A 288,358-nucleotide genomic window follows, 5' to 3' on the forward strand; every position below is an offset into this window, starting at 1 on the left:
TGTATCCATTTTCCTGAGAACTCTTTTCCTCTCCTGCAGTGCTAGGCATTGACCCTCTAGTCTCCAACATGCCCCGAAAGTATTGTATCACTAAGCTACATCTTAGGTTCCCAAACAAAGCAAAGCAGGCTTTAAGGACACTTTGTGGGCTCCATGTTTTGGGGTAACAAAAATAGTTGCCTCTAGGTTGGCATGATTTTGTTTCTCTTGTATTCCTGCATCTTCCAGCCATGTTCTTTCTCGGCATCCGTCTGCCTTTCTCTCCTCTGTTCTGCTTGCCCTTTTACCTCAGCCCTGCTCTCCACTCCCTCCCAACTCTATCCTGTTTTCCAATTTCTCCTCCTTCCCTTCTCTTCCTGCTCTCCTCGCCATTACTCTCTTCTTTCCCCTCTAGTCTCCTGCCCAGTCCCTCTGGGCTCCTCCTCTTGTTCTCTTCAGTTTGTTAAAGAAACCAGTCATTTTTTTTTTTTTTTAGTCCATGTGACCCCAGGGATCATCCTACTTGATTGTCAAGTATTGTCCCAGAATGGGGAGGTGATAGTGCTGTTGGCCCCTCCCAGGTGTGGTGTTCATTTTAAAGTGATGGGCTTTAACATGGCATCAGCCTCCTTAAGGGGAGATCCTTTGTTCTAGACTCAGACAAAGCAACACAGCCGGCCTTAAAAGGGGGGGAAAAAGCTGTTTCATTTTATATTGGAAAAATACAATGTGACATCTGGAGAATAAATTGTTCAGTCAGCCAGAAATACGCCTTGTAAAAATTGCTTAGGTTTCTGTAACAAGATTATTTACTGAGAGTGTTCACCTATAATACAGCACACTTTTGAAATGGACCTTTTATGAAACACATCAAGAACTGCAGAATGTATTCAGTGCGTTAATCTACAGCTCTGCTGCACACTTTACCACACTCAGAACAGATTTCAAAACTCAGACCATCTAATGAGATAGAAAAAAAAGGTATTCACGGTCTGTATCCACTCCAGTCATGTTCTATACTGAGCCCTTGGGATATTAACATAATGCAGTGGGTTTTTCAACACACACACACACACACACTCACATTTTCATGCTATAGCACACTCTTACAAACGAAATATATGACTGTTTGGATGTGTGTTCCATTTACAATTTACTAGGCCTGTTTTTTCAACAGCCTACACGCTTAGGGCAGACACTAGCTATTTTAGATACCAGAAGTTTATAAATATTTAAAGACTGACTTAATCCAAATGAGAGCTCTCTCAGGTGCTGTCAGTTACATGACTCCTCTTCTGATCACGGAGTGACAGTTTGGCTAGCCATCTCCTGGAAATTTGTGGGAACGCCTCAGTTGGAAGCTGGCAGCCAGGAGTGGTGGTTGAAGCAGGTGGATGGTGAAGAAGTGGATCAGGTTGAAGAGGCAGAAGAACATGCCATTCTTTATGACCTTGACTTTTCTTCTCTATTCCATGATGCATGCCTGTAGTCCCGTACTCAGGGAGGCAGAGGCAAGTGGATCTCTGTGAATCTTTGTGAGTTCGAGGCCAGCATGATCTACAAAGAGAGTTCAGGACAGCAAAAATTCCGTCTCAAAAAAAAAAAAAAAAAAAAAAAAGAAAGAAAGAAAAGAAAGACCAGTGTTGTAAGCATAATCACACAAAGATTCTAGTCCCTCCTCCTCCATCATTTATTCAGATGATGGCAAGTGTCATTCTGAGCCTTTATTTCCCTACTTGACACATGGACCTGTTACTTATATAGCTTGTCTCCTAAGACTGCTCTTGTTAGCATTAAATGAAACTATCTCATAAACTGAAAATTCTGGAATGTCTATAGGGCATTAAAAAAAAAACACACCATTTTTCTTGTTTTATATTTATTCCATGTTCCCATGGTGGTTACGAAGGGGCTGAGTGTATATCAGGCAACCAACATATACAGTTATTAAATACAGGGTCTATCTTTCTTCTCGCCTGGGGGTGTCCCTCTCAGGTCTCAGCTTCCAGAAGGACTACTATACAAACACAGAGCAAGCCCCAGTGATGATAAAAAGTCCTGCTTATTCTTTCCCTGAGGACCCAAGAGCTGGGTTTGTATTCCATTACAATTTTCTAAAAGCCTGACCTGAAGGATTTGTTATGGAGGATTCTTTGGGCATATTCTGGATAGGTTGTTTTAGTAAAAACCATGAAATGACTCCCACCCCCACCCTGTACTTCTTTCTTTCAGCAACAGAGTATGCTGATTAATTAGAAGCACCATTTGATAAGTCAGGGGTCAAGAAGGTTCTTCCTGTAAGAGTTCCCTGTCAGTATAAAGGAGAAAGTAAGGTACTTCTAAGATCTCTGTAAGAGCCCATTTGGTTAGGAAATCAATTGGCTTGCCTTCCCAGATTTTGTATTTTTCCATCAAAAACCTTTCTCTTGTATTCTAAAGAATGTTGTATTTCCCTGGGGACAGAAGTGTTCTTTTGTTTTTCTTTGATTCACTGGTGGGCAGAGAGACTCTGGTCTTTATACTGGTCCTGAGGCTCAGGGTCACTCAGGTGCTTATCTTCAAACCACCTTTAGGCAGAGGCTGAATTGCATGCTCTATCTGGATAAGGTTGATTGTTGAGACCAAGAGGTAGATGCTGATGCATGTCTGCCTGGGTTCCATACTAAGAGCCCATCTAAAAAAAAAAATAAATAAAAAAGGAGAAAGGAGAGGAGAACCTCCCCTATCAGTGGACTTGGGGAGTGGCATACATGCAGAAAGGAGAGGGAGGTTGGGATTGGGAGGGGAGGAGGGAGGGGCTATGGGGGGATGCAGAATGAATAAAGTGTAATTGATGAAAAATTAAAAAAAAAGAAAAGATAATTTAAGAACCTTAAATGACTTTCAAAAGTGGAGGAAAACATGGAGTTAGTCAATTTACATGGAGCACGTCTTGCCCCTGGGGGCAATGTTCTCCTGAACCTACTCAGACCTAGGACACCACCACTGCTAGTTCTAGAACTGATGCAGGATGTTCCAACGAGGGGGTTAAGGCTTCTCATAATATTTCCTATAAGTCCACACCTGTTTGTTTATAACCCCCATTTTTATTCATTGTTAGCCAGATAGAGCCAAGTAATTGTGGTAATGATACTCTCTTTTTTGCCCAATGCCGGAATGCTAGTGAATTTAGGTATGCCCTGGTTACTCGCATGCCTCGCTGGGTGCCTGTGCCCGTTGATGCCCCTCACTCTATGACTCTCTTCAGACAGAAAAGGGATCTTGGAATTACAGCCGCCATTGTTACTGCCATCTCATTGGCGGCTGTTGGAGCTACCACCGTGGCATTAGCCATGAGTCATACTATGCAGACTGCTCAGACCCTAAGTAATCTTTTAGCCAATGTAGCTCATGCTTTAGATGTACAAAAAGGAATTAATGCTCAACTAAAAGGAGACTTGATGGTGTTCAATCAGAGGATTGACCTCGTGCAGGAGCAAATTGATACCCTATGGCAAATCGCTCAACTTGGCTGTCAATGGAAGTATGTTGGACTTTGTGTCACTAGCATACAATATGAGAATTTTTCCCGTGCTGCAAATCTGTCTAAACAATTGTCTAGCTATATTTTAGGTAATTGGACTGAAGAATTCGATACTATGATGGAGCAGCTGAGAGTGGCCATTGTCACAGTAAATTCTACCAGAGTGGACGCAGGACTAGCCACAGGATTATCATCATGGATTGCTGCAGCCATGAATCATCTGAAGGAATGGGCGGGCATGGGAGCGTTAGCAGGCCTTCTGGTGTTGGTCTCCTTGGTTTGCCTGTGGTGTATATGCAAGATTAGAGTCTCACAATAGTGTAATGCAGCCATGATCATTCAGGCCTTTACAGCCATTGAAGCAGGACAGTCTCCCCAAGCATGGCTGGCTACCATAAAAAGCTAAAATATTATGCTCAGGATGCGAGGCTAAGCACTGCACTCAGGGTCAGCTGCTTTGGACCCAGAGAAGAGCATGTCTGATTGCATGCGGGTTGATGCCCCAGGTCCCGCCTCTGAGAAAAAGGTATCGGACGGGTCTGATGCTCTTTGGGTGGATGACACCTAAATGAACATCGGTACAAAGTCCCAATTTATTTCTAATATCAGAGATCAGACCTCTACCCTTGCCTGATGAGTCTAAAACAAAAAGGGGGAACTGTAGAGAGCTGTGTAATGACGCGCCTTAAAGATGGAGCTGGTTTCTGCCTTCCACCTTCCAGATGGTGAGTGCTCTCTGTCACAAACAACTCCATATTTGGTTAAGGCTGAGGATCTGGCTTGCTTCTGTGTATGTGGCCTATCTGCATTGCCCACGAGGCACGCTGGGGTTGGCTACCCAGAGGCTATTTTAAGCTATGGGCTGGCTTTCCCCAGGGTCAGAAGATTGTTCAAGGTTCCTGAATAAACTGCATTGAGAAGAACAACAACAACAACAAAAAAGATCAGAAAGAAGGAGAGGAGGACCTCCCCTATCAGTGGACTTGGGGAGAGGCATGCATGCAGAAAGGGGGGGAGGGTGGGACCGGGAGAGGAGGAGGGAGGGGCTTATGGGGGATACAAAAGGAATAAAGTGTAATTAATAAAAGTTAAATAAAAAATTTAAAAAAAGGAAAGGTAAGAAGCAAAGCAAACAGCGCATGGCATGGATCCTTTCCTTCTTTTTTTCCTGGAACCTCAGAAATCTCCATGTCTTGAATTCATTGAAATATGTTATCAACCAATCTAGAATGAAAAATATCATCAAATCGACAGCCCAGAAGACAGTGTGGGTTCAGCACCATGGAAGAAGTGATTCTGTCTCTTTTTCCCTTGTTCCAATGAAAAGACCCAGATCTAAATTCTACACTGTTCTGGGGAGAGGCTTCAGTATTAATGGTGAGGATTCCACCTATGGGTTTTATCTGATTCTCTTAAAGGGCACCTGGAGGCAAGTAATAGTCTTTAAAGAGGCTAGAAAGACATTCATGTGATATGAAAATAAAATGGGAATACTAGAAATTGACAGACTTAGGGAGGGCTGGAAGTCTGGAAAGTGATGGCAAGGAGGTAATGGTGGGATTGTCAACCAAAACCTACCATGTGAGAAAGCTGTAAAACAAAACAAAACTGCTGCTTCGGGCACAAAACAAATAAATAAATAAAATTTAAAAAGAGATAACCATTGAGGAAAGTTTTGTGAGTCAGTGTAGGAGAAGCAGTAAAAGAATGGAGTCCCTTTCTCAGGCAACACTGTTTCCAGGGGGAGATGGAGCAGCAGTGGACTGACTGCTATGTTGCCATGTACACGAAAGTGAAGTTTGTTACAGAGGAAGAAAGAGGAGATCTGTGTGGGATGAGAGCTCAACAAAGCTTCTTAAGCGCGGAAAACCACCTGACAAGGGCTCTACATTGTGATTAAACCAAATCTTTAGCCACTGCACTTTAACCACGATTTCAGCACTGGTTTGATTTTAAAAAAGAAAGAACGAAAAGAAAAGAAAAAAGAAAAGGAAAAAAAAAAGGCATTGGTTTAGGTAGCTGACACACCCAATCAGAGAGAATGCCCTGAAAATGGAGTGCCTTCAGGCTGTTCTGATATAAGGATATAGTTTAGTGATAATAGCACCTGATTTTTTCCCCAATCTCTTATCTTCTTGGTCTTCACATTCCCAGTGGTCACTGGCTCTGATACTGTTTAAAAAAATGTAAATTTCAAGTGACCAAAACTCAAGAGAGTCAAGAAAAAAAAGGGGAGGGGTTACAAAAAGTACAAATATTCATAGAACTCGGGGAGAGGAATCACTCGGGGTAGAGCCTGGTGAGATCCCTTCATCCGTGCTGCCGTGCCAACTGGTGTGTTCATGGTGCAGGTGTTTTTTATGCCGCCATATTATTGAGATTTCATGGGGCAGTTTCCCTGTCATGAACAGAGGATACCATATCACAGCAGATGTCTTGGCCTCTGGTTCTTATTATCTTTCTTCCCCCTTTTCCTCAATGTTCCCTAGGCCTTAGGTATACGGGTTGCAGTGTAGATGCATCAATTGAGGCTGAACAGTCCATGGTCGGTATTTTGCCCAGTTGTGGATCTCTGTAATGGTATTCATCTGCTGCGAAACGAAGCTTCTTCAATGAGGGGCAAGGGCTACATCCATCTTCAAATTTTATATATCTGTCAAACAGACTGCTTAGCTTGGGCTTGGTGTCTCTTTGGTCTTATCAGATGTGCTTGTGACACACAAAGAGTTAAAAACATACCTACTAAGTTGGTCCATTTGTTGTGGGCAGAAAGGAAGTTCTTGGAACAGGAGCTTGGGCAGGTTACACATACATGAACTCATTCCACCTCTCAAAAAAGAAAAGGATGCTATTTTCCTTCTCAAGCACACAGTCTACCCGTGAATTGTGAAGGACAGCTTTAGGAAAATCTAGGTCATAGAAACAAATAAGCATGAGAAAAACATTACTGATCTACAGTTGACCAACCAACAGACAGCTGCGTGAACCTCCATGACCTCAAGCTTTGGCCACATCAAACTTTCTATATGTTTCTAGATATTTCTAATGTACACACAAGTCTGTTTTGCTTGATTTCCATAACTTCACTTTCCACGAGGCTTATTATTCTGCCTCAGTGACATGGGTTGGATACATGGACGCTTTCAGAGACTCTCTACCCGATAACCCAAAGTCCGATGTTAAACATGGGCCTGGTGAAGCCGACTCTGCAGATATCTGCATTCTCAACCATCCTCACTCCTTAGCTGGTTCTGTATGTCCCAGGCTTTTAGAACTACTTCTCATCCCTGAAAAAGCATCTGGTGTTTGTGCTTCTGCACTATACAACACCCAGTTCTCTTGTTCTAGAGAAAGCCCTGATCACCAGCCTACTCTGCTGTCTGCTTACCTGTGAAAGCCTGGCTCATGTACTGCCAGCCCTAGACAGGAAACATTCCTTGAGGCTAGCATGTCTTCACACTCACCCACATGTGTATACATTCGCACCCCTGTAGAGTGGTTCACAGAAGTGACCTAGGCCAGCACACACAGGCTGAGGATTGATACCCCTATGTATTCATAGGATTCCTAGGATAGTTGTTTCTTTTTATTCATTTATAGATTATCTTCACTACTAGGTACTTTTAAGGTGTTCTATATTTTACTTATTTTATCCCTCTGAAGCAGGGATCATTGCATCTGAAAGGGCACAGCTTGGAAGTCAAGCACAAGAACTCTGTTGCTGGATGGACTGTCCAGGATTCAAAGATCAGTCCTTTCCATTCTCAACTGTGAATGTGAGTGAGCCATTTGCCCCTCTCTAAGCCCCAGTGTTCACACCCATCAAATGATGATGATTATGATCAGCCAGAGTTGCAATGCATTGGCTTTATAAGGTTATATGTCTAATACTAGTCATCATTGTTATTGAAACCTTCTGATAACCTGTAAGAACACCCTATTTCAACAACCACAAGTCTCTCACATACCTTGTGGGGTCTTTATGAACCAAAGGGTAGATTAGGAGGAAGAGTGTGGATACTGAATTGAACTTCAGTTCTTATTTTTTTTTAAATATTTTATTATATTTTCTTTCTCAGTGGAGATGAGAATACATACCAAGTCTTGCTGTCACACCAAGGAATTCCCCCTGGAGTGTTAGCAAGAAATGTCCTCCCAGAGTATAGCATCCTTCTCTCTGCTTGCTGCTCAGGCCTGCTGTCCTCTCACCCTGGAGACTTTTCATCTCAGCCTCATGTCCATAAGAGGCTTCCTGGAATTCTAGGACACCTATGCTCTCTCTCTCTTTCTCTTTCTCTTGTGTTTTTGAGACAGGTTTTCTCTGTGTAGCCTTGGCTTTCCTGGACTCACTCTGTAGACCAGGCTCACCCCAAACTCATAGAGATCCATCTGCCTCTGCCTCCCAAGTGCTGGAATTAAAGGCATGTGCCACCACTGCCCAGCTGACACCAATACTCTTAAGCAGAATTCCAAAATAATCTCAAGTCTCAAAGAATAGTTTAATATAGTAGCCTCTCCGCCCCCACATACATGTACTCCTTTTCCTTCTTTATCCTCTTCTCTTTCTTTTCTCATACCTGTTGGTGAAGTACAGGACTTTTAGATTAGTAAGAAGATTTACTTATTTTGCCAAGTCTTCTCTGACAGCTGTCCTTTACAGATCTTATCAGGGGCTGTTTTCTAAGCGTACCCAGCCCCCGAATGACCAAAGCCTAGAGCCTCCTAGACCACAGCTTCTCTTCTGCTCCTAAGTACATTTGTTCACTGTTTCTTCTTCTATTCTTTTCTTTTCTATTCTTATCACCACCCCCACAGTCTGTTTCTGTTGGAAGAGGCTGTTCCTCTTGGTCATATTTTGCCCTCAGCTCTAGGTGACAGATACATTTCAGTTTCATCTGCTGAGCCCCAGGGCTGTGTTCCTCATGCATGAGCACTGCTGTGTGGGCGGGCACATGCCCAGAGGGGATCCTGGCCTAAGAACATAGTGCCAATCCCTTAACTCTGTACAATTTGGATAGCGTTGTAAAACCAGAAAAATCTTATGTTGCAGAGTCACTGCTTTTGGCCCCAGCCAAGAGACTCATGGAGCCCTTTATTTTCAAATCATGACTGAGATTCTATAGCAATCTGTATCAAGGAAGAAAAATTTAAAACCATGACCAGAAGAAAATAAAAAGAAATGGCTTGCTTGCCATGTCACTAGTGACTGTCCCGAGAACACATCAGAACTCTATCATGATGCAAATGACTGAAATCTGTAGTCATTTCTTCAAATATTAGAATTAAGATTAAACAGAAGATGTCTCCTGCCAAAAAAGCAAATGCTAGGTGTGGGGCTAAAGGAACTTGATTGTGACATTCATTGAGATAATTAAAAAGACATATACTTCAATATGGAGAAAATGAGATGGAATATATGTATGTGTGTATGTATCATTATCTGTATCTGTGCATATCTATATCTATGAGAGAGGGATTGATGGGTTGTTGAGGAGGGGGCTGGGCCCGAAGGCAGTCATATCAGAGACATTACCCAGGAGACTGTTGGACCTGTGGTGGAGTCAATTCAGTTACAAGATCAGAATCTCTTGACGCACAGGAGACAGTGTTAAAAGGGAACAGCTACAGAGCTGTTAAAATCACGCTTTCCCAGCAAATCAGATTCTGAACTGCCTCACAGGCTCTCTGTTTATTAAGCCCTTTCTGGGCTGCACTTTTGGGTCCTAGCCACTTGTGTTTAGGAAGCCATTGATCCAAGGCATTGACTTTATTCAACCCTGATCCCTTAACCTTATCCCAACCCTTGACCCCAACTTAGGTCAGGATCAGCTCTTTGAGGGACAGGAAGAAAAGTGAAGATCCAAATGGGGTGGCTTTGAGTGTGCTTTTACTGTGCTGCACCGCAGGGTGGAAAAGTCACTACTTGGTGCACTCTAGCCAATGAAATTACCAAAGAAATCAACCAAGAACCACTGCTGAGTTCTTGCTACAGGATAGGCATGTGTCGAATATTAATGAACAGGTCTTGCCCAGCTATGGCCCCTAAACCAAGTTTATTTCTTTCCATATAGCTTATAAGCTTGGAATGATTTTCACCGTTTTAAAGCAAAACAAAACAAAACACGTCATGATTCATGAAGATACAGGAAAGTCAAGCCACGATGATCATGAGTAAGGTTCTATGGAAGTAACAGATCCATATTTATTCATTCATTCATTCCTTTTTCGTTCATTCTTTCATTCAACTGTCCTTAGTGCAGTTCTGTCCATGGGCTATGGTGGTAGAATTAAGCAATTGCATCAGATATCATCTGTTGCACAAAGTGTAAAATCTTTACTGCCTGGACCTTCCTAGGGAAAGTTTGACAACCTCTATTCAGATGTTGTGTCTTTCTTGGGGAGCTCCTTTGCAGTGTAGAGTTCATGGCATCCATGTGTTGCAGGTAGTTGGGGTGCAGAGATATTACTGTGCTCCAAGCATTTCATTTAATTTCCTGCTTGACAAGTCAGTTTTAATGAGACTGTTTCAAGAAAGGGCTTATCTTTAGGTGCTGGAGAAAGATAGTGACAACCTCATGATTACTGAAGCTTTGTTTGAGTTGAGAGTCGCCTAGACCACAAGCACTTTCTTCTCTGTTTTGTTTTGCTTTGAGTTTGGGGTCTGACTCAATAGACCAGGCTAGCATACATTGACTATGTACCTGGCTACTACCTTGGCTGGCCTCAGACTCATTGATGATCCTCCTGCTTCAGTCTCTGAGTGTTGAGATTACAGCTGTGAGCCACCCTACCCATCAGAGACACTGCCCTTATTTAACATCCGTACATATATGCAACACTTAGTCTAAGAGACTGACTGTTAACAATGCCTTTGCTCAACAACCCTGCGAAATAGGTTTTGTTACCATTTCTGTATTTTACATGGGGAACTGAGGCATGGAAGCATTTAATAGCCACCAACCACACAATTAGTCCATGGTAGGGACAAGATTTGAACTTCTTTGGGATGTCCTTGCCCTCTGTCAATGTGTCTCACTATTTTTCACTTTCAGTCTATCATTTGATCCTTAGAGAAGTCCTGTAAGCAGAATGGTGTTACTTGTTACCACTTAACAGTTATGGAAACTGAAACCCCAAATGTTAACTGGCTCCTGGGGATGGATACTTCAGTTGCAAAGCTGGTAATGCCTGACCACCCCTACAGGTTTCATTGAACCACACTGCATTCTTCCTCTTTGTAATTAAGCCATCTGACTTTTCATGATTTTGAACACGGAATTCTCTCTTCCTGAAACACTGCACCACAGTCTTCACATGTTCCTGTTTCATTTCAAAGATGAGATAGGCTCAGGGAGAAAAGGTACTGCTTCCTAAGAGCAGCCCAAACATCAGGGGTTATTTGTCTATCATTGAAAGAATGGTTAGTTAGAGATTAGCATGTATCTTCACATCATAAAGGACCTGTCTTTTAAACATGGGTTTTGTGTTCAGGTCCAAAAACATTACCATTACATCTGACTTCTAAATAAACAGAAATTGGAAGAGAAGATTAAAAAAAACAAAACAAAGAAACAAAAAACTCCTTTTCCCATCCCCCAAAACTATGGACTAGGATTTAGTCATATGATCACACCTAGCTGCAAGGGACTCCTAAAGAGACAGGCTTGTTAGTAAAGGCTTTGTGTTCAGCTAAAAACTGTAGAATTTTGATATAAGTTAGAAGAGGGAGATAGATATTGGAATGCAGCTACCTTAGAACCTTATATTTTCCCTCTTTGTGTGCTTTTTAGTTAGATTGTGTATGTGTGTGCTCAATATCTATCTCATTAGACCCAAATTAAGACTTCTTACCTATTCCTGCGCTTCTCAGAGATAAGCACATAATGGCTTATCAATTTATGTTGTTTTTAATGAGTCCTATGTTATCCAGGGGTTTCCAGAAAGATTGATGTAGAAAAAACAGGGATGGAGAAAGGGAGGAAATGAGGAAGAGAGAGAGAGAAAAGAAAGAGAGAGAGACTTTTTGTTTTATCTAGTTCTTCAATGGGCTGAATGGCTCTCACCTACATTCAGTGTGGTCAGATCTTTACTCCATCCACTGATTCAAAGGGTTATCTCTTTTAGAAATACCCTCATAGACATACCTAGAGACAAGGCCTCACCAGTTTGGTCAAACTAATTCCTCACAATATCCATCATGAATGTAAATACCAGATGTCAAACACTCAGCCTTTTCCCCCACTAAGACACAAAGATCACTTTGCCTTCGTTTAGTGGCAAGATAAGAAAATCCCTTGGTTTAGTGGCAGAGGATATTAAAAGGTGTGCTCTTTCCTTCCGAACCCCTGGGAGAAGCTGTTTTGCCTGATTAGGAATTGATCCCTCGGTATGAGATACAATCAGTATGAGCGAGATATACACCTGGGTCAGGTGACTTAATTCAAGAGGAATAGAGCTGATTTCCTATGTACAAACTTTTGCTCATTTTGTGAACCTCATACAAGAGGTAGTACTACCATAAGTCCATGGTTTGAACATATTCCACACCAACCCTTCAATTTTCTTGTTAGACCTTTGCTTGGCAAGGTCATTGCTCCCTCAGAGGAATGTCTTTAAGCCTCATGTGTTTTCATGTTGCAGATGCTAAGTAGATCTATCATTTGCCTGTTACCAACAATGTGCCTAGAACACTTGGTCCCTGAATGTTCCTCTGATCTTAATCTAAGTACTTCCCAGAATAACCAGTGTCTCCATTGGAAGAAACAAAGTTTTATGGTCACCTATCCATTCCTTTTGTCCCCTGGGTTTGTGGAAATATTACACATTAATTTTTATATCATCTTTGATGGGAAAGTGGTAGTGTATATGACCAAATCTAGGCAATGAAATGTGGCTGAGGGTGAAAGATGCTGCTTCCAGGCCTGGCAGCTTCTTTTTCCTTTTTCTCTCCTATGGTGTGGTGACTATGCATGAAGATATTGATGCTCATTTATGGATAAAATATCTTAAATGTATCCTTTAGACTCTTAGGGTCTCATGTGTATCTGATTCTGGCTACTTTGTGGTTACTGGCTCTCCACAAGTTCAACCAACTGACTTGTACACAGGTAGATAACTGTGGTGTGGTAGATAACTGTGGTACGAGTGTCCCATGAGAACAGACTTCGGATTCATGAGGATGGTAGCCAGTGGATAAATGCCTTGCCTTGATGCTATAAGACATTCAGTGATGAAATGAAGCCCATTTCACAAGTTTTCTCAGTCTTGTGGGACCACACACCCACTCAGGCAGCAGCAACTTAACAAAACATACTTCTATTAATTCTCCCTTCTCTTCCACTTCACCCTCTGTTGCAGTTAATCTTCACTGTGGACTTGGCTACATTTTGAGTCACCTAGGAATCCGATGAGGCACAGCTCTGGATGTGTCTGAGAGGATAACCACGGAAATGATTAACTGAGGGGGAGATAATAGCAGCACCATCCTAAAGGGTTAAGTCCCATAAGTCCACCATGAAGAAGGTCCTTTCCCATCATCATGATGCTGAGCTGTTGTGCATAGGGCAGAGATTGGGGGAGAGCAGCTATAGAGAGAATCCTCTGAAACCATGAACCAAAACAAATATTCCTCCCTTATGCAAAGGCAAACACCTGTCAGAGTGATGGGAAACTGTTCTCAGGTACCGCCTGATGTCATAACTCCAAACAAAGCACTCACATTAAGCCCTTGACTAAGGTCCATCTAAGTAAGCACCCCAGCTTAATACCCATTGCAGGACACAAAGCTGACTGGTATAGATATCCCAAATGGGAACACCAATACTGAATTTTGTGAGTGAGAAATGTGTTTTGCTTATATTAAGCTACTGAAGCCTGGGGGTATAGCATAAGTACCCTAGGGTTGCAGCACTGTCCTTTTGTAGATGAGCAAATGGACTTTACGGTTGCAATAACTTTCTCATAGCCATACAGTTTGTGTTGGGCTGGGCATTATACTATGTTTTATCTAGCTTACCATAATTCCTAGAAAGTTGTAATTTCCATAATACATTTTCTCCAGAACTTATCAGGCTTTGAAAACAACAAAGGCCATATTTGCCTGCTGAGCTGAGCCCAGAAAGTACTATTGTAGGCAGTCTTCTTCCAACCCATTAACATCTGCTGGTATATTGGGCTGGTTTGGGGTGGGGTGGAAAAGGAAAGTCTTTCTTAGAAGTTAGTGGGTGAGACTTTGACAATTAGTCTTAATTTTGGATCTTATTTGCCTTCTTAGAATCATTGAGCCAAACTACTATTTATTACATTTTTTAAAGGTTTTTGACATATTCAAAAAAATAATAAAAAGAAAGGGAAAACACCAATAATATTAATAATTAAATTATTATGTAAAGTAAGATAGAAAAACGTTTACTAGCCACACACTGCTTAGTTAAGAGCAAAGGCATTATGTGTAGATAGATAATCTATCTGTCTGTCTGTCTGTCATCTGTCTAGCTATCATCTGTTTGTCTCTTTCTGTCAATCGCCTATCCATCTAATCAACCTATCATCTATGTATCCATCTATTTGTTTGTCTACTCTAATGTACGGTTTTCATCAAATTTTCATATCCACACATATATGAGTAAAAATAAAATGCTATTCAGAATGACAGGAATATTTTTCCTTATAATGAAAATGTTTTGTTTAGCATCTATTAATTATTTTCTCCAACAAGTACTCAACAATCACCAGCTATGTACCAGATGCCCTCTTGGGGTCTGAGAACACACAACAGGGAAAAGACAAAGTAACGTGTTTGCTGGATTTAGAATCACCCAGGGACCAGTAAGGCACACCTGTAGGTATATTTCTGAGGTTCTTTCTAGAAATTACTAACTGAGGTGGTAGATGAGCAGTGCTCTCCCATGGGGTCTAGCTCATGTGGAAGAAAATGAACAAAAGGAGAAATGGGTCGTATAATAACACTTTATCTTGTAATGCAATATTCCATCAAATGGAAGTACAAATTGTGTTTAACCCCATCCCCATGGAGGTGCATTATAGATTGGTTCAATTTTATATGCTGTGACAAAAAAAATGCTGTAATGAAGACTCTTGAATATGTATCTGTACCTTCTAGTGTTCTTATTTCTCTGCAGAGTGCTAGAGAATGCCTGTCGGATCAGGTTTAGCATCTGGATAGATGTTGCTAAATTCTCTCTCAAAAACACAGGGACAATTGTTACTCTGTCGACTGCCCTCACACTCCAATATCACACTGCCTATTCGGAGTGCTCTCCGTGTATATTTGTAGTAGAAATGATAATATCACTGTTCTGTGCATTTCATCCGTGGTTGGGAATACTAGAATGCAATGAGGGAGCTAGATCACCTCTGTGGGGTGCTTAACAGTTTGGGGATAGGTCGACAGGAAAGGCTTCCTGGTAACAAAAATGTTTAGCAATCAGAGCAAGTACCCAGAGAGGCAGAATAGGAGGCTAAAGCAAGCACAAGAGCATTTGGGAACCCCCGATTTGCATTTGTTGTTTATATGGCACATGGTTGCTTAGATCCATTGACTGGATAGGTCAGACGATGTTTATAGTATAATAATAATTGATACTTAACAATATTAACATTGGAAGTAAAAACTAGCATAGTTAAATATTTAGGGTAGTCTTGAATCTAGATAGTCCTACGATTAGGATTTATGTGTATGATTTCGTTTAATTTATGTACAATTCTTGGTACAAGATGAGGAGGGTGTTCTTTTTGGACTTGTACAGTAAGCATTTCTCATAACTAGTAAAGTTTATACTTCTTCCCTGCCTGCTTTTGCTCCACTACAAGACCCAGGCCTTCAAAATGCTTCTAGCACACCACAGCCTTGTGGTGTTTGCACCTTAGTTCAAGGTTTTGATTCTTCTGGAAAATCAAGAGAATGACACACAACGCTCAGAGACAGCTTTCTGCTGAGGGTTTTATTCATTTATTTTTTAAAGCTTATTTACTGCTGCAGCATTTTGGTTGGCGGGGGAACTTGGCTTCCTGTCTCCTTTGGTAAACAGCTCAACTCTCGGAAGTTCCAGCCCAGCCCACACTGCACTTCTACAATCCCTGCAGCGGAGGAAGGCGCAGCCCTGACATGTAGTCTTCCGTTCTCATTGGCTGAGGCAAGTCATAGGCTTACAGCCCAGCTATCTGCTGATGCGCACGTGGAGACTTCGGTGGCTGTGGGGTTGAGACAGGGAGAGTGAGGAAGATAATTCCTAGAGTCAGAATCATTTGTGAACTACTGTGTCTCATCTCCTGGCCAACAAACCCCACAAAGTAATGAGGATGGTGAAAGTAAGACATCGGGAAGTGGAGTCGTCTGTCTCGGGTCACCTGGCCAGGGAATGGTAGATCCAAGTTACAACCCTCATAATCAGTCTCCAGGTCTCATGTTCTCCTCAGTCCTCAGTTTGTGTCATGTAGTCCTCATGGGAAAGTCGGCTTGGAGAAAATGTGGGAAGCGTTGCACCACCAAGACAGCCTGGGTTTTGTAGGTGCTACTACAATTGTTTCTCTATGCACCAGTGTCAGGGAGTCCTCCCATGAGTAAACTAATTTGGCTCATATCCCTCCTGTAGCCCCTTCCCTCCAAACCTAGCCAGAAAGACAAGGTTTTCCCAGAGACACCTTTCCTTTGGCATCAGACATTCCCATAGAAACGACGCGGCCATGATCCTTTTCTGGCCTAGTTTCCATTAACCTAAAGATAGCAGGCGAGTACAATGGTAGAATGAATCTATGTGTCACTAAAGGGCCAGCTCTGTGAATAAGCCATGGAGCACCGTGTAAAGCGGGAAAAAACATTGTAAATTAATGGTGTTAGAATGAATACTTGATAGCAATCCCAAAGAAGTCTATTTACCATCAGCACAGGAGGCACATGGAAGCCAAAGCAATTTGCATTGCATGGAGATGGTCGGCTTTGCCACTGCTGATGAATTAGCAAACGTGGCTGTTCTCTGTGTGCAGTGGCATTTAATGTTTCCTAAACAGCCACGGGAAAAGTGGGTGCTCTGATGCCGGAACGCCTGAGTGGCAGAGGTCAGCGGCGAGTCTCAGAGCAAAGCAGGGCAATCTATCTAATTGCCGCATGTCCCCACCCCCACCAAGGGCTGACACACCAGGTCATTCATCCTCTCCTGAATGTCGGACAGACTCTTCTGCCCTAGAACATCATAAAGGCATCAGCCCTTATCTGCTCTTGTGTCCTAAGCCCACTTTGCTGCGCTGATCCTCTGCTGACTGGGCTCCATTATTTTCAGGCATTATAGCTGTTGCTTGTCTAGTCACCTAAGGAATTAGGATGTGTCTTGAACAAAGTTTACGACACCCCAAGATGCTGGCCGGCCCTAGAGCTTGAGTAGTTCTCTCTGCTGAGTTCAAGGTTCACATTTAAAGACATTTCACTGGAGCAGGGCGCTCGGCCGACTTCTTCCTCAGGAGTCAGACTCTGGGATCTCCAGTGGGATTCTCTAGTGGGAGAAGGACTTGCTGGTAGGACACAGGGAGCTTCTGACACTGAGATCTAGGAAACAGTGAGCTGTCTTTTTGTCTGAAGAGCTAGGAGTCCTGCTCAGCTACGAGGAGGGCTCAGTGTCACATTAACATTCTAGATGTCTGCTTGACGCCTTAGTTTCGGCAGATTTGACCTCTTCGGAGAGCTGTGCTAGGAAGGAGAAATGATTTCCTCTTCATGGTGTTCTGTCTGCCCACCTACTCCACCAAAACCCCTGAGCCGTGCTGTCTAGAGCAGCCCCCACCCCTACCCACATTGCTTTGTTCTTCGTGTGATTGAGAGCAGGATTTCTCAAACTTGTAAATGTGTAGACTCTTGAGGGGGAAAAAGTAATAGACCCAAATGAGGTTCTGAAAGATTTTTATTAAGATGGTGATATACAAAGACATGAAAAAATATTAAGTAATTGTTCTTAACCAAAACAAAGAAAAAGTTAAACATAAAATCACTGTGCAGATCCGAGACAGTTGACATGAACACTATTAAATGAACACTGAGATTGGATTTGTTGCAGTAGTCAGGAGCGGAAATTTTAAGAGCGGGAGAGCCTAGTGGAAGTTTCTTGGGTCATGGTTCTGTTCGATTGTGGGATACCAGCTTCTCTCTTTCTTTTCTCTTTGACATGCGACCACTGGTTTTGACTCATGTTTTTGGCATGGAGTTCTGCCATCTCCCACCCTCCCCAGAAGCCGAACCAATAGGATGTCCGGATATTGGACTTTGAAGTGTTGAAAATATAAGTTGAAGGGCTGCTGAGGTGACTCAGCCTGACCTGACTTCCATCCTCAGGATCCGAGTAATAGAAAAGACCCAGCTCTTATAAGCTGTCCTCTGACTCCATTCGTGTGTCTAGGCGCAGTAGGCATGCGTGTGTGCATGAATACACACTCATACACAATAAATGAATATATAAATGAATGCAAAAAATTAAAAAAAGAAATAAACCTATGAGTTAGCTGTGGCAAATATTTCATCACAGTGATGAAATGCTGATGTCCTTAGAAGCGGAGTCTCCTCTTCAGGTGGGACTATGTTCTCTGCCTTGGATGAAGCCCTCTTGGAGTCATGACCAAGGCCACTATGTACCGACAAGGCTTCCTTCTTTCTACTGTTACTTGGCATAAGATTATCATAACCTATGAATCTGTTCAATGGGCTTTACAGCTGTTTCTGAAGAAAACACAGAGACTAGTGTTTGCCACCTGCAGGATGGAGTTAGAAATGAGAAGTCCTTCTGAGTAGGCGTGGCTGAACTCATGAGAAGGTGCTCATCCTAGTCATCTACAGATTGCTGTTCACCTGCCATTTACATTTCTAGGGGAAGTAAGTGTTTCTTTTAGAGAGTGTATTGTGGGTAGGCCCAAGGGCTCGAGCTTGAATACAACGTTCTAAGTGTATTTTTCTAGGGACTTTCCCATCCCCTTCAAGTCTTCTCTCGTCATCCTAGGCATCTTTAAAGCATGTGTTCATTTAAACAAACAAACAAACAAAAGCCAGGAAGATGTGGGTTGTAGTGCTGGTTGCAGACTGTTTCTCTTCCAGTGCCAAGGCTGGAACCTAGGCCTTGAACACACTAGGCAAGGTACTCTCACACTGAGTAATACCTACAGCCATTACCGCTTTTTTGTTTTGTTTTGTTTTTAATGAAATCAAGGTCTCCTTGTATAGCCCCAGCTGGCCATGAACTTGCTATGTAACCCAGGTTGACCTAGCACTGACAACTCTCCTGCCTCAGGCTCCAGGGTGCTAGGACTACAGGTATGTACTACCTTGCTCAGCTGGCTTTTAAACTTAGCCAGCTTTCTAACTCTGGTTAAATCTTCTTCTAGCCATCATCCTTCTTTATCCCACCTGGAAAGGGTCCCAAGTGGCCAGCCAGCTTCTATGCTTGCTCTTCTCCCTACTTCATGCTTCCCCTCACAGTACAAGGCAGCCTTGACTTATAGGTTAATGGCATTTTCACCCTTTCATTGATTGTGGCTTTAACTGTATTTATGATAAAAATCCACGCCTGACCAAGTGGTGGGCTCCAGTCTCTCTACCTCTCTGTTTCCACTTGACTTTGCTTTGGCCTATTCCCCAAGAGGAACCCCTGGCTTTCAGTTTGTTTCTCCAAATTATTCCAGCTTTTCCCTGAATGAAGTTTTATAATGAGTTCTTTTTTTCTACCTAGTACACTTCGCCATTTTCACAAAGTTTTTCTTTTCTTCTGGAAGCTTCTCCAGGCCCCCTCCTTCTTGTCTTCCTTCACCATCTTCTGTGTCTTTGTTTTCTAATTGTCATTCCCATCTAGTATTTTAGATCAGTTTTCTGATTGTCGTATCTCAATTAGACTCCCCAGGAGATATTGCTCTCTGCCTTAGGTTTTGCTGAACTTCCAACTCAGTGGTGTGATGTGGACACTTACCCTTTTGTTTCCTCCTCTACAGAGTTGTCTCGCCGAGGGCAGGGCATTGCCTGTTACCTTGACCATGGCATCCCTCACACTGGGACAGTTCTGCTGTGGAGTAGCTTATTTACTTATTTAAGTACGTCTGTTAAAAAGTGAAGACCTCCCATTGGGCTTAATTTGTGTCTGTCCTTTCCTGAGCCATAAAGCAGAGGTAACACAACCTGCCACACCTGACTTCATCCTGTCACATGGAAAAAGCACTGTGGTGGAGTTTGCAGTCAGGGACAGTACTAAAGAAAGAGAATGTGAAGTGTCTTCAGACATGTTCAGAGGGTCTTGAAGAAGCCCGGGTGCTAAGGGTCAGCTGTTATCTCTTAGCAGAAAGCGTGGGAAACGAGGCCTGACTACCTAGAGAGTTTGCCCCTCAGGCACTACCAACTCAGTGCCTCAGGACTTTCCATGCCTCGTTCCAGGAGTCAGCCTGCCTTTGATTTAGAATGCAGTGTACTTTCTGTGCGCTTGTTGAATGATCACAGGTAGTAGCCTAAGTCCGGTGCTCTCTGTCACCATCCCACCTTGTCTCTTACAGGTCACAAATCTTCCAGCTTTCCCACTGGAATCCTAATGGAGACAACCAGCTCAGATCATCAACACATTCATTTTGTTGCCACAAAATAAGCTGTGACTGTGAACCGAACACAAATTCAAGTGCTTTTGAGTTGTTGAAAATTTTGTGTGGTGAAGCTTAGCCCGCACCCTTGGGTCTCCAAGTGCTGGTTGCTCTCATTAATGTGACTGGGGCATGGATAAATTTGGAGCAGAACTTGGGAGTCCAGCAGTTTTACTGCATTTTGTCTCCATGGTGTGATATCACAGGGGTTTCTTTGCCTCTAAGTGAAAGGCTTACTAGCATGTGGCACAGGACCACCAACACCTGCTCCACTTAACTCTTGAGAGCTCCCTTTCAGACAGGAGAAACATAACGAGCAGGAGAGAGCTTAGAGGAACTAGAGGCCAAAGTGAAGACTTAGTTATGGCTGTGGAGGGCCACGTAGGGGTTAAAATTGGGAGCCAGTGTTGACTACATAACATGTACCTTGGCTTTGCTGGAATGTCAGAGTTCAGCTTTCAAACTCACACCCCAAGCACCACCATTTCCAGAGTACTCAAGAAGCTTTGCCAGTTTTGCCACAACTGTCAGAGTTACCAACAGGGTCTATCTCCAGACCAGACCTGGGTGACTCTTAAAGCCAATGTTCATTTTGCCCCAGGGCACACCAACAACTAAGCATTATGCCCCATTGCAAAGGTTCATTCTGCCCCATACGTAAATGTTTCCATGTGTTTGTAGGTTGATTTGGGGGGAAGTCCTGGCCCCCAGGATGGGTAGGATGTACTCAAGATCAGAGCCCCACTCTGTTACATTAGATCTTTTGTTCTTTCTCACTTTGTTGGAAGTAACGCTGAGAGCCACAGATCCTTTGACAATCTGGGTATAGTATCTTGAAAAAGCAATTCCATCTTTCAGGAACTCAAGTTGCTCTCTATCCCGACCCCCTTGTGGACTGATATTGTCCCAGTTCTGGGAGTGCCTCCCTCTGCAGAGCTTCACCACACTGACAACTGCTGTCTGAATTCCAAGGACAGGGTCTCATCTTGTCAGATGTGAAATAACAGGGTCAAGCCTGCATTCAGAGAGACAGGAGATTTAGCAGCAAACGTCCCCAACACCCAGAGCCTCGTGCTGTCTCTTCCTCAGTGCTGTGGATGGTTCCCACAGACTCTAGTTTATCTCAGCCTCCAAGGTAATAGAGTTAAATCAGCTGGTCAATTTCAACAGGAGTAAAAACCTGTAAGATGTTACTGTATTCCAAGACGATGCTAATAAACTTTAATAGATTTCAGCTAACAATTTGATATAAATTAGACAGCGGGCTACTGCTGAGGTAATAACTTTTGGCACTAAATAACAGGAAATCAAGAGCTGTGATGGGCTTCAAAACTACCTTCATCGAGCCTCCGAGATTCAGGCAGATTTCGTTATTGATCACAGCTTACTGTTCCCTAGGCTTTAAGAAAACAGCAAATTGCTCCAGAATGTACCCACAAAGGAACCAAAACCCTTCCTCTGACACACTGACTCAGTGCCTTATTCATATAAAAAGTTTCGTGGACTCAGAATGGGGAATTGGAGATAGAGGGTTCGGGTTCAGCGTTTCTGGAGTCTTTGAAAATGTTCATCATGGAAATGTCACTGCAGTATAATTCTATTTAGCAATTGTTTAAATACAAGCTCTTTAATTAGCCTGGGGTAAGCATTGGAGTCAACTGGAGAACTTGTTTGGATCTTAGCTGTAACACTAATTGCCTGTCAGCTTTGGTCAATGCAGTTAACTGACCCTCAGGTCCCTCACTGTCTGCATTAAAGCACCCCAAAAGAGGAGAGCAGAGCAAGGAAGTCCCTCGAACATGTAGCAAAGCAAAAGTTGGGAAATTCAGTGGATCACATGACCTTTTATTGCTCTGGCTTCTGCAGGGCTTCTGAAGTTCAAAGACACTCTCATGAGCTTTGGAAATGGTCACATCTCTGGTACAGACATGTTGACCTGACCTATTGCCTCACCCCCTCCTTTCCCTCTGTACACATGAGGACCTAACAGACCTAACTGACCTTGTCTGAGGTCAGTGCTGAAGCTTCTAGGTTGATCTTCACAAGAGTCAGGAGACTTTTGTAGACCAGAATTCTTTTTTTTTTTTTTAATTTTATTTTTTTCTTATCAGTTACATTTTATTAACTCTGTATCCCAGCCATGTCCCACTCCCTCATTCCTTCCCAGACCCTCCCTCCTTCCCTCATCTCCACCTTGCCCCTTTCCAAGTCCACTGATAGGGGGGACCTCCTCCCCATTCATCTGACCCTGTTTTATCAGGTATCTTCAGGACTGGCTGCAAAGCCCTCCTCTGTGGCCTAACAGGACTGCTCCTCCCTTGGGGGGGTGGGGAGGCCAAAGAGCCAGTCATTGAGTTCCTGTTAGAAATAGTCCTTGTTCCCCTCACTTTGGGAAACCAATTGGTTACTGAGCTACCACAGGCTACATCTGAGCTGAGGTTCTAGGTTATATACATACATGGTCCTTGGTTGAATGTCAGTCTCAGAAAAGACCCTGTGCCCAGATATATTTGGTCCTTGTGGAGCTCCTATCCTTTCCGTATCAGACTAACTCCCCTTCTTTCTTATGATTCCCTGTACTCTGCCAAAGGTCTGGTGTAGACCAGAATTCTACGTAAGGTCATGATTGCTCGAACACGTGTCATTTTTCACCAGCTCTAAGGCACTGTTTTTTTTTTTTTTTTCCTTCAGTTTAACATATCTGGGGCTAGGTTGTGGCTCTCTACCATTGTGAAGTCAGAGCCAATTAGCAGAGTTTTTCTTAATGTCACACACAGGAATGGCGCATCCTACAACTGAGGTCTTTGTAGATTATATGACATACAGAATCATTTGCCTGTTATAAGTTAGGCTACTTACTGGGTGGTAACCAGAACAACACAGCCTAATAGAAGTATTAACATCTCAGCAAGGCAAGAGTTTCCAGAACGGAAACGGCTGTGATTCCAGAAATGGGAAGGAACAGTGGGTCATGGTGACATAGTCCTTTAAATATGTGCATATGGGATAGACAAACATTCTCCCAAACACCTCATTTTTCTGTCCTTTATTATCTTTCCTAAACCAAGCCCCCCTTTAACCAGCATCATAGATTGTATTCGTTTCCTAGGGTGCTTCCATGGCCTCAAACAAGAGGAATGTATTCCCTCACAGAGTCATGGTTCATTGTTTGAAATAAAGGTGTCACTAACAGGGTTATGCTGCTAAAATGGATGAAGGGGAACACAACTCACATCTCTATCAGGACTTTCGGTATTTGGTGGACATTTTCAGTTTTCTCCTTGCCTTGGAGACACATCACTGCAATCTGTTTCCATAGTCCCATGGTGTTCTCTCTGTGTGCCTATATCTTTCCTGCTCTTTTGAAGCCACCAGTCATATTATGACCCAGTCTGAGTCAGTATGACTGCGCAGTACAATGATGAAGACTTAACTCAATCAGATCTCTGAAGATCCTGTTTCAAATTAAGGTCATATTCACAGGTACCAGGAGTTAGGGTTTCATTTTGTTTGGGGGAGGGGATACAGTTTAACTCATAAACGAGATTTTAATTATATCACAGAAAGATATCTGACTAGAAATCTGATGCAATGTTGGTAACAGAGGGTCAAAGCCTTGTAGATTACATGCCATATAGAGTTGTCTGCCTAATATGAACAGGGCTGTCTCCTGGGTGGGGTCCAGAACAATACATTCCTTCCTCACTAGAAGTATCAACATCTCTCCAGGACAAGAATTTTAGAGATTTCAAATGTATCTTTGACATTTCATCTACTGAGGACAAAAGCCAAGGGCTCATGTTAAGTGGCTCATTTTCTTGTTTCTCTGTTGGCTAAAGCAGTGTTTTGATGTTGATGTGGAAGCTTGATCTTGATGAAAGCTTATAACATTATCAACACATTTAGATTAAGTTAGCAAATGTGATAGTCAGTGGCCCTGCCTTCGAAACATGTGAGAGGCAGCCAACCGAAGAGTTTCCAGTAACTTAGCAACTGGGGTCATTGATAGCAGTGATGGCTGACATTTGTATCTTACTATTTATTCTGTGTGTGTGCGTGTGTGTGTGTGTGTGTGTGTGTGTGTGTGTGTGCGCGCGTGCGCGCGCAAGCAAGCAAGCAAGCAAGTGTAGTCATGCCCACCCACAGTGGGCAACAGATCCCCTGAATCTGGAATTACAGATGGTTAAGCGACCTGTTGAGGTTATTAGTGACCTATTCTGGTCCTCTGGCAGAGCTTAGCCACTGACACATCTCTTCAACTTCAGCAATGCTTAGTCTTGATTACTAACTTGACTTGATCTAGAATCATCCGATAGACACACCTCTGGGAGTACCTGTGAGGGCATCTAGATGTTCCAGGCCCATCCTGAGGGTGGGTGCCAACATCCTAGAGGTTGGAAGGCCAGAGTGTGTAAAGTTGATTGTCCCAATCAACTGAACTCCCACACTCTACACATATGGATGTCCTGTGATCATCTGCTCATGCTCCTGCTAGAGCACAGTACCCACCATGCTGGGACTATATCCCTTCTCAAACTGTAAATAAGCCCTTCTCCCCTAGTTCCTCTGTTCTAGGCATGTGACCACAACACCAAGGAAAATAATACTATTGATATTAAAATGAGTATCTCAGTCCTTTGTGTGTCCCCTTTACCCTCTACTGCCCCCTTTGAAAGCAATCATTAAACAATAGCCAACGTATCAAGTGTTTACCGTGCATATTATGTTACATAGCTTAAATTTATTCTGAGCCCATCATCTTCCCTTTATTTTAGAGGGAAAGGAAGGGTTTTTTGTGTCTTGCTTATGGGACACAAGGCTGGTGGTTGGTGAAGATGTGTTTGCAGTCTGGCAGGCCTAGCTCTAAAATAATTCTCCTTCCTCAGTGGAGAATTTTTACTTCAGAAAGAGAAAGTAGAGTTCTAGATGCGTCAGCCAGGAGATTTTAGAATAGGGAATGGGAAGCCTGTGTTTACTCAAGGCCTCCTGTGAAATTTCCCAGCATGGCATCTGACCTTGAACCCCAATCTCAACTCTAAGAGGTCGTGGACTTGCTGGTAAAGTTGAGGTGCTCTGACTCTGCTTTAGTGAGTATCAGTCTCTGGAAATCCTGGACCATCCCAGTAGACTCATCATGACCCCAGAAGCACCTATGCTGGCAAAATCCTTTTCATGGGCCTAGGTCATTGCTATAAAGCTAGTCTGTTCTGACCCAATGGATGGAAAGAGATACCAACTATAAAAATAAAAGGAAGAAGGCTATAAAACTGGGAGAAGAGCAGGGGGCGGTCTAAGAGAAGTCTGAGGAGGAGAATGGGGGGGGGGAATATGATCAAAATACATTATATACATGTGTGAAATTTCAAAGAATATATAAATAAATACATTTGGAAGTACTAGTGAGTCAGTCACTTTTCTGATACTAAAAGTGTAAATTCTGAAATTGATCAATTTGATCTCCTGAGCCACATCCTTTCAAAGCTATTAGAACCTTCCCTCCCAAGTTCCAAGACAAGTATCTCTGTCTCAGTGCGGGAGGGCAGGTATGTGGATGGGGTTGGGGGTGGGAAATTTCCCATGTATATGCTCTCCTAGTTTATGCATTTGGTACCCCATAAATACACCAGCTATTGAAAAGTTCTGAAACCTGGCCTTAGGTGCGTATGGAAATACTGAAGATTTGCATTCAGTGAACAGAGACTGCCATGCACATAGGAAAAGGTGACCTTAGGCTGACACTAGTTACCACAGGACACTTGTCCTGAGAGTCCTAATTTATATCTCATGAGAGTGGAGCTGGTTATTTTGAAGGAAATGACCTTAGGGCAGCAGTCAATTCTTTGCACATTTCATTTATTCCCTCAAAGCTCATCATGGCTCCATGATTGCCACAAAAATAGGTTTTCACAACTTTTCATCTGTGAGAGTGGGGAAACACTGTCAGGAGAATGAGGCTCTGCTTTCTGCCGAGCCCCTTTTCCTCCTGCTGCCTCCCCTAGAAAGAGGCAGCAGCAGCTCCCGTTGCTCCTCAGATGGCTCCTGTGCACCCCCAGATCACTCCTCCCTCCCACAAGAGGTAGGCATCACCTGTGCAGGTCTCCATACTGGGACCCACAGTCCCCCCAGGTTCTCAGAGAGAAGCCCAGGTGTGGAGACTCCAGATGAGGTTGCTTTAATGCTCTTACCTGGGAAAACTGCCCTCAGCAAACACATTTGTTGCTCATCCATTATCTGCTGGCTATCTGCTCATGTGCCCATCTGTCAGTATGGCACCATGCCTGGTCCATTAAACCGAGCTGCCAATCACCGGCAGACTGCTGCTGCAGGATGCACCTTCTGGGAACCCTTCTCTCCATGTCCCCTTGAGAAGGCTGAGACCACCAGCAGCTTCAACTTCTTGTCCCTTGGAGGATCTCCAGTGTGGGATGAGAAAAGCTTGTTGGTAGGGCCCAATCATAGCTGAGGCTCAACTTTTTGGGGAAGGAAGAGACTGGTAAAATTGAGGTCTATACCTGAATTGGAAGAGGTCCTGGCTGCTTGTGCTGAGGTAGAAGGGACATGTAGAATATATAGTTATTGGTACTACACCCCCCTTACGTTTGTATTAGTGCAGTGAGGTAGGAAAAGAAGACAAGCAGTCACCTGCATCATCAGGATAAATTACAGGTTTTTGTTTGTTTGTTTTGGGTTTTTTTGTTTGCTTGGTTTTTTTTTTTTGTCTTTATTTTATTTTGGTTTTTTAAGACATGGCTTTTCTGTATAGCCCTGGCTGTCCTGGACTCATTTTGTAGACCATGCTAGCCTCGAGCCCACAGAGATCTGCTTGCCTCTGACTCCTGAGTGCTGGGATGAAAGGTGTGTGGCACCGTGCCTAGCAAATTAAATGTTTTTATTTCCTTCTACTATTGACATCTGAGCTGTCACCACAAGCTCATATTTGAACATTTGACCTCCAGCTGGGGACACCATTTTGGAAGGTTATGGAGGCTCTAGGAGGTTGGGCTTAGATGTTGGATATAGGTCGTAGAGGCAGGCCTCTGGTTCTTGCCTTACTCCCTTGCTCTCTGGCCTGATGTACCCATCTTGCCACACACTTCTGGCACCATAATTTAAGCTGCCCATTCTTTTTATTTGCCTGACACATTAGACCGAGCCCCTCTGAAACTATGCACCAAGATAAATCTTTTCTCCCTCAAGTGGTTTCTGTGAGGTAATATGGTGATACTACTCACTAGTTCTATGCAGGATTTGCAGGAGCCAATGGAATTCCAAATGGCATTGGAACTTGCTCTTGAAGGCTTATTTTCATCTCTTGTGATATTTCAGGCCCCAAAAGGTGCCAGACTGAACAACGGTGGGAGATGCTCTGGAGTGTTGGAGCCAGGCACGTGAGAGAGTGTCGAGAAAAGTGCTCTGGTGCATAGTGGAGAGTCCCTCACAGAACAGTTCTTTGGAGGAACTATGGTGATGCATTTGGTTACAGTGCCTTTTGGGTTCCAGGTGTTATTCTAAGCTAGTGGGAGGTAGTGTTAAGCAAGAAGTAAGGGTTAAGCCTCTCTGCTTCCATAGAATTTTTCTTCTATCGGAGAACAGTGGGGGGAAAAGCCCAAATGAGTATGTGATGGCACCTTGTGATCAACCTTTTCCACCTTTTTTTTTTTTTTTTTTTTTGTCCTGTGGAAAATAACAAAGTAAAGGAAACTTGCAAGCATATATTAGATGAGACTCTTTCATCTGCATTTGCTGGGTGTTTACCAAAGATCCCTCTAACACACACACGCACGCACACGCACGCGCATGCGCACGCGCACGCACACACAATCTACATTCACATGTGCATGTTATCCTCTTGCACACGGTATACATTTATATTCTTGCAAAAATTTGCAGAATTAGACTAATGGAATTTAAAGATAAATGCGGTGATTTCCTAGTTTTGCCTTTCTGTTGTTGTGGCAGAACACTGACCAAAAATAACTCAAGGAGAAAAGGGCTTATTTGGCTTGCCTGTCTTTGTCACAGTTCGTCATTGAGAGAAGTTGGAGCAGGAACTCAGGCAGGAACTCAAGCAAACACCATGAAGGAATTCTGTTTATAGTCTTGCTTCCCTGCTTGCTCAATTGTCTTTTTTTTTTTTTTTTTTTTTTTTTTTTTTTTTTTTTATCTCTCAAGACTACTTGTCCAGTAGTCTTGATTCATGATTCCAAGCCTGGTTGCAAAACTCCAGCATGAATCAGATAGCCAATGATACAAAACAAGGTTTACCTGTGTCTGAGAATATGAATGAAGGGCAACGCCTTGAAAGATTTGAAAAGCTTAATTTTTCTACCACCTGTCAGAGAAAGCCTATTGATAATAAGTGTCAAAAGATTTAAGTAAGCGCGTTAGTTCAGCAAAGTCCAGCTGAACTAGGACATCAAAATGTCCAGAATTTTAGTCTAAGGAAAGAGCTGGAATGGCCATTAATGCTCTAACAGACAGAAAAAAAAATGAAAGTAGCTTCAATGCCTCTCACTTTTGGCTGGAGAAGTAAGTTGTGGACTTTTCATACCCTGGAATACCATGCGGCTATTGCAATCCCACTGTAGATAAATATTCGTTAAAATGGATATTTGTGCATTTAGTAGAAGCAGGCTAGGCTTACAGGTAACAGAAAAGAACTGCCATATGTTATAAAAGTCATTTTAAAATTTTATTTATGTATTTGTACTCAATCTAGAATACTGTCTGTATTGGAAAAATTATGCTCAGAAAAACAATTTTCTATGGGATGACATGGCCTTTGGAGGTTATTGTGCTGGCAAGACTCTGCCTCTTTCAGGACTTCATATCTAGGTCAATGCCATTTTCACAAGAGTGGGTTCTTTATAAAAGAGTGAGGCTGGCCCCTTTTGTCTCTCGCTCTTACCTCCTCTTGCCCTTCTCCTGCCAGGAGATGATGTGGAAATAAGGCCATGGTCTTGATCTTGGACCTCCCAGCCTCTGGACTGTACAGAATATATGCCTTTTCTGTTTCCTGTAAATGATCTACACTGTAGAATTTTGTCCTAGCAGCACAAGATGGGTGAAGCCAGCATCTCTCTGATGTGAATCTGAGCCATCATAGGGCTAGATCTTCTAGGCCAGATTTCCAGATTCTTATTTTGTGCGGACAAGTGCAGAGTTTGAACACTGGGGAGCCATGACGAGCTGTGTGCATGAAAATCTACTCCACCTTCTTCCTGCTTCTTAGAAGCCTCGGTTCTCCACCATGTTTAGACTTGTTCTAGTTTGGATGGAGTGTGAAAATTCAGGCAGTGCTTTGAGCACTCCAGACAAAGGATGAGTATGGGACTCTAGAGGTCAATGGCTTTTAACTGATGATTTCGATTCTAGTCGAGAAGCATACACACACACACACACACACACACACACACACACACACACACACACTTATGCATGCACATGCCCTATACCACAAACAGTAAATGAGAAACTCAACGGAAAGGATGAACCAGGTTTATATTAGAATCTCCCAGCATATCCCCATATATAACTGTGCTCTGTGAGCCCGGAGTCACCCAGAAGCATCTGCACAATTTTCCTTTCCAAGCCCTTATTTACAGCCCCCTGTGGAAGTGAGGCAGCCTTTGCTCATTACTATGGACCCTGAAGCCAGAGCACATCACCCATACAGGAACACTCAGTTCAGTCACTTCAGAGAGGCAGACATCACTTCAGTCCCAGCTTTGCAAGACCACGGACCCAAGCCAAAGTGACTAGCAGCAAGAGTTGTCTGTGATTACTTCAGGAAGGAATTCTGGGAAACTGGTGGAGTATGAGAATCAGGAGATCCCACGGGACTGAAGTCAGTAGGGGAAATGTTTAATGTCAGGCAGGAGAGTCCGAAGCACTAGGTAGGAAAGAGGTAGACGCGTAATGTTCTCGAGGGAGATCAGAGCAGTTTATCAATGAATATGTTTAAAAGGCGACTCTCTCTTTGTTGGTTTTGAAAATAGATACCTTAGATTTTTATTATCGCTAAAAGTGTCCAAAGCTGAAACAGGAGTTACTGTGAGAGTAATTTATTATATTAGGGACATTTTAGCTCATAAGAAGTGGCCACTGACTTGCATGAACTATCTTATATGGGAAATTCCGTGAAAGAATTAGAGGTGCTCTGTAAGCCCTAGAGTAAGAAATGTGGTTCAGGAAAAAAAGACTGAGTCTAGGAACAGGAAAGCCTTGAGTCTGATGAACTGAAGTAACCTCTCCTCTCTGGGTGCTGGCAGGACAACAGATTGCTTGTGGCTCTGGAAAATGCAGGGCCTCTGCCACTTTCCAAATCACGTTTTCCAACAGCCTAATTGCCAAAAATGAGCTGATTCTATGTCTTCACAGTCCTATTGATAAATCCAGAAAACAAAACAAAACAAAACAAAACAGAATATGGTTGACCCAGCTTCGGTCAAGTGCTAATCCATTGTGTGAACAGCCGTGACTGAGTGTCTAGGCCATGTTGGAAAACCGAAAGAGCATATTCCTCAAGAGGGAATGAGGAGTGGACAGAAATGATTAGCAGTGTCTCTAATATAGTCACCAAACAGGAGAGGCAAAGGTGTTAAGCTCAAACCCTAGATAGCAGATTCTAGGAAGAAAGGAATCTGTGTTCCTCTGACCTTTCCATGACTTCTCTATTTATTTCTTCACTACTTTTCTAATTACTACCAGCAGAGCAATCAATATAAGGTTATCAACAATAGGGACAAGTTAATTAAGATGAGCAAATTAATCAGGTAATTAAGTGGCCTTTTCCCAGAACGTGAGCCTGCCAAGGTGTTTGTAACATCAGGTCACATCAACTCACCTCTATGCTAGACAGAGAAACCATGGTAACTGATGATCATGCCAGTCTGAACCAAAAGTGACACTGATCTCATTAGTGGGCATCTGATTTCTCTGGTAAGTAGCAAGTAAGGCCATATTTCAATTTACACTCCCCATGCCCCATTCTCAGTCTCACCATATCATTGGTCCAGTAGCAGGCTTGGACATTAATAACCCATTCTTTCTTTTTACTCAAGAACAGAAACTCAGCCAGAAGGCAGAGGCAGGCAGATCCCTGTGAGTTCAAGTCCAGCCTAATCTACAAAGCAAGCAAGTCCTGGAAAGCCAAGGTTACACAGAAAAACCTTGTCTTGTAAAACAAAAGCAAAAAACAAAGAAACAAGGAAGGAAGGAAGGAAGAAAGAAAGAAAGAAAGGAAGAAAGAAAGAAAGAAAGAAGGAAAGAAAAAGACAGAAGAAGAAAGAAAGAAGGCTCCAGTCTGTCACTGGTATTCCAAGTTTTTGAGACTTCATGTTAAAGGCCTCCCTTGCAGCTAGGAAATAGCAATGTGATTAGGCAGAAATCTTCAAATGGTCTTTCTGTGGTTCTTTGAAGAGGTTGACCCTGCCTGAGGAAATGTCTTTTCTATTTCTGTTTATGTATTTTATAACTTCCACTTGGTTTTTTTTTTTTGGGGGGGAAAAACAAAACTTCTATTTCTTTGCTGATAGTTTCTATTCCTTTCTATGTGTTTCAAGAGATTCTGTAAGTGATTGTTGAAGTGTTTTTATAATGACTGCTTTAAAATACTTCTCAGACAACGCCAACATCTGATTCAGCCTCAGCTGGTTATCTTTGTGATTTCTCTGGTTCAGGATATGATGAGGTTTGATTGTGTCCTGGATGTCTTCATTATTATGTCAGAAGACTCTTGGTCCTACTTTAATCTGTTATTTCCCAGTCAGTCACTCTGTTTAGGTTCATCTCAGAGGTCTTGCTTACTGTTGTGGTCTATGGTTCCAGTGACAAGGTAATTTTCCGAGTGAATACAGTGTTGGTTTGGGCTGTTGTGCATGTCGTGTTGAGCTTCCACTGAACGATAGGGAGCTGAAAGAAGGAGAAAGGGGTTTCCCCAGCCTGTCAATGGGGAACATGCAGTGGAGGAAGACAGATCGAACTCTGTGAAGAATGTTTCCTGGCTGCTTATGTTTTAAATATTAAAAAAAATTAAGTACACATAATTGTGTATTATAGAAAGCACATAGTCTGATATTTCAGTAAAGGAACACTAAGTGTAGTAATTAGTATGTCCACCACCTTAAACATCTGTCATCTCTGTGTGGAAACATTTAAAATCCTCCCTACCAGCTCTTTTCTAATATACAATTAATTGTTGTCAACCATCATTATTCTACTGTGCTGTAGAACATTAGAAGCGGGGGAAGAGAGGAAGTCCAGAAAGAAAGAACATATAAATGGACGGGAGGTAATTATTTAAGAAATCATGCATGAAAAGTTCCAAGAATTGCAGGATATTAATCATCAGAATGAAAGACCCCTACAATTCCTAGAATAGTAAGTGAATAGGACTCTCTCTGTGTCTCTCACTCACACACACTCACACACAAGTACACATAATCACAAACACATACTCACACACACATGCACACTCATACTCACTCACATACAGACACACATACACTCTCACACTCACTCTCTCTCTCTCTCTCTCTCTCTCTCTCTCTCTCTCACACACACACACACACACACACATAAATAACTCAGCCTTATTTTGAGATTTTAAGAACTGACGTGGACTGGGGGTATAGCTCATTGGTAGACCATTTGCCTAATGTGCAGGGCTGTAGTTCTGGTGCCCATTACTGACCAAAGCAAATCCTTTAAAAATAGAATGTGAGGAGTCACTGCTTTCATCCAGCTCTACTCCTTTTCCTGATAACCATCCTCTTTCTATCTCTTTTCCCCTGCCCAGGCTCTGGTCATTTTTCTATTCTAATTCCTACCTCTATGAAATCAATACTTTTTATTACATTTAAGTGAGAACAGTCTTTGTCTTACTGCTCCTAACTTAATTAATTTGACACAATAAACTCTATTTCTATCCATATTGCCACAAATGACAATTCAACCTTTTATGACTGAGCAATATTCTACTATGTATATGTACCACATTTTCTTTATGAATTCATCTATCAGTGAACATTTCAATTTAATTCCACGTGTTGACTTTGTTAAAAGTGTTCTGCCAATTATTTTTTGGTAGCCAAAGACCACAGAAACCTGTTCTCATGGACTAAAACCCACAGTACCAACTTTAAGCAAAATGTCCTTGTGTTGCTTACTTAAGAGGAAAATTTCTATATTGTCCCATCCACTGATACTTAAATTTTCTAGCATAAGTGATTGGAGTTAGTTACTAATTGAGATAAGAAAGAAGAAAGGAAGGAAGGAAAGATGGAAGGAAGAAAGAAAGGAAGGGAGGAGAGGAAGTTCGTACTAATTGTAGTCTCCAAAGTTGGTCGGTTCCTGTCTCCACCTGAGCAGTCTACTTCCTGCTATGTGTATGACCTGTATCTCCCCCTTGGCTACCTGCATCCTTGCCTCTAAGTCCAAATAGAAAAGGCAGAGTGTGGGAAAGGACTAGGCTGAAGGAAACTTAGATTCTAGTAAGCTTGAGTTTGAACTCCAACTTCATCACCTGCTCACTTCATGACCTCATGTGTGTTATTTCAATCACAACTAAAAAAAGAGGCAGTAAGGAGCTAAGAGGTGGCTCTGCAGTTAAGAATACTTGGTATTCCTTTAGAAGACCCGAGTGCAGCTCCTGGCACTCATATTGGGTGGCTCACAACCACTGTGCCTCCAGCTCAAGGGGATCTAATACCCTCTTCTGAATTCGAAAGGCATCTAACCATACACAGATACATTCATATACATACAGATTAAAATACACAAATAAATAAAATACTAAAAATATTAATAGTAAATCAATGTTATGAAGTTTTTTTCTTTTTTTAAATTTTTCTTTTATTATTTTTTCAATTTATTCAATTGTATCCCGATTGTAGACCCCCTCCCTCATCTCCTCCCGGGGCCTCCTCCCTCCCTCTTCCCCACTGAAAAGGAGGAGTCCTCCTCCCCTACCATCTGACCTAGCCTATTAAGTTTCATCAGGACTGACTGGATCCTCATCTTCTGTGGCCTGGTAAGGCCAACCCTCCAGGGGGAAGTGATCAAAGGACTGGCATATTATCAAAGGGGCAATCTCATTTGAGAGACTGATCCTGTTCCCTTTTTAGGGGACTCACTTGGAGACTTAGCTGCCAGTGAGCGGCATCTGATCAGGTCAAGGTCCTCTCCATGAATGCTCCTCGGTTGATGAATCAGACTCTGCAGACACCCCTGGGCCCAGATTTTTGGGCTTTGTTGGTCTCCCTGTGGAATGCTGTCCCTTTCGCATCCTTCTACCCTCCCTTCTTCCTTAAGACTTCCTGCACTCTCCACAAAGTTTGGCTGTGAGTCTCTATATCTGCTTTGATCACCTGCTGGGTGGAGTCTTTCAGAGGATATCTGTGGTAAGCTCCCATCTTGTTCCATCTCTTCAACTAATTCCGGTGTCTATCCTGTTTGCCCTTCTGAATGAGATTTAAGCATACTTCCAAGGGTCCTCCTTGTTGTTTAGGTTCCTTAGGTCTGTAGATTTTAATATGATTATCCTATAGTATAGGACCAATATTCACTTAGAAGTGAGTGTGTACCACACGTATCATTATGCTTCTGCATGACCTCACTCAAGATGATCTTTTCTAGTTCCATCCATTTTCCTGAAAATTTCATGATTTCCTTGTTTTTAATAGCTGAGTTGTATTCCTCTGTATAAATGTACCATAATTTCTGTATCCATTCTTTGGCTGAGAAACATGTAAGTTGTTTCCAGATTCTGACTATTACAAATAAAGCTGCTATGAACATAGTTGAGCAAATGTCCTTGTTGTATGGTGGAGCATCATTTGAGTATATGCCCAGAAGTAGTATAACAGGGTCTTGAGGTAAGGTTATTCCCAGTTTTCTGAGATACCATCAGATTGATTTCCAGAATGGCTGCACAAGTTTCCACGGTCACTAACAGTGGAGGAGGGTTCCCCTTTCTCCACATCCTCTCCAGCATGTGTTGTCACTTGAATTTTTTATCTCAGCCATTCTGATGGGAGTGAGATGGAATCTCAGAGTCATTTTGATTTGTATTTCCCTCATGACTAAGGATGTTGAGCATTTCTCCACCATTGGATATTCCTCTTTTGAGAATTCTGTTTAGTTCTGTACCACATTTTTTAATTGGGTTATTTGGTATGTTGCTGTTTAATTTCTTGAGTTCTTTATATATTCTGGATATTAGCCCTTTGTTGGATGTAGGGTTGGTGAAGATCTTTTCCCAGTCTGTAGGTTGTCGTTTTCTTCTGTTGACAGTGTCTTTTGCATTACAGAAGAGTTCTCAGTTTCATGAGGTCACATATATTAATTGTTGATCTTACAGCCTAAGCTGTTGGTGTTCTGTTCAGGAAGTTATTTCCTCTGCCAATGAGATCAAGGCTCTTCCATTCTTTTTCTTCTAAAAGATTTTGTGTGTCTAGTTTTATGGTGAAGTCTTTGATACACTTGGACTTTAGTGTAGGGTGATAAATATGGATCTATTTGCATTTTTCTACATATATAGACATCCAGTTAGACCAGCACCACTTGTTGAGATGCTGTCTCTTTTCCATTGTAAAGTTTGGCTCCTTTGTCAAAAATCGGGTGTCCTTAGGTGTGTGGGTTTATTTCTGGGTCTTCAATTCGATCCATTGATCCAGTCTGTTTCTATACCAGTTTCATGCAGTTTTTATTACTGTTTCTCTATAGTACAGCTTGAGATGAGGAATGGAAATACTTCCAGAAGGTCTTTTATTGTACAGGGCTGTTTTAGATTTTCTGAGTTTTATGTTTTTCTACATGAAGTCAAGAATTATTCTTTCAAGTTCTGCAAAGAATAGTGTTGATATTTTGATGGGAATTGCATTGAATCTGTGGATTGCTTTTGGTAGGATGGCCATTTTTACTATGTTAATCATACTGATTCATGAGCATAAGAGATCTTTCCTCTTCTGATATCTTCTTCAATTCTTTTCTTCAGAAACTTCAAAAAAATTTTTTATACAAGTCTTTCACTTACTTGCTTAGAGTTACACCAAGATACTTTATGTTTTTTGTGGCTATTGTGAAGGGTGTTGTTTCCCTAATTTCTTTCTGAGCCCTTTTGTCTTTTGTATACAGGAGAGCTACTAATTTTTTTCTTGAGTGAATTTTGTATCCAACAACTTTGCTGAAGGCGTTTATCTGCTGAAGGAGTTTCCTGGTGGAATTTTTGGAAGTCGCTCCTGTATACTATCATGTCATCTACAAATAGTGATAATTTGATGTCTTCCTTTCCAATTTGTATTCCATTGATCTCCTTTAGTTGTTTTATTGCTCTAGCTAGGACTTCAAGTACTATGTTGAAGAGATACAGAGAGAGTGGGCAGCCTTGCCTTGTCCTTAGTTTCGGTGAAGTTAATTTAATTTTCTCTCTGTTTAGTTTGATGTTGGCTATAGGCTTTCTGTATATTGCTTTTACTGTGTTTAGGTATGTTCCTTGTATCCCTGATCACTCCAAGACCTTAAATGTGAATGGCTGTTGGATTTTGTCAAATGCTTTTTTGGTATCTAAGGAGATGATCATGTGTGTTTTTTCTTTGTTTGTTATATGTTGGATTACATTGATGCATTTCCATATCTTGAACTATCTATGCATGCCTGGTATGAGGCCTACTTGTTCATGATGGATGATATCTTTGATGTGCTCTTGGGTTCAGTTTGCAAGTATTTTATTGAGTATATTTGTGTCAATGATCATAAGGGAAATTGGTCTGAGATACTCTGTTGTGTCTTTGTATGATTTAGGTTTTAAGATGACTCTGGCCTCATAGAATGAATTTTTAATGTTTCTTCTGTTTCTATTTTGTGGAATAGTTTGAGGAATATTGGTATTAGCTCTTTGAGGGGCTGGTAAAATCCTGTGCTGAAGCCATCTGACCATGGGCGCTTTATTTATTTTTTTTTATAGGAGACTTTGGATTACTGCTTCTATTTTCTTAGGGAATATAGGACTATTTAATTTAATTACCAGATCTTGATTCAGCTTTGGTAAGTGGAATCTATCAAGAAAATTGTCCATTTCACTTATATTTTCAAACTTTGTGGCATATAGGTTTCTGAAGTAACACCTAATGATTCTTTTGATTTTCCTCAGTGTCTGTCATTATGTCCACATTTTCATCTTTGATTTTGTTGATTTGGATGGTGTCTCTCTGCCTTTTAGTTAGTTTGGCTAAGGGTTTGTCTATCAGTTGATTTTCTCAAAGAACCAGCTCTTGGTTTCATTGATTCATTGAATTTGTTTCTAATTTATTGATTTCAGCTCTGAGTTTGATTATTTCCAGCTGTCTACTCTTCTTGGGTGTGCTACCACCTCCTTCTCCTTCTCCTCCTCCTCCTCCTCCTCCTCCTCCTTCCTCTTCTTTTTAATTTAGGACTTTCAGGTGTGCCATTAAGTTGCTTGTATGAGATGTTTCAAATTTTTTTATGAAGGCGCTTAGTGCTATGAACTTTCCTCTTAGCACTGCTTTCATTGTGTCCCATAAATTTGTGGTTGTGCCTTCATTTTCATTGTATTCTAGGAAGTTTGTAATTTCTTTTTTATTTCTTCTGTAACCTCACTGTAGTTGAGTAGGGAGTTTCATGTATATGTAATCGCTTTGCTATTTCTGTTATTGTTGAGGTCCAGCTTTAGACCACGCTGCTCTGATAGAATACAAGGGATTATTTCATTCTTCTTTTATCTGTTGAGGCTTGCTTTGTGCCTGCCTATATGATCAATTTTGAAGAAGGTTCCTTGAGGTGCTGAAAAGAAGGTTTATTCTTTTTGTTTGCGTGAAGAGTTCTGTAGACATCTATTAGGTCCATTTGATTCATGACCTTTGTAAGCTTCATTATTCCACTATTTAGCTTCTGTCTTGATGATCTGTTCCTTGGTGAGAGTGGGGTATTGAAGGCTCTCAGTATTAATGTGTTGGGATCAATGTGTGATTTAAGATTTAATAATGTTTCTTTTACAGGTGCCTTGTATTTGGAACACAGGTGCCTTGTATTTGGGACATAGATGTTCATGATAATGATGTCGTCATGGTGGATTTTTACTTTAATGAGAATGAAGTGTCCCTTCTCATCTCTTTTGATTAATTTTGGTTGAAAGTCTATTTTGTCAGATATTAGGATAGCTACTCCAGCTTGCTTCTTGGGTTTGTTTGCTTAGAAAACCTTTTTCCAGAGCTTTTTTCAGAGGCATTGTCTATCTTTGTTGCATAGGTGTGTTTCTTGAATGCAGCAGAATGTTGGATCTTGTTTCTGCAACCATTCTGTTAGTCTATGTCTTTTTATTGGAGAATGGAATCCATTGATATTGATAGATATTAGTGACCAATGAATGTTAGTTTCTTTTATTGTGGAGTTGGTGATAATATTGTGTTTGTGTGCTTGTTTTTGTTTGTTTGTTTTTGTTTTTGTGTGTGAAGTTATTTATATCCTGTGTTTTCTTGGGTGTAGTTGATCTCATTTGTTAAGTTTTCCTTCTAATATATTCTGTAGGGCTGGTTTGCTGCATAGATTTTGTTTAAATTTAGTTTTGTCATGGGACATTTGTTTTTTTTTTTTTTCATCTATGTTGATTGAAGTTTTGCTGGGTATAATAGTCTGGGTTGGCGTCTGTGATCTCTGAGTGTCTGCACGACATCTGCCCAGGCCCTTCTGGCTTTCCTAGTCTCTGTTGAGAAGTCAGTTGTGATTCTGATAGTTCAATCTCTTTAAGTTACTTGGTCTTTTTTCCTTGTCATTTTTAATATTTTTTTTTTTGTTCTATACACTTGGTGTTTTGATTATTACATGGCAGGAGGAATTTCTTTTCTAGTCAAGTCTATATTGTGTTCTGTATGCCTTTTGTATGTTTAAGGATATCTCTTTGTTTAGGTTGGGGAAATTTTATTCTGTGACTTTCTTGAAAATATTTTCTGGACCTCGGAGCCTGGAATCTTCTTTTTTGTCTATTTCTGTTATTCTTAGGTTTTGTCTTTTCATGGCATCCTTGTTTTCTTGGATGTTTGTGTCAGGAACTTTTCTGTTTTTTATGTTTTCTTTGAGAGATGTATTGATTACTTCAGTTGATTCTTCCACACCTGAAATTCTCACCTCCATTTCTTGTATTCTGTTGGTGATGTGGTTGTATTCTGTTGGCAGTATAGTTCCTGATCTCTTTTCTAATTTTTCTATCTTCAGGGTTTTTTTTTTTTTTGTTGTTGTTGTTTGTGTTTTCTTTGTTGATTCTAATCCCATTTTCATGTCTTAAATAATTTTATTCATTTCTTTCACTTGTTTGATTGTGGTTTCCTGTCTATTATGCCCTCTATTTGTTTGATTGTATTTGCCAGTATTTCTTTGAGAGATTTGTTTTCTTCTTCTTTACCTGCCTCTAAAAACTGCATAATCGTAGATTTAAGGTCATTTTCCTGTGTTTCAGCTGCATTAGAATACCCACTGTTTTGTGGGGTATCTGGTGAAGCCATGATGTCCTGTTTTTTGTTGATTGTGTTCTTCCAAGAGCCTTTAGCCACCTGGTTTTCCATAGCCTTGGCTGTATGTTCCTGGAACCTGTATTGAAGACTATATCTGCCTGTCATTGGAATCTGAAGTAGTCTTCAGGAAGATGAGGTGGTCCGAGGGCTCAAGAATGGGTGCTACGGGAGTCTCCTATCCTCTGCCCCTCAGATAAGGAGCACACTGGTCACCACCATCTTGGATTCCCAAGGATTAAAAACTATGTATCAAAAAGGGGTTCAGATCTGAGAATTATGGTATCATCATGACCATCACGGCCATCATCTTGTACCCATTTCAACATTAAAAGTTGTGCTACAAGAAATGGCTGTACAAAACACAGCATAGAAACAATCAGAGCTATGTAAGCAATGCTTGCTATGATTTAGACATGACTAGACCTCATGTGTTGGCTCATTTAACCACAAGAACCAGTGAGGTGGCTGTTACCATTCTCCTTTAGGGACAGAAAAAAAAGTCCATTCATCCATTGATGAAGCCACCCAGAAGGCACATATTGGACTCTTAGTCTACTCTGTACCTGCTATCGACTAGGCACTTCTGATGACTTATCTTGGTCATTAAGTTGACCACATCTGCAATTAACTAAAGCTCAAGGTGGGGGGCACTCCCGTGAAGAATTTTCTTAATCAGACTATATGAAGTACGATAAATTGCCTTGGATATACGTATGAGAAACACACATAAAAGGGACACAAGAGAAGCAAACTCTGATTTTTCCTATCTGTCCTTATTCTTGCTGGCAAGTCCATGTGCTCTGTTGCTGTGACCAGTATCTTTGGGATTCCAATATAGACTGAAAACCAGCAGCTCCCTAGTAATCTTTATGGACTCCAATGAGAGATTGGGATGTGGACTGAAGAGCTACTAGATTTTCAGCCTCTCTGTTGTAGGCCAGCTGGACCACTCAGACTGTAAGCCACTAAGATAAATCCTACATATATGCATTCATTCTATCAGTCCCATTTCTCTAGAAAACTCTAACATAGCACTATTTACACAAATATATACAAAATGTGGCCATGCCATCAAAGGCAGCTAGTGTCAATGCAAGAGAACCATGTGTGAAAATGTGCCCTCAGCATGCAAAGGCATGGTGGATATGTGTGAATGAAGTAATATTTGGTGTGCACCAGAAAACAGCTCATTCCAGAGGAACAGAGGCATAGACCCACAATGCAGAAGGCTCATTCTACGCTGTATCCCTCCAAAGTCTATTTTCTAATAGAATTTCCCTGTTCTATTGTGGCGAAAAGTATGACTTCACATATATAAAACAGCAGCCCCTCTGTATCCATGAAGAGTTGGTTCCAAGATCCTCTGAGGATACCACATCCTGGAATTCTCAAATTTCCCATTTAAAATGTCACAGTACTTACTTGTCACCTAGGCATTCACTTTGGAGACTTTACATTGTTTCTAAGTTACACACCATACTTGATACAGTGTAAGAGCTCTTGTAAAAGGTTGTTTAGGGGACATTGATAAGAAAAAATGTTTGAAAATGCTCAGTACAGATGGCAGCCATGCAGGGCAAACTATAACATGTCATCAAAGACATGACACTTTGCTCCTATCGTGGTTGAGTCAAGATTAGCCCCAGAAGTTCTAACATGACCAAGTTCAAAGAGTGAAACAGAAGTAAACAGAGATGAGATGACTTCTGTCTCTCTAAACCACATGACCCTAGGGTTAACCTTTAAATATTGGTTCCTATACTAAACAGATGCTCAGTCAAAGAGAGTCTTTGAGCCAAGCCCTTATTTCAATTATAGCCATGCCTATTGCATAGGAAGACTATCTTTTGTGCTCAAAAATCACAGTCCAATTTGAGGTAGTTACCACCTTATGTGACATGAATTAGTTCATACTAAAGGGAAAAGAGCTGGTACAGAACCAACACTCTCCTGCTCCCCTTTTACATGCACACAGATCTGTTCAGACTTCTATCTGGTTATTGCAATTTTTATATGGTGTACCTAACAACAATATGACACATCTTGATGATCAGAGGCATCATTGTTTCTACACAACCCACCAAAAGTACAGGATATCCAGACCAAGGAAACCCTCACTGTCGGTCAAACAAAGCAGATACTGCAGAGGGTTGCAGCCTCCTTTTCTACAACATGCCAAGCTCAGATACTTCCCCCTGATTTTTGTGTAGCATTTTCTGGCAGAAAGGAAGGTTTATTCACCCATCCTGCATGCTGAAAGAAGAGCCAGGCTCTCTTCTGTTCTCTGTGAAGGCAGGGCTGCTGATGCTGTGACTGAGCAATGGTGAATTCTGCAAACATGAAATGGATGAGGTCAGCACCATCCCAGGGGCACGAGCACATATATATTTATGTAAGAGGCAGTGAAATTTGTCTGCAATTAAGTTTTCCGAAACTCTCAAATCTGTTGTTTAGTGGCTTGAAGCAGATGTTGAAAGGTTTATCCTGGAGTCTGTCTTTATTGATAGGCTGTCTTTTGATCTGCCGCCAAAGAAGAAATCTGGATGTTATTCAGGATTTGGAAATTTCCTTTAAATAAACATATTAGTTAAGTATGTAAATCTGCTTAACATCACTTCCAACATATTGCCTGTGTTGGAAACATCTGGGTCCCGGTGTCAGCCGACTTATTAATTCACACTTAGTCCCTGCTTCACCCGGGTTATTGCTGAATATTGTTATCTTGATTGCCTAAGTCAGCAGTGTCTTGCCAACAGTTTCAAGTTTTGAGGTTTAAATGGTGAGTAGTGAGAAATTCACCAAGCAAGGCCTCTCTGGGTCTTTCAATATGGATTTTGGAAATTAATTGTTAACATTTAGGATTATGAGTGGTGGGGATCTGTGTTATTTATCTGAACTGGCCAGCATGTAATTCTGGGAAGGGATTATATTCACTGTTACTGATAAGCACTGAAGTGAAGTCATTAATAAAACCTTGGGTCACAAAGCTCTCTACTCTATAGAGGCATCCCTTCCTCTGGTTAAAATGATGCTCAGTTGACCTCTTCCTTTAAGTGGAGGCCACATCATTCTTTTTCTGGTGGGCTGTGGTGAAGTGAATGAAGGCAGCAACATGTTCTTATGAATAAAGGTGACATGGCATAGAAAAACAAAACAAGGGCCTTCTGCTTTTCACACACTCTGGTTGAGAAAATGGACAATATGGGGCGAGTACATTTGGAAAACCCTTTAATGAATGAGGATTGTAGTCAAGGGTGAAAACAGTCAACACAGTCTTTGCAAAGCAGCATAAACTAAGCACCAAGGCTCAGGAAGCATGACTTGCAGCTATGCACGGGTGCCTACAGATCCTTACAAAGCTTCTAAAGGCATATTGTCAAGGATGTGGGAATACGTAGGAAGGAACCTAAAACTGGTGGTAGCAGAGAGTGTGGATTTTTGCTGACTATGACTTGCTACCAGGGTTGGAGCATGAGTGACTAAAGATCAGAAGCAAGGTGACATTCCCCAGTTCATAGCAATAATGCACTAATGTCCATGGTTTATTGAGCATGGGAAGGGCTGAAAGAGACACGAGAAGCAAATGCTACTAACACTGGAGTCCCTTGCCATTGTGCGGCCTGTAGTGCTGACACAGTCTGGCTCATGTCCCCTCTGTGACTCGCCCCACCTATACTTTTGCTCACCTGGTCTGTAGAAGTGGGATGCCCACTTCCTGGCTTAGCCGGGCTCTTAGTTAACAGAGCTGCCTGCACTTCATAGTCATGGGCAAGGGAAGGGAAACCTGCTTGGGACAGGTAATGGAGTCAGCATACAAACTGCCACGGTGCTGCGGTGGCTGGACACACAGAGCAGCCAGAGTGAGGACCGTCATCGTTTTGCCTCCTCTGCATGTGCTTGTGAGGATGTGCTGGCTGCTATGGGCTGGCCCTCTGGTGCCTTCGGGACAGCTGCTCTCACGGTGAATGCATTCAAAACAGAGGTGAATCCAGTGCTATGTGAACGTGAGGGGGAGGTGGCAAAAGTCCACCCAGCATGTAGGAACGAGAAGCAGAGAGTTTGTGGAGAATCGAAAGCCACCTGCAATAGTTGTACTGGCTATTTGCCTCACCGCTGTGACAAAATAACTGGCAAAAAGCAACATAACATAAAAAGGACTTATTTTGGCTCACAGTTCTGTGTGACACAGTCCATCACGGTGGGGAGGTCACTGCAGCAGGAGCGGTAGACGCCTGGTCACATTGTGTCTGCAGTGTAGCTCCTGTCGTGTTTGGAATAGGCTCAGGTGTTTAGATACATGGTCCCCAGTTCGTGGTGCCTCTCGGGGCACACTATAGAACCCTGGGGAGGCGCAGCCTTGCTGGAGGAAGTACTTCAGGGGAAGGCTTTGAGGGTTCACAGCCTCACCCCACTTCCCCTTCAGTCCTTACTTATTTGTGGTTGAAGATGTGAGCTCCCAGCTTCCTTCTCCAGCTCCTTGCTTCCATGCCTCCCCTGCCATTGTGAACTCGCCCCAGGGAACTAGAAACCCAGATAAGCCCTTTCTTCTCTTTGTTGTCTTCATCATGGTGATTCATCACAGCACCAGAAAAGTGACTTATGTAACTTCTGTCTCCTTCACTCAGTCTGGGACCCCAGCCTCTGTAACAGCACCACCAACATTTAGGGTGGATTTTCTCACCTCAGCTCAACCTAAATTACCTCTCACAGAAATGTCCGGAGGAGATTTGTTTCCATGGTGACTCTAGATTCCATCAAATTAACAATCAAGATTAGCCATCACAGTGGTCTTCATTTTATAACTATTCCAGCAATCCCAAAGCACTCCCCACACCCAGGTCTGCCTCTGAAGACAAACTGGGGTCTGTACTTGGTGGACTGTCAGGCAAATGACTCCCACAGTTCAGAATAGTTTCTTATGTGCTATTCCATGCTGCCAACTCCTATTACTCGTTCCAGGAAATGGGAAAAATCCACGTTGCACAAACTGAAAAGCTAAAGACATAATTGTGAAAAGGATTACTATTTTGTTTTGAGAAACAAGTTAAAGTGTAGTAAAACAAACTAATATTTCATTAAGTCAACAGTTTAACAGTTGTTTTTTTTTTCCCTAAATATGGGTTTTGTTCCATTTGTTTTCACTAAAAAAAGTCCTGGATTTCTACTATGTAACAAGTAGGTGCCGGGAGGGGTAGCAGGTATCCATCGTGTACAGGAGAGACAATTTCCGTGTTGCCTGTGGTCTGGGGTTTGGGAAGGAAGAAAGTGGGTCTACCAGATTCTTAACTCTAATTTAAAGAATAAAAAGGCTCACACAGATTTGCAAAAGTAAAAAGGAAACTTCATGTCAAGTATAGCAATAGGAAAGATCAGAAAGCACTATAAGAAGGCATTGAAGTTTCTCAAGGTTCCTGATGATTGTGTGGGGCTTCCTTTTATGGGGTTCCAGGGAAGGGGTTTGGTTACTAAGTGTTGTACTCAAGAGTGTGTCCCTGTTTTGATTGACCATCATTTTTCTACTGCACACATCTCTTTCCATAACAAACCTGATTTTAATTGTATGTGCACCTAATTATGCATAAGCAGAAGATGTTAAAGAGGGAATTGTCATTAGAGGTTTATTTGAGAACACAATGTTGTCTTATTGCACATGTTTCCAAAGTGCATTCTGACTGAATCAGTTCCCCAACCCTGTACCAGGGTGTGTTGGAAATACTTTTGAGTAGAAGCTAAGTATGATGATCACTAAGAAGGGAAGAAATGGATCCCGCTGTTCAGAGAGGGGGCAGGCATAGCTGCCCCATAATGCACGTGTGGGGCTTCGCTTGCTAACGGAGAGGGGTGAGTGTACGCAGGACGTGCAGGTCGAGGAGGTGAGCTGTAAGCGCAGTGTTAGAATGGGGTGTACTTTGTCCACCAAGAAGATTCATCCTTTCAGACTTCGGCAAGGCTTTCTGACCTTCACCTGAGGAGGTGAGGAGATGAGGGAGCTTAGAAGATAAGACGGCATGGAGGCATGGATAACCCTCTAATAGCACACGCTGCTCCCCAGGCCCCACACATGAACACATAGTTTGTCAACAGCTGCTGAGAACCGGTCACTGGCTTCTGCTCTGAGACAGAAAATAGGTCAGGGAAGGCATGACCTCATGGGTACCCGGCTTCTAGCCTTTTTAAAAACAAGTAAGAATGTAATTATAGGAATAATGCTGCACACTACAGCAATAAATAGCTAGTGTCTAGGAGAGGAGAGGGCAGATAGAGCTTGCCTTCTTGCCTGCCTATTTTATTTTAGAAAGAAAAAAGAGAGACAGATTTTTCCTAGTTTCAGGTTCCTATAGCAGAGGCCTGGATTTTTCTGGGTTCCCTTAAGGGAGATAGCCAAGTGCTCTCCCTTGAATATGTATCTGAGCTCTACCTCTTTTCAGCTATTGTGTTAGTTAGAGAGGTGAGCCACGCCTTCTAGGTTTGTTTAGAAGTGTGATGGCTTGAATCTGGTTTGTCCTGTCATGATGCTGAGACGAGGTAGGCCCTGTAAGAGGAAGAGAGCTCACAGAAGCATCACCCGCACACTGGGCGAGTGTCTTTCTCTAGAGACCATTTCTCCTGAGACTGCATTAGTTCTCATAGAAATGGAAGAGTTCTTATAACGGTGAATTGCAAGCCCACTCGATGCCTTTCTCACAGGCATGTCTGTCTTGTGAAGTTCCCCTTCCTACTCCTGCACTGCAATACAGTGGAGAAAAAGGACATCATGAACAGCCAAGCAGACTATGAGGCTGTAATCTTGGTCCTCCAGAACTGTAAACTAAAACACATTTTAAAAAACCTTTTTAAGTTATCCCTTCTATGGGCATTTTATTACAGTAACAGAAGATGGGATAAAACAATGAGTTACGCTGTATAAATCACATTCTCTGAGAGATAGTTTCCGAGCCTCTAATAAATCAGCAACTGCCTCCCTTCGAACGCGGCTTGGTAAGCTGTAGGCCATGCATCAGATCAGGTCTACCACTTGTCTATGAAAATAAAGCTTTATTGCAACATAGCCATGCCTATTCCACAGGCGGCATGGAGTATAGCAACAGAGATCACGTGGCTTATGAAGCTAAAACAGTCACTGTCTAGTGTTTACAAAAAAATGCATGCTCCAGAACCAGGACGAGTGTGTGGAACAGGGCACTTGTGGGGCAAAACTTAAATGCAAAACCTTGCTCTTCAAAATGTGACCTGTGCATATACCAACATTATATAATTGCCTAGCATTTTTGATAAGTCACTTATATTTGGATATAGATAAAAACAAGACCAGAGAGTGTTGCCTGGTTGAAGAATTAAGGGACATACTTTTCATAAATTCAAATGACAGAAAATCCAACTCTTACTAAAGCAAAGGGTACGTTGTTGGCTCATAGACATAAAAAGCCAGGATTGGGGCAGGTAGCTCTTCGTGGCTGATAAACATGGAATACTTTAAAACAACTGTTTTGTTTCTTTGTTTGTTTGTTTTGGTTTTGGTTTTAACACAAAGTCTCTGAGCTAGCAAGTTAAGCTGGGCTCACTTGGGCATCTTTTTTAGGTCCTTTTTATTCCTCAAAAGTTGCTGTGGGTGGGCTGGACAGCACTGCCTGACAGCCTGACACCTGTTTGCTGGCCTGACTTCTTTTTCATGCTGTCTGTGTTCCTTCGAGTTACTCCAGTTCTTCTGCATGGTGGTAGGTTTCCAAGAAAAACTGAAAATGCATGTCATCACACCCAAAAGGAGCTTCCACTTGTAGGCTCGAGAGAGAGGCATGGTTTCCCTCTCTCAGTGCTCTTAGTAAAGAATCTGAAAAGACGCACCACCAAGGGTTTATAAGTGTAAAGTGTGGAACAGCGTCTGTGTTTACCCATTTCCCGTCAGTGTCTCCCAGGCTGGCTTCAGTCATGCCTGCATTTGGCGCTTAATCAGTGTCGTCATCCTGCCCTGTTGACTTTACTCTCAGACTCCTCATATTGCCACAACGGCTATGCGGATTCCAGCCTTCCACGTTCAAAGTTAGTGGGGAAGGAAAGTCCACCTGCTCACTTTCATAGAAAACCTGCAAAAAGCAACGTAAATCGATTTACTCTTATGATCAAACTTATATGATCATAACTTATATGATCAAACCAGTCTCTGTGGCCAGGAGGACACAGTACGTGAACTGGCCAGAACACAAACCCAGATGGGGCCTAATGGGAACTATCAAAGCTTTGAGTGTGGGGAAGAAGGAATCTCCAGGGAAAACTGGGAGCTCTCCTTGGAAGGAGGAACAGTGGCCGTGGCTGGCCATAGGTGTGGACACCCTATGGTGTGGACACCATAGACCCCCATGACACACATAGGATAATGCACAGTAGGGGCTGGGATTCCATTTACTAAGTACATATAAGAACACGGTAGGTAGTAGGAGGAGCTGTGAACTCAGATTTGAAAACATCTTCAGATACCTCTGGTTTAAACTATTTTCCCCAATACAGAGCATAATTTGACGTGATGTAAGAAACACGTGATCCTTCCTAGAGAGACTTTTATTGTAATAGAAATATCACACTAACTGATGGCAGCTTTGGCTTCTCATGATCATCTCCGTGTTGTGGAATCAATACACTTTCAAAGCCTTGCCCATTCACCAAGACATTATCTCCCCAAACTTCTTTGTCCCTGCTTATATTTGTCAACTTTACAATCCTTTTATTAGTAGCAAAAGCCTGGGGAAGCTACAAATAAAAGCAGGGATTACAAAAGAATTCTTATTAAAGCATGCTTTCTTTGAGACACAGAGTACAATGCCTCCTGTCTCCTCTTGTGAAAAGATGTGTTTTCTTGTTTAATTAGAATAGACCTCTGTTCCTTGAAAAGACGACAAACGGGGCAGCAGGACCTCAGAGACTGCAGACTCCAAAAAAGGGGGCTTGCTCAGCTCATCTCTGGTCCACTCTCTGAGTGGTAAAATGCTCTGACATCTTTGGGAATGGATGCGTGTGTGATAAGCACCGTGTCCCCATCACACAGTAATTGGTCGCAGTCTGTTTTCCTTGTTTTTGTTATTGTTGTTACTTTGCATTTAAAGCCTGTGTTGGAGAAATGCAAAGCCAAGTGCATCAATTAAGTCCTAGCAAGAACCAGATGGCACATTCAATGTGGGTAATTCAAGGGGAGTTTAGTAAAGGGACTTTTTGTGAGGATGTATGTAAGGTTACAGGAAGCCAGGAGGCGAATGCTGTGCCCCAGAATCAGCAACTGCCTCCTTTCGAACGAGGCTTGGTAAGCTGTAGGCCATGCATCAGATCAGGTCTACCACTTGTCTATGAAAATAAAGCTTTATTGCAACATAGCCATGCCTATTCCACAGGCAGCATGGAGTATAGCAACAGAGATCATGTGGCTTATGAAGCTAAAACAGTCACTGTCTAGTGTTTAGAAAAAAAGTATGCTCCAGGACCAGGACAAGTGTGTGGAACAGGGCACTTGTGGGGCAAAACTTAAGTACTACGTCTTAGCCTGGTCCTGCACAGCCCTGAGAAGGAGCATGACCTCCAGTCTTGTTAGCTTACCTGCTTCCTCCAGCACAGGCCTGATTTTCTGGTTCTTGCTGGAGTGTGCTAGACAACAACACAGAGTGACTCGGCAGATGTGGAGCCGAGGGACAGAAACTACAGCCTTAGTCTCTTGCTTCCTTCTGAGCCTTCACCTCCTTATCCACTTGAGGCCACAGGGGAGGAAAGAAGGCCATAGAGTCCACGGCATGGACAGACTGGGAAGGCGGAAAGAGAGAAGAGCATTCCAGAAGCAGAAGGATATGGAGGTAAGGGGGATCGATGAGAGAGCATTCTCCAAATTCCAAGGTGCTTCAGCCACTTACAGAGTTACAGTCCCAGGCCATTAAGGATGAGAGCAGCCAGGAGCACAAGGAAACTGGGCGACATCGGACCCAAGGGTTGAGAGTGCTTGGCTCATCGATTCAGAAGTAGAAAGTCATTCCAGATCTGAGTTACACAGAGGAAGGACGGGCTGTCACCTTCTGCAGCACATCACAGTCTTGATCAATTAAGGATTCCAAGATGCTTTAAAGTTCCATAAGGCTCTGGAGCAGTGGTTCTCAACATTCTCAGTGCTCTAGCCCTTCCATACAGTTCCTCATGCTATGGTCACCCCAACCATAAGATTATCTTTGTTGCTACTTCATAGCTGTGATTTTGCTACTGTTATGGATGTGGATATCTGTGTTTTCTGATGGTCTTAGGTGGCACCTGTGAAAAAGCCGTTTAGCCTCAAAGGGGTCATGATCCATTGGTTGAGAACCGCTGCCTTAAGGTTTCTTGACTCCCCCCTTGCACCCAGCCCAACACTTGCCACAGGAATGTACTACATAAAACGTACTGAATTAGCTAACTGGATGAGGACTCTGTGAGCGACTACACCTAAAAATATGCAATGCCTCTGTGTGATGAGGGGGACTCGGGCAACAAAAGTAGTAACACCAGAGTCCTCTTACCAAAAGTAACTAAACATGCAAAATTGAAATTAGAAATGATTCATACAGGAGCTGGAGAGATGGTTCAATAGGGTCATGCAGTTCCTGTACAAACATGAGTACCGGATCCCCAGTACCCAAGTAAAGTGCTGGGTGTGGTAACAACACCTGTGACCAACCAAGGGAAGGTAGAAACAGGTGGGTCTTAGGGCTCACCACTCTAGCCTCTGGTTTAGCTCATCAGTGAACTCGAGGTTCATCGGAGGGACAGAAGAAGCCCTGAGGGAATGAAGAACAGAGGAAGTCCTGAGTGACTGTGAGTGGTTGACATGTGCATGGCCGTGTCAAGGACCGGCTGCCTCAGACCCTTGGGTGCGGTAAAACCAGGGTTAGGCTTAGAGGGATCAGACCTTTTTGGTCTGAATGAGAATGTTGACTATGCAGAAGTTGTCAATCAGAGCTTCCTTCTTTGGGATGACTGCAGCCTGAGGTAGCAACCATACAGAGACATCCTACCAAGACTAGCTAAATCTCCCTCCCTGTTCAACTGTAAACGATAAACCTCTCTCCTTGATCAGGTGTGTACAATACACCTGTCTCTTTGATCCAGGTTTATAAAATGAACTCTCTGGGTTTCTGGGCTGCTATTATTGCTGGTGTATCTTCATCAGAAGGTTCATGGCCCACCCAATGCCAGCTTTTCTGTCTCTCTCTTTCTCTGTGTTTGCCCTGTCTTCATTACTCTGTCACCTGAGTTGGAAAGAGTGCAGCAAGTGGAAAATACTGGGGCCTCCTCCCACCAAAAAAAAGGTGGAGTGTTGTCGAATACTAATATTTACTATTGATTTATCTTTTAGCTAAGCAGGGGTTATTCCTAAACCAGCTGTATACCCAAATCACCACACAGAGATTAGGATTTATTTAATTAACCTAGATCACAATGCTGGGCAATAGTTACTCCATCCCAAACCTCCAAGCCCACATAGTTTCCTACCATTCAGATGTCACACATTATGCTTGCTTTTAGTCTTATCTTAGATCCTGTTCAACCCTCCTTATGATTCCAAGTCCTGTCCTCCCCATCTCTGCTCCTCCTCCTTCCCCCTCACTCACTTCCTTCTCCTCCCCTCCGGACCTGGACGTCCCACCCTGTTCTCTCCATTGCACAGCACTGCTTGGTTGTTTTATTGACAATACAGAGAACAAATGGTGGCTTGTTTACACAAACTTGAGACAGGTTATGCTTAGAATAAGCATCACAATGCAATGTCCGGATTGAAACCAGATAGTGGGGTAGAGAAATCAGCATTTGAATGAACAACGGTACATTCCATAAGAATATTATACCAACAATGGAGAATCATAGAAAAAGACACTTGATGTCAAGCTTTGGCCTACACACACCCACACCCACACACCATGCCCATCATCCCCAACCCCCCAATAAACACACACACACACACACACACACACACACACACACACACACACACAGAGAAGAGAGAGATACAGATACACATTTACACTTTTTATTTGACTATCAAGTATGCATTACCTGAGGAAGGCTTCTAACTTTTTTCTTCAATTAATATTACATTATATTGGGGAGACCTGTAGCTTCTCTCTCTCTCTCTCTCTCTCTCTCTCTCTCTCTCTCTCTCTGTATAAAGGCATTCATTCTCTGTATAAATATAACACCTTACCTACAAGGTTCTGTTTCTTTAAAATAAGATGTGAAACCTTAAGAGACTGAAGGAATATTCTAGGGCAGTTTGCATATAAGTTGTCACAATTTTCCTGTTTCACAGATTTTTGTAGCATTGTTTTTAGAGTTTCCTTTATTGACTCTTTCCAATGCACGCTCATTTTCACAGAAACAGCTCTGTTTCCTTTCCCACTCATGTTAATGTACGTGATTATACTAATGAATGCGACGGAAGCAAACAGATTGAGAATAAATTCTAGCGGACTCTTAGTAACATTAAAGCCCAAAGAACGTAAGAGCCTGGCTGGGGGCAGACTGCAGAGGAACCCATGTGTTAGGAGCTTTCAGCCTGCTGGGTGCTACACAGTAGAGGTGTGTGTTAGAGGAAGGGAGGGCTTCAGTTAATTTACTCAACTGGTTCAGTGGATATTATTGAAGAGAGAGTCTTCTGTGTGTAAATTATCATTCAATATGTGTGTATTTATCTGTGTGTGTGTGTGTGCATGTGCACACACATGCTAGATATGTGTGCTTCTCCAGAGAGGTAAGGGGAAAGAAGTCTAAGTACAAAGCTAGACACAGTAATTTGGGGGCATACGCAGATGGTAGGGAGAGAAAAGGGCTCCAGACCTTTCCTGATGGAGATGTTCTGTACTGAGAAAGCCTAAGTCCTGAGGAGACTTGTGCTGAAAACCTAGCCCTGCCACTTAGAAACTTTGTGACTTTGGGTAGGAAAGCCACTTTATTCTATGTCTTTGTTAAATTACCTGAAAAATAAATAGTAAGTATTTACCACCAAATATACACTATGCCCTCCCTATTTCCCTTACAGGAATGCTGTCTCTAGTAAAAAGAGAGTCAGGATAGGCTCAGATATGCTGCAGCAACGAACAACCTCTAACCTGAGTGGTTTGAAAGAAGAAAAACAAAGTTGATTTTTCCTCACTCACATCATGTCTGTCATAGGTTGACGTGAGACCCCTGGGCAGGACTCTCATTCACTTTGAGACACCGGCCAAAGGCATGGCTGGCATGCTGAATGTTAACAATCTCTGAGCAGAGAGGAGAGAGACAGTTCTGTACAGAGTCCATAAGCAATTAAGTATTTGGTCTAAGTATTTGCTGGCATTGCATCGGTCAAAGATACTCAAGTTGTCTTCCCTGTTGCTGAGGAGAAAGGAAGTACAATCCATCAAGATGCCTAAAAGAGGATGAAATAGAGATATTTTATGAACAGCCCTGGTGACTTTGTTTGCACCTTGGTCTCTTTCTCCTCCTCCTCTTCCTTTACCTCCTCTTTCTCCTCTCTCTTCTTTTCTTTCTTCCCACCCCCCCTCCCTGTCACCACCTCCTTCTAGCATCAAAGCACTGGCACTGAAGCCAAGCATAGTTTTGCTGGGTAGGCACATTCCTCCATGACAGTTGAGTCTCTTGTTAGTAATCTCACCAAAAGAGGGGTTTTTTTGAAGACTAAATTAGATAATGCAGGGAAAATGTTTAGAAACCTGACAAGGTTTTCCTTCCTCAATCCATCAAGGTCTGTTTTCTTGGTGATTCCCCAAATTCTCCTGGAAGGAAAGGGTAAAGGTTTTAGAACCAGGAGTTAGGCTGGAAAGAGAAAATATTCTGTGATCATACAATTTTTTTCTCTTCTAGCTTTGTCCTGATAGGCTATGCAAGAGAAGCTAGAGTCAGGCCTGACTTCCAGAGAGCCCTTAGTTGTTATGTGTTGTAAGGAAATTCTTAGCCAAGTGGTATAGCACTCCACAGAATGGGGACTTCCCTGAGTTGCTACTCTCCATGAGAAGCTGTATGGCTCGTACCTGGCAGGACCATGCTGCCTCAGTATGCACAGGAGTCAGTAGCAGAGTTTGTGACTCAGGTTCTGACTGTGCAGGAGCCACATGGGCAAGATTCTGAGCTGTTTCTGACACCCCAGAGCTCTCACCCAGCACTTCACACTTTGAGTAGACAGGGTTTAAAATCAGTGGTTCTCAACCTGTGGGTCGTGACCCCTTTGAGGGTAGGATGACCCTTTCACAGGGGGTCCATCAAAAATCACAGATATGTACATTACAGTTTGTAATGGTAGCAAAACCACAGTTATGAAGTAGCAACAAAAATAATTTTATGGTGGTGGGTTCCCACAACCTAAGGAGCTGTATTAAAGGGTCGTAGCATCAGGGAGGTTGAGAACCTCTGCTCTAAAAGAAGGCTGTAAGGGTGTAGATACGAGCTGTGGATGTGACTCAGAGTCCAGGAGCTACTACTTGTCATAGGAGGTTTAGGCAAAACACTTCTTCATCCTAAGACTCTGATTTCTTATCTGTCAATCAGGACCCCACTCACAAAGCGGTTTTGTGAGGTATGAGGCTGGTAAGCCTTTCAGGCCTCAAGCATGGGCCCCCTCTACCCAGGAAGCAGTCCCTCCACTCTTGCTTTCTTCCCCCTTCCTCTTGTTTGCTTTGCTAACCACATGTCAGCTTCCAGAGAGATCTAGCTTGCAAAACTGACAAGTGTCAGAGGCATGTAATAGAGGAGGCTAAATCTAGACAATATACATGAACATGTGGACAGGGAGCATGATGGGAGGAAAAGAAAGGGGTGGGCCCTGAAGGTAAGGGACGTTGATATAAATGGCAGCCACGAAAAAAACCCTTAACCAAATAGAATCTCTAAAGCAGGCCACGAGCAGCGAGACCCTACTTTTTCTTATGGGATGTGGTGATAAAGAAATTACATAGTTATTTGAGAGGAACATAAATAAAGATTAATAGGTTAATGAGTTATTTTCCTTTCATTACTACACTATTGTACTTTATTATAATTGCTTTGCACTCATTTAATTAAATTTGAACTGGGGCCAACACAAGATAATTTGTTTTCCCTGTACTGAACAATGAGTATGCAGATTGGATGTACCGAAGCAGTAATCAGCCCTCTGTTTGTAACACTTTTCTACTCTGAGTAGACATTATAATTGATAATTTGATTGTTGCAGCACTCTGTGCAATATATTTTAAAGCAACATTAACATAATGGAAATTATGTTGTGGGCTTAATCTCAGCTTTTCACTGAGAGGCTATCTGGCCCCTCCGTGTGAACCAGCCAGTGTGTGAGAACAGCAGGGCTTTCTCTGTCTCTCTCATTCTTCCTTTCTGAACCATTCTTCCTTCCCCTTCCCTTTCTTTCTCCTCCCTTCTCTTCTTACACTGTCCTTCTGATCCCTCCTTCTCTCCCTCCTCCTTTCCTTTCTTTCCTATTTTCTTCCTTTCCTTCCCACCTTCATTCCCCTCCTTGCATAACGCCATTCACTGTCTTGTCTTGTTGAGCTCTGGGGAAGAAAGCACCACAGTGAAATTGATACTGTTGACGGAAATCACTGCTCTGTTTTCTAATTTGGAGACCTGTTCATGTCTGGAACATTCGGGAAAAGCAAGCAAGAGCCTTTCCTGAAAATGACTGAATAAGAGATTAGTCAAGGTGGGCAAAGTGGCTACCAGCAGCAGCCAGCAGCAGCCACTGTGCTGATGGTAAGCAGCGTTGGATCAGGAGGGGGTCGTGAGCCGTCTCAGGGTTTTTCTGTACACATCAGCGTATGAGGAAATATTACCAGTATTCTTCCTTGGAGCTGCAAACCCTTTCTTGAAAAGATGTGGTCTTTATGTTAATGAATATACCCTGGGAACTAATCTCACTCAGGTGCAAGGGTTTCCTGCCTTGCAATGGAAACTAGGTGTGACATTCTGTTTCATAATCTCAGGCCAGGGATCTCAGGCTCAGGCAAGGAGACCTTGTGCCCAGGTGACTTCTGTTGACTCTCCAGAGCTCTGTAAATATTTGTTGCTGTGTTTGCTTTGGGAGCAAAAACATCTGTGAGCGGTTGGAAACCACCACCAGGTGTGTTTTGGAGGGGCTGAAAGAAGAGAGTAGGGGTCTTCTATGTGTGCAGTGACCTGTCCAGATCCTGAATTTGATTCAAAAGCTCAGGTTCTTCGGAGAGAAGCCTATTCCTTCCTCTGCACTCTTCCCAAGGCCCGCACACCCACACGGTGGCTGTGCAGTCATTTCTCTGCACACAGAAAACAACGTGGTTACTACTGTACTTTCAGATCATGCCAGCATGATGCTACAGGAGTATGTTTGTTAGTGGGGTGGGGACATGTTGGAGTGGGCAGGTTGGTCTTTGCCATATTAATTTTTGCCAGTGACATCTAGTCTCCCTTCTCTTCTGCCATTTTTATGTTTTTCATGGAATATAAGGTTAGAACTTGACTCACTCAAACATTGATTACCCAGTTCAGAAGCAGAATTTGTGAGGTTGATTGTTTTTTCTTCTCTTTTCTTTTATCCTATCATTCTTTTTATTTGTCTGGAGTGTATTTTTGACTCTCTAATTGTGAGATGAACTTCTCTCAGTTGGATCTACAGTTCTAATTATTTTTATTAGTACAGATGCAAGACCCAGAGTTAAGTATTTTTACACACACACACACACACACACACACACACACACATCTCTGTTAAAAAGGGAAGCAAAAAGATCGTTCCAATTTGCCTGGATGGAGCATACTTTCTCTTGTCCGCAGATGCTGTGTTTAAATTAAGACACCCATAGCTGGGATGTGCTCATAGCCTAGAGACATAACTTCAGATTCTTGCATCAACCCACCCATGGCTCCTGGCCTCCAGGGGCATCACCATGGAATCTTGTTTCCAAACAAGGACTCAGGGCTGATTCTTGGAACACAGGGACAAGGAACCCTGGGCCATGGTCCCCTCTTCTGGTGGTGATCACAGATTCCATGTCCTCACAGACTAAGCGGACATCATTGTATGTGGTGGGAGAGTGTCAGCGTGGCATTCCAGAATGTGTCCATCTGTTACAGGTTCATGTGTTCGAACACTTGTCCCCATTAGTGGTGGTGTTTTGGGAGGCTGTGGAGCTTTTTTGTACATGAGATCCTACCAGCAGACAAGGCTGTGGGGACAGGACTAGATGATTTCCAGCCAGCCAAGATTTCAGCCAAGTCCTCTGCTTCCTGTTATGGGCCACGTATGTGACATGTAATTGCCCTTTGCTCAAGCCACCGTGGACTCACCTGATGCCATGTCTTCATTGTGCCCCACGTCCCCTTAACTGAAAGCCTTCCCTGGCTTCTGTTGTTCTTGTTGGGTATTTGTTCACAGCAATGGGGAAGGTGACTAATCCACCATCCTGACACGTCTCTGGGAGTGAAACTTGAAAATGTGAGTGCACTGAAAATCAAGATCCCAGGAAAACCTAGGAGAAGAATAAGCGCCATTGAGCCCTGGGTATCTGGACTCAGGCCTGGTAGGGTTCACTAGAAGCAGTGAAGAACACCCAACTCAGAGCCCCCTCACTAGGGCATGGGGCAGTGGGGTGTTTACAGAGCAGCTCCCACAAGCTGTTGGTAGAGTTGCTCCTGTGGGATCAAACATTAACCTTCCTGATCCCACTCTTGTGAACACTCGTGTAGGCTAAACTTGCCAGAGAGGTGATACACAGAGACACCTCAGCAGTAGATATGGGGACAATCCAACCACCAATGCAAGCAGCCTCCTGGAGTCACTAATTAGCTTTCAAGGAGAGGCCTGGTATGCTATGAGTGGACACAGCTTGGTCATGGAAAACTTAATGGACATCAAGCCTTCTTTCCCATACTCTAAGGTCCCTAAGGACTAGGCTGAGCTAATATAGCAGCCTGCATTTCTAATTACCACCTGATTAACTCCATTGTCACACGGATGGCCTGGCACATGGCCCAGGCATGATGCTGAGCACATGGTTCGAGTTATGTCCCAGCTTGCACAGCAACCGCATGAGGAAGATCTTGCCACAGTCCCCATCCTGCATCCTAAACAACTCGCTAGAGTAGAGGAACAAGGATTTTCTAATCCAGGTATCCTGGCACCAGAGCCTTGATTCTCTCACATAGATCTCTGTTTAGAATTCGAGTCTGGAAGCACTAGAGATGCCCTCCCTTACTAGAAGAACTCTTTGTTGAATATTTCCAGTGTGTTTCATCCTGGGGCAGGGGTACTTTACATTCGGTTGCTTAGACTGAGTGTTTCATTGAGGCTGAGCTATGTATCACTACTGTGTTCATGCTAAAGACAGCAAGATTCAGAGAGGATAAACCACACAGCTCACATGTGGCTCTGTGCAAACCCTGACCCATCCTGACACCAGACCCTGATGTTGACTTCAGGATGCCATACTTTCTAACCGGGCCTCTGAAGCAGGGGATAGGCAATAGATAAAATAAATGAGGAAAAAGAATTGTTAACTCACCCCAGAGAAAACTGGTGGAACATGGGTCAGTCAAGAGTTGAGGATCATTTAGAATATCAAGACCTCGAGCGGACTTTGCAGCCAGTCCTGAAGATACCTGATAAAACAGGGTCAGATGAAAGGGGAGGAGGTCCTCCCCAATCAGTGGACTTGGAAAGGGGCTGGGAGGAGATGAGGGAGGGAGGGAGGGTTTGGGAGGGAATGAGGGAGCAGGATACAGCTAGGATACATTGTTAATAAAATGTAACTAATAATAAGAAAATAAAAAATAAAAATAAATCAAGCAAAAAAAGAAAGAAAATATATACTTATATATTAAAAAAAAAGACTTCCAGCCTCCTATCACAAGCCTGGCACAATCATCTGGTGTTGTTGATGGCTGTGTGTGTGTGTGTGTGTCCTTGATAATTCCAAAGTGCTTTACAATCTACTTCTCCTTCACCTAGCATAACATCAGGGACACAGGAATGGAGCCTCTGACCTTTTACAAGCCATTCTTCCAAGCTTCTCTTGAAAACATCCCTTCAGGCCTGATAGTACCTGATGCTCCTCTGAAAGTCATTTTGGGAATCTACTAGGTGGTAGAGGTAGGAACCTATCGTCCTGCAAAGGAAACATAGTGTGATAAAATAAATGCTGCCTAGGAACTTGGGACATCTGACTACCCTCAGCGAAGAATAGCCAAGGCTGTGTCTGACCCAGGTGATTCCAGATCTTGGTTGGGGGCCAGTCAAGTCGCCTTCACTACCAGCTGGTTTTCAGCTAGGGCAACAGAGTGTTTACAATTATTTAGCATGTATTTTTTTTTAAACAGCAGATTTTGTATTTGAAGAACTCGAGGGCAATAGAAATCTTTGAAAATCAGATGTGGACACCTTGAACCCGTTATAACTCATGCTCATTATTTACTGTCACTGGTTTCCAGCTGCTCCTTCTAGGGCAGGCTTGCATCATTAAGTCAATGGCCAAGTTTGCATTGTCCTACACTCAGCTTGCTCTGAGGCTTGTTCCTGCTTTCTTTCTGTTGCTGTAATAAAACATTCTGACCAAAAGCAGCTTAGGGGAGGAAAGGATTTATTAGACTCACATTTCCGGGTCACAGTCCATTGTTGAGGGAATTCAGAATCTCCAGCAGGAACTAGAAGCAGAAACCATGTAGTCTGGTGACTCACTTGCAGCCCTGTGCCCAGATAGCTTTCTTACACAGCACAGGACCACCTGCCGAGGGAATGGTATCACCCATAGTGGGTGGAACCTCTTATATCAATTAATAATCAAGAAAATCCCTACAGACATGCTCACAGGTCAATCCCATCTAGGGAATAATTCAACTGAAACTCCCCTTCTAGATAACTCCAGGCTGTATTAAGTTGGCAGTTAAAACTAACCAGCACAGGGTCTGTAGAAAGCCAAGGAAGATATAATAACCCCAGAGGAAGCTGCCAAAATGCAGACGGATAATGAATTTACATGTCTGTGCTTTTACTGTATGAGAAAGACAGGTACCTTTACGAAAGATCGGACCTTGGAAGATGGCAGAAGTGATGGGACCCATGCACGGAGTCTGCAAGATGTCTTCATAGAGGTATCTCCCTGGGTTCTCTGAGTTGGAAGTCTCTATCAACCTGAATGTAAGAACAATTACTGCTCAATACACAGTTCAATGGATAAGAAAACAGGCAGTGAGGTCATTGATTTAAGTGGGCAGTTTTCTCTGTGCTGTCATTATGTGGTATAATCTCCCCCCCCCCATCTCTCTAAAGACTGACTGAGGTGATTTGAACATACTCCATTTTTTAAAAGATTTTAATTTTATAAATTACAGTTTATTCACTTTGTATCCCATTTTCCCCCCTCCCAATCCCACTCTCCCTCCCTCATCTCCACCCATGCCCCTCCTCCAGTCCACGGATGGGGAGGTCCTCCTCCCCTTCTGTCTGACCCACCCTAGCTTATTCAGGTCTCATCAGGGGTGGCTGCATTGTCTTCCTCTGTAGCCTGGTAAGGCTGAACCCCCTGAAGGAGAGGTCAAAGAGCAGGCCACTGAGTTCATGTCAGAGACAGTCCCTGTTCCCATTACTAGGGAACTTACTTGGACACTGAGCTGCCATGGGGTACATCTGGGCAGGGGTTCTAGGTTATCTCCATGAATGGTCCTTGGTTGGAGTATCAGTCTCAGATTTTTAAGGGGGAAAGATCAGACATCAAAGAGCACCAAACACTAATCTTGCTCACTTTGCAAATTTGGAAACATTGGTATTAGGCTAGTTTCTTTGTTTCTCTTTTCCTTTATTCTTCATTTCTTTCCACTAAGTAAACAGAGACCAGACTACAGGGTGTTTCAGATCTTCAAAATGCTCCACAGGCTTCTCAGGGATTCTCATCAGAACAGGTAGAAAGATAGTAATGTGGAATGAGGAGTCCCACTGCCCAAGCTTGGAGATTAAACTCCTTAGTAGAACCAACAAGACCAGTTCTGCCCGGTGGCATAGAAGAAGGCTGACCATCATGCCCTGATCGCTGATACGCCAGTAGGACCTGAGCTGCCTTGATGTATAATGGCCACTTTGGTTTTAGACATACCTGTAAGAGTACTTTTATAAAATATTGTAATTCCATAAATATTTCTCCATGCATATCATTCTCCTCATTTCACTAGGGAGGAAGTTGAGGTGCTAAGCATACCCAGAATTCTGAGGAGGTAACTCATCAGGGTTCTGAGGGGCTCAAAGCAAGGGGGCAATCTTGTAACCCCCCAAGCTCCTACTGTGTTCTAATCATCCCATTTGCAACAGAGTTCTCCACTCAGTTCATCCTCCACAAAGCTCTCTGTATACATGCCAGTTTCCATATATTGTGGGGGGTTACCTGAAGGTTGGAAGGTGGCTGGGCAATTTTACCATTCAAGGGGCTCCCACTGCAGACGAGGAAAGGCCGCTACCTGTCTGTTACTGGACTGTACATTGCAGTCTGCTTTTCGTTCATCATAAGCTCAGGGTTGCTATGTTTAATGTCCTTTTGGAACCTGCTTTAAACTCAGTAATGGAGATTCAGGAAGTAAAGGACTCACACCACACCCTTGACATGGTGTACTAGGGAGAAGGGAGTAAATATTAACCAGCAGGTAAATATGGCAGGACCAGCAAGCAGCACTGTGTGAACAAGATGCAAGTGAAGCTAGACAATAAAAGCTACCGTAAGGCAGCCAACACTTGCACTCACATCCCTCTGACACGTGCTGACTGTGTGGTAGGGGGCACATCCCTTAGCCCTCCTTAGCCTTAGCTTTCTGTGAGAACATGAGATGGTCATATATTCTTTTGAGACACGTCGTACAGATAAAACGACCTCACATATAGGACATGTTGAGGAGACTGATTAGAATCATCATGGATTCAATCAGTGACACCACCTACTTATGTGTGCACCTATGCACGATTAAACAATAATGAACTTATTGTAGTCTTGTCTCAAATTTCTTTGCATTGCCCATACTTCAGACGAAAAGTTACATCCGGTTTTGTTATGACACTGTTCTCTCCAAGCATCTGGAGCATAGTCACTCCAAGTTCATGCCAAGTCTGTCTGCCCAGCAGTGACGTCTACTTTATGATGGACGGCAGGCAAGACTTACAGTCCCTAAAGAAAGGCGGTGATGTGACCCTGGACTGTGCTAATGCAGGACGGGTGTGTGTGTGTGTGTGTGTGTGTGAGTGAGTGGAGGGGTTACCCGGCAGATGTTTAGAAATACATGCAGAACAGGCCTCCTCGTCCTGAGAAGGCGTCCTGGTGAACTTACATCCCACAAAAATGGGAGCTGGTAAGGACTAGAAAATAGTAGCCACATGACTGGAGGAAACTATGATCCTAGTTCTTTTTTTATTTTTATTTATTTTTATTTTTTGATCCTAGTTCTTAGGAGGCAGGGTGGAAACAGAAACTGGTCCTCCATGAAAGAAGGGTGGAGGGACCCAGGAGAGTGTAGAGTTTTCTGGTATCTGTGATAAATGTGGTAACTGGTTGGGTACAAAAGTTCACTGTGCCATTTTGGAAGCCTCATTATAAAATGGACAGTGCACCTTTGGTGGGGCCAAAGCAAGGCAGCCACAGTGGTAAAGGCACAAAGTCCATGGTTACTTTAAAAGGGAAGTCAAAGGAGGCTGTGAAGGAGAGATGACAAAGAGGCCACTCCCTAGCAACACAGCACTCTGACTCGAAAGCAGAGAGGTTGAAGAGGCCACTCGAGGTCATCATCTTTCTTTCCTTCTCCCACTCTTCTGCTTCCCGAACACAGTTTGGGTGTCAAGGGGGGTCTATTCACAGGGCTTTTTCAATATATGGTTATTTATTAGAAGGAAAAACTTACATATTTACCTAAGAATGTGAGAAACAGATACCATCACTGACTTTTTCCTAGCCACTGGTGAGGCATAGGAATATGAGAAACAGAATGACACACTCCACAGTCAAGACGAGGAATATCTTTGGGAACCAGTCTGAGGGTTTTGAGAGCATCAGGTGACTGAAGAGAGGGAAACAGACAAGCATGGAGCAATTGACCTGCTTTAGAAGTAACTTTGAACTCAGACATCTAGAATAGAGTCTGTCTTGCAGTCACTGCAGCCTTGGTCAACATCCCTGGAAAAGGATGAGCAAACCAAAGTGCTAAGGCTCAGAAAAGCCAAACCCCTTTCCCATACTCACAGGGGTACTAGGTGTTGGGATATGGGTTTGACTTCTCATTTATCTAATACCCCATCCTTCCTTATGGCAGGCAATAAAAGAAGAAATAAAGGCCAAGACAATAGCATAGCTCTGCTTAACACACAGCTCCTTTAGTGAGACATGTTACCCTGGGAACCTCAGTCATCAGTATGTTGATAGGATTCGTACACCTTTGAGTCCCAGCTTCAGTGAAGACCAAACTCTCTTGGAGGTTCTGGGGAGAAGGACGGCTTCAGAAACAAGATGAGGGGAACTGGGACCTGCACACTGTACAGCAGCTTCAAGACACCGCTGGGACAATGGATAGGAGAGGGTCAGTGGCTGTGTCTGTACCGCGGAAGAGCCCCTGTGTGTCTGGACATGTTCCCACCCTCAGCAAGCTTACTGCCTCAGGGGCAGCTCAAGAAATGCCGCGCTTAGTCACAGGTTGGCAAAGATGAATGTGTCGGGGGTGAGTGAAATCCTGTGTGGTGCATTGTTGGCATGGCCATGATGATACAACCTGAGGTGCTGTATCATCGCCATCAGAACACCCAGTCCAGCCAATCCCAGCTTTTCTGTACATCCTTTTGTCTGCCTGTCTGTCCTTTCTTCATTATCTTGTCACCCCTAGTCAGATCAAATCCTGGAGCCATGTAAGGATGAAACACGAACACATTTTTCTTTCTGGTCTACAGTTTAGAGCTTGGCTTTTGTTTAGCACAGTCTAGCACCAACAATGGCTCATGCTTGACCTAATGCAATCTAAACAACCCATTCCCTTTTGCTAGGGATGGTCCAGGCATGTGGGCATGGGCAACAGTATTAAGCAGTCGGGTGTAAGGAAATATCTGCAGGAAGCTTGTATTTTCTTATATCTGGTAAGAGTGATAGCATGAAGAATACTTGCCTGCTTCCTGATGGTATAAGGATGTGATGCTTTGGGCTTTTGCATCTGTCAATCATGAAAGATACTGCTGACTCATGGAGAATGGCAGATGACAGAGAGCTTGGGTTCATTAAACTGCTGTATTAGCTCCTGAACCACTCAATTCCATATAGCGTACTATGTGAGTTAGCCAAATGTCTTTTCTGCTTAAGCTTATTCTTCTTGAAGTTTCTATCAGACCAATAATGTGAGAGTATCATAAAATGGGATCTGAGTATATATGTGCCAAATGTTCCCAGGTCATCCTTTCTGTGATACAAACACACTTAGTCCCATAGGTTTATTAGGACTGTGTGTATGGGAAAGGGAAGTCACTCTGGGTGGATTGTGAGCAAAAGCATGTGGGAGAGGATGGCTTTTGGTTTTCACTGGGTGGGATCTGAGTCTGTGAGGATGGAATTATATGCAAAGCAGAGCATGTGGATAGGGAAAGGCAGCTAGCAACAGTGAAGTGGACTGTAGAATGGTGAGGGTAAGAAATGAATCTGGAATGATGTCTTGGGCTAGACTGGATGTTCAGTGATGTCTTGCACTATCTCACAGTCTTGGGGCCTGCCACTGAGTTAACATTATGTGTGAGGCAAGAGGAACTGATGGCCCAGTTTGCAGCACCAGTGCAGCCTAGGATGGCATAGTCAGAAAGAAGGATGTGGGATGGGACCACGGGGTGTTAGAGGTGCCTAGTCCATGGTTAACTTTCCAAATGATAGCAGGTTTACATCTCTGATGCTGTTAGGAATGAGCTAATGAACTATGTTCAACTTCTGGGCCACAAATTTCCTTACCCTACACTCAAATAAGTCTCTGTTCACTGCCCTACACTCAAATAAGTCTCCATTTAGTATGTTTAGATCATTGTCTATGGCTTAATCTTATTAGTTTCAAGTGGATAAATAGGATCATTGGTTCCTGTCTATTGTGATAGGAACACATGCAACTCCCTTCTGGTGGTCCCAGGGTAGACACAGGCTAGTTCCCTGCCCCTCGACTTCAGGTGGCTTTAACTTGGGATATTGGTCAAAATGAAGCCTGCAGAGGGTTTCAATGGGCATGCCGCTTGTGCTTCTTATATTACCCTGAGAATATTACTTCCAGGAGCACACTGAGTCTAAAAAGAAGAGGAAGAAGGGAAGGAGGAAGAGGAAAAAGCAAAGGAGGAGAAGGAGAAGAAGAATAAGGAGGAGGAGAAGAAGACAACGACAACAATAATGACAAAGCAACTGAACCCCAAGCTACTGCCTGAGTCTGAGTTCAGCTCCCACTATCAGTCCAGAGAAATCAGCTCACCTGTAGATGCATACAAGTTAAACAGATGCTGCTGTTGCCCACACAACATTAATGTGGTCATAGCTGACTAAAAGGCAGAGTGAGGAGGATATGTTGACTCCCCTTTGCACCTGAGTGCTCGTCAGATAGATGGAGGCCACTATCATTCCTATAAAATGTTATCATTTTGTTCTCATTTATCCCTGGTGCTGATAACCATTCCTTGTGTGACACGTGCTTGAAATCCTGCCTGCATCTAATTGCTTACTCTTTCACCCAGAACTGAACATACACTGTTCCAGCTGCAGTGTGCCCCTCACAGAATCTATTAAGATTATCACTACCCTTCTGCTGAAAATAATACCTATTACTGCAGCCTAAAATTGCTTTTAAAAATAAATATTCTTCTAGTAGATATCTTTGAGTCTTGGGTTAATTAAAACCCTAAGGTTTTCTGATTCAGTGGCTATTAATCTAGCTCCCCAAGCCTGGGTAGACATGACTGACTCTTATTTGTATTGTTGAATACTGATTCTATTATGTTTAAATATTATGCCAACCTGGTGTTACCTAATGTCATTGCTTGTTGATACAAGGTGAGCCCCAATTCTGCCAACAACTACTCTACCTTACTTATGTCATACGTGAATCTGGTGAACATGAATGCTTTCTCTTTTTTCACATGATCAAAGAAAATATATTGATTAACACATGAGCAGAAACCAGAGCTTAAGAGATGTGAGCACTGTTGGTTAAAAAGAACAACAAACCCACTTTTAACTGTACGGCTGTGTATGGTCTACAGGTGAAAAGAACATTACAGTTGATGTGGTAGGAAAGATGCCTCGCTTAGGTCAGACTTTGTAACTGCAGTACAATTTTATCAAGAGTGGACATTTGGTACAACATGATATTCTGGGGCATTAGACTCAGGTCATAGCAATCTCCTCTTCTTTTCCGTATGCTTATTAACACCTTTTCTAAAAAAAAAATATCCTCTACTGTACAATAATCAGGAAGCAATATTGAGATAATGCATCTCTCCTTGAGAGTCAAACCTCTAAGTGTGTTGTGAACCTTCTCATTGGTGAAGCTCTGTGATTTTGGCCCAAGGTATTTCATGATGTGAATTGTCAGGACACACCACCTGGTTTGTCTTCATCTCTCTCATTGCTTTCTGTATCGGGTTTAATTTGTTTGCCACCTCAAGATCCATCTTGCTTCTGAATGTCAGCATGCATCTTCCTCTTGTGAGTTCTGGGTGTTTCAGCTTCTGCAGGTGATAGGAGAGATGGACAGACTTGCTGAGGTAGCAGCTCTCAGACTCCCGGGGTCACATGTCACAGGCCTCTCAGTCACTAACCAGCCCAGGACTTACCAGTGATCAGTGAAGTGTAAGACCCCTTGACCCCAACTACCACCCACATTTATGTAATCAGGAGTGAGAAATTCTTCCCCTTCCTCCTCTCACAGGCATGGGGTTATCAGGTAGCTCTCCATGGTCTCCACGAAGACACCCACTAGAAACAGGCAGTCATCCTGTCAAGTGCGGTGGACAGTCCTCTCTGGTTCCTTCTTCTTCCTAACTCCATTAGCACATGAGCTTTGGCCTAAAGCTTTGCTTCGTAAGTGAGAAAACACTAGCGCCCTTTCTGTAGCTCTCGGTGCGCAAACTTCTTCTGCCACCACTTTCTCTGTATTCAGCCTTGAAGTGGGGCTCACCACAAATCATATGGAACTGATATGCCCAGAGACAGATGGTAAATATCTCAGATTCCTCCCTCTTTGGGTGGGAAAATTCCAAAGCATGTTCTACATTGTTCTGTAGTGGCCCTTGGTAGGACCAGAACCCAGTGCCAAATCATTGCCACTTTATTGGCTTTCTTTTTTTCTTTTTGTCCCTTCTCTACTTTAGGGACCCTTCCATTTCATTCTATCCCTGCTAGGATTAGAGTGTGTCCCCATGTTCATTTTGCCTTGATGACGGCGGTTATTATTATGATTATCATTATCATCACCATCATCATCATTATTGTTACTATTATTATATGTGTATAGACATTCTGCCTGCATCTGTGCCTGTGAACCACATTCATACCTGGTGCCTGAGGACATCAGAAGAAGCCATTGAATATCCTGTAGCTAAAGTTACAGATGGTTGTAAGCCACCATAGTGTTGAGAAACAAATCTAGGTTCTCTAGAAGAGTATCCAGTGCTGTTATCTGCTAAGCCATCTCTCCAGCCCCCTTTTCAGATAATTTAAATTCCTTGGCATAATCTAACTCCCAAGTAACATAATATCAAGCCCCAAAACGTGAAAATTTAGAAAAATTTTAAAAGATTTTCTACATGATTTAGGCCTGGATTCATCTGCGACACTGCGCACCTGCGACTCTCTCCCTCTCTCTGGGTTCATGTGGTCTCAGCATCTTTGTATTTCTTTGGGACCTCTCTGCATGGCCTCTCCAGTGGGTAGCTGTCTTTCTAATGTGGGGGGCCAGGGAAGGAGCCACACCTTCTTCATCTCTGATTCATCTTGTTGGTTGCATCAGGCCATAGGCCAGGCCCAAAACTAAGGAGGGAGAAACTTCCTAGGGCATAGGCACCAGAAAGCACAGTTTGCTGGGGGTCATGGAGCCACTGTTCTAGGAGAGGCATTTGAGGAAGGCAGAACAGGGCCCCCAACAGAAGGGCATTATTCATCCATTCTATTTGTAGTATTTTATTTATAAAGATGATTGCATGTTTAAAAACAATGGTTGAAAACTGTTGTTTCCCATCATAGAATTATAAAAGGACCACAGAAACCCTTTCTTTCCATTTGTCCCATGCGGGATCTAAAAAGTCCAAAAGGTAATTGCTCGAAAGAATCACAACTTCCCTCTGACTGATGGTCCCAGGGTTAACGCCCTCAACTTCACGTCCACCTCCTGGCCCTCCCCCACTGATCACTGATTTCCCATCTGTGGGCTTCAGTCCGCCCAGTTCCTGGGTAAACAGCCATTTGCAGAGCCACCTGCTATGCTTCAGGCACTGGTCCAGAAGGTCACAATTCTACTAAGTTAGTAATTCCAGCCTCACACACAGCAGTGGTGTACCAACTTTGCCAGGTCATGAGATGTTATGCGATACGTGATTATATACACGGCTCTTCCAGCTCCATGCTGGAATCTGAACCTTATCAGGGAGGGAGTGTTTTAGCTTCATCATGAAAATCAGCACACCCTACAAATATGGACTTTCTCTGGGCAGTGGGTTGTTCAACACTCATTAGCATACTCTGGATTTGATCTGATATCACTCTTCTGCCAGGCTGAGCTTAGACCACTGGTCAGGCTGGCCTACTGGCTTCTAACCCTCTTTCCTTCACTCACAATCAACCACTTTATTATTTATGCTGCATCTTAAGGTCCAGTCTCACTGAGCACAGAAGGAAAACCAGGTTTTCAAATGTGACCTTTCCAGAACTTCCTCATAGCCACGCTGTGGTCTGACACTGACAACGAAGGTCTGGATGTGGCTGGTCCACCAGCGGCTCATGTCCTGGAAGCTTGTTCCTCAAGCCAGAATTTTTAACAGGTAGCATCAGAGAGAAAGAAACCTGGCCCCAGGGCTTCCATCCTTAGGACAGTATTAATGCTGTCTTGGACGAGGGGTTCAGATCTAGTGAGGAGTAGTCCCCAAGTCCCCAAGAGAGAACTGTCCTAAACAGAGCAGGCTGCCACCCCCACGGCCTCATGCCTCATTGTCTATGAGCATTTCCCTTTCCGCTTTCCTTTACATTGTAATACAACCTACAACTGGTTGGACACTCTAGACAGTAGGACCATTAACCAAATCTTTCATCTTTATAAGTTTCCTAGCCTCAAGTACTTTGTATAGCCACATGAAGAGGAACGAGACAAGTTCCCCTCCTATCTTCTCTCCTTCACAGAAGTGCTTTACCTGATTGATGTCTGTGACAGTTTTCTCTAGGCCGCTCTTATTTTCACCCACTCTCCCACCAAACCTCCTTCATGTTTACCCCCATTTTAGCATGGTTCTTAGAGGACCTAAACTGACAAGAAGAGAATCTAGAATGCTGGTGAATTTATATATCCAATCAGTTGACATACTCTTAGACTGGACTAAGAATCTGGGTAGAGACCAGATCTGAGGGTGTCTCTGACATCAACTGCCATTAGGTCCCAGTGGATTTAATAGAGAAAAGAAACGCTGGAAAATGCAACACGTTGTGCAAGTAGACATGTGGCCAAATGGAATGTATGCTTGCCTCAATATAGGCTGTGCTAATTTCAGCATGGCAAATGATATTGGGAGGTGTTGTCTGGAAAGAAAGGCAAACAGACGTAAGACTCAGGCAGTAGTCCAAAGGGTCCACGTGATAATTTAGGAACTTGGATTGTATTAAATTTTACTGTACTTAAGGACTTAACTCATGGTCTTTGCTCAACCATGAGAGTTTGGTAAAGGAAAATGAAGAAGAATCAATCCAAATGCTTCCCAGCTGAGAGGCAGGGGCCATTGAATAGAAGGGAGCTGGGACGCCTGACCTGCCCGAATCTACAACCACCTTGATCTGGATCATGGGAAAGCCTCTTTGCCTTTACAGCTCATTTTGATTTTCCCATATGTGCTGGGTAGTGCGCAGACAGACTCGGGCATTTGTAAGCTAGACAGGCCTGGATTCTAAGTGGGTGGGGAGACCTGGTGAGGAGTGGGCCCTTTCTTGCCCTTACTTTTCTTCCAGTGCCCACCTCCATCCTTGTCCTTTGGAAGTACCCATGATGTCTTGCTTGAACCAACAAATGAAAGCACGAATGGAGGACACCTCCTTTCTCACGAGCACTCAACGTCAGGGCCCCAATCTGTGCCAGCTAAGAAGGCAGGAAGCAGCTGTTTGCCTTTCAGGGAGCGGCTGGGTGATCTGCCTGTGTAAACAGCCGTTCACCCAGGTGTCAGGAGGAACAACTAAGGGGACCCAGGCCTCCTCCTTTGCTCACAGTAAAGGTACAGATTGCACAGCTGTCACCCTGCATTTTTCCAGGCACCCTTGGAGTGGGGAGCCTAGCCTCTTCCACTCTTTGCTCAAGTCACCTTCCTAGAGAAACACCAGCTCATTACCGAGTAGTTTTTGAGTACATGTTTGTCTGTGCCTTTCTGCTGTACTCTAAATGTTCTGACAGTGACTTGTCTTGTTGGTTGCTCTGTCTCCACAACTAGAAAATTGTGTCTCGTGCTGCTGCTCAGTAAATGAATGCTGACTGGACTGATGGACACGTGAGTTTGCTCCAAGCCTGGCACAGAGCCACCAGCCTGCAGTTCCATAGCTAACCCCACCTCTGGGCTAAGTCAGCGTGCTGTCCTTTGTCATGACGTACCTTTGTGTTTTTCACATCCCTTAATGTACTCTTCCTTTAATTTACTTCCATTTAGTTCAAATAAATGTGAAAATTACAATTGTAGGTTCCAGTCATAACAGATATCAAAAACACTCTCCACCGATCAAAAAAGCTGTCATAAGAGGACACCTGATAATGGTGACACACCTTAGAACCAAGGGAGCAGTGGGTAGAATTCTAGCTGATTATATTTTTCCCTTTTCTGTCTTAGGCATTCACCTTTTGATAAAAGGTTCTGCTTATATCCACGAACCCCGTGGTATCTTCCTAAAGAACCTCAGGGTAGAGAAACCATGACACCTGACTATCCAGTGGGCCAGGCTGGAGGCCTGGGGATTCCTTCTTAAAAGAGAAAATCTAATAGTGTAGGGGAGTATGGGAGACAATTGGCATTAGGCTGAAACTTTTTCTATGACATAATCATTAGGATTAAATGTTAACAGAAGAGCTAATGACTTTCTCCATGTAATTTAGGTGTCTGTGAACCACGTTAAAATCAGTTTGGTTTATGGTAGGATCTTTGGGTTATGGGAGGATCTCTAAAAATCTCAGTTAAATTACACATACATTATTTAAGGTTGAATTGTCAATATAATAGTGCTATTACTTTGGATTAATTGACTAATATATATCACTAAATATTTACTGAGAAAATACACTGAGTGAAGCCTAGGTACTAAGTAAGTGCAGAAAGCCCAAAATTTATGATGGCTGGGGTTAACCTCTTTTGATGTGTCTATGTTACAAAAGGAATATGTATTTAATAGAAATTATACTTGACTTTTGATTCTTAACCCTCTCCCAGGCCAGCCACACAGACCATGACACTTCTTCTTATGCTGTTAAGCAACGGCAAGGCACGTGTCCCACCCAGCTGTGGGATCACCAGGGTAAACAAGAAAGTACCTTGCAAGGAGAATATGGGTATTTAGTAACTTCACGAGATAGCTAGCACTTCACTATAAAACATGTGTTGGATTAGCTATTCTGCCTGGCTGTAGGCTAGTATCTCTGTTCTGAGTGTATTCCAGACAGGATAAGCTAAATTAGGATGCTTGGTATGACTTTAAGTCCACTGAAGTTCAAATTGCAATGTTTTTTAATGACAGTGGCTTCATCAGGACATAACCTCATTGTAGTTGATGAGCATCCCTGCCTCTTGATAAAGCTTGATTTATTGAATACAGGTATCATCAAGGTTCTTAAAAGTCCATGTCTAATAATTTCCACATTTGGACACATTTTAGGTATGTCCCCAACATCTGTCTCTCCAGTCACATGGTCCTGGCTCCAGTGATGTAGATTTCAGGTGTAAATAAAAACAAAATTAGGATAATTGGAGTGTTTTTACAAAGATCTGCTCTTCCCTCTCCATGCCTGACCCCACCCAGCAAACAGTTAGAGATGTATTACTAGTTTTCTCAGGGATTAAAGTTGTTCAGATCTGGACCTCATTCTTTGTGGAAGTGGTCTATTTCTAGTTTGCTCTCACTGGTAGGGCATAGCCCTTTGTGGATGTCAGCTGAAAACCTAGGGTGCTTGCCAGTTTCTCTGTCTTCTACCTGTGCTGCTATAACAGAACACCGCAGGCTGGAGAACTCATAAAGAATGAAATTTGTTTCTTAGCATTCTGGAGGCTGGAAAACCCAATACAAAGATACTGGCATCTTGTGAGGGTTTCTTTGGTATGGTCTCCCCTGGGGAAGACCAATGGGCAATAGCCCGTATTCTTAATCACCTCATTAGCCTACAACACTACCAACCAACACTGTGCAAGTTCCTAACACATGACTTTATTCATACCACATATGAATTCATATTCCAACATACTCAAACCACATACTCATACCCAGCAGGTTCTGAATCGCCATTTCCTCCTTGGTGTTGTCATATAGCTCCTAGTCTTTTGAGTGATGCTTATGAATCTAATACTTATGAGGCCTTAGGGGAAAAAGCAGACTGAGTGCCGAACGCACCACTTGTGCTTCTTAGAGACCCTAACCCTCACTGCTTTGCTGCCTTGGGCTCCACAGTTCCTTCAAATGAAGTCAGTCAAACACATCATCCTCTGTTTCCAGTTGTTCACAGCTGATAGACTGATCTATAACAAACAAATTTACCATTACGTACTGAAGGGTGTGATGTCACATTGGAAACAGCAAGTGATGAGACAATGTGTGGCACCGTCTTCCGTAAAACATTGGTGATTCCCCAAATATGCACTGTGCTGTAACTCTGAAGAAGACTTCTCTTACTACTGATCTTATCACCTATTATATAGAGTTTCAGTTTCTGTATATTAAAAAAAAATAATGTTTGGGCTTCAGTTCTCAGTAAGGATCTATTTCTTATCTATTCAGTTAAAAAGAATGTACTTTTGAAAAAAGCAAAGAAATAAAAATAGTGTAACAAAATGCCTCCAAATGTACACATTTATCTCTCTTTTGTCCTTTGAGGGAAAATGTGCTCATGGATATTCACCTATGGCAAGACAGAGTGTCACAGCTAGACTAGTGCAGTACCCTCTAGTAGCTGTGCCACACGGAGCTGTCTTAGAAAGGGGTCTCTTCCCTTAGGAATTTTCCAGCTTGTTGAATTACCCTAAAGGCCACAAATTATTTTCTTGTTATCTGCCTGGTTTTAAATAAAAGGGAAATCAGAATTACAGGAATATTCTATTCTAAGACATTTATAAAGCCAGCTTTACGCTAACACACAACAAATGAATAGGCTTCTGTCTCAGGAAGAAAAGCACATCTCCACGGAGGTCTGCAATTTACAGAAAGGCTCAAATTAAGCTCCACTGCACTGTTTTGCCAGCCAACACTGCCAATGCTTCCGATTTTGGAAGTTAATATTAGTTTCAGTTAATTTTCCTTAAGTTTGAGTCTACCAAGATTTCTAGTGCTTTTAGATAATTTTGAGTTCGAGGGTTTTTTTTTCAACTACATTAACTCAGGAGTCATGCCTTCTATTTCTTAAAATATTACAATTCAAAAAAATAATTCAGAACTAAGAGGAGAATAAAGTGCAACTTCACTGAAGACTTTCTTCCATCTTATCAGTGCTAAACTGACAACTTTATATGCTATGACTTAATCTGCTTCAAGTCCCTATAACTACATCATAAATGTATGTTGATCCACTGGAGTTGCCAAAAACCTTATTGCCATTCAAATCTTTTTGGTGAATGAACTAAGCCGTTGGCTCTAAATTGAAACAAAATTGGGGGAAAATGACGATGAGAGTAACGGTCCATTGGCTCCTCAGTTCCACAGAGGTCTGGCATTGTAACTGTCATTGTAAGTTTTTTGTCAACCTGACAGAAACCTAGATGCCTTGGAAGAGAAGACTCTCAGCTAAGGTACTGGCTTCATCAGACTAGGCTTTGGGCATGTCTCTAGGTCATTTTCTTGATTGTTGATCAATGTGGAAGTGCCTGCCCACTGTGGGCAGTGCTGTTCCTAGACAGGTGGGCCTGGGTCTTAGAAGAAATGCAGCTGAGCAAGCTGGGGGAAACAAGCCAGAAAGCCTTACTCCTCGATGGTCTCTGCTTCAGTGCCTGCCACCAGGCTCCTGTTTGGAGTTGCTGATTTGGCTTCTCTCAGTGAAGGACTGTAACCTATAAGTGAAACAAATCTTTTCTTTCCAAAGTGACTTTTAGTCAATGTTTTACCACAGTAATAGAGAAGCAAACTAGAAGAATACCTTTTGGTTCTATAAGGTTTTTTTTTCCCCCTGTAGTTTAAAACTAAACAAAGTTTGGGAATAAAAAAAATATTATGAGTTGAACATGTCTCTTCTAAATTCATAGTCTGGAGTCATCATTGCTAGTACCTTAGAAAGCGACTGCTTTTTGTAGATAGAGGCCTTAAAGATATGGCTACCTTAAAAAGAGGCCTTTCGGGTGGGCTGTAAAAACATTTGACCAGTATCCTTATAAAATGGGGGACATGAGAACAGAGAGACACTGAGAGTATGCACACATGGAAAAGGCTGTGTGAAGAAACAATGAGAGGACAGCCATCTCTAAGCCAAGAAGAGAGGCCAAAAGAAAAAGTAAAGCAGTGACCATGCCAGCTCCTTCATCTGGAACCAGCCTCCAGAACCAGACTGCAAGGTATTTCTGTTGCAAAAGCCACTCAGTCTGTGGCATTTTGTCACAGAATCCCCAACTGACTAAAGGAGTGAGTTTAAGTGGGATTCATTGCCTTTGGTTATGGGTATCAGAAAATAAAACCAATCAGTCAATATCAAAGGCTGAGTCCCGTGTTATTTCACATAAGTAACAATCAGGACAAAAAGTGATACAGTCTTGGTCCTTCAGTAACTCACATCATCACCAAGCACCACCTTTCTCTCCATGTTCCAGCATCATCTAATTAGCACAGTGACTCAGATCTCAGAGGGGATCACTTCAGGCTGACACGATGTATTTGGAATTTTGAGGCATGGCATCAACATTGTCTGGAGAAGAAATGGTTGTTTCTTGATGTCTCATAAAAGCAAAGAAACCTGTGTTATACACTCTGCACTCGTTCATGTAGGTCTCCTGGACTGGCAATGGATCACGGCCAGTGGCTAACTGTATTAGTCAGACCTTCTCACTGCTGTAAGGAAACACCCCAGGAACCAAGTTGAGAAAGCAGGGACTTATTTTGCTCACAACTGCAGAGGTTTTAAGGGAGGCGGGGGTGGTGGAGAAGAGCACCTCACATCATGGCAATTGGGGAACAGTGGGGAGAATGCTCGTGCTCCCTAGCTTTCTCCCTTTTCTTCCTTCCATTCTGTCTTGATCCCTCCTCTCTGACACAGTACGGCTCACATTTGGGGTGAGTCACCCCTCTTACTTGTTTCATCTTCTGTGGACACGCCTTCCCAGGCACTGCCAGAGATGTGCTTGCTTACTGCCCTGTGTGCTTTCTAATCCTTTCAAGTTCACAACCAAGGTTAACCACCACCGTGAACTAATCCCCGGCAATGAAAACAAGGCCGTGGTGAAGGATCTGCTCTGGCTGAACACTGCTGCCCAGAGAAAAGAAGGACCTGAACACAGTATAAGGAAGACAAAGCAAAGAGAATAGCAAATGTATTTGGAGGGGGTGATCACTGGTGTCCCCACAGACAGCAAGCTCATGTACGAGACTGCCAAGAGAGGTTTCAGCGAATGCGTTACTGAACAGACATCGTTTTAAGCATCGCTCTCGTCACCTATCCATCTTGTTAATATATCCTAACAAAACTAAACACAGAATTGGTATGGATTTTCATCTTCCCGGATAATTAAAAAATTATGTGTGTTATCTCATTTGCTACAGATAATTGGACAGGATGTAGAACTCGCTCATGACAAGCTCAGAGGCTTGAAACAACTTCCTCAGGACCATGGAGTGCTTGCTCCCGGGACATTGAAAAAATAAAAACCTTAACCTCAGAGGTAATATGATGAAATGATATATCAGGAATGTGTGTCAATCACTGGTTTCCAAAAAAGATCAAGGATAGCTTAAGCATATAGTGTGCAAGGCCTAGATTAAGCATGAGATTCACTCATTTTATCTCACCTATATGTTGACCATCTAGTATGAAAGGCCCTCTCTTTACCTTCTGCACTAGGAATGAGGGTCTGAGAAGGACACTGTGCTCATTTCTTATAGTAAATAAAGCCAGCAGGATGTTTGTCAGTAAGTATGGTCTGGGAGGATAAGTATGCTGTTATGACAATCAACCACCGATGCCTTAAAGCTCAATGCTATCAAGATGCATGACTTTGCTCATGTACATCTCGAAGCATATGTGGTATGTTGTACCTGTGTCATTTGGAATAGCTAATAGCATGCAAGGACACCACCACAGGACAAGGAAGATGTTTATGAGCTCTCGGTTGTCTTATCCTGTTATCTCACAGCCCACTTGCCAGTACTGCTCACATTACCCCTCTCCCCTGTAACAGCAAGAAAAACTGGGCAGTGCACGGCAGGAACACTCACTTGGAAAACTGTCCATTTCTGCCACGGGATTTTCCAGTGAACACCTCCGAGATTGATGTGCTGTTTTTTTAGTCATTTATGACACTGTACTGTGCAGGGGTGTTTATAGAAACCTTGTGCTTGTGGTTTGCTGTGCGGTGTGACTTAACCCCTTGTTTTCAGGCTGTGGATATGAGATAATAAAGAAGTCTCTGCCGAAGAAAAGTGATGTGTTTATTTCTCTGCCCTGCAGTGATGTAATTGAAAGAAAATACCTGACTTTATATGACTTTAAGGTCTTATTTAGGATATTATTGCTGTGATGACACACCATGAACAAAGCAACTTGGGGAGGAAGGCTAATAGGCTTATGCTTTCTTATCATGTTCATCACTGAGCGAAATGAGGACAGGCACTCAAACTAGGTGGAAACCTAGAAGCAGGAGCTGATGCAGAAGCCGTGGAAGGATGTTGCTTTCTGGCTTGCTCCTCATGGCTTGCTCATCCTGCTTTCTCATAAAATCCAGAACCACTCACAGTGGGGTGGGCCCTATCACATCAATCACAAATTAAGAAAATGCCCTACACGCTCATCTACAGCCCCACCTTGTAAAAGTATTATCTCAATTGAGGGTCCTCCTTGCAGATGACATTAGCTTGTGTCAAGTTGGCATAAAATTATCTGGCATACCATTTGCTTTTTTGTCCTTAGACATCTCACTTCTGTGATACCCTTCTTCAACATGAAAGAAGGGAGTAATAATTATCTACCTGGAGAGAAGTAAGGCTCTGGAGGCACAAGTGGCCAGGTCCCACCCCAGGCTACTCTCATGGCTTTAAGGGCCATTTCCAGCTCCTTGAGACATAGGTGGCCAAACTGAGGGTAAAAAAGCTCAATCCCTGAGCTTGCCCCAAGATTACACCACAGAATCCCATCAATCCCTGAGCTCAAATTCTACCAGTCCCTGAGATTTCCCCAAGATCACCAATCCCAGGCCACCCTGGAAAGCCTCAACCCCCTTCAAACCCTACAAAAACCCTGTCTCCTGCTCAGTTCTTTGCTGCTTCTCTCAAGACCAGAGACAGCCATCTTCTTGTGTTTTTCCCAATAAATCTCTTTTGTGAGGTTTGTTGTGCAGTGTGATGTTGTGGTAATCCTTGGCTCTGGACTGCCAAGGATTTCCTTCAAAGTTCTAACACTTACAGTCATGATGGTACACCTAAAAGATTCATATACATTTGGGTGTCTATATGGCCGCACAGCTGGCATGCAGTCTGAACTTAAACAATGTTACATGAATCATTTGTGTATGTGTCAGATTTTAGGATGTAATTCCTAGCTGTGATTTCATGTGATCCAGCAGGTAGACTCTAGTTTTGAATGTAACTTGGTAGCATGGCCCTTAGATTCTATTAGGTTTCTCTTTCCTACCTGGTTCCTCTTCCTACCACTTTGCTTCTCCACATACAGCCTTTCCTAGTGCTTTCTCCTTCAGCATTCCCCTCTCCCCCCACAACCAAGCCAGTTATACTTTCTAATTTATGGACATCAGATGCAGCTAACTGACCTGCTTTGGCCAACAAAGGGGTAATGGAAATGATGTGAGCAGACACTTTGAACACCCACCCCGATTTTTCTTTTACCCTAAGACCAACAGGACCCATATAAAAGCTTTTGTTGTATAGCAATTTCTCCCAGAGCTGGGCAAGATTGAAATACTCTATCCTTCAGAGAAGATAAACAACTCAAAATATTTTCAGGAAGTCCCTGAAACTGATCAGATTAATTAGGCCTTTTCCTTCTAAACTTAAACAATAGAGACTTCTGAAAGTCACTTTCAGACAACCCAAGCGCATAGAAGACCCAGAGACTAGCCAAGCTGCCTGGAGAAAGTAGAAAACAGCAGAGATCCCTGAAAGGGGTTTGGGTCAATCGAGCCACCAGGAAAGAATACTGGCTAGCCTGGTGAGCTGTCTGCCGGCTGTGCAGTGTGTTCCAGGCTCCCAGCTTTGCTGAACTGGCACTACACTGGGGTGTGCTTTGGATTACCAAAGCTGTCCTTGAATCATTTCTGCACCTGTAAGTCATTCCTCACACATATTCCTGTAAAAACAACAACAACAACAAAACAACCAGTAAAACTGTTTCACCAAGTTGGACTTCAGTGGTATCCATACTTTGATGTATCATGGGCTTCCTATCTGAGGTGAGTAGATGTGTGTGTTGTACTTCCCCAGGAAAAGTCTGTGACACAACAGCATCTCTTCAGTTTAAGTTCTGAAATGAAAGCATAGAAAAGAGTAAGAGCTGAGGGATGGTAGGTAGGCAGATGGGAATGTAATCCTTTCTGGTTGACTTAAGTATCATATATCCAAGAGATGACTAATGGGACTTCAGATCCCCACCACACAAATGCCTTCTTTGTAAGTCTTTTAAAATTCCCTCATTTAGGATATTTTTCTTCTCTTTTGCATCCCGAAAATGCTATCTTGCAAGTGTGTTTGTGACAGATCTTTGCTTTTTCATTTCCAGGATCCGAGGTGACCTATCCTTTCTCTACACAACCTCAGCACATTATCTGTAACAGTTTCTGCAAATATATTTCTTGACTCCTTTGGCAAGAGCATGTTTCTCTGTGATGGCGCTTATATCATTTCACCATTATAATACTCTTTCCATGTCTTATTTAGTACAGACAAACTCATGCATTTTCCCACCCTCTGTCTTATCATCTTTAGTAAAACAAGAGTTGTGTGTTTTCCTCTTCTGGAGCCTTCCTTGAAAAAGCACAGTGAGAGTGTATACGAAAACTCATTGGCACAGGTTCTGGTTCTGGGAGAGATGAAATGCTTACCGTTCTGCCCTGTTGCTAACACTGGAACATGGCTGTAGAAATAACTTGGCGCTCAGAGCTCACCATGATAACTCCGTGGTACTTTCAGATCAAGAGGGCTTAGCTGGGAGGTGGGTAAGAAATATGGTAAGGGATGGGTGCTAGCAGAACACAGGTGATAGGAAGGAGGAAAGGGCTACAGGAAGGGCAGCTGGACTGCGTTTGGAAAGCCACGTGGAAATCTAAAGTTTGGTAAGTTTGTATGCATGCTCCCTCCGCTTCATTAATACACATATGTAAATATACGGGGGTGAGGTGAGTTTGGATGGAATTACTGTACATGGAGGATAATAGCACTTCCAGAAAACATTGGTTGTCAAAGAAAAAAAATCCCAGTATAAAGGGTAAAATTCTTCCCTTTGTTGGTCAACAGTGTTGCCAGAGATCTGTCCAAAACAATATAAACTATTGTCATTGCACCACTGTCCACCAGGACTTGACGTAAGACCCTATTGCTGCAGGTAGCACGTGCTTTGGTCTCAAGACTTGGAGAAACCAATAGAGTTTTAACCGGGAAGCTTTCATAGTACTAGAAGGTGCTGCTCAGGCTGATGATCTTGTGAGGTGGTTTAAGTGAGAATACCCCCTATAGTCTCAGGCCTTTGAACACTTGGTCCTTAGTTGATGGTGCAATTTGGGGGAAGTTTGGGAGATATGGCCCTGCTGGGGGAAGTATGTTAACTGAGGGTGGGCCTTGAGAGTTCACACCCTCAAATAATTTCCAATTTGCTCACTCTGCTTCATACTTGTGGTTCAAGATGCGAGCTCTCAACCTTCCTGCTTCTGTCACCCATGGCTGTGGTCTGCTGCTAAGCTGTCCCTGCCATTATGGATGCTAACCTTCTGGAACCATAAGCCAAAATCAACTTTCTTCTGAGAGTTGCCTTGATTATGATGTTCTATCACAGTAATAGGAGTGTCACTAACACAGGGAGAAAAGTTATCAACAGCTTACCCAGCTGTGAACCTGTGAGCTACAATAGCAACTGGCCTGGCAAGATGTGCCCATGGGTGCAATAGGACATGAGTTTTATGTGGGTAACCAATGGCTTTCTGATTGGACTTAGACTTACTTCGCAGGAGAAAAACACATGCTATAAATATGGCCCAGAAACCCTGGCTGGGAGCTCACAGAACCTACAGGAGAACCTAAGACTATTATTCACTAAAAGGACATAGTATCAAACTGCTTCCTAAGTGCATACACCCATAGACTAGTGCAGCTCTCACTCCGCATCAGAGAAACTGTTCTTCAGAAGTAAGTGAAAAAAAAATGACTGGTCAAAATGCAGAGAACAAGTAGTCTGTGGAGTGCCCAACCGTAACTGGGATGCCTGTAACACACTACTTTCCTCCAGTGGTCAAAGAACAAGAAAAAGGACGGACAGATCTTCTGGACACGAAATGGCAATTGCAGAAATGCTTGCCCACACAAGACTTGTCAGCATTCCAGCCTGGACTGGAAAGGAGCTCTGAGGCCCCATTCCTAGCTGAGACACTACTGGCAATTGTTTGCTTCTGGGGAGGGAGCGTCCATCTTCCTTAGGAGTATTGTTCATGGCAGGTTGCCGGTGTGCCCGTGGTTGGCTCTATATCCAAGTGCTTACGGGGCAGCACATTCAGTGGTTTTCAAAAGAGAGAGAGAGAAAGAAGAAAAGAAGAGAGCAATGAAGTTGGGAACAGGTGAGGGGACAGGCGGACCCTGGAAGTATTTGGAGTGGGAAAGAATGTAGATGTGGTCAAAACACTTTCTGGCAAAAAAATATAATTGATATCTCGTCTTGGCCTGCCCAGTGGGTTCCTTCAGATTAGTTAAATTAAAAAAAAAAAAAAAAGGGCCCCAAACTTTCTCTTTCAGCACTTGAGAACTGGCTGGTCCAAACGAGGTTCACCAGGAAGTTGGAGCTTTTTGTGGTATAACTTTTTCACTTGCTCTAGATGATGCTAGATGACCATAGTATCTCCAAAGATCCCTGCTCCACGGCAGTGTTTCCACTCTTTTGGAACTCTTTGATACCTTACATTTTGATTTGACCTGAGTATATAGGCCTGTTACATGGACATACAAACCAAACATTTGCTGATAATACATTATCAAAAAGGTATTTCCACATAGTTTGCTGGTCACACAATTTTCTCACTTACTACAGATAAAAGCAAAACCTAGTGAAATGGGTGGTTGTTATGTAAAAAAAAAAATCTTGGCTGAATCTTTTATACTGCAACTTCAACACTTTTTGGTGTTCACCAGGGAAGGGGCCAAAAAGGAGTCAAGGAAGGCAACACATAGGTATGGAGGCAAGCCTGAGACTCACCACCCAAGGTTCAGAGTTGTTGCTGGTTCTGAACCACTGCACCCCAGGTTAGCTGTTAGTACTAAAAAACCTTTAGGTCCTTCCTCGTGCTTGTCATGTACTTCCTGTCTACAGCTCCTGGGGTGTGTGGTTGGATAGTAGTGGAGAGAACATGGCAATGCTATTTTGTCACACAACTCCAGGGGCAGCACCCACACTGTGCTTATCTGAAAGAAGAAAGCTGTGTCTTCCTTGCCCAGTTGTAGCCTCAACAGGAAGGAAACAACAGTGTTTTCCCACTCTTGTTGCACCACTTGCAGAGATCATTCTTCTGTTTGATTTCTATTACGGACTTAACTCTCTTCAATTCCCAGGGTCCTCATTTGAAATTTTTTAATATTTCCCCTTTCTTCCACATGTTGACACAGGACAGCGTAAGTAGATAAAGCTAAATGATTTTCCTTGCTGTCTTTCAGGGGGAGAGCTCTTGGACTAACCAGCCTCACTTCTTTAAACATGCTTTTTGAGGAAGGGTGCAAATCCTCTAATCTAACTTGTAAAACATTTAATATTTTGGATATACGGTTTTAATGACCATCCAAAAGTCACGGTGGATGGACAATGGGAGCTGCCGGGCTATTGTGTGTTGGCCACAAAGCCATGAGGTGGCCCTTTCTCTCGGGTCACGAGGTCAAGCTCCACAGCATTAATTTTGCTGAGTTTCTTTGTTATAAATAACAAACAAGGTCATTTATTTTCATTCTCTTGTTTCTAATTGCATGCATGGACTCACAGGATGAACTCCACAAACAGGTGGCTAGAATGCTGGGGAGAAAACTTGAAGCCGTTCCAGGAAAGAGGGCATGTCCCACTTTGGTGAAACAGTTTGATGAGGTGGAGATTTAGACCCCGCAGGAGACGCACCTGCACTATTACCGGAAAAGCAAACACTCATCTGTTTGGCATGCACAGATCTATGGAAATTAAGGGAGATGATTTTTGCAGCTAGTCCTCGCTGCTCTCTGATCAAATGCAACTGTTTCTTCTTTCTCAAGAACCATACTCTTTATTAGACTCAGACCCTACTCAGTTATTTTATTATTATCATCATTATTATTTACAAGTTGATTGTTCTCTGGTTCTAAAAGAGAACACTCCATATAAATAGAGGCTAGGAATCCAAGTGCTTTTCCAGGAATGGATGTCATGGAGATGTGTTTGCATGCAGGGCTCTTTAGAACTGCCATGAGAAGGTTCAATGTGTATCTGTCAAAGGATTTTCTCTCCTTCCTGCCCCTATAGCTATCCCTTAATGAAAAATAAAATCTGCGCTGACCCCCACCCATTTTCAGAGAAAGTACTGGGTCTCCAGCCCTCATTGTTCAGCTGGGCTTTGTGGGCAGCCCTGTCGGGGCCTCCTGCTGTAAACTGGCTGGGTTTCCTCATTTCCACTCCCGTGGAAGCCTCCTCGCCAGCAGTCAGTACCTTTGTCTCTTTGATGAAAAAAAAAAGAAAAGAAAACCCTTTTCACTTGAACAAAATAAAAACTACCTAGGATTTGTTTCTGGAGTGTAATTATAAACTTCATTGTGCATTCTTCCTGGCTCTGATGCTTATCTTGAAGAGTTCAGTGAAAATAAATTGTTTTTATGAAAACAGAGAAACCATTTGATAAACACGCTGTCTCTGAAAATTGTTCCTGCAAAAGAGGTCATTCTTTCACTTCAGAAAAAAATAGAATATGTTTCAGAAAACAGGCAGGACACCAGCTTAGGATTTCTGTGAATACAGGATTTTTTTTTTTAAGGCAGATACACTGAAATTTGCACACCTCTTGATCGCTTTTAAGACACTGGCTTCTATACTGGTTTCATTAAAGAAATATTTAGACTACAAGCAAATGCTTGATGCAGCTCTTATCTTTAGGAATTAATTCTCAGCTTAGTGCTTTTTGCTGCTAGGTTTCTAGGGTTGCTGGTCCATAATTACAGTCTGTCAGAACCTACCAGTGATTCTATTCTTAAAAAAAAGTAATAGTCCATGGCAGACATGATTAGTTTGGGACACTCTTTCTGGATTTTCTGTATAGAAACAAATAGGAACAAAATTTGTCTGAGTAATGCAAGAATTAACCTCATGGACACAACTGAGTATGTATTTATTACAAAAGAAAGACTTACTCCATCTGCCTCTGTTTCTATATCTTTAACTGTAATAAAAATATAGAAAGAATTTGCATTTCTAGACTCGAAATTTAGATTTATTAAAAACTGAAGCTAAAAATCTCCTGGGCCTGGACATTTCTTTCAGGCTGTGTTTTCTGGAACCCTTGTCTATTGACTAGTTTTACTTGGGCTACTTGGGTTTTACTGAGTTACAGATGTACTACATTAATTTTCCTCATCCCTGCACATGCTAGCCATTGTGAGAATGTTGGCCACTCTGATTTTATTTGCCTGTGATTCCAGCTACAAATGTGAAATGCTGATTCCCTGATAGGCAACTCCAATTTTGTGGTGATGTATTAAGAATCCAGGCTGGCTAGAGACACTGCTTTATGATGCGAAGCCAAGTTCAGATACAAAAGCAACCACCAGACATTTGCCCTTATAATACATTAGCTGTTACTATGGGAATAGAGGAGAAACTTGAGAAGCTCTGGCCTTGTTAATTTCCATTTGGAGCTGCTGTTAATTTGGCTACATTACATTCTGCAAACAAGGATCATAATATTTGGAAAGGACTTTTCATCACCCAAACGCAAAAGAGCTAAGCCATATATAATGTTTAATAGTACCTGTCTCATCTGGCTTCCATGACTTTCAGAAATTCCTAAAAGTTGGATTTCTGGTTACAACATCCAGTAGATCTCAGTTTAATAAAGTCCTCTCTGGTTCTTGATTAACTTGAGGTCACAGTAAGTAGAAAAAAAAAGTCAGAGTTCTGTTAAGATTTAAAGTAGCTTTCATACTTTGTAACATTTACTTATTATTTCATTAAAAAAAAAAAGATATTCTTGGATGACTAGAGACACCAAGCTAACACAACTAATAGTAATGACCCAAAACATGGAAACCACCTGAGGAGTTCCGTTATGCTCAGAATTTATATTTTGGACTCACAAGGAATTTTTCTACTGTCACTTTTTTTTAAGTATACATACTTGTTCATGAATGTGTATTTTCATGTGTGTTTGTGTGGAAGGTGTGTGTGTGTGTGTGTGTGTGTGTGCGCGTGTATGTGTGTGCGTGCGTGCATCTGTGTGGAAATCAGACCTGGGGTGTTTCAGAAAGGCCATCTACCGCCTTTTCTGACAGGGTTTCTCATTGGGCTGAAGCTAGACTGTTAGGCTAGACTGGCTGGTTACGAAGCCCCAGATCTTGTCCCTACCTCCCCAGCCTGTGATTACAAGCTTGTGTTATGATGCCCAACTTTTTTATGTGGGCTCTGAGGATTGAATGCAGGTCCTCAGTTGGCAAGCAGAGGGCTTTGCTAACTGCACCATCCCCACCCCAGCCCTCTGCTGCCCTTCCTGATAACACGCCAGCACTATTCAACATACATTCAAATCACAATTAAGATGAATTTTTAAAGAGGCGTCTTCAGGTTCAAGGCTAACCCAGTAGTGGGAAACCTTTGATATGGGACTGGAAAGGGAAATTTCAGACAGACTGGAACAGAGGACAGCCTCTAAGATGACAGCATATCACAATTGTCCTCAATACTTTAGAATCCAGTCTCAAGTTTTTTTGTGGATGGGCCTTATTCACATTTCCTGGAACTTCTAAAATGAGGTGCCACTCTCACGGCAATGCAGTGGAGAGTTTAATCAAATCAGTTCTAAGTGAAGCCGAGTATAACTTTAGTGCTCAAATATACAAAAGCCCAAAGGCATCCGGATACCTAAGGTACAGTCCTCTCACTGGAGATCATTCAAGCCAGAGTCCTACGTAGCCTTAAATCCCACCGTAACCAGATTCCCTGCAAAGAATGTTCCACCATTTAAATGTTCACTCTTCTTCCCCTCCCCCTACCTTCTTTCTAGTTTCTGTATAAACTTCCACTGCAAAGAAGGCACCAAACATGGTTTACTGCTCTGGAGAGAGTGAGCATCTTGCTTTGTGCAACACCTCATCCCTTGAGCCTCCTTTTTAAATACTCCACAGTAGCTGCAACATGACAGGATCTCCAGGTGACTGGATGAGAGGAGACCTCTGTGTGTGCTTCTGAAGTACATGTAGTCCCTTCTAAAAACTTTCTCTTATGAGTCATGTTGGGATTTTCTTTCTCACACAAAAGTGTGTAAACAGTGGCTGGCATATACTGGCTCCTCAAAGACAGCTGCTGAATGCACGGAGACAGACTGCAAAGGTCAATTGTGCAGACTTCCCAAATGACCAGCGACTTCTCATCCAGATGCCTCAAGCACATCTCAGGTCCTGTAGTTCCACTCTCCCCTCCCCCCACCACTCACACTTTTGTTTACCTCTCTTAACCAGTCCCAGAGAAACAAAAACAAAAACATTGCCTCCTCTCAAAGGCCTCTACCTGACAGGCAGAGGCTTCACAGGAAGAGCTGTTCTAAAATACTGGCCCACAGTGCTAAGGGATAGGAACAGGCACCCCTAAATCCTAGTGCCTGCTGGGGCAAGGTTCTCACGGCTTCTGTGAGTGCAGCACAGCAGCAGCACTTGTAATTCCAGCTCCCGCAGCTAGTGGGGTTTCGACAGCAGCGCAGCATTTGTGTGCCTGATCCTGGAGGTCTGGTGGCAACTTCAGGTTTTCCCTCTCCGCAGCTTGGATCATACTTCACTCGCTTCCTCCGAAATCAAGCTCAGATTGCTCCAGGTGCCTGGCAAATGGACTTTAAGGTGAGGGAGGGATGTGAGTGAGCAGAGAAAAGCTCACCTTCGCAGCCTTTGATACTTGCTCTCTCTTTAAGGCTTGCGGGGCAGGAACATTTCTTTTCTTTTTTTTTTCTGGTACCCTGTGTCAACAGTCTGCTTCTCTCCTTTGGTCAGACCCTGCACTTTGCCGCCATTGTTAAATACTCATAGTGAAACTTAAAAGATGTTCTCTTTCGGGACAACAGGTGGCCACTGCAACCTCCAGTTCTGATTGGTGGAAAGGCCACAGGCGCCCAGTGGCCCAGAGAAAGGGCCTCTACTTCTGCGTTTCAAGAACTTACTCAATGGGGTGTTGTCCTGATAATATCTCAGCACACTGCCAATTTGTGCAACCCGCTGGGCCATTAGGGAGCGCCGCTGGGTTGTCAACGTTAAATGGAGACTCAGAGCTTTTTCAGAAGGGGGGGGGGGTCAGAGTCAACCCAGCGACAATGTGGGGAGTTGTTCCTTCCCTGAATACACGTGGCTGTCTCGGGCACACACACACACACACACACACACACACACACACACACTCACCCAACTGAAGTTTATTTTCCCTGCTTGGTTCCTGAGGTATAGTATTGGGCGAAGGCACACACACAGGTGACGCACAAGCTGGAGAGCATACAGAAACCCGTGTATGTCTGGATAGGTTCAGGCCCCGGGCCAGCGAAGTGATCCAGGGACCACGCCGTTAGACGCTGTCAGTGAAAATAGTTCAACATCTTTCCCTTCTAGTTCAAAGTAGTTCGCAGGTAACTGAATCGGGACTCCACCAACGTTTTCTACTGCCAAGGCTGACCGCCAAACTTTCAAATTAACTCAGCAGTAAAGCCCAGGGTGACTGTTGTTGTCGGTGGGGGTAGTGGGGTGCGAGTGGGAGGAGGGAGAAACTTAAAGAAAGAGAAAGATAAAAAGAGGGGTGGTGGGTGCACCGTGGACAAGTTAATCACCCAGAACCTTTTAGGAAAAGAGGGACATTTTCTCTTGGAGAGGAGCGAGTGATCTGCCTAGATCCAGTTACAAGAATGCCTTTCGGAAACAAACAAGAGTGCAGAAAATACAAAGAGACCCGACTTGAGGCTTAACTTGGGAAGCTTCAAGTCTGCCTACCTGTGAAAGGTCAGGCCCTAACACTCCTGGAAAATACCACAGGTGTGCATGGGGTTCCCGGTCCTGGCTACCGGGAGCCACTTGCATAGGTTAGTTTCTGGGTTGAGCCTACACCGGGGACACCCAAGCAGAAGGGTGGGAAGGTTAGAGGGGCTGGGAGACAGGTCCCCACCAGCAGGAAATGGGACTGGAAGGTAGAGACTGAAGAGAGGGCTGGATCCGGAGTGGATGGCTTTAGGATGCTGGGGCCGAGAGAAGGGTCGCACCGGAGGAGAGCGGGGCTCCAGGAGGGTCGGTGCTGGCAGCGGTGGGGCGGCCGAGGGAAGCCGGGGAGAGAGGAGTGCGGTGAGGCCGCGGGGACAAAGAGGACCGAAGAGGGAAGGGGTGGGACGGAGAGGGGCCCGGAAAGGGGCGCGCGGTGGCCGGGGCTGCACGGGGCGCGGGGCGGGGCGCGAGCCCGGAGGCGGTCGGCCGCCGAGCGCACCGGCGGGGCGGGCGGCGCGCCAGCTGCCCGCGGTGGGAGGGGCGGAGCGGCGGCGGCGCGGGGAGGGGACCGGCGGCGGCAGGAGGGGGAGCGGCAGGGGAGGGGCCGGGCCCCTTGTCTCCGCGGCTCCTCGGCTCAGTCCGCCCGGGGAGGAGGAGCGGGGCCAGCCGCCGCCGCCGCCGCCGCCGCCGCCGCCGCCGCCGCCGTCCCAGCTTCGCCGCGCACCTGAGCTCGCCGGCCGCCCCGGGTCCCCGCGCTGCGCCCCGCACCCCGGGCGCCCGGCCCGCGCGCAGCCAGCTTCGGTGTCCCGGTGGGGCGCGTCCCCCGGGCTGCCTCCCGCTCTCCCGCGGCTCGCGTGGCCGCGCCTTTGTGTGCCGCGGCCGCAGCTCCCGGGCTCGTCGGCGGCCCCCGCGCGACGCCCCTCTAGCCCCACGGCCCGCGCGCTGTTCCCGGGCGCCCCCGGCCGGGTGTCCCCGACGGTGGATCGCGCGGCCGCGAGGAGGCGGCCAGCGGCCCCGGCGAGCTCCAGTCCCGGCCCCAAGCCCCCGGCCCCGGCATGGATGTGAGGTTTTACCCCGCGGCGGCCGGGGACCCCGCCAGCCTGGACTTCGCGCAGTGCCTGGGGTACTACGGCTACAGCAAGGTGACCGGGCCGGGGGCGGGGGCCACCTCTTCTTCCCGGGCGCGTCCCGCGTCCCTCTAGCCTGCTTTACTTTCTTTCCTGTCTTTCCTTCCCACCCGCTGGTATTCTAGGTGCGCCTTCGTCTCTGAACAACTCTCCTAGTCTTCTCTTTCTGTCCCCTTCCTACCCACCTTTTTGTCCCTCTGCTGGCGCTCCCTCTGCCCTCCAGGTCCCCTCCCCCGCTCCCCCAAAGCTGAGTGAAGCGCAGTCCCGGGACTGAGCTGAGGCATCCATGTGATTCTTTGTTGATGTTATTGGTAAACACGATTGCAACACCCCTACTATGTGTGTGTGTGTGTGGGGGGGGGGGCGCTACCTAGGGGGTCCACATCTCGTGGTCCGGAGATCTCGCCCTCCTCCTCGCAAGCTCATCCCAGCTCGTCCACTCACTCAGGAGCTCGTCCCTGGTGCTCGGGGAAGATGAGGAACAAACTTTACAGAGTGCCCGGGTCTAGGACTGGGAAGCCTGAAGTTGTAGGATCCCAGCAGGTGCCTCTCTCTAGGGTGCTTCGGTCTACCAGAGGAAGGTGTTCGCCTCTCCCGAGTTAGCGCAAGTGGCTTCTCCTATTTTAGTTATTTATTTTTGCGGGGGCGGGTTAAGTTTTTTCTTTCATGGAGCTCAGAGTTGCAGTTCCCTACCATGCCCCGGGGTCACCCCATCTCCCGCACCTCTTGCCACACGAACTTACAGGAGCGAGCGATTCAGGTGGCCGAAGAAGGACCTCGGACACAGCCAGTGGGCTTCCCGGGCCGGGTCGTCTATCCCACCACAGAGCTTTGAGACATAACCCCGAGGGCGAGATTCAGAGAAAGAGCCCTGCGCCTTTTGAATGTGTTTTTCTTTCCCTTTCCCCCTGCTCCTCCCTCCCCTCCGACTTCTCTTTCAAATCCTAGTTTGTTTATGATTGCTTGGATAACGGAGGAGGAAATACCGAGGCAGCTGAAAGAAAGGTGCAATACAAAACTAATGAATAAATAGCAGGAAGAGGAGGGATCGTATCTAGAGTCCGGACAGTTGGCTGTGCCCCTGGCTGATGAAGGCCCTGTCCCTTATTGTTTACACTCCTGCCCAACTCCAGAGGTAAAGTTTGCAGAAGACCATTGGAGCCTCACTGGTTCCATTCCGGGTCAGGGTGGACAGCTCTGAGCCAGGCACTCGGGGCCCTTTCCGTAACTACTGCTCCGAGGGACTTTATTCAGTGTTTTCAGTCCAGTGCTGGTGGTGCCCATTCATATTCCCCCAGAATCTGAGATGAATGCTTAAGGCATCGAAAGCCAGGCAAGAAAAGGCCGAACGCTGTAGCCAGAGTGAAGGATCGGCTTCTGTCGTCTGATTTTGGATTTACTCAGGTTATTAAATGCTTTAAAAAGTCCCCCATGTATGCTCAGTCAGGGACTTAGGCAGCCTAATTAAGTATGTAGTGTTTCTGAGAATCCGCTTAATTGTTCCAGTGGGGTGTTAGTTATCTCCTTTAGAGCTCAGCCTGTGTATGTAGTCCTTCTGTAAACTGGGCATGCTCTTATTTTGGGAAGCCATTACCTTGTCTAATGTAACCACTTCTTTCTCTGATTTAAGATCAGCAACACTCGAATGACATCCAAATAGAAACCTATTGTATTAAGCCAGTCACTGCCATGCATGGCAAATCTCTGTTCCCTGGGATCCCAAGGGCTTCTAGGGACTGAGGAAATTGTGTGTGTTTTGTGTGTATCTCCTTTCATTTTCTGAGAATGGTTATTTTGAGTCATTTTAAACCCAGAAGCTTATTTCAGGGAGGGGATATAAAGCTTGAAATCAGACAGCATTTGTCTAGATGCCGGGTCAACTTTAGCGGTGGGGAAGCAAGCTAGCTCATTTGGTGTCCATTTCTGAATCCTTCGATGGCCCTGAAATGCTCTTAGTAATTCAGCAGTCTGATGGTGGGAAGGGCTTGTGGGGGCCCAACTTATAAAAGTTGGAATCAGCACTTAGCATTGGGAGGGGTCAAACTGTACTCATTCAAAGGTGTGTCTGCCTTTATGTGTTCACAGGTAAAAATGTAGGTACCTTTAGACTTGAGCCACAGTACAAATACAGTATTTGTATACCCTTAATTTCTGCAGTGGACAGAAAAACAAAACAAAACAGTTTTAGTCCCCGTAATTTATCTTTGTATGGAGAACGTAACAGAAGTGGAAGTATTAACTTTATGAGTACAGAACAGCAAGAGCTAATTAAAGGTTTACAGCGTTTGCTTCACAGCTAACTTGCATTTCACGTGGAGCTCGTTGCCTGCCGTTCAGGGTAGATTTATTGAAGATTTAAAACAGTGTACAAAGACATACGTTTATTTCATCTGAAAGTACCTGGAATTATTAATCTTTCTTAAGGCTTGACTTTCCAAGACTTGTATTATCTCTTTGAATGAGAGATGATGGATTACAAAAAAGTATGTTTCTGCCTTTTCTTGTTTTAATGACCATCTGGGAAACTTCAGAAGAAAGCAAACTATCCGTGCCAGGGTTTCACAAGGGAAATGCTAGCGCTTATCTTTACATTTATTTACAAACCGTGAATAATAGGGTTCCATTCACTTCTCCTTTTAACAAATGGCCAGAGTTCTTTGTATAAATTATATGTGAGTGTATTATCTTTACATTCTGTGAGTATATGGGTCTTTTTTTAAAATGTCAGCTCTCATGAAAGTATACTATCTATGGAAAATGGATGAAAGAGTTTGGACGGTTCAGAAGTCATTGCAAGTAGGAGAATAACTTCAAATAAAATACAGCCAGGATCATTTAAATCAGTTAATAATTCATGAATTAGCCACTGATGTATAAACTTAAAGCCCTGTCTATTTTCTAAGGACTAATTTCCATTTTAATTTCAATCTGCTGTTTGAAAATTTCTTTTTTATGATGTGACTAGCAAGTTGAACTAAAATCTATATTTTAAAAAGGAAAAAAGTCATTATGTTATTCAAGTGAGTTGGTGACCCATTGACTAATCTGGAATTTCCCTTGGGTTCAGTTAATTTTATTGTACCAGCAAGAAAATAGTGGATAAAATATCAATTAAAATGAAGTTTCTGTAAGTCTGCCATCCCAAAATAAGCAAATGTATCTAACATGGGTGTGAGGTGAAAATCATATAGAAGTTGATTTGCTTAAGACTTTCGGCTTTTTATTTCCTTTTCAAAATATGGCCATTGACTTCTTATACTTAGGCAGATTAAGGCCTCAGCCTTAAGCCTCACTTTCTCATTTTTATGTGTGTTGTTATTGATCATCCGTACTTAATTAAGACATTCTCTTTTTTGCTCTTTGAGTCCATCTTATTGGGCCTCTACCTTGGCTATCTTGAAGTAAAAGAGAGACTGAAGGCTAATTTGTTCCTTGTCTCTCTTCCTGGGGACCAAGTTTTCAAATTGAAGTGATGCCGAGAGGAGATTTTGATGGATATATCCTAGATCAATATCTTACCCTGACATGAGATTAGTTACTTCATTTCTAGGATCCAGAGTATAAGGCTGTTGAATTCTGAAAACACATTGAGATATTTCCGTACCCCTCCATGACAGGTCTTGAAATGAGATATTCAAGCCATATCATGGGAAAGAAATGGTATTTTAAAGAATTGCTAGCAGTGGTGAAACACTCAGAAATATATAGGGACAGGCAGCCACCTTCGTGAGGACAGGGCTTGTGGCTAGGCAGAAAACAACACCCATTTAAAGGCTTGGACTTGTTCAGCACTAGCTAGAGTACTATCACCATGACAACATTTGGGCCCTGTACATCCATATTTTGCAGTTATGTGAAGTACTCGTAGTTTTAAAAGTTGACAGTAAATTGAATAATTAAGCTAATTGTATGGGACCATCAAAATCTACTTTTGTGATGCCATCCAACTTTGATCTTAAATGAGTTTGTAAGTGGAATAGGACTCAGGTTGTTTGTTTTTGGTAAGTCATTTGTAGTTTATGTGCTATTATATGGGACGTTTAGCTGCTCTGTTCAAGAATGTGGTCTGTGTAGTATTAGAATGCACATCAGCAAAGATCTGGGTATTTTGATAAACTGTAAAGACTAGACTTTGGGCAGAAGGAAAGTTAGTATGTACGCTCATGGTCTGGATAGCCCCTTCATCATATCAGACGTTAACACTAGCCATGCCCTGAACTTCATATCATCTGACAGTGTAGCTGGATTGATGTTGCTCAGTTGACGTGTACATATATTTTGCAGACATTTGTTTATATATTTCTTAGTTTTCATGTTATTGCTTGCCTCGTATGCCCCTCCCCCATCTCACACATACACAACTTTAAATAGTTGTACAGGCCATTGAGAAACTTGTAGTCCAGGCTGTCTGGCCAGTAGTGGCAAAGGAGTACAGTAGCCCAGTGGTCACAAGCTAGAGGCCTACATGCTTTCCATTTGGTCACTCCAAAAAGTGGGGTGCCGAAATGAACCTTGGGCTCATAGGGACAGGCACATAGTTAAGCAAAGGAAATTAATCTGAGGGATTTTAGATTAAGCCAGTGGGCTTATGTGGTCACAGTGTTCAGGGTATGTTACTATTTCTGAATCATTCTCTGTCAGGGCACAAACTCAGCTGGAAGCTGAAGCCACTTGAGGAGCTACTTTATTTAATCACCACAGTATAAAAAAATAAGTAAACAAAACACCCTCAATTAGTTGACTGTTCCTAAAAATCCTTGCATATAAATAGAGCTTCCAGCTTTTTGATTTCTTCTTTTTAAAGAAATAGTCACAAATTTGGTAACACTGAATCTATGGCCAGGCATCTTCCGGAAGCACTTCTGAGGGGCACATGTGCCCAGCACTGTTTGTGAGTTTCTTGACTTCCTGTTCAGCTCCGTAGGCCCTCCGCATTCCTCTCAGGTGCTGCAGGGATTGGAGTTCGAAGACTTTCATTACAAGGAGATCCCAGGAAACAAGTGAGGCCTCCCGCAGGAGGGGCATACGAGGCAAGTGAGATAAGGTTACTGTCACTGGAGAAATTATAGACCAAGTGTGTCACTTGCTTTGATAGGTTTGGGGCAGGGGTGTGCAGGCGCGGAGTGGGGCCGTTTTATGGAGCAGTATTCCTCAGTCTTTCCGCACTCTAGAATCACCCTGGGAACTTGTTAGAACGCAGACTTTTGGACATAAGGCTCTGATTCATAGGCTAGTTTTAAGGGAAAGATAGAGCCGACAGCATATATTCCGGCGGGACGTTCCCACCAGCACATGCACTGGAATTCAAGAAAGAGCTGAGAGTCAGGAAGCAAAGTTGGACTCTTCCCCTTATGGAAAAAGTGAAGGAAATGGATCTGATGTCTTCCGGAGGGAGGCGGTAGAAGATGGGCCTTAGCTGAGGGCTGGTAAACCCTTCTGTTAGGGAGGCTACCATTTAGGAGGTACAATGTGGAAGTATGCTCATTTGGAAATCCTACTAAATTCATGATTAAAAAACGTGTGTGTGTGTGTGTGTGTGTGTGTCCATGCTGTGCACATGCAAGTTCAGAGGGTAACTTGTGGGAGTAGATGCTCTCCCTGAACCATGCAAAGAAGGAACTTAGGTCTTCAGGCTTCTATGACAGGCACCTTTGGCCACTGAGCCAATTCTTGACCATAATAATTGTGGGAAAAATAGAGTAGTTAGAGTTTATCAGTATAATGACACATCCTTATACTTTTGATAGTTATTTGGAAGGAGACAATTTTAAATAGTTACTATTAATTGGAAGTGGTACAAAGTTCACAGTAACTTAATACACTACTAGCAATTTATGAAGGAAAACATTTCATTTTCTTATGATGTACTTTTACATTGGATTTCTATGAGTTATAAATGGTGTTTTTAAGTGTCTTTGAATCTCTTTCAGATTAGTTATTAAGAAGAGACAGTTGTGGGTGCAGTGGTGCACATCTGTAATCTCAGCACTCAGGGAGGCAGAGGCAGGTGGATCTCTGTGAGTTTGAGGACAGCCTGGTCTACAAAGTGAGTCCAGGACAGCCAAGGCTACAGAGAGAAACCCTGTCTTGAAAAAACCAAAAACGAGAGAGAGAGAGGGAGAGAGAGAGAGAGAGAGAATTTTTGCTTAGTATGCTTATAAACTGAAATGTTTTGAAGATATATTAGAGTCACTTAGAAAAGGAACAGAAATAAATTATATTTAAAATGAAGTATTGGAGGCTTTTAGTCAAGGTATCCCTGAGCTTCTGATATTTTTAATCTTCTCCTGAGGTGGTAGATCATTTTGTTTCTTTTGTTTCCTAGGTTTGTGTCCTTAATCTTTTTCTCAGGGAGGCCATAGTCTCTTAAAGTGTATTCTGTGATTATGCAAGACGTATCAGCTACTAGAGGATGCTTCTTAATCTTAATTTAATTTTGCTTTGCTTATTAAAGGATGATTTGAGTGTTCTGATAATCCAGAAATTAAACAAATAGGCCAAAATCAAGGCACACCGGGATTTCACATACTTGACTAATGTGGCCTATGCTTTGAGAGGCCACACCTTCAAATGGGCCCTTCTACTCCAAATGTCCGTATGAATTCAATTGTCTACATAGATGAATTGTGCTAAAGATGATGATGGGGTGATTTTTTTCAAACCGATTTAAAATTGATTTAGAATAAGTAATTATATTAGAATGTGAGAACTTGCCGTTTGGCAGCTGGTTTGTAATGGGCAGAGGATTTGCTCTCGAATGAGACAGGTCCTACAGTTTCTTTACAACCCTTGTAGGAAGTGATAATGGAAGTCAAAATGCTGGGCTGTCTTGTGGACCTTTCCAATCCATGTGTGGACCTTTCCAATCCATGTGTGGACCTTTCCAATCCATGTGTGCTTTCTCAGAAGTTGTTTTCCATGAAGAGAGGGATGGGAGTAAATCTAGAGATATTGAGCAGTTAAGGAATATGTCCAGCAGAGCTTTGCTACTGCCCCTTCGTGCCTCCTCCTTTGATGAACTTGTAGTTTTTGTTTCGAGTATTTAAAAAATTCCAGTAAAGAATGTTTAATGGAGACATGGTTAAAACAATTGTATTATTTAAAAAATGTTTTGGGTTGCAAGTGAGAAAAAGTCAGCCAACCAAGTTAAGACAGTTGGGATTGTCAGTGAGGTTTCAGGCATAGCTAGGTCTACCGTCTCAAAGGACACCCAAAGGACTTTCTTATACCTTCTGCCTTCATCTGTTTGGTTTTTTTAAATCAGCTAGTCTGACTGCAGGTGGTGTGAAGATGTCCATCGGTGGCTCCTGATGAGATCAAGTCTCATTGGATAGGCTCTGTCCCAAAGCCCGGAGACAGGTGCCATCTCATGTATCTTCATTGCTCTTGAGACTATGTGGTAAAGCACAGGGTTGAAGAGTGGGGAGCCTTCTCAATTCCTGTGAGAAAAAGCAAAGCGCTGCTATCACAAGACTGGAATTGGGTAGAAGGCAGAAATAAATGTCTTTGTAGATGCCAAACTATGTGACACTTGATGCACTTGAAGACTTCTGAGGATTTGAATTACCATGCTGATGATCACTCTTCCTGGAAACTAGAATGAGCCTGCGCTTATTTAATGCACACACACACACACACACAGAGGTATATATAATCTATGTCACATGTATTTATAGTGGCTGTTTGTATTATGTATAAACTTGTTATATGCTCAGATTAGATTTGACTTTCCTCCTAGACGTCTCTAGTTTGGCTGTGGCAGGTGTCACTGAAGCATGTGTGTGTGAATAGGTATGTATGTGACAAAGATTCGAGACCGTATGTGCACATAGAGGAAGAATGTTCTGGAGGCGCCATGCAGTGAAATGGAAGAGCTCACGGGGACTCTCAGGCTTAGAGTAGGTTAGTGGGTAAAATGCGATCTTAGAGAAGAGAGAATGAGGGAATCCCAGGTAGGACTTGTTGCACGAACATACATGCAGGCAAAAGTCCTTTTAGAAGCTTGCACAGGTTGGCCCCGCATGACAAATATAAAGATGAATTACTCTCTTCCTGAAGTGGGTGGTATGTCGTGTTAAGGGCATGTTATGGAGGCACTAGAATGTCCAGGCTTCCACAAGCTTTAGTAGGTACTAATAGGGTGAAATATGTATGTATAGATACATTTGAGAATATTCACATGTATGTATGCATGTCTTTATGGTTATGCATATAGACAGAGGATGAAACTTAAAAAGAAGGTATTTTCGAGGTAGCTTCTGATGAGAATGTCTGAGGAAAGATGGGGGAGACTGTGAGCCTGCAAGAGTGTTGTTGAGCGATAGGCAGTGGGTTAGTATGGAGGGTTAAAGGGGAGCTCAGCCTTATGTGAAGGTTTGCTAACCGTTGAGAAGAAAAGGGAGATAGACAGATTTGTATAGCATATGTGTACATATGTTTGAGTAGAAAAGTTGATAGGGAAGGAGGAGCAGATATCCAAAGATAGACAGAGGGGTGGGTATTGATGTGTTGTGAGCATTGATTGGCAAGGTCAAGTTCTATCCTTGCCTAATTTTGTTTCACTTCTCCTTTTTGGTTTCCCTACTCCTTGCTTTGTGTGTTCCTACCACACCAGCCTTCAACCCATCTTACTGTGTCTAGAACCATTTTCCCCACAGATCTTCACTTCAACAACCCCTGAGGCCCAAATGTTACCTTTCAGTATGGCCTAACCATCTGAAAATACCCTAGTATCTAAAATAGCCTGCCCCCATCCCTTCAGTTGGGACCCTAGTGAGCCTATATAATTTTATTCCTAATGTGTAGCCTAATTGCTTGCATTGTTGCTTATTCTGGTTTACTTCTTCCCACTGGCATTCGAACTCTGTAAGCTTCAGAGCTTGGCACGCCAGAGGTGTGATAAGGCGTGAGGAGGATGTGAATAAAAACACTGCTGAAGAGCTATGAATGGAGGTTAATCTTTGAAGATGCATGTGTTGGACCCACCACACGGTAGACACTTCTAGGCAACAGAACTGTAGATGAGAAGAGCCACTTGCCCTGTTTTTACGGAGATGGCCTGCAGTTGTAATGATCTGCGTCAAAGCATTTACATTCAAATCTTATTTAATTTCCAGAGCACTGGGTGTGAAGGTGGCTTGATGGTGGATCTTGCTGAGGTAGCAATAGGGGATGGGAGGAAGTGATCTTAACCCAGGCTGGCCAAGAAGTGACCAAGGAGACGGCAACCCCAGTGCAGGCCCACGGGAGAATGCAATCAGGATTCAGCTTACTCATGATAGAAAAACCAAAGAAGAAAAGGAAAACTTGTGTAGAAGTGGATTAAGTGAGCTAAACATTTCCTTCTGTAATCAAGTCCAGAGGGAAGTAGCCCAGAGATGGTCCGAGGCTTGTTGCACACTGGGGAAGCTAACATGAGTCTTGTATTCCTAGTTCAAGGTTGAATTACCAGCGGTTAGGCCAACGGGAGGGAGGAAGCCAAAGGAGGCCAGAAGCTGCTGTGCAAATACTCTGCTTGCAGTTCACTGGCCAGACTGAGTCAGATGTCCCCCGTGATGAATAGCTTTCTGAGGCATGCATCTGTCCTGCAACTGGCCATGTGACCAAGCTAAGCCCATGGCTGTGAAAGGGCTAAGTGGCTGATGTGGGAAGAAGGAGATATGTGGCAAAGAGTTTCTAGTGAGGTCCTAGACCTGCTTCTCAGGTCTTTCCAAGTTGAGATTGTGTGCAGTGGTCCAGTTTTCTACCCATTGTTTTGTTGCCATTTGCTTCTTAGAAAGCCTTTGGTGAGGGATGAATTGTGCTGAGACGGATGGCTCTTTAGTCCTTTCTTCAGTTGGGATGTTTTATTTTGGGCCTGCTTAAAATACCTAACGGTTTATGTTTTTTTCTGCAGAAATGGCAAATCGTTATGTCCTCATTTTAATTGACTACGTATATTTCTGGCACACATTTCTGTTCTTTTCAAAATGTATCTTCAAGGTTTATAGCGCTGTTTCTCAAGTCCCAGCATAGGTGACAGAGCTTTGAGCAGTAACCCTTTTCCACTCAACGTGTTTGAAGCCCGAGTCTCTGAAAAAGTTTGAGCAGACCGAGTTTGCTGCTGACCCTGTATTCACATGTATACCGAACACATCTTTCTCCAGAAAACCACAGACCTGATTGTTCCTTTACTTCTCTTAACCCACTTGTCCTTTCCTTTCACCTTGACTGCAGGACTTGTTGGATGTTCTGGCTTCTACCCAGCCACCTCTGTTGGCTCCCTCTTAAGTGTCTTTTCTCTGAGTAATTGTTCAAACAAGTAATCTTTTACCTGGAGTCCCACCTGGATTCTCCTTATACCCTCCCCCCACCATGGACCACTTGTCTTCTTCATTAAGTTACTGGCGGAACTATCTCCTTCAGAGAGCTTGAGAGCCAAATGTCCTTGTTCCTGAAGGAACAGGGGATGCCACTCTCTGGGAATACACTAGTCTAATCCCCAGAGTTCTACTTTGTAATAAGTTGGGCACTCCTACGTTTCTCCTTGTCCCTCTGTGTCTCCCCTTCTTCCCACATTCCTAGATCCTATTGTTGTATATTTGGAAGTTACTGATGGCTGCTTCACGGTCACTTGTCTACTGATTTTCTTCATCTTCTCAGAGACCATGACAGTCCCTCTCAAATCTGGCTTTGTTTTTATCTGCCTTTGTATTAACAAAACAAAACAAAATAATTTTTTTTTTGTTGAGATTTTACTTTGTGCCTTATGTTGGCCCCATCTGGTGTTTGTATCAGTTATCTATGGCTGTGTAACAAACCATTTCTAAGCATACTCCGGCTTATGGTTCTGTAGATCAGTGATCTCAGCATTATTTTCCTCTAGGCTTTTTTTCCATGGAGTCCCTATAGGATTGCCAGGACACTTTGCTTCTGGAAGGCAGCTGGCCCTCAGTTTGGGGACCTTATTTTCTTGGCATGCTTTCCCCTACCACAGTGTGGTGCTTTGGGATTATGATAGGTTCCTGAGAGATCATGGACTGTATAAGAGAGCTCTGGGGTCCTGCCTGAGAAATGTCACGTAATACTTCCTATCATCTTCTGTGGGTCAGAGTGAGTCACTGGGCTAGCCCAGATTCCAGGGGAGAGGAAATAGTTTTGTTTATGATTGACAGATAAACAGAATTAACCTATGCAAGGGTGTGGCTACAAAGGTATACAGAACATGACCCTTGTGCAGTCTACCTCAGGCCTCAGATCTATATCTCTAACATAGCCTCATATTCCTCTCTGACTCCCTGTACTCACCCTTCCTCATCCCTCCCTCCAGCCTTCTCTCCCTCCTTCCCTTCTTTCTTTTTCCCCCTCCAACTCCATCTGTATTGCACTTGTCATCTGACCTCACAAGGATAATCTGGACTAGATTATTCTAGAAGAACTTCCAGTGCTACACCGGCTCATTGCAGTGCTTCCTCTAACTAGCAATCCCCAGCAGCACCCATCAGTGGTGTTCAATAAATCAACATCTTTCCGCATTGATTTCCTTGCCACCCTGTTGCATATGTCTCCCCCACACTGCAGTGAAGTGTGATGATTGTTTAGTTCATTTATAACTACCATGTTTTTAAGCACTTGCTTATGTAGTGCTTTTGTTAATCCAGTATGCACAATAGTTACAGGGGAGATTGGCCATCAGAGTAAACTGCTGTGTCTTAAACGTGGTGTTGGAGAGGTTTCATGTTTAATATCAATCTTATTACAGTCTCACAATCTTTAGTAAGTAGCTGGTGAGTTTTCTTACCTGTCTGAGTCCTAGTCATAGTTGATACCATTTCAACACTGCAAGCCAACCTACCTACCTGCCTTTATACTGTTCCATATTGCTCAGACACGCTAATTGTTTTTGAAAATACTAATCTGAAAGAGATATTTTTCTTTCTTCCTGCAAGCTCAGTTGTTTACAGAGAGTAACTTTCTTGGTGGCAAAATGTACTTGCTCTGTCTGCCTTAATGATTTTTCAGATGCCTTCTCTATTCTTGGCTTTGTTCTGCTTGTCAGTGGTAACAGCATATACCAGGAGCTTTTTTTTTAATTTTTATGTCTTATTAACTGTAAATTTGTAGAAAATACTGTGGTCATCACAACACTGCATTGGACATCTGGCTTCCCTTCTTCTGGTACTGTGAAAATGCTAGAGCTTCCAGGAAGTGCAGGATGGCAGGTGGTGGTCACCACACCCCATGCTACCTGTGCTCAGTCAAGCCTGCATACCTGTGAGGCTGGAGCCCGGGGAAGTTCAAGGTAGGGACAAAGCAGAGGGACCTCAAGCTATGAGGAAGGAAACCTGTTGGGCTAATGAGAAGAATGAAGAGACGGAAAGTAATGGGTGATTAAAGGTCTAGAAAATGGTAGTGTGATGTATAGGCCGTAAGAGGAAATTTGGAATGTCTTATCTATTAAAGTGAGGTTTGGTGACAAATGAGATTTCATTGGTTGATTACATCCACCAAACAGAATTTCCAATCCACTAGAATTCAATGTTCTGAGAACCTTTTTATTTTCTCTGATGATAAATTATGCTATCATGTAATTATTGCCACAAAATCTGTGTCCTTCAGTTTCTTCTCAGAAATGGTCATCTTGACATCTTTGCTGTTCAGACCGTTTTTTAAAAATCTGTTTTGAGAAATAGCAATGGTGTGAAGATGTATTGTGTCCACTTATACAGATAGCCAAATTCAATGAGGAACTTCTGCCAGACTCTAGAACTGAGTGCTCCCAATGGTGGGCTGTGTACTGAAGTCCGTTAGTACTGTGCACAGGCTAGGGTTCACTTTGGCTTTGAGGAAACTTGTGTGTACTAGGCTCTTGAACACCCTTCATTGTTTGGTGTAGAATGTGGCTCAATGTATATCTCTCTGAGTCCTTAGGATGGCTCAACTGAGATTCTTCTTATAAGAATTTAACAGAAAGATATGAAGAAATTTTACATTGTTTTATCTTGTGGGTGTATTGTCCTTGACATTTTTATTCATGTCTTCACATTGTTTACCAAGCAGTTGGAATCAAACAGGAGACCTAGGTAGTAGCTGGTAAGGATGCCGACAGGCACTTTCCTGTTGGCTAGTTGTCAAGATTTTCTTGGTATCTTTTTTAAAAAATTTAATTTATTTTTCATCTATTTGACTGTTCTGCCTGAATATCATATATGTGTACCATGTGTGTACCTGGTGCCATTAGGGGTCAGAACATGGAATCAGATCCCCTGGAACAGGAGTTATGGATGGTTGTGAGCCACCATGTGCTGGGAACCAAACTCAGCTCCTCTGCAAGAACAAAAAAGTCCTTAACACTGCGTCACCTCTCCAGTAATTTTTATTAGATTTTTTAGTTTTACTTTTCTTTGCCCTGATTCTTAAAAGTACTACCCCTCTTTCAGAAATCCAAGCTTGCAGGTAAATAGTAAAAGTGCCTACAAGTGCAGTGGATACATGTTTGTTTAATGTCAAGGATACTTACATCCTTCTAAAATCAAATTTCCCCATCAGAAAAAGAACTTAAGTCTCCTGGTTCAGTGCTATAAAACAAAGAAGCACACTCTTTCTCTTTTGGTGTCTTTATTAATATGATACAATACTCAGTGTGTGACATTTGCCAAAAGTTTCTTATTGGGTGTTTTCTTCAGAATTCTAGCCTCTGCTGTCACAATAAAATGCAGAAATTTGTGTCCCTTCACTGAGTGTTTAATGTTTGAACCTTCACATCATCCAGGAGGCATTTATTCTGAGAGTAGACCTCATTGTGTAATTGGTACCCATTGAATTCTACCTAAAGACTATGCTAAGATAGGTCTGGCACTGGGCTTCTATTATCAAGTGTTGATAGATCCACACACTCATCCCATGATCCAAGAATTGGCTCCCAAGGGTACAGAGAATTTCCCTTTAAGAAAGGGATGCCCTGGGCTTCAGGTATCCTGCCCTGTGCCAGGTGTTAATTGAAGAGAAAGAGTTAACCTGTTCTTCAGCCAAGTACCCTCTTAGATTGTTTTCAGTTTTCAGGTGACTCATGGCAATGCAAATGTACTTGACCATAGTTGGGGGGTGGATGCTGCTGTTTTATTTAACCAGCTTTCTGAAAATTGGAAAGCTTGACCTTGCTAACTTTGGAAAGCAGCCTAACTCTCTCCTTAGGTTGTTGTTGGTTCTGCTTATCAGGGGTGAGACCCGAGAACACTAATAAGTTTCAGTGACTCCGGATAGATAGCATGGGATGCTGGCAGGGTATGAGGCTGGCTGGAGAGCTAGACAGGCTGCCAGCTAGAGCCAGGATTCAAACATTTACTGGTGATTCTAGCATGTTCCTGAGCCTCTCAGGATTTTACTTTGTGGATCTGGACAAACATTGGTGAGCAAAACAGATTTTTATCATGTCCCAGAGTGTTAGAAACATGGATTACCATGTGATCGGGCTGCTCACATTTAGAGACAATAACTAGGATTTAAAACATGGGACCTTGGGAGCAGCGATTATGACTCTTACAGAGCTCTCCATTGATGTTAACTACTGTCATCATTGTTTTAAGACATTATCATCACGCTAACATCAGCTCAGGGTCTTCACATGTACATGGAAGCTAACATAGACTGAGGGAGACCCAGTGTCTTCCAATATCCCAAGGTTTCTTACAACTGTTTGGAGGCTTTTCATCTTGAGTACTGACATGTGAACCCTGTGGTCTTGTTTAATCTTTTGCTTGGACAAGGTTTTTCATCCTGAGCAGTTTCGCTCTCTGGGGCAGATAGTTCTTAGAGTATACTGTAGTGTGCTCAGTAGCACCTCGTCAGGAGCATTCCCTACGTCTCCCCACTGGAGGCCAGCCCTCTCTTCCTTCATTGTGATGACCAACAATATCTCTACTAGACACTGTCAAACATCTGCTGGTTGGGAACCACTGTTTTGTTTTTAAGATTTTTTTTTTTTGGAGAACTTTCTAGAATTGTCATTTAGAAGGCGCTAACGAGGATGAGCTATTTCTTATTATAAAGGGAATTTATCAGAACATAGGGGAGGTATCTTTTTGAGGGATTAAGGAGAAAAGGAGGCTCCATCATTCTGTGCTCCTCAGAATATCTGAGAAGGCCACTGCTCATTCTGATGAGATGGTCACCAGGGAAGAAGGCCACTGGATCGGCTAAAATAATCTACATTTGTCTTGACATTTGTCAAGTGTTTCCTTTCTCCTTTTTTCTCTCTGGGAATCTCTCTGGGTTAATAAAAATACCTCTTGGGTTTACAAAGCTGTGCAAATAGAGTGGACCAAGAAAGAGAAAGTCTGTGTTCACTAAAGGAAATGTAATTTGCCTATCGACTGGGAATTGGCTCAGTTAGGGCACAGCCATATCTTTAGGTGCTTAAACTAAGTCACAAAGCTATTTTGGATGAATAGTCGGTTCACAGCCTATATGAATAGCAAGTAGGACCAGCATAGCATGGATTGTAATGCTCTGTACATTTCTTTTAACATCAGCTTGTGAGTTGATTGCTTGCATGTTTGCCTTCCTATTTATCTATTAGTTATTGTTATTAACTTTCTTATTTTAAGAATCCATAGACCTGGGAGATCAGGAATCTCGGTTTACTTCATTCATTCTTCATCTATTTCTCAGAAATTCATGGGATGGCCACTGTGTTTGGCCTAGAGAGCTCTGAGATTTGGGAGGCAGTGTAGCCCTTTCTACCTGTGAATTTTCCAGAGCATTGACCCCCCCCCCCCATACTTTGTTTTCTGTTCAGTGCACTGTGTCCAGCATGCAGGAGAATCTCAGCACATAACTAGGTGTAGAATTTTACATTAATAATCGAGGGCTCTTTACTTATCAGTTTTGTTAGCTGCTTGTACGCTTTTGGGATCAGTTGAGAGGGCGTCTCGAGAAGCTGAAACCAAGGCATCTAAAAGAACAAACTCCAAGAAGCAGAATTTGTAGTGGTCCAGAGTCTCCCAAGAAGGTAGTTGCCTGGAATACCTGTTAGATCCTTCCCAACCCTCTTCTCTGTGACCCTCCCCTCTCTACTATGCCTGGAATTCACAGAGGAAAGGGGAGCGCTGAAGACAACAATGTCCTCTCTCTGGCTCTGATCAGGGTTTATTGTCAGGAAATCCCCCCTTTCAGGGACTTCTTTGTCAGCATCCTCTAACCAGCCCTCAGCCCCACACCCCGGCCCCCTGCCAGAGGATGATTTCAAGGCTTTATGGAAATGAAAAGTTGCTCTTCTTCACAGGAAAAAAAAAAAAGATTGGGGGAGATAAAGTGATTAACACTTATTTTGTTCAGGAACCCATCTGAGCTACCATCCTTGAACACTCATTTGGCTTGTTGGAAGGGTAATCTCTTTCAGAAACATTGGACAGAATTGACCAATTCATTATGTATGTAAGTCTGCTTAAGAATGTTTAATTCAGTGTGCCCTCATCTCCTGGCTTCCTAATCTGCCTTGGCTATTCCATTCTCTTTGAGTTTCTGCAGCTCATTTTCCCCCTGATTATTGAAGCTTTCCCTAGACATTCCGGGCTTGGTGGAATCTTGATGAATAGATTTATGGGGAGGGGGTGCCCTCCTCTTTTAGTTGGTTGTTGAGAACCAGATTGTTCTGGGGTAATTAAACTTGGGAAGCTACAGGCTTAGGTATAAAAATATGAGACCACTTAAGCCAGTGAGAATGTTGGAGAATGAATGACAAGCAGTGGAAAATTTTTATAGAAAGTAACTACTTTAGGACAATATAAACACTCCTGCAGAATCACATGATGTATAGAGTGAATGAAGCAAGAACATAAAATGTTGGGAAAATGTTGAAAGAACATTAATGCGTACATGTGATACATACAACATGTGTGGACTTCCAGGGCTACAGAGCAGCACAGCCATGAGAAAAGCCTCCCCCTAGTTACTGCCTTCATAGTGCAAGCTCCCACCATCAAAAAACTGGTGAGATCAGTTCATAAGTGCTAGACAGTAGCCATTGATAGGAATTAGTATTTCCCTTTGTGTGCAGTCAGTGAACTTACTGATGTCTAAACATACTCTGTTAGCAAGTGTTCAGGTCCCTAGAGTAAATTTTGATTATATTATTTTGTCTGTGCTCTTTGACCTCAATAATTTTGGTAGGTACTCTGGGCTCCAGATAAGTTTTCTATGTCCTTGACAGTGGACAGATTTCAGAGAAAAGGGTAAAAAAGGAAGAAGAAAATGAAATCCCCCACAAAATAAGCATGTCTTTACTCCAAGAGCGTCTGTGGATGGTCAGCCTCCAAATCAGCCACCAAATTATACATCCATTAGAAGGATTCCCAACTCATTGTCTGCTGTATCTGATTGAATGTAATATGTAGCTCACTGCAGTGTAGGATTACCAGGATTTATACATTTTTCTTGCTTTTTTTTTGTTGTTGTTGTTTTTTAAGATTTTGAAACAAGAAGAACAAAGTAGAAATATTTTTTCTTTTGTGATTATTGGTCCAGCTTTGGAGACATCCTGGGAGATTATTATAATAGCAGGAGGATAATAGTGGGGTAGCTATGCCAAGGAGAGGAAATAGCATCACACTATGGGGTCAAAAGGCTGAAAGTGGGGGCTCAGAGCATAGAACTAGAGAAGGTGGAAGAGATTTTGAAAGGTCATGTCATGGTACAAAGATCCCCCTTCCTTTTCCTCTTCCTCCCTCCTTTTTCTTCCCTTCTCCTCCTTTGTAAAGTTTCTTGTGTGTTTGTTTTGTTTGCTTTTTTTTTGTTGTTTTTTGACAGTCTTTTTTTGTTTTTGTTTTTTGACACTCTTGTTTTGTTTTTGTTCTTTGTTAACTGTCTTGCTATGTAGCCCAGGCTGGTCTGGAAAGCCAGTTATCCTGCCTCAGCTTCTTTAGCAGGATTATAGGCACATAGCCAGGGTAAGGCTTTCTCATTTAAAACTAGGTAAAACACCCTGTGCTTCATGTGTTCTGTTTAGAAATGTAGCTGGGGTTGATGGGATGGTTTAAGGAAGACAAAGAGTGGCCATGTTCTTATAAGAGCTATCCCTTTTTTGCTTTCCGTGGGTAAAGAGGACATGTAAGTGTGTTTCCTTTAGTCTTGTTTAGTGAGTGCCAGAATATTCTCAGTCCTCATTAAGAGACTGTATCACTATGCACACGTACCGTGGTGATTGGAAATCATTTGCATTTACTGCTTCACCCATGTAAATCATAGTAATTTTAGGAAGAAAGAATTGCAAACATCTAAAAAATTCATTTGAATGCATTCCTCAAATTCCATTTTAATATATCCATTTCTTTCAGGCAGTCGAATGTCTTATCAGAATTATTTTTTAAAACTGAAATAGACCATTTTTAGGCTCTATTGGATTCTGCGAGTTATTAAATTTCATATCTTCCAGGGTTTATTTTTTTTCTGATGCCCATAGTTCAAGATAATGTTTTTTTAATACTACATGCAGAATTCCAGAGATTCATAATCGCTTATGACATCTTAATGTCCACAGTGACATTCCACTGGTCATATCCAACTGTGATAAACAGCTCTCTACTCTATAAAAGACGACAGTCACTAAGTAAATGCAGGAAAATGCAAACAGTCCTTCAGTGTTATGAATAATGTCACAGATCCTGAATGTTAATTTTAAAGAAAACACATGCTTAAATTTAAAGTTTATGCCTTCAGTGCATAGTCCTTTTATTCTTCCAGGAAAAAAAATCAAACAGCTATACTTTAAATGAATTTAATGAACTGCAAAGACTGACATTTTCACTATAAAAGTCACACTTCATTTAATGAGTAGTTAAATATTGATGCTATATTAAAATACAGGCAGAATAAAAATGGCACAATGGATTTCAAAATAGGAATTCAGAGTTCTTTTATGTTGAAAATTTCATGAACTAAAAAAAGTATCATTCATTACAATGTCTTCATAAACACAAATATTCTAGTGAAATAGAACATTAGCCGGCAGTACATAAATTCCTGTAGATAAACTGAGGTGAGTCTCTCTTTTCACTGTTTGATTCAATGTCTGTCTTAGCTGGCCTTGGCATCTAGCAATGGGGCTGGAATGATGGAGAGAGGAGACTCTAGTTGCCTTGCATTTACCTATTTCAGTAAGAGTGAAACAGCTGACTGTATGTATCAAGTGTAAAGGCATGCAAATGTCAGGTGCACTCCCTCTTGCTCAGGGCTCTTCTGTGGCTTCCTGAAAGTCTTGTGTGGCCTTAATTTAGTGTCTGCCTCTGTTGTCTGACACCTGTGCCTTTTCTGGCTTTGGACACATACTCATTTATTTCCCATCACTTGGAAATGTTTTAAACTCCCCTCCAGGCCTTTGGCTTATTTTCCTTTGCCCCTAACCCTATTTTTCCAGATCTTCTTCAGATCCTTCCTTCAAGGTCCTTTTCTCAGAGAACAGCCCATCTCAAATAGAATCCTTTCCCTTTTTGCTTGGTGAATTCAACCATTGCCTTGCTTCACTTTTCTCTGCAGTAACATACTGTTTTATGTATTTATTTTTGTTTGACTCTCTGAGGCTGAAGATAACCTCAAGGAGAGAGTCTTGTCTCCTTTGATTCTTAGTTTATTCCCAGAGCCAAGGACTGTCTCTAAAGGAGGCATTCTAGATATGTCTGCAATGCATGAATGAATGACAGAAAAGTAAGCTCTTAAGTGCACTTGGGATTTGTAAAGACAGTATTCCCTATGATAATTGAAAATGGGCCAGGCTTTGTTATGTGAAACTATTCTTGGGGAGATGTGGGCAGATGTCTACTCATCTCAGATGGGGAAATGACATACCAAAGTACAGATACCACCAAAGTCCAATGTGGTAAACCAATGAGTTTTATTGAGGTTACATACAGGAAGATGGATGAGAGGTTACTTATAAGAGAACAGTAACTCAAAGGCGGATGCATCACCAAAGGCCACCTCAGCATGGGTAAAAGCTCATGAAAGCAACTCAACAGGCTGGAGATTATCTTTTCCAGGTGGCTCAGTCCACTTAGGCCTCTAGCAGGGAACTGCCAGATCTCTGCTTCTTGTAGATAGCATTGCCTTGTCTGTCCGAGCCTCTTTTAGGCAGCTCAGCTTGCCCTAGTAGTTCTTACTGCTCATGAATGCTTGGGGAGTGAGAAGTCTGGTGAATTTGGTCAGTTTCAGGAACTTCCTGAAGCCTTTGACTTGTTTACTTTCTGAGATAATGAGCTTCTCTGCAAGATGGCATTTTGGTTTCTATTCTATTTCTCATATTTAATTTTAATTTCTGTTCCTATTTTTTACACATAGAAAATAGAAACAGAAATTAAAATTAAATTTATAGTCTCATGTAGCCCAGGCTGGCTTTGGATTCACTGTGTAGGAGATTCTGGCCAGGAAATTCTGGCCCTAACTCATGATCATCCTGCCTCCATCTCACTCCATGCTTAGATTATAGGTGCACACTACTATACACAGATAACTTTTGAAAAATTGTAAGCTGTAATTAGAAACTAAGGATTGTATATGACTTGTGTCTCATTTGCCTGCACTGGCTGAAGTAGATCCAGAGTTCCAACTCATTAGAAGACAAAGCCTGTGGGGCTCATGTTAATGAATGAAGAAGGTAAAGTACTTATATGTTACATGAGATGCTATTAATATTTGTAGACTGTATGTGTAAAATACTTTGTATGTGTAGTACTTTGTATGTGTAAGTACTGTATGTGTAAGTACTTTGTATGTATTAATAAATGTAATCCTCAACAACTTTGAATGTTCGAGAAATAGAGGCATGAGATAGAGGATACCAATATCATAGCAGGTAGGAATAGGTCAGGACTTTCAAGCCATCAGGCTGGTTCGAACATTTGTGCCTCTTATGTGCCTCTTCTCCCCAGGCTTTTCTTTAGGACCTTCCTGAGGCTCAGTGGGGTTGTAAAACCTAGATGGCAGAAGCTGGGGCACATAGAGTTTCTGATTCTGTATATCTGGGTGTGACCCAAAAGTTGATATTTCTGACAAGTTCCCAAGTGATGCTAGTGCTGTCCTCCTGTGTCACAGTTCGAGTCTCGCTGTCCTGAAGAATCCCATGACATCTGAAGGGACCAGGGTCTCTTGAGACTATTGTTTCCATTGGAACTTTGTAGATAGTTGACCTCTACACTCATACACACATCAATAATTGTGATGTCAGCACACATAGCCATGGACAGGCAACGAGTTCACAGATCTTGCCTTAGTTTATTTTCTGTTGTTGCAATAGAACATGTAAGAGCAGGTAACTTGTGTAGAAAAATGCCTTGTTTTGGCTCATGGTGTCAGTAGCTAGGCTGAGCAGTTGCTCCTAGTGAAGGCTGCATGCTCTGTCAGCTCACATCAGGGAATGGAAGGGAAGTGACTGTGTGAAAACATAAGCATGTGTGACTGGGAGGAGAGGTGATAGTCTCGCCGAGTAAGAACCCTCCTTGTGGGAACTAATTACTTCTGTGGGAAGGGATCCAGTCTGGAGAGAACTAACTGAGTCTCACAAGAAAGACATAAGCACTGGAGGGCTTAGAGGCCCTGGAACATAGTCACCTTTCAGTGGCCTTTCCTACCAACACCTTCCCTCTGGAAGTCATATCTCAGTATAATTTCAGAAGGGGCTAACCACAGTCAAACCATACAACAGACTACATCTAAAGCGAAGCATGTCCAGGAACCGCATGGGCTCATAGCATTGACGCTTTTGCCCCCAGCTGAAACAGTGACAGCATCTGTGTGCTTCTGAACATCTAGTGGAGAAGGCGGGTCTGTGAGCTGTGCGGGACTGGAGGACGCCAGGCAGTTTCTACTGTGGGTAGGCCCTTGCTTGGCTTTTTAAAGGCATTGTGTTTTTAAAACACACCGAGTCATTTCCCTCTCAGCCTCTGACTGCACCAGTGAGAAGATCTGTTTGGTGCTAACATGTCTTTAACACTTACCACTTGCTAATATTGCTTTTTAACGGAGTCGTTGTGCTGCAGGGAGAGGGGGTGGGGAGCACAATGCCGGTCTCAGCTTCAGTCCCTGCTGCAGCTGGTAGTCAGTCAGAATTAAACGGACGACTTTGCCTTTGCCATGTTGGTTTTCCATTTACAACATGAACTTTCCTTTTCTGAATAAAAGCACACATTTATTTTTATTCACATGGATGAATGAAAGAGAAATAAAGAGCCTCACAAATTTATAATCTTAACATTATAAATGCTTTGGAGAAAAACGTTCATGACATGTTTGCACTAAAATCTAGCCTCTACTGACATGAGACTGTTTTATTTTTAAATAATCAATTATCTGTTATTATTGTGTATGTATATGATGTGTGTGAGTGGAGTGCCCATGCCATGGTGTGCATTGGAGGTCAGAAGACAACCCTGGGAAGTCTGTTCTCCGTGTCTACCTTTGTGCACACCCAGGGACTTGAACTTGAGTCATCAGGCTCGTTTGGAGAATTCTTTACCCACTGAGCCATCTGTGTCAGCCTGTGACACTATTTTTTGTTTCTTGTCTCTTCTTTGTGTGAGTATTTAGACTCTTTGCTGCAGAAGCATTGACTAGAGGGATTATATAAGGTTGGCTTATGCTCATTTATCCCATCTTTGAATCTTGAAAAATCTCTCAAGAGCAAATTTGGCTCCAAGTTATTTTATAAAGAGGAGTGTGGACCTGCTTTCACTGACCAAATCCATGCAGGTAATCTATCAGTCACTGAAACTGACAGGCACGGATCTGAAGGAAGAGCTATGTAGGGCAACCATGCCTCGGAACAGCATTTCTCTGCTCTTGCTCGCTGTAAACAGCCAAAGGAGGTTGCATCATTGTTTAAGAAGCAGCATTGTGTGCCCTGCATAAGACAACCCTGCTGCCAGTTATCTTCTTTAAAACGTATCTCAGAGCAATGACAGCATAATAAAGCTCACTTTTGTGGTAAGATCAAAAGAATCCCATCAAGAGCTGGTTGGCTAAAAAGTATGTTTTTAGATTACATCCAGAACTTTCATTGCACTAACTGCTCTTGTAGTTCTATATTTGAGTTTTGTTTACTGAGGGTTTTACTTACCAGTCCTTCATAAGATTGGGCACGTTGGCTATACTGTGTCTTCATCTACTTTGCAGATTCCTTTAGTGATTGGTACTTTGATTCTGTGGACCTCTCGGCTGCATCACCCCTGTAAGAATTGTTGTCCACCCTTAAGCCTGTCTTCTCAATGAGAGAAGTAGATGTTTTCCCAACCATCACCTCTCTTTCATCTTTTGTGTAGTTAGAATTTACGTCTTTCACTCAACTCCTTCTAGCAGAGGTTTGGAAGGGGGGGATAGAAAACACTCAGATCTGTGTAGAAGATCCAGTGAGGTGTGATTGGGGCCTGCCCACCTCAGGGAGCCAAGAACACTGGTGAGAGTCCTCATTACCAGATAGCCACCTATCTGATGATAGGACCTAATCCTCTGGTAAGCTGGTTAATGCATCCTGGTGGGCCACCTGGCAGTGTCTTTTATCAGTTCCTTTGATGAATGGCCTAGCCATTATGACTCTAGTTTAAATAAGATGAAAGTGGTTGGGGAAAAAACTAGTTGTAGATTTCAATATGACATTGTGGACTCATGTAGGTCTGACAGGCTTTGAATAATAACTTGCGGTCTCCAAATATTTGAAGATGAGAGGAGACAGTTTAGCCCATCTATCTGCCCAGGACAGTTAGGGCTTGAGAAGGTGTTTTTACAAGCTTTGGTGGAGACAAGCCCCTTTGATCTTCTTGGTGTAATAGCTGCCCCATAATTCGTCTTCTCTATGAGGAAGGATTTCCTGGTGACTGACATCATGCCCTTCTGTCCCTTCCCCCAGCTTCTAAATCCAGGCTAATTAGTCATTGTCCTTTGTGTTCACACTCAAGTGTAAATTTTTGGAGGAAAAAAAAAATAGAAAGGATTTGACCAACCATAGACCATTAATGATCATTGACGTCATATTTGAATCAGAAATGTCATCTTGTCAGAGAAGAGAATGTTTGGAGGAAGCCATTCATTGTTGTGGGAGACATAAATCAAACAAAGTAGCTATTTAGTCTTAGTATTTGTGTTGTTCAAATGGGCATTAATCCCCCACTTCAGACTTACTCTGAGGTGTTCTTCATCCTCCTTCTGTGTAGTAGTGCATTTTACCAAAGTTAATGTAGACAGTTAAGGTATGTTGCTGACAATTCTGGTAAATGTTGGAATTCTTTATTAGAATACTGATATTGTGGCTTTGTTGTTAGGACAGATGCCATTAGCAGCAATATAGAGAAAATGTTTTATTAAATACTAATTTCATATGTTATTTAACAAGTAGCTGGCTTTGAACACATTAATCTCTCTTTTTAATTCAAGGTTGATGGTCTGGGTCTTACATATTGTAACCCTGAATAGGCCATTCAATAACTATGCAAAATATCTATTTCTCCCATGGGTATTTGCGCTTTGATATATTCTGATCCTTATTAAATTTAAACAGGATCAAATTTATACAGCTCTGGCAGAGATTTATTAAAATACACTGAATGGACAGCTTGTGGGAGCGCAGCGCACTGTAATAACATATGCCTTTTTACCAGAGAGCAGTAATTATTGAGAATCAAATAAATCTGTAGGAGGTTAAGTATATATGGAAAAGATATCAATTGCAGTTCTTCAAAACTAGCCTGGAATGTTTGAAGATGTGTTACTGTGCAAAATAATGAATGTCATCTTTTTAGACTCCAAATATTTAGCAGTGTTTGAAAATGCAGGTTTTAAGGAATGTTTTAAATTCCAAAAAGGGGGTGGTTCAACATTATCAGAAGTGTTACATGTGTTTAGCGTACTCCATCTGCACAAGCACCTGTTTTTCTACTTTGCCCTACTTTTTATTAAACCAAATTGAAAGCACATGTATTATTCTGTATGCAAGAATTTTTTTCTTCTTCTTTTTTTCTTAGCAGAAATCCATGTCTATTTTGGTTAGTGGTTTGGAAGAAAGACTATAGATGGCCCCTAAATAGGATTTTTTTTTATACTCTTAAACAGGTTTATGTTTTTAAAAATACCATTTTGTTCTTCCTCTTGTGTTTTTCGCCTCATGCTTTCACAGTGGTCTTGACATGCTGAGTGTGCTCAGGTCACAGTGGTGTCAGTTTGTTATATGATGTGATAGGATGGCACATCAGAGGATAATTAAGATTTAATACTGCACTCAACGGTAAGGGACGGTCAATCCTGTACGCAGGTGGTACACATACGATCATGGCGCCTCACACAGATACACACATAAAAATAATAAAAACACGAAAAAGAGACCCGTGCTCTGTTTCCTTGGAGTGTATACAACACTGGCCGTTTCTCCTTCATAATTTAAAAGTTCTGTTAACAGTGGCCTCTATGAGTCATTTTCCTTGCTCTGCTCTTAGACTGGGGTCAGCTGGCCACCACCAAGAAGGGGATCGGGCAGTCAGGTCTCTTCTTCTGGAACTGCTCTCCACGACTTCCTAGTTCTGCTGTAGAGATAGAAGCATAGCTGGGGGCGGACACCCTTCTTTCTTTGTTAAAAATCATATGTGTGAATGCTAAGCTGGACCAAGCCGAGGTGCCAGGGAACCAGGGTCATGTTTGGGAGGTGGTGAGTTAAGATACTCCTGAAAGCCCCCAGTGCCAGTGTGAGTTGGGCTGAGAATTGGCAGCTGGTAGTGCTGTGAGGTTGCAAATCTGTTTTCTGTTCCCTATGATGGTGTCTGAATTCTTTTAAAAATTGTTATTATTTCATGTATATGGCTGTTGTGTCTGAGTGTATGTATGTATGTGAACCACATGTATGCCCGGTCCCTGAGAGCTAGAGAAGGCAGCACTGGATTCCCTGCAACTGAAGTTATAGATGTTTGGGGCCTGGCATGTGGGTATTGGGAATGGAATCCAGGTTCTTTGGAAGGGCAGTAAGTACTCTTGACTGCTGAGCCATCTCTCCAGCCCCAGACTGAAATATTGTACTTATTTTCCCCTGACACTTGGTGATATATATATATATATATGTATATGTATGTATGTATGTATATATATGTGTGTGTGTGTGTGTGTGTGTGTGTGTCTGTATCATAAAGAGTATTTATTTTTTATGTTCTGTGAATGAGTATTTACGTATATTTATGTGTGTGTATGGACCATGTATGTGTCCTTTGCCTGTAGAGAACAGTAGAGGACATCAGATACCCTGGAACTAGTTACAGACGGTTGTCAGCTGCACATTGGGTGCTGGGAACAGAGCCAGAACCTCTGCAAAGTCAGCCAGTGCTCTTCACTGCTGAGCCACCTCGCGGTGTGTGGGTTTTAGGAGCATTGCTTTGTGAACACTTGATGGTATGCTGGGTTTCAATGCTAGCTAGTTTATGACCTCAGTAGGTCCTCCATAGGAGTTAGTCTGAGGAGTCAGTGCATTAGAATTCTCTGGTGTGAGGCAGAGACTGCTGTATTGGTTATAATTTACCTACAATACTGTTTGCCAGTTTTGGGTAAGTCATATCCATCACCACCATTTCCTTCTATGCGTTTGCTGTCAGTCCTCTGCCCCTGAGAGGCCACTATCACACGCCAACCAAACTGAATCAATTACTATGTAAGTGGTTAGGTAGACCAGTAAGCCTTTAGTGGGTGGCATATATATTTTGGTTTCAAATATTTTACTCTATTTTGGTACTGTTATTGGTAAGATGAGGAAGTTTCAGGGATTTGCTGTTGAATAAGACTTTATATTATTTGTAATGAAAAAGATTTGCTGAAATTTGTAGCTCTTGGCAGTTTCTCTCCTTCGTTGTTCATGGGCTGGATCTTTCTAAGTACACTGAAGTCGTAAATCCACTTCCTTTCACTTGTAGTTAATTAAAGGTTTGCATCTGTGTCTGTTTGTGATTGAAGGAAACCCTGTGATTTGTCTTCCACACAGCTAGCTGGAATTCTGTGGTGACAAGAGGCTGCTTCCATGGCCAGCTAATGAGAGCTATGGTAGTGTACGGACTCAGCTCCTCTAACCTGACAGTTGATTAAGAATATTAAACAAGACAATTCTTAAAACCTTAGTGTCTTAATGTTAAGCACTGGCTGGCTGTCATTCATCTTTGTGAAACTCAAACAATCTGACCTTTGAGGTCAGCTTGAAGAACCAGATGAACCTATCCTTTCAGTTCCTAAATACACAATCAGTTCTTTGGGGGTTCTTTCACTTTAAACGTGTATGTTTGAATTCTATGTAATGTAGGTGTGTGTATGTATGTGATTATCATGTTGTTTCTAATGCATTTAAGTTTAAGATGGTAAGGAAAGGGGGAAACCCCAAAAGTGACCCTGATTTTAGAAGTTAACCATTGGCTGAGAAGTTGACTGTGTCTTTAAGAAAGTTACTGGCAATTTATAAACAGTACTGATGTTGCTCCATGCCAGCAGAAACAGAACAGAAGCTGGTGTACACTGCTAGAGGTCTCCTCAGTACCCACAGAAAGGAGGTCAGAAGGGCGATGGGGAAAAGCTGCCTCATGCTCTTCTTCTGGCTTACCTGTTTGAGACAGAGGAGCAGGGTCACTTAGCATTACAGAGTCTTCACGTTGTCAGGAAGTCCTCCTGTGTCCGGTGCCACACTTGACCACTGAATGAGTCAGTAATCATGACTGTTATCTTCAGACTGAAATGTATCATGAGGGAGGACAAGAAACACTAAATGCCGAACTAATTCCTGGGGTGAGAGAGAAAAATATTTGTGCCAAGCATGATTTGAAAAAAAAAAAAGTTGTCAAAAAGTCCACACAGTTAGCTACCTACACTCAGAAAGTAACTCCCAAGAGTCTCTGTTCCATGCTAACAAAGCCACATGAGGTACTCAAAGCAATGCGTAAGGATGGAAAATTCAAGTCAAGAAAACTCACAGAATGTTGAACTTGTGAGTCGCATCTAACCAAATACAACTCTTCAGGACCAAGGACAGGGGCACAATCAGGGCTCTCCTCACTTAAATTTAAGTTGCATGGCTGTGCTTAGTAGTTATGTGCCTGTTGTGTTCACCCAGTCACATTAACTATCACATAGCTAATTGTACAGAATCAAGCATACTAGATCCATGCTTCCAATGTGTCCTCTTGAAACCTTTGGGAAAGCTATCTTTTTTTTTTTCCTTCCTGGTTATGCCACACAAGTACCATTTTTCTTGTTCATGATCAGCTTCACTACTTCTGAAGTGTGCTTTGTGACTGGAGTGGTGGTCAAGTATCAGTTGGGCATCTTGCTGGACCAAGTCCTAGCAGCTGGGTCTATACACATTGGCTGTGCCTGTTGGTTGAAACAGTACGTAAAGTACAGAAGAGGGTGTGCAATGTTGACCTGGGAAGGTGCCCACTTAGGCCCCCGTAGTTTAGAATTTGTCAAACAAGGGTCTGGCACAGCAGGAAAATGTAGATGTTGAGCCTGATAACCTCAGATTATCCACAGTTACCATGTATTAACTTTGTCTATTGGTTATATTATTTAGTATCTCTGAACATGATTTCCTCAGAAGTAAGGAGATGGCAATACCAACCTGAGTTCTGTGGTAAGGTTAATAGATAAAGAACATTTGAAAATAGGTGTAAATTCTTGTGGGTTTTTTTGTTGTTTGTTTGTTTGTTTGTTTTTGTAGTGGTAAATTGTTTACTCAGCCAGATTTTTTTTTCCTTCAGATGTTTAGGTTGCCAGGTTCTCAGTGTACCAGACATCTTCATCAGCAGATTTCTATCAAGACACGTGTGAGCAAATGCTCTAAAGTGGGCTTCCAGTTGTATTTTAGACTTCTTGCTGAGGGATAATACATACAACTACAAGTTACCACTATGTAGCTTTAAGAGTTTTCACAATTGCTTAAATTTTGTGAGGAGTCAAAGAAGCTGAGTAACGAGCCTTCCTGTATTTTAAAGTATATTTTGGATGCTGAAACTCTGCATTGGACATTCCATTCTCCAACTGTTGTCAATGGGCTAGAGTGAAATTGTAGGTTCAGAACAGTTCCAAAATGTCATTTCACATTTCCCGTGGGAACTAACCTTGACTGTGGGGCAGACATGGTCTGGGTTGGGAGCCTCTCATGAATGATCCCACTTTGACTACAAGAAACTTTAGGTTTCCATGCACCTTTCAACTCCCATTTCATCTGTGTTTTTGTACCTTTTAACTCATGCCCTTACCCTGGCAAAAGTGTTGGTTGTTTGAATGTTTGGGACATATGGGGCAGGGCTTAGAGATGCCTATACACTGACTATACAAAAATAGTCAACCTTTCGCTGCGATGACCCTTGCAGCTTCCATTGTCATAACAAATATTTACAGAACATAGGGAATTATTGCTCATTAGCTTATTATCATCTGTTGCTTGGAGGATGGTGCTATTCTTAGCAATAACTGGCCAGTGACAGGGGTGAAAGGGGCTCACCTTGTCCATACAATGTTCTCCAGTCCCTTCCGTCCTTCACCAAACTTATTAAACATTCTCTGGTATTTACTTTGGAGGAAACATGTTAGCTTGCCTACTTGTGTCTTTCTTTTCTCCGTTCCCTTCTCTTCCCTCTCCTTCCTCTCCTCCCCTCCCTCCACCTACCTTCCCGTACCGTACTCACACATTTTTAACTAGACAGCTCAGTCCTGACTCAGAACTTTAACATTTGTTGTTGCTTTCTTCTGGGAGGAATGCTCTTCAGAGCCTCCTTTGTAAGGCTAACATTCTATTTTCTGTGTCTCTGTTCAAAAGTACAACTTCTCTGAGGAAGTTCTTGTCAAGAGTGTCTTGCCCACCAAGTCACTTTTACTTGAATGTTACTTCCTTTGCCTGAAGTCTTAGGTCCTACACTCAGAAGTCCTCATTTTTCCAGGCATGGGTTGAAGTTGTTTGGATGCATATAGACATACAATAGTAATTGGAATGCAGTTATACAGTTAGTAGTGGTGTTGTCCACAGATGTGTTGAGCATAAGTGTTGCCATTTGAAGACAGAAGTTCAGGTTCCTGGTACACCTTTGAGAGTTCTTCATTTAGGTTGAAATCTTTGTAAGCCTGGTGAATGAATGCTCAACATACCAGCTTCCTACTTTTCCCTCATAGAAACCTCCTGGCAGTTTTTCAACTGTTTCTGGGGCAATTTTTTTTATCCTTCTGATTCAACTAAAACCAAATCAACTTGATTCATTTATTTGCCTTCTCTAGAATGTTCCCTGATTTCTGTAGTATGACTGTAAGAATTATCTTGCTCTTTCTGTGGTCTGATTACTCTTTCCTTGGTCAAAGGTGACTTGCCAAACACAGCCAAACAAATGCAAACCACAGATCATTTCTCACAACACTACCCTGGGGTGGTAAGGGGACTGTGGCTATCCATCTGTCTGTCTGTCTATCTTTTTTTTTTTTTTTAATTTTTAAATCAGGGACTAGGCAGAGTAGTGCTAGAACCTGGGACATCTAATTCCAAGTTCACTTTTCCACTATGAACCTGCCTCTCGGGAGTTCCCAGTCTATCCTGTCACCTGTCAGTCATCTGACAGCTATTCTGGTGTGAACTCAGAATTTTCTAAAAGTATTAGGGCAGAAAGGCTTTAACACACACATGGTTTGTTTATAAGCACACACCGAACTTTAAGTGATTAGAATCATCAAACTTCTTGAGGCCTTAAGGGTCACACTTCACATCCTCTTACTTCTCTGGACCTATTTGGGTTAAAGTTCCCAGTGCTTGATCTTTACACACCCACACCCACACACACTCTCACATACACACACACACACACACACACACACACAGAGAGAGAGAGAGAGAGAGAGAGAGAGAGAGAGAGAGAGAGAGAGAGAAACAAAAATGCAAGCCCATTCTTCATAAAGGAGCACGAGAGAGCTGGAGTGCCCAAGTCTAAACACTTGAGTTCTGCTAACTAACCTGTGCCTATGAGTATTTTCTCTCTACTCACTCTTTGTATCAGGATGCCTTTGTAGAAAGCATACCATACAGTTTCTGTCTTTGCTTTGAGCCTCCAGCCGTGGTCATGGAAGTTAAAATTAGTGCTCTTCTGGGGACACTCAGATGGTCCCGGGGCAGCCTGTGTGGGCAGGTCCTGAGACCTTTGGTGTCGTCAGGGCTGCTCTCTAGCCGTTCCTTACAGTATGTTTTCTGAGGACCATATACTTTCATGCAGATCTTGCTTTTCTTTTTTCTTCCCATCTCTACGAATGGAATCAGCATTTCTCCCAGGAGTTCCAATGCCTTTTATGAGAGAACAGAATTAAAGTCAAACAGAACAAAACAATTGACTGCTAAGAGTCCCGTTTCAAAGACGTCTAGATGAAAGAAATGACTTCCTGTCAAGCCATTTCAGGTAAAGAATTAGAAAGGGAATATATGTATCATTAGACATATCTAGATACTAGGTCATGAATTCCAGCAGCTATTTCACATTTAAGTAGAGCAACCTTAAATCTGTGTTTATTTTGTTATAATATGCACATCTATGTATTTCTTCATGAACTCTGGCTTCTTAAAAACATTATGTTGATTTCTCTTTTTAAATCTATTCGTCTTGTCCATTATTTTACTATAATCACTTTATTGTTAAAAATATTTTGAGGTTATCCATGCTTGTCCTAGGAGGGAGAAGAAAAACACATAAAACACTTTGACTTTTTATCATCTACGTAGTGTCATGTATGTAAAAACTTAATGTAGCTTTCATCTTTTCTTGGTAATGCAACCAGTATTTTTTTAAGGAACAAGGAAAGAAGGGTCGTGTCCTCAGGAGTTGAGAAAGAATATAGAGACCTTGTATTCAGAAAATCTAGTCTCACCATTACAAGTAGAAATATCTTTGGTTTGTGAGAGGGTAGTGCCAAGGGCTTTCACACTCATCTCTTGAATACCATGGTGCTGGCCGTTATTGCACTGGCTTGGGGTCATTGCTTTGGATCTTAGACTCGAGTTAACTGCATTAGTAGGTCTATGAATATTAGTCATTAGGTTTAATGTATTTACATTGGTGTGCTGAACGTTTGTTTTAACCAGTGCCTCACAGCTAATTCGATTATATGCATTTAAACAATGTGTGTGCACACTCACACACACACACACACACACACACACACACACACACACATGCATCCACATTAGGTCACATCATCTGGAGGAACTGTGTGTGACTGGCAAGTGTGAAATTGAATTTAGTTTGAGATTCTCTGTCTTAGGTAAAATATTTGAAAGAACATTGATAGTGAAAAGCAGTCTAGCCTTGGAAAAACTGGAACAAGAGGTCTGGATGTTAAAATTTCGTTTAAATGGTAAAACACTTAGAACTATGCTGAAGAATTTAGTTTTAGTGGGAAAACTTTAATTTGCCTATAACATGAGGTACAAGTTATTAATTGCGCCAAAGATAACATGCTAATTGGAAGGTTCGTCTATAGTTGTCAGAGGTTAACAGTGCACACTGACAGACTTGGAATAGAAACTAATTATATTATGTTCTGTAGAAGGAGTATTTTTACCCACGAGAGGAAGATACCTTATTATAGCCCTGTTTTTTCGTGCTTGAAAAAAGTCTTTTAGCTGTTCTTTGTAATAAAGCTGCAGCAGTGAGTCTTCACACCAGTGATGAAGGCATATAAATAGCAGGCCATGCCTCGCAGCCCCCGGCACAGTCACAGAGACAGTTCACACAAACGTTATGCATACTTGAGGCTTAGGCGAAAAGCCCACAGAGAGGAACCTTCTAGAAGTTTATCCCGCTTTGAAAGAAAATCACAACTATCAAGATTCCTGGAAATACTCCCAGTATTTCATTTTTAAATCCCAGATTGATTACAGTCTTCTTTTGATGAGGAGTTGGGCTTCTATATCCTCTTATTATTTTTCATAACCCCCTCCCGTGTGTATGTGTGTGTATGGCTGTGCGTATGTGTATATATGTGTGCGATTGTGTATGTATGTGCGTGTGGTATGTGTGTATATGTGTGTGTGCCTGTATGTGTAAACTTCATGAGGAAAAGATCTCATTTGGCTCACTGTTTCAGAGGGTTTAGTCCTTAACCCTGTTGCTTTGATGAAGCATGAGAGAGGAAACTGCCTTCTTCATGGACGCTGGGAGACAGGGAGAAAGGGAAAGAGTCTAGAATCCCAGTTATGCCCTCGAAGGCTGCCTGTGACTAACTTCCTCCCAGTTGGCCCTACTGCCTCCAAAAGATTCCGCCATGGCCTGATAGGGCCACAGACTAGGGACCATACTTTTAGCAGATGAGCTTTAGAGTGACATTAAGGATACAAACTATGGTAACATGAATGCAAATTGTAAAACCTTTAGGTACAACAATGAGGTTATTGAGGCTGTTTAGAGAACAATACAGTGATCACCCTGCTGAAGCCTACTTGGCTTCAGTGAAAGTTGTCAGTAATTGGGAATCCCTGTCTGTGGCCTTTTCACTGGCCACAGTAACTCCAATCTTCTCTTCCCTTCGAAAGGGTCACTTTCTTGACTTTCAGAGTCATCATTCTCTTGGTTTTTTGGGGATAGTGGTGGGGGATTTTATCTGTGATGGAGTGGGGCTGTTTTCTTTTGTTCTGTTTCCTCCTCCAGTATTATTTCTGCCTTACTCATATGGAAAAACCTCTTGTTTTTGTTACTGGGAAGTATATTCTCAACCCCACCCCAGCCCCTAATTTCTGTGTTTTGTGACAGAGTAGTTCATTCTGGCCTGGAGTTTAGATAGATCCACCTGCCTCTGCCTCCCACGTGCCGAGATTAAAGGTGTGTACCATCACACCCAGCTGGGTTGTCTTCTCTTGGTCGGAGGACTTTTGGATTGATCACTGCTGTTTTGCTGTCACCGGTGTTAGCCTTGTAAATATCCTTGTTAGCATTTGTCCTGAAATGTCTCTTTTCTTTTTCTTAGGAGTGTTGGAGGAAGCAGTTCACTCAGGAGTACTGAATTATTTTCTGGCGTGGTTATACTAATCTGTGGTTCTGAATTGGATCTCCCTGAGCTACACATGTGCTCCAAGTTAGGTCTTATGATAATATCTCCAGACATTTGTGTGATTAATCAACTGGACTCAAGTCAGCGGAAACGTACAAGGGAATCTCACAAGGACCGTGTGGTTACACAGTCTTTGCTTACAGCGCTTAGTCAGCGATGCCCAAACTCAGTAGTCTTGAGCAAATACTGAAGCGCAGACATTCATAAGCTTCAAGTTCATTTGTAAGGTTATAGTTAATGTCACAGCTTACTTGTAAGGTAGCTTAGCCAAATAATTTATCTCTTCCTGGGCCTCCTTTTGCTACTGAACAAGACTTGAAGACATTATTTACTTTCAAATAATCTAATCTAGAAATAACAAAAATTCAAAAAAAGCACTAAACTTAGTAAAATGTAGTTAAGATATACGTAAAACTTTTATGGCACATTTTTCTCAGTAGGTGGCTCTTGGACTGACCAGAACTTCGAGTTTTTAGTGACATTCCCTTTATTTCACTGATCTTCTTATAAAAAGTGTATTTTGTTTTCTTCAAATTCAGTTTTGAAGTCACATCTCTTCGGAGACTTATTTTGCTTACTAAAATGTGCAATTAAGTGTATTAATGAATTGGAGATGCCTATGACTCTGTGGTTGCCGTGAAAGTCATGGCACTTCTCTCTCTTTTTGAATGAAATGTATAAGTTTGAAAGCTATCAGGTTCACTCCGTGATTTTAGAAAGTTTTTCCCCCCTATAAAACATGCATATGTGTGCCTCAGTTTCAGATAAGGGGTGTCATACATTTTAGTAATGTGAACTGGATGGTTTCTTCGTTCTGTGAGTTGGCAGCCACTTTGTTGGAAGTTTGGAGTTTTTGGATTAGAACTCACTTCTCTGAGAGACTCTAGCCAAGGTTTCCAGCTACTTAAACCCATTAGCCCCTGTAACTTCCTGTTGTCTGCGCTGTGAAGTCAGCACCTACAGCACCACCTCTAAAAACTAGAACTTCATAGATGAAGTGCACTTAGAACACCATTCTGAGGAGAGTGAGGTTCCAAAGGAGACCACTAATGTTGTCTCTTAATCTCTGGGATGATCATAGCTAACAGGTTGTTATTGGAGTCGTTTGTAATAATCTCACTATTATCCCAGTGAGTATGGGGCCTTCTCCCTGTGCCTTGCCTACAGCCTGTGAGGAGTTTGAGTTCTGTACATGACCAATGTGTTTGTGGCGATGAATCAGTTGGTAAGGGGCTGGGTCCTCCGGTTCTGTGAATATATCACTGTTCAGAAACTCGAATTTATTAAAAGCCCCTAGTGTCCAAGGCCTTTGTTAGTCCTTTCAAATGCCTCCAGTCCTTCTGTGGTCCATTGCACCCCATCGCTTGATGGGGTGGGTGAAGATGAAGACTTTGGTAGATGACATGTCATCACACATATATGTCTGTGCTTACGTGTTGACTTCTCAGCTATGAGGGTTTTTGTTGTTATTGAGTTTTGGTTTTTGAGACAGTGTTTCACACTGTAACCCAGGCTGGCCTCTGGCCTGAGACAGTCCTGCTTCAGCCTGTAGAGAGTGAGATTGCAGCTGTGAGCCACCACACCTGGCTGATGTTTACCTTTTTGTTCCCTTCTTGATCTTTACCTTGAAATTGCCCTACTGGTTGGGATAATACTTTTTATCTGCTGGGCTTATTTTTATCTTTTAGCATTGTATTAGTTAACTTTTCCTGTTTCCATGACGGAAAATGGACTTAAGACACAATGGACTTAAGAGATGGAGAATTTATGTTTATTTAACATAAAATCGGGGTTCAGCCCACTGATGTTTGAGCAGGGCATGTGGTGCAGGAATGTGTGGTGGAGGAAAAGTTTTGCCTTGTGGTAGACAGCAAGCAGAGAGAAAGACTATACAGGAAGGAGAAAGAGTGAAATGTAGCTCCGGGGATTTGTCCTCAATAACCTTCTTCCTCTACACCTTGCCTCTCACGGCCCAATAATGTCATCCTGTTATGAACCCCTCAAGGGGATTAATCTACTGATTACATTATAGCTTTTATGATCTAATTGTTTCTGGAGCCATCACACACACACCCAAAGGTGTGATCCACTAATCCCTTATGTGGTTTTTTAGCCTAATCAAGTTGGCAGAATTAGCACTCACAGGTAGCTGGACATTTGTGTGCCTGGGCAACAGATCAGGAACTTTACTGTGTCTCAGGCACTATACTGTCAAGACTTGATACCAAGAGGAGTTTTGCACATTGTTCACGTGTGAAAAAAATTAAGTTTTGATTGCTCCTCCCAAAGTTTTTTGTTATATGTAAAAAAGCTTCAGAGTTCAGAATAGAGGCTTTTCTCCAGTAGTAACTGGAATTTTGGAGAAGCCATTCAAGTTTAAGTTAAAACTCATCACCCAGATTACAGAAAGGCTTCTACAAGAAAGATTGGGGTTGTCTTAGAAGATTTGAATTCTTAACTGTATTAGCTGGTTTGATGCCGTTTTGGTTGTTCTGCAGTCTCCAGAAAGCACTTGAGTTCATTGGATGGGAACCAAAGCAGTTAGTATTGTGTGTGTGTGTGTGTGTGTGTGTGTGTGTGTGTGTGTGTGGTCAAAATCTAAAAATCCACTCTGGCCTGTATTGTCTATCATAATCTGAATTGCTCTTAGGCTCCAAGATTGCCACTGACTTTGTTTAATGCTTGTGTGGAGTCTGGCATCCTGAAGTTATTGTAGCTAAAGAGAGAAACAAGCAAGTACGTAAGTGACCCCTCCCAAGACAGTCAGTAAGGGGGTTTTCCCTGGAGGTGTGGCTGGAGCAAATCAATCACTCAGTGCTTGATCCCATGTGCTTGCTTTGGTTCTTAGCTATATTCCCCCTGAAAGGAGGACAGGCGCATGGGGAGTGGCAGGAGTCCCACCTGGTTCTCTTTTCATTAGTCTTCTCACCTTCCTTCTTTAAAAGATGTTGACCTTTGGGCATATTTTAGGCATGAACCTGCTGAAATTACCTCAGGCCACTTCCCTGGGTCCATTCCTTTGCCTTAGCCCCTTCCATCTCTCACTGATCTTTGACCTGTCCATCCCAGTCTTCAAGAGGGAAGCTTCTGTATCCACAGTCGCCTTTAGACCTCATCTTGGCTTTGACATGCCTCTCGTAAGCAGGGAGACTGTAGAGATGGCCTGGTGCTCAGCTGGCAGTAGGTGGATCTGTGTGCGCATGATCATTTCCCATTTCTCCTTATTTTCAGTTGTGAGCGTCTGAGAGGAATAAATGCAAGCGTCTTCGCCTTCTTGAAGCAACAAACACGGTTGCAGTAGCTGGCACACACTGCCCTCATGTTCAGTTTTCCTAAAAGAAGCTTCCTAATCTTTGCACTCTCGTGACCTATTTCTTATTAAATGTCTCATGCTATAATGAATGTGGTGGTGATGAGTTTGTGCGAGAACAGATGCAAGCATAGGTCTTCTTGATTTGAGAAACAACAGAAAAGCAGACCCCGGCGTGATGACTGTATTATGGCGTGTATTTGTGAGATGAATTTGTTATTGCCTGCCACGATGGACTCGTTTGAATTCGACGGTATGCTTGTTGTTGGGTTATTGCATTACAGCACTGAAGCTGGCTGCTTTACAGTGTGTGGTGTGTTGTTGCTGTAGCCTTTTGTTGTTGTTGCTTCAAATAATGTGAATAGCTCTTTTTAATTTTTTTGACGTTTTAAAATTAAAATACAGTCACATAATTTCTCATTTCTCCTCCCCTTTCTTCCTTCCAATCCCTCTCAAAACTCCTCTCCCTTGTCCCTTTTCAAATCCATGGATTCTTTTTACTTATTTGTTATTGTTTTTTTCTCTCTCTCTTTCTCTCTTTCTCTCTCACACACACACAACCCACTGAGTCCATTTGGTGTTGTGTTTATGGTCATGATTGCAGGGATGATAGCTTGCTATTGGATAAGTAATAAAGGTTCATCCCTGAGGATGACTGATTTTTTCTCCCTCTGCACTGTCTTCAGTTGCCTGTAGTTCAGTTGTGGGGGGGCATGGTGAGAATTTCCCCTTTCACATTACCATATCAATTCCCGTTGTCATTGTTCAGGTCTTCCTTAGGCCACCATGTTGTTGATGTATCACAGGTATAGCTTCTCTCTCAATTCTAGGAGGCCCAGTCTGACATCAGGCTTCTTGATCCTGTGGTTTTACAATCTCTTTGCCCTCTTCCATGATGTCTCCTGAGAATTAGGTCCTAATGCAGGAGCTGTGGAGTATGTGTATCCGCTGGGAGTGGGTACCTACGATTGGATGTCCTCTGCATTCTGACCAGTTGTGGGTTCTGTAGTGGTCTCTGTCTGCTTTCTAAGTACTTACACTTAGACCCCGGAGAAGAGTAGCTGTCACTCCTTACCCAAAAGCTCTTTTTATTCACTTCTCACTTTTTTTTTTGGTAGTTGTGGAATGGAGGCTAGGTAGACCTTTCCCTAGAAAACCCAAGAGTGCAGTTTAAATCCTAATTGTTCCTTCCCATTGTCCCTTATTTTTGTAAAGCATTGTACTTGAATTTGGAAGCTAAGGTTGCATTTTGCCATCTCCCTCAGTCATTTACTCAAGGTGAATCTGCTCTGGCTGATGTTGTACTGTAATAGCCCTGGTTATAAGTTATAAGTTAAAAGCAACACTTGGGGTGGGGATTAGTGGTAGGTGGGGTTACATGTGACTATGCTAAGTAGCCTTTGCCTATCCATATGTGCAACCCTGACAGTTAGACCTTATGGGTTAGGAGCGTCATGTCTTGATTTTACCAGTTGAGAAACTGACATCTGAAGGTCAACACTGTTGTAGAACTCAGCTCTTCTCGGCTCTGTGGCCCTTCTTTCTTCATTCTGCATTTTCATGCCTGTTAGTTTTCTTTAATGAACAAACATGATTGTCATAATAAGCTATAATCAATGCCATCTTTAGAAAAATAGATATTTTCAATCAAGCAAACTAGCTCAGGAATTGTTCCTCACTTTTTTTTTATTAAAGTTTTATTAGAACAGAGGTACACTCAGTTATTCATTGTCTGTCTTCTATGTTGCTTTCATATAAGGGCTAAATAGTTGCAAAATTGACCAGATAGTTCACAGAACCTGTAGTAGTCCTTCTCTTGTCCTTTGTCTGGTTTAAAGTAGAACTTGAGAGCTAGGTATGATGGTGCATACATATAATGCCAACACTTGAGAGGCTGAGGCAGGCAGATCAAGAGTTTAAGGTCAGTCTGGGCTACCTGAGATTTAGTATCACTCAGCCAAAATTATATTTATTGCAAGAAGTGATACTATTTTGGTATTGTGTTTAAAAGTTGCCCAGATACTTTTTATTGTTGTTTTGAGGCAGGGCTTCACTCTATAGCCCAGGTTAGTCTGGTATTTACTAAACTGGCCAGGCAAACCATTGGGTAATTTTTTTTTCTCTTGAAATGTTTTTCAGTCTGTGCTTTTGGTGAAAATAGGCTTTCAAACTTGGACAGAAATTTCCTTGGTTTTTTTTTTTTTCCCTTGAGGACCTACTTTTAGAGGAGGTGGTGATCTGTGCCATTCATGCTGCTGGTTTTCTTACTGAAAAGCTGAATTTCTGGCCACATAAAAGGAAAAAGCCATTTAGAAATGGAGGTGAAACTTAAAGCATGGAAAGACATGGACTTTGCCACCCAGCTTACTTTTTTTTTCCTTGTTTGTTCTAGCTAGGGTTCTGTTGTGGTGATAAACACCATGAAAAACACTATGGGCAGGTTTATTTTGGCTTACAGTTTATAGTCTGTCACTGATGGAAGGCAGGGTAGGAACTCAAGGCAAGAACCTGGAGGAAGGAACTGAAACAGAGCCTGTAGAGGAATGCTGCGTCCTGGCTTGCTCCTCACAGCTTGCTCAGCCTGCTTTGATGTACAACCCAGAACCACCGGCCCAGTGGCAGCACCATCCATCCTTATGGAGGCACTTTCTTATTTGATGTTCTTCCTTCCCAAATGGCCCCAGTTTGTTTCAAGTTGACAAACTAGTAACGGGGACACTGTTTTACATTGAGGTCCTGTTCCTGGATGGTTGCTATTTTCCTTTTAGTGTTCCTGGTCAGTACTGGGTGCTCAGGGATGCTATGTGTCTGGTGAGCTTGGAGGGATCTTTTAGAAAGAAACAGATTTTCAGTGTGTGAGAAGCAGTGTGTTGCCAAGTCACTGGCAATGCATGGAATCTTTCTCCTGTATTGACATAAGTCCAGTTTCCTGGCTGTTTGTGTAACTGGAAGCTTTGACGCTCTCTTAACCTTTCTCTCTTGCCCGTTTACCATAGGTAGTGGCCAGGAGTTAGTGTCACATAGGTTTCCATAGGAAGGTTGTCGTGGGAAGCCTTAGTTACCTATCAAGTTGTCTGGTGAAGATCATCTTAGATAGGGAAGGATGTTAAAAGGAGCTTGTTCAACTCAGTGTCTTAAGGCAATACTTTCCCTAATTTGGTCCACACAGCTCCATAAGTTTTTGTCAGGACTGGAGCAGAGTATGTTAATGATTTGATGTTTCCATGATTGTTTTTCTATTATCATTTTTGGCATGTTTTGACATATGAGTAACAAATTAAAGTGGCATAGATTGTGCATTCCGTTTATCAGTAAACAAACCTGTTGTGTGCTGGAGGTGGAGACTCCTAATCCTAGAAAGACAATGAGGTAGCTCAAAGTGGACTGGAGAGCCTGTTGGTCTGCATCCCCATGTGGCCTCGGCTGCAGTCCTTGCTTTATCCATCTGTAGAATGGGTAGAGTGGGTGCCCTGGCTTACTGGTTTTTGTGAGGCATTAGTGAATACAGAAACTCTTTCCATCTGCTGATGCATGGAAATATGCAGACATTAATCACCACTGCATGTATGATAATCTTTAGTTGAGATACTGTATGAACATTGCTGAAGACTATTTAGTTGTGTTTACGGATCACCCAGTCCTTATTTGAGTTCAGACTTTCTTGTTTATAACCACGCAGCAGTTACTTACCTAAGCAGTCCGGACATCGCTTTTGTAGTTATCCATGGGTAAACTGATACTGTATCTCACTTATTTGGGCACATGGTTTTTCATATTTTAATATGCCTGCAGTTGAATTCTGTCATATGACCTATGGGGTCATAGGTTTTACATAATGTCATAGTTTCTACCTCATAAGGATATTCTCAAGGATAAAAAGAGTGATTAATGGGAAATTATTAGTATAATACACACCACCTAGAAGCTACTTAATAAATATTAAGGTAGTAGTAGTAGCCGCAGTATTCAGAAAGGGAAGGGAGAAAGCAAAACACAACAGTGGTTGGAGGGCTTTGAAGACCAGCCCTGACTTAACTGTGGTTACATGAACATTTCCATGTTCATGGCTCTCAGAAGAACCCCTGTGATACTGAACTTGATTAACCGGGAAGCATTTGAAGCAATGCACACATCTCTGGGATGTTTGTGCTATTGGCTTATCTGATGGAGTGCTGATGAAGCAGTACCCGTAACTGTCGCTCATCAGAGTACTGAGCATTGTAAGTCTGTGCCAGGAGTCAACATCTGTGCTGAGGAAGTGATACTCATGGGACACAACTGCCTCACCCACTCACTCACACACTCTTGATATTTCTGTTTGGCAGCTCCACCTCTTCCAATAATGAAAATGCGTACACACTAAAAAGGAAGGTCTTATCATGTAGGTAAAATACGATGCTGACTCCCTTTGCCAACTAAACACTAACAATTTTGTTTTTGAACTCTGAAAAATTCGGCATAATCTCTTTTGTTTGGAAAAGACATGCGTGATCAGCCATCCCTTTCCCAGTCCTAGAGGGCTCTCATGTTCAAGGCTAGAGATGGCTGCTTGTCATGGTTTCTTCTTTCTTCTTCTCTCAGGATGGTCACTCTCAGAACCCGATGGAGAACAGCCTTAGAATAAAGCCTTTGGGAAAGGCAGTGTGGTCTTTGTCAGTAACTGAGGTGGCAGTGGGCTTAGCCTCTTCACTGACCTGTTGGGACAGGGATGCGTGTGAAGTCATGGGGAAGCATGTTTTCATACATCGATAAAAGCAAAGTCTAAGTGAACACTGTTCTGCCAGGTGGAGCTATCCGCAGGCGGGTTATGGGTCCTGCAGCCTACGGGGGGCGGGAAGGTTGGTTTACAAATAATCAGATTGAGACCTGTTATTTGGCATGACTTGGCATCCTTGTTATTTGACATGAGGGATACCAGGCTCTTCCCTCCAAATCTTCAGGCAGGTTATTTCTCCTTTTGTTTGTTGTTGATCTGTAGACTCCTCTGTCTGGTCCATAAGAGTGGGATTCTTCATATTCTTCCCGCTCTTAGCTTATTTATGGTTTTGTTTTGAAAGCAGAAGATCTTGTGTTACCATTCCCCTTCAACAATGCTTTACTTTACGTTGTGGGTACCTGGAAACGTTCCTGGATGGGTTGTCTCTGTAGGAATTCACAAGGTCTGGGTTTTGCAGGTCTTTTTCAAGTAAATGCTGCCAGGCTTCGTGCGAGCAGCTGTCTGAATTGCCGGGACTCTGGTGTGGAACACCTAATTCCCTTCTGTTGCTTACTGGCTTTCTAATTTTACCCCTGTGATCATAGTTGTAAAACCCAATTTCCAAGGGGTCTTGTGAATCCTATTAGTAGCTCTGTGTTATAATAGCAATTTTATATTGCATTGGTATTCATTTTCACTATTATGGAATAATCAAATCAGCACCTCTCTTATTATGCCACCGAAATAGAAAATAATGGGACTGTAATGTAAAACTGCTAATGTGATGAAACTCGCTCATTGTGCTAGGGAAAGAATGTCCTCCTTTCTTGTTCCAGCTCACTTGAAACTGTGATTGAGGAAGGAAATGGAAGGCATTTCTACATCTGTGATAAGGCCCTGCGAACATCCTTCGTTTGAATATGTAATTGTCTTTTGATGGCTTTGGGTACTTGTATGCACACCTGGAGGCCTTTCCCTGCCACGGTGGCCAATGAGCTGGCAACAGGGTTGCTGTGTGGACTGGTTTTGTGCTGTGGTTTCTCTTTTAATCATGAGAAATGTTTGATGTCTCTTTGCTTGCAGAAGAATTGTGCCCTCTCCCTTGCTCATCAAGGCCTTCCTGCGTTGTTGTTGTTGTTGTTGTTGTTTAATCATGAAGAGTGTACTTCGGGTACATCATTAGAGACTGCCACAGCCCCCGCAGGTCCTGAGTTGACAGGGATGGTGGGAGGCAGGTCAAGTGCCTGCCTAATGAAGACGAATGAAGAAAATTGCCAGGACCAGGATCGTGCAGGGGCTCTCAGCCCAGGTTGTTGGAAGTGTGAGGGAACCTCATCGCTTCATTTATCAGTGTCATATTTGGGCTAAAAGTGAGCAGTATTGTTCTCATTTCTCCCAGATGGATAGGTCAACTTTAATATTTATTGTTCTTGTAGAACATTTGTTTGATGTATTTCCATTAGCTAGGCAATAATAGAAAAGCAGTGGAGAGAGACACGAAACAGTTCCCTTCCTATTTGGTTGAAATACAGCACACACCAGTGTGTAACTACGGCCCGAAGTGCCATTGATTCCCTTCCCCCTTTGGCTGATGACGTGATTGTATATATTAAAGAGTCCCATGGAAATAATGGAAGCAGCATGAATATAATACATATTGAGAGCAGCTGGCGGGGTATAAATTGTGTTGTCTTTTGAATTTCATGATTTGGTCATATAATTGGTGAATTTCTCTTGGCTGTATATTCAATTCTTGGTCTAATATCATATTTTAGGATGGGAATAATGTGCACTGGATTGCTTCATCCCCTGGGCTCTACAACGAATCTCAAGAAAGCTAAAAATTTCGAGAGAGAGCAAATTGTTTTCAGTAGCTGAATAATGTTGATTATTTTCTTTGTATCTTTGGGGGAACCAATACCCTGTTATAAAAAGTATTTTCCCATATGTTTAGAATATATGAAAGATAAGACCTGAAGTATTGAAAAAATATCCTCAGTGAGAACAGCTAGCTCCTCATTTCTCAGCTGATATTCACATTTTGCAGGAATCTGGATGTTAGAGTATTATTTTATACCCTGGAACAAACCTAGCTTTTTGTGAGGTAGGTGTTGTCTTAAGTGCAAAGCAAACATCTTAGCCATATGTTTCTATAATTTAAATTAATTTGGTACAGTCATACTGTTAATCTTCAGTGACTTGTTGATTGGCATTTTGCAGACATATTTCTGGAAGACTCCCAATGCCGTTTTCTGCAGCCTTTCTGGCAGTAGCAAAGAGCAACATTTCCACAAATTGGAATCTTGTACAGCACTGGGAAGCGAGCCAAGATTTAAATTAGACAATAACCTCTGCTCTGTATATAGCTCCCATTCTTCAGCTGTAGGCAGAGTGATTTGTTTAATACAGTCAGCCCTGTACCATATAATAGACTGATGTATGAGTCACTGCTTGGCAATGTGTGTTTCTTAAATTTATATAGATTGAACAACCGGTTGGTAATGTACTTCGTTACAGTGCTACAGACAATAACTATTAGCAGGGCTGAAGCCGCCTGCAAGGGCCGTGCTGGGGAGGTGTTTGTGAGAATCCTGAAGGACTGTGATCTTTTTGCTTTTTTGTTTTTTGTATTTTTTTTTTAAGAATGCTTCTCCATTTCAGGCTAAGAGACTTCTATTTCATAAACACGAGCGTACTTCTCTTATTTTTTTTTATTTTTATTTTTTTTAAAGCAAAGCAGCCATAAAAGTTTTATGTTATAGTTTTCTGTTTCTCATTTTTTATTTGTTTAAAATTGAATTAGGGGAACCTAATTTGCTTCAAAAATTAAACTAAACATCAGTCTGCTTTTGGGGCAAGACCATTTGGTTGTGGTTTTGCATGTGGGCATGTGAGTGTTTAAACATTAGCTGTTTCTTTTAAAGGAACATTGGTGTAACTGCAGATTTAACCGTGTTTTCCAGGTTGGACTGTGTCCCTGGCCTTAGCTGTTCACATGCTGAAAGAGACCTTTCTGAACAAAGATCTTTTCTTGAGAGAAGAGCTTGTGCTCCAAGTTCAGTTCATGTTTATTTAAAAGATTAAAATCATTAGTCCAGATCTCACTTTTTCTTCACTTTTTTTTTAAGGTCCAAAAGAAAATTGATTTTGCGTTCCATGAAAGTGGGGTCTGAAAGAGTATATTCAGGGATGCACAAACAGAGGCAATGTAAAAACTGTGTGTGCAGCTGAACAAAGCAATTCTGTTTTACTGAGTCTGGGTGTGAAATATTCTGAACAGAATTGTCACCTGCCTTATGAAAGCACTTCTTTTTTAAGGCACAGGGATCATTTTAATCTGAAATATTTTAATGCTTTTTGTTGTTGTTTTGCTTTGGGTTGGGGGGGAGGCTTTTTTTTTTTTTTACCTCTGCCAACTGAAGCATTTATAAAATAACATATTCTGTAAATATTGAACAATACAAAGACATCTTTCATAACAGTTTATAGTGTGCTGCCTGTGCTCAGTGGGAGCCAAGCAGTAGTTAGTGGCAAATGATATGCCAATCAAAAATTATTATTGCGAGTGTAACCTGGTGTAATGCAGTGTCTTATCTGGAAGTGTCAACTTGATAGAAGCCAACTCTTTGTCTTTTAGAGTTAAGCTCTTGTTTGCCCTCAGTTAATTCTGTCTCCCAAAGGCTCATTTGAATTGCATGAAGGATAATCTGCTTGACAGTTTTATACATTTAAACAATCTTGATTATATGGTATTTTACATGTTTTTTAAGCTCCCAGTTACTATTTTATGTAGGCTTTTAAAGAAGTCCTTAGTCAGTAAAAGAATGAGCGAAATTGATAGGTAGAATCTGATACCCCGTGAACATCATTTGGTGGAACTGGATAGGGCCTCGTCTCAGGGACGGTCTTGTTTGATCATTGATGAGGGATGGCAGTCCGCTCAGAACCGCTTCTACTACAACTCCAGTGAATAAATGAAAGAAAACACAGCATCTGAGTTTCCATGCATGGGATGGAGATTGGAGGCAATCTTCTGCCCCCCATGACTTAAACTGGATAATTTCAAGATGAATTTTGGTTGAGGATCAAGAACCCTGCTGCAGGAATTTGGAGAGCATCTCTGTGTTAGCTGTCCTCTGGAAGGGCATGGGTGTGCACTCATGCTGTGGGTCGTAACGAGCTAACCATCTGGTACCAGGCACACTGGCTTCCAATCCTGGACCTACCACAGGTTCATGTGCTAGGTGAGTTTTGAACGGGCTGCTCCCTGGCCTCTCTTAGAAGCTGCACCTGTACACAGAAGGGAAGGGAATACTTTCCCTCTAGGGTCACCATCAAGGCAAGATGAACGGCGAGGTCCGTATGTGCTGCTGTTGCTGTGGGGTATCTTTCCAACTGTAAAGCCAGTAAGATCTGGAAAAGGGGCCCTGAGACGTCACTTTGTTGCCTTCTTTTCTTGCACTGGCATACTGCTAGGTGGTGGTTGTTGGGAAATCACATTGCTGTTCTTAACATTTGGAGGAAAGGAATTTGAAGAGAAATAAGGCATCAAGGAATTGCACCTTGAGGGAATAAGGAGCTGGTAGGTGGGATTTGAACCCTTGTCCTTGACTTGAACCCAGGGGCCAGTAGAAATGTAAGAGAAGAATATTTCCTGTTCACTTAGAAGAATAACTTCTTCACAGAAGACCTGTTCATTCCCACTACCGGTAGGGTGCTGAGGACAGTGTAATGAATGAGGGAATTAATCCACGAAGCTATTTGAAGCTATTTCCCTTCTCCCCATGAGCATAGGGCTGAGGTGGATGGCTTGTCCCAGGACAACATGCCAAGGGAAAACCACTGTCCTCCAGGACCCTCCATTCAGGTCGGTGAAGTAACGGCCTGGTGTAACAGTGGTGAGTCAGTATTGATTGGCAGAGATGGAGCAAGTGATGTAACCAAGCGCAAAGGAGTGCAGCCTAATATGGACAGCATGGAAGTGCCGAGAGGAGGATTTGGAGAGGGAGTTTTCACTAGAGAAATGGACTCGATGGGAAATGTGAAGGGCAAAACAAACAAACAAAAGAAAACAAAGAGTGACTTAAGATACGCACAGCTCCTGATATGGCTGCAAACATGGAGGTAGAAAAGCATGAGCAGGAGACAATAGTTCTGCTTCAATGCTGATAGGGACTAGGCCTGCGGTGTATAAGCAATGAAATGTAACGGAAGTCTATTCTTTGTCAGCTTAAAGACATGTATGTTACTCTGGTTAGCTGTCAGGAGGATTTTTATTGTCAATTGTAATATAATTGTGTTATATCCTCCAACCCTCCATTGGCCCCCGATTTGTACTCTCTTTCAAATTCATTTTCTCTTTTTTCTTTAATTGGTATGTGTGTGTGTGGTGTGTGTTTACAACCTGCTCAGTCCATGTAATGTTATTTATATGTGTATGTTTTCATGGTTGGCCATTGGGTATTGGTTAACCAATTGGTGCCATCTTTTCTGGGGAAGACTGTTTATGAGGCCTCATGAGATTTCCCATGCTATCGTGTCTATTGGTGTCATCCTTGCTCAGGTCATGTTTAAGCAGTCGTACTGATGAGACTTCATGGGTATTGCTTCTGATATTTCTAGGAGACACAGTTTCATAGTAAACTCCTCGTTCTTCTACCTCTTAAATTCTCCTGCCCCCCTCTTCCACAGTGATTCATGAGCCTCATGTTTAGGAGTTCTGTTGTAGATGTATCAATTGGGCTGGGCTCTATAATTCTGCATTTTGATGGGTTGTATTTTTCTGTAATGGTCTTCTGTTGCAAAAAGAAGTTCCCTCAGTGAAGAGTTGAGGATTACACTTAGAGACAGGTTCTTACTGGAACTCACTATGTAGATCAGGTTGGCCTCAAACCTGTAGAAATCTTCCTGTTTCTGCCTCCTGAGTGGTAGCCTTAAACCTTGTTAAGTGTCTTACATTCTTGGGTCCCCAAATGAGATTCTTTCACTCACTTTGCATTCAGCAAGAACCACATGCAAGGCCTGGTCCAGAAGCTAAAGAGCTGGCATCAGCACAGACCCTTCTGAAAGACCTTCCAGAAAAGACCAAGCTGAACCTGCCACAAGTAACAAGCACTCTGCTTTGTCACAATTAAAGAGTTCTCTGGGAACTGAAAGAAGTGAGGTCAAAGTTATTCTTACAGTTATGTGTGAAAAGATCTTAGTTGGGATAGGATAGTTAGTAAGAAAAAAAAAAAAACCCGTTCTGCTAACATATGAAACTCAGGCCATTCCATGTTGGTGAAGGTGAATGTTTAACCAGCAGGTGTTCAAAGCAGGAGTTACAAACAGTGAGGAGGTGTCTCCCATGTTGACAGTGAGCATCAGGGGTGTGGCAGGGACTGAGGAGCTGCCTGGCTGATTGTACTTATAAACTGGCCAGGGTTTGGGAGATAATCCCTTCTTTTCTTTCAGAGAAACCAGGAGAATTTGCCTAGAAGGTTTGGTTTCCAGAGGTAGAGACAGAGGGTCCCTGAATGAGAAGGGCTGTCCTCTAACTGTTGTGGTTTTGGGGAAGATGCACCGCTGAGGACTTTTTCTTCTGCGAAGAGGGCTCAGGGAGGACAGACGAACGTGTTCAGGCTTGTCAAATATTTATAACCAGTTGTCTTTATTCTTGCCAGTAGGCAATTCTCCTCAGATGATACTTGGTTTACAGTGTGTTCTGTTGCTTTTCATCAGCAGTTTATTTACCTGTTTATTTTTTGAAACTTCTCCCAGGAGCTCACCATGACGACCTTCATTTTATAGTTCAGTGTATGGATAGGCTGAATTTGAATAGGAATTGCAGCCCCTCCCCAAGGAAGCAGGTGGGTGTGAATGTGGAGTAGGTGTGTGTGTGGGGGGGGTGGTTTTGCATGCGTGTGCACAAGGGCCCAAACTTACTTTGCTGGATATCCATATTTTATCTATTTCTCACTAGTGCTTTAACTGCTTCAACTGTGGTTTTGTTGCTTTGAGACAGGATCTCATTATGTGTCTCAGGCTGGCTTGGAACTCACGTCCTCTAGCCACCATGATTCTACACAAGGTTTTTGTTTTTGTTTTTCTTTTCTTTTGTTTTTGCAGTATATGTTCCCAGGTATCTTTGTGCCAGTTTTAAGTCATTGGTTTCAGGTACCTACTGGAGTGGGTCACAGGTGGGTGTTGAGGAGGCTAAGAGAAGTTGGGTTCTGTCTGCTCATTCAGTGTTCTATTAAAATCACTTGTGAGGATAAAGGGGGGAACCCCACCTGGGACCATCAAGAGGGGACCTACCTGTTTTGTCTTCAGAAGCATTCTTTTCATCTGACTGTTTACAGAAAATAATCTTGGTGATCTTTCTTGTTCTTCCCTCCCCCAAGTCTAGCTTATGACTCAGGAAAAGAAATTGAAGGTTAAGAGAGTCCCGTGTTCAGGGGCAAAAATAAAGATGCTTTCCTCATCCCACAGTTCAAAAATAAAGATCAGGCCTTTTGTTACCTGCCTGTGTGAAGCCCAGAGTGACTGAACTGGAAAGGGAAGGAGAATGGGTTCCTTTTGATTGGCTGTTGGCTGTAGGCTCCATAATTGATATAAAAATTTAGTTTCTATGTGAAAGTGAAAGTTAAGAAACACATTTACCTGTAGTTTTAAAGGTCACAATAACAGTAACATCAAGAATTTTCCCCATATACTACACAGTAATTTGATACTGAAATTCACTGTGCGTATTCGTTTTGAGTGATTTCATGTATTAGGCCTCGCACAACTGGCAGAGTCAGGTTGCAAGGATCAGCCCTTCTGGTTGGAGTCCTGGCAGGCCAGCTGCTCGCTTCTGCTGCTAGCTGCATGGTGTGGGGCTCTGAACACTGCTTGGCACGTGGTCATGGGATCCTTCTCTTTTTTTTTTTTGGCAGCGGCGGGGCGGGAGTTCCTTCTTTTATGACACGCTAGAAATCTTCAGAAAAATTTTAGTGGGATATTGAAACCTGCCACGTTTTTGGTCTTTGATGCGCAACCCCAAACAAAGCATTTATGTTCTGCTTCCCTTCCCCAAGGATGGTCATAACGCTGTTAGTGACTGACAGGGTCAGCTTTTCACTGTGCAGAAAATACTTAGCATCTGCATACCTTGTGCACAGTGGGTCTAATGCTGAAAACAAAGGACAACAAAAAGCAATGCAGCTCCTTAGTGACATTTATCTTTTCTAATTGATGGGTGGGGCAAACATCAGTCTAAAATTTCACAAATACATATAAAGTCACAACTCTGGAAAAGGAAACAGGATTGTACCCATTGGCAATCGACACTCATAAATGTGAGCTCTTGTCTCTTGTTAGAAATAGCACATAATAAGTCCTTTCCTGACTACATATCTAAATTTAAAAAAAAAATCTAATTTTTTGAACAAAAAATTTGAGAGCATGTCATGAGTCTTTAGCTGTGTTAGAAGCCACTCGGGCCATGTAGGGGAGATTTTAAAAAAGAGGATTAAGAAAAAAAAAAAAAGGCCAATCACGTTCCAGTGTGGAGAAGCCTGGGTATGGGAAAGAGCTGACTGTTAGACAGTCAGAAGGAAGGAAAGTACAAGACCAAGCAGTGAAGAGCCCTGGCAGCAAAAGTTCCAAGGTTGATAAATGAGAGGAACTTGGCATGGGAAGCTATCATGGTGTTGTCTTGGAACATATGTTCACTCCAGTGAGGGAGGGAGTTTGTGATCAACAGGCTGTGTGTTACCAGGAAAGGGATGGCCATGGTCACATCTCCAGTTTGGAAGGCTATCCCTATAAAAGACAGGCAAGGTAAGTTATTCCGTAACCATGTCATGGCAGCTGGATATTTAAGAAGGCACGCTGAGGAGAGCAGTTGTGAAATTCCTTAAGAAGTATTTCAGGTTCATGCTTTCATTCCAGGTTTTCTCTAACAGTATCAACATTTTAAGGTTATAAACATCTTTGAGATTATCTGCATTGCAGAGGGAAGGCAAAGGAAGAGAGAGAGGGGGAAGAGGATCTAGAGAGAGGGGTTGAAAGGCACACAGTTGGGTAGGTTACTGTCAGAACATTTTGTGGTCACATTTAGGATGAAAAGAGTTTTATGTTCTCAAATTTTTCTGTAGTATCCATTTTGTATGGCACAATAAAATGTTACTTACATGACAACTGGAAAGATCAGAAGAAGAGAGACGAGAATTTGAAAGTAAGTTAGGGCTATCAGGTTCCTTTTGACATGGATGAAGGACCCATAGAGGTGGCTCACACTTAACATCTCAGCGCCCAGCCAACTAGCCCAACCACCTAACCAACAAACAACCAACCGACCCTAGTATGAGAGTCTGTTTGTGTCATTGGCAAAATGGAATGGTTTTATATACAGGATGAGAGAGAGAAGGTTGCTGCGGTTTGGATGAGCTAGCAATGGGTTATTTCCAAACTGAAAGAATTAAGCTCTGGGTGGGTTTAGTGGATGTGGGGTGTCAGAGGTCTGTACCCTAATGTATTGAAAGTTACTTAGACTGGCCAAACATTGCTGGCAGATGGGGGACAGTAGGATGAATTACCAGCATATGTATTAAGTGCTTTTTAGAAACACTGAGTGACTACTTCCAAATGAAAACATTTCTTCAAAACATAGATGATTGAGTATGTCAGGGGAGGAAAGGTTATTATTTGAGATGGAGACACAAGGTGAAGGTGTCTACGGTATTTTCCTGTGGAGCAGTTCACAATGAATTCAATGATAACCCATTGATGTATAAAGGAATGTGGGTAAGAGGTCCGTGAGGAGTGAAGAAAGCTCACATTGTAGAGGTAGAGGAGGAGGAATAGTCAGGCTAGGGGAAAGGAGTTATGAGGTGAACTTGAAAGAGACTCAACCATTTTTATTTCCCTACCTCTTTTGTTTTGAGACTGGATCTTATACTAGCACAGGCTGGTTTGAAACTTGCTGTGAAGTTTGCTTTGAACTCATGGGAATTGTCTTGCCCCAGCCTCCTTAATCCTGGGATTACAGGCATGAGACCCCATGCTGCATACTTGCTGTAACTTCAGGTTGAATGGGATAGTAGTATTTTGATACATCAGAGAGGGAATTTAGTGAGAGGCGAGTTGATGGGGCTGACTGTAAACTAGATAGGGAGAAGCCAGGTAGAACAGGGTGTTTCCCCTCATGAAGGAAGAAAAGCGACAGCTGAAGTAGTTAGGGTGACAGTTGAAGACTTGTATGTCTGTGTGAGGGGCTAAATTTTTAGTAATGGGTTAGGTAGGAATTGGAGCCAGAAGCCTGTGTGAAGCATAAAGGCCATTAGAGAGTAGAGAAATTGGACAGGGGTTGCTGGGTGCCAAAGAGGTTCTGCTGATGGCAGGAACCTCATGATGAGGAAACTAAGCCCTCAAGAGCGAGAGTACATATTTTTGGTGCTTATATCTCCAAGGATCAATAAGTGTGTGGGGATGGTTTTGGATGAATATTTGTTTACATGTGTGCTATTTCATGAGGGTCCAGTTCATGTTTTCCAAAAAATACAGTCAAATTTTAAAACATTTGATTTTCATCTCTTTCTGGAGTCAAGTAATGTCATACAAGCTTGAATGCTCTTTTTCTGTTTTTCCTAGGTATGGTCTTTGTTTCTTTTCCTAAAATTGCCATTTCCTCTCCCTGTAAATTTATTTTTTCAAGTTCATGGAAGAATGAAACATGAAATCCAGATACTTATGCTGTCTTCACAGTTAAAGCCATTATATGCTGTTAATTCCGCAGAGGGTCTGTGGGGCCATGATCCTCCTTGCTCTTGCTTCTAGGGTAGGAGATGGAGTAATAAGAAAGCTTCCTGTTAGCATTGTCTGGCATAATTAAAGGGAGAGGAAGAAAGATTTGAAGATTCTGAAGAAGTATGGAATAACTGCCTACCTAAGCTGATGGAGGAGTTGGCTAGCATGGGGATAATAAGGTTACTTGGCCTTCCAGAGGAGGTCACTGGTTGGAAAACCAGAAGTGTGTGGAATGTGGGACGAGGAAGAGGTTCAGGTAGAGGACATGGTTAAGGTTCAGGAGGTGTGAGATATATTCCAGAGCTGAAATAAACACAAGGATACATATCCAGATGAGTCCACCTTCAGAAAAGACCACAGTGAGTTGTGTTTGGAGCTGTGTGCTGGAAGCTTTACTTTTATTTTATTTTTTAAAATGTCTTCCAGGAATAGGGGGAAAGATTTGATATGTATGAATTTTATTCTCACTAGTAGTCATATTCATTCTGTGATAATAAACATTGTAGGTTGTAGGAGTTCTCATTGCTCCATGACAAAACTGGTCATTTAAAAGTGAGGAGGCATCAGTTACCCAAATCCATTGCTTTGTGAGAAGTGGTTCCAAATATTATTAGAAGTATCCTCTGATTTCCAGATAACATTTTATGTGTTAACTTTCATTGTAAAATCCAGTCTGCTACTCTTTTCTTCTCCCAGCTTCCTTAACTCCCCTCACCTTTGTTTCCAGTGCATAATTGAAGAGCAGGACAGTGTCCATTTCCAGCTTACACAGCTGTATCCCAGTGACTGAAGGAACCCTTTAACTCCATTAATTTCAGTCAGTGTCCTTTTCTTATGAACACATCCTTACATCTCTCATACTTGAAGGGTATGCATGTATAAAATTTGGGACTAGAGGTGTTTCTTGCTCAGTGTACATACTTTTAATTTGTAACTCATTCTTATGTGAGGTGAAATGGGCCTCCATTGCCTTACAAACACACTGTGTTGCCTAGCTGTGAAGGAGCATCTGGGAGCTTATGATGGAGTAGACATCCTTTATTTCCTCTGTAAGTAAGGTATATGTTTTTGTTTTTTGTTTGTTTTAATCACCTGTGACTCAGCTGCTCTGGTGGCCTCTGAGCTATTGGTGAGGACTAGAGGAGAAGGCTTGGAGTCACACTCTGCATCTGACTCCCAGAAACCAATGATTTGTAGACCACAAAAACCATTGTCACGTCTCATTGGTGGGCAAGCCCTCCCTTGGAACCCAAATAATGGATCTTCTGCTGTAGTATAAGAAAGTCAGTTTGCCCATTTGGTCTTGGAGAGTTTCCTTGGCAAAATTTTGGCCTTTTTTTTTTTCTTATCTACTGGGGCATAATTTCTAAGGGCATAATGATCATAATATTTTTCCTTATTAGAATCAGGATTCTATGGTAGAAGTTCATATTTCCTTTATACACAAACTTCCTTTGCTACAAGGGACCCTCTTGCTGTCCCAACAGAATTAGAGTTGAGTATTTGCATAGTTCCTTGTGTGTCTGCTTTTGCACGGATATTTATCTTGTCATCACAGATCCCTGAAGGCAGTGGTCACAGGTGCTTCTCCATGTTTATGCTCCTTGCTTTTGAAATATGACAGTGTCCTCAGCATCATGGTGTCTGGTGGGTGTATTTCAGTCTTCTTGTTCTTTGGCCTTTGTAGCATTTGGCATTTCTACTCATTCCTTATATCCCAGGTTTTTCTTCTACCTCTCAAGTCACTCTTCCTGCAGCTCTTCAATGCTGAGGCTGTGAAGTACTGGAATTCACAAAGGATCTACTGAAGCTTCTGGGAAGTCCCAGTTCTCACCCCATTTATGTATGAGGCTTCATTGAACCTCTGTCCCCATGGGTCTTGCAAGTACATCTAGAACTTTCCTGCAAACATCTCTCAGCACCTCAGTTCTAATGAGTTTAAAATAGACCTGTACTTTAGCACACATGCCAAAGAACAGCTCAGTTCAGCTTCCTGTTTTTTGAGTGGCTTTGACACACAACAAGTTGTGGCTTTGACACACAACAAGTTTTGGAGCCCCACACCAGAAGTCTTGCTAACAGTCCCTTTCCCTTCCCCCTCTGGAATCCTAATGAGATCTAGGGCAAATGCCTAAGAAAATCTCTGAACCTCCCAATTTTCTCATTTTCTCCCCTTCTCTCTGTTACCCTCACCCTAACCCCCAAACTCAGGCTCCATCATATAGTCCATCCATTTCCTTGTTCTTAGCCAGTCTAATTCACTGTCTACCCTGACTTCTCTATGCCATACTTTACAGGCGAAGTCACTCATTCATTCCTGTTTGATTCTCTGTACTGACTGGGTTGCAACTCTTGGAAGTCAGCCGCCATCTTTTGGGGGCTCCCGATGTATTGTCACTGGAGAAAACTCCTTAGAATGTCTGTGTTGTAAGATGAGGAAATGAAGGGACAGTAAAATCTGGTCGCTTTTGTCTTTAGGACTGGTGTTTACTTACATGTTTCCTGCCAGTGGAGATTAAGGATATCCTTTCTGGGAAGATCTACTGTGGACACATGTTTTTCTGGTGACAGAACCAGTGGGTGTTAATTTTAGAAAGCATAGAACAGAAAAGCAAAAGAGGGATGAAACTGGAATAGTATTGTTTATGGATTTGAATTCTGGCTCTTTGTTACACCATGACCATTTCCTTCTGTCATTCAAGCCCTTTCAGAATAAAACAAACACACTGAAAGTGCTTAGAATGCTGGCTTCACTTTGATGGAAGAGAACTCTTGGGAAAGAACTCTTTTAAGAGAGACTTGCTACGGAATTGGAGTCTCCGAGGGTTGGTGAACCTGCGGTTTTATTTGAGATACCTTACATTTTTCTGCTTCAGCAGCTGTGGCTGCTTTCTGAGACCCCACATCATTACCTGAACCTCCCGTCATCTTTCTTGAGGCTAGTGTGAGGATCTCTTGCTCAATTTTTGTCAAAAAGCAGCGCTGTGTGTATTTCCACATGACCCCATAAAACACTAGCTTTAGCTTCTCCCCACCAGGAAGTAAACCCCATTGCCTTGATGGGGTTTTTTAAATACACTCTTGTATTTAAAAATTGTTAAAGGGCTAGAGAGATGACAGTTAAGGGTCTTGTTCTTCCAGAGGACCTACATTTGATTCCCAGCACCCTGTTTGAGGCAGCTCACAGCCACCTGTAATTCTGTTGCCAGTGGATCTGATAACTTCCCTTTCCCTTGCAGGCACACACACACATATTCACACACAAAAATAACTTTTCAGACAAAACAAAAACCAGCTCTGTTTGATGTTCAACATTTTCTAACATCTTGCCTAACAGTGAGCACACTGGACTGTGAAGGTTTCATTATCACACTTGTTTCTAAAACCGCTGTAGAGAGGTGACAGTTGAGCTGGGGTAAGGCAATCTCAGCTCTCCGTGCTTTCCTCACGGAAAGAAGAACTTTGACTTCCAATATCTGCCCTCTTACCTCAAGAGGAGTCGTCACCTAGGGAGAACCTTTGTCGAGAACCTCCCTGCTGCACGCCTGTTTGAGGTAGTTTTCTAGCTGTGTGTTTTGATGTCAGCCTGAGCTCTTCATCTTCTTGATACAGTCATTAAAACATCTGAGTCAAGTGTTGGGCAGCCAGCATCATGCCCGGGACATGGTTTATCAGCAAGGGCATATTTTTGGAGTGGAATGTGTCGTAGAATAGAAGGAAATAGCTTATGGCCAGTGCCAGATGGACACCCCTCATGGGATCTGTAACTAATCTCAGGGGCCCCATTAGACAGGGTTTACTTTCAATATTAATTTTGATAGGAAGGCAGCTGCTGTTCTTAAAAGTGTCATGCCTCTAACTGATTTTTATGATGGCCAAGTAATTTTATATTTTGGTTCAAAAGATGACTTTTAACTTTTCTCGCACTTATTAACCAGTACCCATGGGATGTGCAATAATTTTTAGTGTGCCATATATATATATATATATATATATATATATATATATATATAATATTATGGATAGTATATAATATATAATGATCTATAATAGATATATTATATATATCTATTATCTATTATATATCTATTATATATAATATATAATACATTATATATAATATATTATAACAGATAATAGATATATAATTATATAATAGATATATAATATATAATGATATATAATAATGTATACATATAATATTATACCACTACATTATATAACATGTTATATATAACATGAATAATATATAATATAAATATTATATGTAATCTATAGCAAGTATAATATATTATAGATTCTATAAATATATATATATATATATTTCCACTAGTCACAACAAGAATAACTTTTTGTTAGGAATAAGTGGTATTGTGTGCAATTTAGAGGGGAGTTGCTCTACACAGGGACCTACCCTTTTACTTAAGAGCCGGGAGCTTACCTTGGTTTACTTACATGTTTCCTATGCAGGAATCTCCTCCATATGTGCTTCAGTGTAGCCGTAATATAATAGAGATAAATATGTCTGAGGCAGTATTCGTAGTCTTGAGCTCCAATGCAGCGTCACCTGCAGCTTTCTGTAACTGCTCTATGCTTTTTTCATCTGCCATTCTTCGCTTTGGCCACGTTTGCACCAGCGGCTTCCTTCAGGTTGCCTCCATCCAGTCAAGACACTCTTCTGGAATAGGATTGTGTTTTTGCTGATGTGATTTAGAAAGAACTGCTCACAGATTGCTGAGTAGACACATCTTTTGGACTCATGTAAGGAAATTTGAAGGTAATCTTGAATGTATTAGTGTGCAGTGCCTAGGACCCTAAGAAGAAAATGCCTTTTATTTCCAAATACTTCATTTCATGGTTGTTTATACAAAATACTAAAATAAATTTGAGCTGTGTACCAGATTAATACTGGACAACTTGGCAGAATTTCATTATTTGTCTTCAAGATGAAAGCCAATGGCCCTGCTTTGAAGAAATTTTATTTTTATAGTTATGTTTACGATGATTAGGCCCATACTCAAACTGCTTTTTAGAAAGCCCACCTTTAAAAGTAACTGCAAGATTTGGGAATAGTTGATTGAGGGGAATCTGATTGCCCCCTTATGCCCTAAGACCACATCAGAAGTGGCTTTACTGTCTCACATGAGCCGTCCCAACTGAAAGAGTTTAGGCAAACAAACGTCATTGGTCAAGTAGAGATAATGGGGGCTGATCATCAGCCATCTGGTCAAAATTGTCCTTCCAGGATTTGAATCCCTGTAAAACCACAGGAAGATGTGTGGATCTGAGGTGTTCTTGCTGTGTGTACAGAGAGGCTTCTCAGCCATGAGTAAACTCCTGGCCTGCTGTCTCTCTGGCCAAAGTGCTACCTGCTCTTTCCCAGAGTCTGAAAGTTTCTGAGTGTCTTTGTCTTCCTCTCAGTCATGGCTGCGAATTATAGACATTCCTGGAACTGATGCAATCCTGCTGGGATTAAATGATTATACATCATTCCATGTTATATATGCTTTTGAGCTTGTCATTGATGTTTTTTCAGTTAAGAAAGCCTTATATCTTTGGTTTATCAGACATGGGTAAGACCGAAGAATAAACACATTGAGTTACTTAAAATATTACATGAAGGATTTATGGGCTTATTGATTTTCTTAGAAAATATTAGCCTTAGAAGAACATGTCAACTATTTCTATTTCTTGACTTACTCTCATCAGGAAGAAAATAAGAGCCAATGAATATTTGTATACATAAAGCTCATAGCTAACAACCCACTTATCACTACATATTTGAAACCCATTCACCTTGATATCAGTCAATAATCTTATGATAGAGATGTTCAGAGTCAGACGGATACCCACTCTAAGAAAGTGGTGTTCTGACGGTCTACAAGCAATAGGTCTGTTGTACTTATCTTTTTAATACTGTATCTTTCATCTTTTATTTATGCTCACTAGATGGATAGGTCTGGGTCTGGATTGCTGAGGTGATTCGGCAGCATCCTTCCTTCTCACCTTCTAGGTAAAAACACCAGACATGATCATTCTTTCCGGGGAATGTAATTGCCTCTGGTTGAGAGTCCCTAACCTATACATTTGCATGCATGAATTTGTCTATATATCTATTTGTTAATTGTTTAGTTTAGGCAGCTGAACATATGATGGTTATGGAACATCAAATCTTAGACTTTAGAAATCAAAGACAGAAGAACATTAAGAAGCCATCGATGATTTTCTGGCACTCTTACTAAATCATAATTAGAAAGACTGAGTTTAGAGAACAGATGTTTTTCCCATTGCTTAGTAGAATTGAGTTACTGAACTGAAGACATTTTGTAACTAGTCAAAGTTCTTCATTTAAAAACACAGAACTTCTTTTTACTTAGTTTGTTGTTTCTTTTTATAATTTGAAACGTCATTTCCTACAGGAAGTAATGTCTAAGATAAATGCTAAGGGTCCCCAGTGTACGTATGCCTTTAGAGACCTTGGTTTCTTTTTAGAATGCCTCCTGGGTCCTTAATCATTTGATTGCAGGAAAAATGCAAAATCTGACAGCACCTTAGATTTTTATCTTCTATGACTTTTCGTTTCTACTGTGTTTTAAGGCTTTGTTAAATCATAATAGCAGTGGTTCATCTGACTTTGATGTGGACTGACTCATACTAGCCATTTCATGAAAAGGGAAGATAATAAGTCGTTTAGTAACACATCCCTAACCACTCCAGGGCTGTGCCATTATCAGTTGAGGACTTCCTGTGGGTGAGGTTCTGGGGGGCTCAGTCTCTGGCCCCAAGGAGTCCAACAGAGAGACTGACGGTGCAGTAGATTGCTTTAACACAGTGTAGAGTGATGCACCGGTCGCCTTGGAGCCTGGGGAGAAGAGTCCAGTCCAGCCAGGGGTGGGATGGTGTCATGATAGCTGTGGTTTTTTTAAGGACTTGTTTTCTGAGCATCCTTAAAGATGATACTATGTACATCAGTGGAACCCTTTATTGAAAACTAATTTATACTTAAGTGCCCATGGCAGATGACAGCTAAATTGTTATTCTTCATGGTAAGCCAATACTTAGTGTAGGCCGCAACATTTTCTCAGTCTTAAAGTTCTGCTGTTAGAAGTTTCAGTGTAACCTTCACATCTCTTGGGCAAACAGATGGTAAATCTTCCTAGTTCTTGAAGCAACAACAGACCAAGTAGCTCCTTTGTCCTTCAGGACTAGTGGCAAGCTTTGCTGTAATTTCAGTGATCCTCACAAAACCAAATCAGATCATACATGTTTCTTCTGTCCTTTGCTGACACTATGTGATGTCCTTTCATTTGCCAAGGAGATGCACAGAATAGACATTACGAATTTTGTTGTTGTAGATAGGATCTTGCTATGTAGACCAGGCTGGGTTTGAACTCGCAGCCCTCCTGCCTTAGATGCCTGAATGTTGATACAGCTGTAGGTGAGCTACCACGTCTGGCCAGATCTTTCTCTCCATGTTCAGTCTTTCTCTGCCGACAAACATGGACATGTCTCCCGTTATCCACGCTCATGTTGCGGCTCAGCCTTCCACACTAGTACTCGTGTGCAGGCTCCTGTAGCAGGGATTCTGCTGTCATGAATGCTGTGTTTGAGCCTCTTGGCCTGCCCCACCTACCACCGTGACCTGGGCCTCAGCTCAGTAACTTTCCATCCCAGCATGCTCTTACTTCCCAGACAACCTCCCACATACCCCTCACTTCACTCAAATGGTTCCTTTCAAAACCCCCATGGCTTTCCAGAGAAAGTTCTTTCCAGTGTTGTTCTCACCATGGAGAGTTGTATCTGGTTTCCCCATTAGTAGACTCGGGGGCAGAAATCAGAACTTATTTTTAGCACGCTATCTGTTGCTCCTTCTTATATAATGGGCTACTAATAAATATTACATAAAGTACCTCAATGAGACCTTATTTTATCCAGTTACTGCGTTCCTTCATCCTCAGGCTTCTCCCCCTTGGCTCTTTCTGCATGAGGTCATTGGCTGGCGGTTTGGCTTTGTCCTCCTTGCCCTTACACAGTCCATTTCCTCAGACTTCTGTCATTTCTTCTCTAGAAATGAGTAGATTAAAGATAGCACTACAGGGCTCTCCTGATGATGCCCAGCTTGAAATGGCAGCATTGGAATTTGAACTGAGATCTCTCTCTCCAGTTCGCCTGTTTGTTCATTCATTCTACATATACACGGACTACCAGTTGTGGGCCAGACATTATCCCATAGTGAAAAGAAACATCAGAGAGCCAAAGGAAACCCTTGTCACCACAGACTCTTCCTTGGAATGAGAGGGTGAGACAGTAACAAACATGAGTGCAGGACAGTCACTTTGTGATAAGTGACTTTGAATCCAACAACACAGAAGGCAGAGCCATGGAAAGGGTTGTGAAGGTGGGTGTGCAGGGTGTAGATGGCTTCAGTGTTTGATCTGAGTTGAGAACAGAGGGCAGAAACTTGCGGAAAATAAAACAGGGGAGTGGTCTAGGCTGGGAGCAGCTGGTGTCGTGGTTTGGGGAAGGGACCTGGGTTCAGAAGTTGAGGAGTGGGTATCCAAGGCAATGTGCCTGGAGCCTGGTGGCAAGAGCCGCCCTGTGAGAAGGAGTTGTTTAAGAGAAGCTCCAGCAGCTGGAATGTGTAGCGAACTGTTACTCTGGAAAGGAACTTGGATTTTGATCTGGGTACCACAGGGAAGATGTGATTATTTTGGTTTGTGTTTCTGTGTGTGTGTGTGTGTGTGTGTGTGTGTGTGTGTGTGCAAGCATGTGCACACGCAAGTACACTAGTGCATGTGTGGAGACCTGAATTTGATATTGGATTTCTTCCCCAAGTTACAGGGCAGCAGGGTTTCTTGCTAAAGCTGTAAGTCGCCATGCTCGCTAGCAGGGCTGCTCAGCTTGCTCTGGGGATCAGGTGACTTGCATTGACAGCCCCACTTTTTTATGTGCTTCCTGGGGATCAGAACTCACATCCCTTATTTCTGGGCTGAAGTGGCAAGTACTTTCTGGATGAGCCATCTCCTCAGCCTTGCCATTGTAGTTTTTGAGTAGTGAACTCTCCTGTCTGTCATAGGGGCCACAGTCATCAGACTTGATCTGCTTTTGGCCTTTCCACTGGCTACTAGTGTGGTTAAGAAAGATGGTATTTTATGCAATAGCCTGTTGAATTCTCAAAACCTTACAAGGCTGATGGCTTCTTACGTCAGTATTATCCAATGGAAAACTGAAATACATGGAGGGCAGAGGTACCTAGTTGTGTGTAGGTCAGCTGGAATCTTGAACTGACCCCTTTGCTAGTTCAGTGAGTCCAAATACTAGATTTGGACAGCCTCATGGGAAAGTGTTTTCTGTGTTTCTTTCTCCCTGCCATTTGTCTGTGTGCACTGTTGACAGGGGTACCCTTATGCCATCCTTGGATATTTCCTGTTTTGTTTTTGTTTTTCTTTGTATGCTAGGCCTTTGCACATGGTGCAAAGATACCTCCTATTAAGCCACATCCCTAGTGCTTGTGCTCTCTTTCAGAACGGCTTTTGTGTGCCTCAGATCATTGATGTACATATACAAGTGTACTTTTGTAGAGAGATCTCTTCCTCTTCCAGCAGAATCTTTCTTAGACCTCCTCTTTTGAGTACATTTAAAAATACTAAGGCTGACCTTCATGGCCCCTGCCTGCCTTCTCTCTCTCTCTCTCTCTCTCTCTCTCTCTCTCTCTCTCTCTCTCTCTCTCCCCTCACTTCCCTATTTTGATCTTTAAACAAGCCCTGTGCATGATTAGGTCCAAAGCGTTGTCCATCCCACTCACCCCTGCTTGGAGTTCCCTGTCCCCACACCCACTTCCTAAGTCCAAGACTCCTTTTTCTAAGTGACTATTTCGTTCTGACTTTTTCTTTCCCTGACTTTGGTGACTATGAGTTGCTGACTTGTTCCTTATGTTGATGCCTTATTTTTCTTGCCCATCATCTCAACCACATATTGTCCCTGTAAAGCAACAGCCACACCTCTTCCTCATCCTTACAGTTAGGTAATACATTCCCCAAATAAGTCCCACTAACTGGCATCCAGTGAGTACTCAGCTTTGGGGGAAGGAAGGGGAGGCCCATAGGTGGGCTATGCAAGATTGCTCACAGAGTGTTGTGTTGCTCTTGGCATTTTTACAGTAGTGTGCTCAGTGACACTCGTCTCCTATTTTCTATTCTGGAAGTATTGGTGAGTGTTTGTTGGTCAGTCCAACGATTACTCCACTTTGGCACGAAACTCTCTTGATTCTGAAACCTTCATCTCTTTGCTCACACATGCGTGTGTGTGTGTGTTTGTGTATATAATATATATTTTATATTAAACAAGTGTCTTTTTTCCCCTGTCACTGTTAACTTGTCCAGATGGTTGTATGATTCACAAACTCAAATGCATCCAGATCATGAGACTGCAAAGGCCTCTGTGTTTGAGTAGCGTCCATATGTTTAGGTTTTGCTGTTACTTGTGTGGCCACACCACTTGCTAAAACTCTGTCAGCAAAGCTTGCATTCACTTCCTGAAATCGGCCCAGACGTTTCTGACTGTCCTGGTGGTGGGGTTAAAGGAATTAGGTGGGTGGCCTCCTCACAAATCGTGACAAACTCGTGCTCCTGCGCTGAAACTGTATTGAGCCCATAGTGCTCTACATAACAACAACAAATGAAGATGAGACCCCAGCATCACCCTTAGCTCATTCGAGAGCCTTAGAAAAACTCCTTTAAAGCCAGCATGGTGAGGCGTACCTGCTAACCCATTTCAGGAATCTAAGGCAGGAGAGTGGCCAATGTGGGGCGAGCCTATGCTATACATCAGTATCCCTTCTCAAAGCAAAACCCAAAATGTGGGGAGGGAGAGAAAAAAAGGGGGTGTTTCTTTTTCAAGAAAACATTAGTCTAAAATGACCTAGGCAAATATTGGCATGCTGTACACTTCCAGAGGAAACCCTAAAACATTATATTAGAGCCCCACGGCCTGAAGATTTGATAAAGTCAGTCATGGTAGGGTCAGGTAATTTGTGTGCTTGAACAGGCATTACTGTCTGGTCCTTAGCCATACACTTTGAATAACAGGTATTCAGACTAAAGAACATTTCTTTGAAAGAAAGTATTTTAAATTAGAAAAAAAAATAAGAATCAGCCATTAAATTGAGTACCTGAAGCCTGTCCCCTTTGACACCACGTGGTTGGTTGTCTTCTCCCAGCATCCTGCCTATCAGTGCATCTAGTCATAGCACCCTGTGTTTTGCCACCAATAGTACCATCCCCAGCAGCATACACTTCTTCACCTCTGACTCTTTCATATGGATCTTTCCTTTTTAGTGGACATAGTAATTGATCATACTCATAGGCACAGTGTGACATTTCCATCCACCTCGTAATGGTCAGGTCAGGGATGACCCTGGTTGCACCTCTGTCCCGTCATGTGCGCATCATTTCTTTGCATTGGGAACCTTCTGGATACTCTGTCCTGGCTGCTTGGAAATGCTCTGGCTTGTTGCTGTATATGGCTACTGTCCTAGGCTACCGACCGGCCTGTAGCGCCTTTTCCGGAACCGTGTCTCTGGAGTTTAGAGTGTTACTTCTTAGAATGTGTATTCTCCTCTTTCTGCTTTTTGTGCTCATAGATGTTGTATGGGGACAACAGTGACAGTGGGTCCTTCTTGTCCTTTGAATTTCAGGAGTTGATGCTGTGGCTTGAGAGGCTTGGCGAGCACTTTGACTTCTCACCATTGGTTCATTCAGAACAGATCTTTTGAGCATCTACCACTTACCATTCTTCTTGTTAGTAGCCTTCTATGTAACAAATAGACACAACATTCACCTCACTAAATTTATATTCTACCCACAGGAGAAAGATGTTGACTGTACTGTGTGATATTGAAAGTGTTAATGGAAAAAGAAGAGTAGGGAAAAAAAGGATCGAGAGTGTTGACGATGGAGGCAGCACAGGAATGTGTTTGTCATTGAACAAGTGGCATCCAGGGAAGATTCAGGAGGGGATGTATAAGCCATGGGGACATTTGGAGGGACAATGATCCAAATGGAAGAACCAGCCAGTGCAAGGCCCTGAGGTAGGCCTGGGTCTCAGATGTTGTTGGGACAGCAAGGAGACGTCAGGATGAAGTAGCATGAGCAATGGGAGTGTTGGGACAGTGTCAGGAAGGAAGCGTGGATGTCCCGTTTCCTGAGTCAGTGGGAAGTCACTGGAAAGCTTTGCACATGGGTGACAAAGGCCTCCGTGGCAGTGTTATGTATAGTCTGTTTGCAGTTTGGTAGAGTAGGGGTAACCTGCTAAGAGGCTCCTGCAGCCAAAGGGCAATGGGCCTAGGTTCCCCATTGTGTGCCGTTTACTTTGAAGGACCTGGCAACTTTGGGAGGTGGGGTAGGGGAGACCCTTGTGCATGGCTGCTTCCTGAGTCTCCATTGTCTCTGTGTCTCTGGACCATGATAATCTCCTCTGTTCATCATATGTTCCCCTCATGGTCTGAAACCAGGAGCCAAAATAAATCTCTCTTCCCTCAAGTTATTCTGTGAGGCCCCTTAGTTACTGGGACAAGAATATTTACAAACCTACCTTATTGACAGTTGGGAATAATCACCCACACAAAACCCACATTATCATCAAGCCTTGGGTATCTATGTGCACACATAGATGGGAGCTCTGTAGACACAGTGAGAAGAAAATAGAGATAATCAGTATCTGATAAGCACTGAAGGAGAAGCACCCCCATGGAGTCTCCTTTGCTTCCATCATGATCTTCCATCATGGCTGCCAGGCAACTGTGACTTGCTGCTGCTGCTTTCCAGTGGTTCAGGAGTAGATCCTACTGCCTCTCACTGGCCTCAATCAGAATTCAAAATCCAAGGGCTGTACAGTGTCTATGCAGCACACACCACTTTTACCCTGTGCTCAGAGTAAACCATCATGAGGTCCACCTCTGTAGCTTTTCTTTTTCTTTTTCTTTCCAGATTCCTGTTGCGCCCCTAACCTTTTGTGACACTGGAGATGGTCTTTGTGCACCCATCAATCTTTGTTTCTTGGTAGGGTGCTCAGATCTGCCATGGTAGTCATCAGCACTGCCACCATTTGTCATGTCAGCATTGTTACCCTGTGGGCTTTTGAGCCTCAGTAGGGTTGCAGCTTGATACCCATCAGTCATTTTTCCAGGGTATGTTTATCAGAGCCGTCAAGAGTGAGTGGACTTTACCTGCCGCCTCCTCCATCACATGGCCAGGCCTGGCGCACTTGCTTTGTAATGGCATAGTTTGGTTATGTACATAACTTGACAGGTATCTGGGTGAGGCACCAACTTGGATGGTGTCCGCTAACAAATTTATGGGGAAAGAGAAGAATTTGGAGGAACATCTCTTTTTTTTTTTTTTTTAACAAATTCGTGCCACTTAGCTGTTTGAGATTGTATTGTTAATGATGCTCTATTAGAAGTCTATGCACTTCTTCACATGAGTGTTAAAACAATTTCAGCAGAGATGATGCTGTGGACTGGCCTAACGCAAGTATCTGCCTTGTGCTTCCAGATGGGGTTTTGTCTCTGCTTTTCTTTATCCCAAGCCTGTTGCTAGCTGAGCCAGACTTTCCAATCTGCATTATTTTACTGTGATACTTCACATGGCCACATGGGCCATGGACATGATGTTCTTTGATGCATTTCTACGAAATCATTTTTAATTGCTGTCCTTCATAAATTGTGTTTGCCGAAGCCATAATTAGTCATCATTCAGCAAAAGCAAATCCACCTCCAAGTACAGTAGGGTGTTCTTTTGTGAAGCTGTTAAGAGACAGGAACTCCTCCTCTAGACTAATTTGCTTCTCCTTTACAGTCCTGTCTTTGGTGGTGGGTAGCAGCTATTGGAGTTTTTATCAGTGTGGATGAGGACCTGTTGCCAGTGTGCTCCTATGAAGGTTAAAAGTCCCACACGTGTGCTCATTAAGATGTTTTCATGTGTCCCTCACAGCAGTAAGTGCTCTCCTCATTCATCTTACTGGTTTAAAATATTTTGCTGTGAGTCTTGAGAAGTCATAAAGACCTTTATAAGACCGAGTAGGGGGATCTTTGGAGGTTATCAACTCAATAATTTAGAGTTAGGTGGTGACGTGGGATGGAAAAGTTAGAAACCCTTAGCTGATTTTTTAAAAAATGTATAGGTTTTGCTACAGTGTAGATAGGATTAGCTTTTGCATGAGTGATTCAGGAGAAGAGGAGGAGAAGAAAAAGGAGGAGTATCATCAATGTCTTTTCAATAAGGCTTCCCAAAGTTTAGTTATTGTGAGGTAAACAAAAGAAAGATCTACATGTTGTTTTTCTTTCTTGGGAACCTCATTTATGTCACCATTGTGTCCCCAAGCCTAGCACAGTGCCTTAAACAGGTGGGCTGTAGTTGTTTGTAGACTGAACAGACTGAAAGTTCACAGAGCCTTGAGGTTCATAGAAAGCATTGAGGCTCACCAAGAACCGTTTCCCTGTTAACACTGGATGTGGAGCCGTTTCCCCGAGGATCATTGTAATAGACCTGGGAACTTTAGAATACCCTCTGGGAAATTCATAATAGAGATAACAATAAAGTTTAAAATTTGAACTGATCACCAGTGAAAGAGGAGATTGTATATGGGTCTTGGCATGTGAGGGATGCAGAATGAGGCTGGGGGGTGCCAGGTATGCATGCTCAAATCCTCTGGGGCAGGTGACATGACCCCCGGAATCCTCGGTCTGCTGATCAGATAATTTTCTTGTTAGCTTTTGGGAAAATGGATTGCTCTTAGTCCCACTTTGGGAAATGAAATGAAAAAAATATTTACAGAAGGCTTCCATGGCCACCACTCATTATTAATTATCATTAAAATATTTGACAGATGACCTAGGGTGACAGGGGTGAATATGGGTCACCTAAGTTTGTGGGAGATCAGTCTTTCATTCTTTCAACAAATATTGGGCTGTTTCTAACATGCCAGGCATGGTTAGCCCAGTGAATGGCAGTGCCCTGGGTGGTGGGGAGCCCAGTCCAGGCCCTTTCTTCCTGGTCCTGGAGGGGGTATGTTGCATGTTTTTTCCAATGTCACCGCCTCCTAGAACTCAAACTAAATTTAATTGTACACAACTCAAAGTTAATTGTTCTTAGATCATTATATTATATCATTATATTACCCCAAAGGAGTGTTTTTCCTCTCAGAGTCCGATCTGTTCTTAAACATCAAACAAGTGAAGCAGGACTCATAGGCCACACTTTAACATGAAATAAATGAGGGAGGGGGACGGGGAGCACGGTGGCACTCTCCTGGAGGCTGAGTACTCTAGAGAAGGAGATAGGAGGATGAAAAATCTGTTCTCAGAGCAGCCTGAGCTCTGAAGCAAGACTATGTCTCAAACAAATAAGCAAACCCAGACAAATTTTAGAAGAAATAAAAAATGAAGTAGCACTGGGAGCAAGAAAGTAGCCAGGGGCAAAATGCCACTCCTTTCATTCTGGCTACTGGATTGGCTGGGTTTAGCAGGTAAGGAATCCACAGCACCCAATGAAATGTGGGGTTCTCTTCTGCGATAGAGGTTAAACAACCCCCTGCCCCTCGCCAACATACTCTACACCAGGTAGAAGGGAAACCCTTGCTTCTACTTGAAATGATTTATAACTGCTCCCTGCTGATCACCAAGTGCTTCCAAATTAAAAGCCATTAATTAAGGCCTTATGCAGATACAAGAGATATGCAAGGAGTGTTCTGTCCGCTCCAGCTCCCCCCTCCAGGTGAGAGCTTTTTCAAATTATGTGGACCGCTGGAGCCACCTGCTTGACTAAACGCAGTTCGGCCCTCGCGCAGCTCATCAGCACCGTGGCGGTGCCAGCGTTGTTACTGATTTTTCTCATTTCTCCAGGGCAAATACTAATTAATGGATACAATTCACAGCTGATTAGCTGTAGTTTCTTCAGTAATTACATTCGCATACTAACTGTTCTGAAGAGGATTTCTAACCCAGTTCTTATTTCACTCTGAGCTTAATTTGTTTTTTTTTTTTTTTTTGAATTGTTTAGGCCTTTAGTTTAATAGCCATCTTATTTTCCTTTGTTGTTCTAGGTGCTATTAGATAATAAGTGAGTTTAATCTTAAAAAAATACTCTCTGATAATGAGCTCTTTGCCTTAAATGGATTTCTAATTCCCCAACAAAGCCGACATTTAAATAATGTTAAAGTTGTGATACTGGCTGTCAGGCATTTGGGGGTGGGTGTTCAGGATTGAAACATGGCATATATAGATTCAGATATGGGTCATATTTGATTGTAGGCCTGAGCATTTCCTGGAGAAAAGAAAGGGTGGCAGAAGCCTGTGGGGTTTTGTTCTGACATATTTTTAACACTGAAAAAAAATGGAGAAGTGTGTGAGCATGCGGCATGTGTGTGTGTGTGTGTGTGTGTGTGTGTGTGTGTGTGTGTGTGTTGACATGGCCTGAGGTGGTTGATTTGCCTCTGTAGACCTTAGCAGCTATCTGGAGCCAATAGAGTTTCCCCTGTAAATCTCTCGTAGCTCTTGGATCCCTGACAAAACATGCAGCGTGTCCATCCAGGTTCCTACAGGTTGAGGGTTGGACTGAGAGCCCCCAAGAAATAAGTGGTGTTGAGAGGAGGGTTACATGGGTTTTCCGTATCCGCGTGTCTGTTCTCTACTCGCTCCTGTATCCATCTACATGTGTGTCAGAGTATCTGTGTACCTATTTCTAACACTGTCCATCTGCTCCCCCATCCACCCACCCATCCGGCTAGCCATTCATTGATCTACCTGTTTATCTCTTGGGAAAATTATACCTTTTACTTTAATGTAATTACTAGCTTTAATATATATTAGAAAATGTCTACATACACTTCACCCCTTGGAGACCACACCTGTGCTTCTTTTGATGCATTAAAGGAAATGAATAGAGTACTTTAGGCAAGAACATTCTCTTAACATTTAAACATCATGAAAAATCACACAGCTCCAGGTAATTACGCCCACAGAGCTTTCCCATATTGCTAGACTGATAGCAGAACGTTGAAAGCCACAAAATGTGCCTGCCTAGACCATTTGAACCTGAAAATACATTTCTGCCCAAATCCAAGCCTTACATTTTGATAACAGGTCCCTAGAAGTAAAGAGCTTACATCTGAAATGCTGATACAGTCTTATTTGTGTTGATATGAATGGGCCATTGTGTTAGGGAATGAAATAAAACTTGCTGTGTTCATAGGATCCTGCTTATTTTCTAAACCTCTTTGCACTTAATGTTACATGGAGAGATTAAATAGCACAGTTTTCAGCAGCTGTGATGGAGCTAGATATGGTGGTAAGCTCCGCGTGGAGACTTTAGAAATATTCTTTAGTCTTATTTATTTATATTCATGCCACACCCCATTCACCAGAAAATAGATTTTGAGTCTTGGAAATTGAATTGTATTTCCTTTAATTCACATTTTTAACCTATCCACACGTGTGACACCTGTTCTTGAAAAGTAAAGTATGAAATCCCAGCATGCTTTAAAAGATATCCAAGTGGTTTTCTTGGGGACTCCTTTTCTTCCAACCTCTGATGAATGCCAATTTAATAAACAGCACACTAGTGACCGGACAGCCAAATGGTTGTAATTGTCTCCTTTCACTATCAGTTATGGGGAGAAACAGAACTATTTTCTAGAATTATTGTCAGTATAACTCTGTGCTCTAGTTGCAGAAGGAACTCTTCACAATAAGTACAGTTTCACATTTCCAGTTTGGCCCGTGAACCCCACCACACTGGCCTTCTTTCCCAGTGACTTCTGAGTATTAAATGAACAATTGCAGGTTTTTACTTTACTTCCCATTAACATAAATCAATGTTGTTGTTGTTTTTTTTTTTCAGTTTGGAAATAATAACTACATGAACATGGCTGAGGCAAACAACGCCTTCTTTGCTGCCAGTGAGGTGGGTGTCTGCCTTACCGTGTCTGCTCGTGTTTTGTGTGTTGTATAGATAATTTAATAGGCTTGAAGGGAAAGGCAAGGTATCGAATTTCTCTCCTGTGGCACAAGGTAACAACTTTGGAGGAAAATGAGAAAAGCCTATTGGAAAAGAAAATAACCTGACAAGACTTTATCACTGTCCACAGGCTGTTGTTAACATTGGAAACTTAAGTGAATCTCTTGGTGGAAAAAAGTACACACACACACACACACACACACACACACACACACAAAGAGAGAGAGAGAGAGAGCTGTATGTCTAAGCAGATGACTGGGTATTTGAAAACTTTAATAGGAAGTATTTTGCTTCCTAATTCTCTGTGGTAAACATCCTTGACTGTCATGGCTTAGGGCACTATGGCCGACAGTCTTATGGTTTCTAGAGTTATGTGCAATGGGTATTTTGTTGTTAGAACCCCACCACCTAGCACAATGTCCACAATAGTAGAAGTCCAGTGAGAAATTATTGAGTGTCTGAGTCAGTGAATAACTACCAAGATAGGATTGTAGCCGGGAATCCTGGGTGATGCGCTCAGCTTGCAGTGCCTTGTTTTCTCCTGCTTTGCGCTAGTTTGTAGGTATACATGGGATAAGCATTGTCTTCTGGCTGTTTCTACTTTATTTCTTACTTGTCACTTCCCACCTTTGTCTGGTCCTGTTGGCATGCTTACTGGGGGAGGGGGGGAAGGAAAATGGAAAGAAAAGCATCTCAAGATACTTGATTAGATCAATAAAACGTTTTCCTAAAAGGGTAAATTGTGTGAGAGTTAACATTTTCAAACAAGAACAAACAGAAGTATGAAATCAGTCCAAATGGAACAGTTCCTCTGTGGCTTGGGCAATAAAAAGTCTTCATTTTCCAAATACATTCAGATATAGGAGAGTGAACCAGCTTGACCCCAGAGATTGAAAATAGTAATGGCTTTGCAAATGATCTTGGTACAGGGGAGCAAGTGATATGAAAGAAATTAATGTGTAAAAATTATTATCGTAAGTGGAGACTTGAGAAGTAAGGGTTTTCATAGATTAATTATTTTCCATTGACCATCTTTGCAACCAGAAGACAGCTTAGAATATGGTTTGGCACTGGCTGCTGTGCTGTTTGGGATAATGAACACAAACTCCATCTGTATGAACAACATGATGTTTCATTCTGTGGGATTTTTTTTTTCCTCTACATTTGAATCAAACATTGATGAAAGCTGTGCTGCCAGCAGCTGTTCAGAAACAATTTAATTCCAGCTGTGATAATTCACCGTGTCAGACGTCGGCTGTTATATGTTGATACAACAGTTCTCCAGATTTGCATTCTTATCAAAAGGAACAAATGTTTTGAACATTTCAGTACAGATGGTGTTTAGCCATGCACACACCACTTTAACATGTTCAAGGTAAACGCTGAAAAGTCAGTATCTATAAAAATTGATCATATAAACTCTAAATGACTCATCTGACCTAGTGTCCATGTCCTTCATTGTTGATGGGATTTGTGGTGACTTTTATTCTCTCAGAAAACAATGTTTTGGATCTGAGGTACTTATATTGTATTTGATGTTGAACCTCTCTCTTTTCTCTGTGCAAGAATCCATATGTAGTATTTTACCTCTCCTAAAAGGTAGTTAAGATTTTAGCATCTCCTTGGTTACATATTACAATGTCATTTCATTGCATTGTTTTATTAGATCAATGTAGACATATATTGCTTCTAACTTAAAATTAATGTGTCTTTTAAAGAAATTATGCCACGGGGACGTATTATATATAACGTGTCTCTCTCTATTTCTTAACAAAAATAAAAATTGAAACCCTCTTTAATTTTGACTGCCTGGCCTGAGGTGTGCTTTATACTGGGGTTTAAAATCTTACACACTGACTTCACTGTGCATCTTCCCGTGATTGAAAAACAAAGCCAGAGTCAACGCTAATGTGCCACATTATGGCCCTCATCTAATTTCCCAATCACTGCATTAAAAGTAAATTTATCGGTTTTTTTTTAACACATTAATGAGTGCAAACTAATTCAGGAAGACTTTAGGTTGGCGTGCTGTTAAGCCCACATTGTGCCTGAAACCAGTTTCCTTCACATGGACAATGTCCTGCGAATAACACTACAGGGACCAGGGTACTCTAAGTTTGAAATTCACACATTAGCGTTATGTTTTCTATCTGTGTCATGATTACTCTGACCATTTTTAAAGTACTTTAAATATTTATTGAAATAATATTTCAAGTGTTAATTACAGTGGTAATGAAAACAGCCAAATGCCACATATCAAGAATGAGTGTTTATCCGTATTGTTAATGTGATATGTTAGATTTCATTAAGCAGTAATGGGGTAGCAAATGAGTCACAAATTACAGTTGCATCTGTTACTAGACCACATTAGTGCCAAGATAACAGTGAACGCAGCCATAGGGTTACGTTCATTAGCCAACCGTGTTTGTGGCCAATTCATCCCTTTGTTGCTAGAAAACTCAGGGTACCACAGTAAGAGAATGACATTGGGAAAAGGGGGGGGGGCATCATTGCAAAAATGCCCATGTCAGAATATCAAACGCTTTGTTCTGGCTCTCAAATGTTTTATTAGGTTTCAACTTTTCTTTTCTTTCTTTTTTTCAACATTTATTGAGTCTACCAAGGCCCTCAAGGTGGCCACTTGCTCTTTCATAGATTCTGTAGTTCATGAGCTTTTTTTTTTTTTTCTGGTGAGTTGCAAATAATACTTGTCAGGTTCTGTGTGCAGGAAATGCTCTTTGTGAGAACTACCCCCTCCCCCTGTTGAGTCTGTTTCTCTTTCCTTTCAGGTGGTTAGTATATAGCATCATAATTGAGAGTTTGAAGAATGGTGATTTTCAGCTCTTAATTAGGTCTCTTTATCAATAATAGCAGACTCCAATTACCCCATGCCAGTTCACTCTTTCAAATACTATTAATAATAAATGAACTACATCTGTGACCCTCTTAGCTAGGAATAAAAAAAAAAAAAAGAATCAGAGTGGCCTCTTAAATCCTGTGCCTCACCAAAAAGTAGGTGCATAGATGTATATAAAATAGTGGTAGTAGTAATAGTAAAAATCTTGGATCTTGGTGACTCTTCTCTCTTCACATAACCCACATGGTGAGAGAAAGATGCTTCGTGTAATTGAGATGCAAAGCAGCCCTGATATTCTTCAAAGACCCCACTTTAAAACCCAACCTGAAGAACTCCAGTAGCTTTCCCAAAAAAAAAAAAACAACTCGCTAAGATTTGCATGTGCTTTAGTCTAACAAAATGGATAGGCAAGGTCGCTGTACCTAGTGTAGCTGCACCAGGGTGGCTTTGCACGCTTTAGGGAGTCTTTAGACGTTGAAGCCTGGTAGACGGTGCTCTGATAAATGCATATGGAAGTGTTCATGTAAAAGAAAACAGTCTTCCTCATAGCTTCAATAAAAGCACCCGCATCTTTTAATATGAGCCGCGATAACCCTTACAGAAAATGTTGCATGACACAGTCACAATTTCCATAGAAGCATTTATTACACTTGGGAATACGCCAGTAAAGAAAAATTCAGAAACCAAACCACACGTTTAATATTACTTGTTTTATTGGTTGTGGCAGAAAGTAAACATGTGTAATGTTCACCTCTTAGTTAATGTGTGTGTGCACATGCGTGTGCGCGCGCCACAAAATCATGAGCATTTTATGAAGCATGTGGATTGCGTAAGCTATTTGAGCTGTTTCACTAACATATCAATAAAGTGGTAATTTGTTATATAGCCAAATCTAATGTCGCCAATGCTCCAACTAACAACAAAGACAGATGTTGCTAATTAAGTACGCATTAAAAAACTGTTAATACTGATACTCCATTAAAACCATATGATAATGAGACTTAAATCTTTAATCAGAACGATCAGCAAAACTTTATATATGGAAATCTGTGTTTAAGATGTTTTCATTTGAGAAACAAATATTTGGCCTAGATATGTAGGTTTTCACAGGAAATTTTTTCCTGTTCCCTCTAAGGAGGGATAAAATACAGAAACTGACTGTGAGGGTGTCTACGTTTTGTTTCCTTTTAGCAGACATTCCACACGCCAAGCCTTGGGGATGAAGAGTTTGAAATTCCGCCGATCACGCCTCCTCCAGAGTCGGACCCCACCCTGGGTATGCCTGATGTGCTGCTACCCTTTCAGGCTCTCAGCGACCCGTTGCCTTCCCAGGGAAACGAGTTCACACCCCAGTTTCCACCTCAAAGCCTGGATCTCCCTTCCATCACAATCTCAAGGAACTTGGTGGAGCAGGATGGAGTGCTTCATAGCAATGGGCTGCACATGGTAAGCACCCGACTACTCTTTGCCATTTGTTCTCATGGTAAGGAGCTGGCAGGTTCTGTTCCCTGTCTGCTGATGGGCACTGATTGCCCTCTAAACATAATGCTCGGTTGGTACACCCATAGAGGATGGCCAACAAGAGTCTTCCAGCTTTAGGAAGGCTCCTCACTGCTTTGAAGGTGGCCAGGCTTCCTTTGCCTTTGTTTTAATGCAGAGGTGTGCTTGAAATGAGAACTTACTGAGGCGAGCCTTTAAACATGGAAGCCCATCTTAAGAGCCCAGGTCTATTAAACTTGTTGAATTAGAGCATAATGTGTATGACATATGGTTTGTTCTCACCTCAAAACAAATATCAAACTGTGATACAGAAGAAAGGGGGAAATCTGCTTATAACCAGCGAGGAAAACACAGCCTGTGTTATAGTGTAAAATACACCTAATTGTGTTATTTATTGTCACAAACATTGAATAAGGCACTCTAGAGAGCAAGGATTGCTAATGTGATAATTTTATTTCTATTTTTCTTAGTGTGCAATTATAGTCAGCAATCACCAGAATAAATCTGCTTAAGTATTTTAAACTCTTCTGCTGGGATTGTGTCTTTTCTGTAGCACTGTATGTAATGTGTTTGTCTGCGGAGGTGAGTCACTAACCAGCCATCTTAAAACAAGATTAATAATTTATAGGACTTTTTTTTTAAACCCTGATAAAATGAGACAGATGTGTTGGTATAACAAAAACAAATCCTATTGCTTGTTTACATATTTCTCTGTGCATTAGGACCATGCCAGTGATGTTTATTGGTTTCATTTTTAATTCCCCAGATAGCGACGCATGATTGCAAAATATGTAGTGGATTAACAGTGCAAAGATTCAGCGTGCTCTCTGAAATGTAAGATTACTTTCCCAAATAGGATTTCGGCAACATAATTTTCTTTGCCTGTGATCTTTTGTGTTTGAGCTGAACATAAAGGTTTTCATTTTTACTTTTTTTTTTTTTTTTTTTGTCAGAGAAGAATGCAGGGAGCCGGCAGAAAATAGTCATTAAGTATTCACAAATGTTCCCTGTCATCACAAATAATTGTTTCCTGTGGACTTTCTTACTGTTTTGTCCCTTTGACACTGGAATGGAGGGTTCTGTCTTCCTCTACAGTCTTAGCTTCTAATATACTTGGAAAATAATAAAGATAAAAAGGGTGTTTAGTCACCAAGGGAGTTTACTAGGCCTGGCCATATTTATAGATGCTCAGTCAGGCTCATTCAAGTTGCAGAAATACTTAAAAGACCATATAATATATGCAAAAATTTGTACTTTATTAAATTGGTAAATATTTATTAGTAATATAAGAATCTGCCTTTAAATTAAACATCTGATGAATTACCTTGCCTCAAAGCTATAAAACTGTTATTGCTGCTATAAAAAAGTGTAAAGGAGGCATTTTGACTATGAAATTTCATTTCATGGTCAATTGAATTTACTATATTGGAAAGAACTAAAGATGGAATCATAAAATAATTATGATATTCACATACACTTAAAGACAATGCTTTCCAGGGCTGGCGTTGGAAGCGAGGACTCAATTTTTAATGCTTCTTTTGTAATGTATGGCTAATCACTAAAGCAGTTCAATTATTCCATTGATTTTTTTTTTTTAAGTATAGGTACTTTAAGCGCAGGCTCTTGTCTTTATATGGGCTTCATCATGGTTATGGCTACTGGTTTGAAGTTCTGCTCAACCCGAATGCTATTTATTTTGGCTTGAAGCAAACTAATCTTGTTGGAAATTCTAGTAGAATTTCACCTTGAAAAATGTCATGGGATTTTAAATCACAAATGTTGGGAAAAATAAAATGTACCAGGACAGAATTATGATGAATACAATGTGTCATTGGCTTTGTTCTGTGGACTCCTGACATGTTCACCTGTAAACTTGAATTCAGAATCGCCAGAGGCATGGTTAAAAATAGGTTATGTCAAGGTTCCTCTCTATCTCCCTCCGGGTACCGAGTTGCTGGCTACATCATAATGCTCTGCAGAAGCCTCCTCTGAGATTTCCTGTAGGAAGGTCAACACAGAAATAATAAATAATACTGTGTACATCGTGCCTTCAGCATCCGAGGGCACGTGGGCTGTTTCATATCTTATGCAAGTAACAAGTTTTATTATCCAAATGAATATGGCTGTCTGTGAGGGATTGCTATGGTGAATTAAGCCTATCATATAATAAGAAAAGCCAGTTTGTTTATGTCATATCGGACCAGCTTTTCCTCAGAGCTGCAGCGGCTTTTCTCTAGAAAGACTGACAGTTTGTCAGAGGACTGATTAACTGCATTATTGCTGGCCAACAGTACAACATGTTTATCTTCCTCAAATTTATGCCATTATTAAAAAAAAAAAACAGAGTGGGAGCAAAAAGGGAGACATTAAAAAGAGGCCAACGATCAGCATTCACATTTCAGAATAATGCAAATACCCCTCCGGTATTCAAAAGAGAATTACTGAAAAATCGAATGTTTGTGCGTTCGTGGCTTCAAAGAACAATCTTGATTTGCTTGTGGTGGGTGTGGAGGTTTTTAAGACAGGATGTGGTTGGCAGATCGAAATCAGCAGTAGATTTTACTTAAAAATTTGTTACCTCTAAGCATTATTGTCAGTTTAGCTGATCATCTGGAACTTATTTTAATCTACAAAAGATTGCAATTCTGAAAACCGACAATGTGAGCTCCAAAGGTTTTTTTTTTAACACCTCTCTATAATCTGCCCAGCCTGCTGAGTAGCACCGACATCAGTAGTACATCAATTTCAGAAAGTGGATTATTTTTACTAGACAGCTATTGTGACATATTGGGTCAGTCATAAATGAAAGATATTCATGCAAGCATGCAATACTTGTAATGAAGTCTCACTCTGACCTTCTGTATGATTGATTCTGTAATTTAGTTTTCTCAGGCAGTGCCTGAAATGAAATGAAATCATGTTGAACAAGTTTTGAATACCCACAGTGCACCAGGAGAAGAAAAATCTGCAGCCCCAGAGGCTTGAGAGAGAGCAGATGAACGATTTATCTCTATGCTATTATAGCCTTTGCCAGCATTCAACATTTTTTTTCTTTCTTTCTTCTTCTTCTTCTTCTTCTTTTTTTTTTTTTTTTTTTCTTATTTGGCTTAAGTACTTAATTCTGCAGGTAGCTGTAAATGGGAAAATAAAATGCTGTTCAGATTTAAAATGACAGGACAGGGGTATGTGCAAGGGACTGATAAAATATCTTGAATAGAACTGACCTTTCATGTAGCTGAAAGTTACTGGGGGATTCATTCTCATAATTACCATATAGATTATTTTTATTTCTTTCCTGCAATGAAACATTTCAGAGAGCAGTACTGCTGATTGAATGAAAATTGAACTTGTTAACATTCTTTTCAGCTCAGCCTGTTGTACATAACAGAAGGTTAGCTTTGATGAGTTTCAAAATTCTCTTTGATATCTAAGAAACAGACAGTGAAATAACTGCCTCTAGTTTGATATTTTGTATGTCCCCCCCCAAAAAAAGGAGAATTTATAAAACACACTGATAATTCACACCTGTCTTCTGCCTGCATTATATTTCCTGTGTAGAGAGCCGGCGTGTCCTGTTTGATGTCACTTTGGATTTAATTGTGATAGCATGTGTGCGTAGGAAATGCTGTGTTGGCGCTGTAACACATCAAAGGTAGTGGTTGAAAATTGGAAAAGGGAGGAGGTGAAGGGAGAACATTTGAGTGGGAAGTGTATGGATATGTTCAGGTGAGAGAGAAAAGGCTGTGGAAGGACTCAGGTGGCAGAGTATGAACACTTCACATGCTAATAACATGCTTAACTCGAAATCCAGGTAGATACCATTTATGATAAAAAAAAAAGTAGGAGTTTCTAAAAAATGATACGTCTAAAATTACCAAGCACATTTTACAAGGTTTTTTTTTTCTTCACACAAGTGGCATGGTTCTAATTTTGATTAAGTTATGAAATGATTTTCCTGATATCTTATATTTAAAAAAAATAAACGTTCAAGAAATAGCCTACTACCAATTAATACATTGTTTTTAGTAATGTTGCTTAATGTGTTACAGATAAAACAGTTATTTCATGGGTCATTAATGTGTTTAATGTGTGGAACGTTCTATTAAAACAAGCCCTTATTATTATTATGAACGTGTTCATTGCCATTGTCAACAGAGTCTGTGCAGCTGAATTCAGCAAGATGGTTACCGCTCAGCCATTGGGGACTGGCGAGTTCTCGTACAGATTGAATGATTGCTGTGCCTGTGTATTTTAAGTCGCGTTGCTGTCAAAATCTATTTTCATTGTTAGTTAACAATGAAAAAGGAGGAAACCCCTCACTTTTAGTGGACAAAGCCTCAACTGTACAAAATTTGGATTGTGAAACTGAAGCACACTGACCATTAGCAAAAACTTTCAGAGCACCTACTAAGCGCTATGATGGACTATTAATAACCTGAATTATACTGTTTATAATGGAGTTTCTTATTTTGTTTGATAACTAGTACCTCCTCCATGAAATATAAAAACTCATGGGCTGAATGCTTAAAGATGTCTGTCACCAAAAGACACCTTTCCTGTAGCTCTTATTCTGTGTTGGTCTGGCTGCCCGATACACGAGGCCTAGACGCCGTACCGTTTCCCCTCACAGAGGAGCGGAATGCCTTGGACCCTCCGGTGCTTAAAATATTCTTTCTGCTTGGCCTGTACATACCACTGACCCTCATCACACGGGTTCTGTGCTGCCTTTAAGGTCAGAGTCAGTCTTATGTATAAAAGTATGCATATGCCCAGAACCAGTAAATACAGTTAGCTCTTGTGCAGTGCTGTACATGGCAGCTTACTTGATTGGTAGGTTTTAAGGGGTCACTGTTCACCCACGGTGACATGATCAGTTCAGTTCCATGCCTCTTCTTTTGTATCAGCTGTAATTGAGTGTTGCCAGACCTTATCACTGATGGGGGACTACAGAGGCACCCTTTTATAGCATTCAAATGCCTGAACACAACCTGGCATGATGCATAGCATGTACTAGAGAGAAAAGTCACTCTACATGGTTACCCCAGGTCCTTATTGTCACAGCACCTGCCATCTTGCGGTAGGAGGCCCTTGTGTGATCGCCACCACCCCATCCCCACCCTCACTCCTATCAGAATGGAAACTCCAGGATGGCAGGAACCTCACCTGCTGCTGCTTATTGGTATCTGTGGCATCTACATCATCTCTTCAATACACGAGTGAATGGAAGGCCAGTCAAAGAGTATGAATTAGTTACAGAGCATACTTGACCGCTACACGAAGTTGAAGGGAAAGAAACTTAGAGTATAAACAGTTGGAAAGCTGGAATTCCTCTTTAGAAATTTAGTATAGGATTAAAGAAAATGAGCATGGTTCAGACTCTGCTAAGGAAAAGGAACTCCACTGTTGCATGAGTGACCCACTGTTGAGCACTTGATGACAAACTCTTGACATTTTTATTTTGCTAAGAAACTTAAAGTTGGGCTATTTTGCATAAAACTCACGTGTGGGCAAATCATAAACCTGAGATCACATGTGGGCACATAAATGTGAGAGAAGTAAGTAAGCAAAATTGAACGGTGTAGTTATTCTGATGAACAGCAGTTTGGTTCATGGGGGCTGGAGAGATGACTCAGCAGATGGGAGCTTACACTGCTCTTGCAAGTTTGCCCCCTCCAACTCCTGTGCCCACATTGGGTGGCTCACAACTACCTATAATTCCAACTCCACAGGCACCTGTGCCCGTGTGCCTGTATGCTGCACCACACACATACATATAATTGAACATAGGAAAAAATAAATTCGGTAGAATGGGAGCCTGTAGTTCTCATTGGCTTGCTTAGTGGCATTTGCTTCACAGTCTACAGGATTAGAAATATTATTGGCTAAGCATAACTGTTTGCTTGGTTGTTGTTAATTTATAAATAAAACTTTAACATTGCTTATAGGACATGACTGGATAATTGAGCATAACATTGTCGGCCTATATTTCGTATTTGTAGTTACTTTGGTATTTTTTAATACAGTGTAATATTTATTACAGATAATTGTTTAATTATTCCAGTTCCAGGAAATATTGATTAAAAACTGGCTCAGTGGAAATCTATTTAGTCACACTCTCTCATATTTGGGTTATTTGCTTCTTAATTGGATGCTGTCCTCCAGTGTGAAAACCTGATGTTGGGTTGTTAGAGAGCATATTTACTTGACAGTGCAGATAGAAGGCACATAAGTATATTTTCATATGAAACTTAAATTGCCTCTTATGATGAGATCAACCCAGGTGGAAGGAAGCACCATTTATGAGTGTTTGGAGGTAAAATAGAAAAATAATATGTAATATTTAAAGTAAAAAAAATAAATGTAAAAGCATATAGCTTACATTTGGAAAAAAAATACTAGGGGAAATATTTCTTTCTATACCAAGATAAATTGCTGCTCCATACTTTAATGGATGTGTGAGAAAGATTTAAATATGAATGTGATTTGAGTTTTTCTTGCTCAGGAAATGAGAACACACTGAATCCACCCGCCTCCCCCTAACTCCCTGCCCAACCTAGTCCTGTGTGTGATTTGCAGTCATGGTTGTGTAGTGGGGACTTACAAGGAAGGTTTTCTCGGTTGTCTTTTGGTGTTGGTTAAGTCAAGGAGAAGATCTTGTTGGGGAGAGTGTTTCCTTCACACCTTTTCTTTTGTCTGTAAATAAGGGAAAGCAGACTTCGGACCATAAACCTAGGCAGGTCCCAGGGTTCACGGACCTCACAGTTATGACTTCTTCCTTTTGGTAGTTACCTGGAGTTTGGTCCTCAGCACCCACACTGGAGGGCTCGTAGCTCTAGGGGTTCTAATACCCTCCTCTGGTAGCCCCCAGGTACTCATGTGTACATATCTAAACACACACGCACATACATACATATACACACATTTTAAGTGATAAAAATAAATCTTAAAAAAACTGCTTACTTAAATAATGAATATTTAGCAATAGGCAGGGGTTCAGGCAATTTGAGAAAACATGGCTGCTAACAGAATTGGCCATTGGTGGGCATCTTGTTTTACAAATGAAGAGGCCTTTTGACCAGGTACATGGTCATACCCTCGGAGCAGTGACCTTTCTGGTGACAAACATGTAGAAGTGCGGTGCCTCCAGGCCAGCAAGTAGTGTAGTGCTTTCCTGTGAGAGTGGGTCATGAGCCAGGTCTGCCTGTTCCGGATGACTTTCTACAGTCGGATACTGGTCCTTCAGTTGTCCTCAGAACACAGATTGAGGTAGTCACCTGGACATTTATACCGAATGTCTCAGGTTGACTTAGGTGGACTACCCAGGAGGAACAGTCAGCTCTTACTTGTTGGTATGGATAATTCCACTAGGTAGGAGTTACTGCATTGAACTTCTGTCGAACATCCAGTGGGATCCTTGTATGCTGCCATCCAGATGTCCCAGACCAGTCTGTCGGATCCATCATTTTCTAGCCACTGTTCATCTCACAGCCGATGGTCCCTGTGGCTCCTGGCCCTCCATTGCTGTGTAGTGCTGCATCTTGCTCTTTTCCCTACACCTCCATGGGTCACCTCTGCTGGGCATGTGCTGCTCCTTTCCCTAGCTATTGAAGTATGCCTCCTTTTGTACCTTAGCTCTGGGGCCCTTTGTGAGGGAAGTATCCTGCCACCTCCCTGCCTTGTCTTCTCTAGCCCATCACCATCTGTCCACTCCATCCTCTATCTCCTCTCCTGGCTAACCCTGACCTCAGCACCTGTGAGCATACTCCGTGTTGTCTCACTCAACTTGTACATGTAGCTTTCTGTCCTGGAACATGAGTTTTTCTCAAGTGCTGCGTGGATACTACACATGGCTTAGCGGGAGGGCTCTTGTCTAAAGTCAGTGAGATTCTGGGTTTGAACTCAGAACCACAACGTAAAATTAAACACAGAGACAAATGTTGCAAACATTACTGGCATTCAAATCTTGTTGCTTGCAGTGGTCTCTTAGAATCCAGTATTTATTTTGCCTAAGTAAGTTGACCATGGACAAGTCTTTCAAGACCAATTATATAAGGAGGAAATGATTTATAAAAACATGTTCTGTTTCTTTGAGCTTTGTTTTCAATTATATGTTTCCTTATTATGCCATTCCTAATGAGGAAAAGCTATGAGCTCCTCTGGAGAAGTACATAGAAATTCTTCTGTCCTGTGCTTTTTTGTAGTAAATTTGATATGCCATTCTTACTTCTGTTGAATGTTTAAAAGAATCACATTTCGAGTTTCTATTTTCTAAAGACTGAGAATTTCAAAAATTAAGAATTAAATGCTCACTATGAATTTTTAAAAGAAACTTAAAAAAATAGGAAGTCCTAACATCAATGAAAAAAGAACTTTGTTTTGTAGTACTAGGGATTGGAAACAGGGTCCTACCTGTGGTAGAAAAACACTCTAGTACTGAACTGCATCCCAGCCTAGATACCTTCTCCCTGCCCCAGGTTTATTGAGACAGGGTTTCTCTGTGTAGCCTTGGCTGTCTTAGATTCATTTTGTAGACCAGGCTGGCCTCAAACTCACAGTGATCCACCCACCTCTGCCTCCCTGAGTGCCCGACTACCTAGACATCTTTCAACAATTACTTTTTTAAATAGAAAATGATTGGAGCTATTGGGACTAAAATTCTGCTGAGCAGTTGTTAATAAAACCGAAGCTTGAACCCATACCCTATTGACTTTATAGTATAGAGTCTATAGGCACTCTGATGAGTAATCTTCCTGTGTACTAGTCCTCCGATGTAGGAAGCTGTAATAGGGTAACTGGCCATGGAAAATGTTGGCACAGCCTCGTGAGTAGGTTATGTGAATTGACGTTTCCTTGAATATATTACAGAGGGTTCTTGATTTCTTGTCCTGTGGGAGATAAGAAGGATGGGGCCAAAGACTTATGTTTTGGCAAAGCTTTGGCCTCATCAACAATATTCTTCACAATAATTCCCCAGCTACAGAAAAACACTGTCTTTTTCTAAATGAAACAAGAGAACTCAGTTTAGAAAACAAATGGGCATGAAGATGATTTTGTTAAAATGGATGGTGGTGGTGAAAAGCCCAGGGCCCATTCTCTTCTTTTTCGGCTGGCACCATCCATCCTTAGGGCACCATGGCTCATTAGAGAATCATTTTTCTCTTGAGCAAGAGTCACTGGCCAGTGACTAGTGGCCCAGGGACTCACTCATGTCTGTCTAAGCATTAGAATAGTAATAGGACCAATAATGTAATAGTACCAATAACCAGGGGATTAAATTAGGAAACACATGCTGAGTCAGCCCAGATACCGGCACCCTGAAAACACCCAGGGAAGGGTCCTTTCAGTCCCCTGGCAGGAGAGCCCCAGCAGTCAGCTCCGTAATAAAGGTGTGAGTGACAGGTGGCCTCTGCCAGAAGGGCTTGGTTCTTAGCCATCACTTTTCTGATGAGAATCCATCCAAAATGCTGTGTTTGGGGGCCTTGCCGTAAGCATATAGCTGGGCTGATTTCCACAAGCGTTAGAACAGTGAGAGTCAAGTTAGACTTAGCTAACATGGTCATACCAGTTAACCGAGATATTACTACTCAGTCGTGATCAAAGGTATTGATGTGTACTTCGTAAGTTGCTTGACAACAGCTTTAAAACTTCTAGATGTTAAGTCTGAAAACATTAAGAAAGCATCCCAGAAAGATATGTATGTATAAGGTAAATAAAAATAACAAAAAGCAATAACCTATTACTGGAAATGGAAGTAAGTGAAAAATACTTGAACCTCAAAAGAACATGGAAGGCGGGACATCAGGGTTTCTGAGGGAGAAAATGTCCTGTCACCCCAACACTTTGAAGATTGAATCAAAGAGGATTACAAGTTCAGGACTAGCCTTGGCTACATAGTGAACCACATGAGACCCTGTTTCAAACAAAATTAGGAATTCAGGGCCAGCCTTGGCTACTTGATAAATGTAAGGCCAACCTGAGCTACATGAGACCTTGTTTTGAACAACAAAACAAAATATTAAACTCCAGCAGGTATTATGATTTAACCATTTTGTGTTTTCTTCCATTCTGTTTTTCCTGAGTCATGTTTTAGTTTGCCTTTGTTTTGTTTGTCTGTTATGTTTTATGTTTATAGACTTATTTTGTATTTCTGTAAAGAAGTTAAGAACCCTTCTCATTGTTCCAATCCTGTCTCTTGTAATGTGACCATTATTAACAGTTGGGGCTACTTTTTAAAAAAGAAATGAATAAAAACAGACTTTATTCTACAGTCATACCTCAGTTTATCTTTTCCCATCTTGGCTGTCACTCTAGATCATTAGTCACCATGTGGAAGTGATTTTGTCCCCTGAAGCCATTTCTATAGGGGGAAGGCAGCTGCTCAGTTCTCATAGATGGTGGCTGAGAATGCTGCAGAAATACCACAGAGCCCAGAGGACACAGTCCACAGCCCTAGGTACCTGGTCCCGCACACCAGTTGAGCCAAGATACAGAAACCCAGCCTTAGATCAGTACACACTCATCTAACTCGCTGCTTTTACACTTTGTAGTATGGTGAGATCATCCTGTATGCAGCCAGTGTTCTTTGACGTAGCTTCCTGCCCAGTAGTAAGGGAGACTGTAGGTGAGAAACCAAATGCTCAATGTAGCTATTGACAAACCTTCAGTTTATTTTAAATGAAGAGGAAGAAGGAGGAGGAGGAGGAGGAGGAGGAGGAGGAGGAGGAAAGCCTTACCAGAAAGACTCCAAAAAGGAACAGCAAGGAATTCTTAACTTTGTATATAAAACGGGATTCTAGGTCAGTAGGGGTCAAGAAAATTAGATTTTCTTAAAATCACAGACTCACTCCAAATGACAAGTCTGAAAGAAATGGCTGGAAAGGCATGTCTTTATTTTGCTTTCTTTGGAATGAAAAAGGAAGGAATGAGAAAGAGGCAGCAATAGCTTTAATGGCTTCGTGTGGCTCCCCAAAACAGGAAAGGCTGCTTCTGAAGTCGGGGAAATAATTTTCACAGAAAACTAATGCTGATGGGGAAGTCCCCACTTGCTATTCCGGAATATTTTTAGAAATATTGTAACATTAAATCATGGTGGGCTCAGCAAAAGAAAACAAAAAAAAAACCATCATGAGTTTAAATGAAAGCCTGGGTGTGGGAGCCAAGACATTGAATGACTTCCAGATGCCCTTGGCAGTGTGATTCAGAATTGTGATGACCCTGGCTAACATTCGGCTGCAGGAAAACTATGCTCTAATGCGGACAGATTCTGCTCTGTGAAACACAACTCTGTGTCTCCCTGGCCACTCTCTGCTGGGAATATGCATTTCCACAAGGGCATGCTGGAGCAGGGCCCCTCCACTCACATAGTGGTCACAGAACCAGTGCTGTGGATGAGAAGGACACAGACTCATTGGTGAACCCCTAAAGGGTGGTTTCCTTTGGCAAATTGTCTTTTTTTTTTTAAGTCACTCAAGGACTGATCTTACATCAAGACAGTTAGGTTCCATCTTTGCATTTTGTGCTTCTGGCCTTTTGTCTTAGTGGCATGAATCCAAATGTCTCGTCAAAGCTGCAGTGGGTCTGACCCATCTATACAGTTGCCAACCTTGCAAGTTCATTGGTGTTTGGAAAAACTAAACTTCTTTCCTCCCCTCCCTCTTATTTTTGTAGGATCAGAGCCACACACAAGTGTCACAGTACCGCCAGGATCCCTCCGTGATCATGAGGTCAATTGTCCATATGACTGATGCTGCCCGCTCTGGGATCATGCCCACTGCCCAGCTGACCACCATCAACCAGTCTCAGCTCAGTGCGCAACTGGGCTTGAATTTGGGAGGAACCAGTGTGCCCCACACATCTCCTTCACCTCCAGCAAGCAAATCAGCCACCCCTTCCCCTTCCAGCTCTATCAATGAAGAGGATGCTGATGAAGCCAACAGAGTAAGTTAGAGATGGCTTAGTACAGAGCCTGGAAGACCGCTGGGCCGGGCCCTGCTCAGGCTTTTGATTGCATTTATGGTATTGCTTTCTTTTTCTTCATGGATTTGGAGAACCATTTCAGTTGATGGTGGTTTATTTTTTGGTTTTTGGTGAAAGGGTACTGAAACGAAAGAGCAGGTCTCTATGAGCAGTAAGACCTTAGGCAAATCCCTTGAGTCTTTTTAGGTTTAACTGTTCTGCTCTGCAAATAGAAGAACCTGTACTCCAGTTTCCAATATTCCAGACTCTTGAGAAATTCTAAAGGCTCTAGTTCTGTTGTTGATATGAGCAAGTTTCACTTGTTTTTCGGGGGATGACCACATTTAACTACTACAGTATCTCACTGGTGGCTGCTGGGTAGATTTGAATTATTCTGTACCTTGCTCATGGAGAATACACTTTTGAATGTACATAGATTGCAGATGTGACTTTCCTGAATGCCCAAACGGATAGGTTTAATGAAAACCAGCACTGTGATGGTACACAATCGCTCAATATGCTTCTACTAATGGTGTGTTTTGAACCTGTTCTGTGCTTGTCAGCTTTCTTGGTTTTAGTGTTGTGAAGGTTTCTAAGAAGCTGGGGTGGTGCTCAGTGGCAGGTAGAATTTCTACTGTGTGCAAGGGTCTGAATTCAATCCTCAGCACCGCTGAAAGGGAGAGAGAGAGCGTGCACGCAATGTTGTTTGAAAAACTCCTCCACTGGTTCTGAATACCAATATAAAAACAGTTCCAAATGTGATTAGTGGCATAATTGATGCCACTGGCATGCAGAGAATAGAATCACTTCTGCCTGGGAGGGTGAATTGAGGAAGATCTTATCGAGTAGCTTGTATTTGAATCAGGTATGAGAAGATGCATAAAAGTTTGTGAGGCAGAAGAGAGAGGCCAGCATTCTAGTTCAGGGGGAAAATGAGGAGCAATGGGAAGCGTCTCTCCATTTAAGAGTGCCGTGAAGTTTGACATAGTCGGGAGGACAGAAACAGAAGAAATGGCTTGCTGTGCGGTGGCAATCTTGTGTGTGCAAGGATGGCCATAATTGGACATATACTTTAGATGAACTACTTTGGCCATCTATAGTCTGTAGAAAACAGTACACAGAGAGGGTGATGCAAAAAATAAATTAGCTAGAAAGACTTTTGTGCTTGCTGGTTTGTCTTCATCCAAGGAAGGAATGAGTGTGTAGTACCATGTTAATGGGTGTTGCTGAATCATGAAGGTGCAGTGATCGAATGAAAGAGATAAATTGCATTTTGGTTTGAGAGCCAGCATGGATGGGTTTGGCCTGCGATTGATGTGGGGAGTCACGTGAGGTGCTTATGTTTGAGACTGGAGCTCAGTCCTTTGGAGCTGGAACTTTGGAGCTGGGGGCTGTGTGCAAAACAATGTTAGAGTAAGCCAGTTTGGCCAGAAGGCCAAGAATCATTATCTTACCTAGCATAGGGAAGAAGAGGAGCTAGAGAAGACTGGGCTATGAGGAAAAGAGGAGGGTGGATAGAATGATACTGCAGAAGGGGAGGTGGATTTGAGGTGGGGTGTTTGGTCATGCAGTGTCCAGTGTTTGGTCACGGAGACTTGACTGGGTGAAGGAAGAGAGGCGCAGGTCATGGCAGCCCAGCCAGGTGTGCCTTTCCATGTCCAGCTGGAAGCCTTCTCTCCCCTGGCATGCACTCGGCCTTGTGTCAAACAGAATTTGTCCATGTGACCCCACCCTGCCTTACTCCATTGTAAGTGAAGTTTTAGGTTTATGTGAAGACCGGAATCCAATTTGTTACCTTTTAAGCCAATTATCTGATAAAGGGGGATTAAAATGATTATTATATACCTCTTTTCAGCGAAGGTATTTTTCTAGCATCTGAAACCTTTGGAGTCAACTATGAAATGTTTTTTGGTTTTTATTTTTATTTGTTTATTTTTTTAAGAGAATGTATCATGATCTGTTGTTTGAAGTGTGGGACTCTTCATTTCTAGTTTAGTCTTAGAAAGAAATGGTGGTTAGGAAAAACTGCACTTTCCCAAGAGAGACCTCAGAACTTGCTGACACTTAAATTTGGCTTTACCAAAAGAAAACCTGTCTTTCATTCAGTATCTAACTGAAAGGAGTCTGGTTTCCCATCCAGCTTTTAGATCATTGAGTAGAATTAAGCAAGTCATGCTGATTTTGAAAATTAAAAAAAAAAAAACTATGGAATCTACAGAATTATCAAATTAACCCTTAAGTTATGAAGACTGGTCTTTTAGAAGGAAGGGAAGTGAAGTCCATTTGTATCTGGTTGTCAAAGTTAGGATAAGCTAGAAGTCAGGCAGCAGTTCTCAAAGATTTAAATATGCAGTGTTCTCCAGGAAAAGTTACTGCTTATTAGGTTCCTCCCTAAGAATTTTCAGTAATTGGATTAAATTCCAAATGACCCTCATTTAGAAAGTTTTAAAACTCTAGTAATATTTGAATTAAGGCTGAAAGTCATTAAAATCCAATCTGTTAGTAACTTGAGTCAGCTCTTGTTCGTCAGGCCCAAGCCTGGCTTTTAAACAGGCTTTGGCAAATGCTTGGGGATGCTTGATGGAGATAACCACAGCCGAACAAAGTCTTCCCTGTATTTGTACTGTAATCTCAGTCAGAGAAAGCAGAGGTGGGTGAGTCATTTTCTTCCTCCTTGGATGGGTGTCTCTATGATGTGGTCAGGACAAAGCAGGTGATAGGATCTAGACAGAATGCTCAGTGGTCAAGAGCACTTTCTGCTCTTGCAGAGGACCCAGGTTTGGTTCCCAGCACCCACGTGGCAGCGTAGAGCCTTCTGTAACTCCAGTTCCAGAGGGTCCAGTGTCCTCTCCTGGCTTTTATGTGCAGTGCATGCATGTAGTACATAAACATACTTGTAGGCAAAGCACTCATACATGTAAAATAAATATAAACAAACCAGTAAACAAATAGGTGATAAACAGCAAATTAAAAGGAAGCTTGGCTGTATATAAACTTGGGTCTCTACCCGTATCCTGTGTAGGGTTCTGACTTGAGAGCCCACATTGAGGACCTGTCTCTGTACAGAGCCGCTACATTACTTACCCTGTGTAATGAGTAGCCTTCTTGTAGCTTTCCTGTTAGTCTTGATGGTTTTAAATATCAACTGGTGTTCTTTTACAGGCTGCTAATGTTTTGATGAGTATTCATTTCTTTTCTGTCTCCAGTTAAAGTGGCTTTGACATTTTTATATTTCTCATTATCTTGTCCTTTTGAAAGTTATTATTTTAGAAAATAAAGATGACCTTTCCTTTATTGTGCAAGTGTAGTGATTACAGCTAATTTCTATTTGCACTTCCAGAGGCTCATTAGCACAGCAACCTTCTTGTAAAGAGAGAGAGAGAAAAAATCAGCCATACAAAAATCAATTCTGACCAGTCACACAGATGGCATGTACCTATGGCAGGGGGCCTTGTTTAAAATATCCTCATATGATCCATATCCAAACTGTGATTAGGTTTTCCTTCTAAACCCTTTGACTGTGAACTGTCTTGCTCATGTGCGCGTGTGCAGAATTGTATATAGATAGCGTGGCCTGGTACAGAGTGCTCTGACTTTCATTACTCATAATTGCCATGGAAAGCATATGTTGTGAATACACTGAAGCTACTTCCGGGTCTCATTAATCAGTGTGCTAAATGCTAATCTCTGCTGTCCAGTTAGCGCTAAGCAGGTTTGCCCCTCCCCCGCTTTTGGTGGCAATTCATCTGTTGATGATGCTTAACAAAACCTTCAAAGAGCAACTGTGGCTTGGAGTGAGTCTTGCTGCATTCTCTGCAAGTTCATTCTAGGCAGTGAATTTTCTTACTGCTTTGCAGGCCATTGGAGAGAAAAGAACGGCCCCAGATTCTGGCAAGAAGCCCAAGACTCCAAAGAAAAAGAAAAAGAAAGATCCCAATGAGCCACAGAAGCCAGTGTCAGCATATGCCCTGTTTTTCAGAGACACACAAGCTGCAATTAAAGGTCAAAACCCCAATGCAACCTTTGGAGAGGTCTCCAAAATTGTAGCATCTATGTGGGACAGCCTTGGAGAGGAGCAAAAGCAGGTAAGGCAAGCGTCTGTCATGGAACGTATATTTAAAAAGCTACAAGAATATTCCTAGCAATCTAATATGATTGCTTCTTAAGAAAGCCTGTCTAAACTATGGGATTAAAACGTGTGCAAATAAATCCAAACAACGCTGCCTGTATTGATTTCTAGTCAACTTAAGAGTACAGGCTCAGAATCCGTTCACGGGAGACTTGGAAGAAATCTGGCCAGTAGCCTGCAAGCAAAGTTTTGATGATAATCTTTTCATTTTAAATAATGTGGAATTTTGCCTCTTTGTTCAGAAAGGGATTAGGTCCATCCTGCTTGCTTTTCCATTGATCATCTTTCTGAACCCTTGTGCTATCCTGGTACGTTTCCAAACTTTGAAGCTGCCTCTGCATGTCTCATTATTGTCACTGAGCATTTGAAATTTTATTCTAAGTTCATTTGAAAGCTATGTAGCGTGATATATTCAGAGATTTGCCGTGCTGGTGGGAGATACTTCCTCGGGAGCCTGCTCCCCTCTTCAACTCCTAGCCACAAATGAAGGGAAGAATGGGGTCCTTTGGGGTTGGTCCTCTCCTGCTTGCATAAAACTCCAATTACCTTTAATAGAAATTTGCTATATCTTATGGAAGAATAGACCCCTATCATCAATAAAACAGAACGATTGCTTCAGAAGGGAGGCGTAGAGAAATGCGTAGCAGCCCCTCGTTCCTGCAGCTTGTTCACTGGAATGGGGCAGCTACTCAATGCGCCTGTTTGCTTGCCATCGGCTTATTACCATACACCCTACACTGGTTTCTGTCCCCCACATGAAGTTCTAAGGAACCAGGGAATTACTGCTACACACTTCACATATTCTGGAGAGAGGGTTTTACTTTGTTCTGATAGCCAGCCATCAGGCTCCTTAATAAAGATGAAGCCCAAATCTTGTGTAATCCACCAGTACTCATGTAACTCCTTGATCTCACTATGATGGTCTCCCATCTTTGGTTTTTATGATTTCTACTTTTCTTTCGTTCTTCAAAAGAAGCCCAAGGTTGAGATGCCTCCATCTTTTCTTTTTTGTCTAATTTAAAAAAAAAAAATTTAGTAGCCGAGCATAGTGGTGCACACCTGTAATCCCAGCACTCAGGGAGGCAGAGGCAGGCAGATCTCTGTGAGTTCGAGGCTAGCCTTGTCTACAGAGTGAGTCCAGAACAGCCAAGGCTACACAGAGAAACCCTGTCTTGAAAAACAAAAAAAAACAAAACAAACAACAACAACATCAAAGTATTTGTTTGTTTTATAGGCAAGGGGCCGCCATGTGTGATGGGAAGTTGACACTGATGGGAAAACCTAGTCCTTCTGAGAATTTAAGCCATTTGTGGAGAGGTGGTGCTCACTGCTTGTTCACTGTCTAGGATGAGGGCTTTGGCAGCAGCCTGAGATCATTTTCTTTTTCCATCATTAAACATCCCCAAAATTGGGCTTGGCTGTAGGTGGCAGGACTTTTTGGGTTTTTTACATTACTCCTCTCTCTCTCTCTCTCTCTCTCTCTCTCTCTCTCTTACATTACTCTCTCTCTCTCTCTCTCTTTGTCTCTCTCTCTCTCTGTGTGGAGAGAGAGAGAGAAACATTTGAAAAATCAAAACCGGTGAGACCGGGTTTTAGGTGAGCTCTGTTTATGTGACCTAATTTGTGTAGCGGGTTTATAGCTAAGAATTTATAGCCTGAGGGTGGTGCTAATTGTGGTCTTATTTTAATAGGTATATAAAAGGAAAACAGAAGCTGCCAAGAAAGAATACTTGAAGGCCCTGGCTGCCTACCGGGCCAGCCTCGTTTCTAAGGTAAGCCTGCTGCGGTGTGGGAGCAGCCCGTGTGCACTGCAAACATCGTCGTGGCTCCTTCAGAGCCTTCCATTAGACCCTACCCACCCGACCGGTTGAACAGTGGGAGCTCCTGTAAGCTGCTGCAGCCAAATTACTGCTCACGGGTTGCAGCTCTTTTTGTTTGTATTTTGTAGCCATATAGATACATTTTAAATAGCCTGTTGTTCTTTCCCTGTGTGGGGAGTTGGATCTGGGTTAATGGCCTCAGTTTGAAACTGGAGGTATGCTTGTAGGGCATACATGAACACATCACAAGTTCTCTGATGGTTACATTATTGTGAGCAGCAGCGGTGTGTTTTTGACCATTTGTTTCACATCATATAAAGAAGTAAGCCTCATGATTATTTAAAGTAAAATCATGTTCCAAGTACTAAGACACAGTATATTCATTATACATGCGTTGATGTATTCTAAAAGGAGCCAATATTCCACAGCAGCTGTCGGTCAATATTACCTCGATCCAAAAGGAATGTGGACGTACTCTGTCTGTCTATCTGTCTGTCAGTATGTCTCTCTGGCAGTCCTAAGGATTGAACGCAGAGCCCCCCACTTACCAAGCAAGCACTCTAACTCTGAGTCCCGCCAACAGACCTAAGCTCTTACATTATTCTATCAGTTAGTTCCTGAAGTGTTTGCCTTTCTAGATTCAGACAGGCTTCGGGGTGGATACTTTGGACTAAGCAGGTTTCTGCACCAAACTCGTCTCTTCTGAGACATCATTTCCATTTGATCGTTATTGTTATCTCAGGTACACAAGGCCTCAAAGGCATGTTGAAAGGACTTTCTCCCTTTTTGTCTCTTGTTCGCCTGAGTTGTTTCTTCTTTGTGTGATGATCCACCACGGGCAGCCATGCTGAATCAGATCAACAGAGGGCCTCCTGCCTTTGTTGACAGCTCCCGGGACACTTCCCACTTCATTAGAGACAAAACATGTATCAGGTCAATAGCAAAACCCTTTTCTTGAGATTCTGGAAGATTATATCCTGGGAAATACACCGAGGGTGAAGTCGGATGGAAATCAGGTTGTGCGGGCAAAGGGTACTGTGGTATGTACAACCACACAGAGGTGGAGAAGGGTGGGTAGGGTGGCAGTGTGTGCTTCTCAAGTGGAGCAGCCTGTCTTTGGCATACCCAGAGGCAAGGACAGGCGGCCTTTACGTGTGACTGTGTCAGCAGCTGACCACATACAAATTTAAACCAAGAACTGCTATCTCAACGGGAAATAAGAAACCACAACTAGGATCTTCCAGTCTGTGACTGGCTTAGAAAGGATAATTTAAATACTGACTAGAGTCAGTGTTCCAAATGTGCTTTAATGACACTTCACGATAAAGACAGAATTTAAAAGGATAGACTTAAAACAATTTGTTTTCTTAAATTTGGTAAATGGTATTCACAGAGACCTGGGATTTATGTAATTAGGTGGTTGAAAGGAACTAAAGTCATAATTGAGGTACGTTGTCAGAAGAATTTCAACCTGCATCTGAAGATCCCAGGAGGCACATCCATGCACAGAGTGACCACTTCCCACTCCTCTGAGGAAAATGCCTCTGTTGGGAATTTCACAAGTTAAGACGAAGATCAGTTGAAAACTTTCAAACTTGCCTTCATGGTGAGGAGGGGTGTGCATCAAACCCCTCTTAGAGGAATTAGAAGCTTCTGGTTGATGAGTTTTAGAGACCTAAGATCTTAAGCCTTCAACACTAAGGACCAGTGAAAGGGCACAACAATAGGTTTGCATCACACGCCCCTATATTCTGTGCCTCTATGCACACAGCACAGAGCTCCCACCCGAGCTGAAATGACCATCTACTGAATGTAACTATTCAGAGGTGTTACTAGAGGCTTACCATTAGGTTTTCAGTGAGTAAATCTTGCAGGTACCTCCACAGTCATCATTCACCCCTGAAGTGCTGCCTCAGGGCTCCCTGATGCCACTGGCCAGAGTCAACAGATTCCATATAGTTTCTTTCTTAAAACCAGCCTGCTGGCTTTTAAATATTTGAGAGTTTTATTATGAAATGGTGCATATTTGATTTTGTGAGGCTTGTAACCGTTTCTAATGCACACTCCCAAAGATCCAGAGATGCACACTGTAGAGCTGTAATCCCTTGTCCTTCAGTGTGTGCATATTTAAAGCACTTGATTTCCTAAGCCTCTAGACTAGGGCCGCCCAATTCTGATGTGACATTTCAGTCACATTGGGTTTATAAACCAGAGAGCACTGTCCATGCAAGAGTGATGCTTTACAGTGATGTGTCTTGTCTAACCGGAGCTACTGCCTACACTGTGTGACCCTGTAGGAGGCCATTCTCAGGTTCTCTCAAGTAGCAGAATTTTATAAATCGGAGTCACAGAAAGAAATCCAGAAGCAAATATTTAAAAGTATTAAAGATGTCTCATGATACTTGATTGGAGCATGGTGTCCCCTGCTAATCCCACCACAAAGAAGAACTCCGAAGGATGGAGAGATAGTTCAATGGTAGTGTAGTTGCCGAGCATGAAGGAGGCCCTGGGTTCCACTCGCACCACCAAGCAGTCAAGCAAACAGAGTAGGAAAACATGATTTTACAAAAAATAAAGGGTGAAACTGTCTTTAAGGTGTAACATTCCAGCCACTTTTGCATGTGTAAAAGAACTTATATTCGCAGATATTTGGGACACAAAATGGAATAGACCTATTCCACTGTTTAACGAGTTATCACATTGTATGAGGTTCTCTTTTCATCTATGAATTCACTGATAAATTCTGGAGCCTGTGAAAACAGTTGTTAAAGCTGAAACACTTCTAAAGTCATGATTTGGTGCCTTCGAAGACTGTAGTTACAGTTTTTTAATATTTGAGTGGTCATGGAGGTAAACAGTTATGCAAATGGGTTTTTGACATTTTCCAGTGGTTCAGGTTTCTGGTGGTATCTCTTGTTAATGCCCAAGCACTCCCCAAGAACCAGAGACCGTTCTGCTTGCGTAGTGCACGAATGACTCCTCTCATAGCTTCCATACAAGTCCACTCCCACACCCTGCCACGTTAAAGAAGAGGAACAGATACGTGAATAAACACCGCCAAAGACCCAGAGGTGTACATTGGTAGAGCTGGGATCCATTGTCTTTCAAAGAGTGTTGCTTCAGAAGGGAGGCTAGAGTGGTTAGAGTGAAGAAGAACTGTTACTTTTACAATGCGTATAGTTGTGTCATTTCCCAGGTAATGCTGTGTTACAACCAACCACAAACCCCAATGACATACAGAGATAAGCTTTCTCAGAGAGAGCCAGGCTTCAGTCTGAGTCCTGCTCTTCTCTCTGATTGAAGGAGCAGCCCACCTGCAGTTGGGTGCTGACAGGGGCTGGCTCCCGGTGAGGCAGGGCCACGGCTCTGTCTTTCTGGGGGGACTCGATGTAGAGAGTGGAAGCATGCACCATCCCTCAAGGAGTCAGCATGGAACTGGAACACTTTCACCCTCATCCCATCCCAGTGAGCAAAGGCACCACCGCAGCCCAGCCTCCCAGTGGAGCAGAGCCAAATTGACTCTGCCTTCAGGAGGCCCTTAGATGGTCACATGACAAAGGCAGTGGGAAGCCTGAATAGTGGTGGTTTTTGAATAGTTTTTGAGTCAGTTTATAGTAAATGTTGATAGATTGTAACATTCTGGAACTTCATCTCTCCCCATGCAGGCTGCTGCTGAATCAGCTGAAGCCCAGACCATCCGCTCTGTCCAGCAAACTCTGGCATCAACCAATCTGACATCGTCCCTCCTTCTGAACACACCACTGTCTCAACATGGGACAGTCCCAGCCTCACCTCAGACTCTCCCACAGTCGCTGCCTAGGTCGATCGCTCCCAAGCCCATAACCATGAGACTACCCATGAGCCAGATTGTCACATCCGTCACCATCGCGGCCAACATGCCCTCGAACATTGGGGCTCCACTGATAAGCTCCATGGGGACGACCATGGTCGGGTCTGCGGCCTCCACCCAGGTGAGCCCCTCGGTGCAAACCCAGCAGCATCAGCTGCAGCTGCAGCAACAGCAGCAGATGCAGCAGCAGCAGCTGCAGCAGCACCAAATGCATCAGCAGATTCAGCAGCAGATGCAGCAGCAGCATTTTCAACACCACATGCAGCAGCACCTGCAGCAGCAGCAGCAGCAGCATCTCCAGCAGCAGCTCAACCAACAGCAGCTGCAGCAGCAGCTGCAGCAGCATCTCCAGCTGCAGCAGCTGCAGCACATGCAGCACCAGTCTCAGCCTTCTCCCCGGCAGCACTCCCCTGTCACCTCACAGATCACATCCCCCCTGCCTGCCATCAGCAGCCCCCAGCCAGCGCCTCAGCAGCACCAGCCTCAGATCCAGTCCCAGACACAGACTCAAGTCTTGCCGCAGGTCAGTATTTTCTAAGGTGCACCAGGCACTGGGCTCTGAGGGAGGCGTAGGTCGGAAGGTGTGCGGACTGGAACTTGTAAGTTGACTCCGGTTATACAGAAATGTGTAACAGGTCAAACGGTCCTCTCAAGTGTCTATTAGATAGGCAATAAGAACTGCGGTGTAGCTGGGAAGCATCTTTTAGCTGACTATACATCACTTTGTTTTTAAACAAGAAAGCTGCGCTCTGTCATGTGCTGCCTTTTTTATTTATTCAGGCTAGACCTACAATATGTGAATCAAACCGTTTAATGAATCCTGGGACATACTGATGACTGTAAACTGGCCTTTCCGAGTCATAGAAAAAAATGGCCTTATTTCTCCAGAAGTGAGTGAACCACACTTCCAGGCTATTTGAACTTCTGAAGCCCTAAAATAAATAACTGAGTACAAAGCACAGTTGTAACTACCTGAAATATGAAGATCCAGTTTCATACAAACATTTGTATGATGTGAATAGTTGATGGCATTTTTTTGTCATGAAAAAAAAAATAATGTAAATCACAGACTTTTGCCAAAGCTCTTATTTTTTTTCTAAATCTCTCCAGAAAAAAAAATGCAAGTGATTAGATTCAATTATTGATTTATTTACTTATTTCTACTTTGTATCCATGACTTCTCTGAATCAAACCACGGTATATGTTGTGACAATATCTACGCCACTGTTAGCCCATTATCTTCCTTCTGATTAGAAGAAATGTGAATACTATATTATGTGTTTTGAGTGACAAGTTTCAAAAAATAAAAACACTGTATTTTTAAAAGGGAAATGCACTTAAATGAAACAGTTATTACGAAAGTTAAGATTTAAAAAGAAAAAAGCAAGAGTTTTTATTATGATGTAATACCGGTAGAATATTGAATATTTAAAAGGCACACTACATCTGAAATAATCAATGTAAATATTTTCTTTCCAAGTTGTAAGTTTTCATATCATGTGTTGTAAAGTTTTCCTAAATGAGGCTTTAACGTAAACACTGGTGACATAAACCATTCATTGCTACATTGCTTATTGTGTTTTTATGCTGTTTTATACTTTTTTATGAGTTATGATAGCAGCAATTAAGTTGTTTGTATTTTGCTTAACTAAAACAAAATGCTTTTATCTTGCTATAGAATAAACACATTTCAGTAAAATCTGTGGACTGTATTTTGATGCATCGACAAGGACACTGTTCACTTTTCAAATAAAACGGAATGTCAAATTTTACTTCTGGTCCCTTCAATACGTTAAGATGGGGAACATGGCACCAACCAGCCCGCCTGAGCTGACTGCCATCCTTCATTTTCATCCAGACACACAATATTCATGGCCAGGAATTGGGATTTTACAGCCAAACACCAGGGCCCCGAAAAAAGAGGTGAAATTATGTTGCTTTTTTAAATTATCTTTTTGTTAAGATACAAATAAATATGATATAAATGATTACAAATAAAATACAGTTAAGATTCAAATAAATTTATGGAAGGCAAAATGCAGTTGTGTTCTGTTCAGGGCTGGAACTGGTTGCCATTGTGTTATTATTTCTATTAAAGTGAATGGTGGATCCTAATTTTGAGGCCAAAATAAGAGTTTCGGTGCCCACCTCCCCCCTTCTTCTCTGCTCCGTGGTGGCTTCTCTTTGAGAGCTGCGTGACCATGATCCCCAGTTGTCTTGCATGATTAATTACAGTATCTCTCCTGTCAGAAACTGTAATGAAGAGGTCTTGATAAAAATTGCAAATTACCACTGGCAACAGTCTTAAACTGCTTATGATAAAATGAAAATTAAAAACAGCAAGTGTCAACCCTGACTGGAATCCTAATCTGAAAAGAATGAGGGTACGCATAACGGCGCCCATTACAACTGTGTGCAAGACATTCAAAAATAATAGAATATGGATTCCTCAAAGTTGTTGTACTTCAAAGAATATTTACTGTATGTTGTGGGTTATGAATAATGAATTTTGCTTTCAATATTTCATAATCCTCTCATACCCTGTATTATGTACAAATATTGAACAGCGAAAGATTCTAATTATAAATTTATAGGTTTCTTGCTGCAGAAAAATTTATGTCTAAATTGAAGCTTTTCATAAGATGTATTAGTTGACAGGGATCAGTGTTCAAACAGTCCTAGAAAGACGCCTCACCACATCTACAAGGGGCCAATTGTGCGCCACAAAGCAGTCAGCTGCCTGCAGCAGACCCATCAGGAGCAAAGCCAGCGTTCAAAGAGTCTCTGACTGGAAACCAACATCGCATAGCAATAAGAACATTTGATATTCTGTTGTGGGACCTTTAGACAAATGTCTTCAAAATTAATTGCTAAACTACATGTGACAGTAATTGTGTCTTAGTTCTATAATTGTCATTTTGAAAACCCATGAAGTATTGCTGGGGAACAAAAAAATGTCACTGGTGATGAGGCTTAATTGCAAGTGAAGTCTGTTTGCAACTGTTTGCAGTTTCAGGCCGGTGTTGTCACAGCTATTACGTGATCTTTTTTTTTAAATCTTAGATTTTTATCACATTTCATCCAATTATGTAAAGCGGCTGATGGTCAATTCCAGGGGAAGAAAAAGATAGTTTAATTACTACAATTAAAAAAAAATAATCACCGGGCAACACTATATAGTTAAGACATCAAAGGAATTGAATTATATAACAAGTACCCCACTCTTGTTACCAAGTTGTTTTAATTGGGATTCACAAAAAGCTCTTGTGCTTCCATTTACATGAGTGACTGGTTTCTGTCCCTGCATCTAAGTAAGGCTTTGGTAGCCTTTCTTTAGTAGGTCAGAAATAAATCCGAGTGTTGAAAACCAGTGTGGGAAGCATGGTACCCGATTGGGTAGAGCCCTAAATAGTTCCACGGACATTGAGAGTCTCCCTTTCCCCACACCCAATCTCCACCACACACACCTTGCCTGTCCCCTGCTGCAAAGACATTATTTTACTGCTCTAGCCGTGTTCCCTTTCTGCGGTCACCTGTATGGTGTCTGATGAGAGCGCATAGGACTTTCCATTTTCAGCTGCCATGGGGTCATTAGTTCCTGCCTCAAAGAACGGAAACTTAAATGCCTTCGTGCAGCATAATTTCTGCAGTGTATTACCACCTGACTGAAGGCGTTCGAGACAGATGGATTAATATCTCAAGTTTAAGTAGGAGTCCTCTGCTGTCCACTCAGCGGGCTCCAGACATCTGAATGGTCTCTTCCCGTTTCTCACTTCACAGAGCATTTTCAGCACTGGACTTCAATCTAACCTTTCCTCCCCCTCACCCACCCCCTTTGTTTGGCTTTTGTTTTGCAACAGCTGTTATTATCGTTTTTGGTCAGCTGTGATTGCTGGAGGCAAAATAGGACCAGATGGTGTTTTGCTATGCATGAATGGAGCATTAGAGGAGTTGGGGCTGAATAGGCCAAGTTTGAATGGTGCCTATGCACCACCTGCCTGCCTTCGCTGGAGCAGCGCACACACCACAGTAGCATGATCCGTCTCAGACCTGCTAGAGTGGGATGGGAAAGTACAGGGCTGGGGTGGCTTTCCCCCCATATTTATTGATCTTCCATGCACTAACAGAATAATGCACTGTACAGTCAATTTGAGTTAATTGCATATGACACAGCATGGACATGTAATCCATCACTCTAGAATTCTGGTTCACTTTAAGGATTTCATTGCTCCTTAACACACACACACACACACACACACACACACACACACACACACTTGAGGGGGGTGGGAGAATAAAATCTAATGAGTGAGTAGGTTCAAGTTTAAAAGGATATTCTAAAATAATAGACTTAAGAATCTGAGGCTGAGGTGGGGGAGATAGCAAAAAGTGATCTTTGTCAGCAGTAACACGTGGTATAATGAAGAAACATTCACTTTTCATACAGCAGAAGCTCCCAGAAATGGAGGTTGAACCTCAAATGCCACACAGGCACTATTCAACCGGACTTGAATGTTCTCAGAAAATATTCTTAACCACGTAAGTTTTTCTCTCTCTATCCTTCAAATTAACCTCCAGGCTACACGTGTCCCCTGATTGCTAAAGCTGGTGGCTGGGTTTCATCTGTGTAGACCGCAAGCCTACAGGTGTGTGGCTGTGCGTGTTACTGAGGAAACACTAAGCCACCTGGGAGATGGAGAATCAGATATGCAGGCAGACAGCTCCATTTGCCTTAGGCCCTAATTACTTAAATTTACTTCTGCAGCATGCAGAACCCTGTGATGGGTCCCAAAGGAGAGGCAGAGATAAATAGTACCTTCTGTTTACTTGGTATATGTTTGAAATTTTTCCTAATAAAGACTTAAAAAATCATACCAGGCCATCCTTCAGTAGAGTTTTCATTTTTTTCCCCTTGGGGGCAGAGAAGGTACCACCACACAGAAGGATTGGGTTTGCCAACAGGAGACATAAAACAAATGTGAGTGATTTTCTTTTTAATCTGAGGAAATGAAAATTCTCATTAGGAAAGGGAGAGATTGCGATTGGCTAGGGGTATTAGAGAAAGCTGCATGAAATTACTGATGTTTAGGAGCTGCCTTGGGGGTGGGGAAGGCTGTCAGAAGCCAAGATGGAAGTCTTGACCTAGAAGAGGAGACAGCTCCAGCCCAAGGGAGGGCAGAAGACCCAGGTTGGAAGTAAAGGCTCTTGAAAGCAGCAAAAAGGGGATACAACAAATATGACATGCATTCTTCTTGCAGACTTGAGCCAGAGAAGTCCTGGAAAGAGAGTCTGGGGTGCAGTTGTTGATGATCTCCTGAAGAACTGTGTAACTTGGGCTCACAGGGTTTCAAGTGAGAAAGGCAGGACTGAATACAAAAAGGGCATGATCCAGTTGGTTAAACCTGAAAGAAAAGTGGATCTGGATCCCTGTTTGAGAATGGTCCTCAATATTTGGTTTTTCACAGCTCCATGCTCCCATCATCACGAAAGCCAAATCAAGGCTTTTTTTTTAAGTGGCCACAGTAGAATAGGCCTTATTCTTATTTGAGTCTGCTGTAAAAAGAAAGCTATTTTCACTACTGGTAAAAGTCCCTCTTGGAGTTTGAACTCCAACACGATGGAGGATGAAAAGAAGCCCTGCCTTTGTTGCTGAGTCAAACCTCAAGCAGCACCAGGGGTCTGTAGAGGGTGTTGGTTATGGTCTCAATTTAATTTCAAAGATGAATCTTCACAGACAGAGGATGGCGTGTGGACACACACCTCTTAGCAAACGAATAATGCTCTTTTGTAGAATGCCTCATTATCTCTAGCACTTGTATAGCACGCTGTGCTATCCAAAGCAATTTAGCATGAATGACTTCTTCCATCTCTCAGCCAGGTGAGGTGGGAGTTAACACATGACAAATTAGGAAACTGAGTCACAGAGAGGCACAGTGGTTTGTTCATGTAATTATTTACAAGAGGCACAGTCATAGCTAGAGCTGAAGTTTACTCTAATGTCCTGTTAATTTGATTTGCTTTCAAGTACTTGAATATCCATGGCATTTGGATGTGTGTTTACGTATTAGGGTGTAGGATGTGTAACGTATGCTTGTGGATGTCGATGGGTGACAGAAATCCATCACAACACTAAACAGTGTAATTAATCCATGTTTTCCCCATGGCTAGGCAAGCAGCAAGCCAGAGCAAGCGCCACCTAACCCATGTTCTCAATGGGGCCCAGTGCCACGTGGCACTTCATTTTGCTCTGAATACTTTCCAGTCTGATTGTTTTCACTACCTCGGTATCTTGCTGTCATTATTTTGTATTCTGGCAGATGGCTTTGACTTGTGTTCAAGTGTTAGGAAACTAGGTGTCATGCCAATGCCAAGGCAGGGCATTTATCAGCTTCACCTGTATAGGAACAAGGAGATTTCAAGGAAGACGGGGAAAGGTGAGAGTCAAGTGGGTGTGCACTGCTGTGCATGATGTAAGGACCCCAGAGTATTGATCACTTCATGTGGGAGAGCAGAGGGACTGTGCGTCCCTGGGAACAGGGCAGCAAGCGTCCAGCACCACCCTTCATGAGTTTCCCCTTCATCTCTGAGCAGTACATGCCTCTGCTGGGTGGGGGGAATTCAACCCAACTACTTGTCAAAGGCATTATATCTCCTGTCAGCCAATTTTACTGTTGTTTTTATTTTAAATAAAAGCACTAGAACTACCTTGCATGATTTGGTAGGCTTGAATTCTCAACATAACTACATGGAAGGCCAGCCTTGAGCATTCTGTGAGCAAATACTCGGGGCTTTCATTTGCCCGATCTTTGAGTGACTTATCTCAACTCAATACCATAGTGGTTATTTTGAGATCTGGGTCTTGGGTTTATTTTCAGTTTTCTGCCCTACATTTTCTTTCCAAACCATTTGCCTTGCGTCCAAGGATATATTGTTACCAAGAAAGATGCTTTTTGATAACATTTCTTGTTATATGTCAACGCTGTCATCCTTCTAACGTTCAGAGAGCCTTAATTTTCATTTTGTCACAATGAGTGAAAATGATGCCATGTCCTAAACCTGCCTTAATTGGTAATTTGCAAATTTGACACAAGATCTTAGTCCAAATTACTCAGGCCTGCTGTGCTACTCCTCACCCTTTCTGCCCGTTCTTAATCCTCTCCTCTGTAATTGGTATTGAGCACGTGGAGCCCCTGGGGACAAATAGCAGCATCTGAGGAAATTACCTACATACAGTCTGACCTCTTGTATGCTTTTGGATGCCAAATTAAGACATCCATCTTAGGTCTTTGAATGTTGGGACAGTTACCTGGAAGAAAAGGCACCATTTTGTCCATAATAACATTTTTATAAACCATGCCCAAGGCTTGGCACACCTAGCTGGCAACTTGTTAATGATGATCAAAATAGTCTGGCCAATAAACATGAGTCCAACCACAGTTCTTTCCAATAAAATAGAGCCTAATTCTATGCCTTTGTTCTACATTCTCTGTACCCCTTCTAAGCCCCTGAAGAAGCAAAAGAGCTACATAGCTTAACTGCTAAAATCTTGATTGGCAGGGGGATCGGGACTTAAGTCAGTGAAACATTACAAAATTAAAATATGCTAAAGCTTGATGATTGTATTTGCTTCTAGATCATCAGAAGCTCAGAAATAGTTGCCTGGGCTCCATTAGCTGCTAGACACAAATGGTCAATCCAAGCACAATGCCTTTTGAGAATGGGCACAAATGATCTTTGGTGGATTCAGCTGACTTAATTCTTGATAAACTGTTTCTTTGTAGATTGTGTCTACATCAGTATGCTGCTGGGGAACAACTGGTTGTCTGTTGGACAAACAACAACAAAAAATCCAAGCAATTTTCTTAGTTATTCTCTGGGTCAGTCTCTCGAGAGAAGTTTCTGGTTGCCTTGGACAAGAACTTTTCAGAATTTTGTTTTAAATCGCTACTCTCATTTAAAAACAAAACAAAACATTTTTTTTTTTTATGGTGAAGAGCAAGCTCCGTCTGAGAGCTTTCTGGGTGCAACCTTGCCAGCATTTCACAAAGGGACACTGAGGAGGCACCATCTCCTCCCTCACTCCAGAAGCACAGGAAAGAAGCAAATTCTGCAGAACAAAATGCATTCCATGCAAAACAAAAACTTTACAAATGTGGGCCAACATTCTGGGTCATGGTGCCTGCAATAAGCCTTGTTCCCCTTGCACCCAAGTGGTAAGTCAAAGACAGATGACACACAGCATGGGAAGATCATCTGGGTGAAGCAGTTGGTAGGGACTCAAACATCAGCCATGAAACAGGCCTCAGAATTAATAAGCTACATTTGGTGAGCCTGTGTTTGTAGGCTAGCTAAGAGTTTTATGTCTGATACAGCTGGTGTTTATGTAGAGTTTGTGAGCTCAGCGTGAGAAGCAGTCATAAAACAGACTGGGGTTTGGTACAGTTAGCACAATTACTATTGTATAATTGAATGCCACAGCTATTATATAAAAATATTTTAAGGAGTAGGCTCTGCTCATACTTCCACATTAGCCCTTAATAATAAGAGATGTGATGTAAACATCCTATGTAAACATTCTATGAGGTTGTTTATAAACTTATTCAAGGCTTGGCATAATTGCAGACCTAGCCTGGGTTCCCTTTCTTGAGTGCTTGGTGAAACCAGTTCCCCTTAGGTTTGGTGGCAGGCTCTGTGGTCACCTGTGAGGCTTCAGGAGCTAGCCTCATCAGGCCACCCACACAAATAGGTAGACGTGGGTTAGCAGTATTTCAGCATTTACAGAGGGCCACTCTATGGGGAATGCTTAGCTTCTCCAAACCAGTGAGGAAAATTTACCCTGGCCCAAATCCCGACAGATGTCACATCATCAACACATGCTTACTTTAATCTCTCTGGGTGAAAATGATGAATTTAAATTATTAGGTACTATTCCTTCTAATAGGGAAAAGGGGTGAGTGCATGTTCCTCACATCCCACCAAGCTAGAAAGCAACCCCAAAGAAAACCCACTTTTTAAGTTTAAAGTAAAAGTTCTTTTTAAGCATGTTGATAAAACAGCTCTTTGTTCCCACCAGCAAGGGACAGCAGAGCATTGGAACAGGTGGCTTCACTGGTAGCCCTTTAATTTGTATGTGGCGTGTGCACATGGACGCGTAGTATTGTATTGTTTTGTGTGTGTGTGTGTGTGTGTGTGTGTGTGTGTGTCTTTAGGTAAAAGGTCCAAGTCAAGTGTCTTCTTCACTCACTTCTTCATTTATCTCTTTTTCTTTTTGAGACAAGGTCTCTGATCCTGGAGCTTACGAGCTGGACAGGACTGGTTGTCCAGAAAGCCTCCTATCTCCACCTCCCCATTGAGAGTCTCACTACAGGCAAAGCTGGGCCTCCAAACTTAGGTCTTCATGTTTGTACAACGAACATTTACTTTACCGCTGAGCTATCTCCCAGTGCCTAGCCTTTTTCTCTAAAATCACATGGATGGTCACAGGAATCCTTGCTGCCTCTTGATTCCCTCTTCCTCGGCTGAACACTTTGCTTGTGATCTGGGTAGGCTTTGACAATTAGAGGCTTTAACTGGTTGTGACTAATGTTTTTATTTTCCCTACTAGGACTGTGAGGTGCAAAGTGTATTTACTTCCTGAGCTTTGCCCTCATTTCTATGATTTCTGATGCAGAGGAATGCAAGACCACCTGGAGAACATTACTTGTCCAAGTCTCACTTCCAGGGTCCTCAGGACAATACACTCCGATGATTCTCTACCACAGCAGGCAGGACATCTTGTGCCTTAGATGTGAGACAGTGAGAATAAGCTCCCTCGTTATGTTGGAGATCAGTGCTTAATGTTCCAAGCCCGGATGGAAACAACCTGTTTTAGATAGGCTTCCCAGAGGGAATGCTTCCACATGGCCTTCTGGCTCAGGAGGGGGAGGGTAGTGAAGTATGGCTTTAGTACCTTTATGCTTGACTGTGTAGCTCTGGCCTTTCAGAGATTCTCAGCTGTCTCAATGTTTCCTGTATTTGGAAAATGGCCAGCAATGCTCCTGATTCAAGGGGAACAGCAACAAGTACAATGAACTCGGGAATCAGCTTCCCCTGAGGAGAAGAATGTAACGGCTTAGTGACCAAGGATGCTTGGGGTTCTGCCCATTTAGGCTTCACTCTGATACTTGCCTTTTTTTTTCTTTGCTAGAACACATAAGCAAATGCATAGGTATTTAGGGACTGCTGTGTTTGGCCTACATATTGTGACTATTTGATTATGACTGTGCAGTCCCTCTGTTTCACCAACCTGACTTCATTCTGTAGTACAAGCAGCCCAAGGGACTGCTAATAAAAGGAAACAGTTGTCCTCTCTGATGTAACCTTAGTATTTAGGGATTTCCTTCAAACACTACAGCTTCCGCTGTTAGTTCACTGTGAATGCATTACCTATTAATAGTCTCATCTTTTCAGGCTTCTTAATATTGTTGGCCTCCTTGTAAGCTCTGTGAAATAGATTATTTATCTGACTTCTTCCCCTTTATCCCATCATCTCATTGGATCATATATAGGCATAGTATTGTGCAACTGAATTTTCCATTCAGCAAATATTTACAAGGTCCCTTTCTTACACTGTTGTATTCTGATGGAGCATGGTGTCTCATTAATTCCGTCTTTGAGGACTTGGTTATAAATAGAAATAAGCAGAGATATGTGGAGGGTATAGGAATGCATACAGAATTGAGAGCAAGACTGAATATGGTAGTTAATGATGGGCTCACTGAAAAAGTGGCATGGAAGAGGGAACAAGTCCCCTATCTGCTGGGAGTAGAACACCCTAAGGCAAAGAGCACTGGGGCTGGGGCTTCCTGGTGTCCGGTGTGTGTGAGACTCTGTAAGGCAGTCAGGGTAGTTAGAGGAGAATGGTGGAAATAAAAGTAGACAGGCCCAGGTAGGAAGCCGAAGGGAATAGTGTAAAGAGTTGAGCCTTCTATGGCTCACAATAAGTCTTCATTTTTTGATTTAGATGCAGTCTCATTATAACGTGGCTAAGGAAGAGTCCTTAATCTCTCTCTCCCTCCTGTCCTTCCTTCCTCCCTCTCTCTCTTTATGTCTCTTTCTCTTTGTCTCTCTGTGTTTGTTACATGTTTCACTCAGGTTCATATTTTTCATCCTAAAAATGGACGAGTAGGGTGATCCCTAGAACTTGATGCCTGATGCTAAACATAGTGAAGTGGAATGGTCGCGAGAAGAGGATGGGCTATGGTTGAGGGATGTGGGGTTGTGTGTCTACGGAGATCGATATGCTATTTTTTTCTGTTTGTATATATTCTAAATTCTCCATGATCATGACATAGAAAGAAATCATCTGGAACCTTAAAAAATTTTTAAGAGCTCCAAGAACAGATGCAATTGGTTTGGAGCACAGTTTAGGCAAGGCTTGTCACAAGCCTCTATAAATTCTGTCCATGTCCTGATCGTGTGAGAACCTTTGGAACAGACTGTGATGGCCCACTATTAGGACATAGGTGTTTACCCTGGTGAGAAACGGTATCACTGGAAAATGGTGAACATTGGAATATTATGGTTTGACTTCTGAGCTGTGCTGGAAACATAATTCTGGATGCTGGGTGTACAGTAGACTGTAAGCAACCAAAGTCAAAGCAGATAACTCAGCAAGTGGCAGGTAAAAGGACTTTTAAAAAAACAACCAGGATGAAGCTTATAAAAGGAACTGGATATCTAGAAAGGGTGGCAGAACATATCCTGAACCACTGACTGGGTAAAGAAGAACATTCCAAAATATGCTTTTTATGGTGCTGTGTTCAAAGTTTGGATCTTTGAGAGAATGAAGGGACAGTATATTGCCCATGAAATCTCCAACATCAACATCGTGAGAAAATCACATTAAAATCTTTTATTCCCATCATAAAACACAATGGATGGTGCAGTTAGTTACTTGGTTTTTGCTTTATTTTCTGATTTTTAAGATGACCTATCTGTTTTGTTTTGTTTTGTTTTGTTTGTTTGTTTTCAGTGTGTAATGAGTGTGTACACACACGTGTGATAACCAGAGAACAACTTTCAAGGAATGGGTTCTCTCCTTCTACTGTGAGCTCTGGGGATCAAGCTGAGGTCATTAGGCTTACTTGGTGAGGTTGTTTGAAGGAGAATGCACTCATGGGCTCATATATTTGAATATGTTGTCCTTAGTTGGTGGAACTGTTTGGGAAGAATTAGGAAGTATGGCTTTGTTGGAAGAGATGTTTTCCTGGCTTTGAGGTTTCAAAAAACTTGTGCAATTCTCAGTCTCTCTCTGCCCCATGCTTGTGACTCAAGATATGGACTCTTAGTTGTTCCCCTGCTCTGCCGTCCTGGACTCTAACCCTCTGAAACCACAAACCCAATTAAATATTTTATATTATAAGTTGCCGTGGTCTTGGTGTTTCATCACAGCAACAGAAATGAACTAAGACCCTTGGCAAATGCTTCTGCCTGCTGAGTCATCTTACTGTCCCAATTTTTGAGTTTAATGAACGGGCAAGACTAAAAAAGTTGAGAAAAATGGCTTTCGGTCCAATCTACAGAAACTTAGCATCTCATCTTTCAATTCCTTGTGAATATCTGGAAGGCTATGGGAAGCTAGCCTGCCCAGTCATATCACAGTTTCCAAAAAGAGTGCTAGCAGTTCTCTCAGATGATCAAATCTTATAAGTCTAAGAAGTAGAGCCTTCCCCCATTCTCCTGAGCTGTATCTCTCAAGATCATTTCTAGATACCTCCTTCAGTAAGTCCTCTCTAATCCCTAACTCTGTAGTAGATAGACCTTCCATTTGGGCCCCCAGGCTGACCTAATGGGAAACAGGTTGTTCAGGATGTGAACAGCTTTTAGGGTTCATACATTCTAATCTTCTCTCTTTTTGAGTCAGCCATTGCACTTCAATGAATTCATAAATAATCACTTAATGACCATCTAATTTATTACGTTAGTCCATGCAGATTTCAAATCTGTAGAATACAAAGTCCAGTTCTCATATCTGTGTCCCTTTAACCCTCAAGGTGGGTCCACATTGGATGCCTTAAGATGCTTTTGAGATTTATGGATCCTTTTAATGTGACATCAGTAATGCACCACGTAGCTCAAGAGCGGGGCACTCCCTAACAGCTCTTGTAGGGGCAAAGTAAAGTGACTGCGATGGATCTGACCCAGCCTTACAAGTATCCAGTCAGTCCCCCAAGCCCAACCAGATGACAAGAAAATGAGAAGGGGAGCTGAATTCCCATTTCCCAATGGCCCCTGAAATAGTCACAATATTGGCCAAGACTCTCAAGGATGTTTTGAACTTATACACTTAGGCACAAATCTGTCTTGCTAAAGGGGGAAGATATGCCAAACTTAGCCCTTACCCTCAAGAAAATCCAACCCTATCCCGCACACTTATCTTTCTCTGTGCATCATTCCAGCCCCTTTGGAATGTCACATGAGAATCACAGTGTCTCTTTTCACTCTATGTTGAAGTGGTTTTGTACCTTGTTGCTCATATATCTTTAGTGATTTGGAAGGACAATGCTTTCTGATTCTTTAGAAGCCCACAGCAGGTGCTCAATAGATGGTTTTTTAAAGAAAACAAAATTAACAAAACACATTATTCTGTCCATTCCTGTTTTAATTAGGACTCTCAATTACCAGAGATAAAAACCCAAATCAAATTGGCTTAGGGAAAATAAGGGAATTTATTTGCTTGTATAACTGAAAAGTCCAGGGACAGGACTAGTTTCAAGCACAGCTGTGCCAACAGCACAAACAAGTCATCAGGACATATTCTCTATTCCTGTCTTTGCTCTGACTCTTCCAATGTTATTTTCATCCTTGGGTCCCATTCAATGCTTTCTAGAAGGTCAGCTCACAATACCCTTATTGCTAGTATTCCTGGCATAAAAAAAGAATGTCCTTTTATTTTGCTGTCTTAGTGATAACCGCACCATGTTGAATTGATTTTGATGTAGTCTTGTGACCAGGCATAAGTCAGTTTGTCGGCTAGTATAATGTAGTGATGCAATTGTATAGAATCAAGTCATCTGTTCGTCCCTAGGATTGATGATTGACCACCATAAGTGCATGAACTAAGTTCAGGAAGAGCCTTTTCTCATAGCAAAGCAAAGCATTGCTGCAAGAAGGAGCACGAGTAGATGCCAGTGGCATTAGCATATATATACGTGACCCATTTTCCACAGAAATCCTTCTCGGGTTGATGGCTGATATAAAAGCAGGTAGTAAAAACCTGAGAAAGGGGAAAACTTGTTTTAGGTGCATGCCAAAAATAATTAGTTTTATGGCTTTGGCAATGGATTCTCCTCTTCTCTCAGCCTGCCTTCCATGGCGCCTGCAGGCAACTCCCATAGTCTGTCCACAAGCAATGTGAGGCTATATGACTTGCCTGTTGTTCAGATTCCTGTCTTTGGTTTTATGCATGAAATAAGGAGGTACATTCTTCTCTACAAAATGCACTGAACACCCCTGCTGCACTTGCCTCCTCTCGTTAGCTTCCCTGTGTGGCTGTTGAATAAATGATTGAACATGGGACAGCGTTTAATCTTCCTAACAATAGCCTTCCAAACATCCAACACTGTCAGATGTGTTCCTGGCATTTGAAAATATGCCTGCAGCAAAACCATCTATTGAATTTTCACTGTGACTAAGACCTTGTGGACAAAGAAGACTATCTGTTAAGCTGCCATCATTTGGCAAAAATCAATCCTCCTGGGGCCTCCTGGGGGGATAGCAGAGCACATAGACAGTAACCCCCAAAGGCCAGCCTGGAGGGGTAGGTGCTGGGACTTCCCCACACTTGTGAGTTGATGATTTTCAAAGATCATGAGGAGTGGGGAGAACACACTGCAAGCTTGGGACATTTCAGGGTACAGTCTGTGGCTGGAAAAAGAGCAACCCTTGGCAGCTGCGGAGTGCGTGCGCCATTTCTCTGGGAGGCAGTTGGCTGCTTCACACTTGTTCTATGCAGACTTCAGATCCAGGTTGGATATGTTGCTGGGGGAACATCCTCCAATTTTGCAGAAAGCCCATGTTTCCTAATTTTTGAAAAAAAGATTAATACAGTACTTCCAAACTTCAAATGACTTTTAAGGACTGGACAATGAAATATATATAATTTTGGCTTGTTTTATTAATAGACAATAGTGCATAGCAGTGGATGTCTGCTCTCAGTGACTTCTCTCTTTCTCGTGCTGGCTCCTGAAACATGGACAGCATTCTTCAATGTAACTCTTTCAACTAAAACCCATGGGCTAGAACAGGCACCTGTCCTGTGTGAGCCAATCCGTTTAGCCCACCCTAGATTTGCCAGTTGAAGCATAGACTGACTGCCAGTGGAATGAAATTAATGTCATAACTGTCTGTATTGGTTCTAATCTCTCCAGTTGATGATATAAATTCCAGGCTTCTCCTCTCAAAACTCAGGTTCAGTGGGTACGGGTTGGACATGGAATCAATGTTTTGACAAACATCACTAGATAGATCCTGCTATCATAATAATTTTTGAAAATATTCATTAGAGAGGGCCTGGGAATTTCAACTACGGCATCTTTGTAGCTGGCTTCATTCTTTCTTCTTGAGTTCATTATGGTGGACAGATTTTCCTTCCGTATAAGCCTACTGAATTCCTTCAAATTTACTGGAGTTGGCTGGGAATATGGCTCAGTGATAGAGCACTTACCTAGCATCTGTGAGGCCCTGAGTTCAGTTCCCAGAACTGAAAGACAAAAGCGCTCATAAACTTACTGTTTCTGTCACTTACAATAAAAGACTAACTTTTAAAGCATCTTTTTGAGTCTCTAGCTAAAGTATTACACATTGAAATCAGAGACTAGAAGAAGCCCTATATGAATATGCAAGGACTAAATGAGGTGACTGAATAAAGCCTATGGCCATTTGCATGAGGGAGGAGAGAAGTAGCATCATTGTGGGGCTCTGACCCTTCACGAAAGTTAAGAAACAGGAGCCATTACATTTGCAGACCTCTGTGGCCTGTTGTATGTCTGGTGTCCTTCCTGTTCTAGCATTCTATTTTGCTGGATTAGCTGATGTCCTGGGCTGTTTTGCTCAATATCCCCTTTGTGCATAAATGTCAATCTTGGGTTGTAAGGCTGATTTGTAAGGGCAACATGTATATAAACTGGAAAAACACCATGGTTCCCTGTTTGACAGCTGGGTCAAGAAAATCCAGCAGGTCACAGATTTTTATCCCCCTTGAGCACAGAGTGTTGGCCTGTTTTCATTCATAGTCTTTTCAGTGCCTAGCCCCTAGTTGGTAGCTTCTGCCTTCCTCAGCCAGGCAAGCTTTCTAAACATATACAGACTGTCTAGTGAAGGGCAAGACTCAAGTAGTCATGTTTCTTGGAGGAACATCTCGAGCTTCGCAACTCTCTGGCCTCCAAACCAAGAAATGTGACATGCAGAGGATTTCAGAGTGGGTGCTTTCTGCTTGTGTGTGGTTTGGGGCCCCGGAGTAGAGGCTATGGACAAAAAGTTGTCTCATTCTCAGATTTCTGAAGCTCTGGCATATCTTCTTTGTGCTCTGTTCCTAAGTTCCCAACATTCGGAACGTGAATGAGATTCTGGGTTACTCCAGATTTCTTTAAAAATAGCCCTTTGGGCTTGGCTGACAGTGTAACCTCAGGCAGGCCAGGATGACCTGATTCAGAATACCAGAGGCCACTGGAAGGTTATCAGACCTTTCCCTTTACTCCTTCATCCAGGAACTGCCTTTTGTCCCACCTCCTATCGACATCCTGCTCTCCAGCAGGGGGAAATGCAGCCTGGATATCTGTCAGGTAATTAGCTGGCTATAAATCAGCAAGAATGGGTCTTGTTATTAGGCATGCTCACATCTCGTTAGCAGTTCCTCACCAGGGCTCACCAGCACTGTGGCAGCTACAGTTTGTAGCACCTCATACTAATTCTCCTGAGGAATGAGGAATCGAGGAAGACCTCCAATGGCCCAGAGCTCAGTGTCATTTTCCCACTAAATCTCCATAGCAATTCTAGCTCTATGAAGCTGCCATCATGAAGCACTGCCACCCTGTCCTGTTTTTTATTATTAATTAATTAATTAATTAACTGTAATCTTGTCCTGTTTTAACTACCTATTCTTTTTTTCTTGTAAAAGCGTCATCAAATAAGCTTCCCCACAAAACACCAGAGAGGATTTCTGCTGATGAATGGCTTTTGAATACCGAGGGTTAATCCCAGAGCCTCTGCATGCCAGGCAAGTGCTATATCCCTGAGCTATAGCTTCAGCCCTCTTTTAACCTGAGACAGGGTCTCATGAAGTTACCTAAGCTGCCCTTGGGCTATCTCTATAGCCCAGGCCAACATTAAACTTGTGATCCTCCTGAATCAGCCTGAGTAGCAGACATTACAAGACTGTGCTACGAGGTCAACCTAACCCTGAGAATTGTGAAAATGTCAAACTTTCCTGATGTTTCTACACAGTAGTGAAGTTACCTGTGAATCTGCCTTCAGTCAGAGATGGTTGGTGTATGCCTGAGAGCTAACAAGACAAGGCTTCTTTGTGTTTTGCCTGCTATGTAATGATTTCATCCTTGAACAGAGCTAACCCAAATGTTGAGGTCATCAGCCTTAGCACTAAGCTTAGTTTTGCAAAATTAAACCTTCAATTTTTATATTCCCAGTGAAGTAAAATCTCCTTTAAAAATTATTTTTTATTAATTATAGTTTATTCACTTTGTATCCCAGCTGTAGCCCTCTCTCTCGTCCCCTCCCAGTCCTACTCTCCTTTCCTCACCTCCTCCCATGCCACTATCCAAGTCCACTGATAGGGGAGGTCCTCCTCCCTTTCCCTCTGATCTTAGCTTATCAGGTCTCATCAGGACTGGCTGCATTATCTTCCTCTGTGGCTTGATAAGGCTGCTACCCCAGCCACTGAGTTTATGTCAGATACAGTCCCTATTCCCATTACTAGGAAACACACTTGGACACTGAGCTACCATGGACTACATCTGTCCAGGAGTTCTAGGTTATCTCCATGAATGGTCCTTGGTTGGAATATCAGTCTCAAAAAAAAAAAAAAAAAAGGACCCCTGTGCCCACAGTGTTTGGTTCTGTTGCTCTCCTTGTGGAGCTCCTATCCCCTCCAGGTCTTTCTATCTCCACCTTCTTTTATAAGACTCCTTGCACTCTGCCCAAAGTTTGACTACGAGTCTCAGCATCTGCTTTGATACATTGCTGGGTAGAGTCTTTCAAAGACTCCTGTCCTGTTCCTTGTTTTCTCCATCTTCCAATGTCCATCCCATTTGCCTTTCTGAGTAAGGATTGATCATCTTACCCAGGGTCCTCCTTTTTGTTAAACTTCTTTAGGTGTACAGATTTTTGTTGTAGGTGATGATTAATATTTACTATTGATATATCTTCTGTTAAGCTTGCTGTTAATCCTAAACAGCTGTATAACCAAATCACCACACAGAGACTGGGTTTATTTAATTAACCTAGAACACAATGCTGGGCAATAATTACTCCCTCTTAAACCTCCAAGCCCTCATAGTTTCCTAACATTTAGATTTCCCCATTATACTTTCTTTTAGTGATATATTAGGTCTGGTTCATCTCCAGGTCATTCTGAGATCCCTCTCCTGCTCTGCCCTCTCCTCTCTTCCTCACCCTTTCTCCTCCTACTCATTTCCTGCCCTCTGGCTCCTCCCATTGCTCAACATTGTGGCTAGTTGCTTTATTTTGGCCTGTTTACATAAGGTTGAGACAGGATGCTTAGAATAAGTATCACAATGCAATATCCGATTGAAACCAGAAAGTGTGTGTGTGTGTGGGAAAGCATTTGAATGAACAAGGGTAAGGTGTATACACTTCAAAAGAACATTATACTAACAGATTTTAGTATGTTTATCCTATATTGTATGTCTAATATTCACATATAAGTGAGTATATACCAAGTGTGTCTTTCTGCTTCTGGGATACCTCACTCAGGATGATCTTTTCTAGTTCCTACCATTTGCCTGCAAATTTTGTGATTTCCTTGTTTTTAATTGCTGAGAAGTATTCCATTGTGTAAATGTATCACAATTTCTGTATCCATTCCTCCATTGATAGACATCTGGGTTGTTTCCAGGTTCTGGCTATTACGAATAAAGCTGCTACAAACATGGTTGAGCATGGTCCTTGTTGTATACTTGAGCATCTTTTGGATATATGCCTAGTAGTGGTATAGCTGGATCTTAAGAAAGTACTATTCTTAATTGTCTGAGGAAGTGCTGAATTAATATCCAAAGTGGTTATACAAGTTTACATTCCCACTAGCAATGGAGGAGGGTTCCCCTTTCTCCACATCCTCTCCAGCATGTGTTGTCACTTGAGTTTTTTATCTTAGACATTCTGATGGGTATAAGGTGAAAGAAACCTCAGGGTCATTTTGATTTGCATTTCCCTGATTACTAAGGACATTGAGCACTTTTTTATGTGTTTCTCTGACATTGGATGTTCCTCTATTGAGAATTCTTTGTTTAGCTCTGTATCCTATATTTTAATTGGATTACTTGGTTTGTCAGTGTTTAATTTCTTAAGTTCTTTATATATTTTCGATATTAGCCCTCTGTTAGATATAGGGTTTGTGAAGATCTTTTCCCAAGGATCTTCATCGTAGCTGTCATTTTGTTCTGATGACAGTGTCCTTACCTTTACAGAAGTTTTTCAGTTTCATGAAGCCCCATTCATTGATTGTTGATCTTAGAGCCTGTGCTGTTGGTGTTCTGTTCAGGAAGTTGTTTCCTGTGCCAATGAGTTCAAGGCTCTTCCTCATTTTTTCTTCTAACAGGTTTAGTGTGTCTGGTTTTAGTGAAATAAAATCTTTAGTTTTTGTTTTGCTTTTATCAGCTTTCTCTCACTATAAGAAAATACATCTGGAGATTAACTGCTAGAAAGTAAAAGCTTATTTTGGCTCATGGTTCTAGAGGGTCCAGTCCTAGCTTTCAAGGCCATGTTGCTTTAGGCTTCTGATAAGAGTACCAGATGACAATGGCAGAGAGTATATTGTAGAGGAGACCCAAACATAATGAGCTGGGAAGCAGAGAGAACAGAAGCTTGTTCCCAAAGACCTAAGGACCTCCCTGTAGGTCCCACCTCTCAGAGTTTTTACCAATTCCCATTTTAGGCACTAAGCCTTTAATATGTAAGCCTGGGGAGCACTCAGGCATCTGCAGCCCTTTTTTAGTAGTCACCCTTGTCTCAACTCATCCTGGTGCTTCCTTACCCTGGTGGAATGGGATGGTTATTGCTGACTTGACTTTTGGCCTGTGGATAGACAGGTGAGCAAGAACATCAGTATATCTTACAGAATATAGGGAACTACTCAGAAAAAGGACACATGACTCAGGCAGTCTATGACACTGCGTTCTGTAGGTGTAATCCTGCTCCTTGTAAAAGGAAAAGTCAACCCCCTTCCCTCACTTCTTTTTCCTTTACATTTTGGGAGTTGAAATAACATCCAACTGAAGGAAGTGACATCAGGAGGTAGAAACTGAGACTGATAAGGGTGACAAGATGTAGGTCCCCAAAGGAATGAATTGTATTTCTCAGTTACTCAAGTCTACCAATCCCATTTTAAGCCATTTGGTTGGATTTTTGCTGCTTGGTTGGATTTTAGCAGCTCCAACTGGCACCACACATTCTCCCTTGTTCCCTCCTTTCCTCCCTCCCTCCCTTATTCATGTCTGATTTCTTTCTGCCCCACTTCATTTTGCCCAGTTCTGCCAAATCTCCTCATCATCTAAGACTGAACACATGTGTCTTGGCTCCTAGAAGTCTCTCTTCAAACTTTCTCTAGTAACATGTGATGTCATTCTTCTTCCTAAAAGCCCCTGTTAGGGTTTTTCATACTCATGTTTCTATTCGTATGCTTCCTGGCAGATCTGTACCTTGGATGCTATACTCATTTTTTTTTTTTTTAATTTCCTGAATCAAAAATGGATGCTTTTCGAGTTGTTGAGTGCTTCCATCTTCTCAGGAAACAGTTTCTCCTAAGCAGAATTTCCCAAGTGGGACAAAAGAACAGTGGTGTACTTCTGAATGGGATTTCAGCTATGCAAAATGGCTTGTAGTCCAAGAAAATCTTGGGCACTCTTAATTAACATTGAGTGGTGATTCTTAGAGCCTTGCTCCAGCATCAACAATCTTTCAGGTAGAACAGGGATTTGGGAAAGTAAGATGATAGGAGCATTAGTCAGGGCCAGTTAAGGGTCCAAAGCCATATAGAAACTCAGAAAGGGAAGGTTTAATTTTAAAATGACTATTAAGCTGGGCATGACAGCACATCAGTGTAATCCCAGAATTTGGGAAACTGAGTCAGAAGGCTTGGAGTTCAAGGACATCCTTAGCTATATATTAAGTACAAGGCCAGCCAGCACTACAGGAGACCCTGTCTCAAAAACAAACAATAAACAAAAAAGACTATTAACAGTTTCAGGGGACTGGATAACAGAGGATAATGGGAACTGAGAATACATTTGGGAGTTGGCTCCTCAATACTGAGATTTGCTTCCTTGCATAGGAGGGGCTGAATCCAACTGGATATCGAGATACACCCTGATCTACCCCAGCCCAAAGGGGTTGTGATGACAAAACTTTTTCTGGAAACTTCCCAGAGGTGCTACTGGACTTGCCTTTCAGAGGAAAGGATGCCAATGTTTTACCTTGATGACCGACAGGTATCCCTCTTTCTGGCATCAGGTGTCTTGGTAATAATAAAGCAGCAGTGGGCCTGCCCACACTTTTGACAGTGTGACATACTGTCATCAAGCAAAAAAGCTCATGCTCAAGAGTCACATGATTGAATTATATATGATCATCATAATTCTCATAATTTTGTGTTGGACCGCATTCATGAATATCCCGGGATGCATGTGGGCAGCCAGCTGTGAGTGGGACACACCTGAAAGACTTTAAGTAGATAGATGTGGTGGCCCAGGCCTATGTTGCCAGCCCATGAAAGGCTGAGGAAAAAGGATGGCGAACTCATGATCAGGGTAGGCTACAGAGAGAGACCCTACCTCAAGAAAGTAAAAAGATAATCAACAATAAATACATTGAAACAAAGATACAAAAAAACCAAAGACTTTAAGCTTTGGGGAACATGACCTTTCCTCTTTTCCCTTTATGTTCCACATTGCCTCAAAGAGGGTCAATACCTTTTACAACGTCCATACAATTTGTGCATTATTCATTTGTCTTGATGCGTGGACCTCATACAGGCTAGGTGTAAGTTCTACCATGGAGCCACTCCGCTGGCCCTATGTGTACTCCATAGTACTTACCTTCTATTTTGAATGAATTCTTCCAAAGGCTCAGAAAAAAATTCCAGTTTAAGTGCTTGACTCTACCATGAACTGCAGGACTGACCCAATTAGACATTTCACTTCTTGCCTATGATTCATTTCTAAATCTGTATTTAAAATTCTGCTGCTGTTGTCATGAGAGTTTCTATATTTTTAAAAAATTAATTTTGGGGTTAGTATACAGTGTATTGGGTTTCATCATGAAGCTGGTTTTCTTTGTGGTATCTGGGTGACATCATATGAAAGCTAGAGACAGCTTCATTTATGTCAGATTAGAAACTGAAGATACTTCCCTGAAATAATGGAGAATTGTAGAGGTCAGTGACTATGGCTCCTGTAGCTACCCAACAGTACACATGCTGTCTGTTATAATTTTAATATGTAGTGTCCTTCACACACTCATATATTGTATGCTAGGTCCTCAGTTGGTGGCTCTACTTGAGGGAGATTCTAGAACTTTGAGATATGGGGCTAGCTAGATAAAGTAGATCAGCGGGGGTGAGTTCTAGGGGCTACATTATCCCTGATCAATTTCAGTAGCTCCCTACTTCCTGGCGATGTGTGTAGCTGACTATCATCACACAGACTCACTATAGTAAGGTCTAGTATGTGTAGTCATGTACTGACACTATGAGCCAATAAAATGAAATTTTCCCCACCTCAGGTTGTTAAAAATTTTGGTCACAACCATACATAGGATTGTATGAAGAAGAAAAGCAAAAAGGGGCATTATTTAGGGGTAGAAGGAGAGCCAGAAAAATGGAAGGAGGTGGGATGGGACAGCAGAGTACTGTGGATGGGGGCAATTAAGAACAAATCTAAGGACTCGTATGTACAAAACTGTCATGATGAAATCCATTACTCTGTATGCTAACCCAAAAATTAATTTTTCAAAAATTTAGAAACTCATTGTATTCATAATGTCCAGAAATCCAATTTTAATGGGGATAGACTTTTTTTAAGAAGAGTAAAATAGACTTGTAAAAGGAGGGAGTCACAGACTTCGGACACTACCACTGCTAGTTCTAGAACTGACGCAGGATGTTCCAATGAGGGGGTTAAGGCTTCTCATAATATTTCCTATAAGCCCACACCTGTTTGTCTATATCCCCCATTTTTATTCATTATTAGCCAGATAGAGCCAAGTAATTGTGGTGATGATACTTGCTTTTTTGCCCAATGCTGGAATGCTAGTAAATTTAGGTATGCCTTGGTTACTCGCATGCCTCACTGCGTGCCTGTGCCTGTTGATGCCCCTCACGCTATGACTCTCTTCAGACAGAAAAGGGATCTTGGAACTACAGCCACCATTGTTACTACCATCTCATTGGCGGCTGTTGGAGCTACCACCGGGGCATTAGCCATGAGTCATACTGGGCAGACTGCTCAGACCCTGAACAATCATTTAGCCAATGTAGCTCATGCCTTAGTTGTACATAAAGGAATTAATGCTCAACTAAAAGGAAGCTTGATGGTGTTCAATCAGAGGATTGACCTCGTGCAGGAGCAAATTGATACCCTATGGCAAATCGCTCAACTTGGCTGTCAATGAAAATATGCTGGACTTTGAGTCACTAGCATATAGCATGAGAATTTTTCCTGTGCTGCAAATCTGTCTAAACAATTGTCGAGCTATATTTTAGGTAATTGGACTGGAGAATTCGATACTATGATGGAGCAGCTGAGAGTGGCCATTGTCACGGTAAATTCTACCAGAGTGGACACAGGACTAGCCACAGGATTATCATCATGGATTGCTGCAGCCATGAATCATCTGAAGGAATGGGCGGGCATGGGAGCGTTAGCAGGCCTTCTGGTGTTGGTCTCCTTGGTTTGCCTGTGGTATATATGCAAGATTAGAGTCTCACAACAGTGTGATGCAGCCATGATCATTCAGGCCTTTACAGCCATTGAAGCAGGACATTCTCCCCAAGCATGGTTGGATACCATAAAAAGCTAAAATGATACGCTCAGGATGCGAGGCTAAGCACTGCACTCAGGGTCAGCCGCTTTGGACCCAGAGAAGAGCATGTCTGATTGCATGCGGGTTGATGCCCCAGGTCCCGCCTCTGAGAAAAAGGTATCAGACGGGTCTGATGCTCTTTGGGTGGATGACACCTAAACGAACATCGGTACAAAGTCCCAATTTATTTCTAATATCAGAGATCAGACCTCTACTCTTGCCTGATGCATCTTAAACAAAAAGGGGGAACTGTAGAGAGCTGCAAAATGCTATGCCTTAAAGATGGAGCTGGTTTCCGCCTTCCACCTTCCCGATGGTGAGTGCTCTCTGTCACGAACAATTCCACATTTGGCTAAGGCTGAGGATCTGGCTTGCTTCCATGTATGTGGACCTATCTGCATTGCCCACGTGGCACGCCTGGGTTGGCTACCCAGAGGCTATTTAAGCTGTGGGCTGGCTTTCCCCAGGGTCCGAGGATTGTTCAAGGTTTCTGAATAAACTGCATTGAAAAAAAAAAAATAAAAAAAATAAAAAAAAAGGAGGGAGTCAATCAGTACAAAGAGACCAGGAAGTGACAGGGTTGGTAACAATGACAGACGGAATTTTTTAAGCAGCTATTCAATGTGCTCAAAAATGCAGAATACAACATGTACACAATGAGAAAAAAAATCAAGAATGAAAAATGAATGTTCTTAAGAAAGAAATACAAAACTGTTGTGGTGGTTTACATTGTCAACTCAGCAGGGTCTAGAGCTACCTATGTTGTCATAGCAACAAGAAAAGTGACTAATACAATTAGTCACTTAACTGATGGGAGAAAAATAGTCAGGGACCTTGAAGATACCCCAAAAGGACCAAACCTAAACAAAAGCAGTGAAAGACTGAAAACTGGAGTAAACAGATCTTCAGTAGATGAGCCATCAGAATTCCAGAAGAGCAGAAGGAATAGGGAAAATATTTGCAGAAAACTGATTAAAATATTATTGGAAAAATGTCAAGTTTTGTGAAGATTGGAAATTTTCAGATTCAGGAAATTCAACAAAATTCAGGTGGCCATCTCCATATTTCATTACAGCACACAATGACAATGTGTGACACAGCTATTAATGTTCTGATGAGAAGTCTGAGGTGCTTGCTCCCTCAGTTCCCTACAGTCTCCTGCCATTCAGATTTGGGCCTTCCTTGACTCCTCCAGTGAACATTTCCCCATTATTTTCTATTAAATCACCTGATTTTACTTTATACATGTTCCTTAGCACTCTTTCAATTATTTATTCGCTTACTTAGGTGCTGCCTCTCTTCCATTAGCAGGCATTAATTTTCATAGTTCCTCAGCTAAGGTGGGGACTTCAGAAGCTCTTCCCTGTACCCATGCTGGAATGTTGACTGGGCTGATCTTCTGTAGGTCTTCTGCAGCCAAACAACAGCCCTGCACTGTCCAGAAGACACTCTCTTGAAGCAGTCTACCCCATCCTCTGCCAGCTAGTTCATGCATTCCCTAAATTTCGGGTACAGGAGGTGTGATTGAATACATGGTGGTTTGAATGGGACTTTCCTCATAGTCTCATGAATTTGAGTTCTTAGTCTCCAGTTGGTAGCACTGTTTGGAAACGATTAGGAATTATGGCTTTGTTGGAAGAGAGGTGTCACTGAGGGTGGTCTTTGAGGTTGTAAATGTTCATATCATGTCCCAGACAGCTCTCTCTGCCTATTACTTACAGATGGGGATGTAAGCTCTCAGCTACTGCTCAAGCACCATGCTTGCCTACCTGCTGCCATGCTCCGCTCCATGATAATCATGGACTCATTCTCTGAAACTGTAAACCGCCATGAACTTTTTCTCTTTATGCGTTTACTTGGTCATAGTGTCTTTACAGAAATTTAAAGGTTACTGACAATAAAAGTCCTTATATTCATGTTTGACTTGAAATACTACGAGAAGCCAGAAAACTGATAAAAGGGCATTGGACAGGGTGGGGGGGTCAGAGATTATAGGAAGGGAATGGCATAACACTGGTTGGCATAAAAGAAGAAATGAGAGTAATGGGAGGATGTTCAAATGGGGAGGGGGATGGGATAGTAGGGCAGAGGAAAGGTGACCAACTCCAAATATTTTTTTAAATTTTACATGGAAATCTATTCTTTTAGGAGCTTTTTGAAAATGTTAAAGATTTTAAATGGAGTTAAACAAAACCTCAGGGCCAGGCACAAGGTACTGCCATTTGAGGCTGTCAGAGGAGCCCAGACAACCTGAAAACAAATCATGCTATTGCCACAGTTTTAGACTCCAACAAGATTTTTTTGTTAAAACCCTGTCTATGAAGAAAGCATACATTCTGATCAGAGGACATGGCTGATATTGACTTGAAAAATTCCCATCTACTTGCTAGCTTCCGTAATACTGGAAAGTGTTAAGGAGGCTGCTATGGCAGAAAGTCATCAGTGATCTTACAGAGCTGTGAACCCTGTGAGCCATGATTATGACCAGCCTTGCAAGATATGCCTTTGAGTGCAATAGTGGCATTAAAGTTAAGGATGCAACCAATCTTTTTTAAAAATTGGATTTAAGGCCTGCTCCACAGGAAGAAACGTATGCCTAATACTATAAATCTGGCCAAGAGTCATGGGTAAAGAGCATATAAGCTCTAGGAGAGAGTCTGCTATTACTGTTTTGCCAAATGGACATGGTATCAAATTGTCTTCTAAGAATGTACCTCTATAAACATAGTGCAGTTCTCAGTCCTCACCAGAGAAGCTTCTTTTTGTAGTAGATAGCAGTTGATATAGAGACTTGGAATGGGTCATAGTGTAGAGATTAAATCTCTAAAGTACTCATCATAAATGAAACATTTATACCACCTCTCTCTCTCTCTCTCTCTCTCTCTCTCTCTCTCTTATCTATCTGTAACTCTAAATAGGGGGATAAGCATGGCTGTCATGATGCATGTGTGCAGGTCAGAGAACACTTGCAGAAGTTGATTTTTTCCTTCTATTATGCGTGTCCCAGGGATTGAACAAAGGTTATCCAGATTGGCATACAGTTCTTACTTTTTTGAACAAACATAAGTAATTATATTTCAGTTTTTCACTAAAATATGAGTTATAATACAAATGGTTTGGAAATGACTAATAGATAAAATAGAGAAGTCAGAATCAGATATATAAAGACAAAGAAGGATCAAAGAAGAAAGTCTTCCGACTTCCTCCCCTGAACTGTGCAACTGATTTTCGGTGTTTACCTCAGGCTCCCTTTTCAGCATTCTTTTTTTTCCCTCTATCATCAATCATTGTCAATTTGAAAAAGTACAATACTTAGGGTCATTTATCTAGACCTATTGGAGTCTAAAATTATGCAGCTCAGTCAAATATATGTGAATAAAGACTGTCATTTCTGATTAATGACATGTGACTTGAATGTCTTAAAAAATCATTTGTGCCATCCAAGCTTTACAGAAAGGTTATTATGTAAGGTCTCCTCTAATGCTTCTGCTTTTCCCTCTAAGAACCCCAGAGGATCCAATTTCTCCATAGAAGATGTGGGTGTTTAATGATTTCAGTTGTAATTGTTACTCTGGTCTGTGGTTTGCTGAACCAAGAATGTTTTTCACGTTGAAAATTCTCTTCCACTGGATGGTTAGGTAAGCTTATGATGTTGCTGCTTTGCAATTTTTGTTGCCAACACAGCCTTCCCTTTTATTGAAAAAATAATCCATGTAAGACACTAATCGTATTCAGTTGATGCAGAAAAAAGAAAAGTGAAAAACATGCCGATTCTTTGTCAATTACACTTTCCATGATTCATCAACTCTCTTCTTGAAGCATAAAATTCCACTTCAGCATAGTTCCCAATATATATATATACACATATATATGTATATATATATGAAAGATCGCAAATGAAAACTTTGGAGGAAGAAAAGCTAGAATTGAAATTAAGGCAGAAATTTGTGCTGTGAATAGCAGCATGTCCATTTCTCTTGAATGATATCACCCAGCCTCTTAGACCAGTTCCATGCAATTTCTGGGAATCCTTTTCTACTGCTAGGACTCCAAGATGTAGCAGGCTTCTAAAACATGACTCAAATGAGTGGCTGGGAGTATGTGTTGAGGATTCTTCCCAAAGCCTCAGTGTTTCTGTCGAGACAGAGGAAATGCCTCAGGTGTGCTATTTAAAATCTCCTCCTTTCTGTCCATTGATTGGGAAAGGAACTTACTCAGTGTAGTTCTAATTGCATTCCTCTTGGGAGAGAGCTATCCATAAGAAGCATAATTTCAGGAGGGAGGGTGGGACTAGGAGGACAGGAGGGTGGGGCCTATGACTGAAATGTAAATCGAATAAATAATTTTTTTAATGAAGCTTAATTTCTGTGCCTTTTGCCTTTTACTCTTCAAGGGAAGCTTCTCTGGCACAGCTTAGCCAAGACTAGACAGTTAAATCTTCCAGGTTTAGGGCTGTGTTTATGGGTTCACATGAGTATAATTTGAATGGCATCAATTAATTTAATGAGCAATATTTTGGTCTTCATTTTTTCTTAAGTATGAGTGTATAGAAGTTGGCTGGGATTTAGGATTTTTATTTTTGGGGATCTACTTCAGAGACCCAAATAGGTTGGTGAGAAAATCTGATGTTATGTTTGAAAACTAAAAGCATTAGCCTTTGGATCTTATGCATAATAAGTGTGTCTGGTTCATTTCCTAAGAAATAATGTACAATAAGTCAAGGGGTTCTTGGATTTTAGATGAATATAAAATATCTGTGAAACATGACCTCTTACAGAAAAACTGTCCATAGGGTTGAAAACATTAAAAAATTAAATAGTCCATAAATGGATAAAATTAGCAACAATGGGTTATGGAGAGGAGGGAGGAACGGAGAAGGGGGAGAGGTGGGGGAGGACTGAGGCTGGTGAAGAAGACTTCTTGAAGAACATGTGACCTGAACTGAGGAACTGAATATACATAAAATTAGAATCATGAAGGAGCCATGCCAACCATGGTGGTCTTAGCTCCAAGTGACATGATCTAATTCAAACTGGCTAAAGTGAAAAAGGAAACACACAGGCTCACAACTAAAATGTCCAGAAGTAGTGCTGGGTTTGTGCGTACTAAAAATCTCAACTGAAATATAAAATAAAAAGTACTCTCATCCTAAAAGGTAAGGCACAGAAGCAAACATGTGTGTGTGTGTGTGTGTGTGTGTGTGTGTGTGTGTGTGTATGAGCATGTGCACGTAGGTGCATGTGTATATGCGTGTGTGTGTGTGTGGACATGTGCATGTGTGTGTATAGATATGTGTCTGTGCATGTGTGTAAAATAACTACTTGAAGAAAACGTTTGGAAAGCTATAGACTGAAATTGTGACAGTCCAAACAGTTCCTCTGAAGGACAGAACTATAGATGATGGGATATTTTTCTTCTTTCTACTTTTTTTTCTTTCAAAGGTTTTATTGGAAAATCTGATTGCTTTCTTCTAAAAGTTAGACAACCTAACTTCTCTTTTCAAAAAACCAACCTAAATTCAATTACCCTGAATTTTGAAGAATGGGCTATTTTTGACATTTTAATTATCTGGGTAATTCAGAACCCTTTCTCATTTCAAATGTTGTGATGAGAAATTGTTCCAAAATGCATGACTCACTTGTCTATGTTAGTAAATTGTGTAGTAACCATAATGGAATTTTTCTTTACTGATGGCAAATGTCTCAGGCTGTAGGTCATCTTTCTGAAGGTCAAGGCATGGAGAAGAAGGCTGAGCAAGGGCTGGAAATAAGGCTTGAAGGCTTGATGCACATTGACCGAGTCTTGGCCTTAACCAAGTTCCCAGGAGCCATCTGTAATCTGTTATTTGAGTGATTTATTAAATATTTCTTTTTAAATTGGCTTACTCTTCTCTGAGAGAAAAATTAATTAAAAGAAAAATTTATATCACCATCATATAATGAAAACTGGTGCCGCTCGACATAAATAAAAGCACCCTATAAGCATAACCCAAATACAAATTTAATTATATGAATCATATTCTGCCTTGATACTGTTGAGCACTACAGATTGTGAACATGGTACTGCTTGCTATATCTTTTTGAAGAGGGAGATTAATGAGGGCTAGCAAGATGGTAGAGAAACTGTTAGCACTAACCTCAGTCTACTTGAATAGTGAGGATGGAAAGAAATCCTTTCCTTGCTAATAGAGTCAATAGTGTTTAAGATTGCAATGCAGTGGCACTTAAACTCACATTATAAAGACCATGCAAAGTGACTCATCTTCCACTTTAACATGCATGTGTCACTGGTAGTACTTGCTGCATTCACATCTTAGGAAATGAGCTATCTAACTACATCAGTAGCTGTCAACTCTCAACACCAAAAGCATCTGAGGTCACACACACACACATACCTAAAATGTGATCATGTGCCAAAAGAGCTTGTTAAAGCCATCAGGAACTAGGTTTGGCAAAGAACCTCAACATCTGCAATTTTTTTTTAACAAGATCCCAGGTAATAGTGGCGCTGCTACCCAAACCTGCACTGTAAGATCAAGCCCAGTGAACAGCCCAGAAGCCTTGCTTCCAAAGGATGCTGCCTTCTTGCTTTGCTGCTGTAGTTTACATACAGCGAGCAGAAGATCAGAGCTGAGCTGTAGTCTAGATGAATTAAGATGCACATGCTTTTTAACCTTTACTCCTGCTCCGAGTACATCAGTTCCTACGAGTTGAACTGCATTAGAAAGTAAATAGATGTGCTCTGGGAAAGGTCAGGACACATGTTCAGCTACAATCTAATTTCAGTCTATTGCCCTGCGCCCTCCTGCTCATGCTGATGCAAGAGGTACAATGGTGAAAAGCTTGAATTTAATTGTCTCAGCTACACTAAAAGCTTCTCGGCATACAGAATATTCATGAGAGCTAAAGAGAACTGCCGGGGAAGGCAGGCTCATGCAGACGTCTTATCCCATGCACCCTTCCACCTCCAAGTCAAAAGAATATGTTTGGGAAAGGCCTCCTTCTGCACCTTGGAGTGGTTTTCCTGCCTCTTGTGCTTCATCTGTGTCACTACCAAGGCAGACACTAAGAATTATTCAGAAAGCAGCTCTGAGTATTCTCTATCTGGGGCGTGCTAGCTGTGTGCCAGTCCTTCGGCCTATCGTGGAATTGCGTTTAGTCTCTATGACTTAATAATTACTTTAATTTCACTCCGTACTGTGCTGAAGAACTCTTTTTGAATGAAGGGCACTTACCACATTCCTAGTGCTTTCCTGGAACAGACACAGCTAATCAGAATGTGTAGAATTAAATAAAAGAGTAATTATGAGAGGCTGTGATGTGTTATAACAGATGAACCAAACAGGGCTTCGTCAAGAAGTCTCAGCTCAGAAGAGAAATAATTTATTAAGACTGTTTCAGTAAGGGTCTTCCAAGTGCAAGCGGAGGCATTTGACAGGGAAGAAGAGGGGGAATGGAAAGCTTTAGAAAATGGGCTTTAAAAGGGAACACCCCAATTATTTAGTCTGCGTGCTAGCTCCCATTCAGGTGCATCTTCTCAGCGTTCTCAGTGCTTAACATTAATTTTGAATTTCTGTCAGTGGTAAAGGGGCCCTTTTGTGGTTCAAATATCCACAAGGCTCAGACCACCAGGAAGTCACTGAGTGCTGGTCAAAAAACCCTAAACCCTGAGGACTAAGAGTAGCTTTCTTTTCAGCTAGGCAACTCATTGGTCTTTTTTTTTTTTTCTTTCCCTAAATTGGCCCATGGTGTGCTGGGCAGAAAGGCAAAAGGAAGAGTGAAAGAAAACCTGCTCCTGACAAGAGCTTAATGTGGAGCCCTGAGATCTCTGCCTAGCTCCCTGCTACACTATGATCTTTGGGAAGGAAGTGTTTTCCTTAAATACTACATGGTTTCAATATCTGTCTAGTAGTCAGTCTTTACTGAGGACCCAAGCTTTTGATGGGTAAGAAGAGGGTGCAGACAAAAAGGCAGAGAACAAAGTTTTCTCCCCCGTGAGCAGATTAGGGCAGAGCAAGCCTGTGCAGTTATGAACAGTGCCGGAACATCATGAGCTTAATAAGACATCTAACTGTCGTGGATGGCTTAAAGGGTAGAATTTGCAATGCCCCAGGAGGATGCGTGTCTTGACCTCTCTTTAAGAAAACCCTAAACATGAGAGATTGTCAAGGAAGGCTGTTAAAGAACACTCTCTTAGATAGTATCTTTCTGCTGATTCCCACATTTACACAAATTTTATAGAATTCTAAACAGGTAGTACAGGGTTGTTTTTTCTGTCATGTGAACTTAAGCTCTTTCATCTGTTTCTTTGAGTATCTAGCTAGCTAGTTATCCATTCGTCCATCTATCTAAATTTTTATAAGCTTCCTTTTCAAAGTTTTTTTGGGGGGGGGCATGGGGGAGTTCATCATATCAAGATTTTGAGGATAAGGGAACATTCCTTATTCATCTATGTGCATTTCTGGAGTTTCTAAGACAGCTTGGGGGTTTTTAATTTGTTTTCTTCTCCAATAGATACAGGATGTGTGTAAGCTGAATACAATTTATCCTGATTGTGTCTGTTATAAGCAGCACAAACCACAGGCAGGGAAATGAGTTAAATAGTTCTTTAATTTATTTCATTTTTGAATACGGAGTAATGAAGGATTAGGCAAGAGGGTATGTGATCCACAGAGTTTATGGAGTAAGTCGAATCAAGGCCCAAACAAAACTGCTAGAATGAAGACATTCTTTAACTGGAATGGCTGAGCTCACAACCCACGTGCAACCACAGCAGTCCCAGAGGGTCTTAGGTACTTAGGTTGCCAGTGACCCCATCAGCAAAGCTGGAGCTCTCACAGTAGGAACACCATGTGGCCAATCTAAAGTAAAGGTCTACTCCTGCGTAAAGACATAGAAATTGTTGTTCACAGCAATGAAACGGAGAGAAAAGGGCGCACAGTGAGACTCACACAAACCAGGTTGATCAAGTCCACACAGTTTGGCAGTTTCAAAAAATCCTGTGGCTTTATGAAGCTTTTGTTTATTTGAAAAATCATAATATTTAAAACAACAACAACAACCAAATACAGACCACTTTAACTTGGGCTGCCTTAATGAGGGCTCCGCATTGAGTGGCTCTGAAATGGGCTGAGGGATTACCTAGAGGCAGTTGGATTGATCATCCTTCTCGTCAGGCTGGGCAATTTTGCCTGGAAGAAAACAAGGCCATCCTGTGTTCACCTGGTACCTGTGTGTGCCTGCCGAATCCCTTAAGGATGCAAGGTCTGGGCCCTACTCTCAGATCTCCTCCCTATTCCCAGCCCAGCCCTGAAGAGAGCTTGAAAAGCATTAAACCTAGTTGCTGCTACTGCTTAAGGAACCCATCTGTTGAGTTTTGCCTTTGCAACATCCCTTTCTAGTAAGGATGCCTTATTTTCCTCACCTTTTCCCTCACCGTTTTAGTCCATATGTATCTGGAGGTTCTGACTTACTCTACTCAAGCTCCAGAAAAGGACATATGATCCAAACCTGGACAATCAGAGAGCAGCCATCTCTCTGTACTTGTGAGACCCCAATCAATACCCTGAGATCCATAGATGCTCAAATCTCTTATGTAACATGGCATAGGCTTTTCATAGGACCTATGATCATTCTCTCATGTATTTTAAATATTCTCTGTGTTTCTTAGAATGCCTAATATAATACAAATGCTTCAGTATTTGAGCAACTATGACAAGAATATAATCTGTCCATGCTCAGCTTAAGTGAAAAAAAAAAAAAAAAACAACAACAAACCGTTCCACTTATTGTTGGTTCAGTCCACAGAGGCAGAACCCATAAATGGAAAGGGCCAATTATGTAATGTTTTGCTGAATGAACAACTGGACTTTGATGGGCACATGACCCAAGTCAAATTATTTGATGCTCTTGGTTATTTTTATATTTCTGTGAAGAGACACCATGACCCAGACAACTTATAGAAGAAACAATTGACTGTTTCCAGTAGTGACTTCATGACAAGCATGGCAGCAAGCAGGTGGGCATGGCACTGGAGCAGTAGCTGAAAGCTTACATTTGATCTACAAATAGGAAGCGGAGGAGGAGGAGGAGAGAGAGAGACAGAGACAGACAAAGAGAGAGTTAACTGGGAATGGTATGGGCTTTTGAAATTTCAAATCTTACCCCAGTGACATACTTACTCTAACAAAGCAATAACTCCTAATCCTTCCCAAACAGTTCCACCGACTGGGGATCACACATTCAAATATATGAGTCTATGGGGGCCATTCTCATTCAAATTACCACAAAGGCCAAGAGACTCATTCTAGAACCTGTATGTAAATTGTGAGAAGATGCTTTCTTTGAACCATAGAAGGATATCATAGTGAAGTTTTTTGTAACTATCCCACTTACACATGAGAAAATGAGAGTAATAATACAGACAGTGTGGAGGAATGCAAAGCAGACAGGAGAATAAGACCTCTCTGGCTGTATCTTTTCAATATCCAGATCTAATGACCCATCAGGAAGTCCTTCTTTGGAGAGCATGGAGGAAGTAGAAGAAACATGGATTCCTTGGATGCACTTAGGACAAAACCAAATAAAGTGTGCTGTTATCAAGAATTTGCACGTTTATATCCAGATATGCCTTGTCCTTGTAAAAGCCAAAGGTCTTCCAACAAGATCTCCTCTTTAAACCCCCCACCCTGCCTAATAGGAGCCACATAGTGTTTTCTGTTTGCCAAGTTTTCACTCTTGGATACACTGGCTTATCCTAGGGGACAGGTTCCATTAAGACCTGGTTTGTTTTTGCATGGCATCATGCAAAGCTATCTAAAGCATAGGTTCCCACAATATCTTATGGTTGGAGTGTTGCAAAAATGAGAATGTCTACTATACTCTCATTGTACAAGATGGTGTTTCTTTTCTATCTGGGCTGCTTATGCTCAGTAAAGGTTGTTTCCCTTAGAAGTCCCAGTGGACACAGTAAGGAGACAACTCTATAAGTCATCCTCAGGATTGGGGTGAAAATTTGTCTTCAAGTCTTTTTCATCCCTCTAAGTTTGCTTTCTTAGCAAGCTTTTCATAACCACATATGCTTTATGAGATGTGATCCTCATCAGACTGTCAGCACTACACTATGTATGAAGAGTAGCTCAGAAAGGGATGAGGGACCCTCAATAGTACTTCTGTCCAGATCATTGATCATTCCCAAGTTATAGCTGTTTTAGTTTCTCCATATCCCTGCTTCCACTGAGTGCTTACATCATTCAGGAAGACAAGGGGCCAGAAACCTTGTCATCTTTTAGTTGCCAAAGCCTTTTCTACTCTTCCCATCACCCCTGTTACTACAATGGCTTCCTCTTAAAAATGTTATTCTTTGAAACTTTCATGCATGTATACAATGTATCTTGATCATATCTATTCTGCTTCTTCCAATTCACTTGAGCTGCCCTAATGTAGCTCCCTTCCTACATTATGTCTTCTTTCTTGTTGTTTTATCATCCATTAATTTCAATTAGTACTTCCCATGTATATATCAGTATGGAATTGTCTGCTAAAGGATAGACAACCCACCAATCACCACCCCCCAAAAGTGGCTCTCTATCCCGGCAACCAACAGCTACTGATAACTCCTCAGCTATGGTGGGACTTTCTGCCTCTCTGACGAAAATAACTGGTGTAATGTCATGCAGGAAACCACAGCTGCTGTTAAGTTCGTGTGTACAAACACCATGTCTTGTCCAGAAGACAGAATTTCACAGCATTTCTTACACTGTTTATGCCTCTTCTTTCACCATGTTATCTGAACCTTGGTTGTAGTGTGTGTGTGTGTGTGTGTGTGTGTGTGTGTGTCCATGTGACATAAGTTTTCTATCTGCAGCTGAACACTCACAGTCACTTTTGCTCAGCACTATGAACAGTGATGATGAGTCTCAGTATTAATTACCTTCAACTGCACTAAGCACTGTCTCTCACGAGGCTAAGAGAAGCACATGTGTAGTGAGAATTTTGGTTTCTTTAAAAACACAGAAATATAAGAATATAAAATATATAAGAAATATTATAATGTTATAGAATAAGAATATTTGTTTTTAATCTCAGGCATGGGGTTATGGGGCCGCTTCTCATAAAAGATGACTATGATTTGCCTTGTGCTCTAGCAGAGGTGTGGTTCAGAGAGTATGGAAGTGCTATGGTCCCAAGAGGCAGGGTGGGTTGTTAGTCGGTTGTTGGTTGTTGTTGATTGTTGATTGTTAAGCAATTCATGTGAAAAGAAAAAAAAACAATAACAAGAAAAAATTAGATATCCTGATGGTGAAGATCAAACATGCTCCAAGAAAGTCGATGCCCCTAGTCAGCGGTAGTCTAATGATGTCACCCCCTTTCTGACCCCTGACTTCATTCAGTGCTCTCTATTCTTTCCTCACTATCCTTTTTTTTCTCCTCTCATATCTAGTGTTAGAAGTTTGAAGGAAAAGGGGTGGAAGGGTGGAAAAAAGAACACACAAGTCTATGGATAAAAATGTATATATTTAGAAGGCAGTTTGACGATATGACCTTGTAGAAAACGAGATCACTGTTATCACTGCTGTGGCAAAATTATTTGGGAAGAAGCAACTTAAGGTAGAAAGGTTTTATTTCTGCTCACAGCTTGAGGGTGCAGTCCACCATGGAGTGGAAGAGGCAGAACATTGTTCATTCATGACATTGAATCCAGAGTCTTGAATCAGAGAGGGGGAGAGAGAGAGAGAGAAGACTGTGCACAATTTCCCTTTACTTTCTGGTTCAGCCTAAGCCTTCAGTTTACAGGCTGACACTGCACACATGTAGGGTGAGCCTCTCTCTTCAGTAAAACACCCCTGTAGACCCAGTGGTTTGTGTCTCCAGTGCTTCCAAAGCCAGTCAATTTAACAAGGAAGTTCCACAACCATGGACCTATGATCACAGAGACAGTCTGTCAGAGATAAGGCCATTCTTGGCAGAAATGTCACCAGAGTTCTCATTTCTTAATTTTGAAATATTTTTTTTCCAAAATATAAGCTACAGGGTCAGAAGATTGAAATAGAGTTCAGCCCCCTCCCTCCCATTGTAGGGCTTTGAAATAATTTTTTTTCCAAAATATAAGCTACAGGGTCAGAAGATTGAAATAGAGTTCAGCCCCCTCCCTCCCATTGTAGGGCTTTCTTCTTTAGCTTCTCTTGGCGTGTACAGAGCCCTGTTGCTGACCCAGCTGTGGCATTTTTTTTTATGCCACTGAGATAAAATTTAACATATTTTCTTCTGGACACAGGAATAGAACCCCAAGTGTGTCTCAGTACTGACCATCTCTGAGGGTTCAGTGGTCTCAAGGGGAGGCTGTGTTTGGAATGACTCTCTGGGCCCTTGAAGCTGAGCCCCTCCCTCAGCAGATAAGTTGTGATTATTATGAATGATAAAGAGGTTTGGTGCTTTATTACACTTACGTTTAAAAATTCTGTAGCAAATGTTTCTTTCTGCCCTGTAACTGATCATTTTAATTTCCTTGCTTTTGCTATAATAAAAATTGACGTTAAAGTATGCCTGAGGCAGTGTAATGAGAAAATGAAATTAGTTTTTCAGTTGACTGATCAAAAGCATTTTATATGTGATAATAAACAGTTTATTTTACTCTTTTGCTTATGACATAATTAATGACAAAAATATTTTCCTGAAATTCATATTGTCTGCTGAATTCTCTTTCCAAGTTCTGGGGAAATGATAGTTTTTGTAATTTACCTAACTGGGCAAATAAATAAACTTTACCATCCTCTGCTAAAGAGCATATACATCCTCTCATGATATGTAGACCTGGTGAGGACAGTAAAGCTGGTCTCTCCTAGGGACAGCAGACTTTCTATATGGAAGCCCCACTCTCTTTCTCAGTGTTTCCTCTTGTTAGAACTTTTTGAAAGAGCCTGACCATATCAAGTTTGTTGTTGATATTAAAGAGCATTTGAACTTTGACTTTTTACTTTAGGGGGGAAATAGTACTTTCTTTTCTCCGTTGACAAGGTAAAAGATAACAGCTTTAATGACATGAGTCCAAATTTTTCTTGTTTTTGTTTTTCTTTGAAACAAGGTTTCTCTGTGTAGACATGGCTGTCTTGGAGTTCACTCCAGGCTAGCCTTGGACTCAGAGATCCACCTGCCCCTGCTCCCAGGTGCTGTGCTCCCAGCTTGAGTCAGAATTTGATGGGCCGGTTACTAATTCCAAAAAGCACCTTCCTCATTATGAAGTTGGTATTTCAGTTTAAGGTAGCTGGGTCTCAGTTTCCCTTGTACAACTTCCTAGTTTACCTTAATGATAACTGTGCCAGCATAAGAGGCTTGCTGTCAGGCAAGTATATATAGTAATTTCTTTTTTATTTATGGTAATTTTTATTATTTTTTATATTTATTACAGTTTATTTACTTTGTATCCAAGCTGTAGCCCCCTGCCTCATTCCCTCCCAATTGCACTCTCCCTCCTTCATCTCCTTCCTGCCCCTCTCTAAATCCAGTGATGGGGGAGGTCCTCCTCCCCTTCCATCCGTTCCTAGCTTATCAGATCTCTTCAGGGCTGGCTACAATGTCTTCTTCTGTGGCCTAGCAAGGCTGCTCCTCCCTGGGGGGGAGGGAGTCAAAGAGCCTGCCATTGAGTTCATGTCTGAGACAGTCCCTGCTCCCCTAATTAGGGAACCCACTTGGATACTAAACTGCCATAGGCTATATCTGGTCAGGAGTTCTAGGTTATATCCATTCATGGTCCTTGGTTGGAAAAACAGTCTCAGAAAAGATCCCTGGGCCCAGATATATTTGATCCTTGTGGAGCTCCTGTCCTTTCCAGGTCATAGTAACTCCCCCTTCTTTCATAAGATTCCCTGCACTCTGCCCAAGGTTTGGTTATGAGTCGCAGCATCTGTTTTGATAAACACCTTCAGCAAAGTGAGTGTATACAAAATTAACTCAAAAAAATCAGAAGCCTTCCTGTATACCAAGGACAAAAGGGCTGAGAAAGAAATTAGGGAAACAATACCTTTCACAATAGCCACTAATAACATAATGTAGCTTGGTGTGACTCTAACCAAGCAAATGAAAGACCTGTTTGAGAAAAACTTCAAGTATCTGAAGAAAGAAATTGAAGAAGGTATCAGAAGATGGAAAGATTCCCATGCTCATAGATTGGTAAGATTAACATATAGTCATTTCTTAAAGCCCTGTGGTGGGACCAGAAACCTGCCATCACCATGCCTCATTTAGTTTGTCCTGCTTAAGAATGACTTCAAATGTAGTGGCTTAAACAATAGCCATTTCAGTTGGCCCTTCCTCCCTGAGTTAACTAGGCTGATCTGTTTGGCTCTTTCACATCTGAAGTCGGTGGTATTTTGGTTTTCAGCTGCATGATTTAGGAGAGACTTCCTCCTGTACCTGGTGGTTGGACAGCTGGATGATCCACAGAAACACTAGCTGGGCTAGCTCCTTTCTGTCCCCCATGGCCTCTCATGCTCTAGCGGGGTAACCTGAGCCTGCTCAAAGGTGGCCCCAAGGTTCCAACTGCAGCAAGGAGGATATAGCTCCAATGATACAACAACGGTCTCTGCTTGTACCAATTGCTTTCCTCCAATAGGCCAAATCAAGTTACTTGGCTTAGTCCAGGAGCCATGGATCATCCATATAGGATTTTTGGAGATCATGCAGAGCCCCTGAAGTCCCTGTAGACTTCATTTAGTGTAGGTAGACTTTATGCAAACTAGATATACCAAGGAATAGGGAACCTCAGTTTAAGAACTGACTCCATCAGATGGCCTAGGGCATGTTTTAGGGGCATTTTTTTTCTTTTCTTTTTTTGTCTTTCTTTCTTTCCTTCCTTTTTTCTTTCTTTCTTTCTCTCTTCTCCTTCCTTTCTTCCTGCCTTCCTTCCTCCCTCCCTCTCTCCCTCCCTTCTTCCCTTTCTTCCTCTCTTTCTTTCTTACTTCCTGATTCTAGAGTGGCCAGTCTCATAGTAGGTGATGCTATCTCTAGGTAGATTGACATGGGTGTTGACATCGGTGGTAAGAAAGATGGCTGACTATGAGCCAGTAGGTAGCATCCCTCTGGGGTTTCTGCTTCAAGCTCCTGCATTGATTTCCTTCCTTGACTTCTTGTCTTGAGTTCCTGCCTTGACTTCCTTTAAGGATAGGCTCTAACCAAGCCACTACCATGCCACCCCAATCATGCCAGGTTGATTTTGGCCAGGGTTTGTCACAGCAAACCCTGTGTTTGTCACACACAACTAAAATGCAGTGTATGAAAATCCCACAGACTACCTGAAAGACAAGAATTTTTGTAGCCTCTTTGGTAGACAGTTTACCACATAACCTAAGAAACCGTAAACATGAACAGTGGTGGATTCAGTTAAATTCATACTTTCTGTTCATATAAAGTCTTTGCAAAGATGCACCTTTCTCGTCTATTTTAGCTTTTTAAATTTTTCTGGCTCAAGAAGGCATCCGTTGTTCTTTGACCAGGACAAATTTGGTTTTTAAATTTGTATCTTTGTGCCTCTTACCTGTAATCCTTTCTATATTTGCTGCCTCACATCCATTTGCATGGTTGTCTGAGGCATAGCTACAGTTATTCACTCACTGCAAGCTCTGGTTTTTATGTATTCATGTCTCCTTAGCCTTAGAAGATGAATGGTCTATGACATAACAGTGCTTATTAAGAAATTGCTTTTGGGGCTGAAGTGATGGCTCAGCAGTTAAGAGCACTGGCTGCTCTGCTCTTGCAGAAGACCTGAAGTTTGTTTCCCAGTACCCACATGGAGGCACACCACATCTGTAACTTCAGTTTTAGCGTGATCTGAAGCCTTTTGGTCTCTGTTGGCACTGGGCTCTCATGTGGTACACAGATGTACATACAGAAGAGCTCCCATACACTATAAAAAGTCTAGAAAAAAGAAGTTGGTTTTAGATTATTTTTAATTCCTTTAAATATTACACAGTTTTTATTGTGAAAGTATTTCATTCCATTTTTCCCTAAGTGTTTGATATTCCCAATAAAATTTTTAAAGTTAATTTTGTGTCTCTATGGCTGGCATATAATACAACTGAGTTTGTACACTTTATATATCCTTGCAATTTTTGCTTAATGTAAAATTTTTGAGAAAGGTTCTCATTATGTAGCTCTGGCTGGTCTGGAACTCACTATGTGGAACAGGCTAACCTCAAACTCACAAAGATCTGCCAGCCTCTGCTTCCTGAGTGCTGGGATTAACGATAAGCAGCATCATGGCTGGCCTCAATTTGCTAATTAATTATAAAATTTTATAAAGACTTTAAAATTTTTCTTATATGAATTGTATCATGCATGAATAATAATATTTATATTTTTCTTGTTAGTCCTGTGCCTTTAATTTTCTTGTCTTGGACCTTCATCAGAATGTTAAATGTAAGCAATGACATTAGGTATCTCCATATCATTTATGAAGTCAGAAAAGGTATGACATAGTTTACCAAGAATGAAGCTTGCTAAGTATTTCTTTTTAAATTTAACTTTTGGGGATGAGGAGATGGACCACACATTGCAATAGTACAGGAACCCAAGTTTGAATCCTACGACCAAGGGAAAGCTGACTATGGGATCACAAAACTGGAGGCAGAAAAGGTCTCCTAAAAGCTTGGTGGCCAGCCAGTCTGGAGTATGCTGTAGAACACATCAACAGAGATTGTTTCAAACAGGGCGGGAGGTAAAGAATGACCCTGGAGGGTGTCCTCTGACATCTACACATTCACCGTGCTATGTGCATACCCCCCCAACAAAAGATAAATTTTGCTTTCACAGAATGTTTCTGATCTATTGTCAAATCAAAGGAATTCCTCTTGAGCTCCACGTATCTGCAGCCAGGCCATGGCAACAACCAGCATACTCTGTTTTCACATACCTACAGCCTTACACATAGCCTCACACTTATTATCTAGGAGACAAGCGAGTATACTTTCAATTAAAAAAATTAAGGAATTCTGTGTGGCTGCTATATATGAAGCACATCAACCTACATTGACACGGGATGATGCTTGTCATGTGAAAATTGAACACACAAATACTTTGTGTTTTTGTTTTTAGACTATATAAGTATTGGAATATATTTCTGCATACATTCATAGTCATAAATGAAGAAAGGATACCTATTAAACTTTTACCAAGGGGTTACATTTAGGAAGTGAGGAAGGAAAGGAAGATTAGACTTCTTTGGTAAAAAGGTGTTTTGTGTTCTTATAGGTCTTGTTTTAAACCTTTGATAGTTTAGAGTCAAAATATTTAAAAATATGTATTTTTTTTATTTATGCATGAGTTTGTGAATGTGTATATATGCACTACACGTGTGAGCAAGAACTTTTGTAAGTCAGAGATGGTGTTGAGTGTGAGCTGCTGTGCGGGTGCTGGTTGCTGAACCCAGGTCCTTTTGCATGAACAATAAGTGCTCTAAACCTCTGAGCCATCTCTAGCCCAGAGACCTTCCTTCAGTGAACATGCATTGTTTGGGTAATTAAAGGAAATCAATGAAAGAAAAAGAGGTTATTAAACATCTTGTTAGCATTAAGTAAAGAATGCAATGATCCAGGGGCTAGCACGCAATGGAGAACTACTGTTATTTTGTTTTCTTTCTTCAAAATATGATCCTTAGAATGGGAGTTGGGAGGGAAGTAAAACAGACTGGTATATCTCAACATGCCCTGGCCTGGTTCAGCTGGACCAGTTAGAAACCTGTAGGCTGATAAGTGTTAAGTCATTGTTGACAGTTATTGACATATTGACCATATGGCTGATATTCCTCCAAGATGAGCATGAACTAAACAAGACAGGAAAGTTTTTGTTCCCCAAGATCTTCTGTTCTGGAGAGCAGGGAGGTGGACGCCATGCTCAAATGCACAATTACATATAATTGTGTCAGTCCCTCTATGCAAGAAAATTCAGATGAAAGAGGAGTTTAAAGCAAATGAGTTGGCTACTGGGTAGTCAGGAAAGTTTTTAAAGCAAAGATTGTTAATCTTAGGGCCTGAAAGCTAAGGAAAGCCAAACAGGTTTTTAAAAAAATGGAATGAAGCATAGAGAGCCTAGCTGATGGAAAGGCCAAAAGCTTGGTGAATTTGAGCGATGCCATAGAAATGAAGAAGGTTAGAGGTACAGGGACATGGAGGAGATGAAGGCAGAGGGAGTTTAATAAGGATGTACATTTTAATATAATTGTAGATATGAAGTCATAGAAGTTTTTTTTTGTTTTTGTTTGTTTGTTTTAGCAGTTTTAGTTTCATTTGTCCCCAGTGTATGGACCCAACCAACCAACATCATAGGTATATACCTAGCCTTACCTATTCCTATAGGTAAGGCTATTCCTGTAAGTATAGGTTACAAGGACTAGGTAAGGGTTCTCTTTATATGAAAGATGTGTCACTTTGGATGCTGGTGGAAGCAAAGGATAGGGAAAAAAGTAAGTGACTTTGTAATCCTTTTAAGGGTAAGTCATCCTGATAGAGTTAGTAATAAACTGAATTATATTAAAGAAAGAGAGGACACATCAATAATGCCCAGCTTCCCCCCGCCCCAAGGAATTTCTTGGAATAAGTTTTATTGACATGGAGGAGAAAAGGGGAGAAAACTCCTGGACATGTTAAGACTGAGGTGTATTCAAAATTCTCAAATGGAAATACCAAATAGGTAGCTTGATAAACTGATGTAGTCTCTAAAAATTAAGATATAGACCTGGGTACTAGGCAGATGGTGGTAAAAGTGGGTTATGACTCTGTTAAAAATACTTTTCTCTAATGAGTGTGGATAAACTACTTGTGATGTCGCCCAGGTTTCTGCCATAGGACTATCCTGCTTTAGACTCTTAATAAGCTGACCAAGAAAAATCAACATGCTGTTGCAAGTTTAAGTGGAAATATCCTCCCTAGATTCAGCTCTTTGAACACTTGGTCCTGACTGGTGGTGCTGTTTGGGAAGGTTTAATGGGGTGTGGCCTTGTTGGAGCAAGTATGTCACTGGAGGTGGGCTTTGAGAGTTTAAAGACTTACAACACTTCTAGCTTACACTCTTTCCTTCCTGCTTGAGGGAGAAGATGTGAACTCTCAGCTTCCACCTCTGGCTGCCATGCCTCCCTTCCAAGATAGACTTTTGTCATTCTGGAGTCATAAGCCAAATTTTTCTTCCGTAAGTTGCCTTGGTCATGGTCTTTTACCAAAGCAGGAAACTAACACATGCTTTCATTGTTTGCATTTATTATAACCAGCATCCCACATGAAAGAAAGCTCGGTGCTTGAGAGACAGGGCTGTGTTATGCAAGCAGCTGCTGCAAACTAAGGTGAAGGGATGAGCACTGTGTTTACTCAGACCACACACACCCCCAACCACCAATGAGAGCGCTGTATTGGCTGAAGCTACAAGGCCTTCATACAAAGAAGACTAAAGTTTGGGTTGCCTGTAGGCTTAAAAGGAACACAACTTATGCTGGAGAAGTTGTGGCTGTTTGTCTAAGACTGAGACATGATCCCCTAGAATGGAATTAGGAAGATCTTTCTGAGGATAGGATTTCTGGGTAGAGACCTACAGGACACAAAGAGGGAACCAAATTGGTGTCCAGAAGAGAACCCCAGATCCTAAGAGCAGAAAATGCAAAGCCTCCCCTGCCCTGAAGGGGTGGATGCTTATTTGTTGCATTAAAAGAACAGAAAAGAAGTATTGTGGCTTCAGTATTGTGAACAGAAGAGCAAAAGCAGAGAATGAGAGGTGGGAAACAAAACAGGGAGCAAATAATGCAGAAAGTCTGTAGGACCTTTGGCTCTTACACTCAGTGGAAGAAGACGAGTAAAACACTGTGAGTAAAAGATGGCTAAGTCCAGTTCAGACACATTCTTTTAAGTTGCTTTTTAACTTTAAAATTTTTATGTGTATAAAAATTTTTGTTTTTTGTTTACATGTGTGATTGTGTACCACATGCATTTATGGTGCCTGTGTAGGCCAGAAGAGGGCATCAGAACCCCCGGAACTGAAGTTATAGATAGTTGTGAGCCATCATGTGGGTAGTGGGAATCAAGCCCAAGTCCTCTGGCATGGCAGCCAGTGCTCTCAGCCACTAAGCCATCTTTCCAGTCCCTCTTTGTATATTCTAATGCTTGCATGTTTTTCTCCCTAAAGTCCATTTTTCTCCCTTTTTTAAAAAATATTCTGTTTTTAAGTATGTGTATGTGTCCATGCATAGACACATGTTGGTGCACTCGTGGGCACTCTCTGAGGCCAGAAGAGTGTCAGGTTCCTTGGAACCAGATTGACAGACAGCTGTGAGCTCTCAGATATGAGCCTCTTAACTGGTGAGCATCTCTCCAGCCCCATTAGGGTCTACTTACAACCCCTGAATCATCCGTTCTCCCAGTTCTCCACACTCTTACTTCCTCTGGCCTCTGCTCAGGTTTCACATTTAAGACCCATGGACCCCAGAGAGCACCTTCCCATGCTGAGGTACCCTTCACCACAAACACATTTTATGTCCTTTGTGACATGTTATTGGCTACAGTGTAGTATTTTGTTCTTTTGGCAGATTTTATTGTCTCTTGTATAAGGACTGAGCTCTGTGGGAACAGATACCATGTCACTCTTAATTAGCGCTGTGTGCCCAGTGTCTAGAGAGTGCCAGGCACATAACAAATGCCATATTGTTTTCCACCACTGTGACAAATACCTGACAGTGACAGTTTAAAGGAAGGAGGATTTATTTTGGCTCATGGTCTCAGTCCATGGTTGATTGGCTCAGTCCTTCTTTGGAACACAATCAGGTGGCAAAAACATGGGATTGGGGTTGAGGGGGCCGCTCTCTGTATGCAGCCAGGAAGGAAGGGGATGGGGAGGAGATATTACCCCCAAAGACCTGCTTCTCCCAAAGGGGCCCTACCTCCTAGAGTTTTACCACCTTCCAGAGTAATTCCATTAGCTGGGAACCAAGGCTTCAACATGTGTGCCTTTGAGGGGCATTTAACAACCAAGCTATAACACATGTTTAACATGTTTTTGCATGAAAAAAAAAAAAAACACAAAACAACGAAGTGTACTTTAAAAAACATAGCTCATTCACTTTTTTTTTTTTTTTTGTCTTGCAAATCTTTGCTATAGTCCTTGTAATCTTGGATTCTCTGAGCCTCCTACGTGATCATCATCAGTCAAAAGATACCAATTTCTGGACTGTAGATGGGGTGGGGTTCTAGGTCCAGAAGGAAGCAAGCCGACTATACTGAAATCTGACATCTCCTGCCATTGTGTTCCAAGGGAACTCCTGGGAAAATGACTAGTACAGTGTAGTTGGACCATAACAGCTGCTCCAAAAGTATGTGTTCTATCCAAATCTTTTGTAGAAACAAAAATGGTGAGTAATTAGATTCTGTTAAAGAATAGAAGTTAAGGGTAAACGTATTGAATAGTAAATCCTGTTTCTCTCCATACATATTCATAGAGTGGTTATTATGTACATGGAATTTGATTAAAAGAAAAGAACGAAGATGTATTGAGTGTTTCACATTGTACTAGGAATTATAACAGATGTCTTACATTTCACTTAATCTTAAAAACAATCATAGGAGGTGGGTAATAGTCCTCATTGTCAATTGTGAAAATATTCCCATTCAGAGAATCTGGGTAATTTGCTCAAGGATACAATTCTGTCTTTTTGGTAGCATCAGCAGCTGGCTAATTCTGCATACTTTTAATTTCTAATTTAAATAAGGATAATTTGAAAAATCCCTTTGCTTTTCGATTTTCATATTTGAAAATGTTTTCTAAGGACTATGTGCTGTTCCTACACCATACCAAATCTAGGAGCCCTCATATCCACATGCTCTTTAGAGCTGGGTGTCACAGGGCTGTTCTACGCTGACATCATTGGGTAATATATAGCTAGAGAGCCTTTAGACCTACGTTTTCCCTCAATAAAGTTTATTTATGAGAAACAAAACTGAGGTGAGGCATGGCAGCAGTGAGGAGACAGAGTCAGGAAGTTCATGCATTAAGAACAACTGGGCTTACGTTGTGAGACTCTGATTTTAACTAATGGAAGAATGGATAGATGCAAGGAAGGAAAACAGGAGAGAAGGGAATGGGAAGAGAAAGAATATAAAGAGTGGATAAAAAATTTCCCCGTAGATATCTGAGGCTCAGGATGCCACTCAGTGGTTAAACACTCATTCAGCATGCACAAGGCTCTATGTTTTGTAATCAGCAGTGTAATAAGTAGATAAATGAATAATAAACAAGACAAAAAAGAGAAGGAGAATGGTCTATATACCAACACTTCTGTGTTTCATGTTTTGTTCCCAATAACCAAGAAATAGCCTGTCTCTATCAGCTTATGAATGAATAGGAAAAAAGAAGACAAGGCCAGGTATGGTGGCACATGTCTGTAATCCCAGCACTTTGGATATTGAGGCAGGAGTTTATACTAACTCTTCCAGGGGAAAAAGGGAAACAATAGAAGGAGGAGGGGGAGGAATAGAAATAAAAGGAGAAGGAGGAAGGAAAGAAAAGAAGGAAGAGGAGAAAGGAAGAAGGGGAGAAAATGGGAGGAAAAGGAGGAGAATGGTGCATATAGTAATATGATGCTATATAAAAAGAATGAAATTCTAATTGGAGATCATTATGTTAAATGAAGTAATCCAGGGGAAGAAAGATAAGTACCATATCATGTTATTCACAGGTAGAATGCGAAAGAGCTGACTTCACAGAGTTGGAGAATTGAGTGGTTGCTTGCAAAAGCTTAAAATGGTAGGGGAGCTAGGGAAAGGGCGGCCAGGAGCACTGTGAGTGTTAGGTAAAGCACACAGCGGCATCATCACAGGAGACAGTAACGTACTGCACACTTCAGAGAACTGAAAGGATTCTTACCACAAAGAAATGAGTAAACAAGATATTTTTAACTCAATTTAAACCTTATAAAATGTGCATATACATTACCTCACATTGTGTCACACTCATGGGTAAAATTTTCATCTCTTTATTCAACTCAATACATTTAAAGAACAAGCAAGTTTCAACAGCAATACACTAGATAGCTCTATTGGCACAAAGAATAAGAAATTCTGTGGCCATCACCAGCGACGTTCAGTACTGGAGAGTCTTCCTTGTCAAACAAAGCGAGGAAAAACTCGAGGTCTGAATATTAGGGAGACTATGGTCTTGACTTTATGTATGACTGCATTCACTGAAAAGTATAAAAAGTACAGCAATGGATAAGTATTAATACCAATAACAGCATAAAATATGAGCCTAGTATGAAAATTATCCTGTCCTTTTACAAAATGGCAAAAGTAGTTGCAATAACCAATATTAGCAAAGAAGAAATGCATGCATAGGCGAGAGATTTAAAGAAAGCCATGAAGGAGCAGGAGAGGCAGCTTAGCAGCGAAGAGCAGCTGCTGCTCTAAGGGAGGACCAGAGGCCAGTTTCCCCGCACTCACCCTGAGCAGTCCGCATGCACCCGTAGCTCCAGCTCCCGGCAGTCTGATGTCCTCTTACGGCCTCCATGAACGTTGCATGCACCTGCTGCACGTGTATGCATGCAGACTAACAGCCGTATGCATACAGTAAAAATCAACGCATTTCTTTCGGTGGCTGAGGAGATGGCTCTGCGGTTAGGAGCACTTGTTGCCATTCTCGCAGAGGACCGGGGCCCAGTTCTCAGCACCCCAAGGTGGTTCACAATCATCTGTAAGTCCAGTTGCAGATATCCAATGTTCTCTTCTAAACTCGGGGGACACTAGGCAGACAAGTGGAACACATACATACATGCAGGCAAAACGTTTGTATGAATTAAGTACCTTTTAAAAATGATTAATAGAGAGTCATAAAATTTTATACTGTAGCAACTTTGAAGTTTTAAAAATATTTAAATAAAAGAAGACATTGTCCCTCTTTTTTTTTTTTTAATAACAGGGACAAGGTTTTGTTAGGTTTCTCAGGCTAACCTTGAATTCCTGCTTTCCTTCCTCTAGTTCAAGGATTAACACTCCTGATTTCATACCCAACTTCCTGGTGGAAAGATGACTCGGGATGAAGAGAGGGTGACCAGCATGACTCGGTTCGCAGTAGAGGTTGCCTTGACTGTGTCTGGGGAGAAAGCCTATCAAGATAAACATGGGAAATGATGGCCAGTTGCTGCTACTGTTGTCCCTACTTCTCTGCATACTAGGAATAATGCAAACCATCCCACACAGGGATGAACTGGAAGGGTTGTGGTCATGGCTCACTCCACCTGCTGCTTTATTATTAGCAGAACCAGCCCTCCCACTCATCTTTCTTCATGGGACCATGGGTCAGAATTTGTGGCGTGGCTGGTGTCCTTGTCTGTTTCATCCAATCTCTTAGCACCAGCAGAAGTTGACAGGTGCTCATTTCAGTCCCTCACCTGTCTCCTAGAAACTCCCACTCTGTGCCTGTAAATTCTTAGTATTTGATTCAGGTAGAACCAGATCTCATGCCCTATGAAGACTTGATTCTTTTCTTAGCAAAAAACATCTTCCAGGCTTCATGTGATTTGTGTAACACATGTCATAATTCCCTGGTTTTAAAGGCTGAATAATATTCCATTGTATGTCCTCATTACATTGGCTTATCTATTTATGATGTATGCACACTCAGGTGTGATTCATTTTACATTGTTTACAAAACTGCAAAGATAAAAAAGGACCAGTTATGACGCTGAACCTTTTTTTTTTCCAATGCCAAATAAATCTCATCAATCTGTATATAAGAATATTGTTTTGTGAAATATACTAAAATGATATGGGGGTAGATTCTCTACCCCCAATTCTCAGTCGTGCAGACATTTAAGTGGACTTGTCCACTACCAACAACAGGCAGCATGAAGGAGAGGGCATAGCTCTGTCACCCTCAGGCCCCTTTCATGTCTGTGATTCTGGAGGCAACAGAAGTGGAAACCTGGGTCCAAAGCTGCTGGGAATGTTCTGCCTCTAAGCTTCAGTGTTGCCATCTAAGACTCAGAAATGGCTGCGGGTGATCAGTGTGTTTGCTTAATGATGCTTAGACTTCACTCAATGAGGGATTTTTGAGTACTGTGCCAGGCAGCAAAGGGCTCCTGACCTGAGGGAGTCCCAGGGCCCTGGAGCTGTATACATGCTGTGGGTTCTACTTCTGTGGTCTGCTCCTCACCCTTCAGCAGCTCCTAAAAGCACAATTAATTCTTCCCCACTTCCTCATTGCAGTTAAGTGTCATCTGTCATTGAGACCACCGCACCACTTTGATGGGCTGCAGAAGTTCTGGGGAGGTCAAAGGTCCCTGTTGGGTCACAACTTCTGCTTGGGGGCAAAGACAGAGTGATTTGAAATTCCCATAGGAGCAGAGAAAATGGATGGGGGACTGGTGGTCAGGAAAGAGGGATTGAAATTCAAAATTCTTTGGAAATGTCAACAGATCCATTAAAGTCTCTTCAGCTCAGGGCTCTCTGAGAGATACTTGGAAGGAATCAATTCTAAAATATCAGTGATCAGTAGGTGCTTAGAGCAGATTAATATAGGTTAATGAGGCACACTTAGAGAATGCTGTAAGTACAGCTATGGAAGGAAAAAAGTGCAGTCTGCAGAGGGTGAAAATTCTCCCTGGTGTGTATGTTCAAGCTTACCTCAGTAGTTTGAAAAAAAAATCTGGTGAAATGCAAAATTTTACTTCACTTAGTCTGAATTTCTCATGCAATGCATATTAATATTGTATTTTTCCCCATTTACCTAAGTGTTTCAATCATTAAATTTTCAATTACATAACCACTGGATAAGCAAGATATAACCCACCAGAAATTAAATGATAGCTTAATAGTGGGACTAACTTGATTAAGCCAGTGTGTCATGAAGATTGCAAACACAACCTCTCTAGCCACTGAACAGAATGTTCTCTCTGGGTGATGTCCCTCAACCTGCTTTTTCCAAGAGCCAGAGAGTTCCCTGGATGCTTGAAGACTGCCATATTCTTGGACAGGGTTCTGAAGGTACCCTCAGATTCCTACCTTCCACCATGATATGTACTTCTTTGGCACCTACAGCAGTTGCTTTTCTCCTTGCTCTTAACAAGGGAACTGTGAAAACAACTTAAGAAGGCAAGGTTTATTTGGGTTCACAGTTTGGGACATGGCCTTTCCTGACATGGAAATAAAGATTGCCTCGGGGGCTAGAGAGTTGGCTTAGCAATTAAAAGTGCTGGATGTTCTTTTTGAGGACCCAAGTTTGGTTCCCAGAACCTATATTGAGTGACTCAGGCTCACTACTGCTTATAACTCCAGGTCCAGAGATATTAAGTCCTCTTCTGGCCTCGGTAAGAGCCTGCATTCACATGCACACACCCACACAGACACACTGACACATAAGGAAATAAAAACTTAAAAAGAAGAAAGAAAAGGGAAAAAAAGACACAAGACAGTCAGGACATGGGGCATCTAGGCACCCTGTCCCTCAGCCAGGACTCAGAAAGACTTTGTTTTCTTCTTTTCATTCAGTCCAGAGTCCTGGGGCCTGTGCCTCCTAACACTTACGATGGGCCTCATTATACTTCACAGCTAGCTTTGACACTGGCTTTGGCTAGTGTCTACCTGTAAGTGTCTACCAATATCAAACTTATACTGATTCAGGTTACCACCTGGTCTAGAAAGCTAACTCAGAAAAAAATAAAACATTGACTTTGTATACGAGCTAAGCTGTTTACCATGCACAAGCGCAGACGGAGTCCAAATGTGTTCTCATAAATCAGAATGTGGAAGACCCCCAGTCTTTCCATCTTGTCCCCCACCATCCTTCCAAGCAGGAATATAGGAGTTTTCTTTTTAGTAAAATGGCATCTTTCATTCAGGTTGGACATTATTTCTGCCCCAATACTCTCATAAGCACTTTATTGGATACGCTGGTTATTCTGGTGAAGTTGGCAAGGATGATAAATGTGTTTGTTATGTTACCTGGAATAAAAAGAAGTCAAGAAAGAAGGGGTTAATTTTGGCTTATAGTTCTAAAGGGCTTGAGTCTACCATGTCAGGGAAGACTTGGCAATAGTCAGGGAAGGCACAGCTGTAGGAGCAGGAAGCTGAGAGATGACACACAGAAAACAACACAGGAAGTGGGTCCAGGCTATAGAAACTCAAAGCTTGCACCAGGAGCTGTTCTTCCTTCAGCAAGACTGGACCTTCTAAAGGTTCCATGAGCTTCTCAAGCAGTGCCACCAGCTGAGGAGCAAGTGATGAAAATACATGAGCCTATGAGAGAGAGATTCTCATTCAAATCACCATATCTAATGACAAAACCATTGACTCTGTTCATATAGGGGATTGTTTTATGTTGTAAATGAATTCTCATTTGTCTTATTCATAGGTTTGTAATAGAATTTTGGAAATTTTGACCTCTCTGGCTTTATTGCAACATCAAGACTATTGTGGGGACCAGCAAAGCTCTGGCGAGCATCCAAAGCCTTAGGATTGACCCACTTGCTTCCTGAAAGTGGAGACAGTGACGGAGTGCATGGCATATTACATTAGCAAGTGTGACAGATCTCTCTTATAGACGCCATTTTACAAACACACACACACACTAACACACACATCAAATACACATAAAAATATTATCAATCATCTTAAAAGAGACAATTAAGTATTATTGAGTATATTGGCCACATTGTGGGACCATGTGTTACCAGAGCCATGTACCTCTTTAAAACTAAAAGTCTATGTTCTTTAAATAATATATTCCCACTTCCCTACATCTCCAGTCCCTGGCAACCTCATTCTGCTTTGTGTGTTCCTGAACTTGACTCCTCTGATTTTCGCATATAAATAGAATTCTATGGGATTTGTCTTTGCAACAGGCTTACTTTACTCCACGTAACAACCGTATTGTTATCATGTTTCTTTTTTCTTTTTTTTCTTGAAGGTAGACTACTCTGTTGTCATTATAGGCTGCATTTTCCTTGTCCACTCATGTGCCATGGTGGCTCCCTTATTTTAGCTATTGTGAATAAATCTACTATGAACATTGGTGCATAATATTTCCTCAAAACCCTGCTTTCAATTTTCTGGGGCACCTTACCCAGGACTATAGCTGCTGCATCTTAGGTAAGTCTGTTTTTAAGGTTTTGAGGATCTGGTGGTTTGTTGTACCTTCTTATAAAGCTCCTCAACGGTAGCCGTAATTTCTGGTTCTCCATATTGTACTAGACATTATTCCCTGGATGTTTTTCAGAGAGTTGACCTGAATGAGTATGAGATAATAACCCACTGTAATCAACCTTGTGTTCCTCTAGTCATCTGTGATCATCAATAAGCACATCTTTTCATGTGTTTACCGACCATTTATGTATGTTCTTTGGAGAAATGTTATTCAAGTTATTTGTCCTTTTTTTTTTTTTGCATTTGGTCGTTGTTATGAAAGTTTTGATTTCTTTGAAAACTCAGTTATGTTATGTAAACATTTTTTTTTTTAATTCCAAGTGTGAGATTTTAGTTTGTCCTTTAGTTTGTACACACTGGTAATTGCCTCATATAGGGGTGTGGCCTTTGCCAGCTGAAGTTAGTTGAATTATCAGGACTTTGAGGACTTTGGGGCCAGAGAGAGAAGGGGTGGATGCTTGGAGGAGACAGACAGGGGACGGTTTGCTGGTTTGCTGGTTACCTGGACTTCTGGATATTCTGAAAACTGAGATTGTTATTACCCCCCCCCAAAAAAAAGAACCCGATGACCCTGCCCAATGGGAAGAAGTAAAGAGGTCTACATCCCCTGTCCCCAGTAACATTTCCCTCCTACCTGGTTTTGGAAGGGATTGGAGTAGAGAAGGAAGGTAGAGGCTTTAAGAAACTCCCAAATAAAGTGGAGTTTAAAAAAACTAGCACCAACAGGTCGTTTTGTTGTTAAAGGTCATTACTTCTTGTCTGCTTGAAGTTTTCATTATGTATGTTTATTCCTTTTCCATGTGCATGTCTGTGTGCTTCTAGAGGTAGGCAGACTCCTGAGAAAGAAGGTCTGTGTAGTGTTTTGTGTGTGTGTGTCCCACCTTCTCAATGTAATCTCTATCCTGTGGCCCTTCATACAGAGTGATAACTCCTGAGCAAGTACAGGATACATGGGTATGAGGAACAAGAATCGGAAAGATCCCTGTTTTTAAGACTCTATCTCTTCAGAGTCACACTTCTCTGTAATATCTTCAAGTCTAAGATATCATATAAAGATTACCTCCTTCAAGCCATCCAAGACAGGGGGACAGACACATGTTTGTGTTTTGAGCATTTTAGTCTTTGTTAGTCTGAGGCTAACAAAGTGTACCATAGATCAGATAAAAGGAAAAGGTGGTTTAGGAAAGAGAGAGAAGGATATTGGGTGTGGAGTTACACACCTTTAATTCTATCTCTCGGGAGGCAGAGACTGGTAGATCTCAAGTTCAAGGCCAACCTGGTCTACAAAGTGAGTCCAGGACAGCCAGAGCTATGACACAGAGAAACCCTGTCTCAGAAAAACAAACAAACAAACAAATAAATAAATAACAACAACAGAAAGAGAGAAAGAGACAGAGCAATTGGGAAAGCAGGAAGAAGGGTGTTCAAGATTCCTGTGGTTTGTGCAGAGTAGAGAGAGAGCCTGTGAGTACTCTGAGAAGGCTGATCTGAGTGCTGCTTAGGGCCAGCCTCCTCAAGAGGTGCCAGCCTCAGAGGCAATGGCCATGCCTCTTAGGTAGCAAGGAGGGAGTTGACAGGCATTGTACAGCTTGCCCAGATATCTCATGGAGTGAAGGTTGGAAGATACATGGTTCTAAGAAACCAACGGAACACGAAAAGCTTTAGAGTAGAAAACATGGTGGGCAGAGTCAGATTCAAACCTCTGGTGTGCACATAGTTGCTCCTCAGTTTACCACGGGGCCATTAAAAGCTGGGGAATTTGGAGTACATTTAAATATTTATAGCCTATTGCCTCAAAGCATGCTCAGAACATTCACAGCCACTCAAGCGTGGGCACAATCAGGACGTGTTGACACTGCTTTGGAACTACAAGGCATCGTCCTCACATGACTATAATCTTGTCTGCTCAGGAAGTCAGAAACCTTCATGTTGAAGCATCGTAAGTGAAGAAACACCTGCAAGCAATGGGCCCCTGTTGAGAAAGGGCCATCGACTCTGGCCTCGTGCGAGATATGGGTCTCTAGCTCTGACTCTTTGAATGACACTATTTCTTAATTAAAAAGGAGTCTGTCTGGGAAGGCAGGCATGCTCTCTTGGAGGGTCCCCCGGAGAAAGGCAATCTGAGAACCTTGGGCTCCTCACTCAGGAGCATGTGTTGTGGATCGGCTCTGTCAGGAGTGGCAAAGCCACCATCTCATTTAACGGGGAATGTGCACAGGGATAGGTTCGATGGCTTCCATTATTCAAGGAGCTACATGTGCCTGGTAGCAACAATTACCAAGTCACATAAATACAACAAAGTTAATTAAAATGTTAGCTGATATAAATAACCTAAGGTTATTGAACATTGTTCCATTTTAAATTAATAAATACGCAAAGGTAATGTTTATAATTAAAGCTATAATTTATCTTCATGCTCTGTTTGTTTAATAGTGGTAACATAGCACTACATGCAGAAATGCAGTAATAGATTTGTTTAGCACTGACATTATAAACAAATGTCTCAGTCTATTTATTCTAAGTTATGATACAGATTCCTTTCACAGGCATCTGATGGCCTTTAAACCATTTAAAATGAACTGCATTAACGTAATCTAATCTTGATACTGAACATAACATTTCAGTTTGAATTATCCTGAATCCATGATCCATTTTATTACTCACAAAGCACTTTACACATTTATGATAATGGCAAACCTTGCTCTGTTATTTAAATCCCATTTCAAAAAGGGATGTTATTTAAAAAAAATAAAAATAAATAAACCCCACACATTTGGGGTAGTAAAGTACAAATAAGGAAAAGTCAATGCCCAGCAAGCCCTTTAACAAAGCAAACAATTCAGATTTTTATGACATTAGCAAATAATAAAGGGAAGAACTGACATTTACAGTTGATGAAATTTTACGTTATAACAGATGATGAAAATGGAATGAAAATCACATGGAAAACCTGCGCAGCCGGGCCACCCCCGGAAAGCTCTACCTGAGACTGTCTTTGGGGACCTTTCTCTCACTTCAACCTTTACTCAACCCCTGCAAAGGGCCTGGGTCTTCCCTGGGTAGAAGGTTTGCTCAGATGTCTGGCTTGGGAGACACCTTCCCATCCTCTTGGGCTCCTCTACCCTATCTTCATTCTTATAGTCTCTGTACCTTGTCCTCCCCACCCCAACCTCCTGGGCTTAAGAGACACATGTGTTCTCCGCCCTCTAATTTATATTTCGAAGAGCAGGAAGCCTCGTGGTGGGGTTAGAGGAAATAGGTGGGAAGTCCTCCTGCTTTCCTGTGTACCTCCAGCTGTTCGTTCAGTCCCCCCTTCCCCCTTAATAACCCTTCTAAATAAACGATTCTTCTGGGTTTATTTGCAGTCACTGAAAGAAGCTGAGCTTTATTTCATAAAGACTGTTTCACTGCACGGCTTAAAAGGGACTGCCTGTTTGGTCAAATAAACAGCACAAATAGTTCATTAAAATAGACATTTCTTTCTTTAAAAAAAAAAGTTAAATGTGTAAGTGGGTCTATTTCTGGAGAAATAATGGGTTAGGGTTTTTTTTTTGTCTTTTAATTCTGAATAACTTACACATTGAAAAAATTCTGAAAGGGTTTTAATACTGGAACCTCTGAAATTCAGAGGGATATTTAAATTTAGGATTATGCGCTATCCTGCTGCAAAACTCTCCTGTGACCAAAGAGCATGGCTGAGGAGGCAGAGTCACTGTGGCTCCCTCTCAGCCTGCCTCTGATCCTCAGGTGCTGTGTGGGGCTGAGGAGAACAGGGGGCTGGCCTGCTGGAGAAGGCTCCAAGTGGCCAGAGAAGTACAAATGGCACTAGCACCAGCAGGTACAACAGGGTGGCAGAGAGGGGACACCCAGCCCTCCATCTTGCCGTTGCTGGCTCTTACTGATCTTTTGAATTCAGGCCTTCCAAAGTGCGCTTTACCTTGGGCTTCACACGGATTACGTGGCTACAGGTAAGATGAAGGAGGCATGGGTCAAATTCTTGGACCCCTCTCAAGTCTCACTTTCAGTGGCTACTGAAGTATTTTTGTTTCCACTGAAGTATTTTTGTTCACAAAATTATTCCTATGTTGGGGATTATTTTTTTAAACCATTAAGAAAAGTTCACTGGGGTTTAAAACTTAAATAACCGTGATAATAACAAATATGTGTGTTTGCATATTATGTATTTACATGTATGAGTGTTTATATACATACATACATGTGAATGTGTACATATATATAAAGTGTGTAGTGTGCATACACACATGTGTTTAATTTTAAAACATTATTTTAGGTGGAGAAGAAATTTAACCCATAGTACCATAATACTGTAATACATAATGCCAATGTGTAGAAGGTCAGATGAAAATCTCCCCAGTGTGCATAACATCTTGAGGGCAACTTGCAATCTCCATTACTGTTTTTTTCTGCTAGGTCCTGAGATGCAGCTGGAGAATCCACAGAACAGAACGGTAGTTCTCAGCCTGTGGGTTGCAACCTCACTCCACTTTCACAGGAGTTGCCTGAAACCATTGAAAACACAGAATTTACATTCCTAATAATAGGCAAATTACAGTTATGAAGAAGCAACAAAATAATTTTATTGTTGGGGGAATCATAACTTGAGAACTGTATTAAAGGATCACAGAGTTAGGAAGGGTAAGAGGCACTGGGCAAGAAGATCCCCGATCTGGTCTAGCTTCCACTTTTTCTGCTGGTTTCCGAGGAATGAAAGTTAAACCAACAACCATTTCTGTATCAGGCCGTAGAGTTGTTCAATGCCCATCTGCCCCAATTTTGTGCTCCGATGCCTTTGTTGAAGACAGTCACCCAGAAAGGTACAGTTACTCTAGGCAAGTGACAATTGACAGTTGGGCCTGAACACAGACTGAGCAATCCGGGAACCCAAGGTTAGTAGTGGCAGGTTGGATGGGACTACAGGAATGTGCAGCTTTGGGTTGACTCTCAGGAGAGGAAAGAGTGATCTCCATGCTGAAACCATGAAGGGGTTCTTAGGGAGTGGCATGGGGACTAGAAAGAGAGAAGGCAAGGAGTTAACTGGGCCTCTGTTCAAAGCTCTACAGTGAGCTTGCCCCTGAGCTTGGTTCCCATATGGACGTGTTGTTAATTATCCATCATTTTACAACCTCACAGTGCTCTGGAGACTGTCACTCAACAGGGGTCACTGTGACACCTCCCCCACCAGGGGGAAAGTTGAAAATATCTGAAAGCATGTTTAGATGTTGCTAAACAATTTACAATGACCAGGACAGATTCGCCAACAAAAATTTATCTGAATTAGCAAATGTCAGATAGTGCCAGTGCGCACCTGAAAACATCACCGGTGATAATTTATCAATGGGGTTTAGACATGTGGTCTCGTAAGGACCCAGCTCAGTCATATCCCCCCTCCCATTTTTCAAAATAATTCAAACTCAGTGCTAACAGCAAACAGGTTGAATATTCCGAATGGTGTTCCATTCTGATGGAGGAGGTAGGGAAATTTGGATGGTACAAGGGACTGTCACTACAGGTAGAGGAAGGGCAGATGAGGCACCTAGGCTTCTGGCTTCTTACCTGGGGAGCGCATAGCGTGCGTGCCACATTTCATTGTGATTTTTCCTAGGAACGAGCAATTAATCATTCATCTATTGCAAAGGGATGGAGGTAAAATTGAGGGGAGTAGGGGAGTAGCTTTGAAACAACATGGAACTGGGGTAGTAGAACCCCATAGACAACATATGGGGGGGAGTCAGATGCCAGAGAGAGAGGGAGGGAGAAATCCAGGCCAGTTAGGTACAATCTCTCCTTGAGAAATAGCATCTTGAAAATGTGGGAATCCTAAGAGCCCACACCTTGGATCTTATTTTCTAAAAGTGCTGCCCATTGCCTTGAAAAAGGAGCTTTCTCCTCTGCCAGCCCAGGAGACAAAGAGCACTGCTTTGCAAAATCCATAAAACAAAAGACTCCAACAGTGTCAAGCCTCTTTAAACAATCACTTGCGCTAGGAGGCAAAACAAGGGAGAGACATCCGGATAAGGCTGTGGTGGTATTTTTCATGTTGATTGCAATAACACCATCAAAGCCATGAACATTCTGTGTAAAATCAATGTCTGCTTGTTGGAAGGGGAGGGAGAAGGGGAGAGGCCTGGGGATTTTATCTTGTAAGTCAGCTTTGCAGATAATCGCATGCCTCGGGCCTGGAAAAAATTGATGGCAGATCAATGGTCAGGAGCACGGGCTGTACTCCTCTTTGACTATGCAGGGCCCATAGTTGGCCCTGAGTCTCAGGACCAGGAAAAAGACTTTTTAGTGAGCAGGTGGAGCTCTGGAATTATCTGGCAAGGTGACTAGGGCCACTCAGGGAGGATTGGGATAGGAGCGTAGAACAGTGGAGGTGGGAGATATCTTCACATTTAAGAGATATCCCTATTTACTGAAAGGGTCACATGTGTGGACAAAATCTGAGCTTCCATTAGAGAAATGCTCACAAAGTACAAACGTCCTACTCATAGGACATTTGTTGGTTTGTAGAGACGTGTATTCCTCTCCCAGCGAAGCAGGGGTGAACCATGGTTACGGGGCTCCTTGTACTGGGCGTGCCTGGGAGGGAGACAAGGAAGAAAGGGAGGGTGCTCGCTTTCCTGTCTTGTTATTTCCAATGTGGTTCCTCCAAATGTAGGCACGCCCCACGCACAGACACTAAAGTGCTCTCTATTTCCTGTAATTTCTTTGTGGATCCCTGTGAGGACAAAATGCATTATTTCATGGAAAACATTGGCTCCAGTCAATGAAACTCCAGCTGTTGTCTTTTTACCAGGTTGGCTGCATAGACCTCATAGGCACGGAACCCACCAGATGGTCAGGCAACTCCTTACTTGTTGATATGTCTGATGATAAAAATCCAAATCACAATCAAAGTGTCATGGTACAGGAGATAGGGGAGGGTAGAAGAGGCCTTCTGGCCATTCGTATGACAGCCTGGTTGGCAGTCTGAGAAGCCACGGTGGCCTCTTTACCTGGACCTTAGACCCACACATCCTTTGTTACCTCTCTCCTCCCTCTTTAATTTCTGTATTCTTTTAGCCCCTTTTCTTTTTTAGAATCACCATCCTTCCTGGTTTACTTACTTTCCTCACGTGCTACAAACCTCCAGCTTACTGTGGCCACATTTCCACTTCCAGGAATGTGTGGGTGGAGGTCATTCTTGAGAAAGAGGCAAAGTGACTCTGTGCTTGGGCTGTACAGTTGCCCTTTGAGTTTCCCTCATTTTCTCAGTGAGTCTGAGGAAGGAGTTTACCATATTAATTGCTTAATTGTGTTATAAGCAAAATGGGGTTCCTATGTCCCAAAACAAGGATTTTGTCAAAGACACATGGGTAGAAGCAGAAACAGGGATAGTTTGTTACAAGGGAAAAGCACTGAGTCTAAGTGAGCTAGAGCTGAGGGGTGGTTCAACACTCAGCGGCCATATTCTCAGCAGACTGGGACCTCTATAGGCCATTCGTGTAGAATACCCAGTTTTTGCACATGTGCTAATCTGTCACATCTAGCAGCCTTTTTAGTGAGCAGGTGGAGCTCTGAGTGTGAGAGACTCAGGGCCAACATGGGCACTGAAAATAGATGGGGTTTTTCAATAACTTTCCCACATAAAGATTTCATATATTAATTTTGATTTCACCTTCATCTCCTCTCTCCTGCAACAACTGAATTCTTTTTCTTTTATTGCTTTTTTCCTTTTTTCTTTTCCTTCTCTCCCCTCCCCTCTCTTCCTCAATCTCTCCCTCTGTGAGTTTTCTCTCTCTCTCTCCCTTCTCTCTCAATATTTTATTTTATGCATAGGTATTTGTTTACATGTATGGGGATGTCCCACATGCGTGTAATGCCCTGGAGGACACTGCATCCTGAAGAAGGCCTTGAGTCCCCTGGAACTGGGGTTATGGATGGTTGTGAGCTATCATATGGGTGCCGGGAATTTAGCTTCGGTCCTCTGCAAGAGCAAGTACTCATATCCCCTGCACAGTCTCTTCAGCTCCAGCCCTCTTATTTTCTTTCTTTTTTGCTTTCCAGTACAAAAAAGAAAGCATCATGCCGCCCGAGCAAGAGCTCTACCACTAAACAATGCCCTCCACTGATGTCCACTATTCCTTTCCAAGGTGGCGGCATCCCCTTTAGATGCTATTCTGTACTGGGACTATGAACTCCTTGAGGACAGTGGCTTTGTTCTCCCTCCCACCATGCCCCTCAGCATACCCATCATTTTCTAGTTTGCAAAGATTTTGAACATGTCAACCTACTGTGTAAACCATCCTTTCCCCTGCTTAGCTGTCTTCTACCTTGTTAGATCTTTTCTCTTTCTTGCAGCTTGAGACACCACAGAAGCTTATTCCCTCCCAGACCTACCACCCTTAGCTCCGTTCCTCTTTGCTTGCTTTGATTGAATTATTAAAACATCTTGCTATAAAGCTCTTTTATTTACAAGTGAGACTATTTACAACCAGTGAGAGTAGGCTTCCCATGTAGTCTCCACAGATCGATTCTCCTTAATTTTAAAGAATAGTCACCACTATGTATGTCAAATGGAAATTCTTTAAAAATTATCAAGAGAAAGAGAGGAAGGGGCAAGAGAGAAGAGGGGAAAGAGAGAAAGAGAAAGAGAGAGAAAAAGAGAAAGAGACAGAGGGAGAGAGATCATAAAATACTACGGAGTGGTACAAGTTATTCAGTCCAGACCCCAAACTAGAGAAGCTCCCCGCACTGCAGCAGGTCTTCACCTGAAAGGTTCCCTTTGGTTCCTGTTTGGATGCAAAAGTCAGGAAGTAGGACTTTGGTTTTGGATCTCAGGTAAATTGTGACTTGGTGTCCGAAATGAACAGTCTCTAGATACCTGGGGCTTCTCCTTCACCAGAGCAGGAGGGTGTCCGTTGCTACCAGCTTGTCAGGTTCCTGGTGTGCTCTCCTCTGACAAAAGAAAAAATTATTAACAAAATATCACAATTTGAAATAAAGACAAGGTCAGTTTTTGCTTCATCCTTCAATGTAGTTGGCATGGTCTTGTTATTGATGCTAAGAATCCAATGCCTAAAGTACAGTTGAGGAAGACTCTCTAAAATCTTAAGTTCTGTCCAAAGCACATGGCTGTCTGGTCCCTGCCCACAGAGCTCAGGGCTTGAATCTTCTTGAGGTGAGACAGCTGTGAGACAATCCTTCCAGTATTTTGTTCCCTCAAGTCTTACTTTGTCCTGGATAAACTGGTTCCCACCAAAAAATGGGTTTCTGCTAGTTAGCTATTCCATTGCTGAGCCAAGATGCCCAAGATTAACTTAAAGGAGAACAGTGTTCTTCCTATTCATGGTTTCAGAGTTTTCACTTTCTATTTACTTGACTCTGTGTTTCTGGGCTTGTGGTGAGGCAACATGGGAGAGCAAAACTGTTCATCATATAACAGCCAGGAGGTAGAGAGGGACCTCCTCCAAAGGCATGCCTCTACTCACTTATGTCCTCACCTACCAGTAGCCCATTAGCTGTGACCTCATCACAGGTTCATCCATTGAGGAATCCAATGCCCTCATGATTTAAGGAGGGCATTATATTGTCACGAGTAGCAGACTATAGCCTTCAATCCACCGCCTTTTGGTGGGTGGATTCCTAACAAACTATAGAGGAGTCAGTCTGTTGGGCTGTATGCCTGTTCAATGACATCATTCTACAGGCAGACCCTGAGGCTTAGCTACTTCTCCGAGGGGAAGAAACAGCGAGACCTGTCTTTTTCAGCCTTGCAATGCTTGAAAGCTTGTTTGGCGAAGAGGATGCAGCTTGCAAGTTTTCCCTTCTGAGATACCTTCGTGACAGACCTAAACAGCCATATATGGGTAATTATGAACGGAAGCTAGCGTGAGTTATGATTCCCAATGATAGTTCCTCATGATTTGTTGCGATGCAAATAACAGTGATTTATTGTGGCTCTGCTGACTGCTTGCTCTGTGATGGATCATAATAGTAGATCATGATAATTATGAAGTCAGCACGAAGCTGTTTTCCCTCCTGTAACTCAATTGTAACATGGCTGCCCAGGCTGCTGAACATCACAGCCTAGCTGCTGGATGCTGGATGGTGTTCAAGAGGGGCCACTTTGGTCAGTCATGATTGTCACAGCAGTTTGTCTCTAATAATTGTCCAGGTGGCTTCACTAATCCAGGTTGAGGGCATTTTACTTGCAGATTTTTTTATTTCAGATGCAAATGAAGTTCTCTGGTTTGTCATTCCTAGGCATGAGGAATCAACAGGGAAGTGGGGAAGGTCTGGGGAGCCAGAACAAATGATATAGCCCAGATCTCTCCAGTCCTCCTTCCCTGGCTCAGGCCTGGGCTGTGTCAGGCACTCTGTCTCGCTGTGTTTATCGCTTTTCCTGACTTATGCAGAGAACTTTTTCTCCAAGGAACATCGGATACCTGCCATTTGGACTCTGTTTTAAGTAACTCTAATCTACACAAATCTCCTTCATTTAGAACAATCATTTCTCAAAAGGAATGCACAAATGCTAGCTAGCTCCAGCCACTCTGGAAATGAAAAGAGTACTTGGGGTCAACTAACTTTGGAAGGGTCCAGATTAATAAAAGTGAAAAATTGTGTACAGAAAAAAAAAATAAATGAAGTGTTTTTTGAAAGTTAAGGAAAATAATGTCTCTCCCATAGGGCTTTTTTTAAGGTTTCACTTTGGTAACAACCATGGCTAATTTCTAAGAGAAAAACACAGAAGACAATTGCTCCTTGACTTGTCACCTCTGAGTGGTGGGCAAGATGGCTGCCAAGTCATTGCTCAGCTTTCCAGCAATGAGTGGAATCCAGGCTCCCTGCCCTTGAAGCTGAACTGGCCTTTGACTTCTAATGGGTAGAATGTGGCTTGAGTGACATAGCATGGTATAAGTGATCCCCTGTATCCCCTTCTATCTTAATTTGTTTTCTATTGCTGTGGTAAGCACTGTGATCAAAAGCAACTTGGTGTGGGGAAGGCATATTCCACCTTAGCCAAGGAAGGAACTGAAGCAGAGACTGTGGAGGTTACTCTTTACTAGCTTGCTCCCCATAGCTTCCTGAGCCTGTTTTCTCACACAACCCAAGGATAGCTTCCCTGGGGATGGCATCACCCACAATGAACTAGGCTCTCCTATATGAATCAATCAGGACAATGCTTGACAGACTTATCTCCATAAGTTTCTTCAACTAAGAGTCCCTCTTTCCAGATAACTCTAGCTTGTATCAAACTAACAAAAACTGACAAAAGGCTCTTATGGGGCCTTCTGGTTTTAAATGACTCTTAGGTGAGGCTCAGAATTCAGACCTGTGCCGTGCTATTTCCTTTGCTGTTTCCAGCTTTTTGTCAGGCCAAATGGCCTTCTGGACAAGCCTCTTTGGAGGGAGATTTGAGGGGGGTAGATCCATGGATGCTCCCACTAAATTGGACTGACATGTTTTTCTCAGTTTCCTGCCAGGATCACTGAGTGGTGATAAGTCAGAGAGGTGGTGTCACATTACAGGATCAAGGCTCAGCTTTACCACTTCCTGACTTTGGAACCTGGGGTCTGTTGTGTCATGTCTGCGAGTGTTGCCTATAAAGTGGGAGTTTTAGGGATGGATGGTTCAGTGAGTAAAGACACATGCCACCAAGCCCAATGGCCCAAGTTTGGTTCCGAAGGTCCACATGGTGGAAAGAGAGAACCAACTGTGGCAAGTTGTCCTTTGGCCTTCACATGTATGCTCTGGTGTGTGTCTGCCCCCCACTCCCACATCATATAGATGCAAAATGAATGAATGGATGGATGGATAGATGCACAATGAGCTCTAGCACAGACACATCAGAGGACACTAGTTAAATAGTTAATGGGAGTTCAGAAAAGGTATCACAATGTTACTGTCCTCTTTCTTTTTCAGTAGGTTTTCTGTAACACAGGTGATCTGAAAATGGCTATGAAGATGAGGGAGATCTTGATCTTTTGAGCCTCCTGCCCCTGCTCGACAAGTGATGAGATTTCCGTTGTGTGTCACCACATCCAGTTTATAGTGTGTTGGAGACCAGTCCCAGGGCTTCCAGTATTTGAAGCAAACACCATAGTAACTGAGTTCTAGTCTCAGCCCTCTGACAATTTGTCTTTCCAAACTGGAGGGAATGAGTTATGCTGAGGAGCACACTTGCTACGAGAGTGAGGAGTCTAAGTTGAAAAGCAAGAATGGGTGTGGTCTTCAGGACAACTAGAATTCTGTGCAGTACCAGGTCATGGTCTAGCCTGAGGTAAAATGCCAGTGAAGCCATCCTGTAAGCCTGTCAGAGAGGGTTCTGGATTTTTCTAAAGAAGTTAACATGGGTCTTTGTTTCTCAATTCTAGATAGTGAATCTCTGCTTACAGAGAGGGTTTCAAAGAGAGGGAGAGGAGGAGGAGCTGTGAGAGGAAGACAGGGATGCTGGATAGAGGCAGCATAAGAGAAAGAATGTCTCCAGAGGCACAAGGTGAATTGGCTTGCTTTGGATTTATTGGTAATGCTGAGTAGTGTATGCCTGCCACCAAAGAGCAGCCCAGTGCCATTCATGCTTGATTCTCTCTTGTTAATATCACCTGAATTCAGTTTGCTGTTATATACAGCACATCGCCATTAGCCAAGTTCAGGACTGGCTTACTGAATCCATAAGTGTGTGTGTGTGTGTGTGTGTGTGTGTGTGTGTGTGTGTGTCCAAACAAACACGTGGTATGTTCTTCAGTTACTTCTTCAGCACCCTCCCCCTTTTGAGACGTGGTCTCTCACCGAGCATGTGCTTGGACCTTCAGCTGTGGCAGCAGGGCCAGCAGGCCGGAGGGATCTTCCTGTTTCTGCCTTGCTCAGCTTTTTGCATGGGTGTTAGAAATCCAAACTTAGGCTTTCATGATTGAGTGGCAAGTACTTTGTCCACTGAGACTCAGCCGAGGCAAAGCACCGTAGTTGGACTATTGACAGAGATCTGAGTGATTCCATGTGCATGTAGATCTGCAGCAGGACTGAGACACTGGTTGTCAAAGCTGGAAGATCTTGGAGGCTTTGAGCTATTTCCCTCCTTTGGCTAACAGAAGACTAAAGACTAGAGAAGGAAAGCTACCCACTCTGGTCCCACAGCAGTTAAATAGCACCCAAGCACCCAGAAGCAGGTGAGTAGCCCCTGCCCAGCCTGTGGGCACAGACTTTGAGACATCTCTGAAGCATGAGCTCTGACCTGGTGCTGCACAGTATTCAAGTTGTTCTGAAGACCACACCTACTCTTGCTTTTCAACTTAGACTCCTTACTCCTGCAGGAAATTTCCAGGATGGCTCTTTGTCTTGAGCTAGTCTTTGGGGTCTGTACTTATACTCATGCCTTTGGCTGTTTCCTGGGCAGAATTGGGGAGGCAGAGAGTTTGACAAAAGAAAAGCAAAACAAAACATAGGGTTTAGTGTGTTTGCTTATTTATTTTTTTAGTCTACACATTTCCCACCTTATTGGTCCACTGGTGTGGAACAGGGAATTCCATGAGGTGAGGATTTTAAAACCCTCAGTGGCTAGCCTTTTCCTCCCAGGGAATATTAGTTAGGTCTTACTTCAAAAGCTTATATGCCACAAAATTTGAAAGTCTAAATGAAGTGGACAATTTTCTTGACAGATTCCACTTACCAAAGATGAATCAAGATCAGGTAAATAAATTAAAGTCTTATATCCCCTAAGAAAATAGAAACAATCATTAAACATTTCCCACCCAAAAAATGTCCAGTCGTTTCAGTGTAGAATTCTACCAGACTTTCAAAGAAGAGCTAATATCAATACTCTTCAAACTATTCCACAAAATAGAAACAGAAGGAATATTACAAAACTTATTCTATGAGGTCACAATCACCTGGTACCTAAACGTCACAAAGACCCAACAAAGAAAGAGAATTTCAACCAGACATGCTCTTCTCTGGGTCCAGGCGGCTGACCCTGAGTGCAGTGCTTAGCCTCGCATCCTGAGCATAACATTTTAGCTTTTTATGGTATCCAACCATGCTTGGGGAGAATGTCCTGCTTCAATGGCTGTAAAGGCCTGAATGATCATGGCTGCATCACACTGTTGTGAGACTCTAATCTTGCATATATACCACAGGCAAACCAAGGAGACCAACACCAGAAGGCCTGCTAATGCTCCCATGCCTGCCCATTCCTTCAGATGATTCATGGTTGATGCCCCAGGTCCCGCCTCTGAGAAAAAGGTATCGGACCGGTCTGATGCTCTTTGGGTGGATTACACCTAAATGAACATCGGTACAAAGTCCCAATTTATTTCTAATATCAGAGATCAGACCTCTACTCTTGCCTGATGCGTCTAAAACAAAAAGGGGGAACTGTAGAGAGCTGCGGAATGCTATGCCTTAAAGATGGAGCTGGTTTCCGCTTTCCACCTTCCCAATGGTGAGTGCTCTCTGTCACGAACAATTCCACATTTGGCTAAGGCTGAGGATCTGGCTTGCTTCCATGTATGTGGACCTATCTGCATTGCCCACGTGGCATGCCTGGGTTGGCTACCCAGAGGCTATTTAAGCTGTGGGCTGGCTTTCCCCAGGGTCCGAGGATTGTTCAAGGTTCCTGAATAAACTGCATTGAAAAAAAAAAAGAAAAAAAAAAGAAAATTTACCCTTACAGCTTAAAAAAAGAGAAAGAGAATTTCAGACCAAATTACCTTATTAACATTGGCACAGAAATACTGAATAAAATACTCACAAACCGAATCCTAGAACACATCAAGGATATCATCCACTATGACCAAGTAGGCTTCATCCCAGGCATGCAGGGGTGGTTCAATATATGGAAATCCATCAGTGTGATCTACCATATAAACATACTGAAAGAAAAAAAAACCACATGATCATCTCCTTAGATGCTGAAAAGCATTTGATAACATCCGACATCCATTCATGTTTTAAGTCTTGGTGAGATCAGGGATAAAAGGCACATATTTAAACATAGTAAAGGTGATATACAGCAAACCTATAGCCAACATCAAACTAAATGGAGAGAAACTTAAATCAATCCCACTGGAGTCAGGGACAAGGCAAGGCTGCCCACTCTCTCTGCATCTCTTCAACATATACTTGAAGTCCTAGCTAGAGCAATGAGAAAAGTAAAGGCGATCATGGGGGGTATAATTGGAAAAGAAGATGTTAAAGTTTCACTATTAACAAATGATATGATAGTGTACATGAGTGATCCCAAAGTTTCTACCAGAGAATACCTACAGCTGATAAGCACCTTCAGCAAAGTGGCTGGATACAAAATTAACTCAAAAAAATCAGTAGCAGGGGAACCCTCCTCCACTGCTGGTGGGAATAATGTAAACTTGTACAACCACTCTGGAAATCAATCTGGCGCTTTCTCAGACAACTAGGAATAGCGCTTCCTCAAGATCCAGCCATACCACTCCTAGGCATATATCCAAAAGAAGCTCAAGTACACAATAAGGACATTTGCTCAGTCATGTTTGTAACAGCTTTATTTGTAATAGCCAGAAGCTGGAAACAGCCCAGATGCCCCTCAACTGAAGAATGGATGCAGAAATTGTGGTACATCTACACAATGGAATATTACTCAGCAATGAAAAATAAGGAAATCATGAAATTTGCAGGTAAATGGTGGGAACTGGAAAGGATCATCTTGAGTGAGCTGTCCCAGAAGCAGAAAGATACACACAGTATATTCTCACTCATATAGACATGTAATATAGGATAAACCTACTAAAATCTGTACATCTAAAGAAACTAATCAAGAGAGAGGACCCTGACTAAAATGCTCAATCCCCATCCCAAAAGGCAAAAAGGAAGGACATCAGAAGAAGAAGAAAACAGGAAACAAGCTAGAAACCCACTATAGAGGGCCTCTGAAAGGCTCTGCCCTGCAGACTATCAAAGCAGGTGCTGAGACTTATGGCCAACTGTTGGGCAGTGTGCATGGAATCTTATGCAAGAAGTGGGAAATAGTAAGATCTGGAGAGGACAGGAACTCCACAAAGAGAGCAACAGAAGCAGAAATTTGAACACAGGGGTCTTCCCAGAGACTTATACTCCAACCAAGTACCATGCATGGAAATAACCTAGAATCCCTGCACAGATGTAGCCCATGGCAGTTTAGTGTCCAAGTAGGTTCCATAGTAATGGGAAGAGGGACTGCCTCTGACATAATTTGATTGGCTTGATCTTTGATCAGTTCCACCTGAGGGGGGAGCAGCCTTACCAGGCCACAGAAGACGACAATGCAGCCACTCCTGATGAGATCTAATAGACTAAGATCAAAAGGAAGGAGAAGAGGACCTCCGCTATCAGTGGACTTGGGGAGAGGCATATGTGAAGAAGGGGATGGGAGGGTGGGATCGGGAGGGGAAAAGGGAGGGGCTTATGGGGAATACAAAGTGAATAAAGTGTAATTAATAAAAAATAAAATAAAATCACTTTAAAATTCCAAAAAAAAAATCAGTAGCACTCCTGTATACAAAAGACAAATGGGCTGAGAAAAATATTAGGGAAACAATACCCCTCACAATAGTAACAACAACAACAACAAAACCCCATGAAGTGTCTTGGTGCAACTCTAACTAAGCAAGTGAAAGACTTGTATATATATATATACAACTTTAAGTCTCTGAAGAAAGAAATTGAAGAAGATATCAGAAGATGGAAATATCTGCCATGCTCATGGATAGGTAGGATTAACATAGTAAAAATGGAGATCCTGCCAAAAGCAATCTACAGATTCAATGCAATTTATGTACCTTGTAGGAAAAATTCTCAACTTCAATAAGAAAAACAAAAAACCCAGAACTGCTAAAACAATCCTATATAATAACAGATCTTCTGGAGGTATCTCCATCCCTGATCTCAAGCTGTACTATAGAGCAACAGTAATAAAAAATGCATGGTACTGTCATTGAAACATACTGATGGATCAATGGAATTGAATCAAAGACACAGAAATAAACCCACACACTTATAGACACTTGATATTTGGCAGAGAAGCCAAAACCATGCAATGGAAAAAAGATAGCATCTTCAATAAATGGTGTTGGTCTAACTGGATGTCCACATGTAGAAAAATATAAATAGATCCATATTTATCACCCTGAACAAACTTAAAGTCCAAGTGGATCAAAGATCTCAGCATAAAACCAGACACACTAAATTTGTTAGAAGAAAACGTGAGGAAGAGCCTTGAACTCGTTAGCACAGGAGGCAACTTCCTGAACAGAACTCCAACAGCACAGGCTTTAAGAGCAACAATCAATAAATGGGACCTCATGAAACTGAAAAGCTTCTGAAAGCAAAGGACACTGTTGTCAGAACAAAATGGTAGCCTACAGACTGGGAAAGGATCTTCACCAACTTTATATCTGACAGAGGATTGATATCCAGTATATATATAAAGACCTCAAGAAATAAGACACCAACAATCCAAAGAATCAATTTTAAAATGGGGGACAGAGCTCAGCAGAGAATTCTCAAAAGAGGAATATTGAATGACTGAAAAACACTTAAAAAGAAATGCTCAAAATCCTTAGTCATCAGGGAAATGCAAACCCAGGAATTTCTTTAGCCACGCCCAGGCATACACTGAGCATCCCTTACCCTCCTTCTATCTCCAGCAGAGCAGCTGATGCTCTTTACGGCCTGTGATCCTGAATAATCATCACTCCTCCATGCAGAATTTCAAGGGAACTTAGATGCATAAAAACCCATCGACAAAAGCAAGAAACAAAAGAGCTGTCATGAAGAATCACATAGAACCCCGAAGTTGTGCTTTCATAACTGAATAAATAACTCCTTGAGCAATAATGTGTTTGCAAGCTGTTAATTAGCGGCATAATTAATTTCTGTAGATTATAAATAACAGCACAAAGTGGCATTCCCAGGAGAGCAAGTGAAAAATTACCTATACCATTTTAGGAACCGAAAATACTGCACAATGTAACAGAATTAAATTGGCTCCAGAATGGGAGTGGGGTTGTTTTCCTTTGTTTCCTACAGGTTTAAAAGAGTAAGCTTGTATCTAAAGTCAAACCTTTATAGGTGAGAATCAGTTTCATTAATCGCCCTGTTCTCACTTATGCCTGGCATGTTGAAAAGGGAGAAAAAAAATCTGTTTATCCCTGCTTCAAACAAACAGCCGCATAAGTAGATTATTCCCAACTGAAGCTCCGCCTGAACGCTAAGCCCAGGGCAATCATTCACTGCTCTAAATGAGCAGTTACTTAAAATGTTAAGAAGGGATGTTAATTAGCTCGAGGAAGAGCCTGCCAAGTATTTAATTTTCAGAAAATGAAATGAAGACAGGAGAGGAGTGTCACCTCTGTAACCTGAGAACTATTGCTTTGTGCCCAGTCACTGGGGCTCCAGCATCCCCAGCCAGGATCACCGCTGCAGCTGTCACCTGAGAACAAGGGGATCATCTCTTGGTTCAGAGCAAGCAAGTTTGGGGGAGGGGAGGGAGCAGTACACACAGAGGAGACTCTTTATTGTGACCTGGGATCCTTTCCTTTCTGAAAGAATTGAAGTGACTTATCAAAAGATTCAGAAAAGTATTTCCAGAGGAAAGCTAAAATGGATCTAAGAAAGTCCAGGGTCCCTAGAGGTAAAAGAGAAACTGATGTAAGAAAACGGAAGAGATATTCCAGTAACACTCAATAGGTGTTGCAGTTTGGTATCACTGGCTCTGAACTGCCTGGTAGCCAAGGGGAGGACAACATGGAGCTAAAGTGATCACGTTGTCTGAGCAGAGAACAGAGAGGGGCTGGGCACAGTGTGATATGATTAACGTAGCAGGTGAGTAAGGGGGAAGTCAATACTTTCAGATTGAAAGCTTGCGATCTGGACAAGCTACTCAGCCTTACTTCTCAGGAGTCAGCAAGCCAGCCAACAAACAACTTTACTGTGACATAGCTTAATATTCACTGGAAGTCGTCAGTCTGAGTATGGTGCACACCTATCATGCTAGCGCTAAGGAAGCTGAGGAAGAAGGATCAGGGGTTCAAGGTCAGCCTGGACTATATACAACAGGACCTTAGACAACATGCCTCCCTTCCTAGAGTGACTATCAAACTAGGCTTCCACCTGGCTTTCTTTCTATACAACAATACATGATCACTTCAGAAACTGACATGGTACCACATTATCCAGAAAGCTGTGGGCCATGTTCAGATTTCAGCTGTCTCTGCTGTGGCCTTTTAGATGGCAGACGTATGGACAACTATTAACAGCCCTAGCATTTGGGGCTACATAACATAGTGCAGATGACCCACTTCATATCTTATTGGCAGTGACCATGTCACATGCATTCAATAAATGGTGGCCACCACCATCCTCTTTAGAATACAAACCCACGAGGAGAGATTTCCTAGGTACAGAAGAGCCACGGTGCTTCCTAGATAGGAGCCTCAGCACAATTTTGATGATCAGACCAGCCTCCCACTGGGAAGAGTATTGGGCAGGTAAGATGGGGCCAGACTAGAATAGAGGGTCTGTTGAAGAACGAAGACTCTCAGACTGGTCATTTAATCCGGATGCTCATGATAAAATGGAGACTCTTGGAGCTTCTTGGCTTTTGTTACAGACAGTGGTTTCTTTCTTGCCTTCCCCAGCCACTCAGCAAGTAAAAGCTCCTTTCTTATCCTCTGATATAAAAAGAACAAAAGCCTAACTATATACATGGTGCTTTTCTAAGATTGGAGCCAAGGCTGCAGAGGAGCAGGCTGATAGTTTGCAGTTCTGTTGTTTCTTCTTGCCTGTGTTTGAACATTGCTACTGCTAGCCATGTGATTCTCTTGAATTCTATCCCCCACAGCTAAGCCTTGTCATGTGTGTGAATCTCATGGTGCTTGCATGTCACTCCAGGAAGGGTGACACTGAAAAAAAGGTGGCTTTTACCCCAAAGCAGGTTATAAGCCAGTGACAACACAGTGAGGTCACACACTCCAATATTAATATCCAGCAGCTTACCAGCTGTGACGTAAACCTTTGAGTCATCAATGTCTCAGAAACCATAAAGTGACTATAAAAAAAAAGTCTACTCTAGAAGGTATCGTCCTGAAGCTTCTGATATTATCAGAGGAAAAGGGTAACATTATATATCCAATCAGCAAATGTTTATTGAGCAGAGATTTGCTAAGTAATGTCCTGTGGGTACAACATTGAATTAAGATGGGCAGATTCTTGTCTGAATGCGGTTTACCTATCAATAAGAGAGGGATGTAAAAAAGTGAATGAACAATGAAGAAAACAGATGGATAAGCAGCTGGTGGGAGGTGGCATGCTACTGCAAGAGCCTAAGAGAGGAAGGTGGCTCTATAAGGGTAGTGATGGGGCCTGACCTCTGTGAGGGAAAAGGGTCTGATTATGCACAGTCATGGGGAAAGCACGAAAGATGAGGGGAATCAAGAGACACAAGACTCAAATGCAGTTTTATGTGAAAAGAAAGTACTAAGAAAAGCCAAACATAATGTAATCATGGCGTATGGATGCGTGGACTAGAAGGGGTGCCAAGATACATGGGATAGGAAGTCCAGGACAAATGACTCCCAAGTGAGGAAAGCAGACTTCCTGGAGGAGGCACTTAATGTGGCTCGAAGGACAAACTCTCTCAGGTAGATGGATAGAGGGCGGTTTTCCCCTAAGAACTGAAATGGATTTAAAGCTCCTGTGAGGAAGGTTATGTGTGAGTACACGAGACGAAAGGGTTGGGAGGCAGTGAGGGTCATCGGTGAACATCTGTTACAGGAGCCTGAGAGATATTTCCGTTATCTATTACATAGAGTTCTTAGTATTATAACATGGAATAACAAGCATTTATTAAGAGCTTGCCATGTGTCAAGCAAGTGAAATAGTTGGTCTTTATCCTCTCAGTGCTTCCCAGAGTTTATTCTATAGCTGAAGGAACCTTGACTCCGAGATCTTCAGTAATTTGTTAGAGGCAGCATAATTAAGCTCTCACCTGATTCATCTGACCTCCAGGTCCATGGCGTGTTACATGAAGCTCTGCTGGAGACAAGCTGTTGAACTTGCATCCTCAAGCCTTTCTGAAAGCCCAGAGCATATGGCAGGCGCTGCTGAAAGTACGTGGAACAGGGAGGAGACATCATGCCCCTGAGATGACTTTACTGTCCTCAGCAGCAGCAAAGGTAGCTCCCATCTCTACCATCTTCTAGAGGAGTATTAGCCACAGTGATGCTGAGAGTGGAATATGCCAGTGAAAGGCCAGCCAGCGCTTGGTAGAGGAAATGGGCACACTGGGCCATGAGTATTTTTGGCAGTCAAGAATGTTACTGAACACTCCTCCCTACTGAATATCACAGCTAAGCCGCACAGTATGCTAGCGTGTTACAGCTTTTGTACCCTTTGTGATCTCCTAGCTGCCTGAGAGCCTTGGCTCACTGCCACTGCCCAGTGTCATGAATGCCCTGAAAAGATCCAAATTCAAAAACCTGAAGTCTGGTTTCTATTGGTAGTGCATTGCTTTTGAACCTTCAAAAGATGAAAAACAGCAAATTGGTTCATGATGGCTTGGGTATCAGCTGTATGCCCCGCCCCCTATCCCTCCTGCCCTAGCTCACGGTCCTGAGCAAGCTTTCTCAGGGTGCAGAAAACAGGTTCCTGAACATACTGATCACATGGCAGAGAACATGAAGCATGTCTTTACAACTATCATTGTTCATACTTTCAAGCGATGCTTCAGTGGAAGTGGCTGATGAGAACATAAAGTAAGGAGAGTAGGGATGTGGCTTTTATCACGAGGTTCCCAGGGCCTACTTAGCATCATTCAGACCCCAGCCACAAGAGGAGCCATGATGTCTCTCTATCTATACCAGGGCTGTAATCCATAAAGGGCCCTGGTCTGGAGAATTCTTCTGCAGCATGCTTAGGAGATCTGGATTCTGTTCTGAGACACTGATGTGCACAACAGAAGGCACAGGGCCTCATTTAACATGGTGCCTCAGTTAACACGGCACTTCAGTTAACACGGTGCTGCAGCTAGCATGGGGCCTCAGCTAGCATGGGGCCTCAGCTAGCATGGTGTCATAGTGGTGTCTCAAGATGGTGTCTCTGTTAGCATGGTGTCTCAGCATGGTGCCTCAGTTCGCTTGTGCTGCTGCACTCATTCAATTGTATGTAATATTTTTCTAGATTCTTCCTGCCTCCATCTCCTGGACCCTTCTGTACTAGACAACCTAGCTCTTCCTTAGGGATTCATCTTTTTATCTGTAGATGAAGTTGCTTATAGATATTATATTGCATTCAGCTTGAATTCATCTTTAAAAGACAATTAATGACAGGAAATTAGAAGTTGTATCTAGACTCAAAATCAAAGATTTCTGTGATGGTTTGGTGATGTCTACCAGGCATGGAAGAAGAGAGAATATGCACACACACACATACACACATATAACAATCATGTTATCTTACAAATTTCTGCTGTACCAAATGTCCTCTATTAGGTGTTACCAACCTATTGTATATGCAAAACAAACAAACAAAAAACAAAGGCTGAAACAGTCCTTTTGTGCGTCGAGCAGTATGGTGATCATTATATTTAAGAATAGCATGTTGCTATGGCAACTGAACAATGTAAGACAGACTGACAGTGACCACGGCTTGGCTCTTGAGACAGGGAGTGGATCAGTCTCTCACAGCCATTGCCATCAGTTCCTCTGTGTTTCTGGTCTTCTCAGGGCTGTACAGATGACCAAAGCTCTACATCCCTCAGGGAGTGAAGATCAGGTCTCTGTGTGGTGTGGGTGGTGAGACACCACCGTTATGGCTAACACCTGTGCATAGCATAGAAGCACAGAAAAAGAGGGTGGCTGTAACTTCATCAGGCCGATTCACACCTGCCTCACTGTTATTTAAAGGCACAGGTTTCATTTTCCCTTATTTTTCACAGCTCACATTTTCTATTACGTTTGGAATGATTGACACTTTATCTTCTTTGGTGGTTTTCCCCATTTTTTCTTGTCTCTCTTTTTTTAATTTTTATATTTTTATTAATTACAGTTTATTTACTTTGTATCTCAGCTGTAGCCTTCTCCCTCATTTCCTCCCAATCCCACCCTCCCTCCCTCATCTCCTCCCTAACCCCTCTCTAAGTACACTGATAAGGGAGGTCCTCCTCCCCTTCCATATGACCCTAGCTTATTAGGTCTTGCCAGGACTGGTTGCAATGTCCTCCTCTGTGGCCTGGAAAGGCTGCAGCCCTAGGAAGAGGTAATCAGAGAGCCAGCCACTGAGTTCATGTCAGAGACAGTCCCTGTTCCCCTTACTAGGGAAGCCACTTTGATACTGAGCTGCCATGGGCTACCTCCAAGGAGGGGTTCTAGGTTATATCCATGCATGGTCCTTGGTTGGAGAATCAGTCTCAGACAAGGCCCTGTGCCCAGATATATTTGGTCCTTGTGGAGCTCCTGTCCTCTCCAGGTCTTACTAACTCCCTCTTCTTTCATAAGATTCCCTGCACTCTGCCCAAAGTTTGGCCATGAGTCTCAATATCTGCTTTGATACACTGCTAGGTAGAGTCTTTCAGAGGCCCTCCGTGGTAGGCTCCTGTCCTGATTCTTGTTTTCTCCTACTTCTGATGTCCATCCCATTTGTCTTTCTAAGTGAGGATTGATCATCTTCTCTTCTTTTTTGAGAGATAAAATTCTTTCCAGATATGCTGTGTGTGTATGGAGAGTGGTTACAAATTTCTAAACTAGTGAATTTTTTTTAATTGCTGTTGCCAAATATCCAAAGAAGAAACAAGTGGAGGCAAGAAAGGCTTATTTGGACTGACAGTTTGTGGGAACAGTCCTTTATGCAGGCGAAGGCATGGCAGCAGGGATGTGGAGCAGCTGGTCATGGTGTCCCCAGTCAGGGGGTAGAGACAGATGAGTTCTGATGTTTGACTCCCTTTCTTTTCATTGATCCTGAGACGGTAGTGCATAAGATGGTACCAGCTACACAAGGGTATGCCTTCCCCATTCAGGTTTCTGGAAACACCATCATAGGCATCCAGTGTGTATTTCTATGGTGAATTTAAATCCAGTCGAACTGACAACGATATCAGCCATCAGTTTCTAGCAAACTGGCAAGCTTTCATTCTTCTTAGTGCCGCATTCCATTGCCTGAGGGCAAAGGTTTGCAATGGCAAATGCTTCCTATCCTATTGCAGATATTAAGCACTACTCACACACAGACATGGTTCTTGCAGAGTTTCTTAAAATAAAATGTATCGTGTGCTTTTTGATTGCATATTGTACATGATCACATTAATAATAAAAATACAATATAGTGCCAGAGACAAGAATGCAAGTAATCCTGTTTGGAGGGAAGAGACTCTAAGTGGCCAAGAAATATATGAAAAGATGCTTAACATGAACGAGAGTCAGGAGCATTTCCAGTTCAATAACAAATGCAAACTTGTGCGTACATTAGCACTCAGTACTGGTAACCTGCCAAGAGTGAGGAAAGTAGGCTCACACACACTGCTGAAGGAGTTGGAAGTCATTTCAGCCTTTGAAAAGCAACTTGGTAACACTCATTTTGAGTAAGCATGGATGTTTTGATTTCGAAATTCAATTCTTGGGAATCTGGCTGAGTAAAAAAAAAATGCAACAGTATTCAATAATACCTTTTTTCTAGCATGGTTTGCATTGAGCAAAATAGAAAAGAATAAACCAAGGAAACAAAGCCAACTGAATACCAAGCTATGAAGGGATAGCCAGATGAGGCCTGCTGGAGTCATAGTCTATAAGGTTTTGCAATCAGTAAAAGCAGTCAATTAAATTTTTACCATTTATAAGTTTGCTACAATGTATACTTCTACAATGTGAGAAACACTTTGACACTATTTCTAGAACAGTAACAATTAAGTATAATTCTGAGTAGTATGTTTCTGGTTATATGTATTTGTTTGATCATGAAGAAATATATAGAAACAGTATCCCTTAATTTTTGCTGCTGGTGTGTGGAATGGAGAAATAAAATGGGGGAGAGAAGCAAAGAGGGATGTTAATAAAATTAAATCATAGAAATCAAAGAAAATGTTCATAATAAAATACTATGTATTATTCTACTTAGGGAAAACTATGCATGTGCGTACTTAGGAAAAAGCATACATGAAACATGCTGACATAAGGACCAAGATCACCTGCCAATGGTGTGACTTCTGGTGATGTCAATATTTGTTGTACTGACTTGTTTTTCATAGTGTGCACAGATGGTGTTGTCAAAACCGATCACCTTTGCTTCATCTCTGAACTCTGTCTTCATTTGGTCTCAGTTAACTGTTCTACGGGTGACACCGGATAAGTCAAGTTAGCCCAGAACTACGCTCTGTCACTTCAGCAATTTCAGCGTAAGAACATGATGTTCATAGTGATTGTAAATTAAAAGTCCCCAACATGTTACTACTGGTCCAACTTTGTATCACAGCCCACTCCTTGTTTAATTATTCTTGCTCTTACTGTGGAACTTGCCATTGGTCAAGGCTTGGGTCACAGGTCCAAACTTCTTGGACAGAGAGTGAGAAAGACCAAGTTTCCAAAGGAAAGACAAATAAGAGGCTGTGAGTAGACTATTCCAGAAGGAGGGAAAGAAATGGTTGATCAAGAACATTAAATATTATAGTGAAGAAAATTATGGACTGTGAGGGATAATCAGAAGATTAGTGAACATGAGGGCAGGAAGGGTTTGCCAAAAAGGTATTACAGATAAGACCAAAGTTTCTATTTGAGTGTTCTCCTTTCTATTTGAGTGTTCTCCCTTCTCCACACACTGACCAGCACTTTCACAGCTGACAAAGCACTCTGATACGCTACAAGACAAGATGTTTATTTACCATCTGGAAGATGTGGAAAACCAAGTATGGATGCTCCACATTAGGAAAAATGTCCTTTGGCTTCATTTTTTTCCAGTTGGAACTCTGCTTCTGTCACTGGTTGTATATCAGTACCCGTGAGCTAAGGAATGAACAAGATAAAATGTTGATAAAACCGCCACAAAAGAGAATTGTGCCTCATGCTTGCCAGGAGAGCCATGGGATATTTGCTAATTTTTCAAATGTGTGAGTAATGTTCTCTTAGCTTTGTGGTTCTACTATAAGGAAGGAATTTATCAGTAGTGGGTTAGCCATTCTGCATGTGTGTGTGTGTGTGTGTGTGTGTGTGTATGTGTGTGTGGGGGGGAGACGACAGTGAGACAGACAGAGAGAGACAAACAGAGAAATCCTACCCTGTCAACTACAGAACATCATACCTACTCTTGGTGTTTCACTTAACCCGGAAAATAAGTTGTCATTAACAATCTGCTCGTGCTTAATAAGATAGGAACTGCTTCTTAAAATGCTAAAAATGACCATAAGAGATGCCTCAGAAGGTACCTGCTGCCAGGTCTGATGCCCCGAGTTCAACCCCCAGAACCTGTACAGTAGAAAAAGAGAACAAACTCTGGCAAGTTGTTCTCTGAACTCTGCAAGGGCACTATGACAGATGTTTCCTCTCCAGCGTCCCCAAAACAAACAAAATCAATAAAATCTAAAAAGTAAACAAACAAACAAGCTAACAGTGCTAGCTGGCTAGCCCTCATTTCCAAAAGCAAGGCTCAATGTTCTATAGTCTTTGTATCTATCTTCAAATTATATTAATGTAGTTTTAATTTTATCTTGATATATGTCTGCATTCTATAGTGCAATTGTGTAAGTGTGTGTGTGTGTGTGTGTGTGTGTTTGTACACTAGGGATTGATTCCAGGGCTTTGCACAAACAACTGTACCACTGAACTCCAGCCCCACACCCTACAGCATAACTTGTAGAGGAAATCACTATGAACTGTGGACAGGCGATGTATGATACAGAAGAAGAAAATAAAGCTGGTTGACATAAAAAGACAGGTATGTAGATACCTGATCAAGAAGAGTGTGTAGGAAGCCTCTTTAGTCTTTGATTCGGTCATGGAGCGTAACGTTTTCTTCCACATTGCAGACCTCAGTCTCCGGCCCCCGTCAGAAACCACTCATTGGGCTCATTTGGTGGTCTTTCATTCTATACATTCCTACCTTAATAACACCAGTTTAGGTATCTGAAACTTTCCGTTTATTTTTTTTTTATCATTGATAAAAGACCAAAGACTTCTTTCTCCTTAAAGCAGCAAAGGGATATCTCACCTGGTATTCAATGGATTGATCGTGTCCTTTGTAGAGGAAAGCATTCCTCTCTTGTGTACCAAAACTTCTCAGCCAGCAAAGTCCAGAATAAGAGAAATACAGAAAGTCTTTTAGGTTACTAGTCATGATGGTAAGCAAAACTCTCTCCTTCATGTCCATTTCCCCCCAGCTCCCTTGCAATCTGCTCATAAGAGAAATGGCATCATCACATCACTCTCTGGTATGTTCAGAGCATATATAATTACAGGGGACAATTACCTAGTCTTTCAAGATGCTGCTCCTGACAGCTGATACTCTGGTAGGTCAATACACTGTAAGGTGAGTAACTTTTAGGTTATTGGGTACATAGAACAGAAAGGTAACATCATGTGCAGAGGATTTTTAAACTGCTTTTGCTCTTCCATGAAGAGGCAGTGTTGTGTGAGATGCCACAACTGTAAGCAAGGCGCTTAGTTCTTCTGATGCCTAGAGGGACTGCTGTTATTTTGAAAAAATATCAGCAGAGCATCTAGAGGAGAAGTACCTTTTAAGTATGAAAATCTCCCTCCATGAAGGAATAGCTCCAGAGTAGCCACCATCTAGTGTCTGGTCCTTAGACATGATGCAGCGTTCGTGGCCCTGGTACACTCACCAATAATGACACTCTGTGAATAACACTCTCACTGAACCTTAGCGTCACTCCTGTCCTTGCTCCTGGGACCACACTGTCCACAAATCCACTCACTGGGAAATGAAGATGGACATCTACAGATAGGATTTGCACGTGATCCTGAGATTTTTCTGGACGAGAGGGACCTTTGTTGACCACTCCCACAGGACACAAACACCTTCTTTGTTACTAATCCTCTAATCTCACTTCTTGAACTTGCATGATGAGAATGAAAGCTTAGAATCCTTCACAGTGAACAGCTCTCTTTTTATCCATTGTCTTTGCCTTTCCAGGCCAGCCTTGAATGAAGCTGCAACTGTAGAGCAATCCACTTCACACTGACACAGAACATCAGCCTTGAACTTCCTCACCAGTCCTGGTACTGCTGGTCTGTATGCTGGGAGTGTGAAGTTCCTGCCAATAACCTGTATCTCTTGAGCCCAATTCTATATATACTTCATTGATGTAATGAGGTGTTGTTTCAGGGCTTCCTGGCACTGGAATGGCAGGTCCAACATGCCAACATCTCACGCTATACAAACAGCAGCTCAGTTTTCACCACTCCTTGCTGTGTGCTTGCCACCTGCTTTGAGACTATCTAACTTCTGAGGAGAGCATGGCTTTGTTGCTAATCCTTAGGGATTGGAACTGTGATTCCCCTGATTTCCACTCTCCTCAATCCTCATGTAGTACTCTGATCAAACACCACCAGGCATCACAGAATCAAAGGGATCAAAAAAGGTCAACTGGATGAGCTGGATCAGCTGGAGAGCCTCCTCTTGCTCTGGGTATCCTTCTAAACTGGCAGCTTTATGGGGTACTTAGTCATTTCTCTTTGTGTTTTTAGATGACTGCAACGAAGTGAAACACATTAGATAAATCAATATCTGTACATTAGGTGCCAGGGTCTGTATTGATTCATCCCACTCCAAAGAGTAGTTCTTGCTTTAGTCTGCTATAGTAAATGTACCAATGAACTGGTGGCTTATACAACAAATGCTTATTAATCACAGCCCTAGAGGTTGAGAAGTCCAAAGTCAGGCACTTTCAGATTCAGTGGGGACAAGCCTTGCCTACTAGGTCCACACATGTCAGGCTTTGGTGAGAGGGTCAGCCCTAAGGGTTTCTGAAAGGCATTTACAATTATTCTTTTGTGCAGAAGAATCATATGCATTTGTTCCCAGCCAAGTATCTACAGCCCAGTTCTATGGGATTTAAGAAATGCAACAGCCCTCTCTCATTCATCTTGCTTTCCCATCTGCTGTTGGTCAAATGAACAGTGTCTTTACTGATATCATCTGATCTTTAGTCTACTCTGTCATGTTGGCTGGTGCAATCCATGTCATGCTGTGTTGATCTTAAAGCTCCAATTCTCCCCCCCCTCAAACTGGCAAGCTGAGAATTTACCAGATTTAACTTCTTGTTTGCTTAATCTTTTCATCTTTGTTTCTCCTTCCTTGTGTCTTGCTATGGTCAGGAGGAAGCAAGCTGTGTCATTAACTCGTTTCATGGAAATCTCCTGAGGTAAATATTTAATTTTCCTCCCTTCTACTAAATACCTGAACACAAACACAGTTTGTCCATGTTCTATGGCACTCTATATCTATATACAGGGGTTGTCTTTCAGCCATTGTCTAATAATATATTCCTCATTTCCATCTGAGACCTTGACAAAACTGCCTTCACTGCTTAATTTCTGCTACTCTTATGCACAACACAGAAAATATGTTCACATATTTTCTGAGAGGACAGAAACTTTCCCTACTCCCTGGTCCTCATCAGAATCATCTCTTAAAACCCTTCTTATGACACTAGTAGGTTTTTTTTTGTTGTTTTTTTTTTTTTTTTCTAGCTTACATCTTAAAACCTTTGGAGTTCTTCCTCATTAACCAGGTTGCATTGATACTTCCATGTTTTGAGATATTTCTTATTGCAACCCCCTATTTCTTAGTATTAATAGTTGTATAATTGGAGTTCTCTCTAGAGAAACAGAATCGCATGAACGAAAGAGATCATCTTAGGATACACATATAGAAAGCATCATAGTTCATACGTATAGGGCATTTTAGTCTGCATGTCACATACATACAGCATATATATGTGTGTGCATGGAGACTCATGCATACATACATACACACTTACAATAAGTCACCAGCCTACCTTTGCACTGCATGATTATTGCTGAGGAAGTATCTCTTGCCCTCTGTAGACTGAGGACCCAGGAAGGTCAACTGTGTATATAACATGAAGACCTGTGAGCTTGGTGGAGAGTGATATGATTTCAGGTTCAGTCTGAAGGCCTGAGGACTAAGAGCACCAAAGACAGGAAGAAACTGACAACCCAGCCCAAGAAGCCAGGTAGGGAATATTTCCTACTTTTAACTTTTGCTCCATTCAGACTCTCAACAGATTAGACGATGCTCCTACCCTCTGGAGGATGCTCTGCTTTACTCACTATACGAAGTCCAGTGTTCAGCTCATTTGGAAACACTAAGATCCAATCAGAAGCAATGCTTAGCTAAGGGGACATCATGTGGTACGATCAAGATGACATATGAAGTTAGTCCCCCTCTTGTCAACTTGGCCCTCACACATACCTCTTCAAACAGCACCTGATCACCACATAAAAATTGCAAGTCGATAATCCGCATATGTCGTAGGGCAGTTCCCAGGAACTGAAACATTCCTTTTAGGAGGAGGGTGAGGCTCAAAAGGTAAACAAAAGGTTACAGGTCTAGGAGAATGGAAACTTGGAAGATTTTCAAAGGCCCCTTGCCGGTTATAGACAAAGGAGTGACTATTGGGAGAGGAGATTGTGAGAAACCACACTGCAAAAGCGACCTCTCAGAACCGCCTGCAGACTGTGCAAAGAACTGTTGGGTTGCCCCTTTGACGAGTTCTTACCCATGCTCAGGTGCGGCTTTTTGTTTTGTTTTAACTTTTTATTGGTTCTTTGTGAATTTCACGTCATGTACCCCAGTCCCACTCATCTCCCCCTCCTGTGGTACCTGCTTTCCACCCTTGCAACCTTCCCCATAACAGAGAAAAAAATCTCATGTGGAGCTGTGGTGTGTCCGTGTGTGTCCCACAGCGTGCCCTTTTGTTCACACTTGTTTGCTTGCAAATGTTCATTACAATGACTTGTTGGTCTGGCACCAGGCCTCTGGCTTCTGCCACTGTATCAATACTGGATTCTCACTGAGTCTCCTCTGGATGGCCTGTTGTTTCCCTGTGTCACGGAGGTCCTGTAGTTTTGGATCTATAGGATGGGTCTCTTCATGCACCGCAGTAGTTCATTGATGGGGTAGATATTGAGGCGGGCCAATTCAGAGTCCCAGATCTAAGCCTGAGCGGTATCTGAACTGGTCAGCCAGCTGGCTCTGCCCCTCTCAAGCTTCCTCCCCTCAGTGGGGCACTCACTGAGGAACTCACCCACACACACCCTTCAACTAGTGCCAGCTCTATCCTGCTACCCAGGTGAGGTGCAGGGCCCGCTCTCCTGAGTGTGGGCAGCTGGTGAGGAACAGGGAAAGTTCTCTCACTCTCCCAACTTCAGGAACGGATCTCCCAGCTGCCATATGGCAAGGGACAAGGGAGAGGAGGAGGGTGTCTCTCCCTTGTCCATGTCAGGTGGGCTTTTGACTTATTTCTGCTCCTTATAAGAAATCCTTTCCCCATTGTCTGGTTAAATCACCCCAATAAAAACTCATTGGCTTACCAAGTCAGACATGAGCACAGTTGTTACTTTGTTGTGAGTTCTTTTTCTGGAGTGAATAGTGAATAGCCATGTGTCTATTGTGTCTCCCAGGAGAAGTCTGTCACAAAAAAGCATAATGTTATGCAACTAATATTCTGCTTTAAGCACATCTGTACCTTCTCCACCAGGGATGATGTTGTTGAGTGATGTTTACTCTTTTTAACTAATATAACTTAAATACTGTGATGTAACAGTAATGATATATCTGTTTTTCTGAAGAAGAATGTCGGACACAGACTACATCTGGAATGGTAGTTATAGTTGAAATCAACACCTGATTATGTTTAGAATTCTCACTGTAATTTTCTAAGATGCATTCTTCCATTACATGCACAGATTGAGCCGCCAAAGTAAATGGGACTGTGACAGTTATAACTTAGCTGGTAACACCAACCTCTTGATTTCTGCAGGGTTAACACTGTTTGGGGTTTGCTAAGTTTTAATTGTTTTTCTTGTTTTGTTTTGTTTTGTTTGTTCATTTTTCATGGAAGAGAGCTACAGGGATTTTTCATTGGTATTTCTCCCATAAGCCTCTCACTTTGGATATGTGGAGAGTATGTCTTTTACTATAAACTTGTGAACTAGGAAAATAACCCAGTCGGAGGTCTGTACCTGCATGGCTCATATTGTATCTCATTTATCAGCCCTATCTAATGGTTGATACACAAATGTATTGTCAACTCCCAGAAACTGTGATGATTCAGAATCTCTTAGTCCAATGACACCCCTGAAGTCTACGTAACTTTTTTTCCCTGGTGCATAGTTACAACACATGGGGTTATAATTTTCTTTGGAGAAGAATAAGAAACAGCTTAGCAGTGCATGCTTGTGATGTAATTGTAGGCTCTTTCTTTGAGCAATCTGAGTTTCAGTTAGTCAAGGGGTTCTTATTATGTGAGCCAAATAGAGTCTCAGAATTGGATCAGAACTGCGATTTGTCACACTGACACAAATTAAGCTTCTTCTTATATATCTAGAAATTGTTTTGATACAGGCCAGGTTGGAGCTTGTGAACTACCTTAAGGACCCTATAATCTATTAGTCGTTGCTTGAGATGCCTATAGATCAGCCAACCACAGTGCCAATGACCATACTCACGCCATCTTTGCTTGGGCTGTTCTGCCACCATGGCAGCGTCTTGCATTATTATGTCTTGCTTATAGGCTACAGCGAATGCCATGCTTTTTAAGCTTTGATGCTTCTTTCATCAAAGTGTTTCTCCGTATTTTGGTGAAGAGAGTGTGGTGGATCAATAGGGTGTAATCAACTTGCTCAAACATTGCTTATCTCTGTAGCGGTTAACCTTGATTGTCAACGACATTGGATTACACGACATCCCCATGACTCAGAGATCAGAGAAATGCTCCTGAGTGTATGGAGGGCATTTTTAGGGAAGATAAAGAAAGCTATGTTCTGAATGAGGTTGACAGCATCTAGTAGGTGACTGAGAGAGTGCCCTAGCTCCCCGTTCTTTGCCTTTCCCACTCTCTCTGTTTTCTGGCCACCTAGCTCCCCGTTCTTTGCCTTTCCCACTCTCTCTGTTTTCTGGCCACCATGAGAAGAAACTGTGTTCAGACATGCCGTTCTATCACGTCTTTACCTCTCCATGGCCCAGGAACAGTAAAGCTAGACATGAATTGAATCCTTTGAAACTGTGAGTCAAATCTCTTCTTTACCCTTTCAAGCAGATCCCCTTAGGTATTTGTCATACCAATGGGCCATTCTAATGGAATCCCTGCATCTTTGGAGTCTTCTTTCTGCATTATAGGAAAGAATTATATTACTGTCAAATATACTTACAGAAGAAGACCCCTACTGAGTCCAGGTTTCCATCATTCTTTTAGAGCCAGTCTCAGCTGCTTGAGTGAATCCATCCAGGTTAGAGTCTTTGGGGAACGTCACTAAATTCACTTCATTCAATTGTAATTCATTGTACGACCTTCCTCTTTGATCCATGGTTTTCTCAAATATTTTCCCCATGTTTCATTGCCTTAATGTAGCACTTTCAGATCTAGTGTATTCCTGATTTTCAGATTCTCTACAGCAATTCTTATAAAAGAAGAGGCATTTAATTGGAGCTTGCTTACAGTTTCCGAGGTTTAGTCCATTATCAGCATGGCAGGAAGCATGGTGGGAAGCCAGTATGCAGCTAGACATGGCGGAGAGATAACTGAGAGTTCTACATTTGAAACCACAGGCAGCAGGAAGTGAGATATTGAGACTGGCTAGGCAGTCTCCAGCAAGGCCACGCCTACCCGAACAAGGCCACACCCACTCCAACAAAGCCAAACCTCCTAGTAGTGCCACTCCCAAATGACCAAACATTCAAATATCTGAGGCTGTGGTGGCCGTTCTCGTTCAAAGTACCATGCGGGGTTCTTTGAAGTATTCAAATCTTCTCAAAGTCCAGGAGTCTTAGTTTTAATTCTCTGATGTCTCCCAAAAGGTTGGGTCTTGGAAACCTGACTCAGCAATGGAAAATTAAGAAAAACAGACACAAATAACCCAAAACTGCTTGGCTGAGCTGTGCACTCAGATGGAGACGCACCAGCAGCCCAGATACTCAGCAAATTTATGATACACAACATGGAGGAAGAGGTGGGTTAGCGCATCTCAGAAGGAGGTCTCTGCAGAGGGGTTCACAACACGGGGGCGGGGGTTGTGATGCAGCAGTCTGAGAGCTGGGAAGCTGCGGTCTCTACTTTTTTCACATACTGCTTTTAGCTAAAGGTCAACAGTTCATCATCAGCTATACGTGGTTCAGGAAAGGCCTTGCCATTCTCATGTGTCTGAGGCATTAACATGGATTCCTGCAGGAGGTACACTCTTTTACCACAATTCTCAGCACCCTATTTCTTCCTCTCTAGTTCTCAAACTGGTATTCAAGAGGTCTGATTGGGCTTTTCATTCAATCTATGCCAAATTTTCAGCAAACCATAGGATTAGACTCAAGATCTTATTTTTACAGCCAATTTTTTTATAGACTACTCACAAAAAATTCTTGCTATTTCTGACTATGCTGTGAAAAATTTAAAAAAAAGGTTTTAATGGACCTTATATAGATTTCACTTGTTTACTTGGTTGTTTTTGCTTTATATAAGGTTTCTTTATGTAGCATAACTCAGACTGCTCAGAACTCGTATTCTTTCTGCCTCGGCCTCCTGAGTGTTAGGATACAAGCGACTCTGCCGAGGCAGTGATTAGTTACTCATGTTAGATCTTAAGCTTGCCACTGTAATTACTGGCCAGTCATTTTAGTTATATATTGCTATATAAAAAATACAGTGACTTAAAGTAGTAATAATCACCATCACGCAGATGTATACTGACAAGATATATTGGCCACTGCAGAGACTGCAATTATCTAAGGATAACAGGACCTGGGCTATTCAAGATAGATGAAAAGTGGCTGGTAGTTATCTCTGAGTTGACTGTCAGCTAAGGACACTATGATTGCTTATCTTGGTTGTCAACCTAGCTGCTCTGGAGTCAACTAAAACCCAAGTGGCTGGGCACACCTGTAAATAATTTTCTTGATTGGATTATTTGAGGCAAGGAGACCCACCCTTAATCTAGACCACACTTTCTGGTGGCAGCTCCTTATTCCATGTTCTCTTGTGTGCAAGAGAGAACATGGAATAAGGAAGATTTTTCTTTCTTTCTTTCATGCCTTTACTCTTGTGGGCAAGTCCATCTGTCCTATTAATGAAGCATTCATTCACTGGCATTACTACCTATTTCTTCAGGGTTCCAATACAGACTGCAGACAAGCAGCTCTCTAAGAATTCTCCAGGTCTCCACAACTAGATTAGCACTCCTGAGTCTCAATTGGGACCTAATCTTGGGCACTAAAAAACTACCAGATCTTGGCCTTCTTTACCTCAAGAGATAAAGAAGGCCAGATTCTCTGTTGGAGAATCTGGACAAAAACTTGTAAGCTACTGTAATAGATCCCGTGTGTGTGTGTGTGTTTGTGTGTGTGTGTGTGTGTGTGTGTAAATATAGAAAGTATTCATTTCATTAGATATGCTCCTTTAGAAAACACAGAATAATACTGATACCTTGATGTAGCCACTGAATATAGCTTCTGTGTTTTCTCATACCATGACAGCTGGATACTGAAAGGAAGCATTTCAACAGGTAAATTTGGACACTCTCCCATTCGCTGAAGGTATATGGGATCAGGTGTGCTTTGTTTCTATTCATTGGGTCAGATTAAAAAAAGAAAAACCCAGGTTCGGGTTTGTATGTCTATGTTGGTGTGGGTGGGAGGGTGGATGGATGAGTGAAACAGTTTGGACCACCTTTAATGCATTATGCCAAACCATTTCACATCAGTTAATTCTTTATGCTTCTTGATGCTATCGAGAAGCAGCCAGCTTATCTCCATAACCCATCTAAGGCTTCTGTCTCCTAATGTTCTGTGGTATGTTCTGACTTCAAACTCATCTGTCCCATATTTCCATTTTCTTGAAGATTGGTTCTCTTTAAATTATTACTGAATTATGTTGGAATCTTGATTGCAGACAATACAGATTAACTAGCTGGAGCAGGAAAAAAAGATTTATTATCTGGAATTGAGGCAGTTGCAAAAATGTCTACATAGGCCGTAGACACAAGATTGAAAGTACCCAGCTGGGAGGACAGGGACAAAGAGAATGAAGCAGTTGCATGCCGAGTGGAAAACAGTCAGGAGGAACTTGATCTATATAACATCTGACACTCGGGAACTAGGCACAAACGCTAGAACCACATCCACCCATTTGGCAGAGAGCTAACCCTCTCGGCCTATGTGTTTACAAGAGAATTTTATAACTGAGGCAGCACAAATCCCATGTCTCACTTCCTGGGAACTACAAGCAGAATTCTATTTTAATCCTCTAGGGAAAGGCTCCTAATCTCAACACTATATACATCTTAAACAACCAGATTCTGGGTGGTAGGGAGGCCCTTGTGTGCTGTCAGATGCATCCATGATTTCCATGTTTAGATCTCCTTAATATCCCTACCACAGGTTGTGACAGTCAGAAGTGCTACTAGTCATCAGTCATTGAAAAACATATCTTTGGAGGCAAACATCTCCATGTGAGACGTACTGTTCTAAGGGAAGGAAGGCCATGCTGGGATGGATGAGAACAGAAATAACTGAGCTGCCACACTTGACAAAATAGACTAATCAATGTTAATATAAGAGAAAAGAAATTCTTTGACATCTGAATGATCATTGATATAAATACAAACATTACTTGGATATATTAATGTCTGTAGCCAATATGGAATGAAATGGAATAACAAGACAGTGTGGAGTAAGATAGAGGAGAACACAGGGACATTATTTTCAGTGACATTGACAATTAGAGTTTAGAATAAGAGATTTCCAACATGGTTCCCTCCTATAAGCTTATCACAGAGCCTCTCTCTGCTTCGTTTGGATAACCTGGCAGGGGCAGGTTTTACTGCAATATGAATGTATGGTGCCATTAATCTGTCAGCATTTTCTCCATAACTACTTTAAAGCCCTTCCTGTGAGTGCTTAAGTGCAATACTGATACTGGTATCAATAATTCCACATATCTTTTACTCCTCTAGTCCAGGTTCCACTGGGAGCATTTTTTTTTTAAATGCTGGTGAACTAAAGGAAGACAGCGAGACACTGAGCATCATTGAGAGCCAAGATTTTATCCTGTGTAGGAAGGATCTTGGTCCCATAGGAAGGGATTCCTGGAGAGACCAACACAGAGGAATGAACGTTATGCGTTAGGGTGAGGCGGGATGAGAATGCAAATGGTCCTCCTGAGCTCATTTCTGTATTAGAACAAAGATTGGCAGGACAGTTACTCAGCACTGCCTCTGTGGAGGGAGTTCCCACAACAGGCCCAGCAATGGTTCAACTTCTTTACACGCTCAACACAAGTTTGCACTTGTCATTTCCCCTGAGTAAAGAGGGGGTATATTTGAGCCCAAAGACTCATACTTGAGCAAGAAGGGCTGTATATCTGTGAAGCATTGTGGCGTCTGACTCTGATTTTCAGGTTGATTGGATTAAGAAATGCCTTATAGATAAGAACTCCCACCGCTGCCTGTGCCCGTGAGGGTGACTCCAGACACGGTTAAGGATGATCTAATGAATGGTATAAATTTGAGTCAATTATTGGGAGGTGGTAGATTTTCCAGCCTATTTGGAGGAAATAGGAGACTGGGGACATGTATTTGGGGCTATATCTTTCGCCAGCTTCCTCTTGGATATCCTTCTCTCTGCTTTCAATCTGCCAATAAGCGACAAGCAACCTCCACTATGCTCTCCCGCCACAGAGATACTTTGCTCAACTGTATGGGGCCAAGAATCTGAAACTATGAGCTTACGTGTTCTTTCAGCTATGTTGGTCATAGTTAAATACAAAGTGATTATAATAATTACTGTGCTTACTACATGAGCCTCTACTCCCTAATCTCAAGGTGGCCTCTCTGTAAGTTTCAAGAATGCATTTCTGCCAGTCACCCACTATTTCTCAATTGAGCCTACAAAAATTCCCATAATTCATTCTTGTGTATTGTTAGGTTTATTTATTTATTTATTTATCTATTTAATTATTTATTTATTTTTGCATAAGGGTCAAATAAGAGGTACAGTGGTGAGCCTAACCATACACACTCAGCCTTGCCGAGGCTGAACAAGGTAGCATGAGCTCCTCGCAGTTTCACTTCTACTTTCCCCTACTGCTGTCAGTAGGTTCAGAGAAGAGGTGAACCACCATTCTCATTAAACCAAGAAGACTAAAGTAAGGAGGTGTGAACCAGAGCCACTCAGCACTCGAGTTTCTGGTCCTTTCTGTTCAGTCGCCACCACCAGTTCACACCAACAAGATGCCTGGATGACACAAAGAGGGCCTAGTTGACAAATGCGGCTTGATCCTTCCCCAGACAGGGCAAGATGTTAACACAGCTTTTATTCTTCCTGTGCGACTACAAAGCGATGCAAGTGCTCTGCCTCTACCCTCTTCTTGGCCCCAGAGGGATCTGAGCGTATAATTGAACTTACAGACAGTAAATTGATCTGAGGTGAATCCTACTTTTTCCTAGAAAGATCAAGCTCTGGACAGACTGAAATTCTGCCCTGTGTATCTTCTTTGAAGTAGTGGAAGTCACTGTTCCAATAGATGTGGGACAATGTCAGAGACAACCGATAGGAAGTCAAGCAAAGACACTTATCCAGCTCTTGCACTATTTCACAATAAAAGAGTGTCCTGCTTTTAAAAAGATAATAAATGTGGGCTAGTAGCATGGCTCAGAGGGTAAAGGCACTTGATGCCAAGCCTGACCTCCTGAGTTTAATCCCCAGGATCTACCTAGTGGGAGGAGAGAACTGATCTCTGAAAGTTGTCCTCCAGTACCACATGTATGACATGGCATGTGTCTCCCATTAAAGAAATTAAAGATGATAAAATGGTTTTCTGAGCCTTGTAGTACCATACAAGATACGTCCAAAACATAAGAAACAAATCTCTCATCAAGATACAGAAACGTATGTTGACTGTCAATGGATGTCAATACTAGTACCTTGGGTTTTAGGGCAGATGTCTTAAAAATATTTTAACACGTAATTATGACTTTTCTTGAAATAGAGGAAAAAGTAATAGGTCTCATTAAAATTAGATTATGAAAAAGGGTAGAATGGAAACTATAGGCTTAGAATAGAATGATCAAAAAACTCCCGATACAGGTTTAATAGTCAAGTAGAGAGATGATGACATACACTTGAAGACTGATCAGACCAAGCAAATAAATAAATAAATAAATAAACAGCCGCCACTCTCATCATTGGAGGACCAGAAGGGAAGGCAGTATTAAGAAAGAGCCTGGAAAATAAAATGTCCAAAACCTTCCACATGTAGTAAAAATTGGAAGCCGAGATATTCAAGAAGACTAAACTAATTCTAAATAGGATGCACACTGCATTGGCGGTATAGTGGTAAACATAACTGCCTTCTCAATGGAGTAAATACAAAGAAGTCTTCAGCAAGCACATTAGAATTAATGTTTGAAAACTGATAGTTGAGAAAAGTCTTGAAAGCAGCTGCGGACATGCAAGGCATTCTTCAGAGAGTTGGCCAATTTGAGTACCAGTGACTTTCCCTTTGAGCTAGCAGAGGTGAGAATGATGACACCTTTCCCAAACACAGAAATAAATGACACATCAGCTATAAATTCTATGTGCAGTAAACTATGTGGCCTGGAGGATAGGAGCTATGTCCAGAACAAATTGTGCACAGGACGGTGGCTTCTGGGAGATGGGATGTGTCTTTGTAGACTATAAGGGATAGAGCCATTAAAACAGCTTTACTTTTTAATTTCTTTTCTTATTATGACTGTTTTGCTATTTTTATTTAGAATGAGTTGTGGATGCCTTCCATCACTGACAAATCTCTGAGCATTTAGGAAGGTATGCACCGCCTGTCAGCATGTGGCCTTCTTCGTGCCTGCTGAGGTATATAGTTTCTGATCCAGGGTGAATAAGCAGGAGAGGTGAATGTTAGGAATGAATTTTCCTTTGGGGTATCAAAGAAGGGATTTACGGGGTGAAATCCTTGAACTCTCTTTGTGAGGGACTGCAATACAGAGTCAACATTCACTGAAAGGGAGATATTGCTGAGTTGGGTTGAATTTTCATAATTAGGATGCCAAAATCACATCAAGAATAAACTGTCACCACTCAATGTGAGTAGATATTTCTTTACTGAACACATACACAGACAGAGACTGAGAGACAGAGACAGAGAATGTTTCATCTGAGCCCCATAATTCAAGAAAACTAACAGTTGGGGGGCAAGGGAGGAGCCAGGGCCTCTAAGCACAGGTGAGGACAAAGGGCAGGAGCCTTCACAGATGGCCACAAGAGGTGGCCCTGCAAGTGAAGTGGCAGAGTTTCATCAGTGTCCGCACTCCGTTCTTTCCATGTTCCATGATCGATTTCTGTCTCCTTCAATGTTTCTTGCGTTTCTTAAGCGTACCAGTCACACGTGATCACTCCCCTTCCACACATGGGAAAACAATGCCTAATTTTTAGGCTATGGGTAACTAGCTTTGAGAATTAGACTAGGTTCCGTGGCCTCTTGATTTCCCAATTTAAAATGAGCTGAAGTCACAGAAGTCTCTGCCGAGGTGATTCTGTTAATAAGAAAAGGAATATGCACTGCAAAGTACTCTTAGGGACCCACATGATACAAGGAGAAAAAAAAAGACTCCATTAACCTGTCCTCTGACCTTCCCAAGCAGCACTGTGTTTCTCCTGACTGTTCCCTGGACCCTGGCAGTAGATTTAAATTTCCCTGAAACTTAATCTCCTCTCCAATCTTGGTCCCTTTCCAGCAGAGGAACTCCAAATAGACTTTGTCACTCATGGAGGTAGTTCTGTCATGACTAAATGGATCTTGCAAAGAATCACAGGAAAAAGATCCTTTTCATTTGGGAAAACACAGCTTGAAAGCTCAAAGCTGTGAGAGAAGAATGAGCTCTTGCCTCGGACTTCATCCAACCTGCCAGGCAAACTGGCAGTAATTATTTTATGGGGGATGCTTATTGCCATTACTGTGGCAGGGACTTGATCCCACCATTTAGCAGAACCATCTGCTCCTTCCTTGGCAGGCGTTTGGATAGCATCTCACCTGGTGCCTTGGCATCCTTGGCTTCAGAGCAGAGCATGCCCAAGGCTAAAATGTGTAGGAAGAGGAGAAGATGTCTCTTCCATCTCCAGCAGAGTCGGTCAGATATGGATAAGTACAAAATGGTTAAGTATCATAGTGAAGCACATTAGTATTGAAGTTGATCCAATAGCACACATCATCCCACAATGCACCATTGTCCAGCACAGGCCCTGGTCTTATTACTTGTTACCTCTGTGACCTTGAACACATTATATAGTCTCCAGGTGTCTCAGCTTTCTCAGTGAAAAATGAGCACAATAGCATTTACCTCACTGAGATTTTGATGCAAATCACCTAACTTAGATATTAGCAATAATGACAAATGGTTCAGAGGAAAGAGCGAGCCACGGGACTAAGAAAGACTTTTGTGGACTGGAAACACTGCTTCTTTCCTGCTCCTTGCTTACCCCAGTCTGCAGCTGTTAATTGGCCATTACACTAAGGCCTTAACCAGTCAGGATTTGCTCACAGAAAATGGAGAACAGAGTTGGCCATCATGGCCGAGACTGTTAAGTAGCTTAAGGGAAGTGGTAGCTGAGTTTCTTGCTCTCTTCCAAAGATATTAATGGGAAAAGCTTTGGCGAGAGATCAGATCTTGGCTCTTCATTTGATAAACAAAAGGGCATCATGGGAGCTTCTGAGAAGGTTCATGAACTCAAGAAATCGGAGCCTTAGGCAAGACTAGATCCATTCTTTCAATCCAGAGTCTGTTTCCTAGACAACAGTTCATTTAACTAACTTTCTATGTCTAGAAAATTAGCTCTAGCTAGCTGCTGCATGAAGTTCATGTTCAGGGATTAGTGGCATGAATCTGTAGTTTCTAGTGTCTTAACAATATTTTTTTCTTTGTAGGAGTTGAAAAACATTACCTTGGTGTTGCACGAAAGAATTCATGAACAAAGTGATAGTGATTTGGCAAGGCACTTTCTATTTTCAAAATAAAAGTCTATCCAGAATCCAAGCAGGACTAGCAAGCACACTCTATTTCGCCAAAGTGGTCTCTGTCTTTTACCCATCATATATGTAGTGACTGCCTCTCATCCCATTGGTGGGAGCTTGGCTTCACAATCTAATGTGATTGGCTAATCAGCACAAAGGGGAAGAGGTAAGTACAAGAATTGTGAACCTTGTTGGATTAATTACCTTAAATAGAGGAAAACCATTCACCACATAAAGGAATGTCAAAAGCGTTTCTGAGCCCTCTTACCGAAAATTTCAGAGTAGACAGTTACATCTTGTTTTCTCATAGAGAGGTTACCAACACCGTTTGTTGTGTCAGGATCCATTTGCTGTTTGCTCTGTGCCATCAGCAGTAGAGAATGGTGAGCACGGGTAACCCATCACATGCGTCTCTGTGGAAACCATTCTGTTGTCTTGATGAGAGACGTGCATTGACGAGCACCCTTAGGGTAGGTTAAATGGCTCAGCCCATGAGGACACTTGCAGGTGAGGCTGACAACCTGAGTTAAATCCCCGGTGCCCGCCTGGTGGAGAGAGAACCTATTCCTACACGTGTGCCATAGCACCTTCACGCTCACATACATGGACACAGAATAAATATAACTTAGAAAAATATGCAGTAAACCAGGGACAAATGGCATGCCACTATATTTCTGGAACCAGAAGTCATGGGCAGATAGCCTACAGAAAAGAAATTGGTTGCGTTGCTCTTGTTTTTCTGTGCTTGGTGGCCAGGATGCTGAGATTTGTCTTGGTTTTGACATTTCTCTACCTATGTTGTAAGCCGTCATAGAAGGAGCAGCTGGTAGGAGGCTTGTCAGGTTGCCATCACTGTGACAAAACACCTAAGCAAAACAACCTGTAAAAAGAAATACTTCTTTAGGCTCGTGGTTTCCGAACATTGTTGCTTGGCTCCTTTCCTCTAAGCCTGAGACCAGACTGAACATCATGGTGGAGAGTATGGTGGAGCAGTGTTGCTTGCCCCTGGTTGCTGGCGAATAAAATCGGGCACAGGGTTAAAATATACCCTCAGATGCACACTGCTGGCGGCCTGCTGCTCTTAACTGAGCCCCACCTCCTAACATTTCCACCACTCCTAGGAGGGCTTCCAGCAGGGACCAAGCCTTCACCATATGACCCTTCAAAGAAAAGACCATACCGCATGGCATATGGTGATTACAGAGGGTATCAATAAGGTCATACCAGGTAAATGGTTCATAAAGAAGTGGAATAAATATTATTTTTAGTGATAACTCTTGAGAATATTTTTTATTACAATTCATTCACTTTGTATCCCAGCTGTAGACCCCTCCCTCTTCCCCTCCCAGTCCCACCCTCTCTCCTTCCCTCTTCTCCTCCCTTGCCCCTTCCCCAGTTCCCTGATATGGGAGGTCCTCCTCCTCTTCCGTCTGACCCTAGCTTATCAGGTCTCATCAGGACTGGTTACATTGTCTTCCTTTATGGCCTGGTAAGGCTGCTCCCCCCTCCAGGGGAGGTGATCTAAGAGCCACACACTGAATTTATGTCAGAGACAGTGCCTGTTCCCATTACTAGGGAACCCACATGGATACTGAGCTACAGATGGGCTACATCTGTGCAGGGGTTCTAGGTTATCTCCATGAATGATCCTTGGTTGGCGTATCAGTCTCAGAAAAGACACCTGTGTCCATATTTTTGGTTCTTGTGGAGCTCCAGTCCCCTCCAGGCCTTACTATTTTTATAAGATTTATAAATCTTATTTTATAAGATTCCCTGCACTCTGCACAAAGTTAGGCTATGAGTCTCATCATCTGCTTTAATACCCTGCTGGGTAGAGTCTCGAAATTTGCAGGTAAATGGTGGGAACTAGGAAAGATCATCCTAAATGAGGTATCCCAGAAGCAGAAAGACACACATGGTATATACTCACTTATAAGCGGATATTAGACATATAATATAGGATAAACATACTAAAATCTGTGCACCTAAAGGAGCTAAACATCAAGGAGGACCCTGGGTAAGATGCTCAATCTTCATTCAGAAAGGCAAATGGGATGGACATCAGAAGAGGGAGAAAACAGGGAACAGGACAGGAGCCTACCACAGAAAGCCTCTGAAAAACTCTTGAGAATATTTTACCTTAAAAATATCCTTCAAAAATGGGAGACAAGTCTCTGTAATATTCAGTTCCCTGGATATAATCAGTACTGAAACTGCTTCCACCCATCTTTCCTTTGGTTTGGGTTCTTGAGATTACAAGGTTCTGTTGTGCATGCATTCATGTGTTTTCCCCCTATTCCTATGTGGGAAATATGTATGTGTGTGTGTGTGTGTGTGTATGTGTATGTGTGTACGTCTGTGTGTTCCTGTGTGTATGTGTGTGTATATGCATGTGTGTGAATGGAAGGGGATCTATACATGTGGGTGGGGAGGAGCTGAGGAAGAGGAGACAGACAGACAGACGGTGAAACTTCTCTTCGGTGGGATACTGCCCTCAGTGTGCTTCACCGTGCCCACAGATCACACCTGACCACTCCTCCTTTCTGTTTCTGGGTCACCAGTGTAGCTCTGTGACCTTGACCACTGAAAACCCTGCTCCCCAGGCCTGTGCTGCCCAGTTCTGAGTGCCACGGTCATCGTTTGTCCTATTTGCCTCCCTTTGTGCCCTTTCCCCTTCATCATGGCCCTGGACAGGTCTGCATTGCTCCTGCGGCCTGCTCAGAGACTTTGGCGCCTCTTCTGAGTCTGCTGCCATCATCCGAAACCGGCTATCTACAGCAGTCTAGACACGTAAACTGTTGGCTAATACAGTCCGTTCCAGGAAAACCCCTCCCAGGTGCTAAACAAGGAGTTTGCCCCCTTCCTGCCATCTGTTTTCGCATCCTCAGTGTTTCTTTTACATTTTATATTTTCATTCCTACTCCTGTAAATGCAGCAAACACACATGACCCGGGCAGCCATGTCCCAAGGTGTGCTTTGCCGAGGAAATGGTTTTGCAAGGAACTTTCCCCTCATCTACTGAGTAGAGACTCTCCACCTCCCCCCCTCCGCTCAGCCACTCTAAGGTACCAGCTTGGCGTTGCTTCTGCGTAGCTGCTTTTAGGTCTGGCAACAGTTCCCTTTTCTTTCTTACTCCCCTTCCCCCACCCCCGCAAGCTCCATAAGAGCATTGGCAAAAGAAAGAAGGCAACAAGCTGACCAGGCTCTAGCCTTTCTCTTTCCCTTTTCTCCCAGCTCTCATGTTACTGGAACGAAGGGCTGTGTGCTGACTGAACTTGCTGTGTTGAGCTATTTATGTGGGCAGCTTCCCTTTCTTCTCTTGCCATGAGAGAGCTGTTGGGGGCTTGCACATGCTCCTTCTTTTCTGGCACAGAGGAGAGACAATGCTCATGCTCAGGTCACGCGGACAGGTGTAGGATTACAGGAGGGCCCTGGCACCCCTCTCCTTCGGAGTGACTCAGGCACCTTGTTCTAGGAAGCCCTCACACAGGTGGGTAGTTTTTTAGTTTGTGTCTGTGTTTGTCTTGTTTTGTTTTGATCTCATGCTCAGTCTCCTTTGCCTAGACATGTAAAGAGGCAATGCAGAGAGGCCGAGCAGTGAGTTGCCTGTCTGGCACACAGGTTGTCTTGCTGTCGCTAGTAGTGAGGTGGACTTCCTTTTCTGGGACAGACAGAAAGAATGCTTGGAAGACAGAGCAACACTCGTGAATATCGACTCCATTCAAAAGTCCCTCTACCTTCCCTCCTGTCTACACTGAAAACTACAAACACAAGCATCGGGCATTGTTTTCACGTGTCATAATCCCCAGTCCTAAAAGATGTAGATTCAGCAGAACAAACAAAAAGGCAGGCGTCAGCTGTCACTCATGATTTTCATCTTAATAATTATACCTTGAATCATTGCTACCTCTTGAACACTGAATTACACTCTAGAATCTGCGGTAAGGGTTTTACGAGTACTGTCAGTGACCCATGCATCCTATTTGATCAGTTTCCTTAGTTTGTAAACAAGGACGACGGGAAGGCTATTTATTCACTTAATCCCAGCAAGGCTGAAGTGAACTCAGGATCTCAAGCACTATACCTCCACTCTCCATGTACAAAATGACACAGCATGTTTGTGCATGTCAGAGACACATTAAGAAAGTGATCTTGCGCAGCTCTTCTCCCGTCCTCCAACCCTGTGTGTGTGCGCGAGCGCCCGTATGTTTAGTGGGGTAGTGGTCAATGGTCAATGTCAGATGACTTCTTCAATCACTCTATCTATCTATCTATCTATCACTCTATCACTCTATCTATCTATCTATCTTGCTTTTTGAGACAAGGCTTCTTATTGAATCTAGATTTGGCTGGAAGGCTGGTGAGCCCGCCGGAGGGATTCTCCAGTTTCCATCTCCCCAGTGCTAGGATTCCTGTGCCCCCACCTTTTAACAATATGATGAGGATCTAGAGTGAGGCCTTCACACTTCTGAGGTATGCACTAGCAAACAAGCCACCGTACAATCTTCAGGAAAAGTTCCTATTCATGCAGGAAAAAGGAAAGGGCAATTTCTTCTTGGGGTGTTCTGTGTGCTTTTCTCCACTCCCATCAGGCTTTTCAGCTCATGACACCTTGGTGCCGGCTAGACTTGATGCACCATTTTGTCTCTTTGAAACAGTCCTGGGAAATTAAAGACTCCTTCTCACATTCCTATAACAGAGCTCTATGGAAAGACCCGGAGTTTGGAATTTTTTGTGATGATTGTTCACCACAGAAGAAACTTGCAGTTTCTCTTGTGTACCAATGGCAGCTGAGCAACTATTTTGCATAGGTTTCCTGAGAGGCTGCTGGACAATATGACAATATTTGGAGAGCACAGCTTGGTCCTGGATTCCTGGACCTCACATCTTAGGATAAAGACTCCAACAGGCAGAAGCACACAGGCACAATAGCTTCAGGTCATGACAATCCACTGCTTTGTACGCTGAAACAGTGTCACGGTGTAGATAAGATCTCTGCACTGGGTTATACTGGAAACTAACATAAAGGGTCAGTCAAGTGAGGTGTGGATGGAGCCATGCAAAGAGCAGGACTCTGAAAGGTGAGCTTGGCTTGTCTGAGAGGCAGAGGGAAGCCAGAGTGACTGCAGAATAGCCGGAGAGGAGGAGGATGGAGTGAGGGGAAAGTTGGAGAGAGAAAGTGCTGGCTGGGATAGGCTTACCAGACCAGCATTGCCATTACCCTATTGAAATGTGAAAATGGCTGTGCTGCTTGCTGTTTGAGGGATAATCTCAGTCAAGACGACTGCCAGACGCTGCCTTAGTCCGCTCTTGTTAAAAATAAGTAAATAATGAAATAATGACTGGGGAATGTATTTATTTGTTTTTATTTCTTTTCTTTTTTTCATACTTTCTTTCAGTACTCAGAGTCAAACACAAGACCTCACACAAACTAGGTAAATTCTCTACCTACATTCCCAACCCCTTAAATGATTAATGCATATGGATTGTGAATATTAGTGGTTTTCACTGCAAAATTGGTATACTTGAATATATTGTATTGTATCCAATATATTTGATTGCATCCATCCTCCCCAGGATCGTGTCTTTTCCTCCATCCTTCCTCTTCCCCATCACCTTTTCCCTTCTTTGTGTAATAATATAGCTACAGAGACTGCAAAGTCCAGTGTCAAGGCACCAGCAGATTCAGAATCTAGGAGTGCTCTCTGCCTCCAAAATGGTGACGATTGTTGTGTCCTTACCTGGGAAAGGGAGAAGAGGAGAACCAGGTGCCCTTCATTGTCTTTTATGAAGGCATCGACCTCTTTTATGAGAATGGAGACCTCATGACAAAGCACAGCCCAGAAACTTCCTCTCTTCATACTGTTGCACTGGAGACTAAGTCTCCACACATGGGCTCCAAGGGGCTCAACATTTAGATCATAGCTGGATGCCACTCAGACTTGATGAGAGATGGTGGGCACTCCGAAGAAGAAAGCGAAGGTGTAGCTACCCGGAGGAGATAGACATGTCATCCTTTGCCTGTGTTTTATTATCACTTTAAAAATACCATCCTGAGAGAAATTTAGTCTAGATAAAAATTTCTTGCGTCACGCATGACTACCAATCTCTTTTTCCTAGCTTATGGCCTATCTTTTATTTTCTTTTTGTCTTTCTTTGAAGAACAACAGTATCTTTTGGGTCTTGCTTTTAGAATTAATTATATTTAAGGAATTCTCACCCAACTTCCATGCTGTTTTCTAGTTTTCGGATTCACAAGTCACTCTGTGGTATAGCTTTAGTTATTTTTTCACATGTTGTGTGTTTTTGGATTGAGGCTGTTTATTTTGCATGTGGAGATCTGATTGCCAAGGCACTATTTGCTGAAGACCTTCATTTATTGATCATCGCTATCACCTTCTTTAAAGTCAGTTGTCCATATACCAACAAGGACTTTGGACTTTTTCTTCTTCCGTATGACTTATTTGTATTTTTTTGTGCAGATGACAAGCTGTCCTGATGTTGCTACTTTGATGAAAGTATTTGAGATGGATGGCCCTGATGCTGCTTCTACATTTAAAAAAATTCAGAATCAGTTTTTGAGGTTCTAGAATGTTCTAGGTTGTCATAAGATTATTTTGGATGGTTTTTAGATTTAAGTCAATGAGATTTTTTTTGTTCTAATCTATTGATTCCTCCAATCCATGAACCCTCTGTTCATTTATTCAGGTCTTTCTTAATTTTTTCAATCATGTTTTGTCGCTTTTAAAAAATATTCAGGCTTTTCACATCCCTTATAAGAGTTATCTGCACATAATTTATCTTTGTGATATTACTGAAAATTCTATTTTCATTTTAAAAATTTCTGGTCGACTATTTTTAGTAAAGAGAAAATCTTGATTTCATTCAAATGATGTGGTTCCTGTCTGTGACTAATGTGCTGAGAGTTTTTATTAGGTCT

General features: G+C 42.2%; 1 protein-coding gene and 2 long non-coding RNA genes across 4 annotated transcripts; 1 reads left to right on the forward strand and 2 right to left on the reverse strand.

The window, feature by feature from the left end:
* Window positions 1-58,668: 58,668 nt before the first annotated feature.
* On the reverse strand, window positions 58,669-59,780 carry LOC132657025 (uncharacterized). The gene is made up of 3 exons (XR_009594869.1): window positions 59,670-59,780; window positions 59,251-59,301; window positions 58,669-58,766 (listed from the first exon to the last, which is right to left on the reverse strand). It is a non-coding gene; the product is annotated as an uncharacterized LOC132657025 (long non-coding RNA).
* Window positions 59,781-66,194: 6,414 nt separating this feature from the next.
* LOC132656844 (uncharacterized) lies at window positions 66,195-89,625 on the reverse strand. Its single transcript, XR_009594606.1, has 3 exons — window positions 89,500-89,625; window positions 78,633-78,732; window positions 66,195-66,355 (listed from the first exon to the last, which is right to left on the reverse strand). It is a non-coding gene; the product is annotated as an uncharacterized LOC132656844 (long non-coding RNA).
* On the forward strand, window positions 88,316-187,473 carry Tox3 (TOX high mobility group box family member 3). Of its 2 annotated transcripts, none has more exons than XM_060392246.1 (7): window positions 88,316-88,771; window positions 159,474-159,536; window positions 163,639-163,893; window positions 175,615-175,884; window positions 179,760-179,987; window positions 181,723-181,803; window positions 185,517-187,473. In XM_060392246.1, exons 1-7 carry the CDS (start codon window positions 88,685-88,687, stop codon window positions 186,237-186,239), a joined length of 1,707 nt encoding a protein of 568 aa, XP_060248229.1. In that variant the 5' UTR covers window positions 88,316-88,684; the 3' UTR covers window positions 186,240-187,473. The 2 variants fall into 2 exon arrangements, with proteins under 2 accessions (XP_060248229.1, XP_060248230.1); XM_060392247.1 differs by having other exon boundaries at window positions 163,642-163,893.
* Window positions 187,474-288,358: the final 100,885 nt, after the last annotated feature.

This window comes from Meriones unguiculatus, chromosome 10, assembly GCF_030254825.1.
Source record: "Meriones unguiculatus strain TT.TT164.6M chromosome 10, Bangor_MerUng_6.1, whole genome shotgun sequence".
Lineage (NCBI taxonomy): Eukaryota > Metazoa > Chordata > Mammalia > Rodentia > Muridae > Meriones > Meriones unguiculatus.

Bases quoted from the DNA above. Each gene is read 5' to 3' on its own strand.
- Tox3 (XM_060392246.1), top strand. From the start codon at position 88,685: ATGGATGTGAGGTTTTACCCCGCGGCGGCCGGGGACCCCGCCAGCCTG. The intron at 175,885-179,759 runs GTAAGTTAGAGA...ACTGCTTTGCAG, and splicing joins ATGCTGATGAAGCCAACAGA to GCCATTGGAGAGAAAAGAAC. The intron at 179,988-181,722 runs GTAAGGCAAGCG...TTATTTTAATAG, and splicing joins TTGGAGAGGAGCAAAAGCAG to GTATATAAAAGGAAAACAGA.